The sequence below is a fragment of the Oncorhynchus keta genome, chromosome 30 (genome assembly GCF_023373465.1).
Source record: "Oncorhynchus keta strain PuntledgeMale-10-30-2019 chromosome 30, Oket_V2, whole genome shotgun sequence".
NCBI classification, from domain to species: Eukaryota; Metazoa; Chordata; class Actinopteri; order Salmoniformes; family Salmonidae; genus Oncorhynchus; species Oncorhynchus keta.
Genome location: NC_068450.1, coordinates 9,164,221 through 9,452,578, shown reverse-complemented (window position 1 = coordinate 9,452,578; position 288,358 = coordinate 9,164,221). Strand labels below are relative to the sequence as shown.

The following is a 288,358-nucleotide window of genomic DNA, read 5'->3' as shown; positions in this document are numbered from 1 at the left end:
TTCAACAGAGATATCTAGTTGTGCTGTTTCAACAGAGATATCTAGTTGTGCTGTTTCAACAGAGATATCTAGTTGTGCTGTTTCAACAGAGATACTGTTTCAACAGAGATATCTAATTGTGCTGTTTCAACAGAGATATCTAGTTGTGCTGTTTCAACAGAGATATCTAGTTGTGCTGTTTCAACAGAGATACTGTTTCAACAGAGATATCTAGTTGTGCTGTTTCAACAGAGATATCTAGTTGTGCTGTTTCAACAGAGATATCTAGTTGTGCTGTTTCAACAGAGATATCTAGTTGTGCTGTTTCAACAGAGATATCTAGTTGTGCTGTTTCAACAGAGATACTGTTTCAACAGAGATATCTAGTTGTGCTGTTTCAACAGAGATATCTAGTTGTGCTGTTTCAACAGAGATATCTAGTTGTGCTGTTTCAACAGAGATATCTAGTTGTGCTGTTTCAACAGAGATATCTAGTCGTGCTGTTTCAACAGAGATACTGTTTCAACAGAGATAGTGTTTCAACAGAGATATCTAGTTGTGCTGTTTCAACAGAAATACTGTTTCAGAGATATCTAGTTGTGCTGTTTCAACAGAGATACTGTTTCAACAGAGATAGCTAGGTGTGCTGTTTCAACAGAGATACTGTTTCAACAGAGATAGCTAGTTGTGCTGTTTCAACAGAGATACTGTTTCAACAGAGATAGCTAGGTGTGCTGTTTCAACAGAGATACTGTTTCAACAGAGATATCAAGGTGTGCTGTTTCAACAGAGATATCTAGTTGTGCTGTTTCAACAGAGATACTGTTTCAACAGAGATAGCTAGGTGTGCTGTTTCAACAGAGATACTGTTTCAACAGAGATATCTAGTTGTGCTGTTTCAACAGAGATATTTTACTCCTACAACACTAGAGGTCAACATGCAGAGGAAGACCAAACTGTTTAATCACAAAAGCTCTGGGTTCTCTATCAAACCATGAACCATGCTGTAATGACTTGAAAGCTTTTTCCAGAGAGCTGCTGAGCACACTACATTATACTGCACGGTCGCAAAATAGTAACATAATGCACAAAAAGTCCAGCAGGCAAATAAATCCTGTCCCCGGTCTTACCTGAGGTGCCTTGCGGGAGGGAGTATTCCTGAGACAGATGCTTGTCAGATCCATTAGAGGCAGCGAGGCGGGCTCGGACCGCCTCTGCCTCGGTGAAGATCTGTGTGACCGTCTTCAGCAGGTTCTGCTCGGTCACAGCAGTACACAGAACCTGCAGGGTAGAGAGAGAGAGAGAGGAGAGAAGAGACAGAGAGGGAAGCATTAGAGGACATATTAGGGTGACGCAACACACACACACAGACGTACCACTAAAAGTATCCACAGCCACAGGGAGAGGGACATTCAGCCTATATTCCAAGAAGTCCCCTCTCCATTCAACTGGCTCCCTTTCATCTACTCTCTCTAATTGTTTTAGTTTCAAAGCACATTCCATGTCATTGTTGTTGGGATAAATGTCTGGCTGCATGCCAGCTACAGGCAGCTATAGCCGTAACTTGAACCCTAGTATAGCTTACAGGTACTAAAACTACCACCAATAGCATCTAGTCTAAAATGTGTACCCTTACAGAAAAACATGTGAAATTCATGTGTTTTTTCCCGTAAGGGCAGCCAGCTGTGTGTTTTTACTGAGACAGAGCAGACAGCTGTGTGTTTTTACTGAGACAGAGCAGACAGCTGTGTGTTTATACTGAGACAGAGCAGCCAGCTGTGTGTTTTTACTGAGACAGAGCAGACAGCTGTGTGTTTATACTGAGACAGAGCAGACAGCTGTGTGTTTTACTGAGACAGAGCAGACAGCTGTGTGTTTTTACTGAGACAGAGCAGACAGCTGTGTGTTTTTACTGAGACTGAGCAGACAGCTGTGTGTTTATACTGAGACAGAGCAGACAGCTGTGTGTTTATACTGAGACAGAGCAGACAGCTGTGTGTTTATACTGAGACAGAGCAGACAGCTGTGTGTTTTTACTGAGACAGAGCAGACAGCTGTGTGTTTATACTGAGACAGAGCAGACAGCTGTGTGTTTATACTGAGACAGAGCAGCCAGCTGTGTGTTTTTACTGAGACAGAGCAGACAGCTGTGTGTTTTTACTGAGACTGAGCAGCCAGATGTGTGTTTTTACTGAGACAGAGCAGACAGCTGTGTGTTTATACTGAGAGACAGAGCAGACAGCTGTGTGTTTATACTGAGACAGAGCAGACAGCCCTGTATTTATACTGAGAGACAGAGCAGACAGCCGTGTGTTTATACTAAGAGACAGAGCAGACAGCCCTGTATTTATACTGAGAGACAGAGCAGACAGCCCTGTGTTTATACTGAGACAGAGCAGACAGCCCTGTGTTTATACTAAGAGACAGAGCAGACAGCCCTGTGTTTATACTAAGAGACAGAGCAGACAGCCCTGTGTTTATACTAAGAGAACGGGCAGACAGCCCTGTGTTTATACTGAGAGACAGAGCAGACAGCCCTGTGTTTATACTGAGACAGAGCATTCAGCCGTGTGTTTATACTGAGAGACAGAGCAGACAGCCCTGTGTTTATACTGAGAGACAGAGCAGACAGCCCCGTGTTTATACTAAGAGACAGAGCAGACAGCCCTGTGTTTATACTGAGAGACAGAGCAGCCAGCCAGACGTGTTTATACTGAGACAGAGCAGACAGCCCTGTGTTTATACTGAGAGACAGAGCAGACAGCCCTGTGTTTATACTGAGAGACAGAGCAGCCAGCCAGCTGTGTTTATACTGAGACAGAGCAGACAGCCCTGTGTTTATACTGAGAGACAGAGCAGACAGCCCTGTGTTTATACTGAGAGACAGAGCAGACAGCCCTGTGCTTATACTGAGACAGAGCAGACAGCCATGTGTTTATACTGAGAGACAGAGCAGACAGCCCTGTGTTTATACTGAGACAGAGCAGCCAGCCATGTGTTTATACTGAGAGACAGAGCAGACAGCCCTGTGTTTATACTAAGAGACAGAGCAGCCAGCCATGTGTTTATACTGAGACAGAGCAGCCAGCCATGTGTTTATACTGAGAGACAGAGCAGCCAGCCATGTGTTTATACTGAGACAGAGCAGACAGCCATGTGTTTATACTGAGACAGAGCAGCCAGCCATGTGTTTATACTGAGACAGAGCAGCCAGCCCTGTGTTTATACTGAGACAGAGCAGACAGCCCTGTGTTTATACTGAGACAGAGCAGCCAGCCCTGTGTTTATACTGAGACAGAGCAGCCAGCCATGTGTTTATACTGAGACAGAGCAGCCAGCCATGTGTTTATACTGAGACAGAGCAGCCAGCCATGTGTTTTTACTGAGAGACAGAGCAGCCAGCCATGTGTTTATACTGAGACAGAGCAGCCAGCCATGTGTTTATACTGAGACAGAGCAGCCAGCCATGTGTTTATACTGAGACAGAGCAGACAGCCATGTGTTTTTACTGAGAGACAGAGCAGCCAGCCATGTGTTTATACTGAGACAGAGCAGACAGCCATGTGTTTATACTGAGAGACAGAGCAGCCAGCCGTGTGTTTATACTGAGAGACAGAGCAGACAGCCGTGTGTTTATACTGAGAGACAGAGCAGACAGCCGTGTGTTTATACTGAGAGACAGAGCAGACAGCCGTGTGTTTATACTGAGACAGAGCAGACAGCCGTGTGTTTATACTGAGAGACAGAGCAGCCAGCCCTGTGTTTATACTGAGAGACAGAGCAGCCAGCCCTGTGTTTATACTGAGAGACAGAGCAGCCAGCCATGTGTTTATACTGAGACAGAGCAGCCAGCCCTGTGTTTATACTGAGACAGAGCAGACAGCCATGTGTTTATACTGAGACAGAGCAGCCAGCCCTGTGTTTATACTGAGAGACAGAGCAGACAGCCCTGTGTTTATACTGAGAGACAGAGCAGACAGCCCTGTGTTTATACTGAGAGACAGAGCAGACAGCCCTGTGTTTATACTGAGAGACAGAGCAGACAGCCCTGTGTTTATACTGAGAGACAGAGCAGACAGCCCTGTGTTTATACTAAGAGACAGAGCAGCCAGCCATGTGTTTATACTGAGAGACAGAGCAGACAGCCCTGTGTTTATACTGAGAGACAGAGCAGACAGCCCTGTGTTTATACTGAGAGACAGAGCAGACAGCCCTGTGTTTATACTGAGAGACAGAGCAGCCAGCCAGACATGTGTTTATACTGAGACAGAGCAGCCAGCCGTGTGTTTATACTGAGACAGAGCAGACAGCACTGTGTTTATACTGAGAGACAGAGCAGACAGCCCTGTGTTTATACTGAGACAGAGCAGACAGCCATGTGTTTATACTGAGAGACAGAGCAGACAGCCCTGTGTTTATACTGAGACAGAGCAGCCAGCCATGTGTTTATACTGAGAGACAGAGCAGACAGCCCTGTGTTTATACTAAGAGACAGAGCAGCCAGCCATGTGTTTATACTGAGACAGAGCAGACAGCCATGTGTTTATACTGAGAGACAGAGCAGCCAGCCATGTGTTTATACTGAGACAGAGCAGACAGCCATGTGTTTATACTGAGACAGAGCAGACAGCCATGTGTTTATACTGAGACAGAGCAGCCAGCCCTGTGTTTATACTGAGACAGAGCAGCCAGCCCTGTGTTTATACTGAGACAGAGCAGACAGCCATGTGTTTTTACTGAGAGACAGAGCAGCCAGCCATGTGTTTATACTGAGACAGAGCAGCCAGCCATGTGTTTATACTGAGACAGAGCAGCCAGCCATGTGTTTATACTGAGACAGAGCAGACAGCCATGTGTTTTACTGAGAGACAGAGCAGCCAGCCATGTGTTTATACTGAGACAGAGCAGCCAGCCATGTGTTTATACTGAGACAGAGCAGCCAGCCATGTGTTTATACTGAGACAGAGCAGACAGCCATGTGTTTTTACTGAGAGACAGAGCAGCCAGCCATGTGTTTATACTGAGACAGAGCAGACAGCCATGTGTTTATACTGAGAGACAGAGCAGCCAGCCGTGTGTTTATACTGAGAGACAGAGCAGACAGCCGTGTGTTTATACTGAGAGACAGAGCAGACAGCCGTGTGTTTATACTGAGACAGAGCAGACAGCCGTGTGTTTATACTGAGAGACAGAGCAGCCAGCCCTGTGTTTATACTGAGAGACAGAGCAGCCAGCCCTGTGTTTATACTGAGAGACAGAGCAGCCAGCCATGTGTTTATACTGAGACAGAGCAGCCAGCCCTGTGTTTATACTGAGACAGAGCAGACAGCCATGTGTTTATACTGAGACAGAGCAGCCAGCCCTGTGTTTATACTGAGAGACAGAGCAGACAGCCCTGTGTTTATACTGAGAGACAGAGCAGACAGCCCTGTGTTTATACTGAGAGACAGAGCAGACAGCCCTGTGTTTATACTGAGAGACAGAGCAGACAGCCCTGTGTTTATACTGAGAGACAGAGCAGACAGCCCTGTGTTTATACTGAGAGACAGAGCAGACAGCCCTGTGTTTATACTGAGAGACAGAGCAGACAGCCCTGTGTTTATACTAAGAGACAGAGCAGCCAGCCATGTGTTTATACTGAGAGACAGAGCAGACAGCCCTGTGTTTATACTGAGAGACAGAGCAGACAGCCCTGTGTTTATACTGAGAGACAGAGCAGACAGCCCTGTGTTTATACTGAGAGACAGAGCAGACAGCCCTGTGTTTATACTGAGAGACAGAGCAGCCAGCCCTGTGTTTATACTGAGAGACAGAGCAGCCAGCCATGTGTTTATACTGAGAGACAGAGCAGACAGCCCTGTGTTTATACTGAGAGACAGAGCAGACAGCCCTGTGTTTATACTGAGAGACAGAGCAGACAGCCCTGTGTTTATACTGAGAGACAGAGCAGACAGCCCTGTGTTTATACTGAGAGACAGAGCAGACAGCCCTGTGTTTATACTGAGAGACAGAGCAGACAGCCCTGTGTTTATACTGAGAGACAGAGCAGACAGCCCTGTGTTTATACTGAGACAGAGCAGCCAGCCATGTGTTTATACTGAGACAGAGCAGCCAGCCCTGTGTTTATACTGAGACAGAGCAGCCAGCCCTGTGTTTATACTGAGACAGAGCAGACAGCCATGTGTTTATACTGAGAGACAGAGCAGCCAGCCCTGTGTTTATACTGAGACAGAGCAGCCAGCCATGTGTTTATACTGAGACAGAGCAGCCAGCCATGTGTTTATACTGAGACAGAGCAGCCAGCCCTGTGTTTATACTGAGACAGAGCAGCCAGCCCTGTGTTTATACTGAGACAGAGCAGCCAGCCCTGTGTTTATACTGAGACAGAGCAGCCAGCCCTGTGTTTATACTGAGACAGAGCAGACAGCCCTGTGTTTATACTGAGACAGAGCAGCCAGCCCTGTGTTTATACTGAGACAGAGCAGACAGCCCTGTGTTTATACTGAGACAGAGCAGCCAGCCCTGTGTTTATACTGAGACAGAGCAGACAGCCCTGTGTTTATACTGAGACAGAGCAGACAGCCCTGTGTTTATACTGAGAGACAGAGCAGACAGCCCTGTGTTTATACTGAGAGACAGAGCAGACAGCCATGTGTTTTTACTGAGAGACAGAGCAGACAGCCATGTGTTTATACTGAGACAGAGCAGCCAGCCATGTGTTTTTACTGAGAGACAGAGCAGACAGCCCTGTGTTTATACTGAGACAGAGCAGACAGCCATGTGTTTATACTGAGACAGAGCAGCCAGCCATGTGTTTTTACTGAGAGACAGAGCAGACAGCCCTGTGTTTATACTGAGACAGAGCAGACAGCCATGTGTTTATACTGAGACAGAGCAGCCAGCCCTGTGTTGGCGGCTGAGAGACAGAGCAGACCAGCCAGTGTTTAGCCTGAGACAGAGCAGACAGCCATGTGTTTATACTGAGACAGGCAGCCAGCCGTTGGGCCAGTAACCAGCATGTGTTTATACTGAGAGACAGAGCAGACAGCCATGTGTTTATACTGAGACAGAGCAGCCAGCCATGTGTTTTTACTGAGAGACAGAGCAGCCAGCCCTGTGTTTTTACTGAGAGACAGAGCAGACAGCCGAGACAGATAGTAATTGAATTATTATTTCATAACAAACTAGAAAGGTTCTCCATTCGTACACCTTGTAGACAAATAATAAGGGTTTATGATAAGAATATAGCCTATACAACACACCACATAGGGGTGGCAGGTAGCCTGGCGGCTAGGAGCGTTGGGCTAGTAACCAGCAGGTAGCCTGGCGGCTAGGAGCGTTGGGCCAGTAACCAGCAGGTAGCCTGGCGGCTAGGAGCGTTGGGCCAGTAACCAGCAGGTAGCCTGGCGGCTAGGAGCGTTGGGCTAGTAACCAGCAGGTAGCCTGGCGGCTAGGAGCGTTGGGCTAGTAACCAGCAGGTAGCCTGGCGGCTAGGAGCGTTGGGCCAGTAACCAGCAGGTAGCCTGGCGGCTAGGAGCGTTGGGCCAGTAACCAAATGGTTGCTGGATCAAATCCCTGAGCTGACAAGGTAAAAATCTGTCGTTCTGCCCCTGAGCAAGACAGTTAACCCACTGTTCCTAGACCAGTTAACCCACTGTTCCTAGACCAGTTAACCCACTGTTCCTAGACCAGTTAACCCACTGTTCCTAGACCAGTTAACCCACTGTTCCTAGACCAGTTAACCCACTGTTCCTAGACCAGTTAACCCACTGTTCCTCGGGCGCTGTGGATGTCGATTAAGGCAGCCCCCCCTCTCTGATTCAGAGGGGCTGGATTACATGCAGGAAGACACATTTCAGTTGTACATACAACTGACTAGGTATCCCCCTTTCCCCTCGATCCTCTTATAGCAGCGGAACATTTGAAAGCTAAACAATGGTGTTCCTGTACCTTGAGCAGCTCCTCCTGTGTGTTGAAGTTGGGGTGGGGGTGGGGGTGTCGGTAGCGCCCCTCACTGTACTTATGGATGATAAACTCTCTCCGCTGGTCCGGTGTGGCGTCACGGTGTAACCCGTCGGCTGGAGATAACCTGGCCGCCCAGAACTCATTGGCTCGGTCGTTCCCCAACATTATGAAGAGCTGACGAACACACAAAACGCATGACAGTTTCCGCAACAACAAAAAACACAGAATAATCAGAATTCATGAGGTCCTGACTATATTCACAGTCTATCATCGGACTTTCAACTTAAAAATGTCCAAAACATATTTCAACTCTGTTCCAATATAATGGATTTGTTGGAGGTGAAAATGGTGAGAAGTCCTTGATACACAACAAAACAAACTGATTTTCAGTCTCCCGGAAAATATATTGAGCATTTCCCCTGACTTTCTCCCTTTGCTTCTCCCTGAAGAAGTTCCTCTCTCGTTCCTCTCACCTGGACGATCTCGTTGCTCCACACGCTGGTGTCCAGTTTCAGGCTCTGTACTTTAGACACCATAGTCCCCAGACCTCTGTGTTGACCTGCAGGGGAAAGGGGACAAAAGACCTCCATAAATCACTCTCCTGGTACGAGACAGTGTTGGTACTGGTACGAGACAGTGTTGGTACTGGTACGAGACAGTGTTGGTACTGGTACGAGTCAGTCTGGTACGAGACAGTGTTGGTACTGGTACTGGTACAAGACGGTCTGGTACGAGACAGTGTTGGTACTGGTACGAGATAGTCTGGTACGAGACGGTCTACGAGACAGTCTGGTACGAGACAGTGTTGTACTGGTACGAGACAGTCTGGTACGAGACAGTGTTGGTACTGGTACGAGACAGTGTTGGTACTGGTACGAGACAGTGTTGGGTCTGGTACGAGACAGTGTAGGGTCTGGTACGAGACAGTGTTGGTACTGGTACGAGACAGTCTGGTACGAGACAGTGTTGGTACTGGTACGAGACAGTGTTGATACTGGTACGAGACAGTGTTGATACTGGTACGAGACAGTGTTGATACTGGTACGAGACAGTGTTGATACTGGTACAAGACAGTGTTGGTACTGGTACAAGACAGTGTTGGTACTGGTACAAGACAGTGTTGGTACTGGTACAAGACAGTCTGGTACGAGACAGTGTTGGTACTGGTACGAGACAGTCTGGTACGAGACAGTGTTGGTACTGGTACGAGACAGTGTTGGTACTGGTACGAGACATTGTTGGGTCTGGTACGAGACAGTGTTGGGTCTGGTACGAGACAGTGTTGGTACTGGTACGAGACAGTGTTGGTACTGGTACGAGACAGTCTGGTACGAGACAGTGTTGGTACTGGTACGAGACATTGGTACTGGTACGAGACAGTGTTGGTACTGGTACGAGACAGTCTGGTACTGGTACGAGACAGTGTTGGTACTGGTACGAGACAGTGTTGGTACTGGTACGAGACAGTCTGGTACGAGACAGTGTTGGTACTGGTACGAGACAGTCTGGTACGAGACAGTGTTGGTACTGGTACGAGACAGTGTTGGTACTGGTACGAGACAGTCTGGTACGAGACAGTGTTGGTACTGGTACGAGACAGTCTGGTACGAGACAGTGTTGGTACTGGTACGAGACGGTCTGGTACGAGACAGTGTTGGTACTGGTACGAGACGGTCTGGTACGAGACAGTGTTGGTACTGGTACGAGACAGTGTGGTACGAGACAGTGTGGTACGAGACAGTGTTGGTACTGGTACGAGACGGTCTGGTACGAGACAGTGTTGCTACTGGTACGAGACAGTGTTGGTACTGGTACGAGACAGTGTTGGTACTGGTACGAGACAGTGTTGGTACTGGTACGAGACAGTGTTGGTAACAGGACACTCAGGCGCTGCCTCGCTAGAGAGAACCACGACACAGTGAAATTATGTGTGCATTTGAAAAACATTTCCAGAGCAACATTTCACTTCACCTGGCACAGGTGGGCTTAAACAACACAGGTGAGAATGAAACTGTTGTGGCTCATGACAATGGGCTGATAGACACCTGGCCAATAGCTGCCAATGCTAAGTTATCTCATCAGTCACACTCACCAGATGGGACCCAAATGCAGCTTGGCCCTCTGGCATCAAATTGAAACCCACCCCACCTATACTGAAGCCCGCCCCACCTATACAATAGTAGGGGAAACGCTGTCTCACCTGCACAGTTCTTACAGATGACAACACAGAGGTTAATGGAGGCCCAGTCAGGGTTGACTGCTTGGCAGTCAGCACAGAGCTTATTGAACCTGTTGGACCAGATCTTCTCAGCCACCTCGTAGTCAGACAGGGTCTCTGCTATGGACTCCTGTACAGCCTCCATCCAGTCCCTCTTATCCCGCTCAGACTCGGCTGTGAAACTACAGGGACAATCAAAAACTCTTCTGGCTCAATCAATCAAACACAATTGTCTCTGTTGTCAGGGATTCAAAAAAGCAACAGTGTAGGAAGTTTATTTAACCAGGCAAGTCAGTTAAGAACAAATTATTATTTTCAATGACGGCCTCGGAACAGTGGGTTTAACTGCCTGTTCAGGGGCAGAACGACAGATTTGTACCTTGTCAGCTCGGGGGTTTGAACTCGCAACCTTCCGGTTACTAGTCCAACGCTCTAACCACTAGGCTACGCTGCCGCCCTATGGGACTCACGGGTGGAAGTCCGGGAGCCCCGAGTGATGATGAACAGAATGTATTTGTTGACAAAACTAGAGAAAAAAGGTATACAAGTGTTATTCCCATGTCAGTAAATACGAACCTGAATGTTTTGTAAGGTGTGATGAGGTCAAAGCTCTTTCCTTTGCCGTCTCTGATCGTAGCTCCTCTGGCCTCGATCAGCGTGATTCCAATCCCATTCCTAAAACACTGCTCAGTCTTGTACAGCCAGACCTGCTCTGTGTTGATGGCCACGTAGACTTTTGACTTGGTACCTTTGAGCTCCAGAGGACCGCTCCTCTGACAGTGGCTGCCAGGACCGAAGCGAGGGCGCCCGAACACAAGCTGTTCCTTCACCCTCCCCTGTAGGGTACTGCACCACTGATGTCTTTGCACTGAGAGGGGACAGGTAGAAAGATAATGGTTGGTTTTACAATTTGTATTATTTAAAATTTAATTTAAAAAATGGTACAGAAAATAGCAGGTATTTACTATGAAATTATGTGGTAAAATGGTAATTACACAAGAATAATATGTGATATAATTGTTTGTGTCGTTTGGATTCAAAACCAAGCATCCTTTTGTATCAGTCAGTTGTACCAGAAAACTATCTTTCGATACCAAATCATTTCCCAATAGATAAATACCAGAGGAATCAGTAGCCTAAAATAAAGTCATAAACAATATGCTTTTACTATGAGATTGTGACAGTAACTGATACCATGTTGTCGCTCAGAGACTATTTTTCTCATTTGGGTCATTGGAGTCTCCAGAGAGAAAACAGGGTTATTGGGTCCAACCTTTGTCCAACAGAGGTTATGACATAGGTTGTTTTCTGCTTCTATAGCTGCATCCTCAATCCTTCACACTTCTTCTAAAGTACACACTAGGCCACTTCTTCTATAGCTGCATCCCCAATCCTTCACACTTCTTCTAAAGTACACACTAGGCCACTTCTTCTATAGCTGCATCCCCAATCCTTCACACTTCTTCTAAAGTACGCACTAGGACACTTCTTCTATAGCTGCATCCCCAATCCTTCACACTTCTTCTAAAGTACACACTAGGCCACTTCTTCTATAGCTGCATCCCCAATCCTTCACACTTCTTCTAAAGTACGCACTAGGACACTTCTTCTATAGCTGCATCCCCAATCCTTCAATCCTTCACACTTCTTCTAAAGTACACACTAGGACACTTCTTCTATAGCTGCATCCCCAATCCTTCACACTTCTTCTAAAGTACACACTAGGACACTTCTTCTATAGCTGCATCCCCAATCCTTCACACTTCTTCTAAAGTACACACTAGGACACTTCTTCTATAGCTGCATCCCCAATCCTTCACACTTCTTCTAAAGTACACACTAGGACACTTCTTCTATAGCTGCATCCCCAATCCTTCACACTTCTTCTAAAGTACACACTAGGACACTTCTTCTAGAGCTGCATCCCCAATCCTTCACACTTCTTCTAAAGTACACACTAGGACACTTCTTCTATAGCTGCATCCCCAATCCTTCACACTTCTTCTAAAGTACACACTAGGACACTTCTTCTATAGCTGCATCCCCAATCCTTCACACTTCTTCTAAAGCTGCATCCCCAATCCTTCACACTTCTTCTAAAGTACACACTATGACACTTCTATAGCTGCATCCCCAATCCTTCACACTTCTTCTAAAGTACACACTAGGACACTTCTATAGCTGCATCCCCAATCCTTCACACTTCTTCTAAAGTACGCACTAGGACACTTCTTCTATAGCTGCATCCCCAATCCTTCACACTTCTTCTAAAGTACGCACTAGGACACTTCTTCTATAGCTGCATCCCCAATCCTTCACACTTCTTCTAAAGTACGCACTAGGACACTTCTTCTATAGCTGCATCCCCAATCCTTCACACTTCTTCTAAAGTACACATTAGGACACTTCTTCTATAGCTGCATCCCCAATCCTTCACACTTCTTCTAAAGTACACACTAGGACACTTCTTCTATATCTGCATCCCCAATCCTTCACACTTCTTCTAAAGTACACACTAGGACACTTCTTCTATAGCTGCATCCCCAATCCTTCACACTTCTTCTAAAGTACGCACTAGGACACTTCTTCTATAGCTGCATCCCCAATCCTTCACACTTCTTCTAAAGTACACACTAGGACACTTCTTCTATAGCTGCATCCCCAATCCTTCACACTTCTTCTAAAGTACACACTAGGACACTTCTTCTATAGCTGCATCCCCAATCCTTCACACTTCTTCTAAAGTACGCACTAGGACACTTCTTCTATAGCTGCATCCCCAATCCTTCACACTTCTTCTAAAGTACGCACTAGGACACTTCTATAGCTGCATCCCCAATCCTTCACACTTCTTCTAAAGTACGCACTAGGACACTTCTATAGCTGCATCCCCAATCCTTCACACTTCTTCTAAAGTACGCACTAGGGCACTTCTTCTAAAGTACGCACTAGGACACTTCTTCTAAAGTACGCACTAGGACACTTCTTCTAAAGTACGCACTAGGACACTTCTTCTAAAGTACGCACTAGGACACTTCTTCTAAAGTACGCACTAGGACACTTCTTCTAAAGTACGCACTAGGACACTTCTTCTAAAGTACGCACTAGGACACTTCTTCTAAAGTACGCACTAGGACACTTCTTCTAAAGTACGCACTAGGACACTTCTTCTAAAGTACGCACTAGGGCACTTCTTCTAAAGTACGCACTAGGGCACTTCTTCTAAAGTACGCACTAGGACACTTCTTCTAAAGTACGCACTAGGACACTTCTTCTAAAGTACGCACTAGGACACTTCTTCTAAAGTACGCACTAGGACACTTCTTCTAAAGTACGCACTAGGACACTTCTTCTAAAGTACGCACTAGGACACTTCTTCTAAAGTACGCACGCACTAGGACACTTCTTCTAAAGTACGCACTAGGGCACTTCTTCTAAAGTACGCACTAGGGCACTTCTTCTAAAGTACGCACTAGGACACTTCTAAAGTACGCACTAGGGCACTTCTTCTAAAGTACGCACTAGGGCACTTCTTCTAAAGTACGCACTAGGGCACTTCTTCTAAAGTACGCACTAGGACACTTCTTCTAAAGTACGCACTAGGACACTTCTTCTAAAGTACGCACTAGGGCACTTCTTCTAAAGTACGCACTAGGACACTTCTTCTAAAGTACGCACTAGGACACTTCTTCTAAAGTACGCACTAGGACACTTCTTCTAAAGTACGCACTAGGACACTTCTTCTAAAGTACGCACTTCTTCTAGGACACTTCTTCTAAAGTACGCACTAGGACACTTCTTCTAAAGTACGCACTAGGACACTTCTTCTAAAGTACGCACTAGGACACTTCTTCTAAAGTACGCACTAGGACACTTCTTCTAAAGTACGCACTAGGACACTTCTTCTAAAGTACGCACTAGGACACTTCTTCTAAAGTACGCACTAGGACACTTCTTCTAAAGTACGCACTAGGACACTTCTTCTAAAGTACGCACTAGGACACTTCTTCTAAAGTACGCACTAGGACACTTCTTCTAAAGTACGCACTAGGACACTTCTTCTAAAGTACGCACTAGGACACTTGGATGTAATAACACCTATCCAATACTTTAAAATCCACGATGGGAAATTGGGACAACTAATGTCTGTAGTTGTTTGAGTGTGAGATTTTAATTGCTTGTTGTTGTTGTTAAGTGCTTTGTTTACCTTCGTTATCAGCCCGGAAGACAAACGTCCTGTGACTTGTCACTATCTCAAACTTATTGTCTTTGGCCATGCGGGCCATCTGTATGGCAGCCAGAGGAATCACTCCTTTGGGGTACGGGTCCTTGGAGACAATAGTAAAGGAGGAGAAATACTACTAAAGAAACAAATATTGTAATGAACAACGCTGATCATCTCAATCTAAATGTGATACAGTCCATCATTCAGGAGAAAAAGGCCTACCTTTTCACTGCCGAAGTACAGCAGATTTTTGCCATCAAACTTCACGTAGCGTTTCTGGAATACATAGTTCCTAGAATGCCAAATACAAAAATGATCAGACTGTCATACCACTGCTGTAAAAATTTTTAAAAAAAAATAACATATACGAGTTGAAGTCGGAAGTTTACATACACCTTAGCCAAATACCTTTAAATTCAGTTTTTCATTCCTCACATTTAATCCCAGTAAACATTTCCTGTTTTATATGTCAGTTAGGATCAACACTTTATTTTAAGAATGTGAAATGTCAGAATAATAGTAGAGATAATGATTTATTTCAGCTTTTGTTTTGTTCATAACATTCCCAGTGGAAGTTTACATTCACTCAATTAGTATTTGGTAGCATTGCCTATAAATTGTTTAACTTGGGTCAAACATTTTGGGTAGCCTTCCTCAAGCTTCCCACAATAAGTTGGGTGAATTTTGGCCCATTCCTCCTGACAGAGCTGGTGTAACTGAGTCCGGTTTGTAGGCCTCCTTGCTCACACACTCTTTTTCAGTTCTGCCCACACATTTTCTATAGGATTGAGGTCAGGGCTTTGTGATGGCCACTCCAATACCTTGACTTTGTTGTCCTAAAGCCATTTTGCCACAAATTTGGAAGTATGCTTGGGGTCATTGTCCATTTGGAAGACCCATTTGCGACCAAGCTTTAACTTCCTGACTGATGCCTTGAGATGTTGCTTCAATATATCCTGCCTCATGATGCCATCTATTTTGTGAAGTGCACCAGTCCCTCCTGCAGCAAAGCACCCCTACAACTTGATGCTGCCACCCCCATGCTTCACGGTTGGGATGGTGATCTTCGGCTTGCAAGCCTCCCCCTTTTTCTCCAAACATAACGACAGTCATTATGGCCAAACAGTTCTATTGTTGTTTCATCAGACCAGAGGACATTTCTCCAAAAAGTACGATCTTTGTCCCCATGTGCAGTTGCAAATTAGAGCAGTGGCTTCTCCTTGCTGAGCGGCCTTTCAGGTTATGTCGATATAGGACTCGTTTTACTGTGCATATAGATACTTTTGTGCACCTTCCTTCCAGCATCTTCACAAGGTCCTTTACTGTTGCTCTGGGATTGATTTGCTCTTTTCGCCCCAAAGTACATTCATTTCTAGGAGACAGAATGCGTCTCCTTCCAGAGAGGTATGACGGCTGCGTGGTCCCATGGTGTTTATACTTGCGTACAATTGTTTGTACAGATGAACATGGTACCTTCAGGCGTTTGGAAATTACTGAACCAGACTTGTGGAGGTCTACAATTTGGTCTTGGCTGATTTATTTTGAATTTTCCCATGATGTCAAGCAAAGAGGCACTGAGTTTGAAGGTAGGCCTTGAAATAAATCCACAGGTACACCTCCAATTGACTCAAATGATGTCAATGAGCCTATCAGAAGCTTCTAAAGCCATGACATAATTTTCTGAAATTTTACAAGCTGTTTAAAGGCACAGTCAACTTAGTGTATGTAAACTCCTGACCCACTGGAATTGTGATTCAGTTAATTAGAAGTGAAATAAACTGTCTGTAAACAACTGTTGGAAAAATTACTTTATGTCATGCACAAAGGAGATGTCCTAACTGACATGCCAAAACTACAGTTTAACGAGTGGTTGACAAACGAGTTTTAATGACTCCAACCTAAGTGTATGTAAACTTCTGACTTCAACTGTATATATAAAATAATAAGCAGAGCTCAGTTGAGATATTAACTGTTTATAATTTAACAAGAAACACAAAAACAGAGAAGCACAGTGGGAAAAGGGGGAAAAAGACACGAAGCAGATGCTTTCAGAAAGTAGTCACACCCCTGAGGCTATACTTTGTGGAAGCACCGTTGCCAGAGATTACAGCTGTGAGTCTTTCTGGGTAACATGCTGACCACATCGGGCATGCGTGCATGTTGATTCTGTCCGCCCACATACGATCAGGACATACATGTTGATTCTGTCCGCCCACGCGCGATCAGGACACGCATGTTGATTCTGTCCAACCCACACACGATCAGGACATACATGTTGATTCTGTCCAACCCACACACGATCAGGACATACATGTTGATTCTGTCCGCCCACACGCGATCAGGACACGCATGTTGATTCTGTCCGCCCACACACGATCAGGACACGCATGTTGATTCTGTCCGCCCACACGCGATCAGGACACGCATGTTGATTCTGTCCAACCCACACACGATCAGGACACGCATGTTGATTCTGTCCAGCCCACACACGATCAGGACACGCATGTTGATTCTGTCCAACCCACACACGATCAGGACACGCATGTTGATTCTGTCCAACCCACACGCGATCAGGACACGCATGTTGATTCTGTCCAACCCACACACGATCAGGACATACATGTTGATTCTGTCCGCCCACGCGCGATCAGGACACGCATGTTGATTCTGTCCGCCCACACGCGATCAGGACACGCATGTTGATTCTGTCCAACCCACACACGATCAGGACATACATGTTGATTCTGTCCGCCCACACACGATCAGGACACGCATGTTGATTCTGTCCAACCCACACACGATCAGGACACGCATGTTGATTCTGTCCAACCCACACACGATCAGGACACGCATGTTGATTCTGTCCAACCCACACACGATCAGGACACGCATGTTGATTCTGTCCGCCCACACGCGATCAGGACACGCATGTTGATTCTGTCCAACCCACACACGATCAGGACATACATGTTGATTCTGTCCAACCCACACACGATCAGGACATACATGTTGATTCTGTCCAACCCACACACGATCAGGACACGCATGTTGATTCTGTCCAACCCACATACGATCAGGACATACATGTTGATTCTGTCCAACCCACATACGATCAGGACATACATGTTGATTCTGTCCAACCCACATACGATCAGGACACGCATGTTGATTCTGTCCAACCCACATACGATCAGGACATACATGTTGATTCTGTCCAACCCACATACGATCAGGACATACATGTTGATTCTGTCCGCCCACACACGATCAGGACACGCATGTTGATTCTGTCCAACCCACACACGATCAGGACACGCATGTTGATTCTGTCCAACCCACACACGATCAGGACACGCATGTTGATTCTGTCCGCCCACACGCGATCAGGACACGCATGTTGATTCTGTCCGCCCACACGCGATCAGGACACGCATGTTGATTCTGTCCACCCACACACGATCAGGACACGCATGTTGATTCTGTCCAACCCACACACGATCAGGACATACATGTTGATTCTGTCCGCCCACACGCGATCAGGACACGCATGTTGATTCTGTCCAACCCACACACGATCAGGACACGCAAGTTGAAATATCAAAACAAACTCTGAACCAACTATATTAATTTGGGGACAGGACTAAAAGCATTAAACATTCATGCCAATTTAGCTAGCTAGCTCGCTTGCTGTTGATAGCTAATTTGTCCTGGGATATAAACATTGGGTTGTTATTTCACCTGAAATGCACAAGTTCCTCTACTAATGAATTCACAGATAAAAAGGTCAACCTTGTTTGTTTTGTCATCTCTCCTCCTTCATGATTCTTCTTGTTCAGCCTTTATATGTCGGTTGGCAACCAACATTAAAAGGTGCTTTACCACCACCAACTGGAATGGAGTGTTTACACCTCAGTTCACCTTTCAAATCACCCACATGGGTATATGCTCCTAAAAACCAATGAGGAGGTTGGAGAAATATGGTACTTGCAGTGCGTCAAGCATCGCTAATAGAACCAAGTCCTATTTTTTAGCACCTGGTTACGCAGACGCTCGTTGCCGTGGGTGAGCAGTGTGGATGATTTAATGACATGTATAGTGTGCAGCGCTCGCACACTTAACGTGAGCTGTGTGGTCGGCACGTAAGATCTTTGCACACCTGGATTGTACAATATTTGCACACTATTCTTTTTTTAAATTTTTATTCTTCAATCTCTGTCAAGCTGGTTGTTGATCATTGCCAGACAGACATTTTCAAGTCTTGCCATAGATTTTCCAAGACGATTTAAGTCATAACTGTAACTAGGCCTCTCAGGAACACGCAATGTTGCCTTGGTAAACAACTCCAGTGTATATTTGGCCTTGTGTTTTAGGTTATTGTCCTGCTGAAAGGTGAATTTGTCTCCCAGTGTCAGAAAGTTAGAAAGCAAACAACCAGGTTTGGCTCTGGGATTTTGCTTAGCTCTATACTGTTTCTTTATTCATCCTGAAAAACTCCCTGGTCCTTGCCGATGCAAGCATATCCACAACGTAATGCAGCCACCACTAAACGTGAAAATATGAAGATTGGTACTCAGTGATGTGTTGTTGGTGTAGGATTTGCCCCAAACATAACACTTTGTATTCAGGACATAAGTAAAAATGTGTAATTAAAAAAAAACTTTAAGTGCCTTATTGCAAACAGGATACTTATTTAGGAATATTTGTTATTCTTTAAAAGATTCCTTCTTTTCACTCTGTCATTTAGGTTAGTAATTGTGGAGTGACTACAATGTTGTTGATCCATACTCAGTTTTCTCCTATCACAGCCATTAAACTCTGTAAATGTCACCATTGGCCTCATGGTGAAATCCCTTGAGCAGTTTCCTTCCTCTCCGACAACTGAGTTAGGAAGGACGCCTGTATCTTTGTAGTGACTGGGTGTATTGATACACCATCCAAAGTGCAATTAATAACTTCACCATGCTCAAAAGGGATATATTTTTTATTTTGAGCCATCTTCCAATAGGTGCCCTTCTTAGCGAGGCATGGAAAACCTCCCTGGTCTTTTTGGTTGAATTTGTGTTTGAAATTCATCGCTCAACTGAGGGACCTTACAGATAATTGTATGTGGTGTAAAGCGATGAGGTAGTCATTCAAATCATGGTAAACACTATTATTGCACACAGAGTGAGTCCATGCAACTTATCATGTGACTTGTTAAGCACATTTTTACTCCTGAACTGATTTAGGCTTGTCATAACAAAGGGGTTGAATACTTATTGACTCAAGACATTTCAGCTTCTCGTTTTTAAGTAAAAAAGTAAACATTTCTAAAAACATAATTCCACTTTGACACGATGAGGTATTGTCTGTAGGCCAGTGACACAAAATCTACATTTAAATACATTTTAAATTCAGTCTGTAACACAACAAAATGTAAAGGCATGTGAGCAACTTTCTCTCTAAACTGGGACTGCCGCACAGAAGAAATATCAGCCTTGCAGAGAGAAACACCAGATTAAACTTCCTTCAACTTTCTATCCCCATTAGTTAAGACTATACATGTTCAGTCACCTCCTTGTCTGAAGGACAAGTGGATAAACAGGTTAATGTCAAGCCCTGCATGTTGATTTCTAAAGTCTGATGGAATGTAGACCTACATTGAACACCACACATTGCTGCTCCTGTAGTCTGGATGGTAGAACAGCTAATTCCATGTTAACATGTTAAGTCTGATGGAATGTAGACCTACATTGAACACCACACATTGCTGCTCCTGTAGTCTGAATGGTAGAACAGCTAATTCCATGTTTAACATGTTATGGGATGCATTTTCTCCATTGTTTTTGATGGTAGGTCACTCTGATAGGCCAACATTATAATCAAATAGCCACAGTGACCACCTGACCACTGTTAACACTAACTTAAAGTGGGTACAGCCTCAAGTGTTCACAGTAAACGGGCGCAGGAAGTTGCACAGAATTGTCATTAACATTCAAGTTTGTGCTCAGCAGACCAGAAATCTGCTCAGCGATGATTTTAGTTTTTTGAGAATCAGTTGAGAATACTTTCTGAAGGTAGGTATATATATATATATATGTATTATATGCATATGAACTTTTTAGCATTTATCATGGGTATATATATATATTTTCATTATATATATATTCATTATATACATATGAACTTTTTAGCATTTAGCAAGAAACACAAGAAGACTGGAGAAACACAGGAAGAAGAAGTGAGAGACACACCGGTTTGAGAAGACAGGCACGAGGCAGAGACAGTTCCTCAGAAGGGAGGAGAAGACGGAGGAAGGCAAGGAGGACCAGGACCAGGCATACCCTTGTGGTGATAGCTTATCCAGCCAGCCACAGATGATGGGTTCAGTCTGCTCAGAGAGAGAGGTGTAGCTGGCGTATGGGGATATCGTCTGGTCCTCATCCGGCTCCGAGGGGTACAGGTTGGGGGGTAAGGAGAGGCAGAGAGGCGGTGGTGCCGCCTCTCCTACTGTGCTGTAGCCCTGGGACTCACTGTGGAGGGCGTGGGACAGACGTTTGGCCCAGGAGAGTTTGGGTGTCCTGCATTGTAAAAACAGTCTCTGTAACTGATTGATGCATTTGTAATAATCTTGACTCCAGCTGCTTTAGGTTTCTCTAAGTGTGAGAATACGGTGTCTGATAGCAGGTACCAACATTGGATTGAAAAGATGAAGCGCAAATAACATTTGAAATCTACAGCAGACTATTTTCTCTCTTTGGCTGTAGTCAGAGTTGTGTGAGAAGATGTTTAAAATTGCCAAGCCAGTAGCCTTATCCACTCCTCTAGACAACAATAATCTTACCCATGATCCTCTCCGTGTTTCTCTTCCACCGCTCTTGTCATTCCTGTATTTCCTTCACATCTGGTCCTTTCCGCCTTTGACAACACAACATGGATAACACATTCATCAATGTCAGGAGAGCCAAAGTGACCACAAACACAATATAACTCTGATGGGTTCTTGTAACCTGATAACAGACCCAGGTCCCAAATGGCACCCTATTCTCTATATAGTGCACTACTAGGGGCCCATAGTGCCATTTCCGACACCAGTTGATGTTTCCTGGAAAGCCTATAGGGTTCTGGTCTTAAAGTAGTGCACTACATAGGGAATAGGGTGCCATTTGGTACGCATGCTCAAGAGGCCCAGTCTCACCTCAGAGTGCTGCAGTGGTCGTCTGGTCTGGAAGACCGTTTCACAGTAGGGACTGATCTCCTCCTCTGGGTCCTCCATGGGGACTGTGGTGGAGGAAGAAATTACATATTATAAGCTTTGTTATAAGTCAATGCATGCCTATAGTATAGAAAACAGTGTAGTGTAGAAAACCAATCCCTCTCCTGAACACTAACTCACGCCCCTCTAACTCTGGAAACAAATAGCCTACCTGCCCCCTCAACTCTGCCTGACCCTCTGACCCTGCAGAGGCGGGGGATTGGTCCCCATTGTTTACACCTCTGGAGCACTCCAATTACATGCTACACACAGTGACCTCCGATTGGGACATTTGACCGCCCATTCCCCACCTTTGACCCTGCCCACCTGCATCTCCTCAGGGCATCTGTCCAATAGGCAGGTGGGACCGGAACAAGTATAAAAGCAGAGTCCAGCCCAGTCTGGGCTCAGTCTTCAACAAGCAGTGGCAGAGTGAGGAGCATAAACCTCTGTCAGGCACATCAACAGCTGGGCCACAAAGCCATGGTCCATTTCTCCTGCAGCCCTGAACTCTCCAATCACACTCTAGCATTAGGGCACCACTGACCGACAAAACTATCACTAAAACACTTCCACCTAGTCCACTTCCCGTTTGCAGTGTCTGTGTCGGTCTTGTGTGTGGCCATAAAAGTGTGACTTGTGTCCCTGTCTCCTACTGGTCATTTCCGTCGTTGTCCGGGACGCCTTGACAGTTATATCTAAACCAGCATCTCTATTGAAGACCACCATGCTCTTTTTCAACCAGCTGTAAAGAATTTAAACTGGATACTAAAGTTTAAGCGAAAAGTAAAGTTTGAGCGATGCAAAGTGTTACCAATTTCTTCAATGACCTTGATTTTAAAAAACAGGTCAAAGGTCATTTATAGGGCTAAACGGTACACAGTTATAAGGTCTAACTAAACCAGCTGTCAGGTTACTTTCAGAAAGTGATGGGTACACTTACCTCCGTGGGACGATTCACGACAGTTGTTATTTAAAGTGCTGCAGACACACAAAACAAAATATTAGCTACACAAAACAATACTCTCTTTCGAAGTAGGTCTACATTTCTACCTTGTAGGAAAATGATGTTGAAGTCAGACGTTGACCTACCCATTTCCTTCAGGAGAGGTGTGGATCTCTGGCCGTGGTGGTGTTTGAGGAGCGTTGCAGGGAATACGTCCACTACTAGCTGCCGTGACAGGTTTAGTGCCACAGTAGATCTCATTGGAGACCATCTCCATCGGAGAGCCAGGAGGGGAAGTAGCCAGAGAAGGGAATCCAGTGTCGTCATAGTTACAAGGGGATGAGAGAGGTGGGGTTGTCAGGCACTGGTCCTGGTTTTGTTCAGTCCTTCCACCAGATGACGGTGGTGTGGATGTAGGTCCCCTAAACATGGCTGGAGGGGTACCTCGGTTCAGCCGAGGGGGAACAGGGGGCTGGGGACCTCCAGAGTCTGAGGAGTTACTCAGCCTCCTTTCTCTCAGGCTTAGGCTGTGTCTCAGGGTAGGGGTAGGGGCAGGGTTAGGGGCAGGGTTAGGGGTAGGCCCCACCATCACTGTGTCAGTGTTAAATTCACCTGAAGCCAAACCTTCCAATATGGTGAAACAGAGAGATTCCTGAGACGGTTTCCTGGTTAGGGTCAGAACATGAGGATCTGGTGATGTCGGTGGTATGGGACAGGAGAGAAACCGGGCGGGTTCTGTTTTGTGTCTGTAAAACACTGTTCTAGGTTTTGGAACCGGTTTTATGACAACATTCCCATTGTACTGTTGCTGCTGTTCTGACCCAGAGTTCATCAACATGGATGGAATGTTAGGAACAGAATTATTCCGGAACGCTTCAAACGGAATGGCCCCAGTTCCGCCCCCTTGGTCAGACCTCGGCCCTCCTGATTGGATGGGTGTGGAATTAATGTCAGACTCAGACTGACAACGGTCCAATAAGGGCTCCAAGGGCTCTGATGTCAACTGATTCTGATTGGTAGCCCTGTGAATGTGCTGGACAAGCCTCAGTATTCTCTTCCTGTGTCCGGTGGCAGTTACACCCAGCTGGATAAGAGCTCCATTGTCTAGGTGGCTGAGGTCCCTGGCCAAGAGGAAGCCAGACTGGCGGAAGGTCTTCAGGTATCGCTCCAGGTGGATCTCAGCCAACAGGGTCTCAACGTCCGTGTTTCCATCTATTGTTGCCATAACAACGTACATACATGGGCTTGGAGGGGGCCTTCAGCTGCTGTGGTCAAGACGACGGCCATCATGGATCTACACAGGGAGACTCCAATCCATCTGAAATGGAACACATTATTAAGAACTAGATAATAATATAATTAATGTTGAGTTAGTGTTCCATCTGGTCCATTGGTCTGATAAGAGAACTAAATTCACTTACATCCCCTTACTATAAATCAAATTAAAGTGTATTCGTCACGTGCACACGCTATAGCGTGTGTAATCGGTACAGTGAAATGCTTACAGAGTAACACCGTAAACGCTGAACACGTAACATGCAGAGTAACTGTAAACACTGTTAGACTCTAGCTTGAAATGTACTGATTCATGTTACCCTACAAGAACTCAATTAATTTACATGTAACAGGAATGTACAGTGGGGCAAAAAAGTATTTAGTCAGCCACCAATTGTGCAAGTTCTCCCACTTAAAAAGATGAGAGGCCTGTAATTTTCATCATAGGTACACTTCAACTATGACAGACAAAATGAGGGGAAAAAAATCCAGAAAATCACATTGTAGGATTTTTAATGACTTTATTTGCAAATTATGGTGGAAAATAAGTATTTGGTCACCTACAAACAAGCAAGATTTCTGGCTCTCACAGACCTGTAACTTCTATGGGGTTGAGATCTGGAGACTGGCTAGGCCACTCCAGGACCTTGAAATGCTTCTTACGAAGCCACTCCTTCATTGCCCGGGCGGTGTGTTTGGGATCATTGTCATGCTGAAAGACCCAGCCACGTTTCATCTTCAATGCCCTTTCTGATGGAAGGAGGTTTTCACTCAAAATCTCACGGTACACGGCCCCATTCATTCTTTCCTTTACACGGATCAGTCGTCCTGGTCCCTTTGCAGAAAAACAGCCCCAAAGCATGATGTTTCCACCCCCATGCTTCACAGTAGGTATGGTGTTCTTTGGATGCAACTCAGCATTCTTTGTCCTCCAAACACGACGAGTTGAGTTTTTAGCAAAAAGATATATTTTGGTTTCATCTGACCATATGACATTCTCCCAATCTTCTTCTGGATCATCCAAATGCTCTCTAGCAAACTTCAGACAGGCCTGGACATGTACTGGTTTAAGCAGGGGGACACGTCTGGCACTGCAGGATTTGAGTCGCTAGCGGCGTAGTGTGTTACTGATGGTAGGCTTTGTTACTTTGGTCCCAGCTCTCTGCAGGTCATTCACTAGGTCCCCCCGTGTGGTTCTGGATTTTTGCTCACCGTTCTTGTGATCATTTTGACCCCACGGGGTGAGATCTTGCGGGAGATTATCAGTGGTCTTGTGTGTCTTCCATTTCCTAATAATTGCTCCCACAGTTGATTTCTTCAAACCAAGCTGCTTACCTATTGCAGATTCAGTCTTCCCAGCCTGGTGCAGGTCTACAATTTGGTTTCTGGTGTCCTTTGACAGCTCTTTGGTCTTGGCCATAGTGGAGTTTGGAGTGTGACTGTTTAATGTTGTGGACAGGTGTCTTTTATACTGATAACAAGTTCAAACAGGTGCCATTAATACAGGTAACGAGTGGAGGACAGAGGAGCCTCTTAAAGAAGAAGTTACAGGTCTGTGAGAGCCAGAAATCTTGCTTATTTGTAGGTGACCAAATACTTATTTTCCACCATAATTTGCAAATAAATTCATTTTTAAAAAATCCTACAATGTGATATTCTGGATTTTTTTTTCTCATTTTGTCTGTCATAGCTGAAGTGTACTATGATGAAAATTACAGGCCTCTCTCATCTTTTTAAGTGGGAGAACTTGCACAATTGGTGGCTGACTAAATACTTTTTTGCCCCACTGTACGTGTTGGGGTCAATGAGGGGTAGATGGGAACTAGGAATATGGAAAGTTCCAAAGAGCAGAAGCTTCATATTCTGCTCCATGTTTCTGAGGTGAAAGGCAATAGTCAGTCTCTGATAAGGCAGGCCGGCTGCGGAACTGAGGAGGAGTGCGTCTCGAGGTTAAATCAACAGATGAAGTGAGAAGAAACCTCTGGGGAGGGGGGCCACGCCCACAACTGGAGTACTCTCCCACACATACAGGCCACGCCCACAACGGTTACAGTAACAGGGCTGTGACTACACCAGCGAGAGGAACCAATTAAATTCCTACCTAGCAACAGAGATGTATTGGTTGTCTAGATGTGTAAAGGAGTTGACTCCGCCCAGTAGAGGGTATAAATACATGCTCTTGTGTCATCATCTCTTTTTGTCTTTGCAGCTGTATGACCCAGTGGGCGAATAAAATTGATTTGAGCTTCTTCCTAGTTTGTTCAGAACCTAATAATACTGAACATGTAACATGCAGAGTAACACATTTACATAACTGAACTGTTATTAATAGCATGTTAACTTCCAGCAGTGTGTGTATATATATATATATATATATGGCTATATTGATCACATTTGGTTAATTGACACATGTATGACCACTTGGTATGTAGAGACACCATCAGACCAGGGATGGAAGAAGCAGGCGGGGGGATACGACACCATCAGACCAGGGGGATACGACACCATCAGACCAGGGGGATACGACAGCATCAGACCAGGGGGATACGACACCATCAGACCAGGGGGATACGACACCATCAGACCAGGGGGATACGACAGCATCAGACCAGGGGGATACGACACCATCAGACCAGGGGATACGACAGCATCAGACCAGGGGGATACGACAGCATCAGACCAGGGGGATACGACACCATCAGACCAGGGGGATACGACACCATCAGACCAGGGAAGGAAGAAGTAGGGGGATACGACAGCATCAGACCAGGGGGATACGACAGCATCAGACCAGGGAAGGAAGAAGTAGGGGGATACGACACCATCAGACCAGGGGGATACGACACCATCAGACCAGGGGGATACGACACCATCAGACCAGGGGGATACGACACCATCAGACCAGGGGGATACGACACCATCAGACCAGGGGGATACGACACCATCAGACCAGGGGGATACGACACCATCAGACCAGGGAAGGAAGAAGAATTTCAATAGGTTCATAGACAGAACACAGAGACATGAGAGAAATCGAATAAGGTAACAAAATGTGAAAACTGCAATTATTTGATGAATTCTGAATTCTATTGAAGGTGTGTACCATTTAATTGATGACAACGCACCATTTCAAGTGTGTTTTAATTCAACATGAATTCAATAATAAGTTCTACAAATGAATGGAGAAATAGAGTATCCAGGGATACAACAGCCTGCAGCTAGGGAGAGGTATGTCAGGGTTTGGGGCTCTTTGAAAGCCTTGGTAGAAACACTTCCTGAGAAAGCTTGGAATGCGTTAAGTTTTAATGTCTACTTTTCCCTGGCTGGTGTGCGTGTTAGATCTGGGTTCAAATACTATTTGAAATCATTCAAATACCTTGACCATTTGCTCTAGCCTGCCTGGAGTCCCATAATGGGTAGGGTTTGCAGTTATGGGACTATTCTATTGGTTTATTACGCTAAACATGCTCATTCAAGCCCAGATAAAGTATTTACAAAGATTAAAAATTGTATTTGGACCCAGGTTTGGAGTGGGTGTCCCTGTGGGTGACTCAGCTTGAGAACCCAGTCAGAACTAAAGAGAATCTCAAGGCTGACTGGGGCAGTTTGCCAGCCTCGTGAGAGGGAGGCACACAGCACAACACATCACACACATTCTAATAGGAGTCTAAGATAGATAATAGTATTTTAATGAAACCTTGGACAGATTAAGACAGATCGTATTTAATTAGTTATGGGCACCAGATCAGAATGTAAAGTCTTCCTACAGAACTACAGTTGGCTGTAGGAACTCTTTGAACTAAAGTGTAGTTCTACTTTAACAAGTAGAGTACAGTCCGATGGCAGCCTTACACGTATCATTTACACACTACTGAGCCAAGCAGAGCTGTACTCGGCTGGCCATGTTATGCATCCAGTCAAGTTTGGGTTTGACACAATAGTGTGAAAAAGGGTGATATCTAACCCTTAAAACAGTGAGGAAGGAGAACTAGTCCTTCAGCATGTAGGAAGGCCGCAGGGGAATGGGAGGAAAGCTGCTGAAATGGGTCTGAGTCACGTCCTTCTCTTCCTCGGTCTCCACTCTGTAGGTTAACCTTTGCCTCCAGCCCACTGATACCCACAGAGAAACACAGGACTCCGGTTGTGTGCTGAGAGCAGACCTGGGTTCAAATACTATTTGAAATCTTTTAACTACGTTGAGCATTTTCTCTAGCCTGCTTCGAGAACCAGATAGACAGAGTGTACAGTTTTGGGACTGTTTTCCTGGTCCATTTAGCCAGTCAATCTCAATCAAGTACAGATGAAGTATTTCAAATTCTTGAAAAAAAAAAAAGTATTTGAACCCAGGTCTGGTGCTGAGCGCAGAGAGGCAGGAAACCTATGAAAAGGACTGATAACATGTGACCTGAGGGAGGGCGGGAGATGGGTGAGAGGATATTGTCCCTCCCATCCCACTTCCCACTGCAGAAGGCATTCAGATAAATACCTGGCCGGGACGGAACGGCAACATGCCTGCTGTTTCAGAACTGAAGTGGGCAGCCTGACATCATTATTAACATGCAGTAGATGCTATCTATCAATTTCACCAGATGAAAACTACTGTACCACATTAAAACTACCAACAAAATGGATGTGTGACATTACCAATGTAACACCAAGATCACAACTTCTGCTTTGGTTGTTGAATGCAAGTCATAACAGAGGAAGTGATGCGTTGTAAGCTGTCTGGTTGAGCTGCAGGCGCACAGCTAGAACACCCATGCATACCCCACAAGACATGCCACAAGAGGTCTCTCTTCACAGTCCCCAAGTCCAGAACAGACTATCGGAGGCACACAGAACTCTATTCCACATCAAGTAAAATAGCAAGTTGTAAGATTAGACAAAACAAATAACAAAAAAGGATAAAAACACACCTTATGGAACAGCGGGGACTGTGAAGAGACACACACACAGGTCCATACATACACATGTATTTAGTACTGTAGATATGTGGTAGTGGTGGAGTAGGGGCCTGAGGGAGCACAGTGTGTTGTTGTTATTGTTATGTTTTTAAAACTGTATGAACTGCCTTCATTTGATTCCTTTATTTACTCCTTTTATTCTTTGTCCCCAACGCTCTAGGCGACCAGTTTTGATAGCCTTAAGCCGCACCCTCATACTACTCCTCCTCTGTTCCGCGGGTGATGTGGAGGTAAACCCAGGCCCTGCGTGTCCCCATGCACCCTCATTTGTTGACTTCTGTGATCAAAAAAGCCTTGGTTTCATGCATGTTAACATTAGAAGCCTCCTCCCTAAGTTTGATTTACTCACTGCTTTAGCACACTCTGCCAACCCTAATGTCCTTGCCGTGTCTGAATCCTGGTTTAGGAAGGCCACCAAAAATTCAGAGATTTCCATACCCAGCTATAACATTTTCCGTCAATATTGGCAGTTCTAAGGGGGAGGAGTTGCAGTCTACTGCAGAGATAGCCTGCAAAGTAATGTCAAGCCTGCAAAGTAATGTCAAGCCTGCAAAGTAATGTCAAGCCTGCAAAGTAATGTCAAGCCTGCAAAGTAATGTCAAGCCTGCAAAGTAATGTCAAGCCTGCAAAGTAATGTCAAGCCTGCAAAGTAATGTCAAGCCTGCAAAGTAATGTCAAGCCTGCAAAGTAATTTCAAGCCTGCAAAGTAATGTCATACTTTCCAGGTCCATACCCAAACAATTCAAACTACTCATTTTAAAAATGTCTCTCTCCAGAAATAAGTCTCTCACTGTTGCCGCCTGCTACCGACTCCCCTCAACTCCCAGCTGTGCCCTGGACACCATTTGTAAATTGATCGCCCACCATCTAGCTTCAGAGTTTGTTCTGTTAGGTGACCGAAACTGGGATATGCTTAACACCCCGGCAGTCCTACAATCTAAGCTAGATGCCCTCAATCTCACACAAATCATCAAGGAACCCACCAGGTACAACCCTAAATCTGTAAACAAGGGCACCCTCATAGATGTTATCCTGACCAACTGGCCCTCCAAATACACCTCCACTGTCTTCAACCAGGATCTCAGCGATCACTGCCTCATTACCTTTATCCGTTATGGGTCCGCAGTCAAACGACCACCCCTCATCACTGTCAAACACTCCCTAAAACACTTCTGCGAGCAGGCCTTTCTAATCGACCTGGCCTGGGTATCCTGGAAGGATATTGACCTCATCCCGTCAGTTGAGGATGCCTGGTCATTCTTTAAAAGTAACTTCCTCACCATTTTAGATAAGCATGCTCCGTTCATAAAATGCAGAACTAAGAACAGATATAGCCCTTGGTTCACTCCAGACCTGACTGCCCTCGACCAGCACAAAAACATCCTGTGGCGGACTGCAATAGCATCGAATAGTCCCCGCGATATGCAACTGTTCAGGGAAGTCAGGAACCAATACACACAGTCAGTCAGGAAAGCAAAGGCCAGCTTTTTCAAGCAGAAATTTGCATCCTGTAGCTCTAACTCCAAAAAGTTCTGGGACACTGTAAAGTGTCCCAGTTCAACAAGCATTTCCAAATCCAGATAGCAGATGTTCTGAAAGAGCTGCAAGACCTGGACCTGTACAAATCAGCTGGGCTTGACAATCTGGACCCTCTATTTCTGAAACTATCCGCCGACATTGTCACAACCCCTATTACCAGCCTGTTCAACCTCTCTTTCATATCGTCTGAGATCCCCAAGGATCCTGCCCTGCCTATCTAAGGTCTTCGAAAGCCAAGTCAACAAACAGATCATATCATAACCGCCATCGATAAAAGACAGTACTGTGCAGCAGTCTTCATCGACCTGGCCAAGGCTTTCGACTCTGTCAATCACCATATTTTTTTTTTTTTTTTTTCTTCTCGGTTTTTCTAATGACTGCCCTGCCTGGTTCACCAACTACTTTGCAGACAGAGTTCAGTGTGTCAAATCGGAGGGCATGTTGTCCGGTCCTCTGGCAGTCTCTATGGGGGTGCCACAGGGTTCAATTCTCGGGACGACTCTTTTCTCTGTATATATATATATATATATATATATATATATATATATATATATGTGTATCAATGATGTTGCTCTTGCTGCTGGTGATTCTTTGATCCACCTCTACGCAGACAACACCATTCTGTATACTTCTGGCCCGTCCTTGGACACTGTGCTATCTAACCTCCAAACGAGCTTCAATGCCATACAACACTCCTTCCGTGGCCTCCAACTGCTCTTAAAACGCTAGCAAAACCAAATGCATGCTTTTCAACCGTTCGCTGCCTGCACCCACACGCCCGACTAGCATCACCACCCTGGATGGTTCCGACCTAGAATATGTGGACAAGTACCTAGGTGTCTGGCTAGACTGTAAACTCTCCTTCCAGACTCATATCAAACATCTCCAATCTAAAATCAAATCTAGCGTCAGCTTTCTATTCCGCAACAAAGCCTCCTTCACTCACGCCGCCAAACTTACCCTAGTAAAACTGACAATCCTACAGATCCTCGACTTCGGCGATGTCATCTACAAAATAGCTTCCAATACTCTACTCAGCAAATTGGATGCAGTTTATCACAGTGCCATCCGTTTTGTTACTAAAGCACCTTATACCACCCACCACTGCGACCTGCATGCTCTAGTCGGCTGGCCATCGCTACATATTCGTCGCCAGACCCACTGGCTCCAGGTCATCTACAAGTCCATGCTAGGTAAAGCTCCGCGTTATCTCAGTTCACTGGTCACGATGGTAACACCCACCCGTAGCACGCGCTCCAGCAGGTGTATCTCACTGATCATCCCTAAAGCAAACACCTCATTTGGCCGCCTTTCCTTCCAGTTCTCTGCTGCCTGTGACTGGAACGAATTGCAAAATTAGTTGAAGTTGGAGACTTCTATCTCCCTCACCAACTTTAAACAGCTGCTCAGATAGCAGATAACTGATCGCTGCAGCTGTACATAGTCAATCGGTAAATAGCTCTTTTGCCCACCAGTATCTCTACCTGCACATGACCATCTGATCATTTATCACTCCAGTGTTAATCTGCAAAATTGTAATTATTCGCCTACCTCCTCATGCCTTTTGCACACAATGTATATAGACTTTTTTTTCCTACTGTGTTATTGACTTGTTTATTGTTTACTCCATGTGTAACTGTGTTGTTGTCTGTTCACACTGCTATGTTTTATCTTGGCCAGGTCGCAGTTGTAAATGAGTACTTGTTCTCAACTAGCCTACCTGGTTAAATAAAGGTGAAATAAAAATAACATAAATACAATTTTTGCTGGAACCCAGAGGAAGAGTAGCTGCTGCCTTGGCAGGAACTAATGGGGATCCATAATAGACCCCAGGAAGAGTAGCTGCTGCCTTGGCAGGAACTAATGGGGATCCATAATAGACCCCAGGAAGAGTAGCTGCTGCCTTGGCAGGAACTAATGGGGATCCATAATAGACCCTGGGAAGAGTAGCTGCTTCCTTGGCAGGAACTAATGGGGATCCATAATAGACCCCAGGAAGAGTAGCTGCTGCCTTGGCAGGAACTAATGGGGATCCATAATAGACCCCGGGAAGAGTAGCTGCTTCCTTGGCAGGAACTAATGGGGATCCATAATAGACCCCAGGAAGAGTAGCTGCTGCCTTGGCAGGAACTAATGGGGATCCATAACAAAACCCCAGGAAGAGTAGCTGCTGCCTTGGCAGGAACTAATGGGGATCCATAATAAATACAGGATGTTGGTCTTCAGAGATGAGCAATGAAGTGAGTGTTCTCCTCCCTCTACACAAGGCCAATGGTGTTCTCCTCCCTCTATACAAGGCCAATGGTGTTCTCCTCCCTCTACACAAGGCCAATGGTGTTCTCCTCCCTCTACACAAGGCCAATGGTGTTCTCCTCCCTCTACACAAGGCCAATGGTGTTCTCCTCCCTCTATACAAGGCTAATGGTGTTCTCCTCCCTCTACACAAGGCTAATGGTGTTCTCCTCCCTCTACACAAGGCTGCTTCCCTCTACACAAGGCTAATGGTGTTCTCCTCACAAGGCTAATGGTGTTCTCCTCCCCCACAAGGCCAATGGTGTTCTCCTCCCTCTACACAAGGCCTGGTGCCTCCTCCCTCTACACAAGGCTAATGGTGTTCTCCATACACAAAATGGTGTTCTCCTCCCTCTACACAAGGCTAATGGTGTTCTCCTCCCTCTACACAAGGCTAATGGTGTTCTCCTCCCTCTACACAAGGCTAATGGTGTTCTCCTCCCTCTACACAAGGCTAATGGTGTTCTCCTCCCTCTACACAAGGCCAATGGTGTTCTCCTCCCTCTACACAAGGCCAATGGTGTTCTCCTCCCTCTACACAAGGCCAATGGTGTTCTCCTCCCTCTACACAAGGCTAATGGTGTTCTCCTCCCTCTACACAAGGCCAATGGTGTTCTCCTCCCTCTACACAAGGCTAATGGGATTTTCAGGGTGAAACACATCCTACAGCACAATACAACAAAGGTTTTGTCCCGTCTTCCTCAGTGTTCGTATGGCTTCCTACCAGTCTTAAAATCAAGTTTACCAAGTCCAGCTACAGTGAAGAAACATAACTAAAGTTACTTTGAAAAAGTAGTTCACCACATCCAAACTACTTAGTGAAAAAATATAATATCTAAAACGTCATAGAATACAAATTGCAAGATCACTCTGTCGTCAGATGTTAACGAAATGTGTAATTTGGCCTATTGAGCAGAAAAACAGTTTTAAGTGAGAATTGGGCAGATCTGATGTCGGAAAATAAAGTAAATTCTTACTTCACTCATATTTCATTTTCTTCTGCTAGAAAAAGTAGTGTAGTTAAATTACCAAGGTTTACATTTAGTTCCACTACCACTGCTACATCTAAATTACTAGTTTATTTTATTTTATCTTTATTTAACTAGGCATGTCAGTTAAGAACAAATTCTTATTTTAAATGAGGGCCTAGGAACAGTGGTTTTAACTGCCTTTTTCAGGGGCAGAACGACAGATTTTTACCTCGTCAGCTCAGGGATTTGATCTTGCAACCTTTCGGTTACTAGTCCAACGCTCTAACCACTAGGCTACGCTGCCGCCCCAACTACATGTAGTTTATTTCTCCCCAACAGTGTTTCCTAGTCCCCTCCATGCAAGGCCAAAGTGGTGATGGCCCGGGGGAGGGTTGTAGAATTACAGTATGAGTAGGTATCTCTTGAATGAGTAGGTATCTCTTCATTTTTCTATTTTCTACATTGAACATTGATATCTTCACTATTGTTGTTCAATGTAAAAAATAAAACCCCTTGAATGAGTAGGTGTGTCCAAACTACTTACTGGTACTGTATATGAAACCACTCAAGAGGTAAATGGACATTCTCAGACTGGTCTTCAGCAGGAGAGGAGAGATCTGAAGTCAATCACTGAGATCATGAAGGATCATCATGAGCGCCGACTCCAAAAACCTGATTTATTATTTTGTTCCGTCACCAGATATTGTTCATAGGGAGTGTTTACAGCGGCTACTCAGTTTCAAATAACATGTGAACTGTTACCTATCCTGCATACTGCGGGTCCTGCATACTGCAGGTCCTGCATACTGCGGTCCTGCATACTGCGGTCCTGCATACTGCGGTCCTGCATACTGCGGGTCCTGCATACTGCGGTCTTGCATACTGCGGTCCTGCATACTGCGGGTCCTGCATACTGCGGGTCCTGCATACTGCGGGTCCTGCATACTGCAGTCTTGCATACTGCGGTCCTGCATACTGCGGGTCCTGCATACTGCGGGTCCTGCATACTGCGGGTCCTGCATACTGCGGGTCCTGCATACTGCGGGTCCTGCATACTGCGGGTCCTGCATACTGCGGGTCCTGCATACTGCATACTGCGGGTCCTGCATACTGCATACTGCGGGTCCTGCATACTGCATACTGCGGGTCCTGCATACTGCATACTGCGGGTCCTGCATACTGCGGGTCCTGCATACTGCGGTCCTGCGGGTCCTGCATACTGCGGGTCCTGCATACTGCGGGTCCTGCATACTGCATACTGCGGGTCCTGCATACTGCATACTGCGGGTCCTGCATACTGCGGGTCCTGCATACTGCGGGTCCTGCATACTGCGGGTCCTGCATACTGCATACTGCGGTCCTGCATACTGCGGGTCCTGCATACTGCGGGTCCAGCATACTGCGGGTCCTGTAAATCTCTCTCCTCTTCTCCCCTAACCATAGTCTTTATCTGGGCTAGAGATCTGGGATCTGTCAATGCTCCAGAAAACACAGGATACAGCTGTCCCTTAAACACTGGAGGAAGAAAAAGGACACACCACACCCTCCACCCACGCTGCTCGCTTTCCTCTTCCACCCATTCCTCTCCCTAAACATGTCCTCTGGCCATAAACAAAGCCTTATGACAATAGGAGAGAGGAGAGGTAAGAGTCGAGTGTTGAGGACTTTTCACACTACTGAGACGAACCAAACCAAGCTGTTCCGGGTGAAAATAACATATCTGAGCCAGCATTGTTTGGTTCGGGTCGGCATGATAGTGTGAAGACGGTGGAGTGTCGTGGGCTAGGAGTGGTGGTAGGATGACCCTAAACTGGAGACAAAAAATATATATATTTCACCTTTATTTAACCAGGTAGGCCAGTTGAGAACAAGTTCTCATTTACAACTGCGACCTGTCCAAGACAGAGCAAAGCAGTGCGACACAAACAGAGTTACACATGGGATAAACAAATGTATAGTCAATAACACAATAGAAAAGTCTATATACAGTGTGTGCAAATGTAGTACGATTGAGGTAAGGCAATAAATAGGCTGTAGTGGCAAAATAATTACAATTTAGCAATTAAACATTGGAGTGCTAGATGCACATGCATCTTCTGCACAAGTAGAGATACTGGGGAGCAAAAACAAAAATAACAATATGGGGATGAGGTAGTTGGGTGGGCTATTTACAGATGGGCTATATACAGGGGCAATGATCGGTAAACTGCTCTGACAGCTGTTGCTTAAAGTTAGTGAGGGAAGTCTCCAGCTTCAGTGATTTTTGCAATTCGTTCCAGTCACTGGCAGTAGAGAACTGGAAGGAAAGGCAGCCAAAGGAGAAGTTGACTTTGGGGATGACCAGTGAAATATACCTGCTGGAGCGAGTGCTGCGGGTGGGTGCTGCTATGGTGACCAGTGAAATATGCCTGCTGGAGCGCGTGCTGCGGGTGGGTGCTGCTATGGTGACCAGTGAAATATACCTGCTGGAGCGCGTGCTGCGGGTGGGTGCTGCTATGGTGACCAGTGAAATATACCTGCTGGAGCGAGTGCTGCGGGTGGGTGCTGCTATGGTGACCAGTGAAATATGCCTGCTGGAGCGAGTGCTGCGGGTGGGTGCTGCTATGGTGACCAATGAAATATACATTTACATTTACATTTACATTTAAGTCATTTAGCAGACGCTCTTATCCAGAGCGACTTACAAATTGGTGCATTCACCTTATGACATCCAGTGGAACAGCCACTTTACAATAGTGCATCTAAATCTTTTGCTGGGGGGGTGAGAAGGATTACTTTATCCTATCCTAGGTATTCCTTAAAGAGGTGGGGTTTCAGGTGTCTCCGGAAGGTGGTGATTGACTCCGCTGTCCTGGCGTCGTGATCTGCTGGAGTGTGTTCCACCATTGGGGAGCCAGAGCAGCGAACAGTTTTGACTGGGCTGAGCGGGAACTGTACTTCCTCAGTGGTAGGGAGGCAAGCAGGCCAGAGGTGGATGAACGCAGTGCCATTGTTTGGTGTGTAGGGCCTGATCAGAGCCTGGAGGTACTGAGGTGCCGTTCCCCTCACAGCTCCGTAGTGCAAGCACCATGGTCTTGTAGCGGATGCGAGCTTCAACTGGAAGACAATGGAGAGAAATATACCTGCGGAGGAGCGGGGTGACCGTGAGAGAACTTGCTGGAAGGTTGATGGTGACACCAGACGGGCTGCGTGCGTTCTGGATGAGTTGTAGGGGTTTTAATGGCACAGTGACCATGAAATATACCTGCTGGAGCCCAGCCATGGTGACCAGCGAGCTATTGCAGTAATACCCAGACGTGGAGATGACAAGTGCCTGGATTATGGGACCTGCGCCGTGCTTCCTGTGTGAGGCAGGAAATATACCTGCTGGAGCGCGTGCTGCGGATGTTGTATGGTGAGCATGAACCTACAGGAACCGGAAATATACCTGTTGGAGCGCGTGACCAGTGAAATATACCTGCTGGAGGTGGGTGCTGCTATGGTGACCAATGAAATATACCTGCTGGATGGTGACCGCTGTGCGTGCAACGGGTGGGTGCTGCTATGGTGACCAGTGAACTGAGATAAGGCGGGCCTTTACCTGGCAAAGATCCCCATATTATTATTATTATTTTTGCTCCTTTGCACCCCAGTATCTCTACTTGCACATCTAGCACTCCAGTGTTTCATTTCTAAATTGTGATTATTTCGCCACTACAGCCTATTTATTGCCTTACCTCCTTAATCTTACTACATTTGCACACACTGTATATGACCTGGAGCCAGTGGGTTTGGCAACGAATATGAAGCGAGGGCCAGCCAACGAGAGCGTACAGGTTGCAGTGGTGGGTGGTATATGGGGCTTTGGTGAGAGAATGGATGGCACTGTGATAGACTACATCCAGTTTTGGAGGCTATTTTGTAAATGACATCGCTGAAGTCAAGGATCGGTAGGATAGTCAGTTTTACCAGGGTGTTTGGCAGCATGAGTGAAGTAGGCTTTGTTGCGAAATAGGAAGCTGATTCTAGATTTAATTTTGGATTGGAGATGTTTAATGTGAGTCTAGAAGGAGACTTCACAGTCTAACCAGACACCCAGGTATTTGTAGTTGTCCACATATTCTAAGTCAGAACAGTCCAGAGTAGTGATGCTGGATGGGCGGGCAGGTGCGGGCAGTGATTGGTTGAAGAGCATGCATTTAGTTTTGCTTGCATTTAAGAGCAGTTGGAGGCCACGGAAGGAGAGTTGTATGGCGTTGAAGCTCGTCTGGAGGTTTGTTAATAGCATGTCCAAAGAAGGGCCTACAGAATGGTGGATCAAAGAATCACCAGCAGCAAGAGCGACATCATTGATGTATACAGAGAAAAGAGTCGGCCCGAGAATTGAACCCTGTGGCACCCCCATAGAGACTGCCAGAGGTCCGGACAACAGGCCCTCCGATTTGACACACTGAACTCTATCTGAGAAGTAGTTGGTGAACCAGGCGAGGCAGTCATTTTGAGAAACAAGGATGTTGAGTCTGCCGATAAGAATGCAGTGATTGACAGAGTCGAAAGCCTTGGCCAGGTCGATGAAGACGGCTGCACAGTACTGTCTTTTATCGATGGTGGTTATGATGTCGTTTAGTACCTTGAGCGTGACTGCAGTGCACCCATGACCAGCACGGAAACCAGATTGCATAGCGGAAAAGGTACGGTGGGATTCGAAATGGTCGGTGATCCGTTTGTTAACTTTCGAAGACTTTAGAAAGGCAGGGCAGGATGGATATAGGTCTGTAACAGTTTAGGTCTAGAGTGTCTCCCCCTTTGAAGAGGGGGATGACCGCGGCAGCTTTCCAATCTTGAGGGATCTCAGACGATACGAAAGAGTGGTTGAACAGGCTAGTAAAAGGGGTTTGCAAGAATTGCGGCCGACAATTTTAGAAAGAGAGGGTCCAGATTGTCTAGCCCAGCTGATTTGTTGGGGTCCAGATTTTGCAGCTCTTTCAGAACATCAGCTATCTGGATTTGGGTGAAATGTCATGGGCTAGGAGACGTTAGCGTGACACTGAACTTTGACAGCTGAATTATTTTAATTTCCCATAAAATCAGTTTGTCAGGCCACTGTACTGAAAGAGGGAGAAATATTAAACAAAATGGCCTCCCCCTATTTAACATGAGCTTTATCAAGAAATGATGTCATTCAAAACTAACATAATCCCTGTTTACATTGTTCTGGTGACACATTTCACAAAGCGTGGCTTTAAAATATTGTACAAACTCACCACGCATTATGCAATGAATCAGCTTCTAATTTTTACTCAGTGACAGATGGCTAGCGTCTCTGGTCATTCACACAAATCTAAACTTCCTTCCCTCTTTCATTGTTACAGACCTCATAAAGTCTCACTCAGGACAACGTGAAGCTACAAAACAGTCTTAATGAGACCTTCGGTCTTCTTCTATTCTATTGCAAGTTGTCCTGTTCAGGACTCTGAGTCTGTAAACAATCGTTTCTCGGAGCTTGTTGGTGTCTCTGTCTGACATTAGCTCGTACAACTGGAATTGCTTTACATAAAAGCATCTGAACAAATTAACTGAGACTTACTGGGTTCATTTGTTCTTAATTGTTAACAGCTAGGCACCATGAGTTCGGACCACAAATCCAGTCCCTGGAAACACTTACATTAGAGAGATTGGCAGAAGTCTATTTCTTATATATATTTTTAAATGGATTTCAATTCATTATGTTACCGCTAAGTCATGTTTTGAAAGAAATCAAGCATGTCTCAGTGCAGTGTGGGTGAGGCAAAAATAACAGACTGAGGAGGGAGGACGTAATTGATTCACTGGTATGTTCAAGCGGTCTGAATGTAAATAACAACAACAGCATCAGTACTGCAACCCTTAACAGTTAGTCTACACGATGACATCATCCCCCTTAACAGTTAGTCTACACGATGACATCAACCCCCTTAACAGTTAGTCTACACGATGACATCATCCCCCTTAACAGTTAGTCTACACGATGACATCATCCCCCTTAACAGTTAGTCTACACGATGACATCATCCCCCTTAACAGTTAGTCTACACGATGACATCATCCCCCTTAACAGTTAGTCTGGAAGGCACCCATTCGATGACATCAACCCCCTTAACAGTTAGTCTACACGATGACATCATCCCCCTTAACAGTTAGTCTACACGATGACATCATCCCCCTTAACAGTTAGTCTACACGATGACATCATCCCCCTTAACAGTTAGTCTACATGATGACATCATCCCCCTTAACAGTTAGTCTACACGATGACATCATCCCCCTTAACAGTTAGTCTACACGATGACATCATCCCCCTTAACAGTTAGTCTACACGATGACATCATCCTAGGTAAACAGGAAGTTAAAGGGACTCAGCAACATTATGAAAGAAAGATACAACATGCCTGTAAATGAATCTGGAAGGCACCCATTCAAAACATGATCTTCCAGATACGTAACGTCCCCAACTTCAACTCTCCACTGGTTTTTCAAGTCAAACAATTAGCGGAAGTGGACAAGTGGTAAAAGCCCTTGCTAAACGGAGGGAGGACCCACGCAGGCCTCTGGAATACATACAGGATGCTGGCTGAGCTGGTTGGGGGGGATAATGAGGCTGTATATATAAATAACAGTGATGCACTATTGTGAGAAACATTATGTCATTGTTCTGCGCTAGGCTAGCTATGGCCGCCATGCTGCCTGGATGACAGTACAGGCAGTCCCATTTTGTGCTTCTCTCTCTCTCTCTCTGACTGAGAGTGTTTTAGTCAAGCACACACTGTCCCTCTTCTTTGGGAGAAACAACATTCAGACAGTGTGAAAGGAGCATCTTCTGTACACACCCACACACACATGGTTAGATCTGAACACCACTTAGAGAAGTTTACAAAAACAGAGGAACTGCCAGAAAGTCATTACAGAGTCAATCAGGAGTTTATCCGTGTCCTCCCTGTCGACTATATGAAGGAGGAGACGGCAGTACAAGACATAGATCTGAACACCTGGATGACCTTATCCTTTGTTAGGACAGGCCCAAGTATCCCTTTCAGGCGCAGACCCCATTCACCAATCATACTATATAGTACATACAGTGGATACATGACAATCATTCATTTGATCTTTAGGATAATGAGGTTAAGGATACATGACAATCGTTCATTTGATCTTTAGGATAATGAGGTTGAGGATACATGACAATCGTTCATTTGATCTTTAGGATAATGAGGTTGAGGATACATGACAATCGTTCATTTGATCTTTAGGATAATGAGGTTGAGGATACATGACAATCATTCATTTGATCTTTAGGATAATGAGGTTAAGGATACATGACAATCGTTAATTTGATCTTTAGGATAATGAGGTTGAGGATACATGACAATCATTCATTTGATCTTTAGGATAATGAGGTTGAGGATACATGACAATCGTTCATTTGATCTTTAGGATAATGAGGTTGAGGATACATGACAATCATTCATTTGATCTTTAGGATAATGAGGTTAAGGATACATGACAATCGTTCATTTGATCTTTAGGATAATGAGGTTGAGGATACATGACAATCATTCATTTGATCTTTAGGATAATGAGGTTGAGGATACATGACAATCATTAATTTGATCTTTAGGATAATGAGGTTGAGGATACATGACAATCATTAATTTGATCTTTAGGATAATGAAGTTGAGGATACATGACAATCATTAATTTGATCTTTAGGATAATGAGGTTGAGGATACATGACAATCAGTCCAAAGATCCAACAATCTCCCTGTTATCTCCCTCTAATTATTAGAATGTGCCCTCACAGGGCAGAATGACTTTGACACCCATACTCTAATGTATCTTGATGGTCAAGCTGCTCCCACAACAGCTCAATAGGGTTGAGATCCAGTGACTGTGCTGGCCACTCCATTGTAGACAGAATACCAGCTGACTGCTTCTTCCCTAAATAGTTCTTGCATAGTTTGGAGCTGTGCTTTGGGACATTCTCCTGTTGTAGGAGGGAATTGGCTCCAATTAAGCGCCGTCCACAGGGTATGGCATGGTGTTGCAAAATAGAGTAATAGCCTTCCTTCTTCAAGATCCCTTTAACCCTGTACAAATCTCCCACTTTACCACCACCAAAGCACCCCCAGACCATCACATTGCCTCCACCATGCTTGACAGATGGCGTCAAGCACTCCTCCCGCATATTTTCTCCGTCTCATTCTGCGAATGTTCTTTGTGATCCGAACCCCTCAAACTGAGATTCGTCTATCAATAACACTTTTTTCCAATCTTCCTCTGTCCAGTGTCTGTTCTTTTGCCAAACTTAATATTTTCTATTTATTGGCCAGTCTGAGATATGGATTTTTCTTTGCAACTCTGCCTCGAAGGCTAGCGTCCCGGAGTCGCCTCTTCACTGTTGACGTTGAGACTGGTGTTTTGCGGGTACTATTTAATGAAGCTGCCAGTTGAGGATTTGTGATGCGTCTGTTTTAGAGGTCGACCGATTATGATTTTTCAACACCGATACCGATTGTTTGGAGGACCAAAAAATCCTATACCGATTTTCTTTTTTTAAATCGGGCAATTTTTATTTTATTTATTTGTAATAATGACAATCACAGCAATACTGAATGAACACTTATTTTAACTTAATATAATACATCAATAAAATCAATTTAGCCTCAAGTAAATGATGAAACATGTTCAATTTGGTTTAAATAATGCAAAAACACAGTGTTGGAGAAGAAAGTAAAAGTACAATATGTGCCATGTAAGAAAGCTAACATTTCAGTTCCTTGCTCAGAACATGAGAACTTATGAAAGCTGGTGGTTCCTTTTAACATGAGTCTTCAATATTCCCAGGTAAGAAGTTTTAGGTTGTAGTTAATATAGTATTTATAGGACTATTTCCCTCTATACCATTTGTATTTCATTAACCTTTGACTATTAGATGTTCTTATAGGCACTTTAGTATTGCCAGTGTAACAGTATAGCTTCCGTCCCTCTCCTCGCTCCTCCCTGGGCTCGAACCAGCAACACAACGACAACAGCCACCATCGAAGCAGTGTTACCCCTGCAGAGCAAGGGGAACAACTCCTAGAAGGCTCAGAGCGAGTGACGTTTGAAACGCTATTAGCGCGCGCTAACTAGCTAGCCATTTCACTTCGGGTTACACCAGCCTCATCTCGGGAGCTTGAAGTCATAAACAGCGCAATGCTTGATGCACAACGAAGAGCTGCTGGCAAAACACACAAAAGTGCTGTTTGAATGAATGTTTACGCGCCTGGTTCTGCCTACCATCGCTCAGTCAGATACTTAGATACTTGTATGCTTGTATGCTCAGTCAGATTATATGCAACGCAGGACACACAATATAATATCTAGTAATATCATCAACCATGTGTAGTTAACTAGTGATTATGATTGTTTTTTTTATAAGACAAGTTCAATGCTAGCTAGCAACTTACCTTGGCTTACTGAATTCGCGTAACAGGCAGTCTCCTTGTGGAGTGCAACGAGAGAGAGGCAGGTCGTTATTGCGTTTGACTAGTTAACTGTAAGGTTGCAAGATTGGATCCCCGAGCTGACAAGGTGAAAATCTGTCGTTGTGCCCCTGAACGAGGCAGTTAACCCACTGTTCCCAGGCCGTCATTGAAAATAAGAATGTGTTCTTAACTGACTTGCCTGGTTAAATAAAGGTATATAATTTTTTTTTTTTTTAATAAATAAATAATTTGGCAACCCAAAAATACCGATTTCCGGTTGTTTTGAAAACTTGAAATCGGCCCCAATTAATCGACCATTTCAATGAATCGGTTGACCTCTATTCTGTTTCTCAAACTAGACACTAATGTACTTGTCCTCTTGCTCAGTTGTGCACCGGGGCCTCCCACTCCTCTTTCTATTCTGGTTAGAGACAGTTTGCGCTGTTCTGTGAAGGGAGTAGTACACAGCGTTGTACAAGATCTTTAGTTTCTTGGCAATTTCTGGCATGGAATAGCCTCATTTCTCAGAACAAGAATAGACTGACGAGTTTCAGAAGAAAGGTCTTTGTTTCTGGCCATTTTGAGCCTGTAATCGAACCCACAAATGCTGATGCTCCAGATACTCAACTAGTCTAAAAAAGGACAGTTTTATTGCTTCTTTAAATCAGGACAACAACAGTTTTCAGCTGTGCTAACAATTGCAAAGGGGTTTTCTAATGATCAATTATCCTTTTAAAATGATAAACTTGGATTAGCTAACACCACGTTCCATTGGAACACAGGAGTGATGGTTGCTGATAATGGGCCTCTGTACGCCTATGTAGATATTCCATTTTAAAAAAGCTGCCTTTTCCAGCTACAATAGTCATTTACAACATTAAAAATGTCTACACTGTATTTATGATCAATTTGATGTTATTTTAAATGGAGGGGGGGGGCTTTTCTTTCAAAAACAAGGTCATTTCTAAGTGACCCCAAACTTTTGAATGGTAGTTAGTGTATGCCAAACCCCAAAAAATATTGATTTCAATGTTTACTTTGAATAATTTACACAGAAAATGTCACAAAAAAAAACATTTACTGAAAGACCTGTGCAGATGCAAAGTTTGGTAACAGAATTACAGTAAAATGTCCCTCGGTTTTTTTGTGTGACCACGTTTTCCAACAACTCTCAAAATAACTGCTCCGAATTAATATTCAAAGATGTCTGGAGAAAGAATGGGGTTGTCAGCAATGTCATGACACCTCGAGTTAAAAAATATATATATATAGATATCTGTTGTTGTTGAACTACAGTGAAGTGGATTTACATCTGGTAACGGAATTACGGTAACAGAATTACATCATGGTTCCCTGACCTGCTTTATACAAAAATGCATAATTATGAATATGATTATCTTCAGGGTGATATATCCTGAATAAAGTACACAAAGATAGAAATATGCCATATCCTTATTTTGCATATTTGGGTATAATTCTACACACGACTATTATTCTAATTAACTCCGCCCCCAAACAAGAACACATTTGTCTGGTCCGGACCAGACCAAATCTGAACCAATCATAGACATCGATGTTTCACAAGTTTGGACATTAACAGTAGAGATCAGTAGAGTAGAGTTCAGTACAATACAGTAAAGTAGATATGTTCAGTACACTACAGTACATTATACTATACTTTAGTGTGCTCTACTATACTGAAACTTTACTGTACAGTACTTTTCTTTACTGTCTATCTGTCTATCCTTCCCAAATGAGTTGGTGAAATTATCCTCAAAATGGAGGGTATAATCCCAGCAACATGGGTGTTATTATGAATCACTGTAAAAAAAAAAATTGTTTTAAACATTATGGTTGTTTAACACAATGTACCTGACATCACTGAAACACAATACAAGTAAATAGGCTGTCTGTGTTTCATTTGGATTTTAGACAGAAAAGCAAAGTGAATTTAACGTGAACTCTTTGGGGATTGGAAACGTGTTGAATATTAAACGTAAGTGGGGCTACAGTAGTAGTTTGTTGATCCGTAGTGTGAATTACACGTGAAACTCTTGTTACAAATCTATGCTACTTTATACTGCGTCACATATAATAACTCAGATAACGCTGGCTGTGGTTTTCATCTATAGACAGATAGAGAGGCCTCTGAAGGTCAATGTTTCTGGACCGTGGAACGTTGTGCATCACACAAAACCCATCTAATGACCAAAGACGGAGACACTGTATACAGCAGTGTGACTGTAGAGGAACGATCATCTGGGCCTTGCTTACAAGTGACACTGACACCCGAACAATTTAACATTCAGCCATTTTCATGTAAATGAATAATCTCCCTCTCCACAATCCTAAAAACAGAGCTAAAATTGGGAAGCATTTTAAATGGGAAATTCCAGTGATTATTTTTTAACTTGTGTTTCTCTGTCCTCTGGCGCTGCACTATCTAATAACTTACTGAACATATGCTCAAGGCTGCTCTTGATTTAAATCAGGTTTCAACTGTGAAACGCTATAACTGACAGGTTCCAAGACCCCAAAATCCACTCAATGCGAAGAGGAAATCTACAACGGGGTGGGGTGTCTGTAAAACATTTAGTTTACAGCAAAACAGACAGGTGACTGTATAATGGGTGAAATGTTACAATAGGCTCACATTCCAAGCCCATGCGATGTCATGAGATTGGCAATTCTTAAACATGGTAATATATATATATTTAAAATGTACAAGAAATCATTACACAGAATCGAATTGATTATTCTGCGGTCGGCCAACACACAACTCTACAAGTAAAATATAATGAAATTCTCTCATTATTCACCCAGTTACTGTGAAAAAAAGACAATATTAGGCCTATAGTATTGAAGAAGTGCGCTCCATAAAATCTCCTGTTAGCTGGATGTCGCCGATACACAGCGTGAGCTCCAGATGATCACTGAAACGTTGGAATCTATCCGTCTAAATATTATAATAATCCCGTTTTACCTTCTGCTGTGTTTCGATGTGCGTGGTTGTTTTCTCAATGCAACATCTAAACACTTGAATCCTTCGGTTTTTCCGTTGTGACGGGGACCGCTCATGACTTGGGCAGCAGAAGAAGCATTGTCCTTGTCGGCAACTTTCTTGCAATGGTGAGTGAGTTTACTCCACATAGTATCAAGGAGATCTTAATTAAAGGGGAGGGCGGTAGTGATGTTTAGCCGACATTTTTCCCCGTTCAAACTCATTATCCGTCCACTTCAAAATTGCACATACTGGTAATTCATTGACATAAATGCAATATTTTGAGTCCACTACATTGCTTTGCGCAAGACATTTAAGAAACGGAATAGGCCTACTGTTACAGAATGGACACCTTGCAATCAGGTCATTTAATTTCATTCAATTTATCCACTTGTTTTAAAAACATTCCCTATTGCCTACAAAATAACAAAAAAAACTACACAGTATGTGCAATGTGTAGGCTACATTTTAGTGTGCATTTAGTTAGGTTAGGTTTAGTTAGGGTAGCTTTAGTTAGGTTGGGTTTAGTTAGGTTAGGGTAGCTTAGGTTAGGTTTAGTTAGGTTGGGTTTAGTTAGGTTAGGTTAGGGTAGGGTAGGGTAGCTTAGGTTAGGTTTAGTTAGGGTAGCTTTAGTTAGGTTAGGTTTAGTTAGGTTAGGGTAGCTTAGGTTAGGTTTAGTTAGGGTAGCTTTAGTTAGGTTGGGTTTAGTTAGGTTAGGGTAGCTTTAGTTAGGTTGGGTTTAGTTAGGTTAGGGTAACTTTAGATAGGTTAGGTTTAGTTAGGTTAGGGTAGCTTTAGTTAGGGTAGCTTTAGTTAGGTTAGGTTTAGTTAGGGTAGCTTTAGTTAGGTTAGGTTTGGTTAGGTTAGATTTAGTTAGGTTAGGGTAGCTTTAGCTAGGTTAGTTTTAGTTAGGTGCATGGGTGCAAAAGGGTACTATAATGTGGGGTTCAATACGACTACTGATACAATAGACCATGTGATGTGGGGTTCAATACGACTACTGATACAATAGACCATGTGATGTGGGCTTCAATACGACTACTGATACAATAGACCATGTGATGTGGGCTTCAATACGACTACTGATACAATAGACCATGTGATGTGGGGTTCAATACGACTACTGATACAATAGACCATGTGATGTGGGCTTCAATACGACTACTGATACAATAGACCCAAACAACCTGATGAGAGATCAACATTATAAATAGCTACAAAAAAAATGTGGATGTTCAGGTGTAATCAAGATGTGGTCCTGGATTTTCCTCAAACCCCCCCACCCCCACCCTGCCTGACACACACACACACACACACACACACGTATATTACACATTTTTCACATTAGTTCAAGGTCCAAGGCTATCATGAATCACACACATTGTTATTCAAAAATCAAAGGCAGCTCAGATTATGGATAATAAATGGATGATCTTAGGAGATCATAAGTGTAACTAACATCACACTCTTTAATTCTCAAAGATCACTCAAAATGAAAGACATTTTAATACGAGACAAAAGCAATGAACTTTGAGTTCTACAATCAAAGAGAAGCTTTTGTGTTGTGTGAGAAATCTAGACAACTGTGGAGTTTCCTTTCCCTCAAAAACAATCTGACTGATGCGGACAGGAAATGGGACAGGAAGTAGCCTTGGGGAAACAGGAAGTGCCTGAGACAATACAGATTCTGAGGATTGGCCCCCAGCTGCATTTTTAAGTCTGAAAAGGGATACAGTCACGCATAAACGTTCCTTATCGACGGAGAAAAACAAACATTGCAGTTAAAATGGGAACTTGTACTTGGAAATGATGATTAGGAATCAGGAGCATCAGCCGCGAAGGGCTTAAAATCAGGAGACAACTTCTCTTTATTTAACGCGTGCGTTGCTATGAACACGATAGTCTCTCCATTTTGGAAACATGTCTGAAAATCCTACCAAAAGGCCGTTAGAATTGAAGTAAAACTGCATCACTAACAATAACTTTATGCAGAAAGACAAAATGTTTAAAATTCAGTCAGGACAGGCAAGACCAACGTATCACTGAGGTAATGACCTTTTAAAAGTTTTATGACCCCTACGGTTATAACAAGCTATAACAGATTATAATCATTCCTTTTAAGGGTCAGACAGGTTTTTTTTAATTCCCTCGGGCGATGTTATGCTGCCATCTCTCCTCCCCTGTGACTGTCATTAGGAGTCTCAGTGGGCCATTCACTGTACAAAAGCACACTTGTCTTGGTGCATTATGCTAATTCACTTCCTAACAAACTGACAACATTCCATTGTTCTAACCCAGCGTTTTCCCCGAAACTCGGTGCACGTTTTTGTTTTTACCCTTGCACTACACAGGTGAATCAAATGATCAATGCTTGATGATTAGTTGATTATTCGAATCAGCTGTGTAGTGCTAGGGGCAAACACCAAAACGTGCACCGAGTTCGTGAAACACTGTTCTAAACGCTCACGGCTTCCAAACACTGGGCGATGAGGAAATGTTATGACCTATTACTGCCACTGGGAGGCACTAGATGCCAGGAAATATACTGTAATAAGTAGGCTGCATGATAGGCTATTTTCTCTATTGGTCGAATCAAACATGAATATGAAAAAAAAAAACATGTTAGGGTCTTGAAATATTTAAATATTGTCTTGAAATTTGTTTTGAAATAGACAAATTTTTACAGTATTATCATAAATTCGATATTATACCATTTAATTGAAGGATAGCACCGTGCATACGTTGTCTATTTTTTTCCTATATGAAAATACCCTGTTAAACTCCTCTGATTCAATAAGTTATAGATCAATTACCAACTAAATGCAACAAGACAAAAGTTGCAGATCCAAATTATAGTAAATCATACATGCACATTTACAAATTTGTACTGTACACACACACACACACACACACACACACACACACACACACACACACACACACACACACACACACACACACACACACACACACACGGAAACACACGCACATACCAAACCCAACACAGAGGGTGTGTCCCAAATCGCACCCTATTTCCTATATAGTTCACTACTTTTGACCCAGAGTCTTATGGGCCCTGCACAAATGTAATACACTTCTCTTTTTTTTCTTTTTTTCTTTTACCGTTATTTTCTAGGGAATAGGGTGCCATTTAGAAAACACAGCCACACAAATATATACAAACAGTGTCTTCACTCAGAGTTAGCCTAGGTCTCTTCGTCATCGCTGTGACGTTGTGCCTGTTTATCCTCCGTCAGGCGGCTCTCATCAATGTTCTCCAGTGAGTCGGCTCTCTGTAGCACAAGGTCAGACACGTTAATACACGGTAAGGTGTTCTGCTCGGGATAAATCCAGGGCTTCAGGTTAGGGTTGTGCTTCCTCTTCCACTCTGGATACTTCTGACAGGCCTTGTAGATCTTCTTCATGGCCTAGGGGGAAGGAGCACAAATATTCAGATTCTAAATGAATGTGTTCGGTAAGAGCCTCTCAGATAAGCCTTTTTTAAATGTAACCTTAACTGACTTGCCTAGTTAAATAAAGAACAAATTCTTATTTACAATGACAGCCTACCGGGGAACAGTGGGTTAACTGCCTTGTTCAGGGGCAGGAGGACAGATGTTTACCTTGTCAACACAGGGATTCGATCTAGAAACCTTTCGCTTACTGGCCAAACACTCTAACCACTAGGATACCTACTGGTTACTGGCCCAATGCTCTAACCACTAGGCTACCTGCTGGTTACTGGCCCAACGCTCTAACCACTAGGCTACCTGCTGGTTACTAGTCCAACCTCTAAATACTAGGCTACCTGCTGGTTACTGGCCCAACGCTCTAACCACTAGGCTACCTGCTGGTTACTGACCCAACCTCTAAATACTAGGCTACCTGCTGGTTACTGGTCCAACACTCTAACCACTAGACTACCTGCCGTCTTGCAGCCAAGTTCTGAAGGGTTTTATAAGTAGGCAATAAACAAAATAATAATTAGTTTATAAATAGTTTATAAATGTGTAATAAACACTTATAACACCATGGTGTTATCTTTCATGGTATTCTTGATGGTGATTTTGGAATCAAAACAAGTCAAAACATCTTTGGGAAGTGCACTAACTTCCTGAAACCACTAGATGGAGACAGAGGTATCAAATAATATAGGCCACCCTTGTGCTTTCTTTGGCACACTCTCTCTTCTTCTCGGGTTTCAAGATAGCACATTACCAAAAACAGATTGATAATAATAATAATAATAATAATATTAAAATGATAATATTACCTTTGGTGCTACGAACTGAGAAGCTCTATTCACCACCCACTTGGGAAGGGAACCTGCAGTCCAAACCAAAAACATGAAACAGGCTTCTGTCCAGACAGTGGCAAGTCAAATTCAAGGACTTTCAAGTACTTTTTCAAGCACTAATACATATTTTCAAGGACTATCAATTTGTAAATTGATTTGTAAAATGATTAAATTGTTTCTAGTTGCCACCCGATGGCAGTATATCGCAAAAACCTCATGAAAATAAAAACATACAACAAAAAACTCACCTAGTATTCATCACTACCTTACAAGTTCTACTCAATAATACTTTGTTTTACTACTTATTTACTACATACGTGGTAAGTCGGTGCTGATGATGTTGTAATTTGAGTAGTGATGAGCAGAGTTTTGGGACATGTCTACTGGTGAACCAACATTTCCTATTCACACTACTACACAATTCCAGCTGAATGACTGTGTTTTTATTGGGCAATGAGGGAATCTACTAATTAATAGCTACGAAAAAAGCGTCCTAACTTCCGACTGGCAACTTTGTGTGTTGCGGGAGAAGGGCAGGTGGGCTGTGTGAGGAAAACAGCACATGAACGGCCACCAGCACGGTTGCCGCTTGATAAAGCGGAATATCGCGGGCGACCTGTCAACGAGGCGATGGGCAAAACAGCTCTGGAGGCTGTTGCAGAGAACAAGTAGAACTGTAGAACTGTCTCGGAGCAGGACGGAGCGTTGTGTCTTCTTCCCCCCATCATGTGGCTCTTCAGGACCGATTCACCAGTGCTCGCAATGTCAAAGTCTGACGCATTTTTTGCAACATATACGGCGTGGGTTGGTTGGGTCCAGTGATGTAGTGGTAAAAAATGCTGGGTAAACTACACTGAACAAAAATATAAAACGCAACATGTAAAGTGTTGGTCCCATGTTTTCAAAAACATGAGCTGGCGCACACCCAGAAAATAATGTTTGTGTGGAGGTGCTGACTAACGGCGAATAAACTATAAACTATCAAAATAAAGAAAGTCTCACACTCCATGTATAAACTCCCAGCAATTTAATGGGTATTTACCAACGTTTCGGTATCACTGTGGCTTCCTCAGGGTCATGTTTTCATGAATTGAAATGTAAAAAATCCCTGAAATATTCCATAAACATAAAATGAATCCTGATTTTCCCGGGATTTTAGCTATCAATGGGAGGTTTGACGTCCCCTAATCAGCCAGTTGTGTACCTGCTCGGCTGAGTGGCAGTGTGTGTGGAATGAGCAAGCTCTCCTGGCAACCACAGCGGCAAACGTGAGGAAATACAACTCTGGTTGTTTACCTGGAAATTAATTCGCAAGAGCAATATTTTTTTTTAAATAATATTTTTCAGAAACATATTTTGATCATTATCTGTTCTCCTCTCATTTTAATTAAAATACTTTTAAAGTACCAACTTGAGAAAATGTCTTATTACAGGACTTGACTCCAATACTTGAATTTCAGTGCCTTGTGACAACCCTGATGAAAGTTTCACACCAATACAAACTATTTCTATTAGGCAGACCTATGAAAAAAATGTGTTTTTCTCTCTTTAATAAAACACACTGCTTGCTACCTGTTGATCTAGTTCCTGCAGGACCCCTGGTTTACAGTAAGGACAGTATACAGTAGATATAGTTCATGCAGGACCCCTGGTTTACAATAAGGACAGTATACAGTAGATATAGTTCATGCAGGACCCCTGGTTTACAGTAAGGACAGTATACAGTAGATATAGTTCATGCAGGACCCCTGGTTTACAATAAGGACAGTATACAGTAGATATAGTTCATGCAGGACCCCTGGTTTACAGTAAGGACAGTATATATAGTTCATGCAGGACCCCTGGTTTACAATAAGGACAGTATACAGTAGATATAGTTCATGCAAGACCTCTGGTTTACAGTAAGGACAGTATACAGTAGATATAGTTCATGCAGGACCCCTGGTTTACAGTAAGGACAGTATACAGTAGATATAGTTCATGCAGGACCCCTGGTTTACAATAACGACAGTATACAGTAGATATAGTTCATGCAGGACCCCTGGTTTACAATAAGGACAGTATACAGTAGATATAGTTCATGCAGGACCCCTGGTTTACAGTAAGGACATTATACAGTAGATATAGTTCCTGCAGGACCCCTGGTTTACAATAAGGACAGTATACAGTATATATAGTTCATGCAGGACCCTGGTTTACAATAAGGACAGTATACAGTAGATATAGTTCATGCAGGACCCCTGGTTTACAGTAAGGACAGTATACAGTAGATATAGTTCATGCAGGACCCCTGGTTTACAATAAGGACAGTATACAGTAGATATAGTTCATGCAGGACCCCTGGTTTACAATAAGGACAGTATACAGTAGATATAGTTCATGCAGGACCCCTGGTTTACAATAAGGACAGTATACAGTAGATATAGTTCATGCAGGACCCTGGTTTACAGTAAGGACATTATACAGTAGATATAGTTCCTGCAGGACCCTGGTTTACAGTATACAGAACAGAAGTGTTGCTATACAGTAGTTCCTGCAGGACCCTGGTTTACAACATAGTTCATGCAGGACCCCTGGTTTACAATAAGGACAGTATACAGTAGATATAGTTCATGCAGGACGCCTGGTTTACAGTAAGGACAGTATACAGTAGATATAGTTCATGCAGGACCTCTGGTTTACAGTAAGGACAGTATACAGTAGATATAGTTCATGCAGGACCTCTGGTTTACAGTAAGGACAGTATACAGTAGATATAGTTCATGCAGGACCCCTGGTTTACAGTAAGGACAGTATACAGTAGATATAGTTCATGCAGGACCCCTGGTTTACAATAAGGACAGTATACAGTAGATATAGTTCATGCAGGACCCCTGGTTTACAGTAAGGACAGTATACAGTAGATATAGTTCATGCAGGACCCCTGGTTTACAATAAGGACAGTATACAGTAGATATAGTTCATGCAGGACCCCTGGTTTACAATAAGGACAGTATACAGTAGATATAGTTCATGCAGGACCCCTGGTTTACAGTAAGGACAGTATACAGTAGATATAGTTCATGCAGGACCTCTGGTTTACAGTAAGGACAGTATACATTAGATATAGTTCATGCAGGACCTCTGGTTTACAGTAAGGACAGTATACAGTAGATATAGTTCATGCAGGACCACTGGTTTACAGTAAGGACAGTATACAGTAGATATAGAGTTTCTTCACACTCAAGGACAGAAATGAGGCTAGACTGTTGTTAAATGACAACGTGGCACACAGAGTAGTTGTCAACAATGTGGTGATCTGCTGGACCCTGCCATTGGGTTTACAAAAGGTGCAAGAGAAGACATACTGCATACTATAGTGAAACGGTCTCTCCACATTTTAATCAGATGCAATGTCAGCATTTAAATGATTAAACTCTCTGTCAGTAATGGCCTTCTTTAAAACACGGCCGTTGAAAGCACCTTAAATATCTTGGATAGGAAGTATATGCCACAGGTCGTATCATCGACCTAATAGGTTTCAAAAAGTTACTGTTGAAACGTAATCTTGTTGCGTTTGATCTTCGCCTGATTCCTCCCTAAGAGCTGTGTCTGTGTACACAGAGGTGTTTCAACAGGACTCTCTCAGTGTGAAGTGAAGCTAGGGGACTTTCAGCTCACAGGAATGGTGTTACGTACACAAACAGACAGAGCAGTCTTCTCATAGCACCCTATGACAGCGATGCACTGTATCCAGGACTGGTGTTGACCAGCGTAGAGCTGTACCGTCATCACCAAAAACATGTTATGTAAATCATTTAAAACGTACCGTACTGTATATAACCAGTTAAAAAAGGTTTTACCTTTGGGATCGACCTGCGTCAGGTAATAGAGAGTGGAGGAGTTTTCTCCACTGGACTGAATCAGGTATCCTGTCAGCAGAGACACCGCTCTCACATAGTCCTTTTTGGGCGGATATTGCTGAAATAAGACCAATCAAATCAAAGTATTATTCATTAATGAATTAGCATACAAAAAAATAACCAGTCAGCTGTTCATATTATGTTTAGAGTTGTTTTTGTTTGTTAAACAACCCAAACTTCAACCCAGACTTCACAACAGAGGCATGAAGAGATGTTGACCCCACTTCAGCAGTAGACAGGGCCTCTGGCAGGACTTTCTTACTGAGTCTGCCAAACAGCACTAATAGCATCTGTCTATTGTACAACATTCACTAGAAGACATGCTTAACTTCAGTTAAGTAAATTCATCTTCGGGTGCTGTAGCACAAAAGTAATCCTACTTGTGTGAAAACGACGACCGGCCGCTCGTCCATTGTGACAGCTGATAAAATAAATATTGTTCTTTTAAATACTTTTGTGAGTGCTGGTTGTCTTTTTCATTGTGCAGTATTTCCGAGCCATCCAAAATTGTGTGTAGATAAAGGTACATACCGGGTGTTTGACAGAGTAGTTGATGATCAGGTAGTCGTTGCCCAGAGGAAGCCACGATCTCATGGTAACAAAGTCCCTGTTCTTCAGGGGGCTCGGGCACTTCCCTACAAAACACAATGACAACATGACTTCAGTGGAAGATGTTTCTATGAGTCCAAATGTCCACATACTGTAGTATTCTATTGTCAATGATTCTCAGTGATGAACTACCTCACAACCCAGTCTTTTCAGTCTATTTCTATGCCTGATTAAATTGTGTGGTTGCTGCACCTTTCTTCTGCAACATGTGGTTACAGTAGGGCCTAGTCATAGAAACACCTTTTACGTTGAGTAACATTCTTTAGTCTGCTACCTCTGTTGAATCATACCGGCACATTTTGGGGCGGCAGGGTAGCCTAGTGGTTAGAGCAATGGACTAGAAACCGCAAGGTTGCAAACTGACTCACACTGACTGGCACATTGACTCACCTTGACTCACACTGACCGGCACATTGAATCACCTTGATTCACACTGACCGGCACATTGACTCACCTTGACTCACACTGACCGGCACATTGAATCACCTTGACTCACACTGACCGGCACATTGACTCACCTTGATTCACACTGACCGGCACATTGACTCACCTTGACTCACACTGACCGGCACATTGACTCACCTTGATTCACACTGACCGGCACATTGACTCACCTTGACTCACACTGACCGGCACATTGACTCACCTTGACTCACACTGACCGGCACATTGAATCACCTTGACTCACACTGACTGGCACATTGACTCACATTGACTCACCTTGACTCACACTGACCGGCACATTGACTCACACTGACCGGCACATTGACTCACCTTGACTCACACTGACCGGCACATTGACTCAGGCTGACTGGCTCATTGACTCACACATTGACTCACCTTGACTCACACTGACTGGCTCATTGACTCAGGCTGACTGGCTCATTGACTCACACATTGACTCACACTGACCGGCATATTGACTCAGGCTGACTGGCTCATTGACTCACACATTGACTCACACTGACCGGCATATTGACTCAGGCTGACTGGCTCATTGACTCACACATTGACTCACACTGACCGGCATATTGACTCAGGCTGACTGGCTCATTGACTCACACATTGACTCACACTGACCGGCACATTGACTCACTCTGCCTCATGAATATTGATTCAATAGCAGGAGGCTTATCATCAGTAAACAATGTGACACTAACTCACAGGAGTAATATCCTATTTCTGAGACTAACTCACAGGAGTAATATCCTACGTCTGACACTAACTCACAGGAGTAATATCCTACGTCTGTCACTAACTCACAGGAGTAATATCCTACATCTGTCACTAACTCACAGGAGTAATATCCTACATCTGACACTAACTCACAGGAGTAATATCCTACATCTGACACTAACTCACAGGAGTAATATCCTACGTCTGTCACTAACTCACAGGAGTAATATCCTACATCTGTCACTAACTCACAGGAGTAATATCCTACATCTGACACTAACTCACAGGAGTAATATCCTACATCTGACACTAACTCACAGGAGTAATATCCTACGTCTGTCACTAACTCACAGGAGTAATATCCTACATCTGTCACTAACTCACAGCAGTAATATCCTACGTCTGTCACTAACTCACAGCAGTAATATCCTACGTCTGTCACTAACTCACAGGAGTAATATCCTACATCTGTCACTAACTCACAGGAGTAATATCCTACATCTGTCACTAACTCACAGCAGTAATATCCTACGTCTGTCACTAACTCACAGGAGTAATATCCTACGTCTGTCACTAACTCACAGCAGTAATATCCTACGTCTGTCACTAACTCACAGCAGTAATATCCTACGTCTGTCACTAACTCACAGGAGTAATATCCTACATCTGTCACTAACTCACAGGAGTAATATCCTACATCTGTCACTAACTCACAGCAGTAATATCCTACGTCTGTCACTAACTCACAGCAGTAATATCCTACGTCTGTCACTAACTCACAGCAGTAATATCCTACGTCTGTCACTAACTCACAGGAGTAATATCCTACGTCTGTCACTAACTCACAGCAGTAATATCCTACGTCTGTCACTAACTCACAGGAGTAATATCCTACGTCTGTCACTAACTCACAGCAGTAATATCCTACGTCTGTCACTAACTCACAGGAGTAATATCCTACATCTGTCACTAACTCACAGGAGTAATATCCTACATCTGTCACTAACTAACAGCAGTAATATCCTACGTCTGTCACTAACTCACAGCAGTAATATCCTACATCTGACACTAACTTACAGGAGTAATATCCTACATCTGACACTAACTCACAGGAGTAATATCCTACATCTGACACTAACTCACAGGAGTAATATCCTACATCTGTCACTAACTCACAGGAGTAATATCCTACATCTGACACTAACTCACAGGAGTAATATCCTACATCTGACACTAACTCACAGGAGTAATATCCTACATCTGACACTAACTCACAGGAGTAATATCCTACATCTGTCACTAACTCACAGGACTAATATCCTACATCTGACACTAACTCACAGGAGTAATATCCTACATCTGTCACTAACTCACAGGAGTAATATCCTACATCTGACACTAACTCACAGGAGTAATATCCTACGTCTGTCACTAACTCACAGGAGTAATATCCTACATCTGTCACTAACTCACAGCAGTAATATCCTACGTCTGTCACTAACTCACAGGAGTAATATCCTACGTCTGTCACTAACTCACAGGAGTAATATCCTACATCTGACACTAACTTACAGGAGTAATATCCTACGTCTGACACTAACTCACAGGAGTAATATCCTACATCTGACACTAACTCACAGGAGTAATATCCTACATCTGTCACTAACTCACAGGAGTAATATCCTACGTCTGTCACTAACTCACAGGAGTAATATCCTACGTCTGCGTTGACAGTGAGTCTGCCGATGTCGTGGGTGTCGATCATGTTGCTGTCCCATTTCTTCCGGTAGCTGGTGTCATGAAGGACGTCGTAAAGTGTCTCGGCAGTCACGTCCTTACACACTATCCTCATCTGAAACAGTAAGTAAGAGACAACAATTAGTTGAGGAATACAATTACGTAATAACCTATACCGATAAACCCCGTTACCACGGTAACTACGTAGAAATGACTAGGTAACGACTTTGTTGCCACTACGGTTATTACTGTGTAGTGTGGCTTAGCTATGAATAACATGGGTGGAACAGGGACTGACTCCTCTTCTCTGAAACTGCGTTCTCTGAAGCTGTTACTGTCTCTCTTCCAGAAGGATTTGATGTTGTTATGTGGAATGTTGCCCATAGATCAGTCCGTGTTTTTATATAAACAATTACACTGTTTATAAAAGCAGGTGAGAAGACAGTACACCACCATAACAACAACAACATTTGAAGTTGAGGAAGCTCAATATATTATATTGCTGTAATATCCGTGTGACCACATGGAACCAACGGAATATACCAGAACCTACCTAAATTAATTCATTAACAATATGAGATATATTAGTTGAATTAATAATAAACTATATGAAGTGTTTCCTTGGAGATATTACGTAAGATTACAACCATCTTAATGCGCCCTGTTTCCATTATAGTGTACATCATGTTAAACTCCATCCAGTGTAGTGTACATCATATTAAACTCCATCCAGTGTAGTGTACATCATGTTAAACTCCATCCAGTGTAGTGTACATCATATTAAACTCCATCCAGTGTAGTGTACATCATGTTAAACTCCATCCAGTGTAGTGTACATCATATTAAACTCCATCCAGTGTAGTGTACATCATGTTAAACTCCATCCAGTGTAGTGTACATCATGTTAAACTCCATCCAGTGTAGTGTACATCATATTAAACTCCATCCAGTGTAGTGTACATCATATTAAACTCCATCCAGTGTAGTGTACATCATGTTAAACTCCATCCAGTGTAGTGTACATCATATTAAACTCCATCCAGTGTAGTGTACATCATGTTAAACTCCATCCAGTGTAGTGTACATCATGTTAAACTCCATCCAGTGTAGTGTACATCATATTAAACTCCATCCAGTGTAGTGTACATCATGTTAAACTCCATCCAGTGTAGTGTACATCATGTTAAACTCCATCCAGTGTAGTGTACATCATGTTAAACTCCATCCAGTGTAGTGTACATCATGTTAAACTCCATCCAGTGTAGTGTACATCATATTAAACTCCATCCAGTGTAGTGTACATCATATTAAACTCCATCCAGTGTAGTGTACATCATGTTAAACTCCATCCAGTGTAGTGTACATCATATTAAACTCCATCCAGTGTAGTGTACATCATGTTAAACTCCATCCAGTGTAGTGTACATCATGTTAAACTCCATCCAGTGTAGTGTACATCATATTAAACTCCATCCAGTGTAGTGTACATCATGTTAAACTCCATCCAGTGTAGTGTACATCATGTTAAACTCCATCCAGTGTAGTGTACATCAGGTTAAACCGTTTACAGTAGACCTAGCTACAAGCCAATCACAGTCTATTATATTACAATGTAAACAAGCACATAAATTGATTTTCCCCATTTCTCTGACTGATGACTGATGAATATACCATTCTGCCTGCATCACAGCAGCAGATTGGGAGAGGATCATGGGATAGCTGGGGGCCACAGCAGCAGATTGGGAGAGGATCATGGGATAGCTGGGGGCCACTGCAGCAGAGTGGGAGAGGATCATGGGATAGCTGGGGGCCACAGCAGCAGATTGGGAGAGGATCATGGGATAGCTGGGGGCCACTGCAGCAGAGTGGGAGAGGATCATGGGATAGCTGGGGGCCACAGCAGCAGATTGGGAGAGGATCATGGGATAGCTGGGGGCCACAGCAGCGGATTGGGAGAGGATCATGGGATAGCTGGGGGCCACAGCAGCAGATTGGGAGAGGATCATGGGATAGCTGGGGGCCACATCAGCAGACTGGGAGAGGATCATGGGATAGCTGGGGGCCACAGCAGCAGAGTGGGAGAGGATCCTGGGATAGCTGGGGGCCACAGCAGCAGAGTGGGAGAGGATCATGGGATAGCTGGGGGCCACAGCAGCAGATTGGGAGAGGATCATGGGATAGCTGGGGGCCACTGCAGCAGAGTGGGAGAGGATCATGGGATAGCTGGGGGCCGCAGCAGCAGATTGGGAGAGGATCATGGGATAGCTGGGGGCCACAGCAGCAGATTGGGAGAGGATCATGGGATAGCTGGGGGCCACTGCAGCAGAGTGGGAGAGGATCATGGGATAGCTGGGGACCTTCAAGCCTTTCCTTGTGTTTGGGTTTGGGAGAGGATAATGGGATAGCTGGGGGCCACAGCAGCAGAGTGGGAGAGGATCATGGGATAGCTGGGGACCTTCAAGCCTTTCCTTGTGTTTGGGTTTGGGAGAGGATAATGGGATAGCTGGGGGCCACAGCAGCAGATTGGGAGAGGATAATGGGATAGCTGGGGGCCACAGCAGCAGAGTGGGAGAGGATCATGGGATAGCTTGGGACCTTCAAGCCTTTCCTTGGGTTTGAGTTTGGGAGAGGAAGGAAGGACTAGGAGAGGTGTCGGTGGTCAGAAGTTGAGTGTTTGTATTTAACCATGAGGCTACAACAGGAGTTTCCCATAACACTTCGTATGGAAACTCTCTTCCTCAAGCATTATGGGGCGGCAGGGTAGCCTAGTGGTTAGAGCGTAGAGGTGGCAGGGTAGCCTAGTGGTTAGAGCGTAGGGGCGGCAGGGTAGCCTAGTGGTTAGAGCGTAGGGGCGGCAGGGTAGCCTAGTGGTTAGAGCGTAGGGGCGGCAGGGTAGCCTAGTGGTTAGAGCGTTGGGACTAGTAGCCAAAAAAAGTTGCAAGTTCAAATCCCCCAGCTGACAAGGTACAAATCTGTCGTTCTGCCCCTGAACAGGCAGTTAACCCACTGTTCCTAGGCCATCATTGAAAATAAGAATTTGTTCTTACCTGACTTGCCTAGTTAAATAAAGGTGAAATAAAATAATGCATTATAATGCACAACTTAGTTTACTCTCCTGGTGCTCTCCATAGCTGTAGTAAATATGTTTATTTAGACTCTTCTGTGATCAATGACCTTTATTGTAATCAGTTATCGGTCAGTGGGGGGAATTGGTCATTTGACTTCTGTAACAGCAACATGGCAGATCGAATACTGGACTCTTTGTGACTAAAGATTTAGGAAACGACAGGATTCAAGATGAATGTGGAAACTACCGGACAAAGATCTGATGCATTCAATTCAATTTGACCCATTGTCATAAGGGTGTAAAGTACAGGATAGGAATAGTGTAAAGAAGGGTTAGGTGGGTCTATTCCGGAATAAGCATTCCACTTCCTTCCATTAGGTCTAGCCCGGAATAAGCATTCCACTTCCTTCCATTAGGTCTAGCCCGGAATAAGCATTCCACTTCCTTCCATTAGGTCTAGCCCGGAATAAGGATTCCACTTCCTTCCATTAGGTCTATTCCGGAATAAGCATTCCACTTCCTTCCATTAGGTATATTCCGGAATAAGCATTCCACTTCCTTCCATTAGGTATATTCCGGAATAAGCATTCCACTTCCTTCCATTAGGTCTATTCCGGAATAAGCATTCCATTTCCTTCCATTAGGTCTAGCCCGGAATAAGGATTCCACTTCCTTCCATTAGGTCTAGCCCGGAATAAGCATTCCACTTCCTTCCATTAGGTCTAGCCCGGAATAAGCATTCCACTTCCTTCCATTAGGTCTAGCCCGGAATAAGGATTCCACTTCCTTCCATTAGGTCTAGCCCGGAATAAGGATTCCACTTCCTTCCATTAGGTCTAGCCCGGAATAAGCATTCCACTTCCTTCCATTAGGTATATTCCGGAATAAGCATTCCACTTCCTTCCATTAGGTCTATTCCGGAATAAGCATTCCATTTCCTTCCATTAGGTCTAGCCCGGAATAAGCATTCCACTTCCTTCCATTAGGTCTAGCCCGGAATAAGCATTCCACTTCCTTCCATTCTAAATCTGACTAACTTTAGTTGATCAGTAGTGTGCAGGGACGACGGTGCTGTATATAGCATGCCAGGTGCAACACGATCAGATATTTTGCGTCGGGTCAACGTACCAAACGGCTCCATGTAACTCAATCAGTAGATAGCTGACGGTGAGTTAATAATTCACCATCACACCTCCCCCTCTGTCCAACCCTCGTCCGGGCCTGGCTTCTAACAGAAGGCTTAGTCACTCCTCATTTCCACTGCCTGGGTTGGCTCCTTTAGGTTAGGTTATGTCCCTCTGAATGGAACGTCGTCAATACCTCGACGCGTACGTTCTATTATTCATGAACCAAGCATCACTGCCCCGGAAAGATTCATGCATTATAAAGAGAGGTCTATCTAGCCATCATCTCCTGTTATGTTGACGTTTGTGCTGGGTGTCGAAAATGATTTTCTCATTTATCCTTCTAAACAATCCATCATTCCTACCCTGTTTCTTCTTTTTTCCCCTCTTTATTTACCCCATCTGGGTTCCCAACGGGGTCAGCGGGAGGTTCTTCAGTAAGGGCTGTTACCCTCTTGGCCTGGCAGCAGGGGGGAATCAGGTTTCCTCATTACTAGCTGCTAGCCATTACCACAGTTTTCCACTGTTAATTTTTCAAGGATGTCTCCTGGGTGGACGTTACCTCAGAGCCCCAGACTGCCTTTCCTTTCTGACAGAGAGAAACCAGAGGTCTACAGAGGCATGGTCAGACCATCTACTATCTTGACTAGAACCCAAACATGTGATCATATTACTCCAGTGCTTTCCTCTCCCTACACTGGCTTCCTGTTAAAGCTAGGGCTGATTTCAAGGTTTTACTGCTAACCTTACAACACATTCAAATTGACTTGCTCCTACTTATCTCTCCAATTTGGTCCTGTCGTACATACCTACACATACGCTACAACCACAAGACGCAGGTCTCCTTATTGACCCTAGAATTTCTAAGTAAACAGTAGGAGGCAGGGCTTTCTGCTATAGAATTTGGAATGGTCTTTATTGAAGACTCATCTCTTCAGTAGGTCCTATGATCGAGTGTAGTCTGGCCCAGGGGTGCGAAGGTGAACGGCAAGGCGCTGTCTCTGCCTGGCCGGTTCCCTTCTCTCCACTGGGATTCTCTGCCTCTGACCCTGTTACGGGGGCTGAGTCACTGGCTTACTGGTGCTCTTCCATGCCGTCCCTAGGAGGGGTGCGTCACTTGAGTGGGTTGAGTCACTGACGTGATCTTCCTGTCCGGGTTGGCACCCCCCTCGGGTTTGTGCCATGGGAAGGTCTTCGAGGGCTATACTCAGCCTTGTCTCAGGGTAGTAAGTTAGTGGTCTGTTGATATCCCTCTAGGGGTGTGTGGGGGCTGTACTCAGCCTTGTCTCAGGGTAGTAAGTTAGTGGTCTGTTGATATCCCTCTAGGGGTGTGTGGGGGCTGTACTCAGCCTTGTCTCAGGGTAGTAAGTTAGTGGTCTGTTGATATCCCTCTAGGGGTGTGTGGGGGCTGTACTCAGCCTTGTCTCAGGGTAGTAAGTTAGTGGTCTGTTGATATCCCTCTAGGGGTGTGTGGGGGCTGTACTCAGCCTTGTCTCAGGGTAGTAAGTTAGTGGTCTGTTGATATCCCTCTAGGGGTGTGTGGGGGCTATACTCAGACTAGTCTCAGGGTCTGTTGATATCCCTCTAGGGGTGTGGGGGCTGTGCTTTGACAAAGTGGGTGAGGTTATACCCTGCCTGGTTAGCCCTATCCGGGGGTATCGTCGGACAGGGCCACAGTGTCCCCCGACCCTCACTGTCGCAGCCTCCAGTATCTATGCTGCAATAGTCTATGTGCTGATGGGCTAGGGTCAGTCTGTTATATCTGGTATAATTCCCCTGTCTTATCTGGTGTCCTGTGTGAATTTAACTATGCTCTCTCTAATTCTCTCTCTCCCTCCACTCCTGGAGGACCTGAGCCCAGGACAATGCCACAGGACTACCTGGCCTGATGACTCCTGGCTGTACCCGGTCCACCTGGTCTGGGTGGAACTCTGACCTGTTCACCGGATGTGCTACCTTGTCCCGGACTTTCTCTCTCTCTCTCACACACACACACACACACACACACACACACACACACACACACACACACACACACACACACACACACACACACACACACACACACACACACACACACACACACACACACACACACACACACACACACACACACACACACACACACACACACACACACACACACACACACACACCTGCTGTCTTGACCTCTGAATGCTCGGCTATGAAAAGCCAATTGACATTTACTACTGACATACTGACCTGTTGCACCCTCAACAATCTGGCCTTAATGGCCAGGTCTCTTATAATCTCCACCCGGCACATAGCCTGGTTCATCTCTAGGTTTCTTCCTAGGTTCTGTCCTTTCTAGGGAGTTTTTCCTAGCCACTGTGCTTATACACCTGCATTGCTTGCTGTTTGGGCTTTTAGGCTGGGTTTCTGTACAGCACTTTGTGACATCTGCTGATGTAAAAAGGGCTTTATAAATACATTTAGTCTTACCTAGGACTACAGTATAGCTGGCTTCTACAGAGGCATGGACAGATCACAGAGTCTTCACAGACAGGTGGGCAGTAGTGTTGTCTAGTGTGTTGAGGGTTCTGTTTCTGAATGACTTGTTTAGACCCTGCTTTGTTAGAGTATGCATCTACATAGGCTATACTACGATACTGCAATACTACTACCCCTCTATACTACTATACTACTACCCTGCTATACTACTATACTGCTATACTACTACCCTGCTATACTACTATACTGCTACCCTGCTATACTGCTATACTGCTATACTACTACCCTGCTATACTACTATACTACTACCCTGCTATACTATTATACTGCTACCCTGCTATACTGCTATACTACTACCCTGCTATACTACTATACTGCTATACTACCATACTGCTATACTACTATACTGCTATACTACTATACTGCTATACTACTACCCTGCTATACTGCTATACTACTATACTGCTACCCTGCTATACTGCTGTACTGCTATACTACTACCCTGCTATACTACTATACTGCTATACTACTATACTGCTATACTACTATACTGCTATACTACTACCCTGCGATACTACTATACTGCTATACTGCTATACTGCTACCCTGCTATACTGCTATACTGCTATACTGCTATACTACTACCCTGCTATACTACTATACTGCTACCCTAATACCCTGCTATACTACTACCCTGCTATACTACTACCCTGCAATACTACTACCCTGCTATACTACTATACTGCTACCCTAATACCCTGCTATACTACTACCCTGCGATACTACTATACTGCTACCCTAATACCCTGCTATACTACTATACTGCTATACTACTACCCTGCGATACTACTACCCTGCTATACTACTACCCTGCTATACTACTACCCTGCTATACTACTATACTGCTATACTACTACCCTGCTATACTAATACCCTGCTATACTACTATACTGCTATACTACTACCCTGCTATACTACTACCCTGCTATACTACTACCCTGCTATACTACTATACTGCTATACTACTACCCTGCTATACTACTATACTGCTATACTACTACCCTGCTATACTACTACCCTGCTATACTACTACCCTGCTATACTACTATACTGCTATACTACTATACTGCTATACTACTACCCAGCTATACTACTACCCTGCTATACTACTACCCTGCTATACTACTACCCTGCTATACGACTATACTGCTACCCTAATACCCTGCTATACTACTATACTGCTATACTACTACCCAGCTATACTACTACCCTGCTATACTACTACCCTGCTATACTACTACCCTGCTATACTTCTACCCTGCTATACTGCTATACTACTACGCTGCTATACTACTATACTGCTACCCTAAGGTAGGTCAGTTGGTAGAGCATGGCGCTTGTAACGCCAGGGTAGTTAGTGGGTTCGATTCCCGGGACCACCCATACGTAGAATGTATGCACACATGACTGTAAGTCGCTTTGGATAAAAGCGTCTGCTAAATGGCATATATTTATATTTATATTTTACTGCTATACTACTATACTGCTATACTACTACCCTGCTATACTACTACCCTGCTATACTACTATACTGCTATACTACTACCCTGCTATACTACTACCCTGCTATACTACTATACTGCTGTACTACTACCCTGCTATACTACTACCCTGCTATACTGCTATACTACTACCCAGCTATACTACCACACTGCTATACTACTACCCTGCTATACTACTATACTGCTATACTACTACCCTGCTATACTACTACCCTGCTATACTACTACACTGCTATACTACTACCCTGCTATACTACTACCCTGCTATACTGCTATACTACTACCCTGCTATACTACTATACTGCTATACTACTACCCTGCTATACTACTACCCTGCTTTACTACTACCCTGCTATACTACTATACTGCTATACTACTACACTGCTATACTCCTACCCTGCTATACTACTACCCTGCTATACTACTATACTGCTATACCACTACCCTGCTATACTACTACCCTGCTATACTACTATACTGCTATACTACTACCCAGCTATACTACTACCCAGCTATACTACTACCCTGCTATACTACTATCCTGCTATACTACTACCCTGCTATACGACTATACTGCCACCCTAATACCCTGCTATACTACTATACTGCTATACTACTACCCAGCTATACTACTACCCTGCTATAGTACTACCCTGCTATACTACTACCCTGCTATACTACTACCCTGCTATACTGCTATACTACTACCCTGCTATACTACTATACTGCTACCCTAATTCCCTGCTATACTACTATACTGCTATACTACTACCCTGCTATACTACTATACTGCTATACTACTACCCTGCTATACTGCTATACTGCTATACTACTACCCTGCTATACTACTATACTGCTATACTACTACCCTGCTATACTACTACCCTGCTATACTACTATACTGCTGTACTACTACCCTGCTATACTACTACCCTGCTATACTACTATACTGCTATACTGCTATACTACTACCCTGCTATACTACTACCCTGCTATACTACTACCCTGCTGTACTACTACCCTGCTATACTACTACCCTGATATACTGCTATACTACTACCCTGCTATACTACTATACTGCTACCCTAATACCCTGCTATACTACTATACTGCTATACTACTACCCAGCTATACTACTACCCTGCTATACTACTACCCTGCTATACTACTATACTGCTATACTACTACCCTGCTATACTACTACCCTGCTATACTACTACCCTGCTATACTACTACCCTGCTATACTACTATACTTCTATACTACTACCCTGCTATACTACTACCCTGCTTTACTACTATACTGCTATACTACTACACTGCTATACTACTACCCTGCTATACTACTACCCTGCTATACTACTATACTGCTATACTACTACCCTGCTATACTGCTATACTACTACCCTGCTATACTGCTATACTACTATAATGCTGTACTACTACCCAGCTATACTACTACCATGCTATACTACTATACTGCTATACTACTACCCTGCTATACTACTATACTGCTATACTGCTATACTGCTATACTACTATACTGCTATACTACTAACCTGCTATACTACTATACTGCTATACTACTACCCTGCTATACTGCTACCCTGCTATACTACTATACTGCTATACTACTACCCTGCTATACTACTGCCCTGATATACTACCACCCTGCAATACTACTATAATGCTATACTGCTATAGTTATATACTACTACCCTGATATACCACGATACTGCTATACTACTACCCTGCTATACTGCCATACTACTATACTGCTATACTGCTATGCTGCTATACTACTATACTGCTATACTGTTATACTACTATACTGCTATACTGCTACCCTGCTATACTGCTATACTACTACCCTGCTATACTACTACCCTGCTATACTGCTACCCTGCTATACTACTATAGTACTATACTGCTATACTGCTATACTACTATACTACTAATCTGCTATACTACTACCCTGCTATACTTCTACCCTGCTATACTACTATACTGCTATACTACTATACTACTACCCTGCTATACTGCTACCCTGCTATACTGCTACCCTGCTATACTACTACCCTGCTATATTACTATACTACTACCCTGCTATACTGCTATACTGCTATAATACTATGCTGCTATACCACTACCCTGTTAAACTACTACACTGTTATACGACTATACTGCTATACTACTACCCTGCTATACTACTATAATGTTATACTACTGCCCTGCTATACTGCTACCCTGCTATACTGCTATACTCCTATACTGCTATACTACTATCCTGCTATACTACTACCCTGCTAGTCTACTACCCTGCTATACTACTATACTGCTATACTACTACCCTGCTAGTCTACTATCCTGCTATACTACTATACTACTATATTGCTATACTACTGCCCCGCTATACTGCTATACTACTACCATGCTATACTGCTACCCTGCTAGACAAGGTAGCACGTCCAGTAAACAGGTCAGGGTTCCATAGCCGCAGGCAGAACAGTTGAAACTAGAGCAGTAGCACGACCAGGTGGACTGGGGACAGCAAGGAGTCATCATGCCAGGTAGTCCTGAGGCATGGTCCTAGGGCTCAGGCCCTCCGAGAGAAGAGAGAAAGAGAGCGAGAAAAAGAGGGAGCATACTTAAATTCACACAGGACACCGGATAAGACAGGAGAAATACTCCAGATATAACAGACTGGCCCTAGCTCCCCGACACAAACTATTGCAGCATAAATACTGGAGGCCCTGGACAGGGCCAAACAGGAAGGATATAACCCCACCCACTTTGCCAAAGCACAGCCCCCACACCACTTGAGGGATATCTTCAACTACCAATGTACTACTCTGAGAACAGGCAGAGTTTAGCCCATGAAGACATCCCCCATGACACAAACCCAATACTTCTATACTGCTATACTATACTACTATACTGCTATACTACACCTCTACACTATACTGCTATACTATACTGCTATACTACACTACTATGCTGCTATACTGTCTTGCCTATGCCATTCGGCCATCACTCATTCATAGATTTTCATGTACATATTCTTATTAATTCCTTTACACTTGTGTGTATGAGGTAGTTGTTGTGAAATTGTTAGATTACTTGTTAGATATTACTGCACGGTCGGAAATAGAAGCACAAGCTTTTCGCTACACTCGCATTAACATCTGCTAACCATGTGTATGTGACAAATAACATTTGATTTGATACTACACTGCTATACTGCTATACTGCTACCCTGCTATACTCTAGTGCGGAATTAGGAGCCATCTGAATTCCAATCACAAACCTTGCGTGAAATATGAATTCCTCCTCTGGAATGGATGAGGATGTTAGGACATGAGAAGGATATGTTCTGGGAAACCCTATGAATTCTTGGTAAAGGAGAGCAACATTTCACTGCATAATGGTGCTGTGCCAAACGATCATAAATGAGAGGAAGCTTTCCAGCTAATAACTTCTCTCCATCTCTCTCTCTCCATCTCTCTCTCTCCATCTCTCTCTCTCCATCTCTCTCTCTCCATCTCTCTCTCTCTGTCTCTCTCCCTCTCTCTCTCTCTCTCTCTCTCTCTCTCTCTCTCTCAGTCTCTCTCCATGTCTCTCTCTCTCCATCTCTCTCTCTCTCTCTCTCTCTCCTCTCTCTCTCTCTCTCTCCATCTCTCTCGCTCTCTCTCTCTCTCTCCATCTCTCTCTCTCTCTCTCCATCTCTCTCAATCTCCATCTCTCTCTCCATATCTCTCTCTCCATATCTCTCTCTCTCTCCATCTCTCTCTCCCCCCTCTCTCTCTCTCCCCATCTCTCTCTCTCCCCATCTCTCTCTCTCTCCCCATTTCTCTCTCCCCATCTCTCTCTCTCTCGCTCTCTCTCTCTCTCCATCTCTCTCTCTCTCTCTCTCTCTCTCTCTCTCTCTCTCTCTCTCCATCTCTCTCAATCTCCATCTCTCTCTCCATCTCTCTCTCTCCATATCTCTCTCTCTCTCCATCTCGCTCTCTCTCTCCCCACCCTCTCTCTCTCTCCCCATCTCTCCCCCATCTCTCTCTCTCTCTCTCTCTCTCTCTCTCTCTCTCTCTCTCTCTCTCTCTCTCTCTCTCTCAGTCTCTCTCCATGTCTCTCTCTCTCTCTCTCTCTCTCTCTCTCTCTCTCTCTCTCTCTCTCCCTCTCTCTCTCTCTCTCTCCATCTCTCTCGCTCTCTCTCTCTCTCTCCATCTCTCTCTCTCTCTCTCCATCTCTCTCAATCTCCATCTCTCTCTCCATATCTCTCTCTCCATATCTCTCTCTCTCTCCATCTCTCTCTCCCCCCCTCTCTCTCTCTCCCCATCTCTCTCTCTCCCCATCTCTCTCTCTCTCTCTCCCCATTTCTCTCTCCCCATCTCTCTCTCTCGCTCTCTCTCTCTCTCCATCTCTCTCTCTCTCTCTCTCTCTCTCTCTCTCTCTCTCTCTCTCTCTCTCTCTCTCTCCATCTCTCTCAATCTCCATCTCTCTCTCCATCTCTCTCTCTCCATATCTCTCTCTCTCTCTCTCTCCATCTCGCTCTCTCTCTCCCCACCCTCTCTCTCTCTCTCTCTCCCCATCTCTCCCCCATCTCTCTCTCTCTCTCTCTCTCTCTCTCTCTCTCTCTCTCTCTCTCTCTCTCTCTCTCCCCCATCCCTCTCTCTCTCCCCCATCTCTCTCTCTCCATATCTCTCTCTCTCTTCCCATCTCTCTCTCTCTCTCCCCATCTCTCTCTCCCCCTCTCTCTCTCTCCCCATCTCTCTCTCGCTCTCCCCCATCTCTCCATCTCTCTCTCCCCATCTCTCCCTCCATCTCTCTCTCTCCCCCCACCTCTCCCCCCATCTCTCCATCTCTCTCTCATCATTATATCATCATAGCCCTATTCACTAAACACCCAATGAGACATGAAACTCAGACTGAATAAACTGCTCTCGTATCAACAAGCATTTGCTGCAAGATGAGAAACCACTGCAGTTATTTATCTAGTAAGTGTTACAGTATAGGAGAGGAGAGAGAGTATTAGAGCAGACACAGCAGTATGGGTAATAGAATGCTCCAGGGGTCTCTAAGGGGGAGGACAGAAGAGAAACACAGCAGTATGGGTAATAGAATGCTCCAGGGGTCTCTAAGGGGGAGGACAGAAGAGAAACACAGCAGTATGGGTAATGTAATGCTCCGGGAGTCTCTAAGGGGGAGGACAGAAGAGAAACACAGCAGTATGGGTAATGTAATGCTCCGGGGGTCTCTAAGGGGGAGGACAGAAGAGAAACACAGCAGTATGGGTAATAGAATGCTCCAGGGGTCTCTAAGGGGGGACAGAAGAGAACCACAGCAGTATGGGTAATGTAATGCTCCAGGAGTCTCTAAGGGGAGGACAGAAGAGAACCACAGCAGTATGGGTAATGTAATGCTCCAGGAGTCTCTAAGGGGGAGGACAGAAGAGAACCACAGCAGTATGGGTAATGTAATGCTCCAGGAGTCTCTAAGGGGAGGACAGAAGAGAAACACAGCAGTATGGGTAATGTAATGCTCCAGGGGTCTCTAAGGGGGAGGACAGAAGAGAAACACAGCAGTATGGGTAATGTAATGCTCCAGGGGTCTCTAAGGGGGAGGACATTTACATTTACATTTACATTTAAGTCATTTAGCAGACGCTCTTATCCAGAGCGACTTACAGAAGAGAAACACAGCAGTATGGGTAATAGAATGCTCCAGGGGTCTCTAAGGGGGAGGACAGAAGATAAACACAGCAGTATGGGTAATAGAATGCTCCAGGGGTCTCTAAGTCAACTGTAGACTATTGAGATGCATTCCAAGTGATGGAGAGACACTGACAGTATTTGTTATTATGTGCCACTAATGTGGTTAAGAGACCAGCACATATTCTAATAACTCAGTGGTTGACTTTGTTAACGGTCACCAGTGCATTACAAAGCCTAAACCCTGGTGCACTTAATGACCTACCTAATCATTACTGAATGCCATGGTATTCACAGAGGTAAACCTACATCTCAAGTCTAGCTACTCTAGTCTATTCCGGACACAATATCATGAATAAGGCTGTATGCAGTATTAATTGATGATTATATTGATTTAAACATTAGGAAAAGTATCATTGTGATTCCACACATTAGATTGGAACCTGTTCAGGTATTATCATATTTGTTGTATCTTAAGAAGCTACAGTAGTCGGGTTTCTCTTGGGAATCCCAACTTCCACACTTCCAGTCTCCTCTCCTCTCCGCAGTGCGGTGCTTTCCCTTTAAGCACAGCACCAGACCTATCAGAAGGATGCTGTAGTAGCGACATACTTGCCTTTAGTTTCTGGATAGTTTTACACTCTTCATCCCTGCACCACACCGTCACGCTTCCCTTGTTGTAGCGCGCTGTCCATCCTTCGTGGTTTTCACATTGTTCCTTGAAAGAGGTAAAGTCTGTATCGTCTGGTATCTGAACGGGCATCTTCCCGTACCCTACTTGTGATGTGGTTCAAATATATCAGAAGACTGGCGACAGAGAGTGGCAATCCCCTTCTTCCTTGATTTCTGTTAGCTCCCACTGCAATGCTGAGTTTGATGGTGATGGTAGATGTCAGCACAAAGTGCTATCCAGGGGAAATTCAGTTCAAGTCCCAATAACAAGTAGAAGCGAATTTAATGGTAGAGCTATGACTAATTGACGAGGACTTTTGTCCGGAGTCCTGTTGATACTGGCACTTACTTTCAGCAGGTGCACCTACGTCGTACTAATGTCCCCTGGCGCTCTCACCCCCTATCGTCGTCATAGTGGTGGAGCACGGTAAATAGATAGAGGCGTCACGTTACCGATATCCCGATTTCAGGTGCGGTAGTCCTAGACAACATGGCGCGCATTCAGTCAGACTGACAGATGAACAACAAGATCAGGTGTCATGATTTATGATGTAGACTAGAGGAGATTGTTTTCCGTTCCCTCTGTGTTTATTTGATCTAATTGTCTGCTGGTGAGGTGAGGTGAGGTGAAAAAGCGCTGCAATTTATCCAACAGCCTGTAATAAGGTTGTAATAACCCTATAAATACATTTGTAATCAATTTATAATCACATTTTATTCATTCTGCATCTCTAAACGCATCACTCTGCCCAGTAATGAGTTATTGTATCTAAGAACAATGGTTTTAGGCTACAACAGATTAGGCATATTATATATTATATATTTTTTTCCATCTAAGTAACATTGCAAAAATCAGAAACTTCCTGTCCAAAAAAATGATGCAGAAAAATTGCTCCATGCTTTTGTTACTTGTAGGTTAGACTACTGCAAAAAGCACTAACTAAACTTCAGTTAGTGCTAAATATGGCTGCTAGAATCCTGACTAGAACCAAAAAAATGGATCATATTACTCCAGTGTTAGTTTTACTGCCAGCCTACAAATCATTACATGGACTTGCTCCTACCTATCTTTCCGATTTGGTCCTGCCGTACACACCTACATGTACGCTACAGTCACAATATGCAGGCCTCCTAATTGTCCCTAGAATTTCTCAGCAAACAGCTGGAGGCAGGGCTTTCTCCTATAGAGCTCCATTTTTATGGAATGGTCTGCCTACCCATGTGAGAGACGCAGACTCGGTCTCAACCTTTAAGTCTTTACTGAAGACTCATCTCTTCAGTGGGTCATATGATTGAGTGTAGTCTGGCCCAGGAGTGTGAAGGTGAACGGAAAGGCTCTGGAGCAACGAACCGCCCTTGCTGTCTCTGCCTGGCCGGTTCCCCTCTTTCCACTGGGATTCTCTGCCTCTAACCCTATTACAGGGGCTGAGTCACTGGCTTACTGGTGCTCTTTCATGGCGTCCCTGGGAGGGGTGCGTCACTTGAGTGGGTTGATTCACTGATGTGGTCTTCCTGTCTGGGTTGGCGCCCCCCCTTGGGTTGTTCCGTGGCGGAGATCTTTGTGGGCTATACTCGGCCTTGTCTCAGGATGGTAAGTTGGTGATTGATGATATCCCTCTAGTGGTGTGGGGGCTGTGCTTTGGCAAAGTGGGTGGGGTTATATCCTTCCTGTTTGGCCCTGTCCGGGGGTATCATCGGATGGGGCCACAGTGTCTCCTGACCCCTCCTGTCTCAGCCTCCAGTATTTATGCTGCAGTAGTTTATGTGTCAAGGGGCTAGGGTCAGTTTGTTATATCTGGAGTACTTCTCCTGTCTTATCCGGGTCCTGTGTGAATTTAAGTATGCTCTCTCTAATTCTCTATTTCTCTCTTTCTTTCTCTCTCTCAGAGGACCTGAGCCCTAGGACCATGCCTCAGGACTACCTGGCATGATGACTCCTTGCCGTCCCCAGTCCACCTGGCCGTGCTGCTGCTCCAGTTTCAACTGTTCTGCCTGCGGCTATGGAATCCTGACCTGTTCACCGGACGTGCTACCTGTCCCAGACCTATTATTTTACCATGCTGGTCATTTTATGAACATTTGAACATCTTGGCCATGTTCTGTTATAATCTCTACCCGGCACAGCCAGAAGAGGACTGGCCACCCCTCATAGCCTGGTTCCTCTTTAGGTTTCTTCCTCGGTTTTGGCCTTTCTAGGGAGTTTTTCCTAGCCAACGTGCTTCAACACCTGCATTGCTCGCTGTTTGGGGTTTTAGGCTGGGTTTCTGTACAGCACTTTGAGATATCAGCTGATGTACGAAGGGCTATATAAATACATTTGATTTGATATATTTTGTAAAATAGGCTAAATTGTTATACTATGATTTTAGATGTGTTTGAAGGTTTTATTTCAGCTTTGCATTGCCACAACCACTAACGGCCACCAGAAATGTTACAGAAAGTATGAACAACCGTTTTCAGGAGACATCCTACCATGAGAGGGCACTCATCCACCTGAAGAGCAATCATGATGATGATGAGACATCCTACCATGAGAGGGCACTCATCCACCTGAAGAGCAATCATGATGATGATGAGACATCCTACCATGAGAGGGCACTCATCCACCTGAAGAGCAATCATGATGATGATGAGACATCCTACCATGAGAGGGCACTCATCCACCTGAAGAGCAATCATGATGATGATGAGACATCCTACCATGAGAGGGCACTCGTCCACCTGAAGAGCAATCATGATGATGATGAGACATCCTACCATGAGAGAGCACTCATCCACCTGAAGAGCAATCATGATGATGATGAGACATCCTACCATGAGAGGGCACTCATCCACCTGAAGAGCAATCATGATGATGATGAGACATCCTACCATGAGAGGGCACTCATCCATCTGAAGAGCAATCATGATGATGATGATGATAATGAGACATCCTACCAGGAGAGGGCACTCATCCATCTGAAGAGCAATCATGATGATGATGATGATAATGAGACATCCTACCATGAGAGGGCACTCATCCACCTGAAGAGCAATCATGATGATGATGAGACATCCTACCATGAGAGGGCACTCATCCACCTGAAGAGCAATCATGATGATGATGAGACATCCTACCATGAGAGGGCACTCATCCACCTGAAGAGCAATCATGATGATGATGATGATGATAATGAGACATCCTACCATGAGAGGGCACTCATCCACCTGAAGAGCAATCATGATAATGATGATGATGATTCTGATAATGAGACATCCTACCATGAGAGGGCACTCATCCACCTGAAGAGCAATCATGATGATGATGAGACATCCTACCAGGAGAGGGCACTCATCCACCTGAAGAGCAATCATGATGATGATGAGACATCCTACCATGAGAGGGCACTCATCCACCTGAAGAGCAATCATGATGATGATGATGATAATGAGACATCCTACCATGAGAGGGCACTCATCCACCTGAAGAGCAATCATGATGATGATGAGACATCCTACCAGGAGAGGGCACTCATCCATCTGAAGAGCAATCATGATGATGATGATGATAATGAGACATCCTACCATGAGAGGGCACTCATCCACCTGAAGAGCAATCATGATGATGATGAGACATCCTACCATGAGAGGGCACTTATCCACCTGAAGAGCAATCATGATGATAATGATGATAATGAGACATCCTACCATGAGAGGGCACTCATCCACCTGAAGAGCAATCATGATGATGATGATGATGATGATAATGAGACATCCTACCATGAGAGTGCACTCATCCACCTGAAGAGCAATCATGATAATGATGATGATGATGATAATGAGACATCCTAGCATGAGAGGGCACTCATCCACCTGAAGAGCAATCATGATGATGATGATGATGATGACGCTAATGATGAATAACGATGATAATAATGATGGTTATAATGATAACAGTGGTAATAATGATGGGGATAATGATGAGTATAAGGATAATGATGATATTAGTGATAATCATGATAATCATGATCATGATGTTAATGATGATTATAATGATAGTGGTAATAATGATGGTGATAATAATGATCATGATGATGATGATGGTAATGATGATTATAATGATAGTGATAATAATAATATGTGCCATTTAGCAGACGCTTTTATCCAAAGCGACTTACAGTCATGTGTGCATACATTCTACATATGGGTGGTCCCGGGAATCGAACCCACTACCCTGGCGTTACAAGCGCCATGCTCTACCAACTGAGCTACAGAAGGACCACAGTGATAATAATGATCATGATGATGATGTTAATGATGATTATAATGATAGTGATAATAATGATGGTGATAATAATGATGATGATTCTAATGATAGTGGTAATAATGATGGTGATAATGATCAGGATGATAATGATACCAGTGGTAATAATGATGGTGATAATGATGATGATGATGATGATGATGATGATGATGATGATGATGCTAATAATGATGATAATGACTATGATGATAATACCCGGAGGGGTAGATCTCGGGTGGAGAGCCATGCCCTCTGCCCGAGACGATACCAGGGAGCCGGGGTCCGGTGGTGGTCCGCTTGTTGTCAATACCTGGAGGTGGTCCTGAGAAGAACCGACCGGGCTCTCTTCCAGGTATGGCGACAGCGGCGGACAGACATCTGGGCCAAGGGTATGCCGACCTCTTCCTTTTGCTCAGGGAAGAGCAGGGGCTGATAACCCAAGGAACACTCAAAGGGCGAGAGACCTGTGGCAGAGCAAGAAAGGGTGTTGCGGGTATATTCAAACCACACAAGTTGCTGGCTCCAGATGGTGGGGTTGGCTGTGACCAGGCAGCGAAGAGTTGTCTCCGGGTCTTGGTTGACTCGCTCCGACTGTCCGTTTGACTGGGAGTGGAACCCAGAGGACAGGTCCAATGAGTGTGCAGAATGCCTTCCAGAACTGGGACGAGAACTGACGACCATGGATCTGGGCCACTTCTTTGGCAGAGGGTAGCTTGGGGAGAGGAATGAAGTGGAAGGCTTTTGAAAACCGGTCCACTACTGTCAGGATGGTGGTGTAAGCCATCAGACGGGGGGGAGACCTGTGACAAAGTCCAGGGATATATGAGGCCAGGTGCAGTGAGGAACAGGCAGAGGTTGAAGGAGACCAGCTGGAGCTTGTCGGGGAGTCTTGTTCTGCACACAGATCATGCGTGCAGCAACGAACGGGGTTCGCTGGAAACGCTGTGGAAACGCTGTGCCTCACAAACGTCCCGAGGCAGGCTGCGCTTACTTCAGGCAATGAGCATGGCAGAATGGGCTCTAGCACATGATGGCACCAGCAGACCAGTCAATAAGGGGATTGTGTCCCTGGAGCCAAGAGAATCCCAATACCACGGGAACCTGAGGAGACTTAATAAGCAGTAATAGGATCATCTTGCTGTGGTTCCCTGACACATGTAGGTTGATGGGGCTGGTATTGTGGATGATTCGGTCAATAGAGCACCCGTCCAGCGCTCTAACATCCATAGGAATGGAGAGGGGCTGAGTGGGGATGCCCAGCTTGGACGCAAGGGTAGCGTCCATAGTCCATGAGGATCAGGACAGGCAGAGGTCAGTAATCCAGGGTGGTGTGACAAGTTACAGAACGGCAGGCAGGCTCAGGGTCAGGGCAGGCAGAGGTCAGTAATCCAGGGTGGTGTGACAAGGTAGAGATAGGCAGGCAGGCTCAGGGTCGGGGCAGGCAGAATGGTCAAAACTGGGAAAACTAGAAACAGGAACTAGAAAAAGACACGAGCATTGGACAAACGCTGGTAGGCTTCACGAAACAAAACAAACTGGCAACAGAAAAACAGAGAACAAGGTACAAATACACTGGGGATAATAGGGAAGATGGGCAACACCTGGAGGGGGGTGGAGACAAGCATAAAGACAGGTGAAACAGATCAGGGTGTGACAGATAATGATGCTACCGATGACAGTAATGATGTCAATAAAGATAATGATAATAATGATGATATGATAATGACGATGTTGATAATGCCCTAACAACAAAACCTGAACTCAACCTCAATGGTTGATGATATTGGATTCCAGGGGACAAATGGTTTCCCTTTAAAGGGAAGGCTGTTCATCTTTAATACAGTTACGTGAAGCCACAGGCTTTGTGAGTCTACAGGTAGGCACAGTTCATTGGAGTTCAGTGGGAGCTTGCAGTAAACACGGCTCAGAGCACTTTTGTGAGCCACTGACCCTTGTCACTTTCAAGACATCTGCTCTGGTAATATGACCCAACTACAAGCACAAAGCTACACTAGTACGATAGCCGTTTCACCTAAATGACCATATGCTAATTTAAAAACGGACAGATTACACAACCTGTTCTTCTTTACACTGCTGCGTCATCTGAGATCTTGATCGATGGAAGGTCTAATGCATTCTTTGCCAGTGAGATACAGTGGCAAACTGATAAACACTAGACAAAAAAAAAGTGTTAGAAAAAAAGGCTTTAAAATAATATTTATACTATTTATTCCATTCCTACAGAGGTTGGAGTGACCAATTGACCAATATTTGGTCCCGGCTACTTTGTTTCAAAAGGTTTGTAGAGTATAAGGGGTTGGATGGCTCTTATGACTCAGAGTTATGCTCTGAGAATGTTTACAGGAGAGATTCTGGAGAACTTACGTAACCACTACATCAGCTTTGTCTTTATACACAAAGACACCTGTTTGTCTGAACTGAGGATCTCTCTCTAACCACTCTAGGTCCCATGGCAGCGGTATAGTTAACTGTTCAGTGTAACCACTGTTGTTGTTCTGAATGTTTTCTTGCTGAGTCGCTAGCTATTGATTCCACTCGCCAAAACCGCCTACACTATACCACAGCACATGCACACTTATATTTACTGTCCCTTTGTAACTTTTACTGGGTGATTATGCACATCTTTCCATTAAAAAAAAAATCTACATTTTGACCAACTTGTCATGATTCTCTTTCTCCTTAAATCAGTTATTAGCTTTTGGGGGGGTACATTGCATGTCGGTGTAGTTGCAGAATGTGTGGTGGACGTGAAGTGAGCACTGTCAGGGGAAGGGGGGGGGCTGTTGTTCCAAGTTTTGTTTTGTCTACAGCTAATGCCGTACCCATGACAACGACGGATTGTTTTGTAGTTGAAGTGAACCTTAACATGTGTGGCAAAAGAGGTAGACAGGAAGTAGTGTCAGACAGTGAGGAGACCTGAGGAGAGGAGCTAGGAAAAACACTATCTCTACAGCTGCTGGTTTAGAGTGGAAAACGCAGCTACAAACCACACATGGGATCAAATACTATTAAAAAAAATAATTCCAAATACTTAATCTGTGGTTGATTGGTTTAATGGAACCAGTCAGTGGTGGTTGGTGCCGTTTAAGATGGGAGATCATTTTGTTTATGAGCACGGCCTTATTTCTATTACAGCATATTGGATGACTGTCATTCATTTTCCATTCATCCAGTTCAATGTAACAGTGATAGGTTTAGGATACTGTCATTCATATTCATCCAGTTCAATGTAACAGTGATAGGTTTAGGCTACGACATGATACTCACATTTTACTCTAAACCCATCATGAGGTTGCTACAACCTAGCCTATGTAATGAAAGTTTACAACGTAGGTGCACACAGGTCGAGAAATGTGAGAAATCAAGGTGACGGACAGTGACACATTCAATACCGCCTTGAACACTCTTCATCAGGGTCTTCATCAGTGCAACAGTTGCAAACGAGAGTTTCTATTGGACAAATTCAGGTATGTTTATCCTCGTTTTTAGTTCAGAAAGCGTCCATTTAAGAAAACGTTTTTCACCAGAATCGGCAGAATGAATACACCCCTGATCACACGAAAACAGTTCACTTTCATAGCAGCCACATAAAACAGCATGATGCCTTTGATCGTTGGATTATTCCTTTTCGCATCTACCCGCTCTCCTGTCACCTTTTCCTTTCGCTTGTGAACTTCAGTGCACACAACACATCAGCTGTCTGTGACCAGTCGTAAAACCCCTCATCATAACTGTTTTAATTCATTATTTGGTGACATGTGAATATATTTAATATAGTTTAACCTAAAAAGGTTTCACAATTTGTATTTTTATGGTACCAGAAGAGTAGTCCCAAAACGGCAAACATCCAGGCAGGCATCTGAAACTCCAGACAGGCTGTGGCCAATTCTTAAAGTATTTTAAAGATTTAAACTAGTATTTGAACGCAGGTGTTCAGTAGAAAACCCAGATACAATGTGATTGGTCTGGAAGACGCTGCAGGCTTTTAGCAACAGACAAACACACTTTAAAGCAGAGAGAGAGAGTCCCTCTCCTTTAAAACAAGCTTTAAAGCAGAGAGAGAGTCCCTCTCCTTTAAAACAAACTTTAAAGCAGAGAGAGAGTCCCTCTCCTTTAAAACAAACTTTAAAGCAGAGAGAGAGTCCCTCTCCTTTAAAACAATCTTTAAAGCAGAGAGAGTCCCTCTCCTTTAAAACAATCTTTAAAGGTGAAGTGGGTGGCGGGAGATCAGCGGAGCAAGTAGGTAGCAGTAAGGTCACACTGCTTGTTCAGTCAGGAAGGTAGGAAGTCTAGAAAAGAGAAGGAAGATAACATCAGACAAAGCATTGGTCTCAAGCCCCAGATTGACTCAGAAGTATTTGGTCCACATAGATGGAGGCTATACAACTTCCATTGAGGCTTCCCTCAGGTAGAGCAAGCTGCCTGAACTAATACAAGTTGGGGAAAAATAAACCAACCCTTTATCCTGTTTCCCTTCCAATAAAACTTCAAATTATCAGTTAAATAGATTAGAATGAGATATATACTGTAATTGTAAGGTCATCTAGGGACAAGCACTGGACATGAACCTAAACTCAAATGTGATTATATAATCCAACTTACTTGTGAATTGAAGGTTTCAAAATCTTTGAATTGTATTACATGCAAATAAACAAATTATATACATTAAATGAGAAGTGTGTGTTATCATTCCATTGCTCTGTTTGATTCTCTCTGTGTTCATAGTAAGTTCAGCTCTAGGTCCCATGGCAGCAGTATAGTTACCATGGCAGCAGTATAGTTAACTGTTCAGCTCTAGGCCCCATGGCAGCAGTATAGTTACCATGGCAGCAGTATAGTTAACTGTTCAGCTCTAGGTCCCATGGCAGCAGTATAGTTACCATGACAGCAGTATAGTTAACTGTTCAGCTCTAGGCCCCATGGTAGCAGTATAGTTAACTGTTCAGCTCTAGGCCCCATGGCAGCAGTATAGTTACCATGGCAGCAGTATAGTTAACTGTTCAGCTCTAGGCCCCATGGCAGCAGTATAGTTACCATGGCAGCAGTATAGTTAACTGTTCAGCTCTAGGTCCCATGGCAGCAGTATAGTTACCATGACAGCAGTATAGTTAACTGTTCAGCTCTAGGCCCCATGGTAGCAGTATAGTTAACTGTTCAGCTCTAGGCCCCATGGCAGTAGTATAGTTAACTGTTCAGCTCTAGGCCCCATGGTAGCAGTATAGTTAACTGTTCAGCTCTAGGCCCCATGGCAGCAGTATAGTTAACTGTTCAGCTCTAGGCCCCATGGCAGCAGTATAGTTAACTGTTCAGCTCTAGGCCCCATGGCAGCAGTATAGTTAACTGTTCAGCTCTAGGCCCCATGGCAGCAGTATAGTTAACTGTTCAGCTCTAGGCCCCATGGCAGCGGTATAGTTAACTGTTCAGCTCTAGGTCCCATGGCAGCAGTATAGTTAACTGTTCAGCTCTAGGCCCCATGGCAGCAGTATAGTTAACTGTTCAGCTCTAGGCCCCATGGCAGCGGTATAGTTAACTGTTCAGCTCTAGGTCCCATGGTAGCGGTATAGTTAACTGTTCAGCTCTAGGCCCCATGGCAGCAGTATAGTTAACTGTTCAGCTCTAGGTCCCATGGTAGCAGTATAGTTAACTGTTCAGCTCTAGGTCCCATGGTAGCAGTATAGTTAACTGTTCAGCTCTAGGTCCCATGGCAGCAGTATAGTTAACTGTTCAGCTCTAGGCCCCATGGTAGCAGTATAGTTAACTGTTCAGCTCTAGGCCCCATGGCAGCAGTATAGTTAACTGTTCAGCTCTAGGCCCCATGGCAGCAGTATAGTTAACTGTTCAGCTCTAGGCCCCATGGTAGCAGTATAGTTAACTGTTCAGCTCTAGGTCCCATGGCAGCAGTATAGTTAACTGTTCAGCTCTAGGCCCCATGGTAGCAGTATAGTTAACTGTTCAGCTCTAGGCCCCATGGTAGCAGTATAGTTAACTGTTCAGCTCTAGGCCCCATGGCAGCAGTATAGTTAACTGTTCAGCTCTAGGTCCCATGGCAGCAGTATAGTTAACTGTTCAGCTCTCGGTCCCATGACAGCAGTATAGTTAACTGTTCAGCTCTCGGTCCCATGGCAGCAGTATAGTTAACTGTTCAACTCTAGGCCCCATGGCAGCAGTATAGTTAACTGTTCAGCTCTAGGCCCCATGGCAGCAGTATAGTTAACTGTTCAGCTCTAGGCCCCATGGCAGCAGTATAGTTAACTGTTCAGCTCTAGGTCCCATGGCAGCAGTATAGTTAACTGTTCAGCTCTAGGTCCCATGGCAGCAGTATAGTTAACTGTTCAGCTCTAGGTCCCATGGCAGCAGTATAGTTAACTGTTCAGCTCTAGGCCCCATGGCAGCAGTATAGTTAACTGTTCAGCTCTAGGCCCCATGGCAGCAGTATAGTTAACTGTTCAGCTCTAGGCCCCGTGGTAACTCACTCCTGTTGGACATGGCCATAAAACCCTGATTGAAGAAACAGACGACTGTCCACAAGGTAACCTGTCATATATTTCATCTCTGTCTTCTTTCAATAACTATAGAATAACTACAATCCCAACAACTACTCTCTCAGATAAGATTGTGTACAGTATCTATGCATCTGTATGTGCTACTTTGAAAATGTGACCCTGCTGGCCACTGTTGATGTGGAGAGCTTGTACACTAACATCCCACACACTGGAGGCTTGCAGGCGCTGCAACATGTCCTAAAGCAGAGAGACCCTACCCTTGCTCCATCCAATGATTGCATCTTGCAACTCAATGAACTGGTATTATCCAATTACGACTTCTTCTTTGATTCAGACCTTATTCTTCAAATTCGGGGGGAGCGCATAGGCTCCCCCTTTTCCCACAACGATGCTAACCTGTATGTGGGAAAATTTGAGGAAGCGCTCATTTACAAAACAGAGGCACACCTCCTTACTTTCTAAAATCCTACTATGGAAGAGATACATAGATGATGTCTTTGCTGCTCTGGGAAGGAAGTCAGCAGGAACTAAATGAATTCCAAACTCTACTAAACGAGAGCTCTGAATACCTCAAATTCACCATGCAGACTGATGAGAGAAAAATAAACTACCTGGACTGATGGATCATCAAAGAGAATGATGCATTACACACAGACATATACACAAAGCCCACAGTCCGCAGTGCCTTTACATGAAGGATAGTATGCATCCCCTTCCCCTCAAGAATGGTCTACCATATAGTCAGTTATGCAGGGTTAAACGAATGTTCACCGGTCAGATTGTGACAGCAATGCTAAAAACAAAAACACAGATACAGTACATTCAAAATGAGAAGCTACAAGGACAAAACTCTTGATGCTGCAATGATGAAAATGTCTCAAAAACCCAAGAGAGGAATGACTAAAAGCTAAAACCAAAGAAGAAAAACAAACCAACAATACAACAAGTGTTCAGAGAAAATGAAAGCAATCCTGAAAAAGTACTGGCATATTCTGCAATCAGACAAAAAAAAATGCACAACTCATCAAGGAACCCCCACTGGTGGTCTATAAGCGTGGTCGCAATATTGGAGATAGTTTGGTGAGATCTGACCAGTCCCCTGAGCCCACTCAGACACTCTTGACACCCATTCCAAATGGGAACTACAAATATGGCTCATGTGCAAAGTGAAATAGAACTACAAATATGGCTCATGTGCAAAGTGAAATAGAACTACAAATATGGCTCATGTGCACAGTGAAATAGAACTACAAATATGGCTCATGTGCACAGTGAAATAGAACTACAAATATGGCTCATGTGCAAAGTGAAATAGAACTACAAATATGGCTCATGTGCACAGTGAAATAGAACTACAAATATGGCTCATGTGCACAGTGAAATAGAACTACAAATATGGCTCATGTGCACAGTGAAATAGAACTACAAATATGGCTCATGTGCACAGTGAAATAGAACTACAAATATGGCTCATGTGCACAGTGAAATAGAACTACAAAAGCATCCTTCTTCAGACACCCACATACAGGTCGAAAAATCCCTGTCAGGCGTAACATCTCATGCAAAGAAAAAGGGAGTAATCTATCTCATCACCTGTTCATGTGGGAAAGCCTACGTATGACAAACTGAAAAGAGGGTTAAAACAACACATACAGTAGCTGAACACCACAGCTCAATCAGGTGTAAGAACAATGACTATCCAGTAGCAACTCACCTTGTTGAAGCTAACCAGCCTATCTCCTCCCTCTAATACACAGGCATTGAGCATGTTGCTCTACCAAGGAGCGGAGGTAACATGGAGATCCTCCTACTACAGAGGGAGGCCTACAGGATATCCTGTCTAAAAACAGGGACCCCATAGTGGTCTGAAAATGAACAATTCTTCTTTCTTCCCTTTAAAACCACGTCTTATAAATGAATATATTCCCCCGTCTAGTTAAATAAAGGTATAAATATAATAATAATAATAATAAAAATCGTCAAATCGGCGCCCATAAATACCGATTTCCGATTGTATTGAAAACTTGAAATTGGCCCTAATTAATCAGCCATTCCGATTAATCGGTCGACCTCTAGTACATCACTGGGACCAAGCCTTCTGCCATCCAAGACCTCTATACCAGGCCGTGTCAGAGGAAGGCCCTAATCATTGTCAAAGACTCCAGCCACCCAAGTCATAGACTGTTCCCTCTGCTACTGCATGGCAAGCGGTACTGGAGCGCCAAGTCTAGGTCCAAGAGGCTTCTAAACAGGCTTCTACCCCCAAGCCATAAGACTCCTGAACACCTAATCAAATGGCTACCCAGACTACTTGCATTGCCCCCCTCCTCCTCTTGTACACCACTGCTACTCTCTGTTGTTATCATCTATGCATAGTCACTTTAATAACTCGCCCTATATGTACATATTACCTCAACAAACCGGTGCCCCAGCACATTGACTCTGTACCAGTACCCCCTTGTATATAGTCACGCTATTGTTATTTTACTGCTGCTCTTTAATTACTTGACTGCATTGTTGGTTAGGGGCTCGTAATTGAGCATTTCACTGTTGTATTCGGCGCATGTGACTAATAATATTTGTGAGTCGGTGTGTCCAAACTTTTGACTGGTACTGTGTATATATATCTATATACAGTGGGGCAAAAAAGTATTTAGTCAGCCACCAATTGTGCAAGTTCTCACACATAAAAGGATGAGAGAGGCCTGTAATTTTCATCATAGGTACACTTCAACTATGACAGACAAAAGGAGAAAAAAATCCAGAAAATCACATTGTAGGATTTTTAATGAATTTATTTGCAAATTATGGTGGAAAATAAGTATTTGGTCAATAACAAAAGTTTATCTCAATACTTTGTTATATACCCTTTGTTGGCAATGACAGAGGTCAAACGTTTTCTGGAAGTCTTCACAAGGTTTTCACACTGTTGCTGGTATTTTGGCCCATTCCTCCATGCAGATCTCTAGAGCAGTGATGTTTTGGGGCTGTTGCTGGGCAACACGGACTTTCAACTCCCTCCAAAGATTTTCTATGGGGTTGAGATCTGGAGACTGGCTAGGCCACTCCAGGACCTTGAAATGCTTCTTACGAAGCCACTCCTTCGTTGCTCGGGCGGTGTGTTTGGGATCATTGTCATGCTGAAAGACCCAGCCACGTTTCATCTTCAATGCCCTTGCTGATGGAAGGAGGTTTTCACTCAAAATCTCATGGTACACGGCCCCATTCATTCTTTCCTTTACACGGATCAGTCGTCCTGGTCCCTTTGCAGAAAAACAGCCCCAAAGCATGATGTTTCCACCCCCATGCTTCACAGTAGGTATTGTGTTCTTTGGATGCAACTCAGCATTCTTTGTCCTCCATACATGACGAGTTGAGTCTTTACCAAAAAGTTATATTTTGGTTTCATCTGACCATATGACATTCTCCAAATCTTCTTCTGGATCATCCAAATGCTCTCTAGCAAACTTCAGATGGGCCTGGACATGTACTGGTTTAAGCAGGGGGACACGTCTGGCACTGCAGGATTTGAGTCCCTGGCGGCGTAGTGTGTTACTGATGGTAGGCTTTGTTACTTTGGTCCCAGCTCTCTGCAGGTCATTCACTAGGTCCCCCCGTGTGGTTCTGATCATTTTGACCCCACGGGGTGAGATCTTGCGTGGAGCCCCAGATCGAGGTAGATTATCAGTGGTCTTGTATGTCTTCCATTTCCTAATAATTGCTCCCACAGTTGATTTCATAATTTGCAAATAAATTCATTAAAAATCCTACAATGTGATTTTCTGGATTTTTTTCTCCTTTTGTCTGTCATAGTTGAAGTGTACCTATGATGAAAATTATAGGCCTCTCTCATCTTTTTAAGTGGGAGAACTTGCACAATTGGTGGCTGACTAAATAATTTTTGCCCCACTGTATATATAGCTTACACTTTGAAAATGTGAGAAATGACATCTCAAATACTTTTCAATTCCTGTCCATTATTTAAAAAGTATGAGCTGAAAAACACACACGCACGCACGCACGCACGCACGCACGCACGCACACGCACCCCACACACACACACACACACACACACACACACACACACACACACACACACACACACACACACACACACACACACACACACACACACACACACACACACACACACACACACACACACACACACATATTGATTCTCTGTTTGTTAGAGGAGGGTAACAGTGTACCTGTACAGGTCTCGGGGTATCACAACCTCTCAGTCTTCCCTGATGATGTCCACCTCTACTCTGACCCACCTCTCCCTGAGAAATGCCTTTTAAAGAATGTGAATGTTTGTTTTTCCCCCTCCAACAAACCAGCCAGTAAAAAAACTGAGCCCCACCAACGTAGACAGCACACATACCAGGCAAGTCATTAAACGTTAAAATGTTTTAATGGGAAACGCTTGGTTAAGAGAAGGTCACTCTAGAACACCGACAGGAAGGAAGAGAAGATCACTCTACAACACATAGACAGGAAGGAAGAGAAGGCCACTCTAGAACACATAGACAGGAAGGAAGAGAAGGTCACTCTAGAACACATAGACAGGAAGGAAGAGAAGGCCACTCTAGAACACAGACAGGAAGGAAGAGAAGGCACTCTAGAACACATAGACAGGAAGGAAGAGAAGGTCACTCTAGAACACAGACAGGAAGGAAGAGAAGGCCACTCTAGAACACAGACAGGAAGGAAAAGAAGGTCACTCTAGAACACATAGACAGGAAGGAAGAGAAGGCACTCTAGAACACATAGACAGGAAGGAAGACAAGGCACTCTAGAACACATAGACAGGAAGGAAGAGAAGGTCACTCTAGAACACAGACAGGAAGGAATAGGTCACTATAGAACACATAGACAGGAAGGAAGAGAAGGTCACTCTAGAACACATAGACAGGAAGGAATAGAAGGTCACTCTAGAACACACAGACAGGAAGGAAGAGAAGGTCACTCTAGAACACAGACAGGAAGGAATAGGTCACTATAGAACACATAGACAGGAAGGAAGAGAAGGTCACTCTAGAACACATAGACAGGAAGGAAGAGAAGGTCACTCTAGAACACAGACAGGAAGGAAGAGAAGGCCACTCTAGAACACAGACAGGAAGGAAGAGAAGGCCACTCTAGAACACAGACAGGAAGGAAGAGAAGGCCACTCTAGAACACAGACAGGAAGGAAGAGAAGGCCACTCTAGAACACATAGACAGGAAGGAAGAGAAGGCCACTCTAGAACACATAGACAGGAAGGAAGAGAAGGCCACTCTAGAACACATAGACAGGAAGGAAGAGAAGGTCACTCTAGAACACAGACAGGAAGGAAGAGAATGCCACTCTAGAACACATAGACAGGAAGGAATAGGTCACTCTAGAACACAGACAGGAAGGAGGAGAAGGTCACTCTAGAACACATAGACAGGAAGGAATAGAAGGTCACTCTAGAACACCGACAGGAAGGAAGGGAAGGTCACTCTAGAACACATAGACAGGAAGGTAGAGAAGGCACTCTAGAACACATAGACAGGAAGGAAGAGAAGGTCACTCTAGAACACAGACAGGAAGGAAGAGAAGGCCACTCTAGAACACAGACAGGAAGGAAAAGAAGGTCACTCTAGAACACAGACAGGAAGGAAGAGAAGGTCATTATAGAACACAGACAGGAAGGAAGAGAAGGCCACTCTAGAACACATAGACAGGAAGGAATAGAATGTCACTCTAGAACACCGACAGGAAGGAAGAGACGGTCACTCTAGAACACCCACAGGAAGGAAGAGAAGGTCACTCTAGAAGACATAGACAGGAAGGAAGAGAAGGCCACTCTAGAACACAGACAGGAAGGAAGAGAAGGCCACTCTAGAACACATAGACAGGAAGGAAGAGAAGGCCACTCTAGAACACATAGACAGGAAGGAAGAGAAGGCCACTCTAGAACACATAGACAGGAAGGAAGAGAAGGCCACTCTAGAACACATAGACAGGAAGGAAGAGAAGGCCACTCTAGAACACATAGACAGGAAGGAATAGAAGGCCACTCTAGAACACATAGACAGGAAGGAAGAGAAGGCCACTCTAGAACACAGACAGGAAGGTAGAGAAGGCCACTCTAGAACACAAACAGGAAGGAAGAGAAGGTCACTCTAGAACACAGACAGGAAGGAATAGAAGGCCACTCTAGAACACATAGACAGGAAGGAAGATAAGGCACTCTAGAACACATAGACATGAAGGAAGAGAAGGTCACTCTGGAACACATAGACAGGAAGGAATAGAAGGCCACTCTAGAACACATAGACAGGAAGGAAGAGAAGGCCACTCTAGAACACATAGACAGGAAGGAAGAGAAGGCCACTCTAGAACACATAGACAGGAAGGAAGAGAAGGCCACTCTAGAACACATAGACAGGAAGGAAGAGAAGGCCACTCTAGAACACAGACAGGAAGGAAGAGAAGGCCACTCTAGAACACAGACAGGAAGGAAGAGAAGGCCACTCTAGAACACAGACAGGAAGGAAGAGAAGGCCACTCTAGAACACAGACAGGAAGGAAGAGAAGGTCACTCTAGAACACATAGACAGGAAGGAAGAGAAGGCCACTCTAGAACACATAGACAGGAAGGAATAGAAGGCCACTCTAGAACACATAGACAGGAAGGAAGAGAAGGCCACTCTAGAACACATAGACAGGAAGGAAGAGAAGGCCACTCTAGAACACATAGACAGGAAGGAAGAGAAGGCCACTCTAGAACACATAGACAGGAAGGAAGAGAAGGCCACTCTAGAACACATAGACAGGAAGGAATAGAAGGCCACTCTAGAACACATAGACAGGAAGGAAGAGAAGGCCACTCTAGAACACATAGACAGGAAGGAAGAGAAGGCCACTCTAGAACACATAGACAGGAAGGAATAGAAGGCCACTCTAGAACACATAGACAGGAAGGAAGAGAAGGCCACTCTAGAACACATAGACAGGAAGGAAGAGAAGGCCACTCTAGAACACATAGACAGGAAGGAAGAGAAGGTCACTCTAGAACACAGACAGGAAGGAATAGAAGGCCACTCTAGAACACATAGACAGGAAGGAAGATAAGGCACTCTAGAACACATAGACAGGAAGGAATAGAAGGCCACTCTAGAACACATAGACAGGAAGGAAGAAAAGGCCACTCTAGAACACATAGACAGGAAGGAAGAGAAGGCCACTCTAGAACACATAGACAGGAAGGAAGAGAAGGCCACTCTAGAACACATAGACAGGAAGGAAGAGAAGGCCACTCTAGAACACATAGACAGGAAGGAAGAGAAGGCCACTCTAGAACACAGACAGGAAGGTAGAGAAGGCCACTCTAGAACACAGACAGGAAGGAAGAGAAGGCCACTCTAGAACACATAGACAGGAAGGAAGAGAAGGCCACTCTAGAACACAGACAGGAAGGAAGAGAAGGCCACTCTAGAACACATAGACAGGAAGGAAGAGAAGGCCACTCTAGAACACATAGACAGGAAGGAAGAGAAGGCCACTCTAGAACACATAGACAGGAAGGAAGAGAAGGCCACTCTAGAACACATAGACAGGAAGGAAGAGAAGGCCACTCTAGAACACATAGACAGGAAGGAAGAGAAGGCCACTCTAGAACACATAGACAGGAAGGAAGAGAAGGCCACTCTAGAACACATAGACAGGAAGGAATAGAAGGCCACTCTAGAACACATAGACAGGAAGGAAGAGAAGGCCACTCTAGAACACAGACAGGAAGGAAGAGAAGGCCACTCTAGAACACAGACAGGAAGGAAGAGAAGGCCACTCTAGAACACAGACAGGAAGGAAGAGAAGGTCACTCTAGAACACATAGACAGGAAGGAATAGAAGGCCACTCTAGAACACATAGACAGGAAGGAAGAGAAGGCCACTCTAGAACACATAGACAGGAAGGAAGAGAAGGCCACTCTAGAACACATAGACAGGAAGGAAGAGAAGGCCACTCTAGAACACATAGACAGGAAGGAAGAGAAGGCCACTCTAGAACACATAGACAGGAAGGAAGAGAAGGCCACTCTAGAACACATAGACAGGAAGGAAGAGAAGGCCACTCTAGAACACAGACAGGAAGGAAGAGAAGGCCACTCTAGAACACAGACAGGAAGGAAGAGAAGGCCACTCTAGAACACATAGACAGGAAGGAATAGAAGGCCACTCTAGAACACATAGACAGGAAGGAAGAGAAGGCCACTCTAGAACACATAGACAGGAAGGAAGAGAAGGCCACTCTAGAACACATAGACAGGAAGGAAGAGGTCACTCTAGAACACATAGACAGGAAGGTAGAGAAGGCCACTCTAGAACACAGACAGGAAGGTCCATGTGTTAAATAAAAAATGATACATAAATAATGATATATACTGTAGCACCTACAACAATGAACCTTGGGTCTCAAACAGTGCACTGTAGTCCTTATACTGAAGATGTGGCGGTCACTCTAGAACACATAGACAGGAAGGAATAGAAGGTCACTCTAGAACACATAGACAGGAAGGTAGAGAAGGCCACTCTAGAACACAGACAGGAAGGTCCATGTGTTAAATAAAAAATGATACATAAATAATGATATATACTGTAGCACCTACAACAATGAACCTTGGGTCTCAAACAGTGCACTGTAGTCCTTATACTGAAGATGTGGCTTCTGAATGAGTTTAATTAGCCGTATTCCACAGCTCTATGTAATCTAAGGCATGATGGTAGACGTGGAACCGGGGGGAGTGTATTAGCCTGACTCACTCCACACAGCATCCTGTATACCTGCTGGGTTCGACTGTGTCTGAGTAATTGCTACATTGTTACAAAGTCTGGGTATTTTTCCCCCTTGGCATTAAAGAAACCTGTGCAGTTTATGTTAAACACCAGCTAAATAGCTCAGAATTAAGTCACATGCTACAACATCCATTACTCACACAAGTTCCAACAGAATGAAGACATTTCAAATGTCATATTATGTCTATATACAGTGTTGTATTGATGTGCAAACAGTTCAACGGAAAATAAATAAACATAAATATAGGTTGTATTTACAATGGTGTCTGTTCTTCACTGGTTGCCCTTTTCTCGTGGCAACAGGTCGCACATCTTGCTGCTGTGATGGCACACTGTGATATTTCACCCAGTAGATATGGGAGTTTATCAAAATTGGATTTGTTTTCGAATTCTTCGTAGGTCTGTGTAATCTGAGCGAAATACGTGTCTCTAATATGGTCATACATTTGGCAGGAGGTTAGGAAGTGTAGCTCAGTTTCCACCTCATTTTGTGGGCAGTGAGCACATAGCCTGTCTTCTCTTGGGAGTCAGGTCTGCCTACGGCGACCTTTCTCGATAGCAAGGCTATGCTCACCGAGTTTATACATTGTCAAAGATTTCCTTAATTTTGGGTCAGTCACAGTGGGACAGGTATTCTGCCACTGTGTTCTCTCTGTTTAGGACCCATTAGCGTTCTAGTTTACTCAGTTTTTCTGTTCTTTATAATGTGTCAAGTAATGATCTTTTTTGTTATCTCATGATTTGGTTAGGTCTAATTATGTTGCTGTCCTGGGGCTCTGGTTGTGAACAGTCTCTCACTCTCTCATCTCTGACCCTCCAACTGTCTGTCTGTCTGTCTGTCTGTCTGTCTGTCTGTCTGTCTGTCTGTCTGTCTGTCTGTCTGCCTGCCTGCCTGCCTGCCTGCCTGCCTGCCTGCCTGTCTGTCTGTCTGTCTGTCTGTCTGTCTGTCTGTCTGTCTGTCTGTGGAAGTGAGCTAGTAGAAAATACCACATGGTCAATGGAGCATTATAACGGTATGGAGGGGAACAAGAGAGGTCTTTTAGAGACTGGTAATTGTAGATTTATTGGTCCCCCTTCAGACCTGACACACCCTGGAGGCTACATGTCCTGCAGCTGGGTGGAAATGATTCCTAAAGCGTGTCTGACTGACTGGACTGAGGTATAGCTTTATGTTCAGTCAGTCTTCCTGAAACCCTCTAGAAACTAACGCTCCATGGTCGCTTCGGTTGATTTGGTAAGACCTCCTGTGTTCAGTCAAATATTTGTGTGGTAGACCTGAATAAACATGTAATTATTACCAAGGCTGTAGAGGTAAAGAGGTATTACTTTACAGTCTGGGTGTTTCCCCACCTTGGCATTAAAGAAACATGCACAGTTTATGTTAAACTCCAGCTAAATATCTCAGAATGAAGTCACAGGCTCGAACATCCATTACATTACATAAATGCTACACTGCTAGAGGTGCATCTGAAATAGCATCTTATTCCCCATATAGTCTACTAACATTGATCAGAACCCCTAATCTCTGTTCCCTCTCTCGCTCTCTCTGTGGTGAACTAACCCCCAACCCTCCAACCTCTCTCTCTCTGTGAGGAACTAACCCCCAACCCTCCAACCTCTCTCTCTGTGATGAACTAACCCCCAACCCTCCAACCTCTCTCTCTCTGTGATGAACTAACCCCCAACCCTCCAACCTCTCTCTCTCTGTGAGGAACTAACCCCCAAAACTCCAACCTCCCTGCTCCTCTCTCTCTCTCTCTCTCTGTGAGGAACTAACCCAACCCTCCAACCTCTCTCTCTCTGTGAGGAACTAACCCCCAACCCTCCAACCTCTCTCTCTCTGTGATGAACTAACCCCCAACCCTCCAACCTCTCTCTCTGTGAGGAACTAACCCCCAAACCTCCAACCTCCCTGCTCCCTCTCTCTCTCTCTGTGAGGAACTAACCCAACCCTCCAACCTCCCTCTCTCTCTGTGAGGAACTAACTCAACCCTCCAACCTCCCTCTCTCTCTCTGTGAGGAACTAACCCCCAACCCTCCAACCTCCTCTCTCTCTCTGTGATGAACTAACCCCCAACCCTCCAACCTCTCTCTCTCTGTGAGGAACTAACCCCCAAACCTCCAACCTCCCTGCTCCCTCTCTCTCTCTCTCTCTGTGAGGAACTAACCCAACCCTCCAACCTCCCTCTCTCTCAATGAGGAACTAACCCAACCCTCCAACCTCCCTCTCTCTCTCTGTGAGGAACTAACCCAACCCTCCAACCTCCCTCTCTCTCTCTGTGAGGAACTAACCCAACCCTCCAACCTCCCTCTCTCTCTCTCTCTGTGAGGAACTAACCCCCAAACCTCCAACCTCCCTGCTCTCTCTCTCTCTCTCTCTCTCTCTGTGAGGAACTAACCCCTGATCCTCCAACCTCCCTTCTCTCTCTCTCTCTCTCTCTCTCTCTCTCTCTCTCTCTCTCTCTCTCTCTCTCTCTCTCTCTCTCTCTCTCTCTCTCTCTCTCTCTCTCTCTCTCTCTCTCTCTCTCTCTCTCTCTCTCTCTCTCTCTCTCTCTCTCTCTCTCTCTCTCTCTCTCAATGAGGAACTAACCCCTGATCCTCCAACCTCCCTGCTCCATCTCTCTCTCTCTCTGTAAGGAACTAATCCAACACTCCAACCTCTCTCTCTCACTCTCTCTCTCTCTCTCCCTCTCTCTCCCTCTCTCAATGAGGAACTAACCCCTGATCCTCCAACCTCCCTGCTCCATCTCTCTCTCTCTCTGTAAGGAACTCATATTTGTGTGGTAGACCTGAATCAACATAAATGTAATTATTAGCTTCTGTGTCAGAAGTTCCAAGGCTGTAGAAGCAGAGAGGTATTACTGTACAGCAGCTTAACTTAACTTCTGGGTTGGCATCAAAGCTGCGGCAACTCCCAGTCTCTCTAGATCTTGAGGGCTTTAAAACTGTTCTGTATGGCATAAAAGCTAAATCCATGTCTGAGAGAACCCCCCCCATAAATGTTTCTTGTTCCATTTGCCCAAATACTACCCATCAAGGGGAGACAGGGCAGACATCAGAGCTCTGTAGCAGTTAGATGTGCTCTAGAAACATATGATCCTGTAGCTGTCCGCCTAGCAGCGTAACCTTGATGATGTAATGTAAATGTGTCAGTCTGTGTAACCTTGATGATGTAATGTAAATGTGTCAGTCTGCCTGGCAGTGTAGCCTTGATGATGTAATGTAAATGTGTCAGTCTACCTTGATGATGAAATGTAAATGTGTCAGTCAGTGTAGCCTTGATGATGTAATGTAAATGTGTCAGTCTGTGTAACCTTGATGATGTAATGTAAATGTGTCAGTCTGTGTAACCTTGATGATGTAATGTAAATGTGTCAGTCTGCCTTGATGATGTAATGTAAATGTGTCAGTCAGTGTAGCCTTGATGATGTAATGTAAATATGTCAGTCTGCCTGGCAGTGTAGCCTTGATGATGTAATGTAAATGTGCCAGTCTGTGTAACCTTGATGATGTAATGTAAATGTGTCAGTCTGTGTAACCTTGATGATGTAATGTAAATGTGTCAGTCTACCTTGATGATGTAATGTAAATGTGTCAGTCTGCCTGGCAGTGTAGCCTTGATGATGTAATGTAAATGTGTCAGTCTGCCTGGCAGTGTAGCCTTGATGATGTAATGTAAATGTGTCAGTCTGTGTAACCTTGATGATGTAATGTAAATGTGTCAGTCTGTGTAACCTTGATGATGTAATGTAAATGTGTCAGTCTGCCTGGCAGTGTAGCCTTGATGATGTAATGTAAATGTGTCAGTCTGCCTGGCAGTGTAGCCTTGAAGATGTAATGTAAATGTGTCAGTCTGTGTAACCTTGATGATGTAATGTAAATGTGTCAGTCAGTGTAACCTTGATGATGTAATGTAAATGTGTCAGTCTGTGTAACCTTGATGATGTAATGTAAATGTGCCAGTCTGTGTAACCTTGATGATGTAATGTAAATGTGTCAGTCTGCCTTGATGATGTAATGTAAATGTGTCAGTCAGTGTAGCCTTGATGATGTAATGTAAATATGTCAGTCTGCCTGGCAGTGTAGCCTTGATGATGTAATGTAAATGTGCCAGTCTGTGTGACCTTGATGATGTAATGTAAATGTGTCAGTCTGTGTAACCTTGATGATGTAATGTAAATGTGTCAGTCAGTGTTACCTTGATGATGTAATGTAAATGTGTCAGTCTGTGTAACCTTGATGATGTAATGTAAATGTGTCAGTCTGTGTAACCTTGATGATGTAATGTAAATGTGCCAGTCTGTGTAACCTTGATGATGTAATGTAAATGTGTCAGTCAGTGTAACCTTGATGATGTAATGTAAATGTGTCAGTCTGTGTAACCTTGATGATGTAATGTAAATGTGTCAGTCAGTGTAACCTTGATGATGTAATGTAAATGTGTCAGTCAGTGTAACCTTGATGATGTAATGTAAATGATTCATCAGTGGTTTGGTTTCCTTCAAGTGTCAGTTTGGTAAGTCTTTATTTGTATAGTCCATCTGAAGATGCTCTACAGACTATCAGTAACATTTCAACTAATGATCTACTGATCCTTATTCTAACCGTAACGTTAGCAAGCAGTCGTTTATCAACAGACGATCATACGATCAACAAACTATCTGTCGAGCATGTGGACTACAATCCAGGCAATCGAAATAAAGTGGGGAATGTCCGTTGTTTTTCTTCAAATAACAGAAGGAACTCTGTTGTGCGGTTTGTTTCTATGGTAGCGATCAGGGGAAGAAGCCAACAATAACGAACTGCTTCAGGTCTGCTGAAGTAATTCAGGTCTCAGTCAGTGACATAAAAAAAATCAGAAAGACAGTATGTCCTCCTTGGATGGAACTTTACATCTTTCGCAGGAGATCCAACGCAACTGCTTTATTTTGGTTTACCAGTTCTAAATTCAAAAGTGAATTTATATAATAATATATACCAGCAGAAAATGAACCTATAATCCCGACATTGCTCTAGTGCTGTGCAGCTGAGCCACAAGGAAAACCCAATGAAACAGTTAACAATGGATTAATCCCTGCTGAAACACTCTGGGTGTGACAGATGTTTTAACAAAAAGGAGTTTTGTCAGAGTTCCCAGTCCAGGGTTCCCAGTTCAGAGTTCCCAGTCCAGGGTTCCCAGTTCAGAGTTCCCAGTCCAGGGTTCCCAGTCCAGGGTTCCCAGTCCAGAGTTCCCAGTCCAGGGTTCCCAGTCCAGAGTTCCCAGTCCAGGGTTCCCAGTCCAGGGTTCCCAGTCCAGGGTTCCCAGTTCAGAGTTCCCAGTCCAGGGTTCCCAGTCCAGAGTTCCCAGTCCAGAGTTCCCAGTTCAGAGTTCCCAGTCCAGGGTTCCCAGTCCAGAGTTCCCAGTCCAGAGTTCCCAGTCCAGAGTTCCCAGTCCAGGGTTCCCAGTTCAGAGTTCCCAGTCCAGGGTTCCCAGTCCAGAGTTCCCAGTCCAGAGTTCCCAGTCCAGGGTTCCCAGTCCAGGGTTCCCAGTCCAGGCCAATGACAAATCAACTTTGTTGAGGACAAACTAAGACGTTCTGTAGTAAAATAGATGTCCTGGCTATGATACTCAGTGGATGTCCTCAGAAGGTGAAATAAACTTCATGTGTGGGTGACCGGGTTTAAACCGGGGTCATGTGTTAGGCAACTGAGCTAAAGCCCAGGCATCAGTTTGAGGTGCTGATGCAAGTCTTCATGTCTCAGGCGAGGGATGGCGTTGCATTTGGGATTAATTTGATGACAAATAATGATATCTCAAAAATGTATTTGTTCACATGAATGAATCTATTTTCGTTTAAATCTATTCTACACATTTACTTTTCATATCATTACTCTATTTGCGGTTAAAAAAAATAAAAAATAAAAAATAAGATCGACTCGGTTAAGTTTTTATTTTTTATTTATGTGTGTGATAAAGTGTCTTGGCTCACTCCCCACGCCCCTCCCTAGAACCGTTTTAGTCCTTCACTATATATTCCTGGTCGCACCGTTCTCCGACTTGTCGGGAGATCGGAGGCCAACAGAATAAGGGGAAAAGGCCAAGATGCAGCACGTAACTTTATTGACTTTGGCGCTCACCTTGATTGCAACGATTTGTTTTGCAAAGTCACCCTATCAATCAGTTCTTCAGCACAGCAGGATAAGAGGCAGACAGCATGGGTAAGGAGCACACGTTATTACTCCAATGATAATGTGCGCATAGAAAGTTCTGCATTCTGCAGTTTCAAATGGCAAAAGTAATAACTTTTGGTTCGTATAATTACAAAGCTTGATTTATGTTTTATGCTATAGAATATATAGCCTTCTAGAGCTACGGATTTTTAATGGCATACTGTGTTGTACTTCACAACTGCTTGAAGTAAAGTGAACCGGTAATTCGATATAAGTGATAGGCAAACTCAAAGTGTCTACTGTAAATGTGCCGGCAAAAATAAAACTGAATGAAATATTCTCTCATCTCTTTTTAGACCCAATGTGTGCGCGATGCAAAAGATACAGGGGACGGACAAGAAATATTTCACCAACTGCAAGCAATGGTACCATCGCAAGATCTGCGGCAAGCCAACGTGAGTGTAATATAAACATGTTATTCACGTGCGTGTTCATTTCAATAGTTGACAGCGAGTTGATTTATTACAACATGCTGCGTCAATATATTGGTATTATAGCCTACGAGTGTAGACTACACATATAGTGCGCATGGATAGGCAGGCCATCATTAAGGAAGGAAGATCTGAAAACGTTTTTTTGTCATTTGTGCTGAGCATATCTTAAAACAATATATTTTAAGTAAGATTTATCCGTTTTACATTGGGGGTAAATAAGGAATTTTCCTTTCTTGTGGGTTTATTGAAGGACTAAGATGAACTAAGATTGTCAAACTCAACGAAAACTAGCTGAAAGATTTAACCTTTGTTGAGGACAAAAAGCAGCAGGGCTAAAGGCAGGAACCAACAGATGAACTGAGTTCTACCATGAGGTCTGCATCCCAAATTGCACCCTATTCCTTGTATAGTGCACTACTGTTGACCAGGGCCCATAGGTTAGTGCACTACTGTTGACCAGGGCCCATAGGTTAGTGCACTACTGTTGACCAGGGCCCATAGGTTAGTGCACTACTGTTGACCAGGGCCCATAGGTTAGTGCACTACTGTTGACCAGGGCCCATAGGGTAGTGCGCTACTGTTGACCAGGGCCCATAGGTTAGTGCACTACTGTTGACCAGGGCCCATAGGGTAGTGCACTACTGTTGACCAGGGCCTATAGGGTAGTGCGCTACTGTTGACCAGGGCCCATAGGGTAGTGCACTACTGTTGACCAGGGCCTATAGGGTAGTGCGCTACTGTTGACCAGGGCCCATAGGGTAGTGTACTACTGTTGACCAGGGCCCATAGGGTAGTGCACTACTGTTGACCAGGGCCCATAGGTTAGTGCACTACTGTTGACCAGGGCCCATAGGTTAGTGCACTACTGTTGACCAGGGCCCATAGGTTAGTGCACTACTGTTGACCAGGGCCCATAGGTTAGTGCACTACTGTTGACCAGGGCCCATAGGTTAGTGCACTACTGTTGACCAGGGCCCATAGGTTAGTGCACTACTGTTGACCAGGGCCCATAGGTTAGTGCACTACTGTTGACCAGGGCCCATAGGTTAGTGCACTACTGTTGACCAGGGCCTATAGGGTAGTGCGCTACTGTTGACCAGGGCCCATAGGGTAGTGTACTACTGTTGACCAGGGCCCATAGGGTAGTGCACTACTGTTGACCAGGGCCCATAGGTTAGTGCACTACTGTTGACCAGGGCCCATAGGTTAGTGCACTACTGTTGACCAGGGCCCATAGGTTAGTGCACTACTGTTGACCAGGGCCCATAGGTTAGTGCACTACTGTTGACCAGGACCCACAGGGTAGTGTACTACTGTTGACCAGGGCCCACAGGGTAGTGCACTACTGTTGACCAGAGCCCATTTGGGACATACCCATAGAATAGAGATAGATGGTGTACAGTGAGAAGGAATTGATTTGACTGAGCTATGCTAAATTTAGTACATTTTCCAGTCCAAAACAGCAGCTTGCGTAACACCTAAACCTTCAGAGAGAGTAAGCATGATGAAGGTGACAGTTATAAGGAGCACATAAGTTAAATTCCTTCCTGAAACAGTAGCCCAACTATTTAAGTTGCTAACCATAATAACTCCCTGTTGAAAAAGTGACATGCAGAGAGGTCTGTTTTCAATCGTCTGCTAGGACTTAACCTTGTTAAGATGGGTTCAGTTGGCAAGCAGCTCCATGTCCAAGTGGGAAGTTCTTTTTGCTTCATCCTTTCATGAGAACTTCTCCTGCAGTCGTTGGGTCCTGCCAGGACAGTCGTTGGGTCCTGCCAGGACAGTCGTTGGGTCCTGCCAGGACAGTCGTTGGGTCCTGCCAGGACAGTCGTTGGGTCCTGCCAGGACAGTCTGATGCCAGTGTAAATGAAAGAGAGACTGCGTCCTAAATGGCACCCTATTCCCTAAAAAGTGCACTACTTTTGACCAGAGTCCTATGGGCAATGGCACCCTATTCCCTATATAGTGCACTACTTTTGACCAGAGCTCTATTACGGGGCACATAGTGATCTGGTCAAAAGTAGTTCACTATATAGGGAATAGGGTGCCATTTGGGATGTCTATTATAATGCAAAACGTCCCAACAGTCCTGGGAGAGAAAATATCCTGTAAAAGGTGTTAATGACTTAATGATCCAATGTTTAAAACGTCGTAGTAGTCTCTAGTCTAGCTGTAGTAGTCTCTAGTCTAGCTGTAGTAGTCTCTAGTCTAGCTGTAGTAGTCTCTAGTCTAGCTGTAGTAGTCTCTAGTCTAGCTGTAGTAGTCCCTAGTCTAGCTGTAGTAGTCTCTAGTCTAGCTGTAGTAGTCTCTAGTCTAGCTGTAGTAGTCTCTAGTCTAGCTGTAGTAGTCCCTAGTCTAGCTGTAGTAGTCTCTAGTCTAGCTGTAGTAGTCTCTAGTCTAGCTGTAGTAGTCTCTAGTCTAGCTGTAGTAGTCTCTAGTCTAGCTGTAGTAGTCCCTAGTCTAGCTGTAGTAGTCCCTAGTCTAGCTGTAGTAGTCTCTAGTCTAGCTGTAGTAGTCTCTAGTCTAGCTGTAGTAGTCCCTAGTCTAGCTGTAGTAGTCTCTAGTCTAGCTGTAGTAGTCTCTAGTCTAGCTGTAGTAGTCTCTAGTCTAGCTGTAGTAGTCTCTAGTCTAGCTGTAGTAGTCCCTAGTCTAGCTGTAGTAGTCTCTAGTCTAGCTGTAGTAGTCTCTAGTCTAGCTGTAGTAGTCCCTAGTCTAGCTGTAGTAGTCCCTAGTCTAGCTGTAGTAGTCTCTAGTCTAGCTGTAGTAGTCTCTAGTCTAGCTGTAGTAGTCCCTAGTCTAGCTGTAGTAGTCTCTAGTCTAGCTGTAGTAGTCTCTAGTCTAGCTGTAGTAGTCTCTAGTCTAGCTGTAGTAGTCTCTAGTCTAGCTGTAGTAGTCCCTAGTCTAGCTGTAGTAGTCTCTAGTCTAGCTGGAGTAGTCTCTAGTCTAGCTGTAGTAGTCCCTAGTCTAGCTGTAGTAGTCTCTAGTCTAGCTGTAGTAGTCTCTAGTCTAGCTGTAGTAGTCCCTAGTCTAGCTGTAGTTGTCTCTAGTCTAGCTGTAGTAGTCCCTAGTCTAGCTGTAGTAGTCCCTAGTCTAGCTGTAGTAGTCTCTAGTCTAGCTGTAGTAGTCCCTAGTCTAGCTGTAGTAGTCCCTAGTCTAGCTGTAGTAGTCTCTAGTCTAGCTGTAGTAGTCTCTAGTCTAGCTGTAGTAGTCCCTAGTCTAGCTGTAGTAGTCTCTAGTCTAGCTGTAGTAGTCCCTAGTCTAGCTGTAGTAGTCTCTAGTCTAGCTGTAGTAGTCTCTAGTCTAGCTGTAGTAGTCTCTAGTCTAGCTGTAGTAGTCTCTAATCTGGCTAATTGGTTTGGGGGAGATAAATGCTGGGTTAGCTAGGTAGTTGGTTTGGGGAGATAAATGCTGGGTTGGCTAGGTAGTTGGTTTGGGGGAGATAAATGCTGGGTTGGCTAGGTAGTTAGTTTGGAGGAGATAAATGCTGGGTTAGCTAGGTAGTTAGTTTGGGGGAGATAAATGCTGGGTTAGCTAGGTAGTTGGTTTGGGGGAGATAAATGCTGGGTTAGCTAGGTAGTTGGTTTGGGGGAGATAAATGCTGGGTTAGCTAGGTAGTTCATTTGGACGAGATAAATGCTGGGTTAGCTAGGTAGTTGGTTTGGGGGAGATAAATGCTGGGTTAGCCATGGTAGTTAATTTGGACGAGATAAATGCTGGGTTAGCCATGGTAGTTAATTTGGACAAGATAAATGCTGGGTTAGCTAGGTAGTTGGTTTGGGGGAGATAAATCCTGGGTTAGCTAGGTAGTTGGTTTGGGGAGATAAATGCTGGGTTGGCTAGGTAGTTGGTTTGGGGGAGATAAATGCTGGGTTGCCTAGGTAGTTGGTTTGGGGGAGATAAATGCTGGGTTAGCTAGGTAGTTGGTTTGGACGAGATAAATGCTGGGTTGGCTAGGTAGTTGGTTTGGGGGAGATAAATGCTGGGTTAGCTGGGTAGTTAGTTTGGGGGAGATAAATGCTGGGTTAGCTAGGTAGTTAGTTTGGGGGAGATAAATGCTGGGTTAGCTAGGTAGTTGGTTTTGGGGAGATAAATGCTGGGTTAGCTTGGTAGTTGGTTTGGGGGAGATAAATGCTGGGTTAGCTAGGTAGTTGGTTTGGGGGAGATAAATGCTGGGTTAGCTAGGTAGTTGGTTTGGGGGAGATAAATGCTGGGTTAGCTAGGTAGTTGGTTTGGGGGAGATAAATGCTGGGTTAGCCATGGTAGTTAATTTGGACAAGATAAATGCTGGGTTAGCTCGGTAGTTGGTTTGGGGGAGATAAATGCTGGGTTAGCCATGGTAGTTAATTTGGACGAGATAAATGCTGGGTTAGCCATGGTAGTTAATTTGGACGAGATAAATGCTGGGTTAGCTAGGTAGTTGGTTTGGACGAGATAAATCCTGGGTTAGCTAGGTAGTTGGTTTGGGGGAGATAAATGCTGGGTTAGCTAGATAGTTGGTTTGGGGGAGATAAATGCTGGGTTAGCTGGGTAGTTGGTTTGGGGGAGATAAATGCTGGGTTAGCGAGGTAGTTGGTTTGGGGGAGATAAATGCTGGGTTAGCTAGGTAGTTGGTTTGGACGAGATAAATGCTGGGTTGGCTAGGTAGTTGGTTTGGGGGAGATAAATGCTGGGTTAGCTAGGTAGTTGGTTTGGACGAGATAAATGCTGGGTTAGCTTGGTAGTTGGTTTGGACGAGATAAATGCTGGGTTGGCTAGGTAGTTGGTTTGGGGGAGATAAATGCTGGGTTGGCTAGGTAGTTGGTTTGGGGGAGATAAATGCTGGGTTAGCTAGGTAGTTGGTTTGGACGAGATAAATGCTGGGTTGGCTAGGTAGTTGGTTTGGGGGAGATAAATGCTGGGTTAGCTGGGTAGTTAGTTTGGGGGAGATAAATGCTGGGTTAGCTAGGTAGTTCGTTTGGGGGAGATAAATGCTGGGTTAGCTAGTTAGTTAATTTGGACAAGATAAATGCTGGGTTAGCTAGGTAGTTGGTTTGGGGGAGATAAATGCTGGGTTAGCCATGGTAGTTAATTTGGACGAGATAAATGCTGGGTTAGCCATGGTAGTTAATTTGGACGAGATAAATGCTGGGTTAGCTAGGTAGTTGGTTTGGGGGAGATAAATGCTGGGTTAGCTTGGTAGTTGGTTTGGGGGAGATAAATGCTGGGTTAGCTAGGTAGTTGGTTTGGGGGAGATAAATGCTGGGTTAGCTAGGTAGTTAATTTGGACAAGATAAATGCTGGGTTAGCTCGGTAGTTGGTTTGGGGGAGATAAATGCTGGGTTAGCCATGGTAGTTAATTTGGACGAGATAAATGCTGGGTTAGCCATGGTAGTTAATTTGTAGGAGATAAATGCTGGGTTAGCTAGGTAGTTGGTTTGGGGGAGATAAATGCTGGGTTAGCTAGGTAGTTAGTTTAGATGAGAAATGCTGGGTTAGCTAGGTAGTTAGTTTGGATGAGAATTGCTGGGTTAGCTAGGTAGTTTGTTTAGATGAGAAATGCTGGGTTAGCTAGGTAGTTAGTTTGGATGAGAAATGCTGGGTTAGCTAGATAGTTGGTTTGGGGGAGATAAATGCTGGGTTAGCTAGGTAGTTAGTTTGGATGAGAAATGCTGGGTTAGCTAGGTAGTTCGTTTAGATGAGAAATGCTGGGTTAGCTAGGTAGTTAGTTTGGATGAGAAATGCTGGGTTAGCTAGGTAGTTAGTTTGGATGAGAAATGCATAGTTAGCTAGGTAGTTAGTTTGGATCAGATAAATGCTGGGTTAGCTAGGTAGTTAATTTGGAAGAGATAAATGCTTGGTTAGTTAGGTAGTTCATTTGGGGAGATCAATTCTGGGTTAGCTTGGTAGTTAGTTTGGGGAGATAAATAGCTGAGTTAGCTAGGTAGTTAGTTTGGGGGAGATATATTCTGGGTTAGCTAGGTAGTTACACAGTAGATAATGGATACCTTGTGTCTCTCTATTCAATCAGTCCGGGTAGTGTTAAATAGCTTGACCACCTCTGAGGGTAAAAGGACAACTCAGGTTACCAACATCAATCTTCCAGATAGGCCCTGTCCTGGACCCTGGGCAGTAAAGGCACTGACAGCCTTCCACAGTCGCGGCTGTTTGATTGACGTCAATGTTAACATCCCTGCAGGGGGCAAGATGGTATTGGTTATTGCTCTGTCTAACATTCCTCTGAGATTGTGTTGTAGGTTTTGCATGGCATGGGAACGCCATGTGTTGACCATTTCACCATTATACTGCCTTGGGAATGGGTGTGCTAAGAAAACATGCATTTGCTATTTGCTATCTAGGGTGTGTGTGTGTGTGTGTGTGTGTGTGTGTGTGTGTGTGTGTGTGTGTGTGTGTGTGTGTGTGTGTGTGTGTGTGTGTGTGTGTGTGTGTGTGTGTGTGTGTGTGTGTGTGTGTGTGTGTGTGTGTGTGTGTGTGTGTGTGTGTGTGTGTGTGTGTGTGTGTGTGTGTGTGTGTGTGTGTGTGTGTGTGTGGTGTCTTCTGTTCCCGGCCTTTTCTTGTTATTTGATCTCCCTTGATAATTATTGTGAAATTATCTAGATGTTTCCTGTAGAAAATTGAACCACAGACACGAACTTGATGACTTTGTAACGGGAGACGTTTGCTGGCGATTCACAACAGTGTTTCTTTCATTGGAAATCTCATGAAAGTTGAAGAGGAAGGGGAAACTTTGCTGTGGGCGCTGGATGTTTGGAGGAAATGATGGCTTTAGAGGGCACTGTTGAGGGACTTCCATCCCTAAACACACACTAATCATTCATAAGGGAGCCAGGAAAATGCACTTTTTCCACAGCAAGCGAGACCTAAAGTGTCCATTTGAGAGGGCTGGGAGTTTGAGAGTGGCGTTTGAAAGGACTAACCTGGGCTTGTGTCAACAAAGGTTCCAAAAAGCTTTTATCAGTTTGAATTTAATTACATTTACAGACACCCATGGAAAGAGGGAGCTGACCACTGGGTTTAACAGGTAATGGGTTAGAGTGCAGGCCATGGGGACATGGTGCTGCTGGTGCTAGAGGTTACAGGTCACTTGAGGGGAGACCTCATAACTCTTGAGTCACCAATAACCCTAACAACACCCCTTAGCTACCACCCAACAGCCCTTAGCTACCTCCCAACAGCCCTTAGGTACCACCCAACAGCCCTTAGCTACCTCCCAACAGCCCTTAGGTACCACCCAACAGCCCTTAGCTACCTCCCAACAGCCCTTAGGTACCACCCAACAGCCCGTAGCTACCTCCCAACAGCCCTTAGCTACCAACTAACAGCCCTTAGCTACCTCCCACCAGCCCTTAGGTACCACCCACCAGCCCTTAGCTACCTCCCAACAGCCCTTAGCTACCTCCCAACAGCCCTTAGCTACCTCCCAACAGCCCTTAGGTACCACCCAACAGCCCTTAGGTACCACCCAACAGCCCTTAGCTACCACCCAACAGCCCGTAGCTACCTCCCAACAGCGCCTAGCTACCACCCAACAGCCCTTAGCTACCTCCCAACAGCCCTTAGCTACCAACTAACAGCCCTTAGCTACCTCCCAACAGCCCTTAGCTACCACCCAACAGCCCGTAGCTACCTCCTAACAGCGCCTAGCTACCACCCAACAGCCCTTAGCTACCTCCCAACAGCCCTTAGCTACCAACTAACAGCCCTTAGCTACCTCCCAACAGCCCCTAGCTACCTCCCAACAGCCCTTAGCTACCACCAAAGAGCCCTTAGCTACCCCCAACAGCCCTAAGCTACCTCCCAACAGCCCTTAGCTACCTCCCAACAGCCCTTAGCTACCTCCCAACAGCCCTTAGCTACCTCCCAACAGCCCTTAGCTACCACCAAACAGCCCTTAGCTACCTCCCAACAGCCCTTAGCTACCAACTAACAGCCCGTAGCTACCTCCCAACAGCCCCTAGCTACCTCCCAACAGCGCCTAGCTACCTCCCAACAGCCCCTAGCTACCTCCCAACAGCCCTTAGCTACCTCCCAACAGCCCTTAGCTACCTCCCAACAGCCCCTAGCTACCTCCCAACAGCCCCTAGCTACCTCCCAACAGCCCCTAGATACCTCCCAACAGCGCCTAGCTACCTCCCAACAGCCCTTAGCTACCAACTAACAGCCCTTAGCTACCTCCCAACAGCCCCTAGCTACCACCCAACAGCCCCTAGCTACCAACTAACAGCCCTTAGCTACCTCCCAACAGCCCCTAGCTACCTCCCAACAGCCCCTAGCTACCACCCAACAGCCCTTAGCTACCAACTAACAGCCCTTAGCTACCTCCCAACAGCCCCTAGCTACCTCCCAACAGCCCCTAGCTACCTTTAAAGCCCCACTCTCAACGCCAATGCATTGGTTCTTCTGTTTTTCTCAGCAATCACACTATGTTTTAAAGTAGTAACATTTGACTAAAGGTGAATCCCAGAGCTAACTAGTCTGTAAAGCTTTATACATGCTCACTTTTACTACAATTTACATCTTGTTTTTATTTGTCTGGGAAAGGAACATTTGAGTTTTTTTATGATTTTTTTTTTTTTTTTTTTTCCCGTATCTATGAATAGAAAGCCAATTCAAATCTATCTAGAATGCGAATTTCATCATGGAATCCATAAAGTCTAATGGACCTTCCCTCTCTTCTTTCATACTTTTGTCTGGTGAATAGTTTGGCTCAACACTTGGAAGTCTCAATGTCACACTGTGTTTGAATTATGCGACCTTACTGTTTATTTTGTCAGAAATCCATGGCTACCATCTCTGTTTATGCTTGTGGAGAACAAATCGAAGTTGAGTTAACATCTGTTTTGAAAATCCGACTGGTTTGGTTTTCAGGCTACTGTGTTTTACAGGGTTTCCTCATAACCCCCCCACCCACCCACCCACCCACCCACCCTCACTGAATGTGAGGATTGTCCCCTAACCATGTTTCTGAGCGACCAACTACCCTCTCCCTAGGAGTTTAACAGTAGCTAATTGCTCAGATCCTCGCCTGGTCTTTTACAGCTTTTACATTAAGCTTGAAGGGGATGGTGGAGTTAACTAGGGTTGACGTGACAAGTGGGTATAGATGTGTCTGGCTCAGGTAGTTTCTCATTGACCTTCCATTCAATGTTAGGACTCAGAGTTGGTCCTCTTTTACATTTTAGTCATTTAGCAGACTATTATCCAAAGCGACTTTACAGTTAGTGCATTCATCTTTAAAATAGCTTGGGCAGGAACTCTGCTGAAGAGCTTTGACCGGGATGAACGAGATCTGACGCCCCCCGTAGGGGTGGGAGGGCCAAGAGACCAGAGCTGGCGGAACGGACTACTCGAGTTGGGATGTAGGGTCTGCAGGGGGTCGCAAGATGCCAAATCATATTTGCGTAGCTTTCCACACCTTTTGCCTTGTCTTTTTTTGACTGTGTTATGCATTGTTGATGTTGCCACTGTGTGTTCCTCACTATAACTTACATGTGCCACTGTTTGATTAGAAATAATCATGGATAATCATTTTCGTGGACCAGGTTTTTTAAAACTTAACTTTAAAGTTCACGTTTTTATCCGGTACACCTTCGCTTGGCCGCTCTCTCTTTGTTTTTACTGGCAGGAGCCTGTGTTTCAGTACCGCTCTCTTAGTCCCCTTTCTGGAGTTTCCCTTGGCCAACCCTGGGTCTCTCTCTCTACCTCTACCTCTACCTCTCTCTCTCTCTCTCTCTCTCTACATCTATCTATCTATCTATCTATCTATCTATCTATCTATCTATCTATCTATCTATCTCTCTCTCTCTCTCTACCTCTCTCTCTCTCTTCTCTCTCTCTCTTCTCTCTTTCTTTCTCTCTCTCTCTCTCAATTCAATTCAATTCAAGGGCTTTATTGGCATGGGAAACATGTGTTAACATTGCCAAAGCAAGTGAGGTGGACAACATACAAAGTGAATATATAAAGTGAAAAACAACCAAAATTAACAGTAAACAGTACATTCTCTTCTCTCTTCTCTCTGTGTGTCTCTCTCTACCTCTCTCTCTCCCTCTCCCTCCCTCCCTCCCTCCCTCCCTCCCTCCCTCAGGAAATGAGCTTTTATGACCTCTACCTCTACCTCTCTCTCTTCTCTCTTCTCTCTTCTCTCTGTGAGTCTCTCTCTCTCTACCTCTCTCTCCTCTCCTCTCTCTCTCTCTTCTCTCTCTCTCTCTTCTCTCTCTCTCTCTTCTCTCTCTCTCTCTTCTCTCTTCTCTCTGTGTCTCTCTCTCTCTCTACCTCTCTCTCCTCTCCTCTCTCTCCTCTCTTCTCTCTCTCTTCTCTCTCTCTCTTCTCTCTTCTCTCTGTGTGTCTCTCTCTCTCTCTACCTCTCTACCTCTCTCTTCTCTCTCTCTCTCTCTCTCTCTCTCTCTCTCTCTCTCTCTCTCTCTCTCTCTCTCTCTCTCTCTCTCTCTCTCTCTCTCTCTCTCTCTCTCTCTCTCTCTCTCTCTCTCTCCCCCTCTCTCTCTCCCTCCCTCCCTCAGGAAATGAGCTTTTATGACCTTCCAGTACCAGCTGAGCCCAGTTCAGATTTATTGTGGAAATATCTCTAATGCACAAAATGACAGAACTATGTGTATAGCATGTGGCTGTATCATTTAACCTAAGACACATTGCTCAATCTTTTGTAGCCTGGTCACATATCCGTTTGTGGCAAGACAACACAAACAAGATCTGGAACAAGGCTAGAGTCTTTTGACTTGAAAGAGTAAGGAGAAACTGACCTGTTGTTTTCATCTCTTGATTGGCTGCAGTCGTCCCTAACACGTGTTCTTATTGGTCAACAGGGTGATCAGCTATGAGTGTTGCCCCGGTTATGAGAAGCTTCCAGGGGAAAAGGGTTGTCCTGCTGGTAAGAAGAAATCTGCATTATTAGCCTGCAAATCAAGTTATAGCTCAGTCACTTACTATCCATAAAATGCAACAACTCAACCAATTTGGGATAGTTATTTTTAGACAAGAGGCCTGTCAAACAAAATATGGCATCCTACTTTGATTGTCAAATATACATCCATCAAATCAAAATTTGAATTTCATACATTTCCCCCCATATGATGGTTAAGACTGTAAAAATGTTTCCCAGCCCTGCCGTTAGTGAACATCTACAACACGCTGGGTGTGGTTGGAGCCGCCACCACTAAGATGTACTCAGAGAGGGCTCAGCTGAGGGAGGAGATCGAAGGACCAGGGAGCTTCACCTTTTTCGCTCCCAGCAACCAGGCCTGGGCGGCCCTACCCAACGTGAGTGTGTCAGGAGGACTCTCTCCCTTCACATGAGAGGGATACACGGAGAGAGAGAGAACTGGAATTGAAGTATAATTCACCCCAATCCTGTTGCATCTAGAGATATTGTATTATTCTGACCTCAGACTACGTGTTATCAGCCTAATCAGCCGAGGTAGCGTGTCAAACATTTTTTTTTAAAGAGCAGTAGATACTAGAACCAAGTGTTTGGTCAGTATATGTAATGGTACGAATGGTTAACTTGTGATTGACCATTGTTCTGATGAAAATAGGACTCTGTTTTTTTACGGTTGTAGGAAATCCTGGATGCTCTGGTGAGTAACGTGAATATTGAGCTGCTCAACGCGCTCCACTACCACATGGTGAACCGCCGTTTGACCTCTGAGGACCTGAAGCACGGATCGGCCTTCCCCTCCATGTACCAAGACTTCAACGTTCACATCCACCACTACCCCAACGGAGTGAGTAGCATCTGTCCAATGTTAATGTTGCATTATAATTGAAAGCACCGGTGGCTAGTGGCACCTTAATTGGGGAGGACGGGCTCGTGGTAATGACTGGAATTGAATGGTATGAACCAACAGAATGGTATTAACCAATAGAATGGTATTAACCAATAGAATGGTATTAACCAATAGAATGGTATTAACCAATAGAATGGTATTAACCAATAGAATGGTATTAACCAATAGAATGGTATTAACCAATAGAATGGTATTAACCAATAGAATGGTATTAACCAATAGAATGGTATTAACCAATAGAATGGTAACGGCACATCAAACACAGGATCTGTTTGATACCATTCACTTCATTTCGGTCAGCCATCCTACCCTCACCAGCCTCCTGTGATTGGAAGGTATATGATGTTGTGACCTGGCCTGGTCCCAGATCTGTTTGTGCAGTCGGACATAGGCCATCTGGGACCAAGCAAGCCGGAACCTCTAGAGAGACATGAACAGATACATCATCAGCTAAAAAACTTTACTGTACACTTTTTTGATAATTTTTCAAGTGGTCACACGTTGACCATCGATCAAATGGTCACACGTTGACCATCCATCAAGTGGTCACACGTTGACCATCCATCAAGTGGTCACACGTTGACCATCGATCAAGTGGTCACACGTTGACCATCGATCAAATGGTCACACGTTGACCATCCATCAAAAGTCAGCTAAATCATGAGACAACGTTTCTTTTCTTTTTTTCTCCCTCTCTTGTCATTGCAGATTGTAACAGTGAACTGTGCTCGTCTGGTGAAAACAGACCAGCATGCGACCAACGGGATCGTGCACGTCGTGGACAGAGTCATCACCGCGGTTACCAACGACGTGCACACTTTCATCGACACCGACGATGATCTGGAGACTCTTCGTGTAAGTAAACAACTTTGACAGTTTGTCGCTTCATTCATTCATTCATTCATTCATTCATTCATTCATTCATTCATTCACAGAACAGTCTATCACACTAGAACTATCTTACCATGTCCTACATGTTGAACATATGCTATGCAATGTTGTGTCAGCTATCGGAATGTTACGTTCACTGATCATTGACTCGGTCTCAGTCTTTTGTATTGTATGTGCAATTTGAATTATGTGAGAGAAAAGCAGTGTTGATTCAGTGTGTTGATTCAGTGTGTTGATTCAGTGTGTTGATTCAGTGTTGATTTCGTGTGTTGATTCAGTGTGTTGATTCAGTGTGTTGATTCAATTTGTTGATTCAGTGTGTTGATTCAGTTTGTTGATTCAGTGTGTTGATTCAGTGTTGATTCAGTGTGTTGATTCAGTTTGTTGATTCAGTGTGTTGATTCAATTTGTTGATTCAGTGTGTTGATTCAGTGTTGATTCAGTGTGTTGATTCAGTTTGTTGATTCAGTTTGTTGATTCAGTGTGTTGATTCAGTGTGTTGATTCAGTGTGTTGATTCAGTGTGTTGATTCAGTGTGTTGATTCTCTGCGTTTTAGACTGCTGTTGCTGCTGCTGGTCTGACCCAAATGCTGGAGAGCGATGGTCACTACACGGTGTTCGCTCCAACCAACGAAGCCTTCGAGAAGATCCCCCCTGAAATGCTCAACAGGATCCTGGGAGACCCTGTGGCTCTGAAAGGTGAAATATTTTTTAATGACAGTTGGATATAGAACAGGGAGATAGATATTAGATATAGAACAGGGAGATAGATATTAGATATAGAACGGGGAGATAGATATTAGATATAGAACAGGGAGATAGATATTGGATATAGAACAGGGAGATAGATATTAGATATAGAACAGGGAGATAGATATTGGATATAGAACAGGGAGATAGATATTGGATATAGAACGGGGAGATAGATATTGGATATAGAACAGGGAGATAGATATTGGATATAGAACGGGGAGATAGATATTAGATATAGAACAGGGAGATAGATATTTGATATAGAACAGGGAGATAGATATTGGATATAGAACAGGGAGATAGATATTGGATATAGAACGGGGAGATAGATATTGGATATAGAACAGGGAGATAGATATTTGATATAGAACAGGGAGATAGATATTGGATATAGAACAGGGAGATAGATATTAGATATAGAACAGGGAGATAGATATTTGATATAAAACAGGGAGATAGATATTAGATATAGAACAGGGAGATAGATATTTGATATAGAACAGGGAGATAGATATTGGATATAGAACAGGGAGATAGATATTGGATATAGAACAGGGAGATAGATATTGGATATAGAACAGGGAGATAGATATTGGATATAGAACAGGGAGATAGATATTGGATATAGAACAGGGAGATAGATATTGGATATAGAACAGGGAGATAGATATTGGATATAGAACAGGGAGATAGATATTGGATATAGAACAGGGAGATAGATATTGGATATAGAACAGGGAGATAGATATTGGATATAGAACAGGGAGATAGATATTGGATATAGAACGGGGAGATAGATATTGGATATAGAACAGGGAGATAGATATCGGAGACGGGAACCCAATGACTTATTAACGTGAACTAAGTTCTACTTGTGTCTGTACTCTCCATCCAGACCTGCTGAACTACCACATCCTGAAGAACATGCAGTGTGCAGAGTCCATCACATCTGGTACTCCCCTGGAGACCCTACAGGGGACTGTGCTAGAGGTGGGTTGTGATGGGAGTGACATGACCCTCAACGGGAAGGCCATCATCCAGAAGAAAGATCAGCTGGGGACCAACGGAGTCGTCCACTACATCAACGAGCTCCTCATCCCAGACTCAGGTAATTCAAACCAGAGCAATAGATAGCCGTCTGCATATGACTTGGAGTCAAACTATTGGACCTCTAACAAGCTCCTCATCTCAGACAGGTATTGAAAACCAGAGTCTAAAATTGAGAGTTGCGTCAACGCCAAATTTAAACCTCTAATCTAAACCAATGAATACTTGCTTTCTTTTGTGAGATTATTAGTAGTGATGAGTCACGTCTGAAAAGGTCTCTGACTGTCATAGGAGTTGAAAGTTGAAAGTCTGTCTGGAATGCTACTGCACTGAATATGAAGTGGATTCAACTCGATGGTTCATGTTGAGACAAGACCTCCACGCTACTTGTGAAGAGTCTCTCTGTTCAATGAGAAATGTTCATTTATGTACTGATCTCTTTTTAAGCTAAGACTTTGTTGGAGCTGGCCCAGGGATCCGCCGTTACCACAGCGACCAAGCTGTTTGTTGATGCTGGTCTTGGCTCCCACCTTTCTGGCTCAGAGGCTCTGACCATCCTGACCCCTCAGAATGAAGCTTTCAAAGGTAACATCGATCGATGGCGCTCTCTCTCTCTCTGCATCTCTCCCCATCTCATCTGTCTCTGTCCCTCTTTCTCTCTTTCTCTCTCCCTCTCTCTCTCTCCATCTCTCCCCATCTCATCTGTCTCTTTCTCTCTCTCTCTCTCTCTCTCTCTCTCTCTCTCTCTCTCTCTCTCTCTCTCTCTCTCTCTCTCTCTGTCTCTGTATCCCTCCACTCCTTCTCCCCAAACTCTCTCTGAGACTCTCTCTCTCTGGCCCATTTCATTCTCTCTCTCTCTCTCTGTATCCCTCTATCTCTCTCTCTGTCTCTCTCTCTCTCCTGAAGAAGCTGTTGAAGAACTCTCTCTCTCTCTCTCTCTCTCTCTCTCTCTCTCTCTCTCTCTCTCTCTCTCTCTCTCTCTCTCTCTCTCCCTCTCTCAGCTCTCTCTCTCTCTGTATCCCTCCCTCTACCCTCATTCTGTGTGTCCCTCCCTCCCTCCCCCTCTCTCTCTCTCTCTCTCTCTCTGTATCCCTCCCTCTGCCCTCTCTCTGTGCTAACAAACAGCAGTGACTTGAGACCATGATTCTTGGCCCATTTCATTGAATCAATCTGATAATTTCTGTATCTATTGTTCACAGAGGGTGTGACAATGACTGGTGACCTGAAGAAGCTGTTGAAGAACCACATCCTGAAGGAGCAGCTGTCTTCCGGGTCACTGTACTACGGGCAAGAGCTAGAGACTCTGGGAGGAATCAAACTCCGAGTGTTCGTCTACCGTAACGTAAGTAACCCCGTAGGACCAACAGCTGGCATCAGATGGTATAAAAGAGGTGCAGATGCAGATTGTGCAGATTGACCAATTGAGCTGAATTAAGAGAGTGAACACAGTTGTTCTTCTGCAAAAAGACAACTCATTACAGAGATTAGCCTCTTCCTAAGGGTTAACTCATTATGTAGATTAGCCTCTTCCTAAGGGTTAACTCATTATGTAGATTAGCCTCTTCCTAAGGGTTAACTCATTATGTAGATTAGCCTCTTCCTAAGGGTTAACTCATTACAGAGATTACCCTCTTCCTAAGGGTTAACTCATTATGTAGATTACCCTCTTCCTAAGGGTTAACTCATTATGTAGATTAGCCTCTTCCTAAGGGTTAACTCATTATGTAGATTAGCCTCTTCCTAAGGGTTAACTCATTACAGAGATTACCCTCTTCCTAAAGGTTAACTCATTATGTAGATTACCCTCTTCCTAAGGGTTAACTCATTATGTAGATTAGCCTCTTCCTAAGGGTTAACTCATTATGTAGATTACCCTCTTCCTAAGGGTTAACTCATTACAGAGATTACCCTCTTCCTAAGGGTTAACTCATTATGTAGATTAGCCTCTTCCTAAGGGTTAACTCATTACAGAGATTAGCCTCTTCCTAAGGGTTAATTCATTATGTAGATTAGCCTCTTCCTAAGGGTTAATTCATTATGTAGATTAGCCTCTTCCTAAGGGTTAACTCATTATGTAGATTAGCCTCTTCCTAAGGGTTAACTCATTATGTAGATTACCCTCTTCCTAAGGGTTAACTCATTACAGAGATTACCCTCTTCCTAAGGGTTAACTCATTACAGAGATTACCCTCTTCCTAAGGGTTAACTCATTATGTAGATTAGCCTCTTCCTAAGGGTTAACTCATTATGTAGATTAGCCTCATCCTAAGGGTTAACTCATTATGTAGATTACCCTCTTCCTAAGGGTTAACTCATTATGTAGATTACCCTCTTCCTAAGGGTTAACTCATTATGTAGATTAGCCTCTTCCTAAGGGTTAACTCATTATGTAGATTACCCTCTTCCTAAAGGTTAACTCATTATGTAGATTACCCTCTTCATAAGGGTTAACTCATTATGTAGATTACCCTCTTCCTAAGGGTTAACTCATTATGTAGATTACCCTCTTCCTAAGGGTTAACTCATTACAGAGATTAGCCTCTTCCTAAGGGTTAACTCATTATGTAGATTACCCTCTTCCTAAAGGTTAACTCATTATGTAGATTAGCCTCTTCCTAAGGGTTAACTCAGTACAGAGATTACCCTCTTCCTAAAGGTTAACTCATTATGTAGATTAGCCTCTTCCTAAGGGTTAACTCATTATGTAGATTACCCTCTTCCTAAGGGTTAACTCATTACAGAGATTACCCTCTTCCTAAGGGTTAACTCATTATGTAGATTAGCCTCTTCCTAAGGGTTAACTCATTACAGAGATTAGCCTCTTCCTAAGGGTTAATTCATTATGTAGATTAGCCTCTTCCTAAGGGTTAATTCATTATGTAGATTAGCCTCTTCCTAAGGGTTAACTCATTATGTAGATTAGCCTCTTCCTAAGGGTTAACTCATTACAGAGATTACCCTCTTCCTAAGGGTTAACTCAGTACAGAGATTACCCTCTTCCTAAGGGTTAACTCATTACAGAGATTACCCTCTTCCTAAGGGTTAACTCATTATGTAGATTAGCCTCTTCCTAAGGGTTAACTCATTATGTAGATTAGCCTCATCCTAAGGGTTAACTCATTATGTAGATTACCCTCTTCCTAAGGGTTAACTCATTATGTAGATTACCCTCTTCCTAAGGGTTAACTCATTATGTAGATTAGCCTCTTCCTAAGGGTTAACTCATTATGTAGATTACCCTCTTCCTAAAGGTTAACTCATTATGTAGATTACCCTCTTCCTAAGGGTTAACTCGTTATGTAGATTACCCTCTTCCTAAGGGTTAACTCATTATGTAGATTACCCTCTTCCTAAGGGTTAACTCATTACAGAGATTAGCCTCTTCCTAAGGGTTAACTCATTATGTAGATTACCCTCTTCCTAAAGGTTAACTCATTATGTAGATTAGCCTCTTCCTAAGGGTTAACTCAGTACAGAGATTACCCTCTTCCTAAAGGTTAACTCATTATGTAGATTAGCCTCTTCCTAAGGGTTAACTCATTATGTAGATTACCCTCTTCCTAAAGGTTAACTCATTACAGAGATTAGCCTCTTCCTAAGGGTTAACTCATTATGTAGATTACCCTCTTCCTAAGGGTTAACTCAATACAGAGATTACCCTCTTCCTAAGGGTTAACTCATTATGTAGATTACCCTCTTCCTAATGGTTAACTCATTGTGTAGATTAGCCTCTTCCTAAGGGTTAACTCATTATGTAGATTACCCTCTTCCTAAGGGTTAACTCATTATGTAGATTACCCTCTTCCTAAGGGTTAACTCATTACAGAGATTAGCCTCTTACTAAGGGTTAACTCATTATGTACATTACCCTCTTCCTAAGGGTTAACTCATTATGTACATTATCCTCTTCCTAAGGGTTAACTCATTACAGAGTATACCCTCTTCCTAAGGGTTAACTCATTACAGAGATTAGCCTCTTCCTAAGGGTTAACTCATTATGTAGATTACCCTCTTCCTAAGGGTTAACTCATTACAGAGATTAGCCTCTTCCTAAGGGTTAACTCATTATGTAGATTACCCTCTTCCTAAGGGTTAACTCATTACAGAGATTAGCCTATTCCTAAGGGTTAACTCATTACAGAGATTAGCCTCTTCCTAAGGGTTAACTCATTATGTAGATTACCCTCTTCCTAATTGGTTAACTCATTACAGAGATTAGCCTCTTCCTAAGGGTTAACTCATTACAGAGATTAGCCTCTTCCTAAGGGTTAACTCATTATGTACATTAGCCTCTTCCTAAAGGTTAACTCATTATGTAGATTAGCCTCTTCCTAAGGGTTAACTCATTATGTAGATTACCCTCTTCCTAAAGGTTAACTCATTATGTAGATTACCCTCTTCCTAAGGGTTAACTCATTATGTAGATTACCCTCTTCCTAAAGGTTAACTCATTATGTAGATTAGCCTCTTCCTAAGGGTTAACTCATTATGTAGATTACCCTCTTCCTAAGGGTTAACTCATTATGTAGATTACCCTCTTCCTAAGGGTTAACTCATTACAGAGATTAGCCTCTTCCTAAGGGTTAATTCATTATGTAGATTACCCTCTTCCTAAGGGTTAACTCATTATGTAGATTAGCCTCTTCCTAAGGGTTAACTCATTATGTAGATTACCCTCTTCCTAAGGGTTAACTCAATACAGAGATTACCCTCTTCCTAAGGGTTAACTCATTATGTAGATTACCCTCTTCCTAAGGGTTAACTCATTACAGAGATTAGCCTCTTCCTAAGGGTTAACTCATTATGTAGATTACCCTCTTCCTAAAGGTTAACTCATTATGTAGATTAGCCTCTTCCTAAGGGTTAACTCATTATGTAGATTAGCCTCTTCCTAAGGATTAATTCATTATGTAGATTACCCTCTTCCTAAGGGTTAACTCATTACAGAGATTAGCCTCTTACTAAGGGTTAACTCATTATGTACATTACCCTCTTCCTAAGGGTTAACTCATTGTGTAGATTAGCCTCTTCCTAAGGGTTAACTCATTATGTAGATTACCCTCTTCCTAAAGGTTAACTCATTATGTAGATTAGCCTCTTCCTAAGGGTTAACTCATTATGTAGATTATCCTCTTCCTAAGGGTTAACTCATTATGTAGATTACCCTCTTCCTAAGGGTTAACTCAATACAGAGATTACCCTCTTCCTAAGGGTTAACTCATTATGTAGATTACCCTCTTCCTAAGGGTTAACTCATTGTGTAGATTAGCCTCTTCCTAAGGGTTAACTCATTATGTAGATTACCCTCTTCCTAAGGGTTAACTCATTATGTAGATTACCCTCTTCCTAAGGGTTAACTCATTACAGAGATTAGCCTCTTCCTAAGGGTTAACTCAGTACAGAGATTACCCTCTTCCTAAGGGTTAACTCATTATGTACATTATCCTCTTCCTAAGGGTTAACTCAGTACAGAGATTAGCCTCTTCCTAAGGGTTAACTCATTACAGAGATTAGCCTCTTCCTAAGGGTTAACTCATTACAGAGATTACCCTCTTCCAAAAAAAAGGGTTAACTCATTACAGAGATTAGCCTCTTCCTAAGGGTTAACTGAAATTATGTAGATTACCCTCTTCCTAAGGGTTAACTCAGTAGCAGAAATTAGCCTCTTCACAATCAATGGTAGTTAACTCATTATGATATCAGTAATTATATTCTGATCTTCCAAAAGTTGATTGTTAACTCATTATGTAGTGATTACCCTCTTTAGAAATTGGCTTGTTTCTTTGTACTAGACCACCCTCTACATAGAATGTATGCACACATGACTGTTAACTCTAAATGGCATTTATTATTATTATTATTATTATCTTATTAAAAGGTTAACTAATTATGTAGATTACCCTCTTCCAAAAGGTTAACTAATTATGTAGATTACCCTCTTCCTAAGGGTTAACTCATTATGTAGATTACCCTCTTCCTAAGGGTTAACTCATTATGTAGATTACCCTCTTCCTAAGGGTTAACTCATTACAGAGATTACCCTCTTCCTAAGGGTTAACTCATTATGTAGATTACCCTCTTCCCAAGGGTTAACTAATTATGTAGATTAGCCTCTTCCTAAAGGTTAACTCATTATGTAGATTAGCCTCTTCCTAAGGGTTAACTCATTACAGAGATTAGCCTAAATACACTATTCCTAACTATATACAAAGCGTTATTGTGCTGTTTTCATATTTACAATGAACAGTTTATGGCTGGTCATCATTTTCTCCAAATGAGTGACAGAAGGAGGCAGCCTGATTGGTGGACTTTTACCCCCGAAACATGTTTTCATCCAATGACACGGGAGAGAGAGAGAGAGTCCCTCTACAACATCCTCATACTGTAGAATCGTTATCCAGAATGTTGTTTCACACCGTTTTTCACAGCTCTGCTCTGTTCTCTCCTGGGTGGCAGATGAAGGTTGTTCTGGCAGCAGCTCTCACATTTCTGCTTTGTAATGGAATTTCCAGATGACCACAAGAAGCTTTTTTCCACAGAGAGAGAGAGACCACTTGCGAGCCATCATTTCAGAGTAAAGGGCAGACAGGAAGGAATCCAAGTGTGTCCCTAATGGCACCCTATTCCCTATATAGTGCACTACTTTTGACCAGGTCCCAATGGCACCCTATTCCCTATATAGTGCACTACTTTTGACCAGGTCCCAATGGCACCCTATTCCCTATATAGTGCACTACTTTTGACCAAATATGGCTCTGGCCAAAGGTAATGTTCCCTCTTAATTTTTTGGGACACTGAGCACATTTCAAGTCTGCTGAGCGCATACTTCTGTGCAACTTCCGACACGCTTTTACTGTGAACCTTGAGGCTGTACCTACTTTAAGTTACAGTTTTAACAGTGGTCAAGTAGGCTAATGTGGCTATTTGATTATAATGTAGGCCTATCAGAGTGACCTACCATCAAAAACAATGGAGGAAATGCATCCCATAACATTTTAACATGGAATTAGCTGTTCTGTCATAGCAGCAAATGTGTGGTGTTCAATGTAGGTCTACATCCCATCAGACTTTAGAAATCAACATGCAGGGCTTGACATTAACCTGTTTATTAACTTGTCCTTTAGACAAGGAGGTGACTGGAAATGTTGTTTGATGAAAGAAACCCCTTGACAACACAAAATTCATTATTATTCTCATACCATTATTAGAGAGAAACAGACACATTATGATACCCTCTGTCTATTCGCTACTAAGCTTCTACAAACCTGTCTCAAATTACAACACTGTCCCTTTAAGACATTAAAAAAAGCTCTGGCTTTTCAAAGATGTCTAGAAATGCATATATTTTGTGCTCTTGTCGGAAACAACCATTCCACCAATGTTGACTAGAAATGAACTATAACTGGGCTAATCACTCACTAACTAGCAAAGGATATGAACAAATGTGCACAGGTGGCTACATGCAGCTTTGATCTCAAAACAAGCGCTCATGCTGTAAACACAGTCCAGTTCAATGTGAACGGCACAGATCCATATATAGCAATGGATATTTGCCTATAGGCCTACTGCAGCTCTGATTGGTTATGGTGCACCGATTACAGGCCTGAGTCGTGCCTGTCAATGCAATAGAATCATACTCTAATGTGCTCTACCTACAATAAAATCTCTTGCACAGTCAGTTTTGCATACTAACTCTTGCATAGTTCATTTTCTTTCGATATGTTACATTGAAAGTGGGTAGTACTGCGTTCAATCGATCACAATTCCCACGGTAGAGTGAAACGTTGATAGTGTTAACTAAAGGGGACAAGTAGAAAGTTGAGTAGAGTTCCATCTTGCTGCATGCCCGTGTTCAGCTTAGAGGGAACACTGGTCCAACCCACTGCCCTATATAAATAATAGGATGCTATTTGGGATGTTGTCATGGTGACGGGTAAAACAAACAAACATCTCTCTCGCTCTCTGTCTCTCACTCTCTCTGTCTCTCTCTCTGTCTCTCTCTCGCTCTCTGTCTCTCACTCTGTCTCTCTCTCTCTCTCTCTCTCTCTGTCTCTCTCTCTCTGTCTCTCTCAAAATAACAGAGCCTGTGCATAGAGAACTCCTGTATCGTTGCCCACGACAAGATCGGCCGTTTCGGTAGCATGTTCACAGTCGACAAGGTCCTGACTCCCCCAATGGGCACCATCATGGATGTCCTGAAGGCTGATAACCGATTCAGGTGAGAGTCAATGAATCAGTGAATGATTCAATGAAAATGATTACCAAGTTTGTCCTCAATAATATCTTGAGGCAATATAATTCAATTTCATAAGAGCAAGAACAGACATGTAAGCATATGAGCAAAAAAAGATAGTAGCTTCTGCCTAAGTACCACAGCTTACGTTCTGTAGCTAGATATCCTGAGAAGTCCCTCCAAGAGTCTAATGTTTTATCCAGAACTGAAAGGCACCATGTTGATTCATTTCCACCCATATTCAGAGATATGTTCTGTTTACTCTGTATCTTTTCACTACCAGCGATCTGTTCTGTTCTGCCACATGATTCAACTCATACATGTTCGGTACATTTGGCACATCAGAAACCACAACTCGTCGATGCTTTTTAAACTTTCCTATTAGTCAACTGTTTAAGTTCTGTTTCTTCCTCTGACTATTTTTTTATATATATTTTTTTAAAACTGTGTGTGTTGGGAATCAGTCAGTTGTCAAGTCTTCTGTCTTCCTCTTGAGGAGGGTCTTTCTAAGTGTGCTTTCCCTTCTGTGCCAGTCTGTTGGTCGGTGCCATCCAGACGGCTGGCTTGACAGAGCTGATGAACCAGGCCGGTCCCCATACCGTGTTCGCTCCCACCAACGATGCCTTCAGCGCCTTGCCAAAGGCTGACCTCAACAAACTCATGGGTAAGGACAGCCCTGGCTCCAGACATTCTAGTGTTTCTCAAACAGAGCTAGTCTCAAACAAGAACAAAGGGTTGAGGTCTGGAAATGTAAGACGAGGATAAATATAACAGATACCTCTCTGCCATATGTGGTGTATGCCATATGTAGTGTATGCCATATGTAGTGTATGCCATATGTAGTGTATGCCATATGTAGTGTATGCCATATGTAGTGTATGCCATATGTAGTGTATGCCATATGTAGTGTATGCCATATGTAGTGTATGCCATATGTAGTGTATGCCATATGTAGTGTATGCCATATGTAGTGTATGCCATATGTAGTGTATGCCATATGTAGTATATGCCATATGTAGTATATGCCATATGTAGTGTATGCCATATGTAGTGTATGCCATATGTAGTGTATGCCATATGTAGTGTATGCCATATGTAGTATATGCCATATGTAGTGTATGCCATATGTAGTAGTATGCCATATGTAGTGTATGCCATATGTAGTGTATGCCATATGTATGCCATATGTAGTGTATGCCATATGTAGTGTATGCCATATGTAGTATATGCCATATGTAGTGTATGCCATATGTAGTGTATGCCATATGTAGTGTATGCCATATGTAGTGTATGCCATATGTAGTGTATGCCATATGTAGTGTATGCCATATGTAGTGTATGCCATATGTAGTGTATTTGGGTGTCTGGCATCCTGCCTTAACCAAACTGTGAACAGGTTTCACGACTGGCTTTGCAAAACAAATCACATTAAAATAAAAATCAGTGGCACCTAAGGACAACCTGATTTGGCCCACAGTGAGAATATGTTCGGTTAGACAGACAGAACTATTGGAATGAACCTAATAACCTATCTACACCCAGGAAATGATGACACGATGGAATGCATCTTGGATGCTGCCACACTTATGAACGCCAAACAGCTGTGGTTAACTGGAGCCAGTTGTTCAGTTACAGTATGACCTACCTACAGTATACTGGAGCTACAGTTACACTCGTTTTGGGTATATCAAATCATTTATAAAAACAAATAAACAGTGCTGTTTGTTAATGATTGCCCTAACCATTTCGCAACAACTGTTTAGATGAGCAGGACACGTTTATACAAATAACATCAGCATCATGTTGACTAACTTCATGTTCAATGACTTGGCCACAGCAATAAGAATGTAGCTGTAATGCTAAAGTATATGCCAAGTACCTTAACTCATCAGTTCCTTGTTGTATCTTGCACAACCGATTACTTTTAACTTATTAATCAATGTTCATTCTTCAGTGTTTTAGTTTTCCTATTTCCTCTGTTTGTAAACGTCTAGACCATAGAGATGCAACATGGTCCGGTAGGTGTTCTAATATCAGCTTGTTGTCTAGGCAACCCCAAGGAGCTGGCCAGTGTTTTGAAGTACCACATGGCTAAGGAGATTCTGGTCAGTGGAGGAGTGGGCTCCCATACCAGACTGAAGCCTCTGCAGGGAGACAAGCTGGAGCTGAACATGGTACAGTAGGCCCTTATGACTGTTTATCCTGGAACACAAGATCCTAGAACAATTTGATCCTAGAACAATAGGATCCTAGAACAATAGGATCCTAGAACAATTTGATCCTAGAACAATGTAATCCTAGAACACATGATCCTAGAACAATAGGATCCTAGAACAATTTGATCATAGAACAATGTAATCCTAGAACACATGATCCTAGAACAATATGATCCTAGAACAATTTGATCCTAGAACACATGATCCTAGAACACATGATCCTAGAACAATTTGATCCTAGAACACATGATCCTAGAACACATGATCCTAGAACAATATGATCCTAGAACAATTTGATCCTAGAACAATTTGATCCTAGAACACATGATCCTAGAACAATTTGATCCTAGAACACATGATCCTAGAACACATGATCCTAGAACAATTTGATCCTAGAACACATGATCCTAGAACACATGATCCTAGAACAATTTGATCCTAGAACAATTTGATCCTAGAACAATTTGATCCTAGAACACATGATCCTAGAACACATGATCCTAGAACACATGATCCTAGAACACATGATCCTAGAACACATGATTCTAGAACAATTTGATCCTAGAACAATTTGATCCTAGAACAATTTGATCCTAGAACACATGATCCTAGAACACATGATCCTAGAACAATTTGATCCTAGAACACATGATCCTAGAACACATGATCCTATAACAATTTGATCCTAGAACAATTTGATCCTAGAACACATGATCCTAGAACACATGATCCTAGAACACATGATCCTAGAACACATGATCCTAGAACAATATGATCCTAGAACAATTTGATCCTAGAACAATTTGATCCTAGAACACATGATCCTAGAACACATGATCCTAGAACAATTTGATCCTAGAACACATGATCCTAGAACACATGATCCTAGAACAATATGATCCTAGAACACATGATCCTACAACAATTTGATCCTAGAACACATGATCCTAGAACACATGATACTAGAACACATGATTCTAGAACAATTTGATCCTAGAACAATTTGATCCTAGAACAATTTGATCCTAGAACACATGATCCTAGAACACATGATCCTAGAACAATTTGATCCTAGAACACATGATCCTAGAACACATGATCCTATAACAATTTGATCCTAGAACAATTTGATCCTAGAACACATGATCCTAGAACACATGATCCTAGAACACATGATCCTAGAACACATGATCCTAGAACAATATGATCCTAGAACAATTTGATCCTAGAACAATTTGATCCTAGAACACATGATCCTAGAACACATGATCCTAGAACAATTTGATCCTAGAACACATGATCCTAGAACACATGATCCTAGAACAATATGATCCTAGAACACATGATCCTACAACAATTTGATCCTAGAACACATGATCCTAGAACACATGATCCTAGAACACATGATCCTAGAACAATTTGATCCTAGAACACATGATCCTAGAACACATGATCCTGTAACAATTTGATCCTATAACACACATTTGATATTGATACTACTAACATGTACTACCATGTAATATCAGTACTAACATGTACTACTACCATGTAATATCAGTACTACCATGTAATATCAGTACTACCATGTAATATCAGTACTACCATGTAATATCAGTACTACCATGTAATATCAGTACTGACATGTACATGTTTTTCTTTTAATTGATGATTTTGTTTTCAGTGGAGAAAAGAGGTACTTATTTTGTTGTGTACTTCTATTGCTTACATCATTGGTGTACAATGTATCGATATACATTCTTTCAACATGACTTGATTGTCTTGAACCCCTGTTATGAAAATATTAAGTTTCATCTTATATATACCCTGTATCTTTTTGTTCTTCAGAGGAACCAGACCGTGTACATCAACAAGGTCCCAGTGGTTGAAGCCGACTTGATGGCCACCAATGGAGTTGTCCACGCTGTGGGAGCCATCATAAAGCCACTGCGTAAGAGCAATCGCTTCACTGTCCATGAAGACCGAATAAACCATCTCACATTACTGTACATAACGTACTGTATTATCCTACAATTGTCATTCCAACTCTGTCTTGTTCTCTCTCTCTCTATCTCCTCCAGCTCCTAAGGTTGACAGGGAACAGGCTGATGCCCCAGTCTCTTCCATGAGAGTAAGACATTTATAGACGGTTAACTTATCACGTCTCTTTTGACTGTCTTATTAGATGATCGTTTTTGTAAATCCGCAGCTATGCGAATGTTCATTATCTTAAAAATATGTGTTTTTGTATTTGTAAATGTATATCTAAATATTGTTGTATTCCTTTCTTCACAGACGGACTCAAGAATCGGAGTAAAAAATGGTAACTACTCTCTGATCTATATCTCTCAGTGTCTTTTGTTGAACTGGTGTTAAATGTTGTCATGATCTTTGTTTTGTTTCAGATGATCTCTTCCAGAAAGTCAGGAAAAGTCTCTCCAGCAGGACGATGAGTCGCGTCCAGTAAAATAAATTTAAGAGGAGAAAAAAACAACCAGAATTGCCTACAGTACATCAACACAAAGTCACGGGTTTGTTACTTTTGTTGATGGAAAATATTTCTTATTTGGAACTCTAAAAGGGAGTCTTATCGATCTAATTTAGTCAAAGATGATCAATAATAACCCAGCATTAGATGAACACAGAGATGGGATATCTCTTAGTGGAATATGTTATATAATTGCTTTCATATACCAAAAACCAAAGATTTGAATTGAAATATAATTAACTTTGTCTGTTTTCTTTCATGTAAAAATGGTCAACCCAACAAAAAAAACCAGCAACTAGCTATAACTCCATATACTGTAGTTTCATCAGTGTTTTGAATGTTCACACGTGACTTCTGTTTTTAAATGTAAACGCAGAGCAGATTTTTTTGGTTTGAGAAATGTATACTGTATTTTGTTTTGATATGATAGATGTAGCATGTTTTGCATGTTTTGGCTGGAACGGAAAAGCTATTCGTGCACACGCAAATTAAGGTTGAAGTCATGGCCTCTTGAGATCTGATTCTCTTTCACTTTTTTTTTGTCATTAAACCGAATGAAAACAATAATGCACCCACAGTCAAGTCACATGCTTTCCATGTGTAACATACTGTAGCAATATATTTTTTGTGTGGAAACCAAAGAGCAATGGTCTCACATTTCAAAAATAAAATGTTCATTTTGTAGCCCCGGAATTTGTTTGGATTTCTGAAAACTTCTATCCATGACAACACGTCAGTGTTTCAAGATATTGGCACAGCAATTGTGTATATTATATCATATTATCTGTGTTCCAAATGGCATCCTATTCCCTTTATAGTGTACTACAAGGGCTCTGGTCAAAGGCAGTGTACTGTATAGGGAATAGGGTGCCGTTTGTTGTGTTCCAAATGGCATCCTATTCCCTTTATAGTGTACTAGGGCTCTGGTCAAGGGCTCTGGTTCCAAATGGCATCCTATTGCCAGTGTACTACAAGGGCTCTGGTCAAAGGCTGTTAGGGTGCCGTTTGTTGTGTTCCAAATGGAATAGGGCTCTGGTGCCGTTTGTTGTGTTCCAAATGGCATCCTATTCCCTTTATAGTGTACTACAAGGGCTCTGGTCAAAGGCAGTGTACTGTTAGGGAATAGGGTGCCGTTTGTTGTGTTCCAAATGGCATCCTATTCCCTTTATAGTGTACTACAAGGGCTCTGGTCAAAGGCAGTGTACTGTTAGGGAATAGGGTGCCGTTTGTTGTGTTCCAAATGGCATCCTATTCCCTTTATAGTGTACTACAAGGGCTCTGGTTAAAAGCAGTGTACTGTATAGGGTGCCGTTTGAGACGTAGCCTATCCAATGTCTGAGAACAATGTCTTCCTTCGGTTTGAATTGAACTTAACTCCTGCTGAAAACCGCCCTCGCAGATCCTTCAGTAGAACAAAGTCAACACCTCAGTGTACAGGAACTGAAAAGGGCTTTTTTTTTATCATCCATGTGATTGTGATATCAATAATACTTGAATCCAAGACCAATACTTTCAATTCACCAGTCACTAACATTGACTTCAATGTTAAGTTATAACATCTTTTTGAAGTTTATGTATTTTCTCTGGAGGGAGAAAAGGAAGAATTGTTATCTGTCAAGAAATTAGAACATAAGAACCCTTACTGTGAGTTCCAGTTTCTTGGTTGAGACTCAGGAGGGGGGCCATGTATGAGAATGTTGTAAGGTAGAGTGAGAGAGAGAGAGGGAGAGAGAGAGAGACAGATATATGTGTGCAATAGCCAGCTCCCAGTTGGCAGGCCTCCCGGCAAATGATCCGGAACAATGAATGAAACATTCCAAAGTGTTTTACACTCTGGAGCAGACACTACCAAGCTGTTGGAGCTACAGGGGGCAGAGAGACCACTGGCTAGGAGCCCTGGTCAGGAACTGAAGGCCACTGACTGGTCTGGATGCCAAGAAACAATTTAACAAGTCTAAATATTGTGAGACAAATTATGGAGGTCACGGCACTTATTAGAGTTCTGGAATTCCCACCGGATTCTGGAACTCTCTCTAATGTCAGAGTTCTGATTTGATAAGAGACTTGTTGCTCAAGGTAACAGATGGAGCAAAGAATGTCAGGAAGAGTCGTCGTTGTTACATCCTTACTATTACATCAGTAACCAAACATGTAGAGACTTAATGTTGTTGCTGGATGTCATGTAGTGTATTACATGCTACTAGTAGCCTACAGTATATTGTTTCAGCAAGACATGGTAGATTGGCACACCATTCTAAATGCAAAAGTCATGCAAGTTCAGAGGGTTTTCTAAGTCAATGTACCATTGTTTAAGTTCAATCCTCTGTTTCAGTCCTTCTTTACCTAAACTGTGCCCTTCTGGACCAAGAGGAAGTCAGCCTAGCGCCCGTTATTCCCCTGTAATATGGAACACATGTGGTACAATTACAAACACATTGGCTTTAGTACTGCTTTCACCTCATGTATTCCTCTACTGGTCCTGTTCCCGTGGCTTTAACACTTCTACGAGACACCTAGCCATAACATTATCAAGCCTGAAGACAGCTGTTACCCTTACTAGGGGAGGAAAGACAGGTAGCTTACTAAGCCTAAGAGCTTTGTTCTTCCTATATTAAAGTTGTAATTCCAACAGTGATTACTCATCTCTGACAGAGCAGGATGTTTCACCGACATCAGCGAAGAGGGTGTCTTGACCTAACATTCACCAGTTGTACCTACATACCAGTGTATAACTGGTCCAAGATCAGTTTGTGCACTATTTCCAACTCCTAAAGGTCATTTTGATGACCATTTTGATGATCATAAAAGTTGGCAAGAGAGCACAAACAGATCCTTGTTATAATAAGACCCTGTCATTCTCTCTGTATTGATAGAGGCAGATGTTTCTCACCGGAACAGAAGGCCTTCAGCCCCTGTACAAATGGTTGACCTGTGGTCCATCTGTTACCCCCCTGATACACCCCTATTAACATGACCAGGCTTGACCTACAGTGGCCCACTTATGTCAAGAGGAGAACACCCAAGATGCGGCCGGGAATTTGGGGAACAGATCGAATGGGTATTGTATCTCCTGCGTTACATGTGAGAGCTGTCAATAAAGATCACACAAACCAATTCATTTCCTTTCATCAAAGGGAGAGTATCTGTCTATGGGTGATTTGTAGAGTATGGAGCTTATAGGCTAAAAGCAGAGCCTATAGGCTAAGTAAATAGATGAAGACTTAAGAGTAAACTGTAGGCCTATTTTAAACCTTGAATGAAAGAATCAAACTTAAAGGAGTGATAAAGGAGATGAGTGAAAACAACAAGGCAAAATAGGTTTTCTGTTCATCAGGTCTTGAAATACAGTATCACCATGTCCCTTCCATCTGTTATTGACATTGCTGTTTGCTTACATTCTGATCCAGGAACGCCTTCCCTCGCAGTTCTGTTTCCGCCTGTTGAAATTCTAGACCCGTTGTAGGGGGTTGGTTTCCTCCGTCTCCCCAAGAGCATTACCCGGACTGCTTTTCCTTTTGAGGAGACAGTGGATACATGGTTCTCCCATAGGTTACTGCTGTAACATTGTTCTTGTCTTATGTCTCTCTTTATTTTATTTAACCTTTATTTAACTAGGCAAGTCAGTTTAGAACATTTTATTTTATTTACAACGACGGACGACACCGGCCAAACCCGGACGACGCTGGGCCAATTGTGCGCCGCCTTATGAGACTCCCAATCACGGCCGGTTGTGATACAGCCTGGAGTGTGGTGTTGTCTCTCAAATCAAATCTAACTTTATTTGTCACATGCAACGAATACAACATGTGTAGACCTTACCGTGAAATGCTTTACTTACAAGCTCTTAACTAACAGTGCAGAGTTAAGAAGAGTTAAGAAAATATTTACCAAATGATCGAAAGTAAAAAATAATAAAAAGTAACACAATCACATAACAATTACGATGCTATATACAGGACACACATCTCATTGTCCTGATGTGTGTTTTGTCCTTGGGGGGCTGGGAATAAAATATATATAATTATTTTTTGTATTCCCAGCCCCCCTCCCCGCAGTGAGTAAGACCTGTAAAAACAGGTTAACATTCACAAGGCCAGATGGAATACCAAGGCACAGTACTCAGAGCATGCGCTGACCTGGGATGATGGCAAGTGTCTTCACAAACATTTACAACCTATCCCTGACCCGGTATGTAATACCAACTTGTTTTAAGCAGACCGCCATAGTCCCCGTGCCCAAGAACACCAACAGCCATTTAGGCTGGTTATCGCCAGCAGTCATTTGTTCTTAACTGACTTGCCTAGTTAAATAGGTTAAATAAAGGTTAAATAAAAAATAATTAACTGTCCATTATCTGATTAAAAACATAAATTCATCTATATACTTGGTTTTTATAACTTCAATATTCCAATGTTTTTATTTTATTTATTTAACTAGAAAATTCATATTCCAACGTCTAATATACTGCTGTCTGCCTTCTCCTTCCTCCCTGTCTGCCTGCCTCCTCCTTCCTGTCTGTCGGCATGCTCCTTCCTGTCTGTCGGCATGCTCCTTCCTGTCTCTGTCGGCATGCTCCTTCCTGTCTGTCGGCATACTCCTTCCTGTCTGCCGCTGCCTGTCGGCCTGCTCCTTCCTGTCTGTCGGTCTGCTCCTTCCTGTCTGTCTTTCAGCCTCTCATCAAAAAAGGAACTTGCTACGTGTGAAGGAAGACTGCCCACTAGTGGCGGATCCTTCCAGTTGCATCTTTTTGGAGCGGCTGTAGCCACTGTCTTAATGATGAACATACGCCGATTGGACGTGTCGAATCAGACAAACCACAACCCAACAAACACAGACGAGCGGCGCACACTTCACCAACTCTGCTTTTAGGTCGGTGGTTGTTCAATTGCGTTTGTTGTGAGTGTGTGTAAGCGGTTTCACGTGATTCTAACTTGTCCACACATGACTTCATAATTTCATTCTAAGGTGGAAAGACAAGTGCCATAGAAAAGATAGCAGCTGGAAAACGTGTTTGTCGCGGGAACACAAGTAATTCATTTGGTAGGGAGAGCAACATTACTGCGGGACACACTTTCCATTGGTAGCCTCTCTCTCGTGAAGTGAACCCCAGACAGACTGGAGCCAACTTGTGTGACGAAGCAGAGCCGAAGCACAACCCTAGAATTCAAAGCTTGAAACATTGTTACAATGTAGCCTAGCTAAACTATATACTGTTACAATGAATGGAGCCTATTGCATGTATGTATAAAATATATAGTCATACATGAAAAGCAATGCAATTCACAATTTATTCTAGCTAGCCCTATTCTTGAATAAAAATCTATTGCTTCCTCATTTTTATCAACTCAAATGTTATTTGTCACATGCTTCCTAAACAAGAGGTGTAGACCAGTGTTTCCCAATTAGGGGTACTAGGAACCCTGGTGTGTACATGGCCTATCCACAGGGGGTACTTGATGAGACTCATGAGACCATAGGTCTACTGGTAAAATGCACACGAGGGGGTACTCCGGGTAGAGAAAAATGTACTTAGTGGTACATTAACCAAAAATGGTTGGGAACCACTAGTGTAGACTTAAATTGAAATGATTATTTACAGGTCCTTTTCCAACAAATTAAAGATACAAAAAAATACATTTAAATAGTGACACAAGGAATATATACACAGTGAATAACGAGTAAAAATGAACACCAGTAATGAGGAAAATGTGCACAGGTAAGAGGTAATTGAGGTATGTATCAGTGGAGGCTGACTGGAGGACGGGCTCATTGTAATGGCTGGAATGGAATCAATGGAACACTTTCCATATGTATAATGTGTTTGACTCCGTTCAGTTTATTCCATTCCAGACATTACAATGAGCCCGTCCTCTTATAGCTCCTCCCACCAGTCATCACTGGTGTGTACATGGACAGAAAAGAGCAGAGGCTCTGAGCTGTCCGATCAGGTCCATTGTCTACTACTACTACTACTACTACTACTACTAGAGAACAGGATAGTTAGTAGACAGCAGTGGTGCCAGTGAGTATGGTGTCAGTGTGTGTATGTATATATATATATATATATATGAGTCCGTGCAAGAGAGGTCAATGCAGGTAGTCCAGGTAGTCATTTGATTAGCTATTTAGCAGTCTAGTTTAGCAGACTTATGGCTTGGGGGTAGAAGCTGTTCAGGGCCCTCTTGGTTCCAGACTTGGTGTACTGGTAACGTTGCTGTGCGGTAGCAGAGGGAACAGTTTATGGTTTGGGTGGCTTGAGACTTTTTTTTGTTGTCCTTCCTCTGACACCGCCTGGTATAGAGGTCCTGGATGGCAGGGAGTTCGGCCCAAGTGATGTACAACCCTCTGAGGGTGTCTTGCAGTTGCCCGTATCAAGCGGTGATTCAACCAGCCAAGGTGCTCTTAATGGTCCAGCTGTGAAATCTTTTTGAGGTTATGAGGGCCCATGTCAAATCTTTTCAACCTGCTGAGGGGGAAGAGGCGCTATCGTGCCCTGTTCGCAACTTTGTGGCTGGGTGTGTGTGGACCATGTTAATTCCTTAGTGATGTGGACACTGAGGATCTTGACGCTTTGGACCTGCTCCACCACAGTTCTATTGATGTGGATGGGGGGGGGGGTGCTCACCCCTCGGTTTCCTGTAGTCCACAGAAAGGTTCCTTTGTTTTGTCGAGGGAGAGGTTGTTTTCCTGGCACCACACGCTCAGGTTTCTGACCTCCCTATAGGCTGCCTCGTCGTCGGTAATCAGTCCTACCGCTGTCGTGTCATCCGTAAACTTGACGATGGTGTTTTGAGTCGTTCGCGGCCACACAGTCGGGGGTGAACAGGGAGTACAGGAGACTAAGCACACACCCCTGAGGGGCCCCCATGTTGATGGTCAGCGTGGTGTATAAGTTGTTGCCTACCCTCACCGCCTGGGGGTGGCCTGTCAGGAAGTCCAGGATCCAGTTGCAGAGGGAGGTGTTCAGTCCCAGGGTCCTGAGCTTGGTGATGCGCTTGGCGGGGACTATGGTGTTCCTTTGTCCAGGTGGGTGAAGGCAGTGTGGGAGTGCAATAGAGATTGCGTCATCTGTGGATCTGTTGGGGCGGAATGCAAATTGGAATGAGTCCAGGGTGACTGGGATGATGGTGTTGCTGTGAGCCATGACCAGTCTTTCAATGCATTTCTTGGATATAGATGTGAGTGCTACGGGGCGATAACCAGCCTAAATGACTGTTGGTGTTCTTGGGCACGGGGACTATGGCGGTCTGCTTAAAACAAGTTGGTATTACATACCGGGTCAGGGATAGGTTGTAAATGTTAGTGAAGACACTTGCCATCATCCCAGGTCAGCGCATGCTCTGAGTACTGTGCCTTGGTATTCCATCTGGCCTTGTGAATGTTAACCTGTTTTTAAAGGTCTTACTCACATCGGCTACCGAAAGCAAGATCACACAGTCGTCCAGAACCGCTGCTTTGCTGCAAAGCAAAGAAGGCATTTAGTTTGTCTGGTAGGCTAGCGTCGCTGGAAAGCTTGTGGATGGGTTTCCCTTTGTAATCCGTGCTAGTTTTCAAGCCCTGCCACATCTGTGGAGTGACAAAGCCGATGTCGTAGGATTCATTCTTAGTCTTGTATTGACACACTTGCTGGTTTGCTGGCTCGTCAGCAGTCATATCTGGGTTTCTTATAGATGTCTGGATTAATATCCAGCTCCTTGAAAGTGGCAGCTTTAGCTCAGTGCGGATGTTGCCTGTAATCCATGGCTTCTGACTGGGGTACATAGTCACTGCACCTGTACATAGCCCATCTGTAAATAGCCCATCCAACTTCCTCATCCCCCATACTGTTATTTTATTTATTTTGCTCCTTTGCGCCCCAGTATCTCTACTTGCACATCTATCACTCCAGTGTTTAATTGCTATATGGAGTTATTCTGCCACTATGGCCTATTTATTGCCTTACCTCCCTTATCCTACCTCACTTTCACACACTGTATATAGACTTTTTCTATTGTGTTATTGACTGCATGTTTGTTTATTCCATGTGTAACTCTGTTTGTCGTACTGCTTTGCTTTATCTTGGCCAGGTCACAGTTGTAAATGAGAACTTGTTCTCAACTAGCCTACCTGGTTAAATAAAGGTGAAATAAATAAATGAACTGTGGGGGTGACCTCGTCGATGCACTTTTTAATGAAAGTGTGGTAAACTCCTCAATGTTATCAGATGAATCCCAGAACATATTCCAGTCTGCTAGCGAAACAGTCCTATGGCTTAGCGTCTGCTTCATCGGACCACGATGTACGATTATGATGACTTTTATTTACGACATATTTCTTTACAAACAGCTCATGGGCAATTCCATAGAAACAGAGTGATTCTGAGACTCAGATTGTTCACTTTAAATTGTCAAACAAAGACAAATGATTGCAAAGTTAACCAAACCATACAACTCTATGAACAATGACTGCTTTTAATAATTTCCACATAAAATTATACAAAAACACATTTTATTTGTAATTTAAAATTGTTTATATTTGTTTTTTATTTTATGCACTTTGAGATTGTCCTGTATAATGAAAAGCGCTTTACAAATGTAGTAAATTATTATTTACTTGGAGAACAGTGCGGATACAACGTTTGGGAACAGAATTATGGCACAAACTCATATTCTGTTACCAAACTTTGCATCTGCACTGTTCTTCAAATAAATGTTTTAGTAAAATGTTCTACGGAAATTGTATAAAGTAGTCCTTGTGCATAGAGTTGTATAAAGTAGTCCTTGTGCATAGAGTTGTATGGTTGCAATTATTGTTTTTGTCTCAGCATCACTTTAAAAATAAAAAAAAACGTGGAATAGCTCTCAGTTGAAGAAGACTGTGACAAAGTGTAAAAAAAAGAAGAGAGTAAAAATCGGTCATTTCGCGGAGGGATATGCGCTCCGCCTCCCAGGCGTGACGCCAGGACGGAGGAGTCGGGAAACAAGTCGGAAATTAAAAAACACAACTCCATGTCGGACTGCTTTAAATAGAGAGAAATTAATAAGGAAGCGACCAGCCTGACTCAATTATTCAAAGGTATGCGACGGAAAAACTATAGTTTTATCTACTAGATAAGCATGTTTCCAATAGGAAATGACCTAGTTTTTAATCAGTGAAGTTAGGCTTTGGGTAGTTTTTCAGATGGGGGGGGTTGTTGTAGCTAGCCAGTTAGCTAGAGAAGGGATTGCAAAAGTTATCTGGAGAGGGGAAGAGGTAGCTAGCTAGACTTCGAGTGGGATAAAAAAAAAAAAACGAGATTTGTGGTCAAAATAGGACGCGTTAACGTCTGCCATGTAAAACCACACGAATAACTTTTTGATTTGTAAACATCAATTCGGTTAACCCAACAGGCTAGCTAAGTTAGTTAATGAACATGTAGCGTGTTGAGCAAGCTAACGCTACTTGGCTAAGCTTAGCTGAACAAAACGTAGTTAGCTAAGTTCACGTTAGCGAAATTGGTTGAGTTTTTATTTTATATATTTTGAACACTTCATAGCCATAAGTAATCACATATCTATGAATGATGTATGTAGCTATGTGTATAAACATCAAGTGGAATTTTAGGTACCTATGCTTTCGAGTTAAGTTAGGCATGTCATGTTGTGTACCTTGGAAGTTAAATTTGTCACGTTGTTCAGGGTAACTAGTTACGTTTATATGGACATCGGGACAAGCTTCAAGTGGTATAATGGTTGTGATTATGGGTCAAGTAAGTTCGTTTTTGATGTATCATCCTGCAGTGAAGATGTCAGTGTGGGTTTCTGGTGTCAAATGATCATCCATTTGGCAATTAGGCAATAATCCTCTTGAGTACGACCTTGGATGGGGAGACATCTCATGTTTAGTTACCTGACTCATCCTTTGTCTTCTCCATGTTTCACTTTCACCCTGTAGCCAGAGCATGCCATGTCAGAATTGTCTCAACATGCACACTGTTTGGTGCTTCCTGACCCTGCTTTACAGGACATCCAGGCAGGAAAATACTGAGGTGTGATGTGATCAGTTGCTGGACTCTGGGGATCTGTGCATGTTTCCTGTCATTAAAGTTATTGTATCGCTGTCATTGGTCACATGGCATTACAGCCTCACAGAAACCAGCATATTATTTGGTCAGGCTGTGTCTAGAGAGCTTGCTTGTCCATATCTTAATGGATGAAGCAGGCCTACGTGCATCTTTAGAGTCAGTAAATGGCCTACCTAGTCTCTTCTACATTTTTGTTTTCCTTGTATGTCATCTCACTTAATCGTGACACATGCAAAGCTCATTTATTTTTCCTGTGGTGACTGAAGTGTAGGGTATATTGTATTGCCTATAGAGCTCAATTAGTGCTTTTCCCCTATTGTACCAATGAAGGGGTAAACTGCCTGGTGCTGTTGAACAGCTGTGTGCCGTAAGGGAGGGATATGATGGGAAAGGATGGGAGAGGAAGCAGCTTTCAGTGACCTCACATCCTCTGCTAGGGCTGTTTTCAACAGCTGTGCGGCCATGCCTGTGTTTGTCGTCTTTCGGTCTCTGTCCACCCAGATATGTCTGCCTGTCTATCGGCCAGTTTTCCCCTGCCTCTCCACCCAGAAGTCTGTCTACCGGTTTTCCTGTCTGTCTACCCAGAGATCTGTCTGTCCGTCAGACTGTCTATCCCATCCATACATCGCCCAGATTGGGGCTTTGTGGGGCTGTTGCTTAGATTACTATCTCAAGCATACCAAACTCTTTGGTCTTTTAAAAACCTGCTGTATGTGAAATATTGTGTGCTATAGCGTGGTAGATAAATACATGTGACTCTAGATCAGGGTTTTCCAAACCCCCTCCCCTCCTGCGTGCTCCAAGTCTATTTCTATGGCAACAAGCACTGTTCATGACACAAACAGTTCACACCCCTCTTGTTGGTTGGGAGAATTTAGCAGGTTTTAAAGCTTATTTCCTGCTATTCTACACATATTTAGTCAAGGGGCACAAAGAAAATTTTGCTGTTTTGTAAAGCACATTTTCTTGCAATTCTATACAATTCGGTGTATTCATGTGATATTTGAGTGTTGTACTTTTTTTTGTCAATCTATGGGCATTTGACAATTTTATAAAAAGCTCTGAAGTATGCAATGACTAGCATGACAAAAGGAACATATTTTTTTAACCTTTATTTAACTAGTCAGTTAAGAACAAATTCTTATTTACAATGACGGCCTAGGAACAGTGGGTTAACTGCCTGTTCAGGGGCAGAACGACAGATTTGTACCTTGTCAGCTCGGGGATTGAACTTCCAACCTTCCGGTTGCTAGTCCAACGCTCTAACCACTAGGCTACCCTGCTGCCCCATGATGATGCACTACCCAGTTTTGAAATGGCACCTTGTGCATTTTACTATTACGACTTTCAAGAGTAGGTTTCAAGCCAGACTGAGTTCCTTTTAAAAAAATAAGGTGACTCGCCCCACAGTTTGGGAACCACTGCTCTAGATGACATTTGCTTTTATTTATTTTATATTAACCAGGTAGGCCAGTTGAGAACAAGTTCTCATTTACAACTGCGACCTGGCCAAGAAAAAGCAAAGCAGTGAGACACCAACAAGAGTTACACATGGAATAAACAAACATCCAGTCAATAACACAATAGAAAAGTCTAAAAACTGTGTGGAAATGAGGTTAGGCAATAAATAGGCAATAGCGGCGAATTAATTACAATTTAGCTATTAAACACTGGAGTGATAGATGTGCAGAAGATGAATGTGCAAGTAGAGATACTGGGGTGCAAAGGAGCAAAAAAAAAAAATGACAATATGTGGATGAGGTAGTTGGATGGGCTATGTGCAGTGATCTGTGAGCTGCTCTGACAGCTGATGCTTAAAGTTAGAGGGAGATAATAGGCTTCAGTGATTTTTACAATTCGTTCCAGTCATTGGCAGCAGAGAACTGGAAGGAAAGGCGACCAAAGAAAGGAATAGTTTTGGGGGGTGACCAGTGAAATGTACCTGCTGGACAGCGTGCTACGGGTGGGTGCTGCTATGGTGACCAGTGGAGCTGAGATAAAGCGGGGCTTTACCTAGCAGAGACTTAGATGACCTGGAGCCAGTGGGTTCGGTGCCGAATATGACGCGAGGGTCAGCCAACAAGGGTAGAGTGTTGGCGATGTAATTTACAAAATAGCCTCAAGTCAAGGATCGGTAGGATAGTCAGTTTATCAAGGGTATGTTTGGCAGCATGAGTGAAGGAGGTTTTATTGCGAAATAGGAAGCCGACTAGATTTAATTTTGGATTGGAGATGCTGAATGTGAGTTGAATGAGAGTTTACAGTCTAACCAGACGCCTAGGTAGTTGTCCACATATTCTAAGTCAGAATAGTGATGCTAGCCGGGTTGGCAGTGGCGGGCAGCAATCGGTTGAAGAGCATGCATTTAGTTTAGCTTGCATTTAAGAGCAGTTGGAGGCCACGGAAGGAGTGTTGTATGGCATTGAAGCTCGTCTGGAGGTTTGTTAATAGAATAACCAAAGAAGGGCCAGAAGTATACAGAATGGTGTCGTCTGCGTAGAGGTGGATCAGAGACTCACCAGCAGCAAGAGCGACATCATTGATGTGTACAGAGAAAAGAGTCGGCCCGAGAATTGAACCCTGTGGCACCTCCATAGAGACTGCCAGAGGTCCAGACAACAGGCCCTCCAATTTGACACATTGAACTCTGTCTGAGAAGTAGTTGGTGAACCAGGCGAGGCAGTCATTTTGAGAAACCAAGGCCGAGTCTGCCGATAAGAATACGGTGATTGACAGAGTAGAAAGCCTTGGCCAGGTCGATGTTTCCAACATGTTTTGTTCCCTTGCCGCGATACTAAGGTGTATGGTAATGCTGTTATCGTCCCAGTCCTAGATGTCACCTAACCTGAGGATTCTGTGTTGCAATATATTTCTAACAGCTGCTATTCTCCCCCCCTCCCAGGTTCTACACTAGACCTTAACCGAGGCGCTGGTCACCACATATGGACTAAACCAGAGACTCAGAAAGCGAGAGGGAGAAGAGGAGAGAATAGGTCCTTTTCCCCCCCTATTTTATATCTGCCTACGTTTGTAAATCCTCTGGGCTGTTGTGTCCCAGAGAGGGGGGGATCTCAGCTGGACTTGTTCCCCAAACTGCACTCCCCTCAGTGGGGTTGGTTGTGACCCAGTGCCAGGGTACATCCCACCTCACGGCAGGCTTTCCTTTCCTGAGCAGCTGTGTCCTGCCTGCGTCCTGCCTCTATTTCCTGTCCTTGGTGTGCAAGGCTAAGCCTCCTTTCTCTACCCCCCCCAACCACCACACACACACACACAAACATTATCCCTCCCTGTTGACTTTGATCCAAGAAGAGGACTCGTCAATCACCTAACTTTCTGGTAAATTTCTCCCTCTCACCACAGACAGCAGCACCATGACCTCTATGTCCAGCCTCTTCTCCTTCACCAGTCCAGCTGTGAAGCGTCTGCTGGGGTGGAAGCAGGGGGACGAGGAGGAGAAATGGGCTGAGAAGGCTGTTGACGCTCTGGTCAAGAAACTGAAGAAGAAGAAGGGAGCCATGGAGGACCTGGAGAAAGCCCTCAGCAGCCCAGGACAGCCCAGTGAGTGACCCTGTCTGTAGTCATCAAATCACATTTATTTATATAGCCCTTTGTACATCAGCTCATATCTCAAAGTGCTGTACAGAAACCCAGCCTAAAACCCCAAACAGCAAGCAATGCAGGTGTAGAAGCACGGTGGCTAGGAAAAACTCCCTAGAAAGGCCAAAACCTAGAGAGGAACCAGGCTATGTGGGGTGGCCAGTCCTCTTCTAGCTGTGCCGGGTGGAGATTATAACAGAACATGGCCAAGATGTTCAAATGTTCATAAATGACCAGCATGGTCCAATAATAATAAGGCAGAACAGTTGAAACTGGAGCAGCAGCACAGCCAGGTGGACTGGGGACAGCAAGGAGTCATCGTGTCAGGTAGCCCTGAGGCATGGTCCTAGGGCTCAGGTCCTCCGAGAGAGAAAGAAAGAGCGAATTAGAGAGAGCACACTTAAATTCACACAGGACACTGAATAGGACAGGAGAAGTACTCCAGATATAACAAACTGACCCTAGCCCCCCGACACAAACTACTGCAGCATAAATACTGGAGGCTGAGATAGGAGGGGTCAGGAGACACTGTGGCCCCATCTGAGGACTCCCCCGGACAGGGCCAAACAGGAAGGATATAACCCCACCCACTTTGCTAAAGTACAGCCCCCACACCACTAGAGGGATATCTTCAACCACCAACTTACCATCCTGAGACAAGGCCGAGTATAGCCCACAAAGATCTCCGCCACGGCACAACCCAAGGGGGGGCACCAACCCAGACAGGAAGATCACATCAGTGACACACCCCTCCCAGGGACGGTATGAAAGAGCCCCAGTAAGCCAGTGACTCAGCCCCTGTAATAGGGTTGGAGGCAGAGAATCCCAGTGGAAAGAGGGGAACCGGCCACTCGGAGACAGCAAGGGCGGTTCGTTGCTCCAGAGCCTTTCCGTTCACCTTCCCACTCCTGGGCCAGACTACACTCAATCATATGACCCACTGAAGAGATGAGTCTTCAGTAAAGACTTAAAGGTTGAGACCGAGTTTGTGTCTCTTACATGGGTAGGCAGACCATTCCATAAAAATGGAGCTCTATAGGAGAAAGCCCTTCCTCCAGCTGTTTGCTTAGAAATTCTAGGGACAATTTGGAGGCCTACGTCTTGTGACCGTAGCGTACGTGTAGGTATGTATGGCAGGACCAAATCAAAGAGCTAGGTAGGAGCAAGCCCATGTAATGCTTTGTAGGTTAGCAGTAAAACCTTGAAATCAGCCCTTGCCTTGACAGGAAGCCAGTGTAGGGAGGCTAGCACTAGAGTAATATGATCAAATGTTTTGGTTCCAGTCAGGATTCTAGCAGCCCGTATTTAGCACTAACTGAAGTCTATTTAGTGCTTTATCCGGGTAGCCGGAAAGTAGAGCATTGCAGTAGTCTAACCTAGAAGTGACAAAAGCATGGATTAATTTTTCTGCATCATTTTTGGACACAAAGTTTCTGAATTATGCAATGTTATGTAGATGGGAAAAAAGCTGTCCTTGAAATGGTCTTGATATGTTCTTCAAAAGAGAGATCAGGGTCCAGAGTAACTCCGAGGTTCTTCACAGTTTTATTTGAGACGACTGTACAACCATTAAGATTAATTGTCAGATTCAACAGAAGATCTCTTTGTTTCTTGGGACCTAGAACAAGCATCTCTGTTTTGTCAGTTTAAAAGTAAAAAGTTTACAGCCATCCACTTCCTTATGTCTGAAACACATGCTTCTAGCGAGGGCAATTTTGGGGCTTCACCATGTTTCATTGAAATGTACAGCTGTGTGTCATCCGCATAGTAGTGAAAGTTAACATTATGTTTTCGAATGACATACCCAAGAGGTAAAATATATAGTGAAAACAATAGTGGTCCTAAAACGGAACCTTGAGGAACACCGAAATTTACAGTTGATTTGTCAGAGGACAAACCATTCACAGAGACAAACTGATATCTTTCTGACAGATACGATCGAAACCAGGCCAGAACTTGTCCGTGTAGACCAATTTGGGTTTCCAATCTCTCCAAAAGAATGTGGTGATCGATGGTATCAAAAGCAGCACTAAGGTCTAGGAGCACGAGGACAGATGCAGAGCCTCGGTCTGATGCCATTAATAGGTCATTTACCACCTTCACAAGTGCAGTCTCAGTGCTATGATAGGGTCTAAAACCAGACTGAAGCATTTCATATACATTGTTTGTCTTCAGGAAGGCAGTGAGTTGCTGCGCAACTTTTTGTGAGTTTGGTACACATCCGGTGGATAGAGAGCCGTTTATTATGTTCAACATAGGTGGGCCAAGCACAGGAAGCAGCTCTTTCAGTAGTTTAGTTGGAATAGGGTCCAGTATGCAGCTTCAAGATTATTTTCATCATTGTGTCAAGAGATATAGTACTAAAACACTTGAGCGTCTCTCTTGATCCTAGGTCCTGGCAGAGCTGTGCAGACTCAGGACAAATGAGCTTTTAAGGAATACTCAGATTTAAAGAGGAGTCCGTAATTTGCTTTCGAATAATCATGATCTTTTCCTCAAAAGAATTTCATGAATTTATCACTGCTGAAGTGAAAGCCATCCTCACTTGGGGAATCCTGCTTTTTAGTTAGCTTTGCGACATTATCAAAAGTTAATTTCGGATTGTTTTATTTTCCTCAATTAAGTTAGAAAAATAGGATGATCAAGCAGCAGTAAGGGCTCTTCGGTACTGCACGGTACTGTCTTTCCAAGCTAGTCGGAAGACTTCCAGTTTGGTGTGGCGCCATTTCTCTTCCAATTTTCTGGAAGTTTGCTTCAGAGCTCAGGTATTTTCTGTGTACCAGGGAGTTAGTTTCTTATGAGAAACGTTTTTAGTTTTTAGGGGTGCAACTGCATCTAGGATATTGCGCAAGGTTAAATTGAGTTCCTCGGTTAGGTGGTTAACTGATTTTTGTCCTCTGGCGTCCTTGGGTAGACAGAGGGAATCTGGAAGGACATCAAGGAATCTTTGTGTTGTCTATGAATTTATAGCACAACTTATGACGCTCCTTGGTTGGAGTCTGAGCAGATGATTTGTTGCAATTGCAAACGTCATAAAATGGTGGTCCAATAGTCCAGGATTATGAGGAAAAACATTAAGATCCACAACATTTATTCCATGGGACAAAACTAGGTCCAGAGTATGACTGTGACAGTGAGTGGGTCCAGAGACATGTTGGACAAAACCCACTGAGTCGATGATGGCTCTCTAGTGTACCGTGTGCAGCAATCATACTTGGTCCAGGCCAGGTGTGAGAGAGACACTGTCTGTTTGGATGAGAGAGTCTGCTAGATGACTTTATAGCAGCAATCATACTTGGTCCAGATATTTTCAAACCTTTCCCTAAAAGCCGTCTCTCTCCTGCCCTGCCAGGTAAGTGTGTGACCATCCCTCGGTCTCTGGACGGTCGTCTCCAGGTGTCTCACAGGAAGGGTCTCCCCCACGTTATCTACTGCAGAGTGTGGAGGTGGCCCGACCTACAGTCTCACCACGAGCTCAAGCCTCTGGAGGTGTGTGAATACCCCTTTGGCTCCAAGCAGAAGGAGGTCTGCATTAACCCCTACCACTACAAGAGAGTAGAGAGCCCAGGTACGTAACCACTAGCTTGTAGCTAGTACATACTGGTATCTAAGTCATGTTCGTTCCTACTATAGTATTGATCTGATGCATTGAAATACCTAGCCTATACGTGATGGCTTTGTGGCTGTTGTGCACGTCCTTCTGCAGGGACTGAACATGTACACAGTAAGGAGAATCTGACTTAAGTTGAAATAGAGTACTACATTCTTGACCAGTTAACCAATTGAAGGAGAGTACTGAATCCTTGACTACTTGTACTATTTTTTTTAATTTCCAAGAAATATGTCTCAAGGTGATTTTCCTCCAAAACAATATGGGGCCATTCTGGCTGCTACCCGAGAGATGGATGTGTTGTGTCTCGTCTGAGTGACATGATATCTGCTCTTGGATTGGTTAAAACAAAGCTGTCAGTCATATGTCGTGGGAGGAGCAGAGCGCAGTTACAGATAGTCTGATCAGTAGAATCTGCATCATATTAGCATGTTTTTAGAATTAAATTGGGGGGGGCAACTGTTATTGACAACATGTACCACAGCCCCCGATGACAACAGGTCATGAGAATATTCCTTTATTAGTGTGTAGTACCTTTGTTTTCACTGGTTTCAAATGAAATACTAGTGTCCCAAGGTTTTTATTTCTTAAAATGTTTTGATATAAAAATCGCTTCAAATCAATATGTATATTTATTTAAAATCTCTTCTCCACCAGTGCTGCCTCCGGTGTTGGTGCCTCGCCACAGTGAGTTCAACCCCCAACACAGCCTCCTGGTCCAGTTCAGGAACATGACTCACAACGAGCCCCACATGCCCGTGAACGCCACCTTCCCAGAGTCCTTCCAGCAGCACAGCGGGGGCAGCGGCACCTCCTTCCCAATCTCCCCCAACTCCCCCTACCCTCCCTCCCCAGCCTCCAGCGGAGGGGTGGGCACCTACCCCAACTCGCCTGCCAGCTCCGGACCCTCCAGCCCCTTCCAGCTTCCAGGTAGATGTCAGTATTCACTCCTATCCTTTATCATGCACCTATGTGTTTATTGATAGCTGCTTTTACAATATAATAGGCTAACAGCATATGTTATGTATTCACGCTGGGTTTTCACACTTGTACATGTCACCTGGTCTCACACTGCCTTTGGCCTCTGTCCACGTCACCTGGTCTCACACTACCTTTGGCCTCTATGATGTACTGTCCACGTCACCTGGTCTCACACTGCCTTTGGCCTCTGTCCACGTCACCTGGTCTCACACTACCTTTGGCCTCTATGATGTACTGTCCACGTCACCTGGTCTCTCACTGCCTTTGGCCTCTGTCCACGTCACCTGGTCTCACACTGCCTTTGGCCTCTGTCCACGTCACCTGGTCTCTCACTGCCTTTGGCCTTTATGATGTACTGTCCACGTCACCTGGTCTCTCACTGCCTTTGGCCTCTGTCCACGTCACCTGGTCTCACACTGCCTTTGGCCTCTGTCCACGTCACCTGGTCTCTCACTGCCTTTGGCCTCTGTCCACGTCACCTGGTCTCTCACTACCTTTGGCCTCTGCCTCACCTGACTGCCTTTACTGTCCACGTCACCTGGTCTCTCACTGCCTTTGGCCTCTGTCCACGTCACCTGGTCTCTCACTGCCTTTGGCCTCTGTCCACGTCACCTGGTCTCACACTACCTTTGGCCTCTGTCCACGTCACCTGGTCTCTCACTGCCTTTGGCCTTTATGATGTACTGTCCATGTCACCTGGTCTCTCACTGCCTTTGGCCTCTGTCTACGTCACCTGGTCTCTCACTGCCTTTGGCCTTTATGATGTGACTGTCCACGTCACCTGGTCTCACACTGCCTTTGGCCTCTGTCCACGTCACCTGGTCTCACACTACCTTTGGCCTCTATGATGTACTGTCCACGTCACCTGGTCTCTCACTGCCTTTGGCCTCTGTCCACGTCACCTGGTCTCACACTGCCTTTGGCCTCTATGATGTACTGTCCACGTCACCTGGTCTCTCACTGCCTTTGGCCTCTGTCCACGTCACCTGGTCTCACACTGCCTTTGGCCTCTGTCCACGTCACCTGGTCTCACACTACCTTTGGCCTCTCTGTCCACGTCACCTGTCCACGTCACCTGGTCTCACACTATCTTTGGCCTCTGATGTATTGTCCACGTCACCTGGTCTCACACTGCCTTTGGCCTCTGTACACGTCACCTGGTCTCACACTGCCTTTGGCCTCTGTCCACGTCACCTGGTCTCACACTGAAAATGGAATTAGAAATCTGTGGAGAACAATTTGGTTTGATTTTTCTAACCATTTCTGATACGAACCAGGGTCTTCTGCCAGCCAGGGGGACAGTCTAAAGTGTATACCGACGGTCTGCATCAGGGTGACTGGTGAGCGCCAGTCAGTGCACCCATCTCTGGACACTGCATGGGGTCTGACCTCCTGTTCTGGTGAATATATCCCCAGCTGGTCTTATCCACAACAGAGACATGGCCGTTGTCCAGGCAGAATGGTCTGGGAAACTAGGGTTTTGCCTCTATGATGTCACTGCAGTCCTATCACCTGGTCTGAATCACACTGCAGTGCCACTTGGCCTCAGGTCTGAATCACCTGGTGCTATCACTTCTGCCTGTTGGCCTCTGTACATGAATCACTGCAGTCTCACTTCTGAAAATGGAATTGCCCCCCCCAGGTCTGAATCTGCAGTGCTATCAATTTGTGTTTGATTTTTCTGAACCATTTCAGTGCTATCAACCTGGGTCTTCTGCCAGCCAGGTCTGAATCACTGCAGTGCTATCGACGGTCTGCATCATGGTGACTGGTGAGCCCCAGTCAGTCACCAGTCTCTGGAGGTCACTGCAGTGCTATCACCTCTGTATGTTGAATTGCCCCCCAGGTCTGAATATATCCCCAGCTGCCAGGTCTGAATCACAACAGAGACATGGGTTGAATTGCCCCCCAGGTCAGAATGGCAGTGCTATCACTTCTGTATGTTGAATTGCCCCCCCAGGTCTGAATCACTGCAGTGCTATCACTTCTGTATGTTGAATTGCCCCCCCCCAGGTCTGAATCACTGCAGTGCTATCACCTCTGTATGTTGAATTGCCCCCCCAGGTCTGAATCACTGCAGTGCTATCACTTCTGTATGTTGAATTGCCCCCCCCAGGTCTGAATCACTGCAGTGCTATCACTTCTGTGTGTTGAATTGCCCCCCCCAGGTCTGAATCACTGCAGTGCTATCACTTCTGTATGTTGAATTGCCCCCCCCAGGTCTGAATCAATGCAGTGCTATCACCTCTGTATGTTGAATGTGCCCCCCCCCAGGTCTGAATCACTGCAGTGCTATCACTTCTGTATGTTGAATTGCCCCCCCAGGTCTGAATCACTGCAGTGCTATCACCTCTGTATGTTGAATCACTTCTGTATGTTGAATTGCCCCCCCCAGGTCTGAATCACTGCAGTGCTATCACTTCTGTATGTTGAATTGCCCCCCCCAGGTCTGAATCACTGCAGTGCTATCACTTCTGTATGTTGAATTGCCCCCCCCCCCAGGTCTGAATCACTGCAGTGCTTTCATTTCTATGCAGTGGTGGAAAATATACTTCATGCTCCTACTTGAGTAAAAGTATCTGGGTTTTAAATATACTTCATGCTCCTACTTGAGTAAAAGTATCTGGGTTTTAAATATACTTAAATTATCCGTACTTTTGCTTTTGATACTTAACATTCCTCATATTAAGCAAAGCAGAGGGCACACTACTTTAAAAACATTTTTTATTTACAGATAACCAGGGTCATACTCAAACCATTTTAAAAACAAATCATTTGTGTTGAGTGAGTCCTCCAGATCAGAGGCAGATGACCAGGGATGTTCGGTTTAGTGTGAGTTGGACCATTGTTTGTCCTGCTAAGCATTCAAAATGTAACAAGTAATTTTGGGTGTCAGGGAGAATGTACATTTTCTTTAGAAATGTAATGAAGTAGAAGTTAAATGGTAGTACAGAAACACTGCAGCGCTATCAATTCTGTGTCTGAATTGCTCCCCCCGTTATGAAACACTGCAGAGCTATCACTTCTGTGTTGAATTGCCCCCCCCCAGGTACATCTCCAGAGAAATCTGGCCACCCTCTAAGCAAGGTGGTAAATGTCTGGTCTGTAGTAGGATTAGCCTTCTCATTAAAAAAAAACCATTACCAATTGTCCCCAGCCACGCCCCATTTTTCTCAATTTCTGTCCTCCTTAAGTGGTTGTGTAATACAAAACAAATGGGACTGTCCATAGAGCCACACATTAGTGTTCCATGTGATGGATGTGTGTGAAACCCTACACCTGTTTCCGGGTAGAGAAAGATCCTGTGGTGGTGGCTGGGTTTTCACTCCTCTTGGGAGTTGTCGGAGAGTGTGTGTGTGACTGTGGACGTTCTACTCTTCTTGTGTATGTGTCCGTCCGCTGTACGTGTGTGGACAGCCATTTGTCATCTGCAGCAGCTGGTCTCCTTAACTATCCGTCCATTGTGATCTTCCCTTCCAGCTGATACCCCACCCCCGGCTTACATGCCCCCTGACGAGCAGATGGGACAGGAGGGGTCCATGGAGACCGGCAGCAGCGGGCCCAGGAACATGCCTAGTGGGGGTGAGGAGTCGGAATTGACACTTTATTTAACATGGGATGATTTATTATTATTTTCTGAACACAGGAATTCCTGCTTTCAGACATTATCCGTCATTCATTGGAACTGATTCATCCTAATTGTCTGCGTCGTCCTGATCACATAGCAGTCAATACAAATTGAAATCGTAACGTTATGGCTAACTACTGTTCCCTGAAGGAAGGGGAAACGAGGTACGTCATACTCTTGCGAATTCTGTTGAAGGATCTACAATCACTCATGACAAGGCCAATGAAATCCACGCCTCGCTGGAAGCCCCGCCTTCCACAGGTGATAAGTGGCTCGATTAAATTCTTTCAATTTAATACCGTTCTTCCCCAGAGCCCAGAAATGGGTCTCATGGCCAAACAAGTGTTGTCTCTCGTTTCCCTCCTTCAGGGAACAGTAGTTACAGTCATAAGGTTTTGTAACCTTTCAGGCAGTTAACTTCGCTACAACATACCTTGGAGAAATATATCATCTCTCCCCAAGCCGACCCCAACAGATACTAAATGAAACGGCCCATGACAAACCATCCATACCCGACCCAACCAGATGTGGCAGTCTGGGTATTGAGCACACTGAGTGCTCCTTAGTGACCCTTTCCCAGTCGTAAGCACACTGGGCTACACTGAGGGGAGTGACATTCAGGCGATAACCTTGAGGACGTGTGTGGTGATGCCCAACTCGTCTCCTATAGTCAACTCTTTAAACAACTACCCGAGACGCTGCCAGACTCCTGGTGGAGTGGGCACACACACCGCTAGGTGACCTTTAACCTTTTGCTGCTGCATGACAGGGAAATGGCCTCCACAATCCAGGTGGAGAAACGCTGCTGAAGGAGCGCCCTGCCGCCAGCTGGATTAGCATAACAGACACCGAAGCTGGTCACAACAGTATAGCTTGGGTCCGTTCAATGTATGTGTATAAATCTTGCACCAGACACAGGGCATGCAACCTCCGTTGTTCTTCAGAAGGAGGGCCGTGGAAAAAGAAAATGGCCCAAAGCTAAGGACATAGCCGTGACTTTTGTGTCGAAGGCTGCATTTGGACACCTTAGTCTCCCGGGGCGAACTGAGTACAGGAAGGTTGTACAGATAGCATGTAGAGGTCTCGAACTCGTTTATCTGTGGCATGCTAGCTGTTATGCATGCTAGCTGTTATGCATGCTAGCTGTTATGCATGCTAGCTGTTATGCATGCTAGCTGTTATGCATGCTAGCTGATGTTAGCCATGATAAGGATTCTAAGCTAGGTTAGCTATCCTATTTAATATAATATATATAATAATATATGCCATTTAGCAGACGCTTTTATCCAAAGCGACTTACAGTCATGTGTGCATACATTCTACGTATGGGTGGTCCCGGGATCGAACCCACTACCCTGGCGTTACAAGCGCCATGCTCTACCACTGAGCTACAGAAGGACCACATTTGACTGCAGCATGGTCCGTTTAGAATAACTAAGTGATTAAAAAATATATATAAATATTTTTTTTACCGTATACTAAACAAGTGGGCTGACCTAGCAATTTCACCATTAGGAAGCTGGAATAGCTAGCCCCTGAACAAGGGAGTTAACCCACTGTTCGCAGGCCGTCATTGATAATAAGAATTTGTTCATAATTGACTTGCCTAGGTTAAATCAAGGTAAAAAAATAAAAAATAAATTAAGACCAGTACCAGGTCATACCAGGAGAGGGCATAAGAACAGTGCATATAAGCCTTGAATAGAGACGTAACATCTTCTAATTCCTTCCCTTTTTAGAATGAGAATATAATATTTTGAAGAACTTAATGTAAATGCTCTACAATGCAGGTGAAAATCGTTCCTGCTACATTAGGCTTTGTCATTTCGGTCGCATTAGCCATCTTACTTATTGCTATAGCCAGGCCAAGCAATTCTAAAGATAACTAATTGTTTGGTTCTCATGTTTCCTAATCACAAACCTCCAGAGGGTGAGCACTCTCTACCACTAAAGGACAGTTTAGTTGGCGCAACGTAAGACTGGCTCGTTGTCCAGTGTGTTTTCAAAATGGCGCCGACTCGTTCGTGTTCACACCGAGCTGAATAATTAAAGTAATGAATACGAGCCTCACGCTTATCACCTGTGCGAGGCTGGGCTCCCAGCAGAGGTGTGGATTTAATTGGCCTCGTTAGGTGTAATTGTCGCGAGAGTAGGAACCATGGGCACAACAAATGCGCCACGTCGTTTGTGAATTGATCAAATTAAATTGTAAATTTTCAAGATTACGCGTCCCTTTTCCTTTACAACACAGAAGGGCCCCTGGAGTATGAGAAACCTGGCCACTGGTGCAGTATTGTGTTGAACGACCTGTCCACCTTGTCCCTGTAGATGTGCAGCCAGTGGAGTACGAGGAACCGAGCCACTGGTGCAGTATTGTGTACTATGAGTTGAACAACAGAGTGGGTGAGGCCTACCATGCTTCTTCTACCAGCGTCCTGGTGGACGGCTTCACCGACCCCTCCAACAACAAGAACCGCTTCTGCCTGGGGTTGCTCTCCAACGTCAACCGTAACTCAACCATAGAGAACACACGCCGCCACATCGGTAAAGGTGAGCAGGGCAACACATTGAGATTAATAGATTCGTTTAAAGTGGATATGAGGTTCAGAGAAAGTGTGGGAAGGAATGGTGAGAAACATGCATTTTTTTTGTTTTGTTATTACTGTTGGCGCCAGAAATTTAGCTAGGTGTCATTACTCTACTGGTGGAGCTAGAAACACCTAGCATTTAGCTTCTTTTTTTAACTTGCTCTCTCTCGGCCCCCTCAGGGGTCCACCTGTACTGTTGGAGGTGTATGCAGAGTGTCTGAGTGACACCAGTATCTTTGTTCAGAGTTGTAACTCTCGTTCTTTCTCTCCTCAGGGGTCCACCTGTACTATGTAGGAGGTGAGGTGTATGCAGAGTGTCTGAGTGACACCAGTATCTTCGTTCAGAGTCGTAACTGTAACTATCATCACGGTTTCCACCCCACCACGGTGTGTAAGATCCCTAGTGGCTGCAGTCTGAAGATCTTTAACAACCAGGAATTTGCTCAGCTACTGGCCCAGTCTGTGAACCATGGCTTTGAGGCTGTCTATGAACTGACCAAGATGTGCACCATCCGAATGAGCTTTGTAAAGGTGATATACAATTACATTTTGATTTGAAAGTTTCTACTAGTTTCAGTACTATGTACAATTCACTGTTTTTATCATCTTGGCCATTGATTCAAAAAAAAGTTTTTGTGGAAATGACAATTCATTTAATTGAGAGCAAATCTTCAGTGTTGAGAATAACATTAGGGCACATTGTAGCATAACATTGTGCAATGGAAAATGAGGATTTCTTATTGGACAATTTGCTGTTTCACTCCTTTTCTGACCATTTACTTCCTTTCGTGAATATGACCCAGCTTTATCTCTCTTTCTCCCCCCCAACAGGGCTGGGGAGCTGAGTATCACCGACAAGATGTCACCAGTACCCCCTGTTGGATAGAAGTTCATCTTCACGGCCCTCTGCAATGGCTGGATAAAGTGCTGACACAAATGGGCTCTCCTCTCAACCCCATCTCTTCAGTCTCCTAATGGTTACCCCACAGACCAGACTCTCAACCCCCCCATCTCGTCAGTACACTAATGGTTAACCCCCCCCCCCCAACCGACCAGACTCTCAACCTCCCATCTCTTCAATGTCTTTAAGGTGGCTTGCCAGGCTGGGAGATTCTTTCACATTTTTTCCAAACTTAACTTTATAATTTTTTTTGCAATGTTTAATGAGCAAAAGCAGGTCTTCAAAGGCTGAACTGTTTCCACAATCTGACAGCAGAAGGGGTTTTGAACCCAGAGCAGCAGAATTATGTTGAGAAAGAGCAGAAGATAATGTTAAAACCGACAGAAGAATATTCAGAGTAGCGGCACAAAATATTGGACAAACTACTGCTCTGAGTCATCACTACCAACCATGTGCTTCTATTGAGAGTAGTAGGACTTGAAAGCATGTACCTTAAATGTTTCTGATTTTGCATTAAAAAAAAGGTTTTTATGTTTGGTAACGATTTTTTTTTCTGTAAGTTTCAGCTAAAATAAAATGATGTATCACTACTCTGCCTTTACCACAGTCAAACTACTTGTGATTTTACTCTAACTTTAATTTCTTGCCATCTTAAGGTATAGATATCATTATGTTCACTATTAGACCCAGATCTCATAACAAAATGTTAACTTTTAAAAAATAGTTTCTATCGCTAGAAGAAAAGAAAAAAAACACTGATTTACTGCCTTAAATAAAGTATGTCTAACTAATAAATATGATATGGTGGATTCATTTACTCAATGCTTTGAACAGGTGACAAGCTAGGAACATCACACTTATCCTCATAACTTTAACTGATTTTTTTTTTTTTTTAACATTTATTTAACCAGGCAAGTCAGTTAAGAACAAATTCTTATTTTCAATGACTGCCTAGGAACAGTGGGTTTAACTGCCTGTTCAGGGGCAGAACAACAGATTTGTACCTTGTCAGCTCGGGGGTTTGAACTTGCAACCGGTTACTAGTCCAACGCTCTAACCACTAGGCTACCCTGCCGCCCCCGATGAGAGTTTTCGATGCTTGTCGATTCTCTGTACATATGTTCAAGTGACTCTGTATTAATTAACCATTTCGTGCCCTCTTTAATTATTATTCTTTTTTTGGGGGGGGGGGGTCCTGTGGAGGCTAGGTATGTTGTGGTGTGTAGTTTCTGGCATTCTGATATATGATCAACTTCATTAGCGCAATGTGAACTTGTAATGGGCAACAATGACATTTTATTTAGCTGTTATTTTTGACTGGTTTTGTCCCTGCTTGCCTGTTAGGACAACTTCTATGGGAAAAAAACATGCATTGGTGTGTACCTTTTATGATGCTGAAATGTAAAGGTTGCTCCACTACAATCATTACGGTTAATAAAACTCATTTGATTGGTGGTAGGAAGGCAACTTGCCAGATCCCCATAGGTAAAATATTTCTGCTTCATCTATTGGTCCGTGTTTTTTTTTTGTACCGCATGTCTACTAAAAGATGGTCTATTAACGGTCACCAGGGTACACAAATCCAATGCCAAAACGCCACCGGGGTACGCCGGTGTGGAAACCCATGCACTCCCATTGAGGACCGTTAGTTAACTAGCTATTAGCTACAACACTGACACAGTCTTCAGGTTGAGTGTCACAATTTATATTGTAATATTACGCCAGTTAACTTGCTATTCCAACAGATTTTTGTTTTTCTCCGTTTAATCATCCCCTTGAAGGGCTGGGTTTACCTAGTTTGGATTTCCCCGGAAGTGACGTAGCCACTCGGAAGAGCAAGCCGAAGAAACACGTATCCGAGAGACTCAGGCGTCTTTGGCACCTGGGGTGTGTATATATATATATGTTAGTAAACTAGACAGCAGAAATGTTCTGAAGAATGGGAACTTAATTGGTCGTGATATAGTTGAAGTCGAGATATATATATATATATATTTGTAATCCTAGTGAACGCCCTCAATCAAGGCGTTTGGATCAAAACTCAGCAAGTTCGTTTCGTGGCGAAAACGCCATCGGAAACCGTGAGTAGCTAACGTCAGCAAGGTAGCTAGCTAGTTGTCCAAATTAGTTTCGTACTTCAGTTACAGTAGTAAAGCTAGGTAACGTTAGCTAAACTAGCTGGGTATGCAGTGTGAACCGTCCCTTCCAGGCCAGATTAGTTTACACAACCCTTCAACTACACTCTTAACTAGCTAAGTATTAGCTTTATGTGACTGAGTTGAATAGAGTACTAGTATGTTAAACTAGCCTGTCTTGTTTACTTGCCAACCGATACGTCTACCCAGCTTGATAGATACAACTTGGCATTTCAACAATGCAGGATTTAGTTGAAGCGAAAGTAAAGCTAAATCAAATTTAATTTAGTAGATGTCAATCATTGCTCTCTGTTTACACTTGCCCCCTAGGCAGCTGTCAACATGCATGTATATATTCACTGGCTGTTAGTTAGCTAGCGAGTTGTAAGGAAACAATTGGACAATTTCCCCATTGTATTGTCCAACGACCAGGATTATGAAATGTTAAGGTCCTCGCCTGCTCCATGTTCTGATTGCCTGATTGTGTTGCCCTGTCGTCCTACCACACCGCTGTAGATATTGCCTGCACAATGGTGCGTGCAGCGCTGGTAACTGCCACCAGTCTGGCTCTGACTGGCGCTGTGATTGCCCATGCCTACTTGCTCAAACACCAGTTCTACCCCACTGTGGTCTACCTCACCAAGAGTAGCCCCAGTATGGCAGTGAGTACACACTAGTTCTCTACATTCCCCTGTTTGATTGACATGTTTATCAGCTGTATGGCCTGTAACGTGGCTTTCCCTCCCTCTCCTCATCGTGTCAGGTGTTGTACATCCAGGCGTTTGTGTTGGTGTTCCTGTTGGGAAAGTTCATGCGTAAAGTCTTCTTCGGGCAGCTGAGAGCTGCAGAGATGGAGGTATGGACCAATGATATGTTATTTCAGTATTTGTTTACATCCTGTTTGGTTTGCTAGGGTTCTAGATCTGTGTTGTTCAATGAACTACCACTGGACTTCTACGTAATTCTGCTAGTGCTTACGCCTGTGTTGCAACCATTATACCCTCTACACACAGCTGATCCAAGCTGTGTTGTCTTGGTTACGCATTCACCATATTTACTAGACTCAGTGCCAGAAAGGAAAATCAGAAAAATAAAATGTCAAAGCCAGTACGCGTTTGGGTCAGTATGATAGTGTTTTAAAAGGTTATCACTAAAATTCAGCTTCCTCTCCGTTCAGCATCTGATAGAGCGATCCTGGTATGCTGTCACAGAGACGTGTCTGGCCTTTACCGTGTTCAGGGATGACTTCTCTCCCCGCTTCGTAGGCCTCTTCACCCTGCTGCTCTTCATCAAGTGCTTCCACTGGCTGGCTGAGGACAGGGTGGACTTTGTGAGAGGCTGTTACATGTTAAACACATTTGTATAGATATTTCACATGGTTAAGACATTGAGTTTACTATACCCTTAAACGTGTTTACCATCCATAAAGTGGCAATGAATGTGAAAGGAAAGCACATGTCTGTCTGTTCTGATGGTATTTTCCCCACCTTCTCACTCAGATGGAGAGAAGTCCTAATATATCCTGGGTCTTCCACTTCAGGGTGTTCTGTGAGTATGGGTAATATCTCTTCAAGGTGTTAAAGGCCCACTCGGTGATTTACAATACCTTGTAATGGGTTCTTCAGTGGTTTACAGTACAGTATGTGTTATGCTATATTTTAATGGACCCTACAGTGTGTATATCAGTACTTTAGTTGTTACTACTTATTGGAGTGTGACTGATTTATTCACAGATATGTGAAACTGGTGTTTTTAGGACCAAGTGTGTTTCTTAAATGAATATGCAAATATATCAGACTGTTGCACCTGGTCCTGGATGCACATCATTTAAACTGAAACCTGGACCTTGAAGCTTGATAACACAACTGGCATATCTTGGCAAGAACCTCAAGGCCTATACTAGTGTGTTTAGTCAAAATGACTGGTAGGCATGGACAGAAACCCACGGGCTGTCATTTTATCTAAATCATTGCATCTCTCACCTAGCTCTGATGTTGTTGCTGGGAGTCCTGGACTTCCTGTTTGTCAACCATGCCTGTCACAGTATCATCACACGAGGGGCCTCTGTCCAGCTGGTCTTTGGATTTGAGGTTTGTAAAACTATACGTTGCCATTTTTAAAATTTCAGTCATATGTGATGCTTTATTGGTATATGTATGCCACATTTTGTTTTGAAGTAATATTTGTTGACTTGATGAATCTAAGCAGTTAGTAATAATTCAGCGCACTTCTCTTCTTACCAAAATAATAACTGTTGTTGTTTAGTATGCCATCCTGATGACAATGGTGTTCACCACCTTCATCAAGTACACCCTCCACACTGTCGACCTCCAGAGTGACAACCCCTGGGACAACAAAGCAGTCTACATGCTCTACACCGAGCTCTTCACTGGTATGATACCTGTATCACTAAATATACTCTACACTGGTATGATACCTGGTATCACTAAATATACTCTACACTGGTATGATACCTGGTATCACTAAATATACTCTACACTGGTATGATACCTGTTATCACTAAATATACTCTATACTGGTATGATACCTGTTATCACTAAATGTATGATACCTGTTATCACTAAATATACTCTACACTGGTATGATACCTGTATCACTAAATATACTCTACACTGGTATGATACCTGGTATCACTAAATATACTCTACACTGGTATGATACCTGTTATCACTAAATATACTCTACACTGGTATGATACCTGTTATCACTAAATGTATGATACCTGGTATCACTAAATATACTCTATACTGGTATGATACCTGTTATCACTAAATGTATGATACCTGTTATCACTAAATATACTCTACACTTGCTGTACAATTTTAAAGGTCCAGTTTCTTGGATCCGCATTAAGCCATGTTCATTGAACAGGGTCACTTAGAAATGTCCTTGTTTTTTATAGAAAATCATTTTTTTTGGTCCATTTAGAAGAACATTAAATTGATCATAAATACATTGTTAATGTTGTAAATGACTATTGTAGCTGGAAAAGGCTGGTTTATGAAATATCTACATAGGTGTACAGAGGCCCATTGTCAGCAACCATCACTCTTGTGTTCCAATGGCACGTTGTGATAGCTAATCCAGGTTTATCATTTTAAAAGGCTAATTGATCATTAGAAAATCCTTTTGCAATTATGTTAGCACAGCTGAAAACTGTTGTGCTGCTTAAAGAAGCATTAAAACTGTCCTTTAGACTAGTTGAGTATCTGGAGCATCAGCATTTGTGGGTTCGATTACAGGCTCAAAGTGGCCAAGAAACGAATAACTTTCTTCTGAAACTATATTCTTGGTCTGAGAAATGAAGACTCTTCCATGTGAGAAATTGCCAAGAAACTGAAGATCCCTGTTGAGGACTTGTGAGGCATCTGTTTCTCAAACTAGACACTCTAATGTACTTGTCCTCTTGCTCAGTTGTGCACCGGAGCCTCCCACTCCTCTTTCTATTCTGGTTAGAGCCAGTTTGCTCTGTTCTGTGAAGGAAGTAGTACACAGCGTTGTACGAGAGCTCCAGTTTCTTTGCAATTTCTTGCATGGAATAGCCTGAGAAATGTTCTTGACAAGCGACTCCAAACTTTTGTGTGTGTGTGTGTATATATCTCACACACACACACCCACTGAAGTGGGATACTTAAGACATTAAACCCCCCAGGTTTCATCAAGGTCCTCCTGTACATGGCGTTCCTGACCATCATGATAAAGGTGCACACCTTCCCCCTATTCGCCATCCGGCCCATGTACCTGGCTATGAGGTGAGCAACACAGCTGCTCTAAACCCTAAAATAAAGATACCATTCTAAATTATTAGACCTGGCAGCCAGGGCTCTCTGAAGACTCCGTATGTTACCTGGCCAACAGGTTGTCTTCTCTTATCGTTTTGTTGTCATTAGAGGCAGGTGTAACCATTAGAACACTTGAATTTCTGGATTCTATTCTTTAGGCAGTTCAAGAAAGCTGTTACGGATGCAATAATGTCACGGCGAGCAATCCGCAACATGAATACACTGTGAGTGTGCTATGCATCTATTTTTTTAATTTTATTTGTTATTTTGTGTCTCCACAATGGGGGGAAAAAAATCCTCCCTCTTACCATATTCATCTTTTATTAGGATGAATATATATTGTTTTTAAATAAACATTGAAGAACTAGTCCATGGTCTATTAACTCTGTGTATCTCTGCAGTTATCCAGATGCCACTTAATAAACATTGATTAACTAGTCCATGGTCTATTAACTCTGTGTATCTCTGCAGTTACCCAGATGCCACTTAATAAACATTGATTAACTAGTCCATGGTCTATTAACTCTGTGTATCTCTGCAGTTATCCAGATGCCACTTAATAAACATTGATTAACTAGTCCATGGTCTATTAACTCTGTGTATCTCTGCAGTTACCCAGATGCCACTCCTGAAGATCTGCTGGCTTCAGACAACGTGTGTATCATCTGTCGTGAAGAGATGGTGGCTGGAGCCAAGAAACTTCCCTGCAACCATATCTTCCACGCAAGGTATTTTATGGATACTACTATACTATTCCTGTTTTAGACAGAACGGTATCAGAAAGTAGAAAATACATGTTTTATATATATAGTAGAAAATAGACAAATGGACAATATGTCAAATAGACAGTATGTATGTATGTATGTATGTATGTGTATATATATATATATATATATATATACACACACACACACACACACACATGTATTTTATACTTTATTTCTATTTTCGACTATATATATATATATATATTTTTACATTTGTCTGTTCATATGGGGCAGTGGGGTAGCCTAGTGGTCACCATTTCTGTCCCATTAGTGTGTTTGCTGGTCCTGTTGGTGTTCTGCTTTTTATATCACTAACTAACCTTTTCCTTCATGTTGTGTCCCAGTAGCCTTCGTTCCTGGTTTCAGAGACTCTGTGTAGCTAACTAACCTTTTCCTTCATTTTGTGTCCTGGTTCCAGAGACTCTGTGTAGCTAACTAACCTTTTCCTTCATTTTGTGTCCTGGTTCCAGAGACTCTGTGTAGCTAACTAACCTTTTCCTTCATTTTGTGTCCTGGTTCCAGAGACTCTGTGTAGCTAACTAACCTTTTCCTTCATGTTGTGTCCTGGTTCCAGAGACTCTGTGTAGCTAACTAACCTTTTCCTTCATGTTGTGTCCTGGTTCCAGAGACTCTGTGTAGCTAACTAACCTTTTCCTTCATGTTGTGTCCCAGTTGCCTTCGCTCCTGGTTCCAGAGACAGCAGACGTGTCCTACATGTCGTATGGATGTCCTCCGGGCCTCTAACCCAAACCAGCCTCCCGCCCCAGCGCCTGCCCAGCCTCCTGCCCCGGCAGCACCTGTCAACGCCCCTGTTCCTGGTCCACCTGGGAACGGTGGGTAGCACCACACAGAACAACACGCCCATTGTCTAACGTCAAATGTAGTTTCATTCAATGATTTAAAAAAAATATATATATATTTTTTTTTTGTTTAATTTATTAACCCCTCTTTGGAGGACAAATATATTCATATTTTTTTTGGACAGCTTTTTTGCTTTTATACTTTTATATAAAGCAGTCGCATAACAATAATACATTACCAAACATCAGCTCTTTAATCCCACCTATCACCAATAGACCTCAGCTCTTTAATCCCACCCCTCAGCCCATCCCACCTATTACCAATAGACCTCAGCTCTTTAATCCCACCTCTACGCCCATCCCACCTATCACCAATAGACCTCAACTCTTTAATCCCACCTCTCAGCCCATCCCACCTATCACCAATAGACCTCAGCTCTTTAATCCCGCCTCTCTCAGCCCATCCCACCTATCACCAATAGACCACCTCGTTTGTTTTCCATGGGCCATTTATCTTTCAATTGTGCTGTGATGTTTTACATCATACATCAAAATGTACCATTGTAGTCATATAGTATCCACAGTTTGTGAGCTAAAGATGAAAAAAAAATTACCTACGAGTATTATTATGTTATTTATTGACTGGCTTTCCAGATCGCCCGACCCTGCTAGTTGTAAGATTTAATTTGAAGTGCATGTTGTAATTTTTATATAATAGTTTAACTGGGAAAAACTCAGTGTTGAATCAAGAGTAGGTTTTTTTGTGCCATGGAATCGATACATCGCAAATCTCTTCCCATTTATTTTTCAACCTGTATGACACAGCTGTCAACATTTTTGTCCTCAAATGAAACCGGTATATTTTAATTTCAGCCAATTACTATCGTTTAATATATGGCAAACAAGGTCCCTCGTTTCGGGTAGTTACTAGATATGTGATATGAACCTAGTAATGGTTTGATGATATTACTGGAATCATAAAACACGGGACGAGATGTTAACTGTCCATTGTGCCAATAGATGGAATGCACTCGCATGAGATTTGCCGTGATGTTGACAGAGTGGCATGGGAGGTTTATTTCTTAGACTGGGGTAAGATGTCAATTTTTGGGACACATCCTCAGTAGTGTGCCTTCGAATCAGTGGGTGTTTCGGCCTTTAATCACTAAACACCCTCATCAAAGGTGGCCAGCTAAAGGGTGATCAAGCCTTTGCTTGTGTCCCATGCCCAATTAAGATGTCCCACGGGACTATGCAAGGCAGGGGTGTCCTCTTCACTGAGCCAGCCCTACAACTGACCGCATACCTCCTATGCCCTCCTCAAGTTGGAGGGATCTGAATTGGGTTCTCAGGTGGGGGTCATGAAGTTATAGCCCAGCAAGGGTCCTTCCGTTTGATCCAGATCCACTGCCTGCCTCTTTCAGCTGCTTGAGAAACTGTTCTGACGGTCTGCCGCAGAGCCTGTCCATGGATTCCAAGTTCTTTCAGCAACCTGATGATGGAAGAAGCCACGAATCCTCTGCATCCCACTTCAACTGGCCAGACTTTTGCATTCCAGCCACGCTGAGTTACGTCTGCTGCCAACTCTGTGTAACGCAGTTTCTTACGCTCGTAGGCCTCTTCAGAGTTTTCCCACGGGACTGTGAGCTCTATGATGTACACAGCCTTTCGTGAAGGGGACCAGAGTACCATGTCTGGCCTAAGGTTGGTAGAAGCAATCTCAGGTGGAAAAATGAGTTGCTGGCCAATATCCTCAACAGCCTCAGAACATTGTCTCCTCCACCAAATGTTACAGTTGGCACTATGCATTGGGGCAGGTAGTGTTCTCCTGGCATCCACCAAACCCATATTTGATGTTGGACTGCCAGATGGTGAAGCCTGAATCATCACTCCAGAGAACGCGTTTCCACTGCTCCAGAGTCGAATGGCGGCGAACTTTACACCACTCCAGCCAACTCTTGACATTGAGCATGGTGATCTTTGGCTTGTGTGCGACTGCTCGGCCATGGAAACCCATTTCATGAAGCTGCAGACGAACAGTTATTGTACTGACGTTGCTTCCAGAGACAGTTTGGATCTCTGTAGTGAGAGTTGCATCCGAGAACAGACAATTTTTATGTGTTTAAGCACTCTGCGGTCCTGTTCTGTGAGCTTGTGTAGCCTACCACTTTGCAGCTTAGCCGTTGTTGCTCCTAGACGTTTCCACTTCACAATAACAACACTTACAGTTGACCTGGACAGCTCTAGCAGGGCAGAAATTTGACGAACTGACTTGTTAGAAATATGGCGTCCTATGACGGTGCCACGTTGAAAGTCGCTGAGCTCTCCAGTAAGGCCATTTTACTTCCAATATTTGTCTATGGAGATTGCATGGCTGTATGCCCGACTTTATACACCTGTCAGCAAACGGTGAGGTTGAAATGGCCGAATCCACAAATTTGAAGGGACATTCACATACTTTTGGCCATGTAGTGTATCTGATACTAACCCAGTAATGGTTTCAGGAAGTTACTGTGTATCTGATACTAACCTAGTAATGGTTTAAAGAAGTTGTGTATCTTATAGGAATCTAGTAAGTTTCATTTAGTTACTAGATATAAACTGGTTTGACTCCCAAGCAAGCAGCTGACTGACATGCGTCTCCCTCTTGTCTCCTCTAGTTGGCCCTGGAATGATGCCCCACTTCCCCCCAGGGCTGTTTCCTTTCTGGGGGCCCTTCCCTGGAGCGGCCCCCCCTGCTGGTGCTGCTGGCGCCCCAGGGGCCACAGAGACCCCAGGGGCCACAGAGGCAGCTCAGACTCAGGGAGCTGGTGAGTGTCGTTTCTCCTCTCTGGTACTTAGACTGGCATTTTGACATTCTAGTATAATAGCTAGCTATTAACCAATTGAAGAAGTAGTTTCCCGGACCTAGATGACAAAATGGCACGTTCAATAGAGATTCTCAATTGAGCATGCTTTTTTTGGTCCAGGACTAAACTTCCTCTGGGTCTGGGAGACCAGCCCTAAAGTGTCCATCCTAACATTCTGTGAACAATGAAGTCATAATTTCTCTTTGTGTGAATCAGGCACCACTGGGGCCAGTACAGTCGGTGCTGCTCCTGCTCCAGGAGGCCCTATGCCTGGGTTCCCCTTCCACTCCTTCCCACCCCCACCGTTCCCCTCAGCTCCGTGGCTGACTATGCCACCACCACCTCCACCGTTTGGTAAGAGCTCAGTCATTCTTACTCCTTCACTTATAAATGAAGCCTCCATCATGATATACTGTAGATTGGCCACCATTTTCAACATTCTGATTTACCAAGTTGCCGGGGGGAGGAGGGCTGTTGCCGGGGGGAGGAGGGCTGTTCACAAATCTGTAAGGTTGGCATCTTGAATAACCTTGTCATGCTGTGTGCTCTGTTCCAGTGTCCTCCATGCCCCCTCCTCCCCCGGCCCTGTCCACCATGTCAGAGGCTGAGCTGAGGGAGCTGGAGCAGCAGGGCCGTAGAGGCCTGGAGGCCAGACTGCAGTGTCTCCACAACATCCACACTCTACTGGATGCTGCCATGCTCAACATCGACCAATACCTCACTACCGTCGCCACACTCATGTAATGATGCCTTGTTTTCATTTTTATATTGGGAAAAAACACATTTTTCTGTAGTGGGTCAACATTTACCTTATTGTTTGGCATATGATTATCATGTTCCTCAGTCCTCCTCAGTCAGAAACCAGCAGCGCAGCCAGCGGATCATCTCCTCCCTCCACTAGTGCAGAAACCCAGGAGAACCAGGAGAACGACTCTCAGAGCAGTACAGGTGCAGTGCATTCTTGATCCCCCCCCACACATTTTGTTAAGTTACAGCCTTATTCTAAAATGGATGAAAGAGAAGAAAAAAAAAAGGTTTTCTACACACAACCCTTAATGACAAAGCGAAAACTTTTTTTTTTTTTAGAAAATGTTGCTAATTTATAAAAAATAAAATAAAAATGTAATGGAAAATGTCAAGGGGTCTTAATACTATCCGAAGGCACTAAGTCTCCACTAGTGCAGAAACCCAGGAGAATGACTGTCAGGTAAGTCTTCCCATTCACTGACAGATATTGTGAAACAGAATTATTCAGTTAGGAATCCGGACTAGCCGTTAGTGGGATTTTAAAGCGCCATTAAAAAAAAAAAGTTTACACTAGACACATTTTCTCACTTTAGTTTCGCTCCTATGTCTCTTCTCTCCAGCCGCTGAACCTGAAGCTGTGAATGGGGCCACAGGTTTCTCCCAGCCAGACTCTACCACGTTGGGCGACAGTGAAGACCAGGGGGATGGAGAGGAAATCGGGGAAGACGGAGAGCCCAACCCTTCAGAGCTGAGGCGCCGTCGTCTCCGCAAACTCGAGACCACACCCCCTCCTCCTGACCACTAAAACATGCCAACTGGTGCATTCTGGGAACTGACTTATCAATCAATACATTTGATGACCAATTAATAATTATAGCTGTATTTTATTTCTCTCCTTTCTCTTCCTGACTGTGTTTTGTGTTGTTTGAACTCAGACAGCCAAGAGAGAGGAGGAAGGACCAACTTGTTGTTCCACAACCTTTTTGTTGTTGTTGGAACACATAAAAGTAAGATTAGAAAAAGAAAATACTGCCTGACATCTTATGATCCATATGCAGGTTTTGTGCCCCCCCCCTCCTCCCGTTTACCCAATACTGAGGAGTCCTATTCAACACACAGACCGGACTTCTTCAAATACACACCTGGACTGAGACTGGACTTCTTCAAATACACACCTGGACTGAGACTGGACTTCTTCAAATACACACCTGGACTGAGACTGGACTTCTTGAAATACACACCTGGCCTGAGACTGGACTTCTTGAAATACACACCTGGCCTGAGACCGGACTTCTTGAAATATACACCTGGCCTGAGACCAGACTTCTTCAAATACACACCTGGACTTCTTCAAATACACACCTGGCCTGAGACCAGACTTCTTGAAATACACACCTGGCCTGAGACCAGACTTCTTGAAATACACACCTGGCCTGAGACCAGACTTCTTGAAATACACACCTGGCCTGAGACCAGACTTCTTGAAATACACACCTGGCCTGAGTTCTTGTTCAGTGATGACAAAGTGAACAGTGTTTCTAAATCTCAGGTCACTGGTACTTGTCCTTCCGACTGTGAAAGGTTACTTTCTCTTCTTCTTCTTTCCCCCGTGACTATAAAATTGATCCTCCTTATTGTCCAGCTTGTCAGACCGTGTTACAGGGAGGTCTGACCCATTGACTTAAAGGAAGCAATGTTAAATTTCAATCTGGCTTTGTCTGTAATGGTACCCCATTCCCTATGTAGTGCATAGGTGTCTGGTCCAAGTAGTGCACTTCCTAGGGAATAGGTTGTAGCCATAGCGTCCCGAGTGATGGACGACTTAATACCCTCTCTGGGATATCAAGATTTTGCTGCAGGCGTGAGCATTATAACTTAATAAGAAATTGGGTTGATTTAACCTGTACATACTGTAAAAAAGTAGTTTTACTAGGGATGACCTGTACATACTGCAGAATAAACCATTGAAATGTAACGTTGCTGTTATCAGAGCTCAGCATGCATGTCTTTGTTGGTATGTACTACATGGATGGGTTCACTATCAGGAATATTCATCTGTGTTGTCCAGGAAAGACAGACTAACACGAACTGTACTCAGCTTGTGGGAAAACCTATCGCATCTGTGTTTCCCCTCTTAAATGTTTTCACATTTACTATATAGTGTTAGTGTAGGGGCTCGATTCAATCAATACGTAGCACTGTCGATCCGCTTTGTAGCGCGATTTGACAAAAGGCAATGTTCCCGCAGTCGCAGACTGCTTTCACGGTAGATGCTGCGTATCTCGGCTCAAACGGAAAATACCTTAATTTTAACGCGGATCTTAAGCGATTTTTAAAAAATATATATTTTATTTTTATGGATTGAATCCAGCCCTAAACTGGGGAAGGCGCACCAACCTAGAAGAAATTGCCCACTTCAGTATTTTAATTCACATTCGATGTGTTTATTGTAATTACAAGAGTAACAACACCGATCTCAGTATATTCTGTTTAAGCAATAAAGCCCCTAGAAAATTCCAGTATAAAATGGATGCCGGTGAGAAGGAAGAGGTATTTGTTCCATAAATGCTAAAACAACAGGTGATATCTGATTTTAAATAAGTTAACTTCAATGTACAATCACAGAACATGACAAACGAATCTACTGTTGTCTCCATCACTTCTGGAAGTGGTCACACCGACGTTACTTTTAGCTTGCCGGCAAGTAGGAAACAATACCTGTAAAAAAAAAAAATAATAATAATAACTTTTGGTCCTGTCAGAAAAGTTTAAAAATAAACTTTCCATAGTGGAATGAATATAGCCTGTGTGTCAGTGTTTGTCCTCTTGCTCATTGTCAAGCCAAACATTTTGACGTGACAAGGAGTTGACATGAAATAACACAATCAAGCGAATGAATACAACGGAATATAAAAATAAAACAAGAGACCCCTCCCCCTTTGCAGATGTCAGTCGTCTGTTGATCAGATTAAACGTTGCCTAGTTACTATATTCAGTGAGGACGTTCTGAACGTATTTGTTTTGTTGTTGTGCAAAAAAATGCATCAGTCTTATTGGAATGAGGTGTTGGCTGTCTGCAGCTGTGAGTGGTCAGCAGCCTGAGAGAGAGCACTTCAACAGACGGACAGCATCAGGGCCTGTCCAAAATGGCATTCTCTACCTTGTATTGTGCACCATGTCAGATAGAGGGTCATGTTAGTTCTGTACTGTTGGTTCTGGTCAGGAGGGTTACTGGCAAAGACGGGAGGTGTCGTCTCCTTGATGGATCCATACCAGCTGCTGAAAAGAGACAACAGTGTAAACAGTAAAAAAAAATGTAACCAATATTTAACCAGGTAGGCTAGTAGAGAACACCTATATTTAACCAGGTAGGCTAGTAGAGAACACCTATATTTAACCAGGTAGGCTAGTAGAGAACACCTTTATTTAACCAGGTAGGCTAGTAGAGAACACCTTTATTTAACCAGGTAGGCTAGTAGAGAACACCTTTATTTAACCAGGTAGGCTAGTAGAGAACACCTATATTTAACCAGGTAGGCTAGTAGAGAACACCTTTATTTAACCAGGTAGGCTAGTAGAGAACACCTATATTTAACCAGGTAGGCTAGTAGAGAACACCTTTATTTAACCAGGTAGGCTAGTAGAGAACACCTTTATTTAACCAGGTAGGCTAGTAGAGAACACCTTTATTTAACCAGGTAGGCTAGTAGAGAACACCTTTATTTAACCAGGTAGGCTAGTAGAGAACACCTTTATTTAACCAGGTAGGCTAGTAGAGAACACCTTTATTTAACCAGGTAGGCTAGTAGAGAACACCTTTATTTAACCAGGTAGGGAACACCTATATTTAACCAGGTAGGCTAGTTGAGAACACCTTTATTTAACCAGGTAGGCTAGTAGAGAACACCTTTATTTAACCAGGTAGGCTAGTAGAGAACACCTTTATTTAACCAGGTAGGCTAGTAGAGAACACCTTTATTTAACCAGGTAGGCTAGTAGAGAACACCTTTATTTAACCAGGTAGGCTAGTAGAGAACACCTTTATTTAACCAGGTAGGCTAGTAGAGAACACCTTTATTTAACCAGGTAGGCTAGTAGAGAACACCTTTATTTAACCAGGTAGGCTAGTAGAGAACACCTTTATTTAACCAGGTAGGCTAGTAGAGAACACCTTTATTTAACCAGGTAGGCTAGTAGAGAACACCTTTATTTAACCAGGTAGGCTAGTTGAGAACACCTTTATTTAACCAGGTAGGCTAGTAGAGAACACCTTTATTTAACCAGGTAGGCTAGTAGAGAACAAGTTCTCATTTACATCTGCGACCTGGCCAAGATAAAGCAATGCAGTTCAACACATACAACAACAGAGTTACACATGGAACAAACAAAACATACAGTCAATAATACAGTAGAACAAAAGAAAACAAAGTCTATATACAGTGAGTGCAAATGAGGTAAGTTAAGGAAATAAATAGGCCATGGTGGCGAAGTAATTATAATATAGCAATTAAACACTGGAGTGGTAGATCGGCAGAAGATGAATGTGCAGGTAGAGATACTGGGGTGCAAAGGAGCACAATAAATGAATAAATACCAATATGGGGATGAGGTAGGTAGATAGATGGGCTGTTTACAGATGGGCTATGTACAGGTGCAGTGAGCTGTTCTGACAGCTAGTGAGGGAGATGTGAGTCTCCAGCTTCAGAAATGTTTGCAATTTGTTCCAGTCATGGGCAGCAGAGAACTGGAAGGAAAGACGACCAAAGGAGGAATTGGCTTTGGGGGTGACCAGAGAGATTTACCTGCTGGAGCGTGTGCTGCTATGGTGACCAGTGAGCTGAGATAAGGCGGGGCTTTACCTAGCAGAGACTTGTAGATAACCTGTAGCCAGTGGGTTTGGCACGAGTATGAAGCGAGGGCCAACCAACAAGAGCGTACAGGTCGCAATGGTGGGTAGTGTATGGGGCTTTGGTGACAAAACGGATGGCACTGATCGACTGGTCAGAGATGTTGTCTGGACTCCACTCTGTGATTCTGGGACAGTATGAGAACAGGCAGGTTGTAGCATGCTCTACTTGTCAAGAGTAATATTACATCTGCTCCTAATACTGCAGTCTGGCACACTGTTGTTCCCTGGGGGAAGAAGATACATACCAATCTCCACGTAGTACTGATTCAATTGGAACTACTCATTCAATTCAACTCCAAAATAAACTAAATTAAAATGATGCTGACACCATTTAAAATATAATTTCCACCTCCAGAAATAACTCCAATGATTTACATTTACATTACATTTAAGTCAATTAGCAGACGCTCTTATCCAGAGCGACTTACAAATTGGTGCATTCACCTTATGACATCCATAATATATTGGTAAAATTCTTTGTTAAAGATTAATTGACATATTTCGACCATGTATATAGCCTGTGCATGGTCCAGATGATCAGGTATGCTATTAGCAAGAACCATGATCTCCTGTAGCCTAACTGATGCAGCATAGTAGCTATAAATAAAGAGGCTGAAGCATGGGGTTGTCTATCTGTATTCATCCTAATGGGCTAATCATTAGCTAGACCCCAAATTTGATATTTTAACTAACTAGCATCCTAATGATGAATTTATGTCCCCCCAAAAAACATGCATAAACACAGTGAATATTAGGTAGGTCTACCTGTTAGGGTAATAGGTCCACTGCCTGTACTTCTCACAGAAACCACTGAATGTCACCATTTCCCTCCCCAACACTTTCCCTGGTTGCCATTACTCTTGCTCAACGAAAACTGTCACCTGTCTCATCACAATGTCTTTTTAAGTCACTCCCCCAAACATTTTTGGGAGGTAAGGGTGGCGTTTTACCCCATGTTACCCTCTAATTGACCCGTGTTACATTTAGCCCCACTCTCCCCTTGCGGGCGGTTTTAAAATAGTATTTTTTTCCAGCAGCGCTGTCACAGCCAACACTCACAGCCAATTGCAAGTGGTGACGTGCTTAAATGACGCTGCTAAAAACTCCGGGTTTAAAATGGTGCAGTTCGCGCATATTTAGGAGTTGAGAAATAACGTAGTGGAAAGCTGGGAAATTCCACTCTTTAACAAAGGCCATCGAAACGTCTGTTTTCTCCGCGATTGCATGAATTGTTGTGCATCGACTGCTTGTCAGAATGCAGGTTTCCCTTCCTTTGGAACTCGTAACTTTAAATGCGCCTCGAGAGGAATATTTCTCTGACATAGAACACACAACAAGACAACTAGGGAGTGGTGTAAAGTACTTAAGTAAAAATACTTTAAAGCACTACTTTAAGTAGTACTTCACAATTTATAATTTTGACAACTTTTAATTCACTACATTCCTAAAGAAATGTATGTACATTTTATTCCCATACATTTTCCCTAACAACCAAATATTGCTCCCAGCGTTGATCAAAGGTCAGAACGCTTATACTCCCGATCTGAGTGCATTTTAATAGTACCTGCCTTCTGTCCAAACGAGTTGAATCATTAGGTTCGCCTGCGCCAAACGGATTTGCCTCCCGGATTTGTCTGTTGGCAGCACATTCATCTCTCTCTCAAACGGCTCTCCGCCCTCTCGCAGCCCAGGCGGAGGGCCTGAGGTGTGTGCGCCGACCGGATTTGCCTCCCGGATTTGTCTGTTGGCAGCACATTCATCTCTCTCTCTAACGGCTCTCCGCCCTCTCGCAGCCCAGGCGGAGGGCCTGAGGTGTGAAACGAACGACCCCAGCTCGGAGTCGGTTCAAGGAGGCAACTAGAGGCGCTGCCGACAGTGTTTGTAAGATGCTTGGAAAAAATACAATTTTAAAACCGCCCGCAACTTCTGCGGTGTCTACAGACATCCCACAAACAAACAAAAGTCGACTCTTGGAGCTTGAGAGTGCACAACTGGTAAATAGTAGCTTATAGATATGCCAGTCAGTCAGGTGGCCAGCTGCACCTGTGTGAAGCTTGACACAATGAGGATTAGCCACAATAGTGGAATTTGGGCTAGATAAGGTTGGAATGTTGTTATGCTGTAATATAACTTACAAATAAGTACAATAATTAATACGTTTTACAATAAACAAACAAATTGTTCAAATCCCACTGTGGATTTATTAGACAGGATAATTGCATTGGGGTCATACATACGGTATATGCACTGTATAGCCTTACCTGTGGAGTGTGCACCCATTAAATGGGGTATTAGCCTACTCGGTGACAACTATGTAGAGTTTACACAAATATTAGCGTCTTAGCTCACTGTGAAATTAGTCATATTAGCTCAGTCTGCCTGCCTGCCAGCCTGTTTGTCTGTCTGCCTGTCTGTCCATCTGTCGGCCTGTATGCGGGAGGGCGAGGGGAGAGAGATGAGAGGAGTGGGAGGCAGAGAATGGAGGGGGGAGAGAGAGAAAAGAGGGAGAGTGAGGGAGGTGGAGAAAGGGGGAAGGAGGGATGGGAAAAGAGGGTGAGGAGAGGGAGAAAGGGGGGAGAGAGGGGGAAGGAGGGATGGGGAAAGAAGGGGAGGAGAGAGATGAGAGGAGGGGGAGGCAGGGGAAAAGAATGGAAGGGCAGGAGGGAGAGAGAAGGGAGAGGGGAGAGAGAGTCAACAGCCATACAAGAGGTGTGAGAGGGGAGGGAGAGTGAGAGAGGGGAGGGGGAGGCAGGGATAGAAGGAGGGAGAGAGAATGGAGGGTGTGAAGGGAGAGAGAAGGGGGAGAGTGTGAAGGAGGGATGGGGAGAGAGGAAGGAAGGGGGAGAGTGAGAGAGGGATGGAGGGTGAGAGAAGATGAGGTAGAGAGAGACAGACATACATAAACAGGACAAAAAAAGTACCTTTATTTAACTAGGCAAGTCAGTTAAGAACAAAATCTTATTTTCAATGACAGCCTAGGAACAGTGGGTTAACTGCCTGTTCAGGGGCAGAACGACAGATTTGTACCTTGTCAGCATGGGGATTCGAACTTGCAACCTTTCGGTTACTAGTCCAACGCTCTAACCACTAGGCTACCCTGTGACATCTTTTCCCATTGACTGCAATGTATTGAGGAAAACAATTGACCTTTTTGCTAAAACATGTCAGGATGACATTTTCCTCTGATATCATGTTACCCTATTGAACCATTGACAACTTTTTACATTCCTTTCTTTTTTTTGTGACCAAGTTTTTTATTTTATTTTTTATTTTCTTGTTTGAGGGTGGGGAGCTAAAGGCACAACACACACATTAAAATCTAATTTTTAAAAAAGGCATTTAAATTTTCCAATCTGCAACTAGATGAGCCTCTGATGCCCGAGGCGTCCTTCAGTCGGTGTTGCCCGTCTCCTGGTTCTGGTTTTTTGTTTTGTTTACATGTTCTGGTGTCTCTCTGGGCTTTCCCCTGCCTTCTCCGTCCGTTTATTACTGATGCCTGAGTGGGTCTGGAAAGAGTAAGGTCGTGTTCATTAGGGCACACAACGGAAAACATTTTAATTTATTTCGCTATGGAAATTGGGTGTTTCTTATCGGACAAGTCCCTCCCTGTTTCAGTCTGTATTCTTCCATTTTCCAGACAGAGTAACTGCAGTGAAGGCATGGAGGACTGGAGCAGGAGGAGAGGGGATGGGGGGACGGGGGAGTCCAGACAGAGTAACTGCAGTGCTCCCATTCCTCACGTTTCACTCAACAAGGGGAAGGCAGTTCTCTCTTACATGGGTGGAACGTTGTTAAAGGCTGGAGCGAAATGCAGCTTTAAATAAATGAAAAGGCATGTTGGAGGAGCCTTTCTGTCGTACTCAGCCTATATGTACTACCCAAGAGTATTGGCTGGATGCACTAAGGAGTGGTAATGCTGCTCTCTGTCTCTGTCTCTCTGTCTCTGTCTCTCTCTGTCTCAGTCTCTCTGTCTCTGTCTCAGTCTCTCTGTCTCTGTCTCAGTCTCTCTGTCTCAGTCTCTCTGTCTCTGTCTCTCTGTCTCTCTGTCTCTGTCTCAGTCTCTCTGTCTCTGTCTCTCTGTCTCTGTCTCTGTCTCTCTGTCTCTGTCTCTGTCTCTGTCTCTGTCTGTCTCTCTGTCTGTCCTGTCTGTCAGTGTGTGTGTACAACTGGACTTTTCCTCTGATCCCTTTTACTCTCTCTTATCTCTCTCTATACACTTGGCTTTGCATCGGTCCTCATCTCTGTACTCTTTTCTTCATCAGGTGTTGAACGTCTTATGAAATGTGATTTTAGTTTGATAGGGTTTCCTTTAAATAACTTGTATTCATATGATTCTGCCATTCTTCTCTGCAGATCCTCTCAAGCTCTGTCAGGTTGGATGGGGATCGTCGCTGCACAGCTACTTTCAGGTCTCTTCAGAGATGTTAGATCGGGTTCAAGTCCAGGCTCTGACTGGGCCACTCAAGGACATTCAGATACTTGTCTCAAAGCCACTCCTGCGTTATCTTAGCTGTGTGCTTAGGGTCATTGTCCTGTTGGAAGGTGAACCTTCGCCCCAGTCTGAGGTCCTGAGTGCTCTAGAGCAGGTTTTCATCAAGGATTTCTCTGTACTTTGCTCCGTTCATCTTTCCCTCGATCCTGACTAGTCTCCCAGTCCCTGCCGCTGAAAAACATCCCCACAGCATGATGCTGCCACCACCATGCTTCACCATAGGGATGGTGCCAGGTGTCCTCCAGATGTGACACTTGGCATTCAGGCCAAAGAGTCTTGGTTTCAACAGACCAGAGAATCTTGTTTCTCATGGTCTGAGAGTCCTTTAGGTGCCTTTTGGCAAACTCCATGTGGGCTATTATGTACCTTTTACTGAGGAGTGGCTTCCATCTGGCCACTCTACCATAAAGACCTGATTGGTGGGTACGGTTTCGGGAAACATAAGGATCATATCTTTCACATTAGCAAAATGTTAAATTACTTAAATTACTACACATAGGGTTAGTGGGGTTAGGGTTAGTGGGGTTAGTGTACCAACACAGCGATAACTCCATGTTTACATCACTTGTTTAAGGAAGACACAGGCAGCCATCAGTGCTAATTAGCTATCTAGCATGCTCTGAACATGTGTGTGCCAGCCAACTGGAGGCACACACAGTATATGAATCTGTGCCAAACTGCTACAGTTGGTTTAATATATTTTTACTTTAAAGATTATTTTGAAATCATCACTTTCGAAAACCAGTTTGAAAACGATGATTATTGACATTTCTAAACGTTATAAAACACACCGTCTGAATTGTAGTTCAAAATCATCTTTAAAGTATAAATATATTACACCAACTGTAGCCGTGGGCGGATGTCACCGCTGAAAACACTACATACGGAGAAGAAAGGTTTTCGCGAGCTAAAGTGATCTAGATCAGCACTCGTAGTATTGAGTATGGCAGGTAGCCTAGTGGTTAGAGTGAAATGTTGCAAGATCGAATCCCCGAGTTGACAAGGTAAAAAAAAAAATCTGTCGTTTTGCTACTGAACGAGGCAGTGTTCGTAGGCCATCATTGTAAATAATCATTTGTTCTTAACCTAGTTAAATAAAATACCTTCTAAACATGGGTGGGTAAAATGATAGTTATAGTGAATAAATGAAATTATAGTGAATAACTGAAATGATAGTGAATAACCCAAAAACCAGTATTTCCCTGGGTTAGTCATTTGCGGAGAAGGCTCCGAAGGCAAAAAAAATACGCATGGAATTCATGATCTGCCATAATGAAAAAAGAAGCTTCCCTGGTGGCGCAGAGGATGAAAGACCTGGCTTGGGACCAAACATTGCAGGTTTAAACCCTATGTACAGATAGTCAATATATGAAGTGTAAAGGAAAATATGTTTTTTGTTTGTAGGATTAAATGCTGTCCAAATGTCCATCGTGTTTTGGGAACAATCTCGTCGTCATGTCCACATATTCCCACAACCGAATGAAACAACATTCTGGGAACCTTTTAAAGACTGACAACATGTGTTCTGGAAACGTTCTTGTAAAGTCAGGTGAATGTTTTTTTTTTGCACCCTAAAAGAAACTGGATCTTTTTTTTTGTGTTTTGGGAACATATATTTTGTGATGTCCCCACATTGTTCTCACCAAACTGTTCCAAAAACATAATGAAACATGTTAGGAACCTTTTAAAGAACTGAGCTAAATGTGTTCTTAAGAATGTTCTTGCAATAACAGACAAATGTTCTATACAAACAATCTATAATCATCACCATGACTGGGCAGTTTTTTGTCTAATGAGAACATTTGCCCATACCTAACAAATGTTCTAGACATGTTCAATAGGCTCAGCTCACCATGGTAACAACAGAAAACTGAAGGAGGCAGTTAAATATATATATTTATTTATTTTGCCATGTTGGCAAGACATTAGTGACATGATGTATTCTGGTAGGTCTACTTCTCCCAACACATTATGGTAGGCCTACTTCTCCCAACACATTATGGTAGGCCTACTTCTCCCAACACATTATGGTAGGCCTACTTCTCCCAACACATTATGGTAGGCCTACTTCTCCCAACACATTATGGTAGGCCTACTTCTCCCAACACATTATGGTTGGCCTACTTCTCCCAACACATTATGGTAGGCCTACTTCTCCCAACCCATTATGGTTGGCCTACTTCTCCCAACACATTATGGTAGGCCTACTTCTCCCAACACATTATGGTTGGCCTACTTCTCCCAACACATTATGGTAGGCCTACTTCTCCCAACACATTATGGTAGGCCTACTTCTCCCAACCCATTATGGTAGGCCTACTTCTCCCAACACATTATGGTAGGCCTACTTCTCCCAACACATTATGGTAGGCCTACTTCTCCCAACCCATTATGGTAGGTCTACTTCTCCCAACACATTATGGTAGGCCTACTTCTCCCAACACATTATGGTAGGCCTACTTCTCCCAACACATTATGGTAGGCCTACTTCTCCCAACACATTATGGTAGGCCTACTTCTCCCAACACATTATGGTAGGCCTACTTCTCCCAACCCATTATGGTAGGCCTACTTCTCCCAACCCATTATGGTAGGCCTACTTCTCCCAACACATTATGGTAGGCCTACTTCTCCCAACACATTATGGTAGGCCTACTTCTCCCAACCCATTATGGTAGGTCTACTTCTCCCAACACATTATGGTAGGCCTACTTCTCCCAACACATTATGGTAGGTCTACTTCTCCCAACCCATTATGGTAGGCCTACTTCTCCCAACACATTATGGTAGGCCTACTTCTCCCAACCCATTATGGTAGGCCTACTTCTCCCAACCCATTATGGTAGGCCTACTTCTCCCAACACATTATGGTAGGCCTACTTCTCCCAACACATTATGGTAGGCCTACTTCTCCCAACACATTATGGTTGGCCTACTTCTCCCAACACATTATGGTAGGCCTACTTCTCCCAACACATTATGGTAGGTCTACTTCTCCCAACACATTATGGCAGGCCTACTTCTCCCAACACATTCTGGTAGGTCTACTTCTCCCAACCCATTATGGTAGGCCTACTTCTCCCAACACATTCTGGTAGGCCTACTTCTCTCAACACATTATGGTAGGCCTACTTCTCCCAACACATTATGGTTGCTTATTTAGTATAATTAATTAATTGTAAATGTATCTCTGCCACATCAAACATGGTTATGATGATAGACATCAGATTTTGATTAGAAGAGAAAAGACTAAAAATAACTGCTGATGTGCTGCTGTGAATAGCGTGTGGTGACTGACCTCTCAATATCTATTTTGTCATTTGTCAGTGTGTGTGGCGACTGACCTCTTTGGATGTCTACTCTATGTCAAAAGGCAGTCTTCAGCACTATAAAAGTGATAAATAACAACACGAACCCCAGTGAGAGAAAAACAACAACATTGGAGACTGGGCTCTGGATTTGTATTGGCTGAGAGTGAAATGTGCGTCAGCTTGTTGTCACTGCGTGGAGAGATCACACTGAATAGATGATTAACCAGATCCCAGGGGAAGGAGAAGGAGCAGACCGGTCCCTCTCACTTTCACGATGCGGGGCATGCAGGAGAGTATGTGGGTCCTACCTCTGGTTCTACTGGGGCTGTTAAAGCCCTGGGCTGCAGGCTACTCACTCAGTCAGGTAATTTCCCTTCTGTAAATGGATTCATATATTATATAGCCTAGTGATATTACGATTGACACATAATTTCATTTGAAAAATATGGTTGGGAGAACTAAATTGCTACATAGGCTAATATATTACAGGTGGCACTTTGTTTTTATCGTTTTGGTGTAGTCAGTTATGATTCTGTTTATTTCACAATCCAGTGGTTGCTGTTAAATTTATTATTTCTATCGGGGGACTAAACATTGACTTATCCTTGGAGCGTCACGCGAACCATTACGCAAAACTCGGCTGTTATCTTACTATCATTGGAAGTGACACGTCGTTGGAATGGATGTTTCCAGAAAACCACTGGCCACCTGAGAATCGTAAAAAAAAAAAAAAACACCATCCGACAGATACAATTAGGGCTGACCCTGTTTAGTCGACTAGTTGATTATTTGGTCAATAAACTGTTGGCCGACTGAGATTTTTTTGTTGTTGTCAAGCAGTCGCAATTTATTTTATTTTTCATGGCACATGAGATACCTTTCCTGACAGATTTGCGACTGTCTCAGCGGACTAATCCATTGCGTATGGAACAGTCCGTGAAGCACGCGTGCCGCGAGACTATTTGTCTTGGTAGCCAAGTAATTTGATAAAATTGATCAAATAAGTGAAATTGCATTCGTTTCTCAATTGCATTGCTTTTCCATAAGTGACTACTGCTTTGGACCTGACACCGTTTGTGAGAGTATTCCTTAGGCCTACAGTAAGCCTGTGTGTGAAAATAATTGTCCTTGGGTATAATTTAAAATGTTGAGTCAATAAGGTGAGTGTTTCAGTATGATATGATATGTTAGATAAAGGAATAACGACAGACACCAATGTCAGTTTCAATAGCCTTGTTTGTGCATTGTACGAAAGGCTACAACTGGAGTCCGGGGAACAGTCCGGCTAGTCGATTACCTATCAACTAGACTCCGTAACAGTGAGTGCGGCTAAGATGCACAAGGCACGTCTCTCTCCAGAGTGCGCTCTCTCCCGCCATTTCACTCGCATTCATTGTTTCATAACTTAATTGTGTGAATCTACAATGTTTGTTTGGTTACGTAATTTATCCAATATACACTACATGACCAAAAGTATGTGGACACCTGCTCGTCGAACATCTAATTCAAATATCGTGGGCATTAAAATGGTATTGGTCCCCCCTTTGCTGCTATAACAGCCTCCACTCTTCTGGGAAGGCTTTCCGCTTGATGCTGGAACATTACTGGTGGGACTTGCTTCCATTCAGCCACAAGCATTAGTGAGGTTGGGCACTGATGTTGGGCGATTAGGCCTGGCTAGCAGTCACCGTTCCAATTCATCACACAAGTGTTTGATGGTGTTGAGGTCATGTCTCTGTGCAGGCCAGTCAAGTTCTTCCACACTGATCTCAGCAATCCATTTCTGTATGGACCAAGCTTTGTGCACGGGGCATTGTCATGCTGAAACAGGAAAGGGCCTTCCCCAAACTGTTGCCACAAAGTTGGAAGCACAGAATCGTCTAGAATGTGATTGTATGTTGTAGCGTAAAGACTTCCCTTCACTGGAACTAAGGGGCCAAACCATGGAAAACAGCCCCAGACATGATTCATCCACCAAACTTTACAGTTGGCACTATGCATTTGGGTAGGTAGCGTTCTCCTGGCATCCGCCAAACCCAGATTCATCCGTCGGACTGCCAGATGGTGAAGCGTGATTCATCACTCCAGTCAGAGAACCCGTTTCCACTGCTCTGGAGTCCAAAGAACGGTACCTTTCTGGCAGCTTGTGTGGACTACCACTTTGCGGCTGAGCCGTTGTTGCTCCTAGACGTTTCCACTTCACAATAACAGCACTTACAGTTGACCTGGACAGCTCTAGCAGGGCAGAAATTTGACAAACGGACTTGTTGGAAAGGTGGCATTGTATGATGGTGCCACATTCAAAGTCACTGAGCTCTTCAGTAAGTCCATTTTACTGCCAATGTTTGTCTATGGAGATTGCACGGGTGTGGCTGAAATATTAGAATCCACTAATTTGAAGGGGTGTCCACATACTTCTGTTTATATATATATATATATATATAGCGTACAGTCCTTTACCATTCTCATTGTGGACACTTTTGAGCTCACAACCTACAGTGCCTTGCAAAAGTATTCATCCCCTTGGCGTTTTTCCTATTTTGTTGCATTACAACTTGTAATTTAAATTGATTTTTATTTGGATTTCATGTAATGGACATACACAAAATAGTACAAATTGGTGAAGTGAAATGAAAAAAAATGAGAAAAAATAGAAAAAGTGGGAGTATGTATTAGGAAATATGTATTCACCCCCTTTGCTATGAAGCCCCTAAATAAGATCTCATGCAAACAATTACCTTCAGAAGTCACATAATTAGTTAAATAAAGTTCACCTGTGTGCAATCTAAGTGCCACATGATATGTCACATGATCTCAGTATATATACACCTGTTCTGAAAGGCCCCAGAGTCTGCAACACCACTAAGCAAGGGGCACCACTAAGCAAGCGAGACTATGAACACCAAGGAGCTCAAACAGGTCAGGGAAAAAGTTGTGGATAAGTACAGATCAGGGTTGGGTTATAAAAAAATAACCAAAACTTTGAACATCCCACGGAGCACCATTAAATCCATTATTAAAAAATGGAAAGAATATGGCACCACAACAAACCTGCCAAAAGAGGGCCGCCCACCAAAACTCACGGACCAGGCAAGGAGGGCATTAATCAGAGAGGCAACAAAGAGACTAAAGATAACCCAGAAGGAGCTGCAAAGCTCCACAGCGGAGATTGGAGTATCTGTCCGTAGGACCACTTTAAGCCGTACACTCCACAGCTGGGCTTTACGGAAGAGTGGCCAGAAAAAAATAAGCAGACATGTTTGGTGTTCGCCAAAAGGCATGTTGGAGACTCCCCAAACATATGAAAGAAGGTACTCTGGTCAGATTTTGTTTTTTGGCCATCAAGGAAAATACTATGTCTGGCGCAAACTCAACACCTCTCATCACCCCAAGAACACCATCCCTACAGTGAAGCATGATGGTGGCAGCATCATGCTGTGAGGATGTTTTTCATTGGCAGGGATTGGGACACCATGTGTAGGGCTGGTGCCATGTACCCCGGTATGGTTCTCAATCAGAGGCAGGTGTCGTTAGTTGTCTCTGATTGAGAATCATACTTAGGTAGCCTTTTCCCACATGTGTTTCGTGGGTGATATATTTTCCGTTTCAGTGTTTGCACCATTCGGGACTGTTTCGGTTTTCATTTTGTTTCTCTTGTTCTTTTTGTATTCTGTATTCATTCTCATTAAATTACATTATGGATACATACCACGTCGCATTTTGGTCCTCCGATCCTTCCTACTCCTCCTCCTCAGAAGAGGAAGAATAAAGCCGTTACAGAGGGCAACTTTGAGGGCCCAGAATAGTTAATACAATGTTGCAAGTTCGATAGCCTAGCTCAAGCCAGACCCAGTTGATAGTTGATACAATGTTTCAAGTTCATTGCAGGAGTAGAGAGATAAATGCAGTTGAAGAAAATGAACAAACCCCCATGCTTAGCCAGTGTGATTTATAGGATATATTTTCTACTTGCAATATTTTTATTTGTTGGCTTTATGTAGGCTAATTTTACCTAGTTGGCAATAGAACAGATACGTTATTATAATTTAAATTAAATTGTTCCACGAAAATGTGCACATGAACATCATAACTGGTTTGGTAGAAATGGTAAGATAAATTGGTCATTCCACATGAAAAAGGTTGCCAACCCCTAGTGTAGCCTATTACCCGCACCTTCAGGATCTTATTGACAGGCCAGCAGCAGCGGGAGGAGGGGGCGGGTGGGGGGGGGGGGGTTGTGAACACCTTTTTCTTCTTCTGGTTATCTTGATCTCTGGCTCCCTCTTGAGTCATTTATGTCTTTATTATTTCATCCAACGTGCTGAAAGCGCGTGTCATTCGGTCAAGTGTCTGCAGGTTTTCGGTCTTCCCTTGCGGTTGATTGATGAATTAAGGTCACTGATTAGTAAGGAAATCACCTGGTTGTCTAAGTCTTAATTGAAGGGAAAAAACAAAAACCAGCAGACACTAGGCTCTCCATGGAATGAGTTTGACATCCCCTGGTTTAAAGCATCAGACAAGCTCAGTGCATATATAATACAACACATAGGGTGTGTGTGTGTATATATATATATATATATATATATATATATATGATAAAATCTATTGGTCGAAAGAACAGACGACACCCGGGTGACCAAGATGTATTTTAGTCGAGGCCAACCCCAGACAGATAAATACACATTATTCATTATGTAAAGAAAGTAGAATACTAGTGGTTACATTCTTGGTTAATTCGGAGGCACAGATATCACTATTGGATGTCATTGATTAGTTTAGATTTTTGTTGAAGATTGAAAACTGGTTCTATGTGTTTTGACCTATTTTCCAAAGACGAACAGCTGATAGCACCACAAGAACGTATATGCATAAATAAACACACTTCAGGGAAAATGGCTATACAGCAGAGAATATGCATAACCCGTTTAAATGTGTGTGTGTGTGTGTGTGTGTGTGTGTGTGTGTGTGTGTGTGTGTGTGTGTGTGTGTGTGTGTGTGTGTTGATCATCAGGTGTGTGACCCATCTAAAGATGGCACGATCTATAACTACAAAGCTAAGACACTGGATGGGAGTCGTTCAGTCTCCCTCAGTGAGTACACGGGGAAGACCGTCCTCTTCGTCAACGTAGCCACTTACTGAGGACTCACCTTCCAGTACCTGGGTAAGACTGTCTGGTTTAAGACTAACATTATAACAGTAGCCTAACAGTGGAGTTATCAAGCTGCAGTAGGCTAACAGTGGAGTTAGCAGAATACAGTAGGCTAACAGTGGAGTTGGCTAACTGCAGTAGGCTAACAGTGGAGTTAGCAGAATACAGTAGGCTAACAGTGGAGTTAGCAAGCTGCAGTAGGCTAACAGTGGAGTTAGCAGAATGCAGTAGGCTAACAGTGGAGTTAGCAGAATGCATTCTGCTAACTCCACTGTTAGCCTACTGCAGTTAGCTAACTCCACTGTTAGCGTACTGCAGTTAGCTAACTCCACTGTTAGCCTAGTAACTGTTAGCCTAGTAGTTAGCCTACTAACTCAAGGCTTCACAGTAGACTGGCCCCACGCCTATAGTCTTGGGCGGTATACCGTTTATACCGGGGAATTTCAAAATACCAGGCTGTATGATTTCCAATACCGACGTGCGTGCTACGCCACTGCTTATAACTAAGAGATAGAATAAATATAATCATAGATATCATCTAATCCTATTATATCCAGGTCAGGGCTCCAGCTATCCATCTGCTTTGCTAACCTACTCGCTAAGTGACTCGATGTCACGATCAAGCTTCTTGATTATTATAGCAGACATTCAATCCCCTCCTGGATCAAGATGCCTGTTGCCTATAAATAGTTTTTTTTTTAATAGCACCGCTTGTGTGCAAATTCAATACTACCGTATACCCTGGTATGGTACAGGAAACAGGAACATCTGGATTCTGCCCAACCTTACCCACACTTCGTTTAATCTTCGTTTAATCCCCAAGTCCATACATAGACTAACAGGCTTGACTGACTGAGGCTAGATTCAATCCGATCAAGCGTTAACCGGCGATAGCTGTCACCCGCATAGCTGAAGTTTTGGCTGTGTTGGAGGTGGGAACTGCTTTGGAGCTGTCAGATCGGTGAGCTGCTGCTCTTGTAATCATTGTCAGGAAGCCACACCCAGAAGGAGGAAGTGTACAGGCTATATAGAAATAATGACATTCTAATTGAAAAATCATTAAACGAAATCATGAGGATTTCTATCAGCCTAATGGAGGTGCAGATTACATCTCACATTCCAGTGTTGGAGATTGTAAACAAAGGCTGTTAATGCGACTCCATGCGGCCAATGGCAATGTCCGCTTTAGGTATAATGCCGGGAGCCGCTTGTGGATTTGACAGAGCTTCAACTCACGACACATTTCAAAAACAACCGCAATGCAGATGTCGGTTCTGATCCTAGGAATGGAGCCCCTAGAGTGCTCTGCAACAAAGACAAAGGCTAGTCCATGTGTGACCAGAACAGGGGAACTGTAGTATATGCCCTACTTTAATGTACATTGTTTAGAAATCCAGATTTATGACCTCAAGTTACCCAAAGGGGTTTATCGGATTGATCTCGTTGTTGTGTCATCTTTCTATTATAAAACCTTTCATCCAGCTGTGTGTGTGTGTGTGTGTGTGTGTGTGTGTGTGTGTGTGTGTGTGTGTGTGTGTGTGTGTGTGTGTGTGTGTGTGTGTGTGTGTGTGTGTGTGTGTGTGTGTGTGTCATCTAATCAGAGTTGAATGCACTACACGAGGAGATGAAGGATTATGGGTTTACCATTCTCGGGTTCCCCTCCAATCAGTTTGGAAAACAGGAGCCAGGAGAAAATCATGAGATTCTGGCCACTCTAAAGTAAGTATTGTTTGTCTCAAATACCCTTTAACAATTGAACAGTCATTAAAATACATATAAAGTGGTCTAATGTATATGATATACTGTACATTACCAATGTTTTTATTATGAAGGTGAAATAAACCTGAAACTAATGCAAGTGTCTTTGCATGCCAACAAAGGCAAATCCTCTGTCAATCAACAGAGCTTCATTTAGTTTGGGAAGAACATCCCAGGATTGGGAGATCAGTTTCTGAGATGCGATATACAGATCCCTAAAGTATAGCTCGCTCTGAGAATAAGCAACATTCCTATGGTATCTGGTCCCTCTAGCCCACCTTAGACTCTACCCCTGGCCAGCTTAAACCCCATGTTCACCAGACTGTTAACCCTGGTTTCACCAGTGTCTGCCTTCAGTATATTTTGGTTTATAACCTGGGTTGTTAACCTCTAGTAAAAGCAGAGATTGTATGTTTAAGAAGCTTAACAGTGTTGTGGTTTGTGTTCGTGTCACATAGTCTGTCTATCTAGGGCAGTAGCTTAGTGAGTTTGGCACCCATTAAAAAGGTCCTTTAAGTTCTCAAAAGCTATGGGCCCTGGTCAGAACCATATGGGCCCTGGTCAAAAGTAGGGGACTATATAGGGAATAGAGTACAATTTGGGAGGCAGCCCAGTGATAAGTGTATCTCTCTCTCTCCTTGGGTTCCAGGCATGTCCGACCAGGAAATGGATTTGTTCCAAACTTCCTGCTATTCCAGAGGGGGGATGTGAACGGAGACACAGAACAAGGAGTCTACACTTTCCTTAAAGTAAGCAAGTGTTTAGAGAAAGTGTTCAGGAAACACACTCAATATTCCCAGGTTTTCCAGAAATCCCAAAACCTTCAACCAAGAACTTCTGGAAAACTTCAACATTGGAAAGTTATCAGAAACAAGTTGACTGATTGTTGTCATCCTAGTGTACAGTGGAGTCAATAACACTTTGTGGACTATTTACCTGGTCAGATTCCCACTATAATCCTGATACCCACTATAATCCTGACTGAATTATTGGACAGATACTGTGGCTGTGACAGCTGGCAAAATCAACCCTGTAACAGAAACAGAACTGGGTTACACAGAGATAATTATACCGTAACATTCACTGTGTCTATTGGGTACAGACATTGTTTTTAATAGGTCTAACAGTAAAGACATGTCATTTAATGGTACAAATGTATTACATTTTTTAATTGTGGCATGAACACAACCAGTCATGATGTTTTCAATTCAATTCAATTCAATTCAATTCAAGGGCTTTATTGGCATGGGAAACATGTGTTAACATTGCCAAAGCAAGTGAGGTAGACAACATACATCTTTTCATCTGATTGTCAAATAAACCACTTCAAAAAGTAGGCTACCTCCGGCTGCTCACGTTTGTCCACTCCAAATAATCCCAGCATCCAAACTTTGCACTGTGCACGCGCCATTTACTGAATGGAAAGAGACGTCTGTTACAAACAGGGTCATTTCTATTTCGTATTCCTCCCAAGGCAGCAGCTACTCTTCCTGGGGTTTATTATGGATCCCCATGAGTTCCTGCCAAGGCAGCAGCTACTCTTCCTGGGGTCTATCATGGATCCCCATTAGTTCCTGTCAAAGCAGCAGCTACTCTTCCTGGGGTTTAATTATGGATCCCCATTAGTTCCTCCCAAGGCAGCAGCTACTCTTCCTGGGGTTTATCATGGATCACCATTAGTTCCTGTCAAGGCAGCAGCTACTCTTCCTGGGGTCTATTATGGATCCCCATGAGTTCCTCCAAGGCAGCAGCTACTCTTCCTGGGGTCTATTATGGATCCCCATGAGTTCCTGCCAAGGCAGCAGCTACTCTTCCTGGGGTCTATCATGGATCCCCATTAGTTCCTGTCAAGGCAGCAGCTACTCTTCCTGGGGTCTATTATGGATCCCCATGAGTTCCTGCCAAGGCAGCAGCTACTCTTCCTGTTGTCCAGCAACATTAAAGCAGTTATATACAGTTTAAAATATTACATGCCATTACATTTCATAACATTTTACCCAACACATTTAGTGTGTTCCCTCAGGCCTCTACTCTACAACAACATATCTACAATACAACACCCATGTGCACATGTGTGTAGAGTGTCTTATGTGTGTGTCTCTTCACAGTCCCTGCTGTTTCATAAGGGGTATTTTGTCATTTTTTAAATCTAATTTTACCGCTTGCATCAGTTAGCTGATGTGGAATAGAGTTCCATGTAGTCATGGCTCTATGTAGTACTGTGTGCCTCCCATAGTCTGTTCTGGACTTGGAGATTGTGAATATATCTTTGGTGGCATGTCTTGTGGGGTATGAATGGGTGTCTGAGCTGTGTGCTTGTTTAAACAGACAGCTTGGTGCATTCAGCTTGTCAACACTTCTTACAAATACAAGTAATGATGAAGTCAATCTCTCCTCCACGAGAGATTGACATACATATTATTAATGTTAGCTCTATGTGTACATTTAAAGGGCCAGCTGTGTTGCCCTTTTTCGAGAAAACTAGAGCCTGTAGGACCTGGCTTGTTGATAGTTCTGTTAAGAAAGTAGAGAAGTGCTTTATTATGGACAGACAACTGTAATGACATTCAGCAGGTGTCATTAGGCCTACAACACTGGCTCTATTCATGGTTGCCAAGGGAGACCATGCTTAACCAAAAATGTGAACAAGAAAAACGCGTCAGAGCGAAACAGCACCCATTTGTCCCAGTATTTTTAGCCCATGTATCTCATGAACTCTGGACAAAAAGAGTATAACTTGGGATCCTTCCTGTAGCTCTCATCCTTCTGATAGGACAACATAACCTGCCCAACGGTAGTTCTAACCCTGTCTTCTAGAACTGTTCTAACCCTTTAACCATGTCTTCTAGAACTTTTCTAACCCTATAACCCTGTCTTCTAGAACTGTTCTAACCCTATAACCCTGTATTCTAGAACTGTTCTAACCCTATAACCCTGTCTTCTAGAACTCCTGCCCGCCAGTAGGGGACAGCTTTGAGAACCCCACCAACAGGCTGTTCTGGGAGCCCCTGAAGATCAACGACATCAAGTGGAACTTTGAGAAGTTCCTGGTCGGACCGGATGGGAAGCCCGTGATGAGGTGGTTCCCCCGGGTCCCAGTGTCTGAGGTTCGGGAGGACATCCTCAAATACTTCCGTCAACTCTTCTCCCAGTCCACCCAGCAGAACATTGACTAAGATTTTATGTGCCTGTAGATTTTAAATTCCTGTATTGAAATTCAGCCTACAGATTTATTAGATTCACCTTTTTAGATACATGAAAACACAGTGGACTGGTGTCCAGGGTCCAGATTACACCTCTTTCTGGACTAAAAAGCACTTTCAATGGAAATTCTTCAATGAGTATGCTGTCATTTTTTTCCAAGAGTAGGCTTAATCTGGATCAAGTGTAGAATAGAACCTCATTCAACTGATTTGTAGAAGAAAATGTTAATCAATTCAAATGAACGGCTGGCTGTGGTGGTAGTGGGTAATGGGTCGCTGGTCGTAGAGGAGGTGGCATGTTGTATGAAGGTGAGGCTTGAAAACAGCGCATCTGTGGTGCCAAACCTGAGTTCTAGGGTCCAGGCCAGTCCTTCAGTGCATTCAGGCTGGGCCTGGTAACCCTGGGAGCCATGTTACCTCCTGGTCCTGCCACCCAGTGCTGCTGCCTGACTAATTCATGTCAATAAATCACGTCAGTATAACATGGTGCCAAGTTCTTCCTGTAAACGATGATGAACTGTGGTGTGTGTGTGGCCACTCAAATGCCTTCACAAAATGTCTAGGTCAACAAAGAAAAGTTTTTTTAATTAAAAAAAAAAAAAAAAGATGACCACCAGAGTAAGACGTACGAAGACATTTAGGATATGTTTATTAAGCCAGTTTAAATACAAAAAAAAAAAAAAGTCTCATCACACCAGTAATGTGCTTTTTGCCTTCTGCAAACACTCCGGAACTATAAACTAGAAAAAGACCACTGTCAGAGGGGGAAAGAAACCAAGGCAATCCTGTCAAAGTGTGGTCCTTCTGTAGCTCAGTTGGTAGAGAGCATGGCGCTTGTAACGCCAGGGTAGTGGGTTCGATTCCCGGGACCACCCATACGTAGAATGTATGCACACATGACTGTAAGTCGCTTTGGATAAAAGCGTCTGCTAAATGGCATTTATTATTATTATAATTCAACCAGTCTGGAATCTAACGTCTCTAAAAAAGAAAATAAGTCTGATCAAACTGGATTTACAGTGAACATTGTGAATTAACACCCATCTTTACCAGTCTGAATGAACCACACACTAAGGTTTATAATACCCATACATATGCAATCCTATGTAGCTTTGATTCAGAAGATTAGTTCACCACCAAACCAAATCACACATCAGAAGGATTGGTGGCTCTAGGGGGTAGTGACCAACCCCCTCGCCCCTTAAAACTCCAGACACCAGGGAAGATATCAAAACATCGTAAAGTATAGTAGTAATAACTCCACGCCATTTTGTCAACACCTATCCAATCCTCTGATCAACACAAGTACCTGGGGTAAGGTACAAGGCTGGGTTTGGAATTCAAAACCGGCTCTTGACGGTATCACAGAGGCTCACAGGACTTCCGGATAGACAGGATATTAGTATGGAGCTGCTGGTCTTACAGGATTGAGACAGAAGCCAGCAGAGTCAGGGACGTGGCCCAAACAGCACCCTATTCCCTGTATAGAAAAGGGACTTTTGACCAGGGCCCGGGAGTCTGGCTGAGGTGGTTTATCACGGAGGTAATCACTGACTGACTGATCCTTGGGGGGTTAGCAGAGTCTCCGTTTAAAAAAAAGAAGCTTCATTTCCTCTGATGCAAAATAATGTTTTATTTTACCTTTATTTAACTAGGCAAGTCAGTTAAGAACAAATTCCTATTTTCAATGACAGCCTAAGAACAGTGGGTTAACTGGTCTAGGAACAGTGGGTTAACTGCCTGTTCAGGGGCAGAACGACAGATTTGTACCTTGTCAGCTCAGGGATTTGATCTTGCAACCTTCCGGTCACTAGTCAACGCTCTAACCACTAGGCTACCCTGCCGACCCTACGCTCTAACCACTAGGCTACCCTGCCGACCCTACGCTCTAACCACTAGGCTACCCTGCCGACCCCACGCTCTAACCACTAGGCTACCCTGCCGACCCCACACTCTAACCACTAGGCTACCCTGCCGACCCCACACTCTAACCACTAGGCTACCCTGCCGACCCTACACTCTAACCACTAGGCTACCCTGCCGACCCTACACTCTAACCACTAGGCTACCCTGCCGACCCTACACTCTAACCACTAGGCTACCCTGCCGACCCTACACTCTAACCACTAGGCTACCCTGCCGACCCTACACTCTAACCACTAGGCTACCCTGCCGACCCTACACTCTAACCACTAGGCTACCCTGCCGACCCTACACTCTAACCACTAGGCTACCCTGCCGACATGACTGACAGGTTAAAAGCAATATGATGGAGACCAATTGTACCCCGTTAACTCAATATAAAAATGCACATATTACAGCTCCTACAGTATACTGACCATACTCTGCTAGCAGAGTGCTCAGGTAGGCTAACGTTTACAGCAACCAGAACAGGCCTACTGTAGTGCTATCAACTGTCAGCATTAGGGAAGGAAAGGAAGCCATTCAAGACTATTGGGACAAAGCCTGGATACACTACGACCTATGACCCAATCCTCCAGACATATGACTGGACAGCTTTGGGGGTAAATATGTTGAGGACTTATCTACCTTAGGATAGCAATACATATTGAAAATCGATGATCAAATATTTAAACCAATTAAATCAAAAAAGGTGTTGCATTGAAATCACAATCGGTAATTTTTGGCCAATCAGGTATGTATGCATGTATGTGTGTAACCAACATACGATGTCAATAGCTACAATATATTGGGAGTACACTAACAGAAAGAACAGCATTACTAAAAGACAAGTGATTTACATTTAGTCAATGCAACCATCAAAAAAAACAGTAGATTATAAATAAAATGACAACAAATCATGATTTTTTTTTTTGTTCGGCGTGATATACCAGCTAAATTCACTTCCCAAGTTTACTGTGTTATAACAATCACTGTATGAACAGTTCTACTTGTGGTAGAGTTCTAGAACACCAACAGTACTGAACAAATCCCACGGTTACCATTTCTATAGATTCCAATTCCAAGGCAATTGACCTTCTTTTCATTATATAAATCGTTGGAATGAATACAAGTAGTACTTGTTGTTATTGACATGGGATAATAAGACCCCTTTGACCCTACGAGAAACAAAACTGCTTTGTAAAAACTTTACATATTTTGCAAGTGGGACGATCGTCAATAGCCGATAATCTCTTGGGTACATAATGGGTCTTAAATATTACATTTGGATCATTTCAACCTATTACACACAAATGACTTCAGTTCCTGCATAGAATCATATGAAGCGGATGTTGAATCTCCCCCCCAAAAAATGAAGAGGTTAAAAAAGAAACGCATCTAAATTATAATATATTTCTGAACAGCGAAAACAGTGTTTCACAAGTAGGCTTCTAAAAAAAGCAGTATAAACAACATTACAACAGGATATCTACAGTTCAGTAGGAAAATTATAGTTCCAATCACACCTGGTCAACAGAAAACTAACTGATTCATGCTGCTACCACCCAGCTGGCTCCACGGTGAGAGAACAAAATGGTAGAGAGGACCGTAGTGCTTTCCAGGGTCAATATTCTATCGCTCTCTTCTTCCAAACCCAGTTGCGGTGGACTGATCTATAGACAAGAGTAGAGGAAAAGGTTTTAGCTCTTAAGCAATCAGCCACTCAAGAGAACGAGAGAGTTTTGCAACAAAACAAACAAACAAATATTCAGGTAACTTTTAACAACCAGATATCCTGGTTGGAGGATCCAGAATTTCCTGCTTCCGGGTGATCTTCCAACCAGGTTTTCCAGATGTTTGCAACCCTTTTACCACAGCCATCTGTTGTATCAGCGTACCCATGTTCTCTGGTGGAGGTCTGGAACCTTCCCCGGCGCCGGCCCACCTGGGGACTCTGGGCTGGGGGAACGATGACAGCACCGGGAATCACATTTTTATTCATACAAGTCCTTTTTAAAAAAAAATGTCAAAGTGCTTTACGAAGCCGAAGCCTCCAAAACAGCTAGTAGCCGCTTCGTGGCAAAGGGAAAACGCTTCTCTGTCAGTAGCCATTTTATTTATTTATTTTACCTTTATTTAACTAGGCAAATCAGTTAAGAACAAATTCTTATTTTCAATGACAGCCTAGGAACAGTGGGTTAACTGCCTGTTCAGGGGCAGAACGACAGATTTTGTACCTTGTCAGCTCGGGGATTTGAACTTGCAACCTTTCGGTTACTAGTCCAATGCTCACTAGGCTACCCTGCCACTATAATTTGGGGTCACTGGATCATATTCACTAGGAACCAAAACGGAAGAAAACAAACCAAAATAGGGAACGACAACCTGAAAAAAAGGTCCAATAAGAAAACGCTTATTTTTCATTTTCAATTGCAAAACAGTTTCCACTAATAAATGTACTGTGATACGGACCCTTACCGGTGTGAAGTCGCTACGCTCCGTTTGCGCTACACTGTCGGCGGCCGCAGCCATGTTGAGTATCCTGGGCTGGTGGTGTATTGTCCGGACGTCCTGTCCCGGGCCTCCTCCTGGAGCCACCTGCATAAAGGGACCACAGTAGGGAGGGCTCAGAGGGACGTTCATGGTGCCTGAGGAGGGGTCTGAGGTACGCCTCTCCTGCTGCTGCTGGCCCTACCAGAGAACACAGGGACACACACCTCGGTGACCCCGGTCAGAGCAGTGTAAAGCAGGGCAAGCAGGCAGGTAGAGGAAGCACAGCGTCCAGTCACTTGGATTTATACAACAGATCTAGTTGATCTACGTCTGGAAATAGGGAGGGGGTTGTTTTCAGACAGGCAGAGGAATGTTCCAGTAGTTTGAGATATAACTGGAGTAAAGCACAGCCCTAGTTGGTGCTCCTCAAAACAGACAGGAAGTGAAGCACAGCACACAGCCATTTGTACTTATCTAATCAGGAGAAAATCCATCCCATTGCTGTCATTACTTCAGGGATGTCTAAGTGCCATGTGAAACTAGACTGATAGGGCTCGTCTTCACGTGACTGTGGTGGTAAACCTGTCTGTCTGACTGAGGGGTTAGCCTATAATACCTGTACTAATGGACTAGGATCACCACAGCCATGTCCGTCTATAGTGGGAGATGAGAAGGGACTGAGGCCCGGTGACTACAGTACCTGTCTATAGTGGGAGATGAGAACAGGCCCAGTGACTACAGTACCTGTCTATAGTGGGAGATGAGAACAGGCCCAGTGACTACAGTACCCGTCTATAGTGGGAGATGAGAACAGGCCCAGTGACTACAGTACCCGTCTATAGTGGGAGATGAGAACAGGCCCGGTGACTACAGTACCCGTCTATAGTGGGAGATGAGAACAGGCCCAGTGACTACAGTACCCGTCTATAAGTGGGAGATGAGAACAGGCCCGGTGACTACAGTACCCGTCTTTAGTGGGAGATGAGAACAGGCCCGGTGACTACAGTACCCGTCTATAGCGGGAGATGAGAACAGGCCCGGTGACTACAGTACCCGTCTTTAGTGGGAGATGAGAACAGGCCCGGTGACTACAGTACCCGTCTATAGCGGGAGATGAGAACAGGCCCGGTGACTACAGTACCCGTCTATAGCGGGAGATGAGAACAGGCCCGGTGACTACAGTACCCGTCTATAGCGGGAGATGAGAACAGGCCCGGTGACTACAGTACCCGTCTATAGTGGGAGATGAGAACAGGCCCGGTGACTACAGTACCTGTCTATAGTGGGAGATGAGAACAGGCCCAGTGACTACAGTACCCGTCTATAGTGGGAGATGAGAACAGGCCCAGTGACTACAGTACCCATCTATAGTGGGAGATGAGAACAGGCCCAGTGACTACAGTACCTGTCTATAGTGGGAGATGAGAACAGGCCCGGTGACTACAGTACCCGTCTATAGTGGGAGATGAGAACAGGCCCAGTGACTACAGTACCTGTCTATAGTGGGAGATGAACAGGCCCGGTGACTACAGTACCCGTCTATAGTGGGAGATGAGAACAGGCCCAGTGACTACAGTACCCGTCTATAGTGGGAGATGAGAACAGGCCCGGTGACTACAGTACCTGTCTATAGTGGGAGATGAGAACAGGCCCAGTGACTACAGTACCTGTCTATAGTGGGAGATGAGAACAGGCCCGGTGACTACAGTACCCGTCTATAGTGGGAGATGAGAACAGGCCCAGTGACTACAGTACCCGTCTATAGTGGGAGATGAGAACAGGCCCGGTGACTACAGTACCTGTCTATAGTGGGAGATGAGAACAGGCCCAGTGACTACAGTACCCGTCTATAGTGGGAGATGAGAACAGGCCCGGTGACTACAGTACCTGTTTATGATGCTGCATCTGTAGTCTCTCCAGCTTGCATCTCTCCCTCTGGGCCTGGACAAGATGTCAGAGGAACAAACCAACAGAAATGGATGAACACACATCAGGAAAACCCACACATGGCAGGTGGAGGAGATGAGAACCTCCCTAGTCAATGCAAAGTGCTGTGAAACAGTCTGCGTCCCAAGAGGCACCCTATTCCCTATACAGTGCACTATTGACCAGAGCCCATAGGTATGTGCACTACATAGAGAATGGGGTGCCATTTAGGAAGCAGATGAAAGCAGCTCCTAACCTGATTGGTGAGGTTGGTCACCTGACCCTGCAGCCTCTCCACCTGTCTCCTCAAGTCCTCCTTTTCCTCGTTCATTCGTTCCCTGTCGCTCCTCTCTTTCCTAAAGTCCTCCTCAAAGATCTTCACCTGAGAGAGTAGATACAGCAATGGGAGGAGGATTACCCCGGGTACTAAATTGGTGAAGGAGGAGGAAGGAGGATTACCTTGGGTACTAAATTGGTGAAGGAGGAGGAGGGGATTACCTCGGGTACTAAATTGGTGAGGGAGGAGGAGGGAGGATTACCTCGGGTACTAAATTGGTGAGGGAGGAGGAGGGAGGATTACCCCGGTACTAAATTGGTGAGGGAGGAGAGGGAGGATTACCTCGGTGTACTAAATTGGTGAGGGAGGAGGGAGGATTACCTCGGGTACTAAATTGGTGAGGGAGGAGGAGGGAGGATTACAGGCCCGGTGTACTAAATTGGTGAAGGAGGATTACCTCGGGTACTAAATTGGTGAGGAGGAGGATTACAGGTACTAAATTGGTGAGGGAGGAGGATTACCTCGGGTACTAAATTGGTGAGGGAGGAGGATTACCTCAGGTACTAAATTGGTGAGGGAGGAGGATTACCTCAGGTACTAAATTGGTGAGGGAGGAGGATTACCTCAGGTACTAAATTGGTGAGGGAGGAGAATTACCTCAGGTACTAAGTTGGTGAGGGAGGAGGATTACCTCAGGTACTAAGTTGGTGAGGGAGGAGGATTACCTCAGGTACTAAGTTGGTGAGGGAGGAGGATTACCTCAGGTACTAAGTTGGTGAGGGAGGAGGATTACCTCAGGTACTAAGTTGGTGAGGGAGGAGGATTACCTCAGGTACTAAATTGGTGAGGGAGGAGAATTACCTCAGGTACTAAGTTGGTGAGGGAGGAGGATTACCTCAGGTACTAAGTTGGTGAGGGAGGAGGATTACCTCAGGTACTAAGTTGGTGAGGGAGGAGGATTACCTCAGGTACTAAGCTGGTGAGGGAGGAGGATTACCTCAGGTACTAAGCTGGTGAGGGAGGAGGATTACCTCAGGTACTAAGTTGGTGAGGGAGGAGGATTACCTCAGGTACTAAGTTGGTGAAGCAGGAGGATTACCTCAGGTACTAAGTTGGTGAGGGAGGAGGATTACCTCAGGTACTAAATTGGTGAGGGAGGAGGATTACCTCAGGTACTAAATTGGTGAGGGAGGAGGATTACCTCAGGTACTAAATTGGTGAGGGAGGAGGATTACCTCAGGTACTAAATTGGTGAGGGAGGAGGATTACCTCAGGTACTAAATTGGTGAGGGAGGAGGATTACCTCAGGTACTAAATTGGTGAGGGAGGAGGATTACCTCAGGTACTAAATTGGTGAGGGAGGAGGATTACCTCAGGTACTAAATTGGTGAGGGAGGAGGATTACCTCAGGTACTAAATTGGTGAGGGAGGAGGATTACCTCAGGTACTAAGTTGGTGAAGGAGGAGGATTACCTCAGGTACTAAATTGGTGAGGGAGGAGGATTACCTCGGGTACTAAATTGGTGAGGGAGGAGGATTACAGGTACTAAATTGGTGAGGGAGGAGGATTACCTCGGGTACTAAATTGGTGAGGGAGGAGGAGGGAGGATTACCTCGGGTACTAAATTGGTGAGGGAGGAGGAGGGAGGATTACCTCGGGTACTAAGTTGGTGAGGGAGGAGGATTACCTCAGGTACTAAGTTGGTGAGGGAGGAGGATTACCTCAGGTACTAAGTTGGTGAAGCAGGAGGATTACCTCAGGTACTAAGTTGGTGAGGGAGGAGGATTACCTCAGGTACTAAATTGGTGAGGAGGAGGATTACCTCAGGTACTAAGTTGGTGAGGGAGGAGGAACCTCAGGTACTAAGTTGGTGAGGGAGGAGGATTACCTCAGGTACTAAGTTGGTGAGGGAGGAGGATTACAGGTACTAAATTGGTGAGGGAGGAGGATTACCTCGGGTACTAAATTGGTGAGGGAGGAGGATTACCTCGGGTACTAAATTGGTGAGGGAGGAGGAGGGAGGATTACCTCGGGTACTAAATTGGTGAGGGAGGAGGAGGGAGGATTACCTCGGGTACTAAGTTGGTGAGGGAGGAGGATTACCTCAGGTACTAAGCTGGTGAGGGAGGAGGATTACCTCAGGTACTAAGCTGGTGAGGGAGGAGGATTACCTCAGGTACTAAGCTGGTGAGGGAGGAGGATTACCTCAGGTACTAAGTTGGTGAGGGAGGAGGATTACCTCAGGTACTAAGTTGGTGAAGCAGGAGGATTACCTCAGGTACTAAGTTGGTGAGGGAGGAGGATTACCTCAGGTACTAAATTGGTGAGGAGGAGGATTACCTCAGGTACTAAATTGGTGAGGGAGGAGGATTACCTCGGGTACTAAATTGGTGAGGGAGGAGGATTACCTCGGGTACTAAATTGGTGAGGGAGGAGGATTACCTCAGGTACTAAATTGGTGAGGGAGGAGGATTACCTCAGGTACTAAATTGGTGAGGGAGGAGGATTACCTCAGGTACTAAATTGGTGAGGGAGGAGGATTACCTCAGGTACTAAATTGGTGAGGGAGGAGGATTACCTCAGGTACTAAATTGGTGAGGGAGGAGGATTACCTCAGGTACTAAATTGGTGAGGGAGGAGGATTACCTCAGGTACTAAATTGGTGAGGGAGGAGGATTACCTCGGGTACTAAATTGGTGAGGGAGGAGGAGGGAGGATTACCTCGGGTACTAAATTGGTGAGGGAGGAGGAGGGAGGATTACCTCGGGTACTAAATTGGTGAGGGAGGAGGATTACCTCAGGTACTAAATTGGTGAGGGAGGAGGATTACCTCAGGTACTAAATTGGTGAGGGAGGAGGATTACCTCAGGTACTAAATTGGTGAGGGAGGAGGATTACCTCAGGTACTAAATTGGTGAGGGAGGAGGATTACCTCAGGTACTAAATTGGTGAGGGAGGAGGATTACCTCGGGTACTAAATTGGTGAGGGAGGAGGAGGGAGGATTACCTCGGGTACTAAATTGGTGAGGGAGGAGGAGGGAGGATTACCTCGGGTACTAAATTGGTGAGGGAGGAGGAGGGAGGATTACCTCGGGTACTAAATTGGTGAGGGAGGAGGATTACCTCAGGTACTAAATTGGTGAGGGAGGAGGATTACCTCAGGTACTAAATTGGTGAGGGAGGAGGATTACCTCAGGTACTAAATTGGTGAGGGAGGAGGATTACCTCAGGTACTAAATTGGTGAGGGAGGAGGATTACCTCAGGTACTAAATTGGTGAGGGAGGAGGATTACCTCAGGTACTAAATTGGTGAGGGAGGAGGATTACCTCAGGTACTAAGTTGGTGAGGGAGGAGGATTACCTCAGGTACTAAATTGGTGAGGGAGGAGGATTACCTCAGGTACTAAATTGGTGAGGGAGGAGGATTACCTCAGGTACTAAATTGGTGAGGGAGGAGGATTACCTCAGGTACTAAATTGGTGAGGGAGGAGGATTACCTCAGGTACTAAATTGGTGAGGGAGGAGGATTACCTCAGGTACTAAATTGGTGAGGGAGGAGGATTACCTCAGGTACTAAATTGGTGAGGGAGGAGGATTACCTCAGGTACTAAATTGGTGAGGGAGGAGGATTACCTCAGGTACTAAATTGGTGAGGGAGGAGGATTACCTCAGGTACTAAATTGGTGAGGGAGGAGGATTACCTCAGGTACTAAGTGTGTCTAACTGACCTGTTCCTTTAACACCGTTATCTGAGTGAGAAGCTCCTGCCTCAAGTTACTAGGCATGTCGTCATGGTTACCACTGGTGCCCTGGCCCGGTGGCTGCTGGGAGGACGGGGGAGGATGCAGGTTCAGGGCCTTTTCTAAAGCCTGAAGGGTGGCAGAGGGAGACAGTAAATTAGAACACAGTACACACACACTCAGTGTACACACACACACACACACACACACGATAGAGACCCTGTTGAGGCGTTGTATCTCCTTCTCCTGGTACTCTCTCTGTTTACTGAGGGGCAGCAGCTGATCCTGCAGGTAACGAATCTTCTGCTTCAACTCTGTGGTCTCAGAGTTCAGACACTCCTTCTCCCCCTGAAAACATTCATACAACATTACCATAACCTGCTTCGACTCCCAGAGTTCATTCACAGTTTAAACCAGACTGAAGGATGTGACATTCTGATAAGTAATTATTCCACATGTCAGAGACTGTCAGGTTAAAGTTCATCTGATGGTGACCTAACAATGACCAACATCATATCAGTCAACCTGGCATGTTTTTGCAAAAAAGGTTCTACCCCTCAAGCCACCAGACTGCTGAACAGCTTCTACCCCCCAAGCCACCAGACTGCTGAACAGCTCCTACCCCCAAGCCACCAGACTGCTGAACAGCTCCTACCCCCCAAGCCACCAGACTGCTGAACAGCTCCTACCCCCCAAGTCAGACTGCTGAACAGCTCCTACCCCCAAGCCACCAGACTGCTGAACAGCTTCTACCCCCAAGCCACCAGACTGCTGAACAGCTTCTACCCCCCAAGCCACCAGACTGCTGAACAGCTCCTACCCCCCAAGCCATCAGACTGCTGAACAGCTCCTACCCCCCAAGCCACCAGACTGCTGAACAGCTTCTACCCCCCAAGTCATCAGACTGCTGAACAGCTCCTACCCCCCAAGCCACCAGACTGCTGAACAGCTTCTACCCCCAAGCCATCAGACTGCTGAACAGCTCCTACCCCCCAAGCCATCAGACTGCTGAACAGCTTCTACCCCTCAAGCCACCAGACTGCTGAACAGCTTCACCCCTCAAGTCATCAGACTGCTGAACAGCTCCTACCCTCAAGCCACCAGACTGCTGAACAGCTTCTACCCCTCAAGTCATCAGACTGCTGAACAGCTCCTACCCCCAAGCCACCAGACTGCTGAACAGCTTCTACCCCCAAGCCATCAGACTGCTGAACAGCTCCTACCCCCCAAGCCATCAGACTGCTGAACAGCTCCTACCCCCAAGCCATCAGACTGCTGAACAGCTCCTACCCCCAAGCCACCAGACTGCTGAACAGCTTCTACCCCCAAGCCACCAGACTGCTGAACAGCTCCTACCCCCCAAGCCATCAGACTGCTGAACAGCTCCTACCCCCCAAGCCATCAGACTGCTGAACAGCTCCTACCCCCCAAGCCACCAGACTGCTGAACAGCTTCTACCCCCGCCGTCAGACTGCTGAACAGCTTCTACCCCTCAAGTCATCAGACTGCTGAACAGCTCCTACCCCCAAGCCACCAGACTGCTGAACAGCTTCTACCCCCAAGTCATCAGACTGCTGAACAGCTCCTACCCCCAAGCCATCAGACTGCTGAACAGCTTCTACCCCTCAAGTCATCAGACTGCTGAACAGCTCCTACCCCCAAGCCATCAGACTGCTGAACAGCTTCTACCCCTCAAGTCATCAGACTGCTGAACAGCTTCTATAGCCACCAGACTGCTGAACAGCTTCTACCCCTCAAGTCATCAGACTGCTGAACAGCTCCTACCCCCAAGCCACCAGACTGCTGAACAGCTCCTTAAGCCACCAGACTGCTGAACAGCTTCTACCCCAAGCCATCAGACTGCTGAACAGCTTCTACCCCCAAGCCATCAGACTGCTGAACAGCTTCTACCCCCAAGCCATCAGACTGCTGAACAGCTCCTACCCCCAAGCCACCAGACTGCTGAACAGCTTCTACCCCCAAGCCATCAGACTGCTGAACAGCTCCTACCCCCAAGCCATCAGACTGCTGAACAGCTTCTACCCCTCAAGTCAGACTGCTGAACAGCTCCTACCCAAGCCACCAGACTGCTGAACAGCTTCTACCCCCAAGCCATCAGACTGCTGAACAGCTCCACCCCTCAAGTCATCAGACTGCTGAACAGCTCCTACCCCCCAAGCCACCAGACTGCTGAACAGCTTCTACCTCCAAGTCATTAGACTGCTGAACAGCTTCTACCCCCAAGCCACCAGACTGCTGAACAGCTTCTACCCCCCAAGCCACCAGACTGCTGAACAGCTTCTACCCCCAAGCCACCAGACTGCTGAACAGCTTCTACCCCCAAGCCACCAGACTGCTGAACAGCTTCTACCCCCAAGCCACCAGACTGCTGAACAGCTTCTACCCCCAAGCCACCAGACTGCTGAACAGCTCCTACCCCCAAGCCAGCAGACTGCTGAACAGCTCCTACCCCCCAAGCCAGCAGACTGCTGAACAGCTCCTACCCCCCAAGCCACCAGACTGCTGAACAGCTCCTACCCCCCAAGCCACCAGACTGCTGAACAGCTCCTACCCCCCAAGCCACCAGACTGCTGAACAGCTCCTACCCCCCAACCCATTAGACTGCTGAACAGCTCCTACCCCCCAATCCATTAGACTGCTGAACAGCTCCTACCCCCAATCCATTAGACTGCTGAACAGCTCCTACCCCCAATCCATCAGACTGCTGAACAGCTCCTACCCCCAACCCATTAGACTGCTGAACAGCTCCTACCCCCAACCCATTAGACTGCTGAACAGCTCCTACCCCCCAACCCATTAGACTGCTGAACAGCTCCTACCCCCAAGCCACCAGACTGCTGAACAGCTCATCAAAATGGCTACCCAGACTATTTGTATTGAGCCCCTTTATTATTTACACTGAACCTTGCACTGGACTCTACTCACACATACTACACTGACAGTTCCAACACACTGACTACATATGCTCACACACACTTAATATCTATCCTGATTACCAAGTCACTTACCTACATTCCCTTCAGAACGTATTCACACCCATTGACTTATTCTACATGTTGTGTTACTGCCGGAATTGAAAATGGATTACATTTAGATGTTTTGTCAGTGGCCAATGGGGACTTTAATACACAGTCAGAGTTTAATGGTCAGAAACCTGAGTATGGATCAACAACATTATAGTTATTCTACAATACTAACCTAATTGACAGAGTGAAAAGAAGGAAGCCTGTACATATTCTAGAACACAAAACACATTCTAGAACATGCATCCTGTTTGCAACAAGGCACTAAAGTGAAACTACAAAAGATGTGGTAAAGAAATTCACTTTTTGTCCTGAATACAAAGTATTGTATTGGATTTTCCCCAAACATATTACTGAGTACCACTCCCCATATTTTCAAGCATAGTGGGGGCTGCATCATGTTATGGGTATGCTTGTAATCATAAAGGACTGGGGAGTTTTTCAGGATAAAAAAATAAACGGAATGGAGCTAAGCACAGGCAAAATCCTAGAGCAAAACCTGGTTCAGTCTGCTATCCACCAGACACTGGGAAATGAAGTCACCTTTCAGCAGGACAATAACGTAAAACACAAGGTCAAATAGACACTGGAGTTGTTTACCAAGAAGGCAGTGAATGTTCCTGAATGGTCGTGTTACAGTTTTGACTTAAATCTATGGCAAGACCTGAAAATGGTTGTCTAGCAATGACCAACAACCAATTTGACTGAGCTTGATGAATTTATAAAATGACAAAATATATATATATTTTTTAAATGGGCAAATGTTGCACAATCCAGGTGTGGAAAGGTCTTAGAGACTTAAATCTGTAATCAAAGATGCTTCTACAAAGTATTGACTCAGGGGTGTGACTAATTGTGTAAATTAGATACAGTTGAAGTCGTATGTTTACATAGACTTAGGTTGGAGTCATTAAAACTTGTTTTTCAACCACTCCACAAATTTCTTGTTAACAAACTATAGTTTTGGCAAGTCAGTTAGGACATCTACTTTGTGCATGACAAGTAATTTTTCCAACAATTGTTTACAGACAGATTATTTCACTGTGTCACAATTCCAGTGGGTCAGAAGTTTACATACACTAAGTTGACTGTGCCTTTAAACAGCTTGGAAAATTCCAGAAAATGATGTCATTGCTTTAGAAGCTTCTGATAGGCTAATTGACATTATTTGAATCAATTGGAGGTGTACCTGTGGATGTACACTGCTCAAAAAAATAAAGGGAACACTTAAACAACACAATGTAACTCCAAGTCAATCACACTTCTGTGAAATCAAACTGTCCACTTAGGAAGCAACACTGATTGACAATAAATTTAACATGCTGTTGTGCAAATGGAATAGACAACAGGTGGAAATTATAGGCAATTAGCAAGACACCCCCAATAAAGGAGTGGTTCTGCAGGTGGGGACCACAGACCACTTCTCAGTTCCTATGCTTCCTGGCTGATGTTTTGGTCACTTTTGAATGCTGGCAGTGATTTCACTCTAGTGGTAGCATGAGACGGAGTCTACAACCCACACAAGTGGCTCAGGTAGTGCAGCTCATCCAGGATGGAATATCAATGCGAGCTGTGGCAAGAAGGTTTGCTGTGTATGTCAGCGTAGTGTCCAGAGCATCGAAGCGCTAAAAGGAGACAGGCCAGTACATCAGGAGACGTGGAGGGCAACAACCCAGCAGCAGGACCGCTACCTCCGCCTTTGTGCAAGGATGAGCACTGCCAGAGCCCTGCAAAATGACCTCCAGCAGGCCACAAATGTGCATGTGTCTGCTCAAACGGTCAGAAACAGACTCCATGAGGGTGGTATGAGGGCCCGACGTCCACAGGTTGGGGTTGTGCTTACAGCCAAACACCGTGCAGGACGTTTGGCATTTGCCAGAGAACGCCACGTTGCACCACAGACTGTCCAGGAGTTGGCGGATGCTTTAGTCCAGGTCTGGGAGGAGATCCCTCAGGAGACCATCTGCCACCTCATCAGGAGCATGCCCAGGTATTGTAGGGAGGTCATACAGGCACGTGGAGGCCACACACACTACTGAGCCTCATTTTGACTTGTTTTAAGGACATTACATCAAAGTTGGATCAGCCTGTAGTGTGGTTTTCCACTTTAATTTTGAGTGTGACTCCAAATCCAGACCTCCATGGGTTGATACATTTGATTTACATTGATCATTTGTGTGATTTTGTTGTCAGCACATTCAACTATGTAATGAAAAAAGTATTCAATAAGAATATTTCATTGATTCAGATGTAGGATGTGTTATTTTAGTGTTCCCTTTATTTTTTTTAGCAGTGTATTTCAAGGCCTACCTTCAAACTCAGTGCCTCTTTGCTTGACATCATGGGGAAAATCAAAAGAAATCAGCCAAGACCTCAGAATTATTTTTTTGTAGAGCTCCACAAGTCTGGTTCATTCTTGGGAGCAATTTCCAAACACCTGAAGGTACCACGTTCATCTGTACAAACAATCGTACGCAAGTATAAACACCATGGGACCATGCAGCCATCATACCGCTCAGGAAGGAGACGCGTTCTGTCTCCTAGAGATGAACGTACTTTAGTGTGAAAAGTGCAAATCAATCCCAAAACAACAGCAAAAGGACCTTGTAAAGATGCTGTAGAAAACAGGTACAAAAGTATCTATATCCACAGTAAAATTAGTCCTATAATTGACATAACCTGAAAGGCTGCTCAGCAAGAAAGAAGCCACTGCTCCAAACCACCATAAAAAAGCCAGACTACGGTTTGCAACTGCACATGGGGGGGGGCAAAGATTGTACTTTTTGGAGAAATGTCCTCTGGTCTGATGAAACAAAAAGAGAATGTTTGGCCATATTGACCATCATTATGTTTGGAGCAAAAAGGGGGAGGCTTGTAAGCCAAAGAACACCATCCCAACCGTGAAGCACGGGGGTGCTTTGCTGCAGGAGGGACTGGTGCTCTTCACAAAATAGATGGCATCATGAGGCAGAAAAATTATGTGGATATATTGAAGCAATATCTCAAGACATCAGTCAGGAAGTTAAAGCTTGGTCGCAATGGATCTTCCGAATGGACAATGACCCCAAGCATACTTCCAAAGTTATGGAAAAAGGTCAACAAAGTCAAGGTAATGGAGTGGCCATCACAAAGCCCTGACCTCAAGCCTATTGATAATTTGTGGGCAGAACTGAAAAAGCATGTGCGAGCAAGGAGGCCTACAAACCTGACTCAGTTACACCAGCTCTATCAGAAGGAATGGGCCGCAATTCACCCAACTTAATGTGGGAAGCTTGTGGAAGGCTACCAGAAACATTTGACCCAAGTTAAACAATTTAAAGGCAATGCTACAAAATACTAATTGAGTGTATGTAAACTTCTGACCCACTGGGAATGTGATGAACGAAATAAAAGCTTAAATAAATCATTCTCTCTACTATTATTCTGACATTTCACATTCTTAAAATAAAAAGGAGGTGATCCTAACTGATAGATGGGTGAGATTATTTTATCCATTTTGAATCCCGGCTGTAACAACAAAATGTGGAATAAGTCAAGGGGTATGAATACTCCGAAGGCCCCGGAGACTCCGAAGGCCCCGGAGACTCCGAAGGCCCCGGAGACTCCGAAGGCCCCGGAGACTCCGAAGGCCCCGGAGACTCCGAAGGCCCCGGAGACTCCGAAGGCCCCGGAGACTCCGAAGGCCCCGGAGACTCCGAAGGCCCCGGAGACTCCGAAGGCCCCGGAGACTCCGAAGGCCCCGGAGACTCCGAAGGCCCCGGAGACTCCGAAGGCCCCGGAGACTCCGAAGGCCCCGGAGACTCCGAAGGCCCCGGAGACTCCGAAGGCCCCGGAGACTCCGAAGGCCCTGTACATGTGAATATTACATCAATTATCTTAACCTGGTATCTCTGCACATTGACTCCGTACTGGTGTGTGTGTGTATATATTAGTACTCTGCATAGTTGGGAAAAGGCTCATAACTAAGCATTTCATGGTTAAGTCTACACCTGTTGTATTCGGCGCATGTGACAAAATGTAACTTTACATCAGAAAAATTTGCACACAGAAGAAGTTATTAGGATAATTCAGTTGCTACTGGCAGCCTGCAGTACCCCGGTTGGCCTTCAACTTGAGATACTCAATGAGAGGGGGCAGCACTGAGCTAGCCCGCAAAGTCACTTCCTGGAGTAGCTCACTCTACATGTTATGTCTACATACATATTTGATTTCCTTGGCTTCAAATGAGCTATTTTGAGTCCATTGTGTCACAACAGACTGGTGAGAAATACTCATCGGACCGTGGCTGAGTGGGCTGGAGCGGTTCTCCTCCACGCTGACATGCACGTGTTCCCAGCAGTGAAGAACGGACACTCACTCACTCACACACCCCCACACACACACACACCCCCACACCCACACCCACCCACTCACTCACACACCCCCACACCCACACTCACCAACACACACCAAAAATGTTGTGTACGTTGTTGTGTTTGTATACGTCTTGAGGACGTTGTTGGGTCTGTACTAGGTTTCTGTCTGTTGTCACCTGTACATGGTTGGGTCTGTACTAGGTTTCTGTCTGTTGTCACCTGTACGTTGTTGGGTCTGTACTAGGTTTCTGTCTGTTGTCACCTGTACGTGGTTGGGTCTGTACTAGGTTTCTGTCTGTTGTCACCTGTACGTGGTTGGGTCTGTACTAGGTTTCTGTCTGTTGTCACCTGTACGTGGTTGGGTCTGTACTAGGTTTCTGTCTGTTGTCACCTGTACGTTGTTGGGTCTGTACTAGGTTTCTGTCTGTTGTCACCTGTACGTGGTTGGGTCTGTACTAGGTTTCTGTCTGTTCTCACCTGTACGTTGTTGGGTCTGTACTAGGTTTCTGTCTGTTGTCACCTGTACATGGTTGGGTCTGTACTAGGTTTCTGTCTGTTGTCACCTGTACGTTGTTGGGTCTGTACTAGGTTTCTGTCTGTTGTCACCTGTACGTGGTTGGGTCTGTACTAGGTTTCTGTCTGTTCTCACCTGTACGTTGTTGGGTCTGTACTAGGTTTCTGTCTGTTCTCACCTGTACGTGGTTGGGTCTGTACTAGGTTTCTGTCTGTTGTCACCTGTACGTTGTTGGGTCTGTACTAGGTTTCTGTCTGTTCTCACCTGTACGTGGTTGGGTCTGTACTAGGTTTCTGTCTGTTGTCACCTGTACGTGGTTGGGTCTGTACTAGGTTTCTGTCTGTTGTCACCTGTACGTTGTTGGGTCTGTACTAGGTTTCTGTCTGTTCTCACCTGTACGTGGTTGGGTCTGTACTAGGTTTCTGTCTGTTGTCACCTGTACGTTGTTGGGTCTGTACTAGGTTTCTGTCTGTTGTCACCTGTACGTGGTTGGGTCTATACTAGGTTTCTGTCTGTTCTCACCTGTACGTGGTTGGGTCTGTACTAGGTTTCTGTCTGTTGTCACCTGTACGTGGTTGGGTCTGTACTAGGTTTCTGTCTGTTGTCACCTGTACGTTGTTGGGTCTGTACTAGGTTTCTGTCTGTTGTCACCTGTACGTGGTTGGGTCTGTACTAGGTTTCTGTCTGTTGTCACCTGTACGTGGTTGGGTCTGTACTAGGTTTCTGTCTGTTGTCACCTGTACGTGGTTGGGTCTGTACTAGGTTTCTGTCTGTTCTCACCTGTACGTTCTCAATCTTGGACTTGGCGAGCAGCAACTTCTTATCGTAATCCCGCTGCCTCTGTTCTCGCTCCGCCTCTAACTCCTGCACGGCCTTCTGGGAGTCCGCTAGCCGCTGACGCAGGTCTGTGATCTGATCGGGGGGTTTCAAACTCTTAAATACAGGGAGTATGTCTTTTCAACGAGACATATGATCAGAATCATCATTTCAGACTCAGAAGAATGATGTGGAGCAGTTTAGGGCTAGCCCCAAATCTCAGAGCCGTGGAAGTGTGTGTGGGCGTGTAGGTGTGTGCGTCTCAGTGTGTGGGTGTGTGCGTGTGTGTGGACCACAGCAGGAACAGTGAGTACCAGAGAGGTGAGGGGATTTCTGATGTGTCACAAGAACATGTGGTTGACACACACACACACTGGGTGTCATCCAAGTACACACCACTACATCTTCTCCATCAACACACACACACACGCAGGTTACTATATTGACACAGTGTGTGTGTGTGTGTGTGTGTGTGTGTTAGAGAGAGAGATAGAACATACCTTCTGTTCAAACTGTGACTTCATCGAGTTCCACTGGGCATCCCATTGCTTGTTAACATCCAGTACCTGTTATCATCATCATCATCATCACAACAGAAATATGACTGAAACCAATACGTCATGTACACATTTTTGCAGACTCTCTCAAGCGGGAACACGAACACCTTAAAGGGTGCGTCCTAAAATGTCTCCATATAAAAAGTGCACTACTATGTATTGACCCAGGTCAAAACTAGTGCACTACTATGTATTGACCCAGGTCAAAACTAGTGCACTACTATGTATTGACCCAGGTCAAAACTAGTGCACTACTATGTATTGACCCAGGTCAAAACTAGTGCACTACTATGTATTGACCCAGGTCAAAACTAGTGCACTACTATGTATTGACCCAGGTCAAAACTAGTGCACTACTATGTATTGACCCAGGTCAAAACTAGTGCACTATTTTTTTTTAAGGGAATAGGGTGTCATTTGGGACATACACTTTTATAACAAATACTTTCTTTTTTTTTTAAACGTGGCAAGAGAACAACTGATGTAACGTTGAGAGAGGGACTCACATCTTTCCTCTGCTTCTCTAGAAGCTTGATCTTCTTCTCGTAGGCCTCTGGGTCACAAGGCTTGGCCGGGGCTTTCTCCATCTCTGTGGCATTCCCCCTCCGCTGTAGTACAAGGGATATAAAACATGATGATTCTTTAAAAAAACAAAAGAAGGAATAATCCAATTTCAAACCTGTTTATTTTTTTTGGTATTTGTTTTCATTAGATCCCACTGTTGATACAGTGACAAAAATGTTGATACAGTGACAAAAATGTTGATACAGTGACAAAAATGTCCCGCCCCCCCATGTTAGCAATCACATTTTCAAGACAGGACTTTCAAAAAGCTAACTGTCAAAACATCACAGTGATGCGTTTCGCAGTAAATGATTTGAAACGTAATTCATTCATAGAGCCCGCTCTGCAACAGGACAAGGATATGAAACATTGCTCTTACAATTCCCAGCACTGGTACAGATCACCATTTACACAAGTCGTGTCATAAAAATAAACATGTGCTTTTTTTGGGGAAGTCTCTCAAGACATTCTACAGTGACCAAATGGGACAATGTGAAAAAAGCATTACAGTAGTACTACAGTCAATCACATCCCCATACTGTACAGTACGTTAGGATGAGACATCAGTCATGGTAACTATTCCACTACCGCGATGCCTGGCAATGACCTGACTCATACTGCCAATACTCAATACGGAAACTAGAGTATTTAAATACTGGAGTGTTTACTGTAACAGTGCACATCCTGAAATGATGCTGTGGCTTCCTAGACGTCTATGCTGATCATTCCCCCCTCTCTCTCTCCCCTCTCAGCTTTTAATGTACTCTGAATCAGACAGGTGCCATTCCATCCATTCTGGGGAGGGTTTTCCATACCTTCTGTGGTGTGCTGACCTCCATCTTGGATCTAACGCTGGCAGTTTCCTCTTTCACCACGTCTTCTTTGGCTTCTGGCTGCCCCTCGCTCTCTGCCGCGGTCTCTCCTGCTCCCGTTACCTGCTCTTTCAGCTTCAGGTTCTCTGGTCTGCAATGACCAGCAGGGTTAGTGTTACTATGCAGTTATAGAGACATCTAGACTCTGTATTGCAGTGTTTAGTAGGAGGAATGTGCTGCTTGGCAGAGCCCTAGAATATTCTCTGGGAAGACCCTACAGCCCCACTGAGGTAGGGAGAACATTAGGGCAATTCCGGGAATCATCAAAAACAAAACTTTGACCAACTGTCACTTCACTTGAAACTTTGTAGTTGCTAGACAGAGAATCAATGTGAAAAACAAAAGTGAAAGTCCACTTATAATTTACTGACTACCAAGAGTTTATTGCCTTTATTTAAGCTCAATAAACTCCAACAAAGCACTAAACTTGACCTAGGAGCAGAAAACAGCATAACGCCAACCGTTTCAATTCACAATAGTAAATGTAAACTCCTCCTCTCCCCTGGGGAGATGAAACTGAATGCAGAGAAAATACAACAACTCACCTCAGCAGTTCCACATCTCCGTTTCTGTACTGAAGGTCTTCCTCCATCTTCTTTCTCAGCTCGCTGTTCTCGTGTCTGAGCTGCTCACAAAGAGTCTTGACAAACAGAGGGACACGCATGAGTAACACAGCACTGTCCTCCTGTACCAAGACACCCCCCTCCTGACCGAGGCAGTCCCGTCCTGTTCCCCCTTCTCCTTCCCCATCGGACTCTCGACCACGGTCATCATGGGACGCTCGATGGTGAGAGACTTCGGCCTGCCTACGGCCTGTGGGCTGACCAAGGACCAGCGTCACCCAGGCTCCCGTGTCCGAGACATCAATTCCCTTCTGCCCACTGTTCTAGCTAACTACTCTAATACTGGCACCATCGTCACTCACTTTGGCAATCTGAGGAACCGTAGAAGGACTACACCATTGTCTTGAACACCCTTGTTGGCACAGGGAAGAGAATAATCATATCTGGCCCGATGCCGTACTATAGAAAGGGTCCGGAAAGTTACTGCCGCCTCGCTGCCCTAAAGGAGTCCCTGAAGAAACTTTGCATAGACAGGAACGTCTCTGTTTGTGACAATTTTGACTTGCTGTGGGAGCAACCAACAGTCTTTAAAAGAGAGGGGATTCTCCCTAACCACAGTGGTTCCAGGATGATCTCCTTCAACATAGTGAACTGCTAGGCTTGTGCTCCAGTCCCCCCCTGTCATAATAAGCAATAGTCTGGGTGGCCAGCTATTTACAGCAGTTCTTCTAGCTTGGGGGCAGAAGCTGGTAAGGAACCTTTTGGTTCTAGACTTGGCACTCCAGTACCACTTGCTGTGCGGTAGCATGGAACTCCGCCACCCCAGGAAACTCAAGCTAGCAAAAAAACCTGATAAAAGAACACCCACCGTATGGCATATAAAGAGACATATATATTAAAATGAATTTGTATTGTATTTTGAACAATGTATTGTATTTTGAATGATGTATTGTATTTTGAATGATGTATTGTATTTTGAACGATGTATTGTATTTTGAATGATGTATTGTATTTTGAATGATGTATTGTATTTTGAATGATGTATTGTATTTTGAATGATGTATTGTATTTTGAATCATGTATTGTATTTTGAATCATGTATTGTATTTTGAATCATGTATTGTATTTTGCACTTCATTTGTTGTGTTTCGTTTCCTATTTGGACCCAGGAAGACTAGACGCTGCCTTGGTTTTCAACATCATTTGGTTAAGCATCAGGAATGACAAAATACACAACTGGTTATTCGCTATTCAGGTCACATGCTGAATTTCCAGTCTTTGAAATACCTGTGTGGACATTTGTCTACTAAGCCTGGCCGTCTACCTGCCTCTCTCCCCTGTCAGTTACCTGTAGGAGGGAGGTCCTCTGCTCGTTCTTCTGGACCTTGGAGGAGAGGTGGTGGAACTCGACGGCCATGCGTCCCAGGTGGGCGAGGAGCTGGTTGGGGTTCGACGCCTCAGCAAAGATACTGAAGGAGCTTTCTAGACGCTGTAGCTGACTGGTTAACTCCTGGTTCTCCTGAGGAAGCTGTCCTGGTCCTGCACCAGCCTGGAGATCAAATCAAACTTTATATAGCACCTCCAAAACAATACATTTCTAGACAAATATGACATTAAGAATTTAAAAAAAAAAATTGTTATTTTAAGAGAGAGTTATATGATATCAAAACAAAGAGGATCTGAGAAACACCAATCAGAAGCTCTGTACTGCCATACTGACTGGACAGGACTCCAATCAAGTAATGTCAAAAACAACATTTCTAGTTCTCCAGTTTCATGGATACGAGATGTATAAAAATAAAGGACAAATCCCATCTGGATCATACAGCCTGTAGATAGACTCTATCCCTGCGTGTTGTATTGATTGATCAATCATGTAAGTTACGCTCTATATCCTATATGCAATGCAGGGCTATACATGTTGTGCAATATTATACAATGAAGCAAAAAACCCATTAAGATGGACTCCGAGCTGATGAAACATTTAGAAGAAGCTCAGTCTATAGACGTGTGAAAATGTGTCACAGTTTTCCTATACTTTTGGGTGATGATGCATTATATCAGCGATAGTCATTTGATTCTATATCATATCAGTCCAGAATATTCTGTGACTGACATTCTTCCCTGTCAGGCATTCTCTAACTGCAGGCATGTGTGTGTGTGTGTGTGTGGTCAGTAATAAATCGTGGACATTCCCTGTGCTGACTCATGTCGAGCCACCAGTATTGAGTTAGTTGGCTGTTAGTTGACTCACTAGAAAAGAGACACAGGAGCTACCAGTATTGAGTTAGTTGGCTGTTAGTTGACTCACTAGAAGAGAGACACAGGAGAAGTTCCTGATATAGAAGACATGACCAAAGACAACCGAGGAAATTAAACTTGAGGAGCCGCTCTTAGATTCTCCACCAGGTATAACGACCATGTTCAATGGTTTTTAAAACCTCTTAACTCTAGTGGCATTTTCTAAAACGACTATATGAATATTGTATTACTACCCTCATAAAATACATTTTGGTGTTTCAGAACTCTTAAGTCCTACAAACACAGTCCTGTCCAGTCAGTATGGAAACATTGTCCCCATGTTGGTGAATGAGAGATTTGAAATAAAACACCAATTTGCACCTTGACCTATGTTGTATGTTGTATGAACATAGAGCATGATTTATGGGGGAAGAGGTATAGCTTTTAAATGATACATCACTTTCTATTTTCTGATCATATTGTTGTTCTTGTCTGGCCCTGTACAGGGCACAAAACAACTGTTCACTTTAACAGTGCTGACTGGAAGTTATAACCACACACACACACACACACACACACACACACAGTCCAATTCTTGCTGAACTTGAGCCTTCTAGACACAAACAGATTGAGTGGTCCTGAATGTAGGCCACACACACACACACACACACACACACACACAGTCCAATTCTTGCTGAACTTGAGCCTTCTAGACACAAACAGATTGAGTGGTCCTGAATGTAGGCCACACACACACACACACACACACACACACACACACACACACACACACACACACACACACACACACACACACACACACACACATTAAACTGAACCAATTACATAAAGAGCCTGGATCGTTTCCAAACATCCTATTTTTTTGCCCCCTGTTATTGTTAGCCAACTAGTACTTACCGTCAGGGTATCAGAGGTCTTCTGCTCCATATTCACCACCTCAAACTCGGACAGACCTTCCTACAAGCACCAAGGAGGACAATGATCCAGACTGGTCAGTATTAAAGGGATACTTCAGGATTTTGGCAATGAAGCCCTTTATCTACTTCCCCAGAGTCCGACCATCTCACCTTTTATATTTGTATGCCTCTGTATCCAGTAAGGAGGATGTTAGAGGTAGTTTCCTGAACCAAGGCTAACTAGCAGTAGCGCTTAAAACTACACACAGAGCCCCCCACCTCAAAAAAAAAAAAAAAAAAAATGATATCCACAAGTTCACCCAACTCTGGGGAAGAAAAAGGAACTTCATTGGGATTTTGGCAAACTATCCCTTTAAGTAAACCAATACGACTATTTAGTTAACCAATATGGTTTACACTTGTAGCTGCAATGTATTGAACGTAGGTGGACGGTAAATTAAACTACTTTCAGTTAGCTTTTGCTGTAAGCCAGAAACCAGTTGGGACAGACACCACCACTGGCCATGTGACTGTTATGTTTCAGATGTAGGCTAATGAGGCTGTACTTATTACTGAGCAAGCTGAGCAGCCCAGCGCATTATCTATAAAATACTATATAGCTATAAAGTAAAATCTCTGTTTACTTACGCTGGGCTGATCATGATGTAGGGCCTTCTCCGTTGAGAGACACGACTGACTCGGTCTCTGGTCGTTACTGGGCTGACGGTGAAGCTTCCCCTGACCTGAAACAGTTAGGAGTCACATCACGGTTATAGGGTCAAAAATACATTCAAAATAGCTTCTTATCAAAGGGCAATTTCTCAAGCAAGAATTTTGCTAGGAGTGTCTGGGAGGGGTATGAAAATGAGCTGTTATTGACAGAGAGATTAGGACCTCCTATTGGTCTATTAACTAGTGATGTCACCAAGGCCAAAACTCCATCCCACCAAAACAGGCTGAAATTTCAGGTGGTATTTTCAATCAGCTCTTACACTAAAATGACATTATCATTTTCACAATATTACACCAACCTCAGTGTGGAAATATATATATATATATATATTTTTTAACATTTAAAAACAGGACAATCACGTTTTTGATTGCACTGGGCCATTGGTGATAACATATTGCTGCAAATCATGAATAATCAGGTAGGAAACCCATCTCTGATACCATACCTTGTGTCTCAGTCTGAACAGGTCCTCCCATACACAGACTGGTAGCGAAGCTGGAGGTCGAAGACTTCAGGGCCTCGTTGTCTCTGACCAGCTCCTCTACACGCTGACGCAACTTAGAAGCCTCCCACTGAGACTCCTCCAACAGGTCTCCTACACATCAAACCATTAGTAACAACCCTATTCACAGCAGTAACAACAGGTCTCCTACACACCAAACCATTAGTAACAACCCTATTCACAGCAGTAACAACAGGTCTCCTACACACCAAACCATTAGTAACAACCATATTCACAGCAGTAACAAACAGTAGCAAGGTCTCCTACACACCAAACCAAACCATTAACAACAGTACACACCAAACCATTAGTAACAACCTATTCACAGCAGTAACAAACTGCTCCTACACACCAGACCATTAGTAACAACCCTATTCACAGCAGTAACAACAGGTCTCCTACACACCAAACCATTAGTAACAACCAGTATTCAGACCATTAGCAGTAACAACAGGTCTCCTACACACCAAACCATTAGTAACAACCGTATTCACAGCAGTAACAGGTCTCCTACACACCAAACCATTAGTAACAACCCTATTCACAGCAGTAACAGGTCTCCTACACACCAAACCATTAGTAACAACCAGTATTCACAGCAGTAACAAACTGTCTCCTACACACCAAACCATTAGTAACAACCATATTCACAGCAGTAACAGGTCTCCTACACACCAAACCATTAGTAACATTCAAGCAGTAACAACAGGTCTCCTAACAACCATTAGTATTCACAGCAGTAACAGGTCCCCTACACACACCAAACCATTAGTAACAACCATATTCACAGCAGTAACAAACTGCTCCTACACACCAAACCATTAGTAACAACCATATTCACAGCAGTAACAAACTGTTCCTACACATCAAACCATTAGTAACAACCGTATTCACAGCAGTAACAGGTCTCCTACACACCAAATCATTAGTAACAACCATATTCACAGCAGTAACAAACTGCTCCTACACACCAAACCATTAGTAACAACCATATTCACAGCAGTAACAAACTGTTCCTACACATCAAACCATTAGTAACAACCATATTCACAGCAGTAACAACAGGTCTAACAACCCTATTCACAGCAGTAACAAATCATTAGTAACAACCAGCAGTATTCAAACAGCAGTAACAGTAAAACAGGTCTCCTACACACCAAACCATTAGTAACAACCATATTCACAGCAGTAACAAACTGTTCCTACACACCAAACCATTAGTAACAACCATATTCACAGCAGTAACAAAACTGTTCCTACACACCAAACCATTCACAGCAGTAGTAACAACCATATTCACAGCAGTAACAACAGGTCTAACAACCATATTCACAGCAGTAACAAACTGCTCCACACAAATCATTAGTAACAACCCTATTCACAGCAGTAACAAACTGCTCCTACACACCAAACCATTAGTAACAACCATATTCACAGCAGTAACAAACTGTGCTCCTACACACCAAACCATTAGTAACAACCATATTCACAGCAGTAACAAACTGTTCCTACACACCAAACCATTAGTAACAACCATATTCACAGCAGTAACAAACTGTTCCTACACACCAAACCATTAGTAACAACCATATTCACAGCAGTAACAAACTGTTCCTACACACCAAACCATTAGTAACAACCATATTCACAGCAGTAACAAACTGTTCCTACACACCAGACAGACGGTTAGAAACATCTTGATTTGAAGTAGTCACTTGTTCATTTTGCATTGTGGCATATAGATGAATGTTATTCATGACCTATAATACATGACGGATAGACGGTAGCTAGTGTTTCTGATGACTAACAACTAAAATCATGCCGACCCTGAGAACATTACTCATTACAGAGAAACAGACCACACCAACTCAACAAAAATATACAAGGTCACAAGTCACTAGAGAAACTCCCTGCAAACATTACAGCACATTGCCAAATAATCAAATCAGGTCTAACCACATTGTTCCTGCAAGGCTATGAGAATATGTACCCATAATGTATAGGTCACAACACTAATCTCAACAGAGGAGTGTGATGAGGGTTGGGGGGGGTATGGTCTTGAGATCTGTCAGATAGATCACATGGACACTACCGGTCAAATGTTTTAGAACACCTACTCATTCAAGGGTTGATCTTTATATTTACTATTTTCTACATTGCGAATCATAGTCACATGTGCCGAATACAACAGGTATAGTAGACATTACAGTGAAATGCTTACGAGCCCCTAACCAACAATGCAGTAATTAAAAAAAAAAAAATGATAAAAATAAGAAATAAAAGTAACAAGTAATTAAAGAGCAGCAGTAAAATAACAACAGCGAGACTATATACAAGGGGGGGGTACCGGTACAGAGTCAATGTTAGTTGAGGTAGTATGTACATGTAGCTAGAGTTATTAAAGTGACTATGCATTGATGACAGAGTAGCAGTGGTGTAAGGGGGGCAATGCAAATAATCTGAGTAGCCATTTGACTAGACGTTCAGGAGTCTTATGGCTTGAGGGTGGTTGGACCTAGACTTGGCGCTCCGGTACCATTTGCCGTGCAGTAGCAGAGAGAACAGTCTATGACTAGGGTGGCTGGAGTCTAACAATTTTTGGGGCCTTCCTCTGACACCGCCTGGTATAGAGGTCCTGGATGGCAGGAAGCTTGGCCCCAGTGATGTACTGGGCCTTTCGCACTACCCTCTGTAGTGCCTTGTGGTCGGAGGCCGAGCAGTTGCCACACCAGGCAGTGATGCAACCAGGATGCTCTTAATGGTGCAGCTGTAGAACGCTTTGAGGATCTGAGGACCCATGCGAAATCTTTTCCGTCTCCTGAGGGGGGAATAGGTTTTGTCGTGCCCTCTTCACGACTGTCTTGGTGTGCTTGGACCATGTTAGTTTGTTGGTGATGTGGACACCAAGGAACTTGAAGCTCTCAACCTGCTCCACTGCAGCCCCATCGATGAGAATCGTGGCGTGCTTGGTTCTCTTTTTCCTGTAGTCCACAATCATCTCCTTTGTCTTGATCACGTTGAGGGAGAGGTTGTTGTCCTGGCACCACACAGCCAGGTCTCTGACCTCCTCCCTATTGGCCGTCTCGTCATTGAACAGGCCTACCACTGTTGTGTCATTGGAAAATGTAATGATGGTACAGGAGACTGAGCACGCACCCCCGAGGGGCCCCTGTGTTGAGGATGTGTTGTTACCTACCCTTACCACTTGGGGTCGGCCCGTCAGGGAGTCCAGGATCCAGTTGCAGAGGGAGATGTTTAGTCCCAGGGTCCCAATGACTGATGTGGTGTACTCCTCAATTCCATTGGAGGAATCCCGGGAACATATTCCAGTCTGTACTAGCAAAACAGTCCTGTAGCTTAGCATCTGCTTCATCTGACCACTTTTTTAAAAAATGATCTAGGTCACTAGTGCTTCCTGCTTTAATTTTTGCTTGTAAGCAAGAATCAGGAGGATAGAATTATGGTCATATTTGACAAATGGAGGGCGAGGGAGAGTTTTGTACGCATCTCTGTGTGTGGAGTAAAGGTGGTCCAGATTTATTTTCCTTTGGTTGCATGTTTAACATGCCGATAAATATTTGGTAAAACGGATTTAGGTTTCCCTGCATTAAAGTCCCCGGCTACTAGGAGCGCCACCTTTGGGTGAGTGTTTTATTGCTTATGCAGGAATACAGCTCATTCTTTGCAGTCTTAGTGCCAGCCTCTGATTGTGGTGGTATGTAAACAGCTACGAAGAATACGGATGAAAACTCTCTCAGTAGGTTGTGTGGTCTACAGCTTATCATGAGATACTCTACCTCAGGCGAGCAATAGCTCAAGACTTCCTTAGATATCGTGCACCACCGGTTATTTACAAAAATACATAGTCCGCAGCCCCATGTCTTACCAGACGCCGCTGTTCTGTCCTGCCGGTACATCGTATAACCAGCCAGATGTATGTTGATATTGTCGTCGTTCAGCCACAACTCCGTGAAGCATAAGATGTTACAGTTTTTAAAAGTCCCGTTGGTAGTTTAATCTTCTGCATAACTTGTGCAATCTTTGGAGAATAAAATTGACATTTGCTAGCAGAATGGAAGGAAGTGGGGGTTTATTCGATCGCCTACGAATTCTCAGAAGGCAGCCCACCCTTTGGCCCCTTCTTCTCCGCCAGCTCTTCACGCAGATCACGGGGATCAGGGCCTGTTCCCGAGGAAGCAGTATATCCTTTACGTCGGGCTTCTGCTAGTCCGTGGTGAGTCATCACAGTCCTGATGTCTAGAAGTTATTTTCTGTACGGTAGCGGCAACATTATGTACAAAATAAGTTTAAAAAATAAAGCTGCAAATACACAAATCGGCTGGGGGCACGTAAAACGTCTGCCTTCTCCGGCGCCATCTTACAAAACTATGAAATAACACATATGGAATCATGTAGTAACCAAGAAATGTTCAATCAAAATATATTTTATACGTGAGCTTCTTCAAAATAGCCACACTTTGTACACTCTTGGCATTCTCTCAACCTGCTTCACTTGGAATGCTTTTCCAACAGAGTTCCCACATATGCTGAGCACTTGTTGGATGCTTTTTCTTCACTGTGTGGTCCGACTCATCCCAAACCATCTCAATTTGGTCAAGGTCAGGGGATTGTGGAGGCCAGGTCATCTGATGCAGCACTCCATCACTCTCCTTCTCTGTAAAATAGCCCTTAGACAGCCTGGAGGTGTGTTGGGTCAATGTCCTGTTGAAAAGCAAGTCAAGCAAGTCTTCTTATTGTGTCCTTTAGTAGTGGTTTCTTTGCCGAAATTTGACCATGAAGGCACATGTTGAGATGTGTCTGTTACTTTAACCCTGTGAAGAACTTACTTGGGCTGCAATTTCAGAGGCTGGTAACTCTAATGAACTTATCCTCTGCAGCAGAGGTAACTCTGGGTCTTTCATTCCTGTGGTGGTCCTCATGAGAGACATCGTAACGCTTGATGTTTTTTTGCTACTGCAACTTGAAATTTTTAATGACGGACTGTCATTTCTCTTTGCTTATTTGAGGTGTCCTTGCCATAATATGGCCTTGGTCTTTTACTAAATAGGGCTATCTTCTGTATACCACCCCTACCTTGTCACAACACAACTGATTGGCTCAAACGCATTAAGGAAAGAAATTCCACAAATTAACTCTTAAGAAGACACACCTGTTAATTGAAATGCATTCCAGATGACTACCTCATGAAGCTGGTTGAGAGAATGTCAAGAGTGTGCAAAGCTGTCATCAAGGCAAAGTGTGGCTATTAGAAGAATCTCAAATATATTTTGATTTGTTTAATACTTTTTGGGGGTTACTACATGACTCCATGTGTTATTTCATAGTTTTGATGTCTTCACTATTATTCTACAATGTAGAAAATAGTAAAAATAAAGGAAAAACCCTTGAATGAGGTGTTCTAAAACTTTTGACCAGGGGTGTAGTTAACCCAGGTCTACTGCTGTACAGTGGCTTTGGTACAATGGCACAAGTCCCTACAATAATACAGGTAGATGATGGGGATGTTGTTTAAAGACATGTCTTACAATCATTTAAAATGAACCCAGAACTAAAATCTGCCGCAATTTGGTCAGATGCCCACTTATGTGTCTATGTTCTCTGTCCACAAGAGATTAGGACCATAATAAAAGAGCTAGACCAGAGCGGCAGGCTGCGTCACAAAAGCAGGTACGGACCTAAGCTCTTGAGTCCCTTCATCCTCTCTCGGAGAACGCTGTTCTCTTCCAGCAGTAGTCTATAGCTGCTCCCTCCAACGCTGCTTCCTTCCTCCCTGGCCTCTCTGGCCTTAGCCTCACCCCCGCCTGGGTCGTAGATACGATAGGGCCCTTTTCCTTCCATCGCCACTGATTCACTTACCAGGCATGGTGCTGGGAACTGGAGGAACAACAGAACGGAAAAGTCAATAGGAAAGAACCAATAGAAAAAGAGAGGCAGAGCTGTGTGGGAGGTTTCAGTTAGGGGATGTGTTTTGACTATGCTCAGTAACTTTTGTGACAGTACGGGGAAATAGGCCCATGTCATGTTTACCGTTTGTGATGGGAGAACCTAGACTTTAGTAGCCTGGTGCCAGATCCATTTGTGCTATCATGTCAACTCCATGGCATGGCAATGAATGACAAGGAGTTGACAGTTGACAAACAGATCTGGGACCAGGCTAAGTCAATAGCTCTAGCACACAAAGCTAAGGGGGAAACTTAATAGACATTGAGATGATCTTTAGCATGACATTACAAAATGCAAATCTCATACTACCGCCTACAGGAGGAGAAGTACCAACCTCCTACAGGAGGAGAAGTACCAACCTCCTACAGGAGGAGAAGTACCAACCTCCTACAGGAGGAGAAGTACCAACCTCCTACAGGAGGAGAAGTACCAACCTCCTACAGGAGGAGAAGTACCAACCTCCTACAGGAGGAGAAGTACCAACCTCCTACAGGAGGAGAAGTACCAACCTCCTACAGGAGGAGAAGTACCAACCTCCTACTCCCTCATATACAGTGCATTCTGAAAGTATTCAGACCCCTTGACTGTCTCCACATTTCGTTATGGCACAGCCTTATTCTAAATGGATTTAATAACTTTTTTTCTAAATCAATCTACACACAATTCCCCATAATGACAAATTGAACAGGTTTTTAGAAATGTTTGCAAATTTAAAATAAAAAACAGAAATAGAAGCACAGATCTGGGAATGGGTACCAAACATTTCTGCAGCATTGAACACAGTGCCCTCCATCATTTTTAAAATGGAAGAAGTTTGGAACCACCAAGACTCTTCCTAGAGCTGGCCACCCGGCTAAAATGAGCAATCAGGGGAGAAGTGCTTTGGTCAGGGAGGTGACCAAGAACCTGATGGTCACTGACAGAGCTCCAGAGTTCCTCTGTGGAGATGGGAGAACCTTCCAGAAGGACAACCATCTTTGCGGCACTCCACCAATCAGGCCAGCTCCTCAGACGGAATCCACTCCTCAGTAAAAGGCACGACAGCCCGCTTGGAGTTTTCCAAAAGGCACCTAAAGACTCGCAGACCATAAGAAACAAGATTCTCTGGTCTGATGAAACCAAGATTGAACTCTTTGTCCTGAATGCCAAGCGTCACATCTGGAGGAAACCTGGCACCATCCCTACGGTGAAGCATGGTGGTGGCAGCATCATGCTGTGGGGATGTTTTTCAGCGGCAGGGACTGGGAGACTAGTTAGGATCGAGGGAAAGATGAATGGAGCAAAGTACAGAGAGCTCCCTGATGAAAACCTGCTCAAGAGTGCTCAGGACCTCAGACTGGAGCAAAGGTTCACCTTCCAACAGGACAACGACCCTAAGCACACAGCCAAGACAACGCAAGAGTGGCTTTGGGACAAGTCTCTGAATGTCCTTGAGTGGCCCAGTCAGAGCCTGGACTTGGACCCGATCTAACATCTCTGGAGAGACCTGGAAATAGCTGTGCAGCGACGCTCCCCGTCCAACCTGACAGAGCTTGAGAGGATCTGCAGAGAAGAATAGGAGAAACTCCACAAATACAGGTGTACCAAACTTGTAGCGTCACACTCAAGAAGACTTGAGGCTGTAATCGCTGCCAAAGGTGCTTTAACAAAGTACTGAGTAAAGAGTCTGAATACTTATGTAAATGTGGTATGTCAGTCTTTAAAAAATAAATAATAATAATTTTAGACACATTTGCAAAGATTTCTAAAATCCTGTTTTTGCTTTGACATTATGGGGTATTGTGTGTAGATTGATAAAGGGGAAAAAAAGCTATTTTATAATAAGTCTAACGTAAACTAAAATGTGGAAAAAGTCAAGGGGTCTAAATACTTCCCGAAAGCGTTGGAGGAGAAGTTTTGTTACATAAAAACCATTGTTTTGGTTTCCCACTAAATCATTTACAATGCAAAGAGTCACACATGAACGTCACCATCAAAGGGGACTTCTGTAAAAGCCATTTCAGGACACGATCATTTAAAAATGTGTAACCCTAGAAACACTGATGTGGTCAAGTCATTGAGTGATAACAACCTTGTAAAAATGCTATTAATAATGGCACACTGGAGAATGCCTGAAAAATGACCATGCAATAATAAAACACGGAACTTCCAGGCAGAAAAGATGAGAAACAAAGACATTGTACAGTAGTAACCAGACGATTAGTAGTTGATCTCAGTTGCAAAATAGAATAACGAAATGAAAGACAATATATTAAAACCAATTGAATTGAAACTGGATGTTGTCATGAGATGTGATGATGTCCACCGAGAGACAAGACAACATGACCCAACTCACTCTGTCTTTTCGGCCTTTCTTTCTTTCTTCGTTCATTTACAGATTAGAAGAAGAGACGACTAAAGTATCCAGTCCAGAAAACAGTCCCTGATTAGATGACAAGCGAGAATAACATATCTCGCGGTTCAGTAGTTAGGAGCGACATCCTTGATAGTTTCACCGCTGGCTTTAGTTAACGATACAATTACGTCTAGCCATGGAGCTAGCTAGCTAACTAGTCAGTGCAGTTGCTAAGATGCCGAAAAAAATAATCATTAGTTAGCTAACAAAGTAGTAAATCGGACTGTTATAGCAAGCTAACATTTAGCTTATTTGAACGATAGCCCTTTTCGCGTTAGATAACGTTATATATCTAAGTGAAAGTATTTCTACAAGATAACGTCCTGGCTAACAAAGTCATGCAAATTATAGCTAACATGACACAATATATAATGGATAGCAAACGAACGAGTCATTTGTTACGCAACAAAAAAACAGTGTCTGAATCCAGACAACGTAGCTAGCCAACTTTATATAAATGTTCATGGTAAACAACGAGACATTTGGCTTATGTTTAGCTACCTTTCTGCTTCAGTGGCTCCATCCATTTACCCAGACACCAAATGCGGAAGTGGCCTCTGCTGTAACCTGGGAAATTCCACCTCGCTGTCGTTTGATGTTGTAAACAGTTGTGATTGACAAGCGGACCGACCAATGCAGAAGCTTGACACAGGCTGTGTTAATCTTTAAAGAAACCGTGCAGTTTTTTGTTGTTGCTCCAAACCTTGGTAGCTCAGGGATTGATTGGGGGGCATGGATGGATGACTGCAGTCAGAGCAAGGTTTGAACCCGTGACCTTAAAGCTAGAATCCTTAGTTGAAACAATAACAAAGCCGTTAAGCCACCTCTGGTCTGGTCAAAAGCTGAGGGATGGACCTAGACATATATAACCACTCTCAAATTCATAGACAGAGCTACAGATGCTAAGGACTGACTGTCCATGATACCACAATTATGATTTGAACCATGTTATGAGGCTATACAGTGTGTGTGTTTAAATGAATGTTGTTTACAAACATTGGTGTAAAACAAATGTATATTTCGGGTTGAGATGGGGTACGACTGTTGAAATAATCTCATTAAGTGTTTATAAATTATATTCTTCAAGAATCAATGGGTATATGTCATTAATTTATAAGTCCCCTAAAAATATGTAGCAACTAAAGGATTTTAGCTATAAGCTCTGCACCTCTAGGCAGAGGCTGTAGTACAGTCACAGACTTCACTACTCCTTTATAGCTCTGCACCTCTAGGCAGAGGCTGTAGTACAGTCACATAGACTTCACTACTCCTTTATAGCTCTGCACCTCTAGGCAGAGGCTGTAGTACAGTCACATAGATTTCACTACTCTTTTACAGCTCTGCACCTCTAGGCAGAGGCTGTAGTACAGTCACATAGATTTCACTACTCCTTTATAGCTCTGCACCTCTAGGCAGAGGCTGTAGTACAGTCACATAGACTTCACTACTCCTTTATAGCTCTGCACCTCTAGGCAGAGGCTGTAGTACAGTCACATAGACTTCACTACTCCTTTATAGCTCTGCACCTCTAGGCAGCTCTAGCAAAACATGACTTAGTACTTGTTGGAAAAACCCTTGTTGGCAATCACAGAGGTCAGACGTTTCTTGTAGTTGGCCACCAGGTTTGCACACATCTCAGGAGGGATTTTGTCCCACTCCTCTTTGCAGATCTTCTCCAAGTCATTAAGGTTTCGAGGCTGACGTTTGGCAACTCGAACCTTCAGCTCCCTCCACAGATTTTCTATGGGATTAAGGTCTGGAGACTGGCTCGGCCACTCCAGGGCCTTAATGTGCTTGTTCTTGAGCCACTCCTTTGTTGCCTTGGCCGTGTGTTTTGGGTCATTGTCATGCTGGAATACCCATCCACGACCCATTTTCAATGCCCTGACTGAGGGAAGGAGGTTCTCACCAAAGATTTGACGGTACCCGTCAATGGCCCCGTCCATCGTCCCTTTGATACGGTGAAGTTGTCCTGTCCCCTTAGCAGAAAAACACCCCCAAAGCATAATGTTTCCACCTTCATGTTTGACGGTGGGGATGGTATTCTTGGGGTCATAGGCAGCAGTCCTCCTCCTCCAAACACAGCGAGTTGAGTTGATGCCAAAGAGCTCCATTTTGGTGTCATCTGACCACAACACTTTCTCCCAGTTGTCCTCTGAATCATTTAGATGTTCATTGGCACACTTTAGACAGGCATGTATATGTGCTTTCTTGAGCAGGGGGACCTTGTGGGCGTTGCAGGATTTCAGTCCTTCACAGCATAGTGTGTTACCAATTGTTTTCTTGATGACTATGGTCCCAGCTGCCTTGAGATCATTGACAAGATCCTCCCGTGTAGTTCTGGGCTGATTCCTCACTGTTCTCATGATCATTGCAACTCCACGAGGTGAGATCTTGCATGGAGCACCAGGCCAAGGGAGATTGACAGTTATTTTGTGTTTCTTCCATTCGCGAATAATCGTACCAACTGTTGTCACCTTCTCACTAAGCTGCTTGGCGATGGTGTTGTAGCCCATTCGAAGCCTTGTGTAGGTCTACAATCTTGTCCCTGACATCCTTGGAGAGCTCTTTGGTCTTGGCCATGGTGGAGAGTTTGGAATCTGATTGATTGATTGCTTCTGTGGACAGGTGTCTTTTATACAGGTAACAAACTGAGATTAGGAGCACTCCCTTTAAGAGTGTGCTCCTAATCTCAGCTCGTTACCTGTATAAAAGACACCCGGGAGCCAGAAATCCTTCTGATTGAGAGGGGGTAAAATACTTATTTCCCTCATTAAAATGCAAATAAATTTATAACATTTTTACATGCGTCTTTCGGGATTCTTTTGTTGTTATTCTGTCTCTCACTGTTCAAATAAACCTACCGTTAAAATTATAGACTGATCATTTCTTTGTCAGTGGGCAAACGTACAAAATCCGCAGGGGATCAAATACTCATTTCCCTCACTGTATGCTCATATGAACTCTGGGACAACCTTGATACAAGTGCCAACACCAGCATGTATAGGCCTACTGTAGATAGGCCTATGATCAACAACATTCTGCTGAGTTATTTTCAAAGATAGGATTCTCATGATGGGTGACCTCCATACACTAGATGCAACCAAAACCAATAGAGACATCTTGTGGGAAATATAATAATACCTAAACACAAACTGCTATTGACTAAAATAAGTGATACACAGTGTAGACCTGTGTCTTTACCATACAGTTAGATAGATGACTCACCTTTGCATATGTGTCATTAAAGCGTCTGTGACAGCACGGGCTGCATTTTGACCAGTGGAGGCTGGTGGGAGGAGCTATAGGAGGACAGGCTCTTGTTTTAATGGCTGGAATATAATTAAATGGAACGGTATCAAACATATGGAAAACACGTGTTTGACTCCATTCCATGAATTACATTCCTACCATTACACAGAGTCTGTCCTCCTATAGCTCCTCTCACCAGCCTCCACTGGTTTTGAAGTAGTCAATTTCTTCTTCACGATTGGCTGATCTCTCCTGATGACTCGGGTGGACATGAGTCCAACAGTGTCACTAGGAGGGATCAGTCAAGGAAGTAGGAAGTCCCACCCGTTTGACGACATTAAAAGGGTGGAAGCCCTCATTGGCGATGCCCATGCTAATACAGTCTTTTTTCCACTAGAGGCCTCTCTCATTCTCTATGGTCTGTAGGACCCATTTGGACACCATATTCAGGGTTGGGGAGTAATGTAATCTGATGACAAAAAAACAGTAACTGTAATCTATTACATCACCAGCAATGATGCTGTAATATGATTACAGATACTTTTGAAAAAAAATGGATGATTACTTTCTTGGATTACTTTTAAATTCCCGAAAGTATGTTTTTTTTGTCCCAATGTCATTCAATTCAGCATTGAAAAACAGCACACGTTTCAGTTCGCTCCACCTGAGTGAGACTGACCACAGAAACCACTATGATGACAAACCCAAGGCATTTGATCTATCATATTTGTATTCTAATGCCTCTTCAAGGTAATCTGAAAGTAATCAGACAGGTAACTAGTAACTGAAACGGATTACATTTATAAAGTAACCTTGGCAACCCTGGCCATAACCAGCCCTCCGAGCCAACCTTAGACTTACAAAGACTGAAAAGCTTTGTTTCCGGTATGGGGGGCGACACATCAGTTCACTCATGTCAGGCCAGGTAACCATCAGAATGGTTCAAACTTGGCACTCTGCTATCTTTTTATTCTTACCTTTCCATCAAACCCAGTCGGACGGCACAAACCCAGTTGGAACAAACCCAGTTCAAACACAGCTGGAACTAAAGACAGTTTTAGCCTGCTGAGCTAAAGCTTAATCAAATCTGTTTTTCAGAAATATACATATTCTAGCTCTGCCAAATTTTTACATTTGGCGTTACATAACCAACAAAACATGTTTATATTGTGAAACAAAAAAAAACCTGCAAAATGTTGTCTTTCTAATCAGGAATAATTTAGTTGTATTGCTTATCTTGAACATCGGCTCGCTGGTTTTGAATAGAGTAGAATAGAGTACAGTAGAGTAGAATACAGTATAATAGAGTAGAATAGAGTACTGTAGAGTAGAATACAATATAATAGAGTAGAATAGAGTACAGTAGAGTAGAATACAGTAGAATATAGTAGAATACAGTAGAATAGAGTAGAATGGAGTACAGTAGATTGGAATACAGTAGAATAGAGTAGAAGAGTACAGTAGAGGTGAATTCAGTAGAATACAGTATAATAGAGTACAGTGGTGTAGAATACATTAGAATGGAGTAGAATAGAGTACAGTAGAGCAGAATACAGTATAATAAAGTAGAATGGAGTACAGTAGATTCGAATACAGTATAATAGAGTATAACAGAGTACAGTAGAGTAGAATAGAGTACAGTGGAGTAGAATACAGTAGAATAGAGTACAGTAGAGTAGAATACATTGGAATGGAGTAGAATAGAGTACAGTAGAGTAGACTACAGTATAATAGAGTAGAATAGAGTATGGTAGAGGAGAATAGAGTACAGTGGAGTAGAATACAGTAGAATAGAGTACAGTAGAGTAGAATACAATATAATGGAGTAGAATAGAGTACGATAGAGTAGAATAGAGTACAGTAGAGTAGAATACAGTAGAATAGAGTACAGTAGAGTAGAATACAATATAATGTAGTAGAATAGAGTACAGTAGAGCAGAATACAGTATAATAAAGTAGAATGGAGTACAGTAGATTCGAATACAGTATAATAGAGTATAACAGAGTACAGTAGAGTAGAATAGAGTACAGTGGAGTAGAATACAGTAGAATAGAGTACAGTAGAGTAGAATACATTGGAATGGAGTAGAATAGAGTACAGTAGAGTAGACTACAGTATAATAGAGTAGAATAGAGTATAGTAGAGGATAATAGAGTACAGTGGAGTAGAATACAGTAGAATAGAGTACAGTAGAGTAGAATACAATATAATGGAGTAGAATAGAGTACGATAGAGTAGAATACAGTAGAATAGAGTACAGTAGAGTAAAATACAGTAGAATAGAGTACAGTAGAGTAGAATACAATATAATGGAGTAGAATAGAGTATGGTAGAGTAGAATACAGTAGAATAGAGTACAGTAGAGTAGAATACAGTATAATAGAGTAGAATAGAGTACTGTAGAGTATAATACAGTATAATAGAGTAGAATAGAGTACAGTAGAGTAGAATAGAGTAGAATAGAGTAGAATACAGTAGAATAGAGTAGAATGGAGTACAGTAGATTGGAATACAGTAGAATAGAGTAGAATAGAGTACAGTAGAGTTTAATTCAGTAGAATACAGTATAATAGAGTACAGTGGAGTAGAATACATTGGAATGGAGTAGAATAGAGTACAGTAGATTCGAATACAGTATAATAAAGTAGAATGGAGTACAGTAGATTCGAATACAGTATAATAGAGTGTAACAGAGTACAGTAGAGTAGAATAGAGTACAGTGGAGTAGAATACAGTAGAATAGAGTACAGTAGAGTAGAATACATTGGAATGGAGTATAATAGAGTACAGTAGAGTAGACTACAGTATAATAGAGTAGAATAGAGTATGGTAGAGGAGAATAGAGTACAGTGGAGTAGAATACAGTAGAATAGAGTAGAATAGAGTACGATAGAGTAGAATACAGTAGAATAGAGTACAGTAGAGTAGAATACAGTAGAATACAGTACAGTAGAGTAGAATACAATATAATGGAGTAGAATAGAATAGAGTACAATACAGAATAGTACAGTAGTAAAATACAGTAGAATAGAGTACAGTAGATAGAATACAACATAATGGAGTAGAATAGAGTACGGTAGAGTAGAATACAGTAGAATAGAATAGTAGAATACAGTATAATAGAGTAGTAGTACTGTAGAAAATACAGTATAATAGAGTAGAATAGAGTACAGTAGAGTAGAATACAATATAATGGAGTAGAATAGAGTAACAGAGTACAGTAGAGTAGAATAGAGTATAGTGGAGTAAAATACAGTACGGTAGAGTAGAATACAGTAGAATAGAGTACAGTAGAGTATGTCTCCTAGAAGTGAAAATCCACATAACAATACAATAGATAATACAGTATAATAGAATACAGTAGAATAGAGTACTAGTAGTACAGTATAATACAGTATAATAGAATACAGTAGAATAGAGTACAGTAGAGTAGAATACAGTAGAATAGTAGAATAGAATAGAGTAGAATACAGTAGAGAATAGAGTAGAATGGAGTACAGTAGATTGGAATACAGTAGAATAGAGTAGAATAGAGTACAGTAGAGTTTAATTCAGTAGAATACAGTATAATAGAGTACAGTGGAGTAGAATACATTGGAATGGAGTAGAATAGAGTACAGTAGATTCGAATACAGTATAATAAAGTAGAATGGAGTACAGTAGATTCGAATACAGTATAATAAGTATAACAGAGTACAGTGAGTAGAATAGAGTACAGTGGAGTAGAATACAGTAGATAGAGTACAGTAGAGTAGAATACATTGGAATGGAGTATAATAGAGTATAAGAGTAGACTACAGTATAATAGAGTAGAATAGAGTATAGTGGAGTAAAATACAGTAGAATAGAGTACAGTAGAGTAGAATACAATATAATGGAGTAGAATAGAGTACGGTAGAGTAGAATACAGTAGAATAGAGTACAGTAGAGTAGAGTACAGTAGAATAGAGTACAGTAGAGTAGAATACAATATAATGGAGTAGAATAGAGTATGGTAGAGTAGAATACAGTAGAATAGAGTACAGTAGAGTAGAATACAGTAGAATAGAGTACAGTAGAGTAGAATACAATAGTAGAATATAGGAATACAGTAGAATAGAATGGAGTACAGTAGATTGGAATACAGTAGAATACAGTAGAATAGAGTACAGTAGAGTTTAATTCAGTAGAATACAGTATAATAGAGTACAGTGGAGTAGAATACATTGGAATGGAGTAGAATAGAGTACAGTAGATTCGAATAAAGTATAATAAAGTAGAATGGAGTACAGTAGATTCGAATACAGTATAATAGAGTATAACAGAGTACAGTAGAGTAGAATAGAGTATAGTGGAGTAAAATACAGTAGAATAGAGTACAGTAGAGTAGAATACAATATAATGGAGTAGAATAGAGTACGGTAGAGTAGAATACAGTAGAATAGAGTACAGAATAGAGAATAGAGAATACAGAATAGAGTATGGTAGAGTAGAATACAGTAGAATAGAGTACAGTAGAGTAGAATACAGTAGAATAGAGTACAGTAGAGTAGAATACAATATAAATAGAATAGAGTATAGAGGAATACAGTAGAATAGAGTACAGTAGAGTAGAATACAGAATAGACATAGTAGAATACAGAATAGTACAGTATAGTAGTAGAATACAATATAATACAGTAGAGATTAAATACAATATATGGAGAATAGAATACAGTATGGTAGAATACATGTAGAATAGAGTACATAGAGTAGAATACAGTAGAATAGAGTACAGTAGAGTAGAATACAATATAATGGAGTAGAATAGAGTATGGTAGAGTAGAATACAGTAGAATAGAGTACAGTAGAGTATAATACAGTAGAATAGAGTACAGTAGAGTAGAATACAGTAGAATAGAGTAGAATAAAGTAGATGGAAACAGATCTAACACAAGTCTCCAATCTCCATTGAAATATTTTTTCATCTGTCCGAGTGGATACTGGCCCTTGATCTAGCCCAGAACTATGGGTCAGGACCAAAAGTGGGCCCTGGGCATGTGAGAGGTGGGTATTATTTATTCTTAATTTAAATCATTGGAGGATGATTTGGGTCAAGGGAAGACTGTCAATTTCTCATTTGGGGCTTCGAGCACGTTGGTCATTCAACTTTAACAAAAACATTTGAAGTAATATACTTTTAATATCAAAGTTATTTTCTTATTTGTAGGAATGAACATCACATAATTTTCCGCAATTACATGGCTCACTTTAGGCTTCTCCTCAAGAACAAAATACTGTGAAACATCCACATCTGGACTGTAACTTGGTTGGATATGTGCTGAATGGAGGTCTGGAAAAGCTGACTGATATTTGCATGGTGTATGTACACCGTTCAGTATAGGGTTTGTTATTCATAATTCAGATGTATGGGGCAGCAGATGGGGAAGCAGATGGGGAGGCAGGGTGGCCTAGTGGTTAGAGCGTTGGACTAGTAACCGAAAGGTTGCAAGTTCAAATCCTCTGAGCTGACAAGGTCTGTCTGTCCTTCTGCCCCTCAACAGGCAGTTAACCCACTGTTCCTAGACCAGATTAACCCACTGTTCCTAGACCAGATTAACCCACTGTTCCTAGACCAGTTAACCCACTGTTCCTAGACCAGTTAACCCACTGTTCCTAGACCAGATTAACCCACTGTTCCTAGACCAGATTAACCCACTGTTCCTAGACCAGATTAACCCACTGTTCCTAGTCCAGTTAACCCACTGTTCCTAGGCTGTCATTGAAAATAAGAATTTGTTCTTAACTGTCTTGCCTAGTTAAATAAAGGTTAAATATGTACTGTTAATATACACCAATTGTAAAATCATGTTTCATTTGAAGTGATTAGAGAAATGTCATGTTATAATTTCTGATGTGCTTTTGGAACAAATATGACCTGGAAAGTTTTGCAATTCTTTTTCTTCTGCCAAATCAGTTAAAGAGATTATAAATGGATTTAAATGTTTAAATATATATATATTATATGACATCAAAACATGATTTTTAGATTACAGAAAGAGTATCATATTTATATATTTGATGTATCATATTTATATTTATGATGAGATGTTAAGAATTATATTCTTGATAAATTTAACCTTTTTAATGTTAACAATCATTCACAAATCAATCGCATTTTGTTCACTAACTTGATTTCCCCCTGTAAGTAAATTAGATGATTCATTTAGCATGACCAAGTCAGAGTCAGAAAGCTTCAGCACAGGACTCTTTAAAACCTAGACAAACTATCTTATAACATTTAACAAAATGAAATCAATATATACAATTTAGAAAAAAAGCAAAGAAACTCACCGACACATTGAGCGTCTTTCCGAGAGGCGCTTTTTAATAAGGAAACTGGTGAGTCGGGGGAAGCTATTTCAATGTTTTTAGAGATACATGGGGAATTCCCACATAGAGAAAGAATCTGATGCAGTTCATAGCCTCAACAGAAGAGAACAGAGCAGAGCAGGGGGACCTGGGCTCCGTCCAACTGAGCGCTAGCGTAGACTGATCTGTCCTAAAGTGAACAACACAAGACAACCAGCAGAACAGACACAATCAACACTATCAGTCTGGTATGTGTTAATTCTACTCTACACAGAAATACTAGAGTTTTATGTTATTTTCATTTTATTGAACTTTTATTTAACTAGGCAAGTCAGTTAAGAACCAATTCTTATTTACAATGATGTCCTATCAAAAGGCCTCCTGTGGGGATGGGGGCTGGGATTTAAAAAAATATATACGTATATAGGACAAAACACACATCACGACAAGAGAGACAACACAACACTACATAAAGAGAGACCTAAGACAACAGCATAGCATGGCAGCAACACATGACAACAACATGGTAGCAACACAGCATGACAACAACATGTTAGCAACACAACATAGCAGAAGCACAACATTGTAGCAGCACAAAACATGGTACAAACATTATTGGGCACAGACAACAGCACAAAGGGCAAGAAGGTAGAGACAACAATACATCATACAAAGCAACCTCAACTGTCAGTAAGAGTGTCCATGATTGAGTCTTTAAATGAAGAGATGGAGATAAAACTGTACAGTTTGAGTCTTTAAATGAAGAGATGGAGATAAAACTGTACAGTTTGAGTCTTTAAATGAAGAGATGGAGATAAAACTGTACAGTTTGAGTCTTTAAATGAAAAGATGGAGATAAAGCTGTACAGTTTGAGTCTTTAAATGAAGAGATGGAGATAAAGACTCAAACTGTACAGTTTTATCTCCATCTCTTCATTTAAAGACTCAAACTGTACAGTTTTAAATGAAGAGATGGAGATAAAACTGTACAGTTTGAGAGTTTTTTTGCATCGTACCCTTTATGAATCACAACTAAAGTGTGATGGAAATGAAATGGTATGAGGTCTCATGTGTATCTATGCACATTTAGTTTACATAACACAGCCATTAATGTCCATACAGTATGAGGCCTAATAACCAAGTCTAATCTCATTTATATTAAATTATACCATTTGACTTGAAGAGAATCCAATAGAATTGCCTTACTTTTACAGCAGTCAGAAAGGACCATTTTGCAACACAGGGTGATGATCTGACAATGCATTGCAAAGAAAGCTTACTATTTACCTTGATCTACGAATGTATAATAATGAACATGAAATGGGGATGATTTTGAGGTTGTGTCGTTATGTAGTCTTTGTTTAAATGATCAGTGTTGGGCTGCTGCACGGTGTAGTCTACAGTCTACACGTTGCCATGGATCTCTTGGCCTGATGTAGGGGATTTCCTCCTCTTTCAAAACCCTTTTTTCTTCTTTCCGCTTTTAACTCTGAGACGGCTTGACAACAGCTGCACTCACAAATACAGCTCATCACATAGAGTAAATAATTCAGTAAAGTCCACCCAAGATGGCATAGCAGTCGGACGTGTGTTTTGTCTTGTCCCGTCCTGTCCCGTGTAAATTTAGTTTTCTTCATTTTATTCCAGTATATATTTCGTATATATATTTTAATCTCGCTTTCCATCTATGGACTGAATATACTCTCCTGCAACCCGCCTCACCCAATGTGGTACGGATCTGCTATTTTTATACTTAATTAAGAACCAGAACCCCTATCAGAAGCTAGACAGCTAACTAGCTACTAGCTAGTAGTTAACTAGCTAGCCACCGTTAACTCAGACACCAGCCAGCCTCAGCTCGGTCAATACCTGCCAGTCTGTACAGCGCAACATCAACCTTGAGCATATTGGACTGCTTTCTCTACCACATCTCCGGATTCCTACTGCAAACTCTGAATCTTTACACCGGATCATCGCAGCTAGCTAGCTGCAATCCGAGTGGCTACTCCTGGTTAACGTCTCTGTCCCTAAACAAGCACCAGTTAGCCTTGAGCAAGCTTCGAGCTAGGCCCATCTCCCGGCTAGACGAAGAGGTCCACCAGCTGATTATTGGGCTACAATACCTCTTTTGCCAATTGGCCTTGACCCTTTACTGCCGACACGGAGCCCAGCCAATCCATCACGACTGGTCTGTTGATGTAATCGTCCGAGGTGGTTTCAACAGGAACTTCCGTTGCGACATTGCCGAAGGCCCATCTGCTAGCTCCGGCCCGCTAGCTGTCTGAATCGCCGTGTCTCCAGCTCGCCTAGCGTAGCAGCATAGTAGCGTAGCAGCGACTACTGAATCGTCTCCCTGACTCACCTATTGCTACTCATTGGACCCTATGATCACTCGGCTACGCATGCCTCTCCCTAATGTCAATATGTCTTGTCTATTGCTGTTTTGGTTAGTGATTATTGTCTTATTTCACTGTAGAGCACCCAGCCCTGCCCAATATGCCTTAGATAGCCCTTTTGTCCCACCCCCCACACATGTGGTGACCTCACCTGGCTTAACTGGTGCCTCTAGAGACAAAACCTCTCTCATCATCACTCAATGCCTAGGTTTACCTCCACTGTATTCACATCCTACCATACCCTTGTCTGTACATTATGCCTTGAATCTATTCTTCCACGCCCAGGAATCTGATCCTTTTACTCTCTGTTCCGAACGCACTAGACGACCAGTTCTTATAGCCTTTAGCCGTACCCTTATCCGACTCCTCCTCTGTTCCTCTGATGATGTAGAGGTTAACCCAGGCCCTGCAGCCCCAGCACCACTCCCATTCCCCAGGCGCTCTCATTTGTTGACTTCTGTAACTGTAAAAGCCTTGGTTTCATGCATGTTAACATCAGAAGCCTCCTCCCCAAGTTTGTTTAATTCACTGCTTTAGCACACTCCGCCAACCCTGATGTCCTTGCCGTGTCTAAATCCTGGCTTAGGAAGGCCACCAAAAATCCCCAAATTTCCATCCCCAACTACAACATTTTTCGACAAGATAGACCTGCCAAAGGGGGCGGAGTTGCAAATCTATTGCAGAGATAGGTCTGTGCCCAAACAATTCGAGCTTCTACTTTTAAAAATCCACCTCTCCAGAAACAAGTTTCTCACCGTTGCCGCTTGTTATAGACCCCCCTCAGTCCCCAGCTGTGCCCTGGACACCATATGTGAATTGATTGCCCCTATTTATCTTCAGAGTTCGTACTGTTAGGTGACCTAAACTGGGATATGCTTATTAACACCCCAGCCGCCCTACAATCTAAGCTAGATGCCCTCAATCTCACACAAATGATCAAGGAACCGACCATGTACAACCCTAAATCCTTAACCATGGGCAGACTCTTAGATATCATCCTGACCAACATGCCATCTAAATACACCTCTGCTGTCTTCACCAGGATCTCAGCAATCACTGCCTCATTATTATTATTATAATTTTATTTTTTTGTGTGAATTTTTACCCTTTTTTTCTCCCCAACAATTGGTATCCAATTGTTTAGTAGCTACTATCTTGTCTCATCGCTACAACTCCTGTACGGGCTCGGGAGAGACGAAGGTTGAAAGTCATGCGTCCTCCGATACACAACCCAACCAAGACGCACTGCTTCTTAACACAGCGCTCATCCAACCCAGAAGCCAGCCGCACCAATGTGTCAGAGGAAACACTGTGCACCTGGCAACCTTGGTTAGCGTGCACTGCGCCCGGCCCGCCACAGGAATCGCTGGTACGCGATGAGACAAGGATATCCTTACCGGCCAAACCCTCCCTAACCCGGACGACGCTAGGCCAATTGTGCGTCGCCCCACGGACCTCCCGGTCGCAGCCGGTTACGACAGAGCCTGGTGCTGCAGCACAGCGCCCTTAACCACTGCGCCACCTGGGAGGCCGATCACTGCCTCATAGCCTGCGTCCATAATGGGTCCGCGGTCAAATGACCACCCCTCATCACTGTCAAACGCTCCCTAAAACACTTCGGCAAGCAGGCCTTTCTAATCGACCTGGCCCTGGTATCTTGGAAGGATATTGACCTCATTCTGTCAGTCCATGGAGAATAAGAGCACCTCCTCCCAGCTGCCCACTGCACTGACGCTAGGAAACACCGTCACCACCGATAAATCCCCCTGCAGCAACTTGCCCAAAAAGGGTTTGCAAGAATTGCGGCCGACAATTTTAGAAAGAGAGGGTCCAGATTGTCTAGCCCAGCTGATTTGTTGGGGTCCAGATTTTGCAGCTCTTTCAGAACATCAGCTATCTGGATTTGGGTGGAATGTCGTGGGCTAGGAGAGGTTAGCGTGACACTAAACTGTGACAGCTGAATTATTTTCATTTCCCATAAAATCAGTTTGTCAGGCCACAGTACTGAAAGAGGGAGAGAAAAAAGAAAGAGAGGTTGAACAGGTTAAGCCTTAGATTTCTAGCCTCTAGATATTATTGTTGGATCTGATTTGAATAGCTAGCATTTCGATGGCTATAGGAAATAGATATGCCAATAGTGGACAACCTTGTTTTACTCCTCTTGACAGTTTAATTATTTCTGAGAAGTAGCCATTATTTACTATTTTACACCTGGGGTTACTATACATAACTTTAACTCATTGGATAAGAGATTCTCCAATATTAGAAAAAAAAGTCCAGGCATTTATATATAAATTCCAGTCGTATTTAATCAAAGGCCTTTTCAAAGTCAGCAATGAATACCAAATCAAATCGAAATCAAATCAAATGTATTTATATAGCCCTTCGTACATCAGCTGATATCTCAAAGTGCTGTACAGAAACCCAGCCTAAAATCCCAAACAGCAAGCAATGCAGGTGTTCCTTCTGTAGCTCAGTTGGTAGAGCATGGCGCTTGTAACGCCAGGGTAGTGGGTTCGATTCCCGGGACCACCCATACTTAGAATGTATGCACACATGACTGTAAGTCGCTTTGGATAAAAGCGTCTGCTAAATGGCATATATTATTATATTATTATATATAGGTGTAGAACCAGGCCTGGTTTTACACATTTTTAATAGTGTTCTATTGTTTCCAGTACTTGTCAGTAACGGGCGTCCTCCTCTTCATCTGAAGAGGAGAGGCGAGAAGGATCGGAGGACCAAAATGCGGCGTGGTGTGTGTTCATGACGAAATGTAATAAAGAAAACACTGAACACTGAAAAACACTATACAAAAACAATAAACAAAATAATGACCGTGAAGCTAATGAGAACTGTGCTGACAATCAACATAGACAAACACCCACAAAACCCAACACAAAACAGGCTACCTAAATATGATTCCCAATCAGAGACAATGACTAACACCTGCCTCTGATTGAGAACCATATCAGGCCAGACATAGAAATAGACAAACTAGACATCCAACATAGAATGCCCACTCAGATCACACCCTGACCAAACCAAACATAGAAACATACAAAGAAAACTATAGTCAGGGTGTGACATTGGTGTGACATTGTCTTATATTATCTCCATGTAAAAAAAAAAACCTGTCTGTTTAGGATTAACAATATCCGACAATACCTTTTAAATTCTATGCACTATGCATTTTGCCTGGATTTTCTGTGTATACACAGAGTAATCTGTAATGAGTAATGTGTATACACAGAGTAATCTGTAATGAGTAATGTGATGGTTCGACCGCATTCTGTCCCCTTTCAACACTTTTTAAAACTTCTGGTGCCAGAGAGAATGATATAAGAAAGTAGTCAAGACGACTAGCTTGATTGAGCCTCCGCCATGTATATCTCACAAGGTCAGGATATTTAAGCCTTCATATATCCACTAGTTTCAATATATCCATGACATTTGTAATTTCCTTAAGTGCATGGGAGATATTGAGGGGATAACCTTGTCTTTCGAACCTCGTTTTCCTCATCTATCTATCCCCCTACTCTACCATGCCCAGTTCAAAGGCACTTCAATATTTTGTCTTGCCAAGTCAACCTGTCTCCTCCATTTCATCTGATTTAAAAAGTGACATTAATAAGAGATCATAGCTTTCACCTGGTCAGTCTGTCATGGACAGTGCAGGCGTTCTTAATGTTTTGTACGCTCAGTGTCTATGCATAGTCCTGGTCAGTCTGTCATGGTGTCCTTAATGTTTTGTACGCTCAGTGTCTATGCATAGTCCTGGTCAGTCTGTCATGGAAAGAGCAGGTGTTCATAATGTTTTGTACGCTCAGTGTCCATGCATAGTCCTGGTCAGTCTGTCATGGAAAGAGCAGGTGTTCATAATGTTTTGTACGCTCAGTGTCTATGCATAGTCCTGGTCAGTCTGTCATGGAAAGAGCAGGTGTTCATAATGTTTTGTACGCTCAGTGTCTATGCATAGTCCTGGTCAGTCTGTCATGGAAAGAGCAGGTGTTCATAAAGTTTTGTACGCTCAGTGTCTATGCATAGTCCTGGTCAGTCTGTCATGGAAAGAGCAGGTGTTCATAATGTTTTGTACACTCAGTGTCTATGCATAGTCCTGGTCAGTCTGTCATGGAATGAGCAGGTGTCCTTAATGTTTTGTACGCTCAGTATCTATGCATAGTCCTGGTCAGTCTGTCATGGAAAGAGCAGGTGTTCTTAATGTTTTGTACGCTCAGTATCTATGCCAGAGGAAATATATAATTTATCTCATAGTTCTGGTCAGTGAAATAAAGAATGTAATGGATGTGATTAAAATAAGCTATTATATTAACTATGAAGACCACAACATACTGTGTTTTTTAAGATTGGATGACTTCTATGTATTTTTGGTTCAGTGAGTGGGAGAGGCAGAGAGTGGGAGAGGCAGTGAGTGGGAGAGGCAGAGAGTGGGAGAGGCAGTGAGTGGGAGAGGCAGAGAGTGGGAGAGGCAGTGAGTGGGAGAGGCAGAGAGTGGGAGAGGCAGAGAGTGGGAGAGGCAGAGAGTGGGAGAGGCAGTGAGGGGAGAGGCAGAGAGTGGGAGAGGCAGTGAGTGGGAGAGGCAGTGAGTGGGAGAGGCAGAGTGGGAGAGGGGAGAGGCAGAGCAGAGAGGAGAGGCAGTGAGTGGGAGAGGCAGCGAGTGGGAGAGGCAGCGAGTGGGAGAGGCAGGGAGTGGGAGAGGCAGAGAGTGGGAGAGGCAGAGAGTGGGAGAGGCAGAGAGTGGGAGAGAAGAGAGTGGGAGAGGCAGAGAGTGGGAGAGGCAGTGAGGGGAGAGGCAGTGAGTGGGAGAGGCAGTGAGTGGGGAGGCAGTGAGTGGGAGGCAGAGAGTGGGAGAGGCAGAGTGCAGGCAGTGAGTGGGAGAGGCAGTGAGTGGGAGAGGCAGTGAGTGGGAGAGGAAGAGAGTGGGAGAGGCAGTGAGTGGGAGAGGCAGCGAGTGGGAGAGGCAGAGAGTGGGAGAGGCAGTGAGGGGAGAGAGTGAGAGTGGGAGAGAGGCAGAGAGTGGGAGAGGCAGCGAGGGGGAGAGGCAGGGGGAGAGTGGGAGAGGGAGAGGCAGCGAGTGGGAGAGGCAGTGAGTGGGAGAGGCAGTGGGAGAGCAGAGAGTGGGAGAGGCAGAGAGTGGGAGAGGCAGTGAGTGGGAGAGGCAGTGAGTGGGAGGCAGGCAGAGTGGGAGAGGCAGTGAGGCAGGTGGGAGAGAAGAGAGTGGGAGAGGCAGTGAGTGGGAGAGGCAGTGAGTGGGAGAGGCAGTGAGTGGGAGAGGCAGTGAGTGGGAGAGAAGAGAGTGGGAGAGGCAGTGAGGGGAGAGAAGAGAGTGGGAGAGGCAGTGAGTGGGAGAGAAGAGGGGAGAGGCAGCGAGGGGAGAGGCAGTGAGTGGGAGAGAAGAGAGTGGGAGAGGCAGCGAGTGGGAGAGGCAGTGAGTGGGAGAGGCAGAGAGTGGGAGAGGCAGCGAGGGGGAGAGGCAGAGAGGGGGAGAGAAGAGAGTGGGAGAGGCAGCGAGGGGGAGAGGCAGCGAGGGGGAGAGGCAGAGAGTGGGAGAGGCAGAGAGGGGGAGAGGCAGCGAGGGGGAGAGGCAGCGAGTGGGAGAGGCAGAGAGGGGAGAGGCAGCGAGTGGGAGAGGCAGTGAGTGGGAGAGGCAGTGAGTGGGAGAGGCAGCGAGTGGGAGAGGCAGTGAGTGGGAGAGGCAGTGAGTGGGAGAGGCAGCGAGTGGGAGAGGCAGTGAGTGGGAGAGAAGAGAGTGGGAGAGGCAGTGAGTGGGAGAGGCAGAGAGTGGGAGAGGCAGAGAGTGGGAGAGGCAGTGAGTGGGAGAGAAGAGAGTGGGAGAGGCAGCGAGTGGGAGAGGCAGTGAGTGGGAGAGAAGAGAGTGGGAGAGAAGAGAGTGGGAGGCAGCGAGTGGGAGAGGGTGAGGGAGAGGCAGAGGGAGAGGCAGTGAGTGGGAGAGGCAGCGAGGGGGAGAGGCAGTGAGTGGGAGAGAAGAGAGTGGGAGAGGCAGTGAGTGGGAGAGGCAGTGAGTGGGAGAGAAGAGAGTGGGAGAGGCAGCGAGGGGGAGAGGCAGCGAGTGGGAGAGGCAGTGAGTGGGAGAGGCAGAGAGTGAATTATACAAAGTCCGTATCCAAAGTAGTAGCCTATTCCGAATAGAGTACCATTTGCTATTGCCTAAATAGTGTACTACTTTTGGCCTGGACCCATAGGGCTCTTGTTAAAAGTAGTGCACTATATAGGGAATAGGGTGCCATAGGGCTCTGGTTAAAAGTAATTCACTATATGTAGCGAATAGGGAGCCATTCAGGATCAGTTTCCTGATTCTGAATCTCTGCCCAGTGTCCCTCTGCCAATACCAATATTTAATCACTGAACGGTACCCAGAAGCTACCCAGGTAGTTAAACATAGTGAACCACTGACAAGGTCCAAATAGCATTCTATTCCCTATATAGTGCACTGCTTTTGATCAGGGCCCAATGGCACCCTATTCCCTATATAGTGCACTACTTTTGACCAGGGCCCATAGGGTTGTGGTCAAAAGTAGTGGACTATATAAGGGATAAGGTACCATTCTGGTAAATAGAGATGTTGACATGGCCGTAACCCTGATCCTGTTGTATCTGCAGCACTGTCAAGAGGAAATCAACACAGGGCATTACTGAGTCATTACTGAGTCAGGGCATTACTGAGTCATTACTGAGTCAGGGCATTACTGAGTCATTACTGAGTCAGGGCATTACTGAGTCATTACCCCGTAATCGGTGCATATTACACAGAAATGTGGACCTAAGAGCAATTTCGTTGAAAATGTATTCAATGCAGTTTCCAAAATTGTATGCATTTATACCAATATAGGTCATATCTTATCATTCAAATCTGTTTTCAAAAAATAAATTCCAAACAGAATACGGTACTACGACAAATTCCTTTTATTATCAGGAGACACAATGTAACGTTCCTAAAACCATACAGTATTCATTGGATGGATGACCTATTGACCTATTGCATTGTAGAAGCGCCATACAAAACACTTCAAGCCCTCAATAGGTTGATAGACACATAGCCAAGCAGTTTCCTATCTCTCACTTTCAATGTAAATACCACTAACACTACAGGGGTTCTGGGAAAAAAAAGAAGAAGAAAAAAATATTTGACATGAAAAAGACTGACACAGAGGTGACAACTATCTGACACAGAGGTGACAGCTATCTGACACAGAGGTGACAGCTATCTGACACAGAGGTGACAACTATCTGACACAGAGGTGACAGCTATCTGACACAGAGGTGACAGCTATCTGACACAGAGGTGACAGCTATCTGACACAGAGGTGACAGCTATCTGACACAGAGGTGACAGCTATCTGACACAGAGGTGACAGCTATCTGACACAGAGGTGACAGCTATCTGACACAGAGGTGACAGCTATCTGACACAGAGGTGACAGCTATCTGACACAGAGGTGACAGCTATCTGACACAGAGGTGACAGCTATCTGACACAGAGGTGACAACACAGAGCTCCAATGTTCCAGTAATTTAAAAATGCATCATTAGTTATGGATTGGTGTAAGCATAGCAAGGTTATGAACATCACTTGAACCAATTTAGATCTGTGATTACTTGAGGAAAGCTAGGAAAGAAGAAAGGAACAGAGACTCTGTGGGGAGGCTGTTGAGGTCATAGGTCACTTTGGCAGAGGAGTGGCAGCGGTGAGGGACAAACAGAGCAGACTGACTATGTGGATGTATACACAGCACAGTTGACCGGTAGATTGACAGCTTCAGTTGGTGTTCTAGAGTGTTCCAGAAGCTCCACTGGTGTTCTGGAGCCTTCTGGAAGCCTGCTGGGTGGTTCTAGTTCTAGAGTGTTCTAGAGCCTTCTGGAAGCCTGCTGGGTGGTTCTGGTTCTAGTCTTGTCCTCCACACAGCATCAGCAGGGTCTTACGGTAGTCCCCTGAGGTATCACCCTGAGAGAGGAAGCAGCAGCTTTTTAGGAACTTACTAAAACAGACACCGTCCCAAATGGCACTATATAATAATAGGGGACCATTTGGGATGCATACAAAAATTTTTTTTGTTTGTTGTTTTTTGTGTGAATTGCACCCCTTTTTCTCCCCATTTTCGTGGTGTCCAATTGTTTAGTAGCTACTATCTTGTCTCATCGCTACAACTCCCGTACGGGCTCGGGAGAGACGAAGGTTGAAAGTCATGCGTCCTGCGATACACAACCCAACCAAGCCGTACTGCTTCTTAACACAGCGTGCATCCAACCCCGGAAGCCAGCCGCACCAATGTGTCGGAGGAAACACCGTGCACCTGGCAACCTTGGTTAGCGCGCACTGCGCCCGGCCCGCCACAGGAGTCGCTGGTGCGCGATGAGACAAGGACATCCCTACCGACCAAGCCCTCCCTAACCCGGACGATGCTAGGCCAATTGTGCGTCACCCCACGGACCTCCCGGTCGCGGCCGGTTACGACAGAGCCTGGGCGCGAACCCAGAGTCTCTGGTGGCACAGCAGGGGATGCATACAGGAGAGGAAGGAGTATTTAGGGTCTCTTTTACTGAGTGTTTATACAGTATATGTTATTATATCATATATTATATAATTAACCAATAAGATCTGAGGGGGTATGGCCAATATACCACGGCTCAGGGCTGTTCTTAGACCTGACGAACCGTGGTATACGGTCTGATATACCACGGCTGTCAGCCAATCAGCATTCAGGGCTCGAACCACCCAGGTCATAATCTAAGTTATATAATATGTGATATAATCTAAGTTATAAACTGGGTTGTTTTTACTCTTATAATTACATTGGTAAACAGTTTATAATAACAATAAGTCACCTCTGGGGTTTGTGGTATATTGGCCAATATACCACAGCTAAGGGCTGTATGCAGGTACTCCGCGTTGCGTTGTGCCTAAGAACAGCCCTTAGCCGTGGTATATTGGCCATATACCACACCCCCTCGGGCCTTATTGGTTATTTATATCATATATTATATAGCTATATACATATTCTAAGTTATTCAGAGTGGGGTAATCAGTTAGGTATATGAACAGCTCCCACAGTAAAAACATTTTCAACTCAATAATGTCACACAGACACAGTAACACAGAGACACACAGTACAGTACATCACAGAGACACATACAGTACATCAAACAGTACATCACAGAGATACATACAGTACATCACAGAGATACATACAGTACATCACAGAGATACATACAGTACATCACAGAGATACATACAGTACATCACAGAGATACATACAGTACATCACAGAGATACATACAGTACATCACAGAGATACATACAGTACATCACAGAGATACATACAGTACATCACAGAGATACATACAGTACATCACAGAGACACATACAGTACATCACAGAGATACATACAGTACATCACAGAGATACATACAGTACATCACAGAGATACATACAGTACATCACAGAGATACATACAGTACATCACAGAGATACATACAGTACATCACAGAGATACATACAGTACATCACAGAGATACATACAGTACATCACAGAGATACATACAGTACATCACAGAGATACATACAGTACATCACAGAGACACATACAGTACATCACAGAGATACATACAGTACATCACAGAGACACATACAGTACATCACAGAGATACATACAGTACATCACAGAGATACATACAGTACATCACAGATACATACAGTACATCACAGAGATACATACAGTACATCACAGAGATACATACAGTACATCACAGAGATACATACAGTACATCACAGAGATACATACAGTACATCACAGAGACACATACAGTACATCACAGAGATACATACAGTACATCACAGAGACACATACAGTACATCACAGAGATACATACAGTACATCACAGAGATACATACAGTACATCACAGAGATACATACAGTACATCACAGAGATACATACAGTACATCACAGAGATACATACAGTACATCACAGAGACACACAGTACAGTACATCACAGAGACACATACAGTACATCAAACAGTACATCACAGAGATACATACAGTACATCACACAGACACACAGGGTTAGTGGACAGACACACAGGGTTAGTGGACAGACACACAGGGTTAGTGAACAGACACACAGGGTTAGTGGACAGACACACAGGGTTAAGGGACAGACACACAGGGTTAGTGGACAGACACACAGGGTTAGTGGACAGACACACAGGGTTAGTGGACAGACACACAGGGTTAGTGGACAGACACACAGGGTTAAGGGACAGACACACAGGGTTAGGGGACAGACACACAGGGTTAGTGGACAGACACACAGGGTTAAGGGACAGACACACAGGGTTAAGGGACAGACACACAGGGTTAGTGGACAGACACACAGGGTTAGTGGACAGACACACAGGGTTAGTGGACAGACACACAGGGTTAGTGGACAGACACACAGGGTTAGTGGACAGACACACAGGGTTAGTGGACAGACACACAGGGTTAGTGGACAGACACACAGGGTTAAGGGACAGACACACAGGGTTAGTGGACAGACACACAGGGTTAAGGGACAGACACACAGGGTTAGTGGACAGACACACAGGGTTAGTGGACAGACACACAGGGTTAGTGGACAGACACACAGGGTTAGTGGACAGACACACAGGGTTAGTGGACAGACACACAGGGTTAGTGAACAGACACACAGGGTTAGTGGACAGACACACAGGGTTAGTGGACAGACACACAGGGTTAGTGGACAGACACACAGGGTTAGTGGACAGACACACAGGGTTAAGGGACAGACACACAGGGTTAGTGGACAGACACACAGGGTTAAGGGACAGACACACAGGGTTAGTGGACAGACACACAGGGTTGGACAGACACACAGGGTTAGTGGACAGACACACAGGGTTAGTGGACAGACAGGGACAGACACACAGGGTTAGTGGACAGACACACAGGGTTAGTGGACAGACACACAGGGTTAGTGGACAGACACACAGGGTTAGTGGACAGACACACAGGGTTAGTGGACAGACACACAGGGTTAGTGACAGACACACAGGGTTAGTGAACAGACACACAGGGTTAGTGGACAGACACACAGGGTTAGTGAACAGACACACAGGGTTAGTGGACAGACACACAGGGTTAGTGAACAGACACACAGGGTTAGTGGACAGACACACAGGGTTAGTGGACAGACACACAGGGTTAGTGGACAGACACACAGGGTTAGTGGACAGACACACAGGGTTAGTGGACAGACACACAGGGTTAGTGGACAGACACACAGGGTTAGTGGACAGACACACAGGGTTAGTGGACAGACACACAGGGTTAGTGGACAGACACACAGGGTTAGTGGACAGACACACAGGGTTAGTGGACAGACACACAGGGTTAGTGGACAGACATTTATAGAAATCAAAGAAGTTATAACATATCAGAATCTAAGTTCCCAATCGGTTTTGAAATACATTCAATTAGCAAAACGGCAATTTACTTTACGCTGACGGCAATAAAGAACGTCTCCAGATCGGATTAGATTTTTTATTGTATTTTAATGACACAGCGACTGTATTCACAGCACGTGACTTCACGACTCTTTCAACCAATCAGTATATCAATCCCCAACCATTCCATTATAGCTCTTATATCCCCCTCTGGTACATAGATGATATCATTGACATTATTTAAGGGTCACCCTCACCTGCATAAGTTAGTACTGGTGAATGTGTCCTAAATTAAACCCTACTCTAGGTTCTATATAGTGCACTACTTTCAACCCGGGCCCGTAGAGGAACAGGGTGCCATTCAGTACACAACCCAGGTCTTTTACATGTGAGAGTCAGTATAGACCTGTTATTGGGCACTTCCTGCCTCAACATTTTACATGTGAGAGTCAGTATAGACCTGTTATTGGGCACTTCCTGCCTCGACATTTTACATGTGAGAGTCAGTATAGACCTGTTATTGGGCACTTCCTGCCTCGACATATTCCAGCCAATCACGGGTGTCGGCCTTCAGAGAGGAAGTCAGGGGAAATTCCTAAACAGCTGTATGGCAGCCGCAGCCCCACAAGCCCCGCCCGACACAGGAAGCTATAGAGCACCGTTCCCCGTTCCACCCGTCTCGAACGGAAATAGGATGTGTAGCAGCACAGTTAGTGCAACAGAACACACAACACACACACAACACACACACACACACACACACACAGACGCACAGACACACACACAGACACACACACACACACGCACAGACACACACACAGACACACACACACACAGACACGCACACACACACAGACACACACACAGACACACACACAGACACGCACACAGACACGCACACACAGACACACACACAGACACACACACACAGACACACACAGACACACACAGACACACACACAGACAGACACACAGACACACCCCGAGGGTGTACAGGGGCATGTAAAGGGACGTGCAAAGTGTAGTAGACAGTAGTGTGTCACTCGACATGTAAAATATGAAAACTTACAACCATGGTCTCTACCTGGATGAATTCATGGAGAGAACAGTCGTGAGTCTCCTTGAACTCTTTGCGGATATTGAAAAGATCGACTTCACTGCGTGAGACCATGATGCGGATCAGAGCCCTGTCGTCTGTGCCAATACACTGCAGAGAGAACAGAGAAAACATGTTTATACACACATATACTGATCAAAAATATATAAAATACCCCCCTCTAATTTCACAAGGCCCTAATCTATAGATTTCACATGACTGGGAATACAGATATGCATCTGTTGGTCACAGATACTTAAAACACAATGTGCCTCAGGATCTTATCTCTGTATTATTATATATTATATTATTATTATTATTATTATTATTATTATTATTATTATTATCTCAGTCTTTTTGTGCATTCAAATTGCTATTGGTAAAATGTTCATCGTAGCTAATGCCTGCCCATACCATAACCTCACCATGGGGCACTCTATTCACAATGTTGACATCAGCAAACCGCTCACCCACACCACACCGTACACGTGGTCTGCGGTTGTGAGGCCGGTTGGATGTACACCAAAATTCTCTAAAACGACGTTGGAGACGGCTTATGGTAGAGAAATCAACATTAAATTATCTGGCAACAGGTCTGGTGGACATTCCTGAAGTCAGCATGTCAATTGACGCTCCCTTAAAATCTTGAGACATCAGTGACATTGTGTTGTGTGACAAAACTGCACATTTCAGAGAGGCCTTTTATTGTCCCCCAGCACAAGGTGCACCTGTGTAATAATCATGCTCCTTTAATCAGCTTCTTGATATGCCACACCTGTCAGGTGGATGGATTATCTTGGTAAAGGAGAAATGATCACTGACATGGGATGTAAACACATTTGTTCACAACATTTGAGAGAAATAATATGTTTGTGCGTCTGGAACATTTCTGGGATCTTTAATTTCAGCTCATGAAACATGGGACCAACACTTTACATGTTGTGTTTATATTTTAGTTCAGTGTCGTTGGATCCCTAGTATTCACTGTCGATGAAGCAACAGCTTTTTGGGGTCCACACAAAACACAATACAAAACACAATACAATACAAAACACAATACAAAACACAACAAAACATACATAGCCTGCTCTAGCAGGAAGACAGAAACAACAACATGAAGTGGTTAGAAAAACCATCCCCTTTAGGCCTGCTCGTACTAACAGCTAGCCTAGTAAAAACTGGATTTCGCTAGCTATCCACGGGCAGTGAAACATGGCTGGACTGCGATGGGAGCCGTTTGGAAAAAGCATCAGAAATAGACCTACCTTCATGGCTTTGTACAGGCGCTCTGCAATGTAACTAGGCTGGTTCTTTACACTCCGAACTGCAACGAGAAAGAGAGATATGATAGGTCAACCACAACAAAACAAGGCTGTATTTGTCAACAGCCTCAATGGCCTATACTCCACTCTGGAGTCAAGGGTCAAACTGAAGAAGCCATCCAATCAAATGCCTTATTACCTATGCCATACATGGCCTGTTTCACGTCTCCAGACATCTCATTCTTGATGATCTGTTCGATGTCCTTATTGCTGCATCGAACAAACTCTTGGAACACTGAGAAGAAAAAACATCTAAATTACATGTCTTTCTTCGATTGTAAAAGCCAGACATCGAAGCTTTTATGTCCAATAATCTAATATTGCATTAGTGATTAAATAGTGTTTCTCTGGTACCTCTCTGAGATGTGGTCAGTAGTGATTAAATAGTGTTTATCTGGTACCTCTCTGAGATGTGGTCAGTAGTGATTAAATAGTGTTTCTCTGGTACCTCTCTGAGATGTGGTCAGTAGTGATTAAATAGTGTTTATCTGGTACCTCTCTGAGATGTGGTCAGTAGTGATTAAATAGTGTTTCTCTGGTACCTCTCTGAGATGTGGTCAGTAGTGATTAAATAGTGTTTATCTGGTACCTCTCTGAGATGTGGTCAGTAGTGATTAAATAGTGTTTATCTGGTACCTCTCTGAGATGTGGTCAGTAGTGATTAAATAGTGTTTCTCTGGTACCTCTCCTGAGATGTGGTCAGTAGTGATTAAATAGTGTTTATCTGGTACCTCTCCTGAGATGTGGTCAGTAGTGATTAAATAGTGTTTATCTGGTACCTCTCTGAGATGTGGTCAGTAGTGGTTAAATAGTGTTTATCTGGTACCTCTCTGAGATGTGGTCAGTAGTGATTAAATAGTGTTTATCTGGTACCTCTCCTGAGATGTGGTCAGTAGTGATTAAATAGTGTTTCTCTGGTACCTCTCTGAGATGTGGTCAGTAGTGATTAAATAGTGTTTATCTGGTACCTCTCCTGAGATGTGGTCAGTAGTGATTAAATAGTGTTTATCTGGTACCTCTCTGAGATGTGGTCAGTAGTGATTAAATAGTGTTTATCTGGTACCTCTCTGAGATGTGGTCAGTAGTGATTAAATAGTGTTTCTCTGGTACCTCTCTGAGATGTGGTCAGTAGTGATTAAATAGTGTTTATCTGGTACCTCTCTGAGATGTGGTCAGTAGTGATTAAATAGTGTTTCTCTGGTACCTCTCTGAGATGTGGTCAGTAGTGATTAAATAGTGTTTATCTGGTACCTCTCTGAGATGTGGTCAGTAGTGATTAAATAGTGTTTATCTGGTACCTCTCTGAGATGTGGTCAGTAGTGATTAAATAGTGTTTATCTGGTACCTCTCTGAGATGTGGTCAGTAGTGATTAAATAGTGTTTCTCTGGTACCTCTCCTGAGATGTGGTCAGTAGTGATTAAATAGTGTTTATCTGGTACCTCTCTGAGATGTGGTCAGTAGTGATTAAATAGTGTTTATCTGGTACCTCTCTGAGATGTGGTCAGTAGTGATTAAATAGTGTTTATCTGGTACCTCTCCTGAGATGTGGTCAGTAGTGATTAAATAGTGTTTCTCTGGTACCTCTCTGAGATGTGGTCAGTAGTGATTAAATAGTGTTTATCTGGTACCTCTCCTGAGATGTGGTCAGTAGTGATTAAATAGTGTTTATCTGGTACCTCTCTTAGATGTGGTCAGTAGTGATTAAATAGTGTTTATCTGGTACCTCTCCTGAGATGTGGTCAGTAGTGATTAAATAGTGTTTATCTGGTACCTCTCTTAGATGTGGTCAGTAGTGATTAAATAGTGTTTATCTGGTACCTCTCTGAGATGTGGTCAGTAGTGATTAAATAGTGTTTATCTGGTACCTCTCTGAGATGTGGTCAGTAGTGATTAAATAGTGTTTATCTGGTACCTCTCTGAGATGTGGTCAGTAGTGATTAAATAGTGTTTCTCTGGTACCTCTCTGAGATGTGGTCAGTAGTGATTAAATAGTGTTTCACTGGTACCTCTCCTGAGATGTGGTCAGTAGTGGTTAAACAGTGTTTCTCTGGTACCTCTCTGAGATGTGGTCAGTAGTGATTAAATAGTGTTTATCTGGTACCTCTCTGAGATGTGGTCAGTAGTGATTAAATAGTGTTTCTCTGGTACCTCTCCTGAGATGTGGTCAGTAGTGATTAAATAGTGTTTCTCTGGTACCTCTCCTGAGATGTGGTCAGTAGTGATTAAATAGTGTTTCTCTGGTACCTCTCCTGAGATGTGGGAAGCTCCTGGTACAGAGGATACTCATGAATTTAATCTCCATGTCGTCAGAGTCTTCGTTACAGGCATCGGCCAGTTCCTGAAAAGAGCATCAACACTATTCCACAATAAACCCCGTTGAAAAATCGAACAAGCGAGAGTCATGTTGCATGATGTACTCACCTGGGCGTCCACCAATGCTCTGTCCCAGTCCGCCGGACCCTGCTCTCTCGCCCCCTGGTGGGGGAGGAAGAGCACGGCAGGAATTGTTATGTAGAATAGATTTCACTCATCCCTATAGAATTATACAGACGGCCCATATTATGTCCCTTTGTTTTGTAGATGTACGGTACGAGGGAATAAACGTTACCTGGACCAGCGACGTGAGGATCTGACTGAAGCGCCCTGAGGTGTCTGACTGGATAGCTTCCTCCATGCTCTTCTTATAGCCTGCAAGACATCAGACCCAGGTTAATACAAGGCTATTATTCATGCATCACAGGTGTTTCTAGCTACAATAACTGTTAATGCTTCAGTGTGTTATGGTTTAGTAACAGCTACTAGAAGAACTGGCTCCCCCTAAAGGCAACGATAGGTACCACAGTTCAAAGAGCAAGTCATATTGTATTAGTTGCGAACACATATTACGCAGATGTTATCGCAGGTGCAGAGAAATGCTGATGTTTCTCGCTCCAACAGTGCAGTATTACTTAACAATATAAAAACAATACACACAAATACCGCAACAAATAAAAATGAAGAAATATCAGAACGAGCGATGTCAGAGTCCGCAATACAAATATCATGGTACCAATAATTGCTATATGCATATATACAGTACCAGTCAAAAGTTTGGTACACACCTACTCATTCAAGGATTTTTCTTTATTTGGACTATTTTCTACATTGTAGAATAGTGATTAGTGATTGTATATTTTCTACATTGTAGAATAGTGATTAGTGATTGTATATTTTCTACATTGTAGAATAGTGATTAGTGATTGTATATTTTCTACATTGTAGAATAGTGATTAGTGATTGTATATTTTCTACATTGTAGAATAGTGATTAGTGATTGTATATTTTCTACATTGTAGAATAGTGATTAGTGATTGTATATTTTCTACATTGTAGAATAGTGATTAGTGATTGTATATTTTCTACATTGTAGAATAGTGATTAGTGATTGTATATTTTCTACATTGTAGAATAGTGATTAGTGATTGTATATTTTCTACATTGTAGAATAGTGATTAGTGATTGTATATTTTCTACATTGTAGAATAGTGATTAGTGATTGTATATCTTTTAAAGGGCGCTATAAGCCTCACCATCCTCGTAGGCAACGTTCATGGCATGGATCTCCTCGTTGCTCCTGGTTACCAGGATCTCAATCAGAGCGTGTTCATCTGTCCCCGCCCCCTGGAAAAATATTGAACCAGTTTGTGTGACTCCCGGAATAGGAAACGGGTGTTGTCATTCTGGTTTGTTTGAGCAGCCAACATCAAATCCATTTCTAGTCTTCTAAATGATAAATGATAGCCCAGATACCCAATGAGTTGGACGGTAGAGATATAACACCCCCGACCTGGCCCAGATACACAATGAGCCGGACGGTAGAGATATAACACCCCCGACCTGGCCCAGATACCCAATGAGTTGGACGGTAGAGATTTAACACCCCCGACCTGGCCCAGATACCCAATGAGTTGGACGGTAGAGATATAACACCCCCGACCTGGCCCAGATACACAATGAGCCGGACGGTAGAGATATAACACCCCCGACCTGGCCCAGATACCCAATGAGTTGGACGGTAGAGATTTAACACCCCCGACCTGGCCCAGATACACAATGAGCCGGACGGTAGAGATATAACACCCCCGACCTGGCCCAGATACCCAATGAGTTGGACGGTAGAGATTTAACACCCCCGACCTGGCCCAGATACACAATGAGTTGGACGGTAGAGATTTAACACCCCCGACCTGGCCCAGATACCCAATGAGTTGGACGGTAGAGATTTAACACCCCCGACCTGGCCCAGATACACAATGAGCCGGACGGTAGAGATATAACACCCCCGACCTGGCCCAGATACCCAATGAGTTGGACGGTAGAGATATAACACCCCCGACCTGGCCCAGATACCCAATGAGTTGGACGGTAGAGATTTAACACCCCCGACCTGGCCCAGATACACAATGAGCCGGACGGTAGAGATATAACACCCCCGACCTGGCCCAGATACCCAATGAGTTGGACGGTAGAGATATAACACCCCCGACCTGGCCCAGATACCCAATGAGTTGGACGGTAGAGATTTAACACCCCCGACCTGGCCCAGATACACAATGAGCCGGACGGTAGAGATATAACACCCCCGACCTGGCCCAGATACCCAATGAGTTGGACGGTAGAGATATAACACCCCGACCTGGCCCAGATACCCAATGAGTTGGACGGTAGAGATTTAACACCCCCGACCTGGCCCAGATACCCAATGAGTTGGACGGTAGAGATTTAACACCCCCGACCTGGCCCAGATACCCAATGAGTTGGACGGTAGAGATTTAACACCCCCGACCTGGCCCAGATACCCAATGAGTTGGACGGTAGAGATTTAACACCCCCGACCTGGCCCAGATACCCAATGAGTTGGACGGTAGAGATATAACACCCCGACCTGGCCCAGATACCCAATGAGTTGGACGGTAGAGATTTAACACCCCCGACCTGGCCCAGATACCCAATGAGTTGGACGGTAGAGATTTAACACCCCCGACCTGGCCCAGATACCCAATGAGTTGGACGGTAGAGATTTAACACCCCCGACCTGGCCCAGATCCCCGTTATTCGCTGGAGAAGGAAACGGAGACTTAGTGGAAAGAGATCAGGGCGCCTTGTGAACATCAGGTGATGAGTGTCAATCTGCCCTTGCCTTCCGTCCTGCTAGCTAACGTTCAAACGCTGGGAAATAAATGGGACGAACTGAAAGCACGTTTATTCTGCCAAAGGGACATTAAAAACTATATCTTATGTTTCACCGAGTCGTGGCTGAACGACAACATTGATAACATACAGCTGGCGGGTTATACACTCTATCAGCAGGACAGAACAGCAGCCTCTGGTAAGACACAGGGGCCTATGCATTTATGTAAACAGCAGCTGGTGCACAATATCTAAGGAAGTCTAAAATTTTTGGTCGCCTGAGGTAGAGTATCTCATGATAAGCTGTGGACCACACTATCTACCTAGAGAGTTTTCATCTGTATTTTTCGTAGCGGTCTACATACCACCACAGACCAATGCTGGCACTAAAACCGCACTCAATGAGCTGCATACCGCCATAAGCAAACAGGAAAACGCTCATCCAGAGGCGGCGCTCCTAGTGTCCGGAGACTTTAATGCAGGGAAACTCAAATCAGTTTTAATTCATTTCTATCAGCATGTTAAATGTGCAACCAGATGGAAAACATTCTAGACCACCTTTCCTCCACACACAGAGACACGTACAAAGCTCTCCCTCCATTTGGCAAATCTGACCATAATTCTATCCTCCTGATTCCAAGCTAAAATTAAAGCTGGAAGCACCAATGAATTGGTCTATAAAAAAAGTGGTCAGATGAAGCAGATGCTAAACTACAGGACTGTTTTGCACAGACTGGAATATGTTCCGGGATTCTTCTCGTGGCATTGAGGAGTACACCACATCAGTCATTGGCTTTATCAATAAGTGCATCGAGGACGTCGTCCCCACAGTGACTGTACGTACATACCCCAACCAGAAGCCATGGATTACAGGCAACATCTGCCCTGAGCTAAAGGGTAGAGCTGCCACTTACAAGGAGCGGGACTAACCCAGAAGCTTATAAGAAATCCCGCTATGACCTGCGATGAACCATCAAACAGGCAAAGCGTCAATACAGGACTAAGATCGAATCGTACTACACCTGCTCTGACACTTACAGACTACAAAGGAAAGCACAGCCGAGAGCTGCCCAGTGACAACGGCTCCGACGCATGTTGGATGTGGCAGGGCCACAGTAACACTGAAACATGCGTGAGAGCATCAGCTGTTCCGGACGACTGTGTGATCACTCTCTCCGCAACCGATGTGAGTAAGACTTTTAAACAGGTCAACATTCACAAGGCCTCAGGGCCAGACGGATTACCAGGACGTGTACTCTGAGCATGCGCTGACCAATTGGCAAGTGTCTTCACTGACATTTTCAACCTCTCCCTGACCGAGTCTGTAATACCAACATGTTTCAAGCTGGCCACCATAGTCCCTGTGCCCAAGAACACTAAGGTAACCTGCCTAAATGACTAGCAACCTGTAGCACATGTCTGTAGCCATGAAGTACTTTGACAGGCTGGTCACGGCTCACATCAACACCATTATCCCAGAAACCCTAGACCCATTCCAATTTGCAAACCGCACCAATAGTTCCACAGATGATGTAATCTCTATTGCACTCCACACTGCCCTTTCACACCTGGACAAAAGGATCACCTATGTGAGAATGCTATTTGTTGACTACAGCTCAGTGTTCATCACCATAGTGCCCTCAAAGCTCATCACTAAGCTAAGGACCCTGGGACTAAACACCTCCCTCTACAACTGGATCCTGGACTTCCTGACTACAGGAAAAGGAGGACCGAGCACTCCCCCATTGTCATCGACGGGGCTGTAGTGGAGCAGGTTTAGAGCTTCAAGTTCTTTGGCGTCCACATCACCAACAAACTAACATGGTCCAAGCACACCAAGACAGTCGTGAAGAGTGCATGACAAAACCTATTCCCCCTCAGGAGACTGAAAAGATTTGGCATGGGTCCTGAGATCCTCAAAAGGTTATACAGCTGCACCCTTGAGAGCATCCTGACGGGTTGCATCCCTGCCTGGTATGGCAACTGCTCGGCCTCCAACTGCAAGGCACGACAGAGGGAAGTGTGTTCGACCCAGTACATCACCGGGGCTAAGCTTCCTGCCATCCAGGACCTCTATACCAGCCAGTGTCAGAGGAAGGCCCTAAAAATGGTCAAAGACTCCAGCCACCCTAGTCATAGACTGTTCTCTCTGCTACCGCGCGGTACCGGAGCACCAAGTCAAGGTCCAAGAGGCTTCTAAATATCTTCTACCCCCAAGCCATAAGACTCCTGAACATCGGGTCAAATGGCTACCCAGACTATTTGCATTGCCCCCCTGCTCTGGAACACTGATGCTACTCTCTGTTATTATCTATGCATAGTCACTTTAATAACTCTACCTACATGTACATATTACTTCAACTAACCGGTGGCCCCACACATTGACTCTGTACCGGTAACCCATGTATATAGACCTGCTATTGTTATTTACTGCTGCTCTTTAATTATTTGTTATTCTTATCAAATTATTATTATTTTTTTTTGGGGGGGGGGGTTATTTTCTTAAAACTGCATTGTTGGTTAAGTAAGCATTTCACTGTAAGGTCTACACCTGTTGTATTCAGCATTTCACTGTAAGGTCTACTACACCTGTTGTATTCAGCATTTCACTGTAAGGTCTACTACACCTGTTGTATTCAGCATTTCACTGTAAGGTCTAAACCTGTTGTATTCAGCATTTCACTGTAAAGTCTAAACCTGTTGTATTCAGCATTTCACTGTAAGGTCTAAACCTGTTGTATTCAGCATTTCACTGTAAAGTCTAAACCTGTTGTATTCAGCATTTCACTGTAAGGTCTAAACCTGTTGTATTCAGCATTTCACTGTAAGGTCTAAACCTGTTGTATTCAGCATTTCACTGTAAAGTCTAAACCTGTTGTATTCAGCATTTCACTGTAAGGTCTAAACCTGTTGTATTCAGCATTTCACTGTAAAGTCTAAACCTGTTGTATTCAGCATTTCACTGTAAAGTCTAAACCTGTTGTATTCAGCATTTCACTGTAAGGTCTACTACACCTGTTGTATTCAGCATTTCACTGTAAGGTCTACTACACCTGTTGTATTCAGCATTTCACTGTAAGGTCTACTACACCTGTTGTATTCAGCATTTCACTGTAAGGTCTAAACCTGTTGTATTCAGCATTTCACTGTAAGGTCTAAACCTGTTGTATTCAGAGCATGTGACAAATACAACTTGATTTGATTCTTTGAAATTATTGTCAAAAACAGAAATACCGTATTTACATAAGTATTCAGACCCTTTGCTATGAGACTTGAAATTGAGCTCAGGTGCATCCTGCATCCATTGATCATCCTTGAGATGTTTCTACAACTTCATTGGAGTCCACCTGTAGTAAGTTCAATTGATTGGACATGATTTGGAAAGGCACACACCTGTCTATATAAGGTCCAATAGTTGTCAGAGCAAAAACAAAGCCATAAGGTCGAAGGAATTGTCCGTAGAGCTCCGAGACAGGATTGTGTTGAGACACAGATCTGGGGAAGGGTACCAAAAAATATCTGCAGCGTTGAAGGTGCCCAAGAACACAGTGGACTGCATCATTCTTAAATGGAAGAAGTTTGGAACCACCAAGACTCTTCCTAGAGCTGCCCGGCCAAACTGAGCAATCAGGGGAGAAGGGCTTTGGTCAGGGAGGTGACCAAGAACCCGATGGTCACTCTGACAGAGCTCCAGAGTTCCTCTGTGGAGGTGGGAGAACCTTCAAGAAGGACATTCATCTCTGCAGCATTCCACCAATCAGGCCTTTATGGTAGAGTGGTTAGATGGAAGCCACTCCTCAGTAAAAGGCCCATGACAGCCCGCTTGGAGTTTGCAAATGGCACCTAAAGACAGACAATGAAAAACAAGATTCTCTGGTCTGATGAAACCAAGATTGAATTATTTGGCCTGTATTCCAAGTGTAACGTCTGGAGGAAACCTGGCACCATCCCTACGGTGAAGCATGGTGGTGGCAGCATCATACTGTGGGGATGTTTTTCATCGGCAGGGACTGAGAGACTAGTCCTGACCGAGGGAAAGATGAACGACGCAAAGTACAGAGAGATTCTTGATGAAAACCTGCTCCAGAGCGCTCAGGACCTCAGACTGGGGAGATGGTTCACCTTCCAACCTGACAACAACACGCAGGTGTGGCTTTGGGTCTCTGAATGTCCTTGAGTAGCCAACCAGAGCCCGGACTACATCCCGATCGAACATCTCTGGAGAGATCAGAAAATAGCTTTGCAGTGTCGCTCCCCATCCAACCTGGCAGAGCTTGAGAGGATCTGCAGAGAAGAATGGGAGAAATTCCCCAAATATGGGTGTGCCAAGCTTGTAGCGTCATACCCAAGAAGACATGAGGCTGTAATCACTGCCAAAGTTGCTTCAACAAAGTACTGAGTAAAGGGTCTGAATACTTATGTAAATGTGACAATATTTCAGTTGTTTTTTAAAATATAAATTTGCAAACATTTCTTAAAATCTGTTTTTGCCTTTTTCTTTATTGGGTATTGTGTGTAGATTTAAGTAATTTCATACATTTTAGAATAAGGCTGTAACATAACAAAATGTGGAAAAAGTCATTGTGTCTGAATCCTTTACGAATGCGCTGTAGATACACTGACCACCCCCTCCTCCTACCTCCATCGCTTTCCTCATCATCTTGGCGTCAAACTCAGCGGGCGTCAGCATCAGGCCGATAATCAGCCTCTCCAGGTTCTTAGAGAGCTCAGACTTCAGATCCTTCATCAGGTCCTATAGGAGAGGTCGTAGTTAACACACAGAACAGATGACCATCTGATCCTGTGTACATCTGTAGCCCATGTGTGGAACGACTGGCACAAAATGGCTGCTGTGCATCACCCACTCACTGGAATGATGTCATCACATTGCAGCAAACAGAGTTTTGGATGTGGTGGGTTTCACAGTACAATGTAAAGCGCTACCATGTGAGTGTTGGGGGTGTCTGTCTTACCCTGCCGAGGATGGACTTAAAGGCCTGTCTGATCTCCTGTCTCTGCTCGTTGCTCCTGTTAGCCACAATGTCAATGATGACGTCTTCATCTGTGCCTAAAGACATGGCGGGAACAATGGTTATAAATACCTGTTTTATCAAACACTTCCACACAATATGTTTAATACCATATGATGTATGAACCAGTTACAACAACGTCATTAACACGGTTAGAGTGAAGGTGATGTGTTTTCCATGGGAGGCAATGTACCAAAGCCTTTCATGGCTTTCCTCAGGTTCTGAGCATCATCAGCCGGGTCGAAATCACTGGCAGGACGGATGGTCGGTCTGAGCTGAAGAAGAGAGGATGATGAGAGAGGGGGCAGGGGACAAACCAGATATAGTAAACACAACACACACACACACACACACACACACACACACACACACACACACACACACACACACACACACACACACACACACACACACACACACACACACATGTATAGTAAAGGCAAAGCCGTTATTGCATAATCCTCCTCCTGAAATGTCAACACTTCAAAGTGTCAGAGCAGGGTCAGAGCAGGGTCAGAGCAGGGTCAGAGCAGGGTCAGAGCAGGGTCAGAGCAGCAAGCATGCACAGGTCACCACGGGGTGAGGGGCCACAGCAAGGGAAGAGATGGTAGAGTTTATCACCACGGGGTGAGGGGCCACAGCAAGGGAGGAGATGGTTGAGTTATCAACACCAAGGGAAGAGATGGTTGAGTTATCACCACGGGGTGAGGGGCCACAGCAAGGGAGGAGATGGTTGAGTTATCAACACCAAGGGAAGAGATGGTTGAGTTATCACCACGGGGTGAGGGGCCACAGCAAGGGAGGAGATGGTTGAGTTATCAACACCAAGGGAAGAGATGGTTGAGTTATCACCACGGGGCGAGGGGCCACAGCAAGGGAGGAGATGGTAGAGTTATCACCACGGGGTGAGGGGCCACAGCAAGGGAAGAGATGGCTGAGTTATCACCACGGGGTGAGGGGCCACACGGGAAGAGATGGTAGAGTTATCACCACCGGGTGAGGGGCCACAGCAAGGGAAGAGATGGCTGAGTTATCACCACGGGGAGAGGGGCCACACGGGAAGAGATGGTAAAGTTATCACCACGGGTTGAGGGGCCACAGCAAGGGAGGAGATGGTGGAGTTATCACCACGGGGTGAGGGGCCACAGCAAGTTAGGAGATGGTAGAGTTATCAACAGCAAGGGAAAAGATGGTAGAGTTATCACCATGGGGTGAAGGGCCACAGCAAGGGAAGAGATAGTAGAGTTATCAACAGCAAGGGAAGAGATGGTAGAGTTATCAACAGCAAGGGAAAAGATGGTAGAGTTATCAACAGCAAGGGAAGAGATGGTTGAGTTATCACCACGGGGTGAGGGGCCACAGCAAGGGAAGAGATAGTAGAGTTATCAACAGCAAGGTAAGAGATGGTAGAGTTATCAACAGCAAGGGAAAATATGGTAGAGTTATCAACAGCAAGGGAAGAGATGGTTGAGTTATCACCACGGGGTGAGGGGCCACAGCAAGGGAGGAGATGGTGGAGTTATCACCACGGGGTGAAGGGCCACAGCAAGGGAAGAGATAGTAGAGTTATCAACAGCAAGGGAAGAGATGGTAGAGTTATCAACAGCAAGGGAAAAGATGGTAGAGTTATCAACAGCAAGGGAAGAGATGGTTGAGTTATCACCACGGGGTGAGGGGCCACAGCAAGGGAAGAGATAGTAGAGTTATCAACAGCAAGGTAAGAGATGGTAGAGTTATCAACAGCAAGGGAAAATATGGTAGAGTTATCAACAGCAAGGGAAGAGATGGTTGAGTTATCACCACGGGGTGAGGGGCCACAGCAAGGGAAGATATGGCTGAGTTATCACCACGGGGTGAAGGGCCACAAGGGAAGAGATGGTTGAGTTATCACCACGGGGTGAGGGGCCACAGCAAGGGAGGAGATGGTAGAGTTATCAACAGCAAGGGAAGAGACGGTAGAGTTATCAACACGGGGTGAGGGGCCACAGCAAGGGAGGAGATGGTAGAGTTATCACCACGGGGTGAGGGGCCACAGCAAGGGAAGAGATAGTAGAGTTATCAACAGCAAGGGAAGAGACGGTAGAGTTATCAACACGGGGTGAGGGGCCACAGCAAGGGAGGAGATGGTAGAGTTATCACCACGGGGTGAGGGGCCACAGCAAGGGAGGAGATGGTAGAGTTATCACCACGGGGTGAGGGGCCACAGCAAGGGAAGATATGGTAGAGTTATCACCACGGGGTGAGGGGCCACAGCAAGGGAGGAGATGGTTGTAAAGGTATTGAGACGCATGGCAGAGCCAGAACAGACATGCAATCTTTACTATGTGTAACGCTGAAATGACACCCTACACAGTGTACTATTTTTGAGGGCCAAAATGGCACAACGTTGTGTCCCAAATGTGACCCTATACAGTGCACTACTTTTGACCAGAGTTCACTAGTTCACTAAATAGGGCCATTTGGGATGTGTGAGCAGAGGGCCAAACCTGGACTTTTGTCATGGCGCTTGTTTCCCACATCTTGTAGGCTAGCTGAGCAGCCTCTGGGAAGAACTCTCCTGCAAGGCTGCAATGACCAATTATAGACTAATGAGTCAAGGAGTAATGAACAGACTGAATCAGAAAAACAGACAGTGGCTTTTAAGCCAATCTGGGCTGGGCATCCTGAAGATGCAAAACACGTTAATAATTAAATGTATCTAATCAAATCTAATCATGAGTCAACTCAACTCTACTTACAAAGCATGTAGAGGTCTGTAATTGGCATTTTATTGCATGACATAAGTGTGTGCAAACCTGGTCAAGAACTACAGGAAACGTATGATCTCTGTAATTGCAAACAAAGGTTTCTGTACCAAATATTAAGTTCTGCTTTTCTGATGTATCAAATACTTATGTCATGCAATAAAATGCAAATTAATTACTTAAAAATCATACAATGTGATTTTCTGGATTTTTGTTTTAGATTCCGTCTCTCACAGTTGAAGTGTACCTATGATAAAAATTACGGACCTCTACATGCTTTGTAAGTAGGAAAACCTGCAAAATCGGTAGTGTATCAAATACTTGTTCTCCCCACTGTGTATATATATATATATATGTCCCTCATTTTAAGGTCAACCCTGTCACGTGAACTGAACTCTAGTTTTATTTAACTATTGCTTTAGAATTGTATTTTCTAAAGAAAACTTTGAATAATCAATGCATAGTGTAAAAGAATGTGAGCTGTGTTCTACCTCTTTCTGGACATTTCCTGGTGTTTTGTGGTGACAAACTGAGTGGGTCAAACATAACACATCAACCCTGTTACCCATAAATAGGAAGGAAATGGGGAATACCGTATTCAGTTGCACAAGTGAATGCATTCAAACTAAATGTGTCTTCCTCATGTTCCTCTGACTCGAAGAGGTGCAGGGGGCTGCCTTAAAATCCATGTCCACGTCATCGTTACCCGAATAGAACTATTTTAGCAAGAAGACAAATACGTGTGAAGCTTGCATTGCCACTCCCTGTTGCACACAACAAGCTTCCATTTCCCCTGTCGCAATGGGGTTTATGGCTGTTTTAACCCCTTAGAGTTGATTATCGCACGGGTATGTCAATCTAAGTTAAATAACCAATGGGGTTTATGGCTGTTTTAACCCCTTAGAGTTGATTATCGCACGGGTATGTCAATCTAAGTTAAATAACCAAAATTCTTCACTAGAGATATTATTGGATGCGTCTCAATCCACCACATCCGCCTATATTGCACTTCTGCATCTGTGGTGGGAGGTGGCAGAGCTACAGCGGTGTTTGTCGGAACATGAGACGTCCCGAAAATTGATCTTGTCGCGTCCAGAAGGTGTGAACTACAAACTATTATGACAACTATATGGAAAGATGAGCCTCTCACGAAGGTGTTTTCCGTTTTGCTCTACGACCCCCACAAATCGGGTTCTTGGTCACTTCCAACGCCCTTCTCCCCCGATTGCTCAGTTTGGCCGGGCAGCTCTAGGAAGAGTCTTGGTGGTTCCAAACTTCTTCCATTTAAGAATGATGCAGTCCACTGTGTTCGTGGGGACCTTCAACGCTGCAGAAATGTTTTGGTACCCTTCCCCAGATCTGTACCTCGACACAATCCTGTCTCGGAGCTCTACGGACAATTCCTTCAACCTCATGGCTTGGTTTTAGCTATGACATGCACTGTCAACTGTGGGACCTCTATATAGACAGACAGGTGTGTGCCTTTCCAAATCATGTCCAATCAATTGAATTTACCACAGGTGGACTCCAATCAAGTTGTAGAAACATCTCAGGGATCAACAATGGAAACAGGATGCACCTGAGCTCCATTTTGAGTGTCATAGCAAAGGGTCTGAATACTTATGTAAATACGGTATTTCTAAAAACCTGTTTTCACTTTGTCATTATGGGGTATTTTGATGTCATTATGGGGTATTGTGGTGTCATTATGGGGTATTGTGGTGTCATTATGGGGTATTGTGATGTCATTATGGGGTATTATGTGTAGATTGATGAGGAAAAAATATAATTTAATCAATTTTAGAATAAGGCTGTAACGTAACAACGTTTTGAAAAAGAGAAGGGGTCTGAATACTTTCCGAACGCTCTGTATCTCGTGGTACAGCATAGACACTTCAGAACCTTGTTTTTATGATTTATTTTCTGACTGTCCTTTTTGACATTTATGAATGTGTTATTCAATGCGTTTCTATCGGCTTTAGTAGTAAAGGCCAAAATTGTTAATACCTCTTTTTTAAAATGTTGATACCTAAAGGGGTCACACAATTAAAAATCAAATAGCAAAAATTATCCACAGTATGACCATCTTAGTATGACCACAACATCGATATCATGACCATAATTCCTTATGTCAGCTTTGCACTCCCCCACCCTTTACACTATAAGCAGACTCTGTTCTGACCCTTCAGGCTTGCCTGTTGAGAGTTATATATGAACAGTATTTCTCCTCTGACTCATTCCTGAACTATGACCACATTTCATTCTAAATTCTCTCACATTTTAGTGAAGCTTTGGGTTTCAGCTCCTTGGCTTAATGTTTTCTCAGAAAAAGGCATTGTCGAATCTGCCAACTGTGGATAAACTGAGATGGTGCAATGTCACCCCCAAGCGGTGAAAATGAACTACTAAAAAAATCCAGTAATCATGAGCTCCGTCAACCAGCAGTGACTGACTTACTCATCGTCTCCTCCACACAGGGCGAGCAGAGTCCTCTTGTAATCTCCTGATGTGTCTTCCTGATGGGTAGAAGACCAGACGGAACATTAAGACACCATGTTAAAATATATACAGTCAGGGAGATATACAGATAGTTAGTTAGACAGGGACATATAGACAGACAGCTAGTTAGATAGACAGACACCTAGATAGACAGGGAGACATACAGATAACTAGTTAGACAAACACATAGCTAGTTAGACAGACATATAACTAGTTAGACAGACAGATAACTAGTTAGACAGACAGATAACTAGTTAGACAGACAGATAGCTAGTTAGATAGACAGATAACTAGTTAGACAGACAGGGAAATATACAGATATTTAGTTAGATAGACACATAGCTAGTTGGATAGACAGGGAGATATTCAGATAGTTAGTTAGATAGACAGAGAGCTAGTTAGATAGACAGAGTGCTAGTTAGATTGACAGAGAGCTAGTTAGATAGACAGAGAGCTAGTTAGATATACAGATAGCTAGTTAGACAGACATATAGCTAGTTAGACAGACATATAGCTAGTTAGACAGACAGATAACTAGTTAGATAGACTGATAGCTAGTTAGACAGACAGATAGCTAGTTAGACAGACAGATAGCTAGTTAGATAGACAGATAACTAGTTCGACAGACAGATAACTAGTAAGACAGACATATAGCTAGTTAGACAGACAGATAACTAGTTAGACAGACAAATAGCTAGTTAGACAGACAGATAACGAGTTAGAAAGACAAGGTGACTAAGAACTCAGTCACTAGACAAGGTGACTAAGAACTCAGTCACTAGACAAGGTGACAAAGAACTCAGTCACTAGACAAGGTGACTAAGAACTCAGTCACTAGACAAGGTGACTAAGAACTCAGTCACTAGACAAGGTGACTAAGAACTCAGACAGATCACCTTGATCATGTTGTACAGGGACTTCTCATAGCTCATACGGAAGCACTCCCGAATATCCAGCATGTCTATCTCAGAACGACAGATCATGATCCTGATCAGAGTGTTGTCTTGCGTACCAAGACCCTGGAGAGAGAGAGAGAGATTGAGGGGGGGAGAGAGAGAGAGGGAGAGAGAGAGAGAGAGAGACAGAGAGAGAGACAGAGAGACAGAGAGACAGAGAGAAAGAGAGAGACAGAGAGAGAGAGAGAGAGAGAGAGAGAGAGCGAGAGAGAGAGACAGAGAGAGAGAGAGATAGAGAGAGAGAGAGAGAGAGAGAGAGAGAGAGAGAGAGAGAGACAGAGAGAGAGAGAGGGCGAGAGAGAGAGAGAGACAGAGATAGAGAGAGAGAGAGAGAGAGAGAGAGAGAGAGAGAGAGAGAGAGAGAGAGAGAGCAAAGCCCTTTGAATTGAATTGAGAGCTTGTTGGTCAGAGTGAGATGGATATGAGCGCAGCTGAGACTGAAAGACTCCAATAAGAATAAGCAGTTGACTTTTACCTTCATAGACTTGTAGAGACGCTTGGCGAAGTACATAGGTACACTCCTGATGCACTGGACTGTAGGAGACAAGACGCACAGGACAGACATGTTGAAATAAGGGTTCGTGGATGACTTGACTGGGTGTGAATAGACCAGACTGAGTGAACTCATCGGTGTTCAATTTGATATCAATTTGGTTCCGTCTGATTTTTAACCAGGTGTGTTATCAGAAAGAGTCCCAACGCGTACCGACAGCCAACATGAGGTTCTCAAAGTCCCCAGACAGCTCACTCTTGATGCTGTCCTCTATGGACGTCTCTGCTATCTCCTGGTACTTATCAAACACTGCAGGAGGAAGACAAGAGAACGGAGTCATTGGTATCCTAGTCAGTGAACTACTGAGACCAGACCACAGACACATAACTCAGCAGCCTGATACAACCAGGATCCCTGTGCGTTGTGGGTGTGACAAGAAATGACCGATTCACACTAGTAAATGTCACACTGACGTCATAATGAATGCGTTCCAAATGGAACCCTATTCGTTACATAGTGCACACTATTGTTAACATCTATGGGTTATAGACAGCGCACTTACGTAGGGAGTAGGGTGCCATTTGGGATGTAAACCAGTGTTCTGGTCAGGCTGAGGTTATGATACTGTTGTCGCGCTCAGCCTCAGTGTTATACTCACCCATCTGTAGGTGGTCGAAACTGCGGTTTCCCAGCAACATAATGAAAATGGACTCCTCTGTGCCCCACTGCTCCTCCCCGGCTGCAAACAGCACCTGAAAAGTGTTGAAAAGTGTTGAAAAGTGATAGTTCGAGACAGGAAGAAAGGGGTGAGGTTGATAGGGTTGGGTAGGGGGATCAAATGCTTGGTGTTTATATTATGGGGAACGTGTTCTACTGCTTTAAACACTCACCTGAGCGTCCTCCTCTATTAGATCAGCATGCACTACTCCTGGTTCATCTCTGGTTCCCTGGAGAAAAACACACACACACACACACACACACACACACACACACACACACACACACACACACACACACACACACACACACACACACACACACACACACACACACACACACACACACACACACACACACACACACACACACACACACACACACACACACACTCACACACACACACCATCTGACTAAACAGCTATACAAATGCCTTGGTTAGGACAACAACAAGTTCGGTAACAGATTGGTACCCAGACTAGATCTTCTTACAAAATAACGAAAACCAGAAAACAAGCTATTGACAGCCTTTCAAATAGTCAAATCACATTTAGATCGATTTACATTTCCTGTTTCCATGGCTGTGTCCTTATAAAACACCTTACCTGGAGTAAAACCACCAGCATCTTCTTAAAGTGCCCTGAGGTCTCTCCTGTAACGTCCTCCTCGATGTCTGAGCCGTAAGCTGAAGACAGTAACAACACAGACAGTTAATAATGCAACCAGGACTACACTGGAACATGCTGTGTTTGTCTACATACACTACATGACCAGAAGTATGTTGACAACCTGCTCGTCAAACATCTCATTCCAAAATCGTGGGCATTAATATGGAGTTGCCCCCCCATTTGCTGCTATAACAGCCTCCACTCTTCTGGGAAGGCTTTCCGTTAGATGTTGGAACATTGCTGCTATAACAGCCTCCACTCTTCTGGGAAGGCTTTCCGTTAAGATGTTGGAACATGCGGCTATGGAACCCCTGACCTGTTCACCGGACGTGCTACCTGTCCCAGACCTGCTGTTTTCAACTTTCTCGAGACAGCAAGAGCGGTAGAAATATTCTGAATGATCGGCTATGAAAAGCCAGCTGACATGTACTCCTGAGGTGCTGACCTGTAGCACCCTCTACAACCACTGTGATTATTATTATTTGACCCTGTTGGTCATCTATGAACATTTGAACATCTTGGCCGTGTTCTGTTATAATCTCCACCCGGCACAGCCAGAAGAGGACTGGCCACCCCTCATAGCCTGGTTCCGCTCTAGGTTTCTTCCTAGGTTCTGGCCTTTCTAGGGAGTTTTTCCTAGTCACCGTGCTTCTACACCTGCATTGCTTGCTGTTTGGGGTTTTAGGCTGGGTTTCTGTACAGCACTTTGTGACATCAGCTGATGAAGAAGGGCTTTATAAATACATTTGATTGATTGAAGAGCATTAGTGAGGTCGGGCACTGATGTTTGGCGATTAGGCCTGGCTCGCAGTCGGCGTTCCAATTCATCCCAAAGGTATTCGATGGGGTTGAGGTCAGGGCTCTGTGCAGGCCAGTCCAGTTCTTCCACACTGATCTCTGCAAACCGTTTCTGTATGGACCTTGCTTTGTGCACAGGGTCATTGTCATGCTGAAACAGCAAAGGGCCTTCCCCAAACTGTTGCCACAAAGTTAGAAGCACAGAATCGTCATTATATGCTGTGGCATTAAGATTTCCCTTCACTGGAACTAAGGGGCCTAGTCCGAACTATGAAAACAACCCCAGACCATTATTCCTCCCCCGCCAAACTTTACAGTTGGCACTATGTATTGGGGCAGGTAGCGTTCTCCTGGCATCTGCCAAACCCAGATTCGTCCGTCGGGCTGCCATATGGTGAAGCGTAATTAATCACTCCAGAGAACAAGTTTCCACTGCTCCGAGTCCAGCCGACGCTTGGCATTGCGCATGGTGATCTTAGGCTTGTGTGTGGCTGCTCGGCCATGGACACCCATTTCATGAAGCTCCCGAGAAGCAGTTCTTGTGCTGAAGTTGAGTTCCAGAGGCAGTTTGTAACTCGATAGTGAGTGTTACAACCGAGGACAGGCGATTTTTACGCGCTACACGCTTCAGCACCCGTTCTGTGAGCTTCTGTGGCCTAAGCCATTGTTGCTCCTAGACGTTTCCACTTCACAATAACAGCGCTTACAGTTGACCGAGGCATCTCTAGCAGGGCAGAAATTTGATGAATTGTCTTGTTAGAAAGGTGGCATCCTGTGACGGTGCCACGTTGAAAGTCACTGAGCTCGTCAGTAAAGGCCATTTTTACTGCTAATTTTTGTCTATGGAGATTGCATGGCTGTGTGCTCGATTTTATACACCTGTCAGCAACGGGTGTGGCTGAAATAGCCAAATCCACTAATTTGAAGGGGTGCCCACATACTTCTGTAGAGGATGTCCTGCTGCGGCAACAGGAAATGGGAATTCAAGTGGAAATTACAAACTTCAGAAGCCTTGAATACACTACACGTTTGCATTTCCTGCTGTGCAGCAAAATTCTCAGCAACAAAAGGGTGATCAAACTAGTTAGCTAGCTACACCTCTGTTTCACCTCTGAACTGCCTCTACTCTAGCCTTCCTCCTGGTGCCGACTATCTCAAGCCATTAACTACCCTGCCTGCCATGATCGGTCATGAACTATTTGTTTTGGTTTTTATAAATTGTATATTTTTTAAACATTTTTTGTTGTTACTTAAAGCTCTTTTGAGTTTGTAATAAAAAATGCTATAATAATAAATTATTATTATTATTATTATTATTATTATTATCATATGGTGCATGTCATATGTATTTGTCTTTAACTATAGATCATAGATCTGCAGGCATCTCCACCATTCAGCTTCTAATACTTCTAATGGGAGGAGGATATATATCTTACTATCTATTCTAATGGGAGGAGGAAATATATCTTACTATCTATTCTAATGGGAGGAGGAAATATATCTTACTATCTATTCTAATGGGAGGAGGATATATATCTTACCATCCTTGTATGCCTCCACCAGGTGGTGTATCTGTTGGTTGTTCCTGGAGGCCAAGACTTCAATCAGGCACTTCTCATCTGTTCCTGCCCCCTTAGAAATAAAGCATTACATTAAATACAGAATGGCACAAGTTACTAACTCGGCTGCGTAACAGTTGGTGTCTGATGTGGGTATTCTCAATTCTGATCATTTTCCTGTTTCTTAACTTTTTACTTCCAAAATCTCGAAGACATTATCTTACTTTGATGGCATCGTGGATCTCTTTGGCGTCATGGTAGGCCTGGGGTCTCATCAGACTGACGATCAGGCGTTCAAAATGCCCCGTCAGCTCATACTTCAGGTCATCTATCAGGTCCTGGGGAACAGAGACGTCTGTTAGGAAGTTACCCTCTCACGGTGTGTGCGCACACTGAATTGTGAATTGCAAATTGACTGGACAAACTTACCTTAAATAATTCAACACAATTAGTAAGACACGTGTCTGTTTTGAAGGTATCCTGTCATGATTTGTGACACAACGTGCTCAGTAGAGTATAGTGAGTTTAACAACGCTTCTGTTAGCGGCAAACATGTTACTTAGCAACAATTTCAGTTGAACGATTTGAATGAATATTCCAAAATGTTACAGTGAAACATTAAACAGATCATTTTTTGTAAGGATAACTGAGGCCGTTTAGGGATGATAGTCAAACTGCAAATGACGTTGCTATTCCTACTCCATGTAATGGGAAAGCCTACAGGGTTACATTATTATAGGTATTATTAGCACAAATTAGCACAAAACAACACAAATGGAAAATGTTAGCTAATGTTAGCACAAAACAACACAAATGGAAAATGTTAGCTAATGTTAGCATAGAACAACACAAATGGAAAATGTTAGCTAACGTTAGCATATAACAACACAAATGGGAAATGTTAGCTAACGTTAGCATATAACAACACAAATGGGAAATGTTAGCTAAGGTTAGCATAAAACAACACAAATGGGAAATGTTAGCTAACGTTAGCATATAACAACACAAATGGGAAATGTTAGCTAACGTTAGCATATAACAACACAAATGGGAAATGTTAGCTAACGTTAGCATAGAACAACACAAATGGGAAATGTTAGCTAACTTTAGCATAGAACAACACAAATGGGAAATGTTAGCTAACGTTAGCTAATGTTCACAAACTGATGCATGCACCTCTGGAATTTAACTAAGAATGTATTGTACCTGCTAATAAATGGCACACTGAATTGTGCAATTTGTGGTATAGCTACATTTTACACCGTGGTTTTAGCTGGTACTGATCCAGTATTTACCTGGTATTAACTATAGATCATAGAGTGGGTCAAAGTAACAATGGGTACTTTCTGATATATAGTGATGTTTATATACATTAATCCCCCCCCCCCCACAAAAAAAATGATTTCAATGAAATCCAGGTCAAGCTCTGGAAAGGTACAGAAACGTGATGATAGATGTGATGTTAGATGTTATGATGTGATGTTCCTGTACCTTCCCATAGCTAGACTTGTACGCCTGTACAATCTCCTGTCTCTGAGCATTGCTTCGGCCAGTGACCAGATCCAAGATGGCCTCCTTGTCGCTGCCTGCAGAGCACAGAGGAAGATCATCAGTAACATCATTAGTAACATTTGACTTTAGAACCTTGTCAGCCAGGGCTGTCCAATCCTGTTCCTGGAGAGCTACACTACTGAAATAGACTGATTCTAATCTATTCCTATGAGCTACCCTCCTCTAGATTTTTTCTCCAACGCCCGTTGTAACTAAACTGATTCTTATCAACCAGCTAATTACCAGAATCAGGTGTGCTAGATTAGGGTTAGAGTGAAAACCTACAGGAGGGTAGCTCTCCAGTAACAGGGTTGGAGTTAAAACCTCCAGGACAGTATCTCTCCATGAACAGGGTTGGAGTTAAAACCTGCAGTATGGTTTCTCTCCAGGAACAGGGTTGGAGTTAAAACCTACAGGAGGGTAGCTCTCCAGGAACAGGGTTGGAGTGAAAACCTACAGGAGGGTTTCTCTCCATGAACAGGGTTGGAGTTAAAACCTACAGGATGGTAGCTCTCCAGGAACAGGGTTGGAGTGAAAACCTACAGGATGGTTTCTCTCCAGGAACAGGGTTGGAGTTAAAACCTACAGGATGGTATCTCTCCAGGAACAGGGTAGGAGTGAAAACCTACAGGAGGGTATCTCTCCAGGAACAGGGTTGGAGTTAACCTATAGGATGGTATCTCTCCAGGAACAGGGTTGGAGTTAACCTATAGGATGGTATCTCTCCAGGAACAGGGTTGGAGTTAACCTATAGGATGGTATCTCTCCAGGAACAGGGTTGGAGTTAACCTATAGGATGGTATCTCTCCAGGAACAGGGTTGGAGTTAACCTATAGGATGGTATCTCTCCAGGAACAGGGTTGGAGTTAACCTATAGGATGGTATCTCTCCAGGAACAGGGTTGGAGTTAACCTATAGGATGGTATCTCTCCAGGAACAGGGTTGGAGTTAACCTATAGGATGGTATCTCTCCAGGAACAGGGTTGGAGTTAACCTATAGGATGGTATCTCTCCAGGAACAGGGTTGGAGTTAACCTATAGGATGGTATCTCTCCAGGAACAGGGTTGGAGTTAACCTATAGGATGGTATCTCTCCAGGAACAGGGTTGGAGTTAACCTATAGGATGGTATCTCTCCAGGAACAGGGTTGGAGTTAACCTATAGGATGGTATCTCTCCAGGAACAGGGTTGGAGTTAACCTATAGGATGGTATCTCTCCAGGAACAGGGTTGGAGTTAACCTATAGGATGGTATCTCTCCAGGAACAGGGTTGGAGTTAACCTATAGGATGGTTTCTCTCCAGGAACAGGGTTGGAGTTAACCTATAGGATGGTATCTCTCCAGGAACAGGGTTGGAGTTAACCTATAGGATGGTATCTCTCCAGGAACAGGGTTGGAGTGAAAACCTACAGGAGGGTTTCTCTCCAGGAACAGGGTTGGAGTTAACCTATAGGATGGTATCTCTCCAGGAACAGGGTTGGAGTTAACCTATAGGATGGTATCTCTCCAGGAACAGGGTTAAATCAGCCCTGTTCTAAACAGCCGTGAATACTGGTGTTGGAGTTAACCTATAGGATGGTATCTCTCCAGGAACAGGGTTGGAGTTAACCTATAGGATGGTTTCTCTCCAGGAACAGGGTTGGAGTTAACCTATAGGATGGTATCTCTCCAGGAACAGGGTTGGAGTTAACCTATAGGATGGTATCTCTCCAGGAACAGGGTTGGAGTTAACCTATAGGATGGTATCTCTCCAGGAACAGGGTTGGAGTTAACCTATAGGATGGTTTCTCTCCAGGAACAGGGTTGGAGTTAACCTATAGGATGGTATCTCTCCAGGAACAGGGTTGGAGTTAACCTATAGGATGGTATCTCTCCAGGAACAGGGTTGGAGTTAACCTATAGGATGGTATCTCTCCAGGAACAGGGTTGGAGTTAACCTATAGGATGGTATCTCTCCAGGAACAGGGTTGGAGTGAAAACCTACAGGAGGGTTTCTCTCCAGGAACAGGGTTGGAGTTAACCTATAGGATGGTATCTCTCCAGGAACAGGGTTGGAGTGAAAACCTACAGGAGGGTTTCTCTCCAGGAACAGGGTTGGAGTTAACCTATAGGATGGTATCTCTCCAGGAACAGGGTTGGAGTTGTGAACTGAAGTAAACTGAAACAAAGTGCAGTGCAGTGTTCTGTTTTTACCAGGCTAGTGTCCCCCTGCCCTAAAGTGGATACTGAGTGTAGCTACATTGTTACTCACCAATGCCTTTCATGGCATTGTAGAGAGTCTCAGCATCTGCACTGGCATCAAAGTCTGGAGCATCGGTTACTGTGCCTCGGAACCCCTAGAAAAATATTCATGATATTTTATTCACTTAATCAGGTCAGTTGTTAAAGAACACATTTTCATTCATAACAATGAGTTTCAGAGCAAAGGTTGATTGAGTCAACTGGAAGCTTGGTATGACTAGTTCGGCACAGAAGAATGAATGAGGGGCCAGGATTTGCTCTGGGCCTGTCCCAGGTTTAATTAAAGTCACAGGGAAGTGAGGGGTTATGGGTGTGTTTGTGGGCTGTGTTGGAGTATATGATGGCCTTTGAGGGGCTGTGTGGGTGAACAGGGAGCAGGACGGGGCTGTGTGGGTGTATAGGGAGCAGGAAGTGGCTGTGTGGGTGAACAGGGAGCAGGAAGTGGCTGTGTGGGTGTACAGGGAGCAGGAAGGGGCTGTGTGGGTATATAGGGAGCAGGAAGTGGCTGTGTGGGTGTACAGGGAGCAGGAAGGGGCTGTGTGGGTGTATAGGGAGCAGGAAGTGGCTGTGTGGGTGTACAGGGAGCGGGAAGGGGCTGTGTGGGTGAACAGGGAGCAGGAAGTGGCTGTGTGGGTGTACAGGGAGCAGGAAGTGGCTGTGTGGGTGAACAGGGAGCAGGAAGGGGCTGTGTGGGTGTACAGGGAGCAGGAAGAGGCTGTGTGGGTGTACAGGGAGCAGGAAGTGGCTGTGTGGGTGTACAGGGAGCAGGAAGGGGCTGTGGCTGCAGTCTCTGTGGCCGAGCCTGCCCTGAGCAGAGGGTTGACAGGCAGACAGACAGCTGACACCAGTCTGCCCTCCTGCCTACAGCTGCCCCCTCCAGAACAGCAGCATGTGTGCAGGGAGGAACGGGGAGTCAGGTTACACACACAGAGGCCTGCTCACTCTGCAGGGGTCTGACACGGCTTCAGAGAAGCTGACTTCAAATCGACATGGTAACAATAAAACACAATAGTCACCGGGGCTGCAATTCAATCAAATATTCAGTGCGGAAAATACCGGTGTTCATATGACGTGAAAATACACGTTGAAGATCACGTGATAAACACGAACCAAATAAACAGCTCAGAGACTACAGATCTGTCTAGAAGAATCCCCAGCCTATATCTGATGTGTATTTCTTATCCTGTATGTGAGAAACAGATCCATTCAGCTGCTGTTTCTGTGGAGATTCTTTCTGCTGCATTGAGGCACACAGCCAATGTCTCCTACCCAGAAATCCAGCCAGATAGCCATGGAGGCCACTGCCCATGCTCAGATGTGCCCCATACTACAGCTCTACCTTAGAGACCATCACTCCCCAGGACAGCTGGGAGGTCCCACCCACATAGCGACAGGACCAAACCAACGGGTCTATAGCAACGGTCCTTTCAGCAAACTGTTCAAGCAGCAAATAAGCATAGTAGAACATAGATAATAATCACAGTATGTTCAGATGATACCAGTGAAATACTAGAGCTATTTGTTTTGATGATAAAACTAAACTACAGCAGTGATTGGCTGCTCGCAACTTCCATCCAGACACTGCACTATCCTTGGCACCAGTCTGTCTGTGCTATGGCTAACTTGTCGTTTGTCTTGCTACTCTGCTACTCTTGCTACTCATGGTTTTGATATTAAATAGTCTAGTGTAACAATCATAGCTTTAGTCTGTCCCCTCGCCCCTACCCGGGCTCGAACCAGGGACGCTCTGCACACACCAACAACTGACACCCACAAAGCATCGTTACCCATCACTCCACAAAAGCCGCGGCTTCAAGTCTCAGGGCGAGTGACGTCACCGATTGAACCACTATTAGCGCGCACCACCGCTAACTAGCTAGCCATTTCACATCGGTTACACTAGCAGGGCCATCCTTGGACATGGTTTTGATATTGAAGTCTAGCAGGACCATCTTTGGACATGGTTTTGATATTGAAGTCTAGCAGGACCATCCTTGGACATGGTTTTGATATTGAAGTCTAGCAGGGCCATCTTTGGACATGGTTTTGATATTGAAGTCTAGCAGGACCATCCTTGGACATGGTTTTGATATTGAAGTCTAGCAGGGCCATCTTTGGACATGGTTTTGATATTGAAGTCTAGCAGGACCATCTTTGGACATGGTTTTGATATTGAAGTCTAGCAGGACCATCCTTGGACATGGTTTTGATATTGAAGTCTAGCAGGACCATCTTTGGACATGGTTTTGATATTGAAGTCTAGCAGGACCATCCTTGCAAATCTCCTCTTGTTGACTGGACTTTCAGAGCTTACGTGAGCGGAACCTGTGTGTCCGAGGCTTGGCATTAGATAGAGGAGTAGGCCTGCCTTATGCCTTCCGGAGCTCTCTCTCTGTGTGTCTGTCAATAGTATGTCCAGGTTGCCAGAGGGAAGAGACTCCTTATACTGCTGCCATTACAATAAACAGACTGGCTGATGACTGCTCATCTGACCCCTCCTCTGTCCTTACCTCATTATCATACAGTCATTATGGAATAGGATACGTTTCTCCTTATAGATCTACTGTAGCTACACATTGCACTGAGAGAATGGCAGACACAGGATTATGATTTTGACTTACCATTTCCATATTTGGTCTTTTAAGGATATGCAGGAAACAATCAACCTGCAAGACAAGATATATACGAAGCAGAAATGTGAACAGAGAAACGTGTTGACATTCTGTTTAAGATGGTATCAATATCAACCTATCAAATGTATTTATGGAGCCCTTTTTACAACTCGCAGTTGTCACAAAGAGCTTTTTACAGAAACCAAGGGGTGGCCAGTCCTCTTCTGGCTGTGCCATCTTATCGATCCTAACTGTCAATGTTTACATGATATGATTGTGATCCACATGTGTGGCCGGATGAACAAAGAGATGCTATATGTCATTGAATGGTGGTGGTCAGGTTTCAGCACAACACAACATCCACAGAACCTGCACTAGAGAAGACTGCATTGCAAGACTGCAAAACACTGTTTCATAATAAAAGTCACTAGTAGGCTTGCTATAGGATTATACAGGGAGAAGACACAACGGGGGTCCACCCACATGCTGACACGTTCAGGGTAAATGTAGGGCTTATGGCCTAGTGGTTAGAAAGCAGAGCCACGTTTTCTGCAGGAAACATGTTGGCTGCTTCTCTCCTGCAGTTCAGTAAGACTACAGGGTTCCCTTTCAGAGTGGTAGTTAGCTTCAGCATCTGGTGAGGTGGAGAAAGAGACACAGAACATCTAATAATCAAACTACTATCTACTTTTACAAAGGTACGGTTGGGTTAAACTTGTTCTGACACTCTTGTTGAACTGTATTGAAAAGCATCTCCACTTTGAACCAAAGCACACAGGGTCTATGATGATGGATTCTACAGTAGATGGAAAAACAGTGCAGCTTAAGAATGTGTGTATCAGTAAAGGGAATGCTGTCGGACTTTCCAAATGAGATGAAAAGTCATTCAGATTCTCATAAAGATATAGCGCAGGAGAAGCACTCAGCGAGGACAAGCTAGCACGCAGTATTGCAGTCAATTGTAGGATTTCTGAGAGTTTCTCCATTAGTGAGGATATGAGATAAACAATCTAAGAAAGGTATCTTAGTTTGTTTAAGATAAGCCCACAGCAGTGTTCAGTCTCCTAAAATAGTTTGGTCCACAATCCCTATAGCCACAGAATGTCCGCGACCACACCCCATCTCTCAGGCTCCCACCCCAAACAAATTATACACCTTCATATTCATAAAGCTTAAAACTTTAGAAAAAAAATGTATTTATTTTATTCTGTCTAAAAACACATAACTTAGAATTTGACTATTTACACAATGGACATCAATGTCAATAGACATGACTCATGTCTATGCTAAATCCATTGCTTTACATTTACAACATCCTTTTCTCTATGTTGTTCTTTATACTTCTTGGTTTGTAAAATGGGACAGTATGTCTGTTTATTACTCTCATTTCACAAACTTGCTATAATAGGCTTGGGCTAGGCTAATAATAGCCTAAACAAACCGTTATAGCTCCGTTATTGTCTGTAAATGACTTGCGACAACATTATCTTTGCCTATATTGTTGAGCATTTGACACTATAGGAAACTCGTTACAATGCAAAATGCAAACTCACCTCTTTTACAGAACTAATTTGATCCAAATCAACCCACGGCGCAGTGTTGACCTCCTCTCTCCTGCGTTTTGCCCGGTGTTGAAACAGCCAGCTGTCTTATTCACTGTCCTCGAGCTGACGTAATAACTGCAGCGCTCACCGGCAGTGCGTCAAAAAAGAGTTTCCCTTTCAAACAGCGAGCCCTTCCACACTGAATAAAAATGGTGTTTACGGTAAATTAACAAAGATGTGAACAACTCATTTACTTGTGCTGTTTGGTCTTTCTGGACGCTCCATATACCCACTAAGCATGGACCTTCTTTAGGACTTATTTTTGGTCCTGTCAAGTCAAAGAGGGATGTAATTGCAGCCAGCAATTCAGGGTGTTCCTGCATGTGGGAATTCTGGCACGTGCTGGAAACCCTCTTTATACTTCTATTGGTCCATTTCTAAGCTAGGACAGGAGGGAGGTGGGGCCAGTCCACAACAGGAGGTGGCTTTAATGCACAATAACGTTCACAGAAGAAGGGGTGGGGGTGACAATGGTAGCTAGTAAGCCGTACACCGGTAGACAGTGTCCTTCCTCCCAGCCTGTCGGGCACTGTTTTCCTGCAGTTCTGTTTATGACTACGAGGTCAGGTGTTCTGCAGGCAGGAGCGAAGGACACTGCCAGCTGGTCCTGTACACAGCAGGCGGAATCGACACTGTGTACTAGCTAGCTAACTAGCAGGCGACTGGTAGACAGTGTCCTTCGCCCCCGCCTTTCGGGCACTGTTTTCCAGCAGTTCTGTTAATGCAGGTGTTCGGCAGGTAGGAGCGAAGGACACTGTCTACCGGTGTCACTCCCACTAGCTAGCAAGGAGGACTCTGGGAGGCGGGGGCGCGAGAAAACTCAGATAATACTTTTATTTCCCTTTTGACCCACATTCAAATGTGTAATGTTCATCCAAGGACCATCCAGGGACCAAGTCTTCACTATTATTCTACAATTTAGAAAATAGTAAATATAAAGAAAAACCCTTGAATGAGTAGGAACTTTTGACCGGTAGTGTATGTGGATGAGCAATGACAGAGCAGCATAGACTAAGATACAGTAGAATACAATAGAATACAGTAGAATACAATAGAATACAGCGTATACACATGAGATGAGTAATGCAAGATATGTAAACATTATTAAAGTGACTAGTGTTCCATTTATTAAAGTGGCCAGTGATTTCAAGTCTATGTTAATAGGCAGCAAGCAGCCTCTAATTTGCTAGTGATGGCTATAAAATATTATTAATCACTGAGAACGTACTTTGTGTGCAGTTGAAATATCCATAGAACGAATGACCAAAAAACAAGTATTTTCAACAGTTGTAAATTATGTTTTTTCAACTTTCATTCAGAACCCGAAAATGAAACTGATTTCAACGTCCAGAAAATATGTATTTTCAATGTCCGGAAAATACCTATTTTCAACTTTAATTCAAAACTAAAATGAACCTGATTTAAATTATTTGTATTATGTTACGTCTACCTCTGAGTCCAGGTTGCATGCAGAGGAGCCACCTCCACCAGAGTGAATGTTGCAATCATGTTAGGTTATGCTGAGGAGCCAGTATTGAAACATTGAAACAACATGCAGGGCCTTCTGTACAAGCATATTCAGATCTACTATTCCGCTGTTATAACAGTTTGAACCTTAGTGAGAGAGAGAGAGAGAGAGAGAGAGAGAGAGAGAGAGAGAGAGAGAGAGAGAGAGAGAGAGAGAGAGAGAGGTATGACTGGTGTGTGTGAGCTGTGAGGCCTACCGGTTTGTGACTTTGCCAGAGCTGAGCATTCTGTGTGAGAGATTGTGACAGTGCTATTTCTGTCTCTGCTGGCTGTGGTGGGAGCCATTCCGGTCAGAGGGTAATGTAAAGCTAGACTGGAGAGAGGGAGAGTGGGAGAGAGGGAGAGGGGAGAGGGAGAGGGGGGAGAACGAGGTAGAGAGCAAGAGGGAAAGAGGGGGAGAGAGGGAGAGGAGGAGAGCGGGAGTGACAGAAAGGGGGGAGGGGCAGAGAGATCAGAACTTGGGAGAATAGGAGAGGGGGGAGCAAGAGAGAAAAGCAACAGTGAGGGAGAGAGAACAGGAAAGGGGTAGAGTGTGAGAGAAAAAGATAGACGGGAGAGTGATAGAGGGGAAGGAAAGAGACAGGGGGAGAGAGAGTGAGTGAGAGAGAGAGGAAGAGAGTGAGGGGAGAGAGAGAGAGAGAGAGAGAGAGAGAGAGAGAGAGAGAGAGAGAGAGAGAGAGAGAGAGAGAGAGAGAGAGAGAGAGAGAACGGGAAGAGAGATCAGAGTGTGAGTAATTACTGTTCTCATTACCCAGAAGTAAAATCTTGTGTAATTTGGTCAGCTGCATAATTAACTTCTGTGTTCACACTGTGTGAACACAGGGGCGGCAGGGTGGTTAGACCGTTGGACTAGTAACCGGAAGGTTGCAAGTTCAAATCTTAGTTAAAATCTTAGTGGTTGAACAAGTGTTTCAAAGGCAGGTGAACACAATCATGTCAGACTTCCCAGTTTCCCATTTCCCACAAGAACACATGAAGCCACCCTAAACACAGCCTTTGTCCAATCCTCACACATCCAAATAACCATGAAAACCCCAAAACAGAACTAATGCTGTTATCCCTCTTGGATTTCACTGACATGTTTTGTGATATTTGCGGGATAAAATGCTAGATTTTTGTGCCGCAATTCTGACATTTTGCATGGCAATTTGCAATGATTTTGTCCAATTTTGTTGAGAAAATGCGCTGACGAGGGAAAAAGTTTGTTGACGTGTGGTTGATTGGTTGATTGAACCACATTATGCGGTAAATGTAAAAGATGATTGGTTGATTGAACCACATTATGCGGTAAATGTAAAAGATGATTGGTTGATTGAACCACATTATGCGGTAAATGTAAAAGATGATTGGTTGATTGAACCACATTATGCGGTAAATGTAAAAGATGATTGGTTGATTGAACCACATTATGCGGTAAATGTAAAAGATGATTGGTTGAAATTGCAAGCCCTCTTTTTTTTTTTTTTTTACTGCGGTGATGGTTGATTTTGCCAACAATGTTGCGATCGCAGTTGTCTCATGCATCCCATTCAGACCCGGCAGATTCTTCGTCTACACGCATCATCTGCCCACGGGAGATTAGAGTGTATGGGACAGTGGGAATCAGAAAGAGAGAGAAATAGAGATATTGACACCCCTCATAGCTGGATCATGACTGTATTTACATCACTGCCAGCAATACTGACCACTACTTCTCCCCTGTTAGCTTTCCAGAAGACACCTGGCTTTCCTGGTTATGCACCTCACAGCACAAACAGGGTAGACAGATTTTGGAGATTAAAATGTTCCCAACCCCCGCCAAAGTATGATGGCATTTTGAGACTTTTTATAAGATGAGTTAATCTGCCACTGTATGCAGTAACTTTAATACCTTTCAATCACATCCCAGGGAAAGATGAGTATATTTTTCTCTGCTTTTCCCTGAGCAGAATGTGAAACTATGCCCTGGATTACTGTCATGGTTAAACACCAAATAAAGTAGCTCTCTACTACAGATGCCCAAGGCTATTTTCTCCTCTTATAGTTAGCCAGATTACACAGCAATGTGATCACTGAGATGATATATATGCAAGATGGAGCCGACAAGCACTGTTACCCTGTTCCTAACTCCTAGCAAACTTTGCGGAATTTGTACTTTTTCTTGTGTGTGTTATTTCTTACCTTATTTGCTCAAAACGTTTCTAGTATTATTTACTACAGCCGAAAATACATTTTTGGACATTAGATCGGCGGTCAATCACCAGAAATCCAACCAGGAATTCTACTTCCCTGACCTGGATCCAAAAGAGACGAGCTCAGGGCGAGGATCACCTTTCAGAGAGACATAAGGGGCTGTAAATATACTCTCTGGGAAAACAAAGGTGGAAGGGTATGTAATGACTAACAACTCATGGTGCGAATGTGGTAATTTATAGGAACTCAAGTTCTTTTGTTCTCCCAATCTGGGATATTTCACCATCAAATGCCGACTACATTACATCCCAAGATAATTTTCTTTGGTTATTGTCACTGCCGTGTATATTCACCCCCAATCCGACACTGCAAACCCCTCTCAAAGAACTACAGTGGACTTCGCACAAACTGGAAACTGCATATCCTGAGGCTGTATTTATTGTAGCTTTGGACTTTAATAAATGAAATCTGTGGAAAACGCTCCCGAAATTCTACCAACACATCTCGTGTTACACGCAAATAGAACATGCTTGACCTATTGTTACTCTACCTTCTGAGACATCTACGAGTACCCTCCCCCTCCCTCCCTTCAGCAAATCAGATCACGCCTCGATTCTGCTCCTCCCCACCTATAAGCAGAAACTTAAACTAGAAACACTCGTGATAAGGACTGTTCAAAGTTGGTCTGAATAATCAGAATCTATGCTTCAAGACTAATCTGATCACCCAGACTGGGAAATGTTCCGGGTCACCTTTGGGAATAACGTTAGTATAGATGTATACACGGACTCTGTGACTGGGTTCATCAAGAAGTGCATAGAGGATGTTGTTCCTACTGGAACGATTAGGATTTATCCAAACCAGAAACAGTGAATAGCTGGCAGCATTCACACAAAACCGAAAGCGCAAACCACCACATTTAACCAGGGCAGGGTACTGGGAACATGGACGTGTATAAACAGACCATTCCTTAGAATCTGGAAGGTTCACTCCTACTCAGAAACCGTGGATAGAATCACGGTCGGTATGGTTACAGCAGCTAGAGTAATCCTTAGAATCTGAAAGGCACACTCCTTCTCTGAAACCGTGGATAGAATCACCGTTGGTATGGTTACAGCAAGCTAGAGTAATCCTTAGAATCTGGAAGGTTCACTCCTACTCTGAAACAGTGGTCATTGTCACGCCCTGGTCGAAGTATTTTGTGTTTATCTTCATGTTTGGGTCAGGCCAGGGTGTGGCATGGGGTTTTTGTATTGTGGTGTGTTTTGTCTTGGGGTTTTGGTATGAATTGGGATTGTAGCTAGTGGGGTGATCTAGCAAAGTCTATGGCTGTCTGGAGTGGTTCTCAATCAGAGGCAGGTGTTTATCGTTGTCTCTGATTGGGAACCATATTTAGGCAGCCATATTCTTTGAGTGTTTTGTGGGTGATTGTCCTTAGTGTCCTTGTTCCTGTCTATGTGTTAGGTTACACAAGTATAGGCTGTTTCGGTTTTCGTTACGTTTATTGTTTTTTGTAGTGTTTGTATTTAGATTCGTGTTACGTTTGTTTATTAAATTATGGATCGCAATCTACACGCTGCATTTTGGTCCGACTCTCCTGCACACCTAGAAAACCGTTACAGAATCACCCACCCCAAACGGACCAAGCAGCGTGTCAACAGGCAGGAGCCACAGGAGAGGCAACAGAGGCAGCAGCAGCAGGAGCAGCAGCAGCTGCAGTGGGAGAGGCTGCACTACCTGGAGAAATGGACATGGGAGGACGAACTGGACGGTAAAGGACCCTGGGCTCAGCATGGAGAATATCGCCGCCCCAAGGAAGAACTGGAGGCGGCGAAAGCGGAGAGGCACTGGTATGAGGAGGCAGCACGGCGACGCGGATGGAAGCCTGAGAGTCAGCCCCAAAAATGTATTGGGGGGAGGCTCACAGGGAGTAGGGCTACGCTAGGTAGGAGACCTACGCTAACTTCCTGTGCTTACCGGGGGGCTAGAGAGAGCGGGCAGCCACCGTGTTATGCAGTGGTGCGCACGGTGTCCCCAGTGCGGGTGCATAGCCCGGTGCGGTATATTCCAGCTCCGCATAGACTGAGCGTAGAGCCAAATGCCATGAAGCCGGCTCTACGCATCTGGTCCCCAGTGCGTCTCCTTGGGCCGGCTTACATGGCACCAGCCTTGCGCTCGGTGTCTCCGGTTCGCCTGCATAGCCCAGTGCGGGCTATTCCACCTTGCCGCACTGGCAGGGCAACCGAGAGTATTCAACCAGGTAAGGTTGGGCAGGCTCGGTGCTCAAGAGCTCCAGTGCGCCTGCACGGTCCGGTCTATCCTGTACCACCTCCACACCCCAGCCCTCCGGTAGCAGCTCCCCGCACCAGGCTTCCTGTGCGTGTCCTCGGTTCAGCACCACGCATCAGGCCTACAGTGCGCCTCGCCTCTCCAGCGCTGCCGGAGCCTTCCTCCTCAACAGCGCTGCTGAAGTCTCCCGCCTGTTCAGCGCAGCCAGAGCTGCCAGCCTGCATGGAGCAGCCAGAGCTGTCAGCCTGCATGGAGCAGCCAGAGCTGTCGGTCTGCATGGAGCAGCCAGAGTTGTCAGTCTGCATGGAGCAGCCAGAGCTGTCAGTCTGCATGAAGCAGCCAGAGCTGCCAGTCAGCATGGAGCAGCCAGATCTTTCAGTCTGCCAGGATCCGCCAGTCAGCCAGACTCTTCCAGATCTGCCAGTCAGCCAGACTCTTCCAGATCCGCCAGTCAGCCAGACTCTTCCAGATCCGCCAGTCAACCAGACTTCTAAATCCGCCAGTCAGCCAGACTCTTCCAGATCTGCCAGTCAGCCAGACTCTTCCAGATCTGCCAGTCAACCAGACTCTTCCGGATCTGCCAGTCAACCAGACTCTTCCACATCCGCCAGTCAGCCGGGATCTGCCAGAACTGCCAGTCGGCCAGGATCTGCCAGTCGGCCAGGATCTGCCAGTCAGCCAGGATCTGCCAGTCAGCCAGGATCTGCTGAAACCACCAGCCAGCCAGGATCTGGTAGATCTATCTACCTGCCTGGGCTTCCTCTCACTCCTGGGCTTCCTCTCACTCCTGAGCTTCCTCTCACTCCGGAGCTTCCTCTCACTCCGGAGCTTCCTCTCACTCCTGAGCTTCCTCTCACTCCTGAGCTTTCTCTCACTTCCAAGCTTTCTCTCACTCCTGAGCTTCCCCTCAGTCCCGAGCTGCCTCAGTCCCGAGCTGCCCTTCAGTCCCAATCTGCTCCTCAGTCCAGTGGGGTTCTGGGTGAGGACTACTGGGCCATGGTCGGCGGCGAGGGTGGACTATCCAGGGACGCGAGGAGAGGGGACAAAGACATTGACTGAGTGGGGTCCACGTCTCGCGCCGGAGCCGCCACCATGGACAGACGCCCACCAGGCCCCTACCTGTTGTTTTGAGGTGCGTTCGGGAGGCCGCACATTAGGGGGGTGGTTCTGTCATGCCCTGGTCAAAGTATTTTGTGTAAGTTTGCTTACAACCCAACAGCGGTGGTCCTGATTAGCAACTACGACGAGACAGCCTACAGGGAGGAGGTGAAATCCCTGGTGTAGTCTTGGTGCTAGGAAAATAACCTCTATCTCAAAGTTAACAAAACCAATGCGCTGATAGTCTACTACAGTAGACAGCCGAGAGAGCACGCCTCCATCCACACCGACAGTGGCCGCAGTGGAGGAAATTCGGGTTGGCACCTAAGACCTTCACAAACTTCTACAGATACACCATTGAGAGCATTCTGTGGGGCTGTATCACCACCTGGTTCCGGCAACTGCACCGCCCACAAGCACCCGATGTCACAGGAAGGCCAAGAAGATCACCAATGACCTCAGCCACCTCAGTGTTATTCACCCCACAATCATCTAGAAGGTGGAGGCAGTGCAGGTACATCAAAGCTGGGACCGAGAGACTGAAAAATAGATCTCCAGGTCATCAGACTGTTAAACAGACACCACTAGCTGACATTGCTCGTTCTGATATTTACTAATTTCTTGCTTTTTAAAAATGTTTTTGTTCGTATATAGCTAGATATTACTGCACTGTTGGAGCTAAAAAAAAAAAACATAAGCATTTCGCTGCACCTGCGATAACATCTGCAAACCTGTGTATGTGACCAATGAACTTTGATTTGAAACACTGCTCTCTGTTGCTTCAGAACTGCATTACATAGAATATGTCATCAGATTCCTTGACAGATACGAGTTCCCACCCTCTCACATATCTGTATCTCAACTTGTTCAACTTCATCTCAAAGTCACAAGACACCCCCCGCAAAAAAAAACACAAAAAAAAAGCCCCACTTTTTTAATCAATAAAAAAAATCCCCCGTGTGACCACAGTATGTGGGTTCAACCAAGAAAAAACTAAAGAGTAGAGTTTACAGCAGAAAAGAATTTGTGACATTCAGCACGGGATTTGTTCACAGTTCTCACCCTGTAGTCCTGACTGTGTCAAATGGCATCCTATTCCCTATGTGGTTTGACAATAGGGCTCTGGTCAAAAGTAGTGCACCACATAGGGAATATGGTGCCATTTGGAACTCAGGCCGTGTGTAATAATGAGGACATTATGGGCCAAACGGGGCCAGACTCAGCAGCCAGTCAGAAAGGCTACTTTGTCGCTAAATCTAGTGAGTAGGAGGGTCACACAACAGGCCCTGTATATATGGCCATAAAAAAATCACTTTGCCCTCATAAGAGTAAACACAGACAGTGGTTATATTTGTCCGTCCACTCGGGATACACAACAACAAGAATTAAATAGCAGTCTTGGTCTGGGCGAATTTGAGACAATTTGAGAAAAGGTAAAGGCTCTAATTCAAAGTATGTATTTATAGAGTGGTGTTTGTTGGGGAGAAAAAGAGAGAGACAGTAAACTAGTAAGATTAAAGAGAGAGAGAGAGAGAGAGAGAGAGAGAGAGAGAGAGAGAGAGAGAGAGAGAGAGAGAGAACTTAGTAGCTTTTCAATTTGGGATATTTATAAATATATATGCACTTTTCCTGCCTGAATGAATTTTTGTATGTACAATCTGCCAGGTTGACTTGTTACTTGTCACTCCATGTTAAAAACCCACTGTCTGAGCACACAGGGAAGTGACTGGTCTCAAATGGCACCCTATTCCCTTTATAGTGCACTACTTTTGACTCGGGCCCATAGGACGCTGGTCAAAAGTAGTGCACTATATAACGGAATAGGGTGCCATTTGAGACACTTACCCCCGTATGCATGTGAACTTTACTGAGGTTCAGTTTGATTCTGTCTATCTCTCTCTGCTTTATAACCCTTCCTCACAAACTATGACAGTTCTGTTCCACAGCAGTGTGTGTGTGTGTGTGTGTGTGTGTGTGTGTGTGTGTGTGTGTGTGTGTGTGTGTGTGTGTGTGTGTGTGTGTGTGTGTGTGTGTGTGTGTGTGTGTGTGTGTGTGTGTGTGTGTGTGTGTGTGTGTGTGTGTATATGTGTGTGTGTGTATATGTGTGTGTGTGTATATGTGTGTGTGTGTGAGAGCCATGACTCTTCTCTTCCACAGCAGCAGCAATGTGTGTGTACTTGTGTGTTTGTGTATTTGTATGTTTGTGTGTGTATATTGGTGTATATATGTGTGTGTGTGTGTGTGTGTGTGTGTGTGTGTGTGTGTGTGTGTGTGCGTGCGTGCGTGCGTGCGTGCGTGCGTGCGTGCGTGTGTGTGTGTGTGTGTGTGTGTGTGTGTGTGTGTGTGTGTGTGTGTGTGTCTGATCCACAGAAGCACACCTCTGTGGTTTCAACATTACCGATATCATTACTGGTAGTCTGAATAACTTATCCGTGCTATTGAGTTGTGCAGATATGGGTCCCTGGGGCAGGAGGCCTGTGCCATGAGGAGATTGGTCAAAGGTACACGGGCGTGTACTGAGCCAGGTGGGTAGGTGCCGGGGTGGGCCAGGGGGTGGAGAGGCAGGGCAGGGGTGGGGTGGAGAGGCAGCGCAGGGGTGGGACAGGGGGTGGAGAGGCAGGGCAGGGGTGGGCCAGGGGGTGGAGAGGCAGGGCAGGGGTGGGCCAGGGGGTGGAGAGGCAGGGCAGGGGTGGGGTGGAGAGGCAGGGCAGGGGTGGGGTGGGGTGGAGAGGCAGGGCAGGGGTGGGGTGGAGAGGCAGGGCAGGGGTGGGCCAGGGGGTGGAGAGGCAGGGCAGGGGTGGGGCAGGGGGTGGAGAGGCAGGGCAGGGGTGGGCCAGGGGGTGGAGAGGCAGGGCAGGGGTGGGCCAGGGGTGGGCCAGGGGGTGGAGAGGCAGGGCAGGGGTGGGCCAGGGGTGGGCCAGGGGGTGGAGAGGCAGGGCAGGGGTGGGCCAGGGGGTGGAGAGGCAGGGCAGGGGTGGGCCAGGGGTGGGCCAGGGGGTGGAGAGGCAGCGCAGGGGTGGGCCAGGGGTGGGCCAGGGGGTGGAGAGGCAGGGCAGGGGTGGGCCAGGGGTGGGCCAGGGGGTGGAGAGGCAGGGCAGGGGTGGGCCAGGGGTGGAGAGGCAGGGCAGGGGTGGGCCAGGGGGTGGAGAGGCAGGGCAGGGGTGGGCCAGGGGGTGGAGAGGCAGGGCAGGGGTGGGCCAGGGGTGGGCCAGGGGGTGGAGAGGCAGCGCAGGGGTGGGCCAGGGGTGGGCCAGGGGGTGGAGAGGCAGCGCAGGGGTGGGCCAGGGGGTGGAGAGGCAGGGCAGGGGTAGTGACAGAAACTGACTGGCCGTAGGGCATTTGGGAAATGCCAGATGGGCTGAATTCTCATTATTTAGATAATAATGGAAAACCTCAATGAAGAAAACAAAATTGTCTGGTGTGCTAGAAATAACCGGGTTGATTTCTGGTCTCAGTCCGTCCCAGGGAGGTGGACGTCAGGAGGGATTAGGGTTGGCTGAAGTCCCTTTATGGGAGACGAGAGGAGGCTCAGGGGGAAAGAAAACGAAACAACCCCACAGTCACAAAGAGTGTACAGCCCGTTATAAGCCATGAAAGCAGCTTTGTCCCCTTCTCTCTTTTTCTCTCTCTCTTTTTCTCTCGCTCGCTCGCTCACACTCTCTCTCTTTCTCAATCTCTCTCGCGCTCTTTCTTTCTTTCTTTCTCTCACTCAATTTAATTAAATTCAATTAAATTCAATTCAAGAGCTTTATTGGCATGGGAAACATGTGTTAACATTGCCAAAGCAAGTGAGGTAGATAATATATAAAGTGAATATATAAAGTGAAATAAACAATAAAAATTAACAGTAAACATTACACATACAGACGTTTCAAAACAATAAAGACATTACAAATGTCATATTATATATATATATACAGTGTTTTAACAATGTAAAAATGGTAAAGGACACATGATAAAATAAATAAGCATAAATATGGGTTGTGTTTACAATGGTGTGTGTTCTTCACTGGTTGCCCTTTTCTCGTGGCAACAGGTCACAAATCTTGCTGCTGCACTCTCTCTCTCTCTCTCTTTCTCTCTCTCTCTCTCTCTCTCTCTCTCTCTCTCTCTCTCTCTCTCTCTCTCTCTCTCTCTCTCTCTCTCTCTCTCTGTGTCTCTCTTTCTCTCTGTCCGTCTCTCTCTTTCATTCTCTAACCTCTCTCTCGACCCCCCCTCTTTACTAATTATGATATTACCTATTAGTTAATAGTGATTCTTTTGACATTATCTGTCAGGGTTGATCGTTAGGGCTGCCTCTCAGCTGCTGACAGAGAGCTGGCTGGGAACTACATTGCAGAGAAAAACATAACCTTGTCTCCAGAGTCGGCTGGGACCTAACTGAGATGATAGGGACAGGGCAACAATGCAGGGTGTGTTGTTGTGTGCCCTGAGAAAGAAACTGTGTGGACAGACAGTCACAGTGGGGTTCGAAATTATTGACTCCCTTCCTGATTTCCAGTTTTTCTCAATTGCTAAAACACAATTTCTGAAACTTTGCTCCATTTCCTGAAAACATTAAACACAAAACCTCATCTTCAAGCACTATTTACATAACTTCTGACTCCTCTCGCAAAATGAAACATTCACCTCAAAACAGTTTTACCTGTGTTCAAAATCAAACACTGCTCTCAAATCATAAAGAAGAAGTGATCAAAATTATTATATACACTCTCAAGCAGTCAGTAAACAATACACCGAAAAAGAGAAAACACATTGTTCAAAACATACAATTCTCAGGGAGAAGTACATTGTCTTTTGATGAACGAAAACAGGTTCTATCATAGTAGCTCAAAATTTATCAGAAATTACTACTCTGCTTTGCTCTTTGCAATTTTGTTTTTTGTTCTTCCTCCTCCTTGTACCCCTGTTTTTACAGTACTGTACCCTGCATCTCCCAAACTTGTCCTTTGTCTCTGTGATCCTGTAATTCTTGTTCTTTGTTGATATGAACCTGCAACCAGTCAAAATCTATTGAGCAGTCAGTACTGTTAATAAATGGAAAGCACAATGTTCAGGGCCATACAATTCATCCATTGTACAGTATACAGCCTACAATGCACTGTACTACAGTATACAGCCTACAATGCACCGTACTACAGTATCCATTCTCAGACTTTCTCCTTCCCACCTTCAACAACCTGTTTGCTCTCTGAACTGGCTTATATTGGTTGTGTCGCATCATTTGAAACAGGTTAAATCAATGTTGAGTGGTTGTGTTCAATCAATGACATATGTTCTCTATTTGTATTTGATTGTTGCCACTTGTGTTTACCAGGATGGATGACATGTGCATTAGAGTGCAGAATGTGTTTTGAGAATGAGAATGTGTTTAGAGTTTTGCTGAAAAGTCTAAGTGAGATCTGCAAATTGTGTTTTATCATGTGAAATGGTTTAAGGTATTGACAACAGACTGCATAATGAGCTAAATGAGTCCAGACAACTGAGAACTTTGTTCAGCCAATCGGTTTTAGTGTTTTAGCAATTGAGAAAAACTGTAATAAAGCAGTCAACATCCCATAATGCTTAGGGTCATGTATAAAAATACTGGGCAGGCCATTATTTTGGCTACCCTGACTATGCCCCCATAGGATGACAATGCCCCAATCCACAGAGCACATGTGGTCACTGAATGGTTTGATGAGCATGAAAACGGTGTAAACCATACGCCACGGCCGTCTCAGTCACCAGATCTCAACCCAATTGAACACTTAGGGGAGATTCTGGTGTGTTTTCTGAGACAGTTATCCACCATCAACAAAACACCAAATGATGCAATTTCTCGTGGAAGTATGGTGTCACATCCCTCCAATACAGTTCCAGACTCTTGTAGAATCTATGCCAAGGTGCTTGGAAGCTGTTCTGGCAATTGCTCAGAGAAATAGATTTTGTTTAACAAGTAATAATTTAGTTTCTCAAAAAGGTAGGGTTCAAAATGGGTGCCGTTTTGTGACATATTGAAAAAAATGTTGACCCCTACCTTTTTGAGAAAAACAAATATTTATTGTTAAACAAAATCTCTTTCTCTGAGCAACTGTATTAGTATAAAATAAAATAAAATAATTTCCAAAATGTTTGGAGCACACAATATAGCTTAGTATTTGAAGTATAACATTTTTTTATACATAGATTTTTGCTCACCTTTAAACAGGGTGTCAATCATTTCACACCCCACTGTATATATTCTCCTTCGAGATAGTGGCATTTAGCTAGTGGATCATTCTCTGGTTCATTCTTCCCCCTCGGTTTTTGTCCTCTCCAATGTAAGGAAGGCGGAAGCAGTGGCCCTACAGACCACCCAGTGGAGAGAGAGAGAGAGAGAGAGAGAGAGAGAGAGAGAGAGAGAGAGAGAGAGAGAGAGAGAGAGAGAGAGAGAGAGAGAGACACAGAGAGAGAGAGAGAGAGAGAGAGAGAGACAGAGAGAGAGAGAGAGAGAGAGAGAGAGAGAGAGAGAGAGAGAGAGAGAGACACACAGAGAGAGAGAGAGAGAGAGAGAGAGACAGAGAGAGAGAGAGAGAGAGAGAGAGAGAGAGAGAGAGAGAGAGAGAGAGAGAGAGAGAGACACAGAGAGAGAGAGAGAGAGAGAGAGAGAGAGAGAGAGAGAGAGAGAGAGAGAGAGAGAGAGAGAGAGAGAGAGACACAGAGAGAGAGAGAGGAAGAGAGAGAGAGAGAGAGAGAGAGAGAGAGAGAGAGAGAGACAGAGAGAGAGAGAGGTAGAGAGAGAGAGAGAGAGAGAGAGAGAGAGAGAGAGAGAGAGAGAGACAGAGAGAGAGAGAGAGAGAGAGAGCTGAATGGAATGTCTCTGATTCTCAATGTTCCGTCTCAGAACACATGATAACATGGAACTTCTATCGTAAGGTGAGTACACATTCTATTGATTCACACACCTGCTATTAGATATTACATTCCTAATACATGTTTTTATATGACCTATCTGTTTAATT

At 44.1% G+C, this 288,358-nt stretch overlaps 9 protein-coding genes, 6 long non-coding RNA genes and 1 pseudogene across 135 annotated transcripts in view; 7 read left to right on the top strand and 9 right to left on the bottom strand.

The window, feature by feature from the left end:
- Window positions 1-46,213, bottom strand: part of LOC118373490 (arf-GAP with Rho-GAP domain, ANK repeat and PH domain-containing protein 3) — a 69,998-nt gene extending 23,785 nt beyond the window's left edge. For all 50 annotated transcript variants that reach the window (XM_052487427.1, XM_052487424.1, XM_052487425.1 and 47 more), the window contains exons 1-13: window positions 46,074-46,213; window positions 22,714-23,885; window positions 22,565-22,602; window positions 21,565-21,647; window positions 21,211-21,284; window positions 20,711-20,947; window positions 14,610-14,679; window positions 14,370-14,490; window positions 10,739-11,030; window positions 10,145-10,344; window positions 8,418-8,503; window positions 7,930-8,118; window positions 1,110-1,260 (exon numbers count right to left, since the gene is read on the bottom strand). In XM_052487427.1, coding sequence (XP_052343387.1) covers window positions 1,110-1,260; window positions 7,930-8,118; window positions 8,418-8,503; window positions 10,145-10,344; window positions 10,739-11,030; window positions 14,370-14,490; window positions 14,610-14,679; window positions 20,711-20,947; window positions 21,211-21,284; window positions 21,565-21,647; window positions 22,565-22,602; window positions 22,714-23,804 — 2,632 coding nt within the window. In that variant the 5' untranslated portion in view covers window positions 23,805-23,885; window positions 46,074-46,213. The remainder of the gene's footprint in view (window positions 1-1,109; window positions 1,261-7,929; window positions 8,119-8,417; window positions 8,504-10,144; window positions 10,345-10,738; window positions 11,031-14,369; window positions 14,491-14,609; window positions 14,680-20,710; window positions 20,948-21,210; window positions 21,285-21,564; window positions 21,648-22,564; window positions 22,603-22,713; window positions 23,886-46,073) is intronic.
- A 1,284-nt stretch (window positions 46,214-47,497) lies between these two features.
- On the bottom strand, window positions 47,498-72,900 carry LOC118376737 (START domain-containing protein 10-like). 3 transcript variants are annotated; one of them, XM_052487420.1, is made up of 6 exons: window positions 72,360-72,900; window positions 57,747-57,927; window positions 54,822-54,925; window positions 54,231-54,348; window positions 50,365-50,417; window positions 47,498-49,519 (listed from the first exon to the last, which is right to left on the bottom strand). In XM_052487420.1, exons 1-6 carry the CDS (start codon window positions 72,504-72,506, stop codon window positions 49,298-49,300), a joined length of 825 nt encoding a protein of 274 aa, XP_052343380.1. In that variant the 5' UTR covers window positions 72,507-72,900; the 3' UTR covers window positions 47,498-49,297. The 3 variants fall into 3 exon arrangements, with proteins under 3 accessions (XP_052343380.1, XP_052343381.1, XP_052343383.1); XM_052487421.1 differs by having other exon boundaries at window positions 57,780-57,927; window positions 72,360-72,895; XM_052487423.1 differs by lacking the exon at window positions 72,360-72,900 and adding an exon at window positions 58,111-58,163.
- A 25,158-nt stretch (window positions 72,901-98,058) lies between these two features.
- On the top strand, window positions 98,059-126,803 carry LOC118372837 (transforming growth factor-beta-induced protein ig-h3-like). Its single transcript, XM_052487419.1, has 17 exons — window positions 98,059-98,249; window positions 98,558-98,656; window positions 109,514-109,578; window positions 109,810-109,967; window positions 110,267-110,431; window positions 111,203-111,349; window positions 111,943-112,084; window positions 113,034-113,246; window positions 113,633-113,770; window positions 114,385-114,527; window positions 121,267-121,403; window positions 121,952-122,082; window positions 123,468-123,592; window positions 125,480-125,582; window positions 125,713-125,762; window positions 125,927-125,954; window positions 126,037-126,803. The coding sequence occupies exons 1-17, from the start codon at window positions 98,134-98,136 to the stop codon at window positions 126,096-126,098; spliced, it is 2,022 nt and encodes a 673-aa protein (XP_052343379.1). The 5' UTR covers window positions 98,059-98,133; the 3' UTR covers window positions 126,099-126,803.
- A 5,225-nt stretch (window positions 126,804-132,028) lies between these two features.
- On the top strand, window positions 132,029-152,261 carry LOC118372838 (mothers against decapentaplegic homolog 5). Of its 8 annotated transcripts, none has more exons than XM_052487413.1 (10): window positions 132,029-132,141; window positions 139,064-139,154; window positions 139,522-139,719; window positions 143,111-143,326; window positions 144,026-144,304; window positions 145,627-145,749; window positions 147,830-147,931; window positions 150,306-150,527; window positions 150,840-151,096; window positions 151,397-152,261. In XM_052487413.1, the coding sequence occupies exons 3-10, from the start codon at window positions 139,533-139,535 to the stop codon at window positions 151,538-151,540; spliced, it is 1,530 nt and encodes a 509-aa protein (XP_052343373.1). In that variant the 5' UTR covers window positions 132,029-132,141; window positions 139,064-139,154; window positions 139,522-139,532; the 3' UTR covers window positions 151,541-152,261. The 8 variants fall into 8 exon arrangements, with proteins under 8 accessions (XP_052343373.1, XP_052343372.1, XP_052343371.1 ...); XM_052487412.1 differs by having other exon boundaries at window positions 139,064-139,376; XM_052487411.1 differs by lacking the exon at window positions 132,029-132,141 and adding an exon at window positions 135,008-135,173.
- On the bottom strand, window positions 144,423-145,683 carry LOC127913876 (uncharacterized). Of its 17 annotated transcripts, none has more exons than XR_008087075.1 (5): window positions 145,544-145,683; window positions 145,470-145,506; window positions 145,131-145,372; window positions 144,888-145,082; window positions 144,423-144,828 (listed from the first exon to the last, which is right to left on the bottom strand). It is a non-coding gene; the product is annotated as an uncharacterized LOC127913876 (long non-coding RNA). The 17 variants fall into 17 exon arrangements; XR_008087083.1 differs by having other exon boundaries at window positions 145,131-145,298; window positions 145,336-145,372; window positions 145,470-145,617; XR_008087077.1 differs by lacking the exon at window positions 145,470-145,506 and having other exon boundaries at window positions 144,423-144,754; window positions 144,792-144,828; window positions 145,507-145,617.
- A 913-nt stretch (window positions 152,262-153,174) lies between the features above and the next one.
- LOC118372829 (E3 ubiquitin-protein ligase synoviolin-like) lies at window positions 153,175-165,365 on the top strand. Of its 3 annotated transcripts, none has more exons than XM_052487408.1 (16): window positions 153,175-153,353; window positions 154,118-154,263; window positions 154,365-154,457; window positions 154,779-154,931; window positions 155,101-155,149; window positions 155,588-155,691; window positions 155,867-155,993; window positions 157,275-157,374; window positions 157,563-157,628; window positions 158,016-158,132; window positions 158,844-159,004; window positions 161,632-161,781; window positions 162,037-162,174; window positions 162,377-162,560; window positions 162,665-162,768; window positions 163,188-165,365. In XM_052487408.1, exons 2-16 carry the CDS (start codon window positions 154,132-154,134, stop codon window positions 163,370-163,372), a joined length of 1,863 nt encoding a protein of 620 aa, XP_052343368.1. In that variant the 5' UTR covers window positions 153,175-153,353; window positions 154,118-154,131; the 3' UTR covers window positions 163,373-165,365. The 3 variants fall into 3 exon arrangements, with proteins under 3 accessions (XP_052343368.1, XP_052343366.1, XP_052343369.1); XM_052487406.1 differs by lacking the exon at window positions 153,175-153,353 and adding an exon at window positions 153,360-153,547; XM_052487409.1 differs by lacking the exon at window positions 153,175-153,353 and adding an exon at window positions 153,360-153,569.
- LOC118372836 (uncharacterized) lies at window positions 165,097-166,788 on the bottom strand. 3 transcript variants are annotated; one of them, XR_008087090.1, is made up of 3 exons: window positions 166,508-166,788; window positions 165,728-166,152; window positions 165,097-165,285 (listed from the first exon to the last, which is right to left on the bottom strand). It is a non-coding gene; the product is annotated as an uncharacterized LOC118372836 (long non-coding RNA). The 3 variants fall into 3 exon arrangements; XR_008087091.1 differs by having other exon boundaries at window positions 166,541-166,788; XR_008087092.1 differs by having other exon boundaries at window positions 166,475-166,589.
- Window positions 166,789-175,475: 8,687 nt separating this feature from the next.
- Window positions 175,476-185,872, top strand: LOC118372835 (glutathione peroxidase 3-like; annotated as a pseudogene). The gene is made up of 5 exons (XR_004823295.2): window positions 175,476-175,643; window positions 180,291-180,441; window positions 182,031-182,148; window positions 182,837-182,936; window positions 185,133-185,872. The product of XR_004823295.2 is annotated as a glutathione peroxidase 3-like (transcript).
- Window positions 185,873-186,009: 137 nt separating this feature from the next.
- On the bottom strand, window positions 186,010-220,323 carry LOC118372834 (TNFAIP3-interacting protein 1-like). The gene is made up of 19 exons (XM_052487405.1): window positions 220,268-220,323; window positions 219,707-219,793; window positions 217,104-217,302; window positions 211,351-211,500; window positions 210,821-210,915; window positions 210,174-210,233; window positions 208,363-208,563; window positions 206,997-207,091; window positions 206,395-206,542; window positions 205,522-205,623; window positions 204,959-205,024; window positions 204,423-204,554; window positions 195,949-196,077; window positions 195,718-195,858; window positions 191,968-192,093; window positions 191,673-191,726; window positions 189,765-189,983; window positions 189,191-189,251; window positions 186,010-188,965 (listed from the first exon to the last, which is right to left on the bottom strand). The coding sequence occupies exons 2-19, from the start codon at window positions 219,740-219,742 to the stop codon at window positions 188,925-188,927; spliced, it is 2,055 nt and encodes a 684-aa protein (XP_052343365.1). The 5' UTR covers window positions 219,743-219,793; window positions 220,268-220,323; the 3' UTR covers window positions 186,010-188,924.
- LOC127913872 (uncharacterized) lies at window positions 192,480-195,700 on the top strand. Of its 19 annotated transcripts, none has more exons than XR_008087051.1 (6): window positions 192,480-192,548; window positions 192,651-192,820; window positions 192,855-192,956; window positions 193,025-193,500; window positions 193,914-194,097; window positions 195,322-195,700. It is a non-coding gene; the product is annotated as an uncharacterized LOC127913872 (long non-coding RNA). The 19 variants fall into 19 exon arrangements; XR_008087053.1 differs by lacking the exons at window positions 192,480-192,548; window positions 195,322-195,700 and adding exons at window positions 194,641-194,674; window positions 194,927-195,007 and having other exon boundaries at window positions 192,573-192,820; window positions 193,914-193,981; XR_008087046.1 differs by lacking the exon at window positions 192,480-192,548 and having other exon boundaries at window positions 192,564-192,820; window positions 192,889-192,956.
- On the bottom strand, window positions 193,384-195,038 carry LOC127913875 (uncharacterized). Of its 2 annotated transcripts, XR_008087072.1 has the most exons (5): window positions 194,956-195,038; window positions 194,670-194,751; window positions 194,364-194,431; window positions 193,943-194,017; window positions 193,384-193,495 (listed from the first exon to the last, which is right to left on the bottom strand). It is a non-coding gene; the product is annotated as an uncharacterized LOC127913875 (long non-coding RNA). The 2 variants fall into 2 exon arrangements; XR_008087071.1 differs by lacking the exons at window positions 193,384-193,495; window positions 194,364-194,431 and adding an exon at window positions 193,546-193,642 and having other exon boundaries at window positions 193,977-194,058.
- Window positions 198,543-204,552, top strand: LOC127913870 (IgA FC receptor-like). 16 transcript variants are annotated; one of them, XR_008087035.1, is made up of 6 exons: window positions 198,543-203,501; window positions 203,803-203,888; window positions 203,932-204,017; window positions 204,061-204,103; window positions 204,147-204,275; window positions 204,405-204,552. XR_008087035.1 is itself a non-coding variant. In XM_052487397.1 (2 exons), exon 1 carries the CDS (start codon window positions 202,246-202,248, stop codon window positions 202,630-202,632), a length of 387 nt encoding a protein of 128 aa, XP_052343357.1. In that variant the 5' UTR covers window positions 198,547-202,245; the 3' UTR covers window positions 202,633-204,103; window positions 204,405-204,552. The 16 variants fall into 16 exon arrangements, 7 of the variants coding, with proteins under 7 accessions (XP_052343357.1, XP_052343363.1, XP_052343358.1 ...); XR_008087037.1 differs by having other exon boundaries at window positions 198,543-203,888; window positions 203,975-204,017; XR_008087033.1 differs by having other exon boundaries at window positions 198,543-203,587; window positions 203,674-204,103.
- Window positions 220,324-238,667: 18,344 nt separating the features above from the next.
- LOC118372830 (annexin A6-like) lies at window positions 238,668-274,545 on the bottom strand. The gene is made up of 25 exons (XM_052487404.1): window positions 274,239-274,545; window positions 272,695-272,739; window positions 270,084-270,168; window positions 267,773-267,867; window positions 266,506-266,619; window positions 266,264-266,354; window positions 263,862-263,941; window positions 263,430-263,486; window positions 263,198-263,291; window positions 262,753-262,848; window positions 262,522-262,580; window positions 261,987-262,109; window positions 261,049-261,107; window positions 258,334-258,412; window positions 256,041-256,122; window positions 255,791-255,885; window positions 255,457-255,570; window positions 249,218-249,308; window positions 248,257-248,336; window positions 248,070-248,123; window positions 247,893-247,986; window positions 245,787-245,882; window positions 245,591-245,649; window positions 244,299-244,436; window positions 238,668-239,729 (listed from the first exon to the last, which is right to left on the bottom strand). Exons 2-25 carry the CDS (start codon window positions 272,701-272,703, stop codon window positions 239,670-239,672), a joined length of 2,004 nt encoding a protein of 667 aa, XP_052343364.1. The 5' UTR covers window positions 272,704-272,739; window positions 274,239-274,545; the 3' UTR covers window positions 238,668-239,669.
- On the bottom strand, window positions 245,889-247,603 carry LOC127913871 (uncharacterized). The gene is made up of 3 exons (XR_008087041.1): window positions 247,561-247,603; window positions 246,664-247,181; window positions 245,889-246,330 (listed from the first exon to the last, which is right to left on the bottom strand). It is a non-coding gene; the product is annotated as an uncharacterized LOC127913871 (long non-coding RNA).
- On the bottom strand, window positions 267,899-270,061 carry LOC127913873 (uncharacterized). Of its 8 annotated transcripts, none has more exons than XR_008087066.1 (4): window positions 269,647-270,061; window positions 269,483-269,605; window positions 269,280-269,320; window positions 267,899-269,113 (listed from the first exon to the last, which is right to left on the bottom strand). It is a non-coding gene; the product is annotated as an uncharacterized LOC127913873 (long non-coding RNA). The 8 variants fall into 8 exon arrangements; XR_008087067.1 differs by lacking the exon at window positions 269,280-269,320 and adding an exon at window positions 269,155-269,195; XR_008087062.1 differs by lacking the exon at window positions 269,280-269,320 and having other exon boundaries at window positions 269,401-269,605.
- Window positions 274,546-284,683: 10,138 nt separating the features above from the next.
- LOC118372831 (cationic amino acid transporter 2-like) overlaps window positions 284,684-288,358 on the top strand; it is a 24,029-nt gene continuing 20,354 nt past the window's right edge. Inside the window, exon 1 of the mRNA XM_052486960.1 lies at window positions 284,684-288,358. This exon is cut by the window's right edge and continues 308 nt beyond it. The gene's annotated coding sequence lies outside the window, so the exon portion shown is untranslated.

Bases quoted from the DNA above. Each gene is read 5' to 3' on its own strand.
- LOC118372829 (XM_052487408.1), top strand. From the start codon at position 154,132: ATGGTGCGTGCAGCGCTGGTAACTGCCACCAGTCTGGCTCTGACTGGC. The intron at 157,375-157,562 runs GTGAGCAACACA...TCTATTCTTTAG, and splicing joins CCCATGTACCTGGCTATGAG to GCAGTTCAAGAAAGCTGTTA. The intron at 162,769-163,187 runs GTGCAGTGCATT...TCTTCTCTCCAG, and splicing joins CGACTCTCAGAGCAGTACAG to CCGCTGAACCTGAAGCTGTG.
- LOC118372838 (XM_052487413.1), top strand. From the start codon at position 139,533: ATGACCTCTATGTCCAGCCTCTTCTCCTTCACCAGTCCAGCTGTGAAG. The intron at 143,327-144,025 runs GTACGTAACCAC...CTTCTCCACCAG, and splicing joins CAAGAGAGTAGAGAGCCCAG to TGCTGCCTCCGGTGTTGGTG. The intron at 147,932-150,305 runs GTGAGGAGTCGG...TTGTCCCTGTAG, and splicing joins CAGGAACATGCCTAGTGGGG to ATGTGCAGCCAGTGGAGTAC.
- LOC118372830 (XM_052487404.1), bottom strand. The intron at 255,571-255,790 runs GTAAGACAGACA...CCTCTCCTATAG, and splicing joins TTAAGTCCATCCTCGGCAGG to GACCTGATGAAGGATCTGAA. The intron at 239,730-244,298 runs GTAAGTTTTCAT...TTCCTCTCTCAG, and splicing joins TCCAGGTAGAGACCATGGTT to GGTGATACCTCAGGGGACTA.
- LOC118372834 (XM_052487405.1), bottom strand. From the start codon at position 219,742: ATGAACGAAGAAAGAAAGAAAGGCCGAAAAGACAGA. The intron at 211,501-217,103 runs GTCCGTACCTGC...TTTGATGTGTAG, and splicing joins GAAGGGACTCAAGAGCTTAG to GAGACCTGTTGGAGGAGTCT. The intron at 188,966-189,190 runs GTACGCTGATAC...TCTTGTCTATAG, and splicing joins ACCTCCACCAGAGAACATGG to ATCAGTCCACCGCAACTGGG.
- LOC118372837 (XM_052487419.1), top strand. From the start codon at position 98,134: ATGCAGCACGTAACTTTATTGACTTTGGCGCTCACCTTGATTGCAACG. The intron at 98,250-98,557 runs GTAAGGAGCACA...ATCTCTTTTTAG, and splicing joins ATAAGAGGCAGACAGCATGG to ACCCAATGTGTGCGCGATGC. The intron at 114,528-121,266 runs GTAAGTAACCCC...TCAAAATAACAG, and splicing joins GAGTGTTCGTCTACCGTAAC to AGCCTGTGCATAGAGAACTC.
- LOC118376737 (XM_052487420.1), bottom strand. From the start codon at position 72,506: ATGCCCGTTCAGATACCAGACGATACAGACTTTACCTCTTTCAAGGAA. The intron at 54,349-54,821 runs GTATGTACCTTT...GTCTTATTTCAG, and splicing joins ACTACTCTGTCAAACACCCG to CAATATCCGCCCAAAAAGGA. The intron at 49,520-50,364 runs GTAATATTATCA...CCTTCCCCCTAG, and splicing joins CTCAGTTCGTAGCACCAAAG to GCCATGAAGAAGATCTACAA.
- LOC127913870 (XM_052487397.1), top strand. From the start codon at position 202,246: ATGGGTGAGATTATTTTATCCATTTTGAATCCCGGCTGTAACAACAAA.